The 223,902-nt window shown below is 43.5% G+C and overlaps 3 protein-coding genes across 3 annotated transcripts; all 3 read left to right on the top strand.

The window, feature by feature from the left end:
• The first annotated feature begins 6,023 nt into the window (after window positions 1-6,023).
• On the top strand, window positions 6,024-151,725 carry LOC117369378 (kinesin-like protein KIF19). The gene is made up of 13 exons (XM_033963861.1): window positions 6,024-6,155; window positions 7,159-7,311; window positions 25,396-25,476; window positions 33,970-34,017; window positions 41,281-41,391; window positions 54,699-54,969; window positions 75,851-75,972; window positions 82,990-83,141; window positions 109,289-109,397; window positions 132,844-133,335; window positions 141,654-141,831; window positions 145,824-145,931; window positions 150,128-151,725. Exons 2-13 carry the CDS (start codon window positions 7,270-7,272, stop codon window positions 150,238-150,240), a joined length of 1,827 nt encoding a protein of 608 aa, XP_033819752.1. The 5' UTR covers window positions 6,024-6,155; window positions 7,159-7,269; the 3' UTR covers window positions 150,241-151,725.
• A 16,907-nt stretch (window positions 151,726-168,632) lies between these two features.
• Window positions 168,633-192,358, top strand: LOC117345439 (carbohydrate sulfotransferase 12-like). Its single transcript, XM_033914061.1, has 2 exons — window positions 168,633-168,720; window positions 190,694-192,358. The coding sequence occupies exon 2, from the start codon at window positions 190,787-190,789 to the stop codon at window positions 192,014-192,016; it is 1,230 nt and encodes a 409-aa protein (XP_033769952.1). The 5' UTR covers window positions 168,633-168,720; window positions 190,694-190,786; the 3' UTR covers window positions 192,017-192,358.
• Window positions 192,359-210,390: 18,032 nt separating this feature from the next.
• LOC117345440 (carbohydrate sulfotransferase 12-like) lies at window positions 210,391-214,792 on the top strand. The gene is given in 3 exon segments (XM_033914062.1): window positions 210,391-211,033; window positions 213,175-213,732; window positions 213,734-214,792. Coding segments are annotated over 2 exon segments (1,014 nt in total). The 5' UTR covers window positions 210,391-211,033; window positions 213,175-213,267; the 3' UTR covers window positions 214,283-214,792.
• Window positions 214,793-223,902: the final 9,110 nt, after the last annotated feature.

Genomic DNA, 223,902 nt, shown 5'->3' with positions numbered 1-223,902 from the left:
GTTCATTTACTGTAAGCATAGGTCTTCTTCTCTGAGCTATGGGGGTAGAAATCTTCCTTACAGTCTCTAAGGATGTCTGAACTGGAAACTCAATGGCTATTCCAAATTATGAGTGCTATCTGAAACTATCTTGTATTCCTGAAGACCTACTTACACGGGATCTTTTTACAATAGGGTGCCTGGGCAAGTTAAGCATTTTGGTGCACATGTTGAACCTATTTTATAAAGGTAGCATATGCAGGTGCAGGCATTTACATCTACTCTGAGATAAGGACAAATGATATCTTAAGTTTGCACAGATTGGCAGCCAGGGCTGTGGAGTTAGTCAGAAGTAATTTTGGGTAGAGTCTTGAGTCAGTAAAAATGTACCAACTCTGACACCAACTTCAACATAAAATCTTACATTATAATATATAGTACATTTTATTCAATTTTCTATACTGTTCTCCCATGGGAGCTCAGAACGGTTTACATGAAGTAATTCAGGTGGTATTCAAGCATTTTTCCCTGTGTGTCCTGGTGAGCTCACTATCTAATACACCTGGGTCATTGAGGGACCAAATGACCTGTCCAAGATCACAAGGAGTAGCGCGTGTCAGAACCCACAACCTCAGGGTGCTGAGGCTGCAGTTCCAATCCCTGCGCCACACACTCAGATATAGTATGGTAGCAGATAGCATGGCAAAACATACTTAAAGCATGGTAAAACATAATATGACAAACATGGTATGATGAGCCTAATATTACAAAGCATGGGTAACATAGAATGACATGAATTAGCAAAATTGGTAAGGCCAAGAGTGCATGATGAAACAGCATAGAAGACATGGAATAGCAAACACTTATAGGGCTGGTTGCACTTTTCAAGGATGTTCGTTCCCCTGATGAGCCAAACATTGGTGAAACAGGGTCGCTTGTTGGGAAGATTGGAGAGGACGTGACAGCGTTGGAGCTCAGGTCGTCTTTTGTCGGCTAAGTCCTTGAATGTGCCTCTGGGTGACTTTGTCCTTTTCTAAACCTGAGCTGTTCTGTGAGGGAGTTTTTTTTTGCCAGTGAAAGTATCAAAATCAGTTTTGATTTGCACCTTTTGGTTGTATACTGCTACATTAGTCTGAGGCTTTTTCAACCTCTTTTTGGGTTTGAAGAAGAGGGTACCTCGGTGCCATGATCACACAACATTTTGAATCATTATATGAACATATTTATATATTTACCATTACTTTAGATCCAGGACAAAAAATGTAAAGTCTAATATGAGTTGGAGTTGGAATCAAGGGTTTGGTATACTTAACTCCACAGCCTTGTGGCAATACCACCCAGTCTTTTCCCACAGGAATGCTTAACGTACATCTACAGTGTGAAAACTATGTGCTACAAGTTGCTATTGTATACTTTAAGGACCATATTCTATAAACGGCGCTTTAAAGTAGGCACCTTACAGGTGGAAAATGCCATTTAAATTTTTTTTATTAATGTAGGTGCCTATCGGCGCCTAAAGAAATGGCATCTACATTGTGGCTGCAAAGACGCTTTATGACGCCTAATGCCACTGTAGGCATCATAAAGCGCCTCCATAGCTATGATTCATGTGAAAGGTAGATGCTGGAAACCTAGACCTTGAAAACTCTGGCCTACCTTTTCCGCCTCTACCTTTCATAAAGCCATGATTCTATAAACAGTGCAGTTGCATGATTGATATGCGATCGGCAGCTGTTTTTTAGGCAAACGACAACAGCGGCTCCATTTGTAGAACCCAGTGTTTATAATGATACAGGTAAAAATGATTTTGTTATTCATGAAAAACAAATTGGTTTTAAATTATTTAAATCTTAAATCGCCACATTGAACAGCACCGTTCTGTAAAGAAAAACAGTTTCAAGAATGGATTTACATTATTCTTCAAATTAGGCTTACCACAAGTTGCTAAACAATAGTCATGGATACAACATCTTAGGTCACTGGTGTCAAATAGCAATATGTCATTAGGATTTTCTCCTTCAGAAACTCTTTCCATGCTTGTATTTGTGACAAATGTATGATTTCTAGTTCCACCAGGAAAGGCTGCAAGAACAAGCGATCAAAGGACTCGGTTTGGATGTCAACTGAAGTAAAGAGGGCAATAAGTGACAAAAAAATATCCTTCCGGAGATGGAAAAAGGACCCAACGGAGGAAAATCACCAGGCGCACAGGAAATGCCAAAAGGAATGCCACCGAGAGGTTAGAAAAGCGAAAGGGGAATACGAAGAGGGGCTGGCCAGGGAGGCAAAAAACTTCAAGGCATTCTTCAGTTACGTAAAGGGGAAGCGACCAGCGAGAGAGGAGGTGGGGCCGTTGGACGATGGGGATAGGAAGGGAGTGATTAAGGAGGATAAAGAGGTAGCTGAGAGGTTGAACACATTCTTCTTGTCGGTTTTCACGAGCGAAGACACATCTAATATACCGGACTCAGAGGAGCTCATGAGTGGGGAACAGGCCGAAAAATTGGAGCACATAGAGGTAAGTAAGGAGGATGTCCTCAAACAGATAGAAAGGTTAAAATGCGGTAAATCACAGGGCCCGGACGGATCCACCCAAGGGTTCTGAAGGAACTAAGACAAGAAATAGCGGGCACAATCCAGCATGTTTGCAACCTATCCTTGAAAACTGGTGAGGTACCAGAGGACTGGAAATTGGCGAATGTCACACCTATCTTCAAGAAGGGATCGAGGGGTGACCCTGGGAACTACAGGCCGGTGAGCCTGACTTCAATTATAGGGAAGATGGTGGAAGCTATGATCAAGGACGGCATTTGTGAGCACATCGAGAGGAATGGCCTACTGAGAACAAGCCAGCACGGATTCTGTAAGGGAAGGTCGTGCCTAACGAACCTTCTGTACTTCTTTGAGGGAATAAGCAGTCGGGTGGACAATGGGGAACCCATAGACATCATTTACCTTGATTTTCAAAAGGCTTTCGACAAGGTGCCACATGAAAGGCTGCTTAGGAAGCTGTGGAACCACGGGGTGGGAGGGGATGTGCACTGGATCAAGCACTGGTTGTCGGGTAGACTGCAGAGGGTCGGAGTGAAGGGCCAATATTCTGACTGGCGGGGAGTCACAAGCGGTGTGCCACAGGGATCGGTGCTGGGGCCGTTACTCTTCAACATATTTATCAATGACCTGGAAAAGGAGGCAAAGTGCGAGGTTATAAAATTTGCAGACGATACCAAACTGCGGCAGAGTTAGGTCCATGGAGGAGTGTGAGGACCTGCAAAGGGACCTGGACAAGCTGGAAGACTGGGCAAACAAATGGCAAATGCGCTTTAACGTGGAAAAATGCAAGGTCATGCATATAGGGAAAAAGAACCCGTTGTTCAACTACAAATTGGGGGGGGGCATTGTTGGGAGACAGCAGACTTGAGAGAGACTTGGGTGTGCTGGTGGATGCATCACTGAAGCCATCTGCACAGTGCGCAGCAGCCTCGAAAAAAGCCAACAGGATGCTGGGCATCATAAAGAGGGGCATAACAACCAGGACACGGGAAGTCATCATGCCATTGTATCGAGCGATGGTGTGTCCACATCTGGAATACTGCGTTCAGTATTGGTCGCCGCACCTCAAGAAGGACATGGCGGTACTTGAGAGAGTCCAAAGGAGAGCAACGAAACTGGTAAAAGGGCTGGAACACTGCCCATACGCCGAGAGGTTGGATAGGCTGGGGCTCTTCTCTCTGGAAAAAAGGAGGCTCAGGGGAGATATGATAGAGACCTTCAAGATCATGAGGGGCATAGAGAGGGTGGATAGGGACAGATTCTTCAGACTGAAGGGGACAACAAGTACGAGGGGGCATTCGGAGAAACTGAAGGGAGATAGGTTCAAAACAAATGCAAGGAAGTTTTTTTTTCACCCAAAGGGTCGTGGACACTTGGAATGCGCTACCGGAGGAAGTGATCAGGCAGAGTACGGTACAGGGATTCAAACAGGGATTGGACGGATTCCTGAGAGATAAAGGGATCGTGGGATACTGAGGGAGGAGCTGGGATGTAACACAAGTATAGAAAGCTAACCAGGTAATAAGTATAGAAACCCAACCAGGTCTTGCATGTGCAAGACCGGAGGGTTAGGACTTCGATGGGAAGATAGGACTTCAATGAGAAATCAAGGTGGCAAGGGAGCCCCTTCTGGTGATTCAGACAGGTCGTGACCTGTTTGGGCCGCCGCGGGAGCGGACTGCCGGGCAGGATGGACCTAAGGTCTGACCCGGCGGAGGCACTGCTTATGTTCTTAACACATTGGGGAGGAATGGTCTGTAGGGCAGGGTTTTCTAGGAGGGTAGGGAGGATGAGAGAAAGACTTGTCTGAACTGGCTGGTAATAAGTGGGGAGACACACCTTCAACTCATACTTTTATGTAGGAATGCATTTATAAGGATATGCAGAGGTTGCTTTTGTAACAAAATGTTTTCTGATGTGATTATTGCAGCAAATGCAATTTTGATCATTTGGATGAAGTCAAGTCATTTTGATTTAGCTATAGCTTATATCTCTGTTCCTTACAGAATACTACTTGCCTTCTGTTCATCATCTTTGCAGTGTCTCCAGTCATGTACCTCTTTTTTTAAAATTAATTTTACATGTATCACTGATTTAAAAGGAGGGAAAACAGAATTGTTTCAGGTAGAGCTAGGATCTGCCTGTATCTTTTAAAAATTAAATGATGGCACCTTCAGCGAAATGAAAAATAAATTGTCACTGTTGTCCAAGACTGAGTTATCCCTTTTTTAAAATTGTTGTTCAGCTGAAGACAGGTACAGTATTGGTATTAGACTAGTTTCAAGTTTTATTAAAATTTTGATGTATCACAATATCATTAATCTGACATGAATGGGCTTGCTGAGGCACTGCTATGGGATTTTTTTCATTAAGCTTTTTCATGCCATCTTTTACTAACTGTCCTGATGTCAGGAAGGAGTTAGTCTGTTCAAATTGCTAGTCCAGCAAACGTTAACACAAACAGGTTATGCTGTGGCTTTTTTTATTTGCAAAATTTTAAAATCTAGCCAGTCTTTCATATTAGTTAGGAACACTGGTGTAAACATCTGTCCTTTGAGGCAATTCGAGCAGTAGTGGGATCCTCTTCTATTCATTGCACTTCTGTATCACATTCTACCCTAACCATGAGGTCCAGAAGTGGTTTACAAAATTAACAAAAATTATCATAAATCATAGCTGTAAGAAACAGATGTTAAGACTTCTTGGAAAATCCTTATCTTAAAGTTTCAAGGACTAAGACTATATGAGTCGCTTTTTAATTAGAAATGACTGGTTATATTTTCTCTAACACCAAGAAAGATCAAGTCATGTAATTTCTCAACTACTGACCTGCCTTGGTCATGTGGTAAGGAAGTAGGCACTCATGCATCGAATTTATCACTGTGACAATCTTAAAATTTTTTGAACTGACATATGATCTAAAGTGCAAGCTATTCAAAGTTTATGGATTCTATCCCTTGGATCAGTCACTGGCTCTTTCCACAACTTTCTGATGAGGACAAATCCCTTTTGACTTCTTTATTGCCATAGCTTTAAAACTTACAATTAACTAGAAATATAATTTCCTTCTATCATTAACCATGTGGCACTGGATAGTGATGTACAAAAAAAAATATGAAGACAACCTTTCTTACAACTCACCAAATTACTCTTTAAAAGAATCAAGAAATGGAAGTCTCTGCAGTATACTGTTTTCTTTCATAATGCAGGAACAATTTTCTAAATTTTTTTTTGGTGCCTTATTACATACTTAAAGAACAAAAATGTATACATGTTTGTAGCTTTTTGTATTGTAACAATTTAAAATTTCAATAAATATGGTGTGTGTGTGGGGGGGGGGGGTGGAATGTACGGTGTCAAAAACTCTCAGTGCTAGCACCCAAGCAAGCAATATATACGCTCTTTTTAAAGAGAGAACGTAAGGCGGCCTAGACCGCGCACGTATTGCGAGTTACAGTTAAAAGCTGGGCATAAGCGGTTGCTGTCGGCGTAGCCACGCTCTGCGAAAGATTCCAAGCGCGCGCGCTTCCGGTGTCATGGCGTGTACCCGTTACCATGGAAACAGCTCTCCAAGCCCGCAGGGATTAATACTGGAAGAGCGGAAAATTCACCAGAGAAAAGCGGTAATCTTCCCCCCCCCCAAAAAAAAAAAAAAAATCACAGTTCTTATACTGGCTTTAAATAAATAATACATCGACCAACAAAGGTACTTCTCAAAAGCGCCCGCAGCAGCTGCCAGCTGTGCCATTTGGGAAGGGAATCCGGCCGCGACAAAAAAAACAACTTTTTTTTTTAAAGTAAAACTTCCACAGCAATAGGGTTCCACAAGCTAATAATAAAAAAAAAAATAAATAAATACGGAGCTGAGACGGTCGAGGACGCTCAATTCCACGTTTGACGTGCAGGGGACGCGAGAAGAGCCGCCTCAGCCTCTGGGCCTTCAGGCTAACTTGCAGCCTGCCACCTCCATTGCAGTTCACCTGGCCCGCGGGTTTCGTGCAACCTTTAAGATTTTACCTGCCAGCAACCGTTTTATTATGTTGGACCGGGGGCGATAAGACATAAAAAAAGCAGCCTCTCGGGTCTCTGTCGGGTTTTGTTAGGGGGGGGGGGAAGGGTTTCCCCTCTTCAAATCCTACCTGTGCTGAATTGAGAGGTCCCGAGTGACCACTGCCGGAGGAAGGCAAGCGTGGGGACTGGGGAAGTGCTGTTTCAAATCGTTTCGCGCGCAGTGATGATGACCGCATTCTTTGCATCCCCCCCCCCTCTTTTGCATCCTGAGGACTTTTGCAGATCCTTGCTTTCATTTTGGCGACCTGTCTCCCCGGCTTTCGGGGGGGGGGGGGCGTTGTTTAGTGTTGCTACTGATAGTAACACATTTTTCCCCTCCCACACCCCTCGAGCGTCGTCCTGGATCTTGTGTTTTTAATTTGAAGCATCATCTTTCCTTGTCCCCTGGCTCCCATCTGTTGTCATTAAAAGTGATGTAATAATGTATGGGGACACTGTCCTAGGGGGACTGCAGCTTGCACCCTCCCCACTGTTTTCTGAGAGGCAAGGAGTAGAGAAATGGGAAGCCTGTTCAGCATCGCCGAATTACTTTCTTCCTCTTGTTTTTATTTCCAGCCTGCAGCAATTGATAGGAAAACTAAAGCCCTCGGGCTATATACGAGTCTTTATCACTGTCAGTATTGAGCAGACTGCTAACTGCCTGCTAGTATCTTCAGATGCAGAGACATGAAGGACCTAAGAAGAGAGTCCAAACACCAGCAACTTATGGTATGTACCTGAGGTGAAAAAGAGAATGTCCAGCTTGCAAAAACAAATAATACTTTTTTGTAAAGAGTATATTTATATTCTAGGATTGACACCATAGGAGACAGCTCTATAGGTGCTTGAGCATCCCCATGAAAGGGTAATTTATCTAGAGTTTAACACCCCCAATCATTTTGAAAAGTTTTCTCCTATGATTGACACTGCTGATTATATCTTAGAAAGATTTCTATATCAATTACAAGTTAATAACAATAAAACATTTTTTTACAAAAAGTGTTTTTTAGGTTAGGATTTCTTGGATGTGCTCTCATTGTAAATAAATACATTAATCTCAATAGTCTGCTTCTGGCCCCCTAGGAGGCTCAAGGTGGCTTGCATCATTTAAATATGAATACTGTATAGTTTTTCTAATACAGTAACCTAATTGCAAGTACATCGATAAATCAGTCAACACCATAACATTTTATTAAATACATAAAATGCAGAATTGCTAAAAATCAGTGGAATTTATCTAACAATCATGGAAAATTTTGGTCTTACCTGCCAATCCAGAATTCATGGTGTTTGCTCATATAAAAAGGATCTATGAAACTCTTGTAACAAAGCAGATAATGACCCCAGTAACTCTCCAGGATAATAATCCATCAGGAAGAAGGGCCCATGGCCCAAACCAGAGTCAATTACCTCTGAGAGCACAGAGGGGTGGACCCACAATGCCTCATTGTGTTCCTCTCAAGGCATCAGAAGCTTTCTGACTGGAAGCCTCTTTTCAAGTTAAAATTAAATGGCACCAGCTGGAAAGAAGAAGTAAATGCTGAGCTAAGGATCCCTTGCCTGGGTGATAATGTCATCCTCTCAGAACCTCTGAGGATGAGCCTCTCCCAAATGCTTCACAATTTGTTCCATATCCTCACTGAATAGTAGTTTACACCTAAAGTGATATCTACTGAGGCAGGCCTTCAATGTTGGGTCCGCAGCCCAATTCTGGAGCCACAGGCTAGTTGTTCTTTTAATGACTTTGGTTATAACCAGGTCTACCTTAGGTAACTTGAGTTTCTTGTTCTTTTCAAGGACCAAAGAGTACAACCTACCCAGACCCATGGTCCTACTGATTCTGAGCCCAGCTTCTGGCATTTCACACTCCACTGAGATTATGGCTTAAATTGCTAGTGAACCAGAAAGGTCTTAGTAGGCTTGTGGATACCTTCTAAAATTGGGTCTCCTGATGACCCCAAGTCCTTAACCAAGGGCTCAGAAATACTCAGAGCTTCCAGGGCTTGAAATATCTTACCTGCCAGTTCCTTCCTTCAGAATAACATGACGTATCTCAGTCGTCCCACCACCTGCCTCCCTACTGAAGACCCAGCCTCAGAGTAAGCTGCTGCTTGGATTTAGTTGGTTTACATGAACAGGCTACTCCAGGCATCAAACAAACCTCTAGAGCAGTGTCTCAAACTGTGTGCCAAGGCACAGTGGTGTGCCCCAAAGAGATTCCATGTGTGCCACAAGAGATTTCAGAATTTTACTTTGTTTTTAAAAATTCCCTTCATAAGTATACACTAGAATAGAGGATATGTACATTGCGTATGCAAGAGTCTGTCAATGTTATGAGCATCTGTGTGCATAAGGATACTTAGATAATCATTCTTTGACGTGATTGGTCCTTGAAAACTAGCGGCAAGTCATTTTAGCGTTATTTTTATTTTTATTTTTGAAGCAATAAGTTGAGCAACAAAGCAATCAAGGCTTTGTTACCATTTGGACCTTTTTATCTTTGTGGATTTGGATTTTCAGCTCTTAAATTCTGAAAATAAAGAGAACGACAGCAGATGGTGGTAATAAAATGTGTGTTTGCTTGTCGATTATTGAGCCACGTTTTGAGTTAATTTGCACTCAAAAACAATCACATCCATTGCATTGATTAGCAATTCTATTCTACCTACTTTAGTTTTACCGTTGTTACAATTACCCATACATAGCTTAAAGAACTTTAAATAAATAACTGTCAAATTTAATTTTTTATTGGTTTTGCAATTTTATAATTTTAATTATAATGTGTCGCAAAAAACATTTGCTTCGTTTAGTGTGCCAAAGCTAAAATAGTTGAGAGACACTGCTCTAGTGTTTCCCCAGGCTCTTCTCCATGTAACTCCTGGCATGTACTTCAGAGGGACTGCACACCAGCAGCTAAAGAGCTCCCTTCTATAGCTGAAACTGTCCAGAGGTCTCTACACCAGTGTTTCTCAACCTTTTCAAGCCAAGTACCCCCTAAGCCTAACAAATACCAACCGAGTAACCCTGCCCAATTTCCACCCCAGACTTGCCCAAACTCTGCCTCCATAATAATATTACTAATTGTAATGCAATTTCTTCCATCCATTTTTCATATACACACAATATAAACTTATTAATACATAATGGTAACCACAAAATTTAAAAAAACCCCACAAAGCACACTGTATGCAGAGAAAATGTTAATTATCATTTATATTAGGGGGTTTTCAAAGATGTCAAGGCAGATGATTTTAAAATATACAATCAGTAAAAACTATAGAAAAAATAGACAAATATAGAGCAAAATATAGACAGCAGATGAAACTGACACATTTTGATCACTAAATTGAAAATAAAATCATTTTTCCTACCTTTATCTGGTGATTTCATGAGGCTTTGGTTAGAAACATAGAAACATAGAAAGATGACGGCAGAAAAGGGCCAAGGCCCATCAAGTCTGCCCACTCTATATACCCTCCCCTTAATACTATACAATGTTTTACCCTGACCCACTTAGGGATCCCACATGGGCGTCCCATTTATTCTTAAAATCTGGCACGCTGCTGGCCTCGATCACCTGTACTGGAAGCTTGTTCCATTGATCAATCACTCGCTCCGTGAAGAAATACTTTCTGGTGTCGCCGTGAAATTTTCCGCCCTTGAGTTTGAGCGGGTGCCCCCTTGTGGTTGAGGGGCCTCTGAGAAGGAAAATGTTATCTTCCACTTCTATACGTCCGGTGACGTATTTAAACGTCTCAATCATGTCTCCCCTCTCCCTGCGTTCCTCGAGAGTGTAGAGCTGCAAATTGTTTAGTCTTGCCTCGTACGAGAGACCTTTAAGCCCTGAGACCATTCTGGTGGCCATCCTTTGGACCGACTCGACCCTCTGCATGTCTTTGCGATAATGTGGCCTCCAGAATTGCACGCAGTATTCCAGATGAGGTCTCACCATGGTCCTGTATAATGGCATTATGACTGCAGGCTTTCTGCTGACGAAACTTCTACGGATGCAACCCAGCATCTGTCTTGCCCTTGAGGAAGCCTTCTCCACCTGATTGGCAGATTTCATGTCTGCACTAATGATTACTCCTAAATCTCGTTCTGCTGTAGTGCTGGTCAAGGTTTCCCCGTTCAAGGTATAAGTTCTGCACGGGTTTCTGCTACCCAGGTGCATGACCTTACACTTTCCAGCATTGAAGCCCAGCTGCCAGGTTGAGGACCAGCATTCCAATGTACGCAGGTCCTGCGCCATAATATCTTGTAGATTGTCCTCGCACTTCCTTCTGACTATACAGCCAATATTTTTTTCCTTTCTGTCTCCTGCATGCTTCCTCTCCTCCAGACCTCATTCCATTCCCCAACTAACATCTCTCTCTGTCCCTCTATGAATCCAGCTTTTTCTTCCTCTTTCCCTGCCTGCCCCACCCCCAAAGCTGACTTTGCCATCAAAACACACTCCATTCCCCCAACTTTTTCTTCCTTTCTCCCTGCCTGCCCGCCCCTGCTGAAGCCATTGCTGCCAATTTCTCCCTGCTTCCTCACCCCAACCTGCCACCCGACATACTCCATTCCCCCCAACTTTTTCTTCCTTTCTCCCTGCCTGCCCGCCCCTGCTGAAGCCATTGCTGCCAATTTCTCCCTGCTTCCTCACCCCAACCTGCCACCCGACATACTCCATTCCCCCCAACTTTTTCTTCCTTTCTCCCTACCTACCCCCCCCATTGAAGCCACCGCTGATTCTTCCCTGCCCCACCCCCGAAGCCGACCCTGCCACCAAACACGCTCCATTTCCACCCTGCCGCGGCCAGCCCACAAGCCTTCCTCCCCGATTGGCTGGCTCAGAACCTTCTCTCCCAAGTCAGAATTGACATCGGGGGAAGGCTTGTGGGCTGGCCGCATGCAGTCACTGCACGCGCCTGGCCTGGCCCTGTTGCTGCGGCAGTGGTAGAGGTGAGGTGTGAGAATGGAGCATGTTGGGTGGCAGGGTCAGCTTTGGGGGTGGGGTAGGGAGGAATTGGTAGTGGCGGCTTCAGCATGGGGCACAGGCATTGAGAGATCCCAGGTGGGGGCCAGCCCGCATACCCCCAACGGATGGCCCGCGTACCTCCTGGGGTAAGTGTACCGCAGGTTGAGAAACACTGCTCTACAACATTTCTAATACTAAACAGCTCTCACAGTAGGGCTTCTTGCTTCTGCTGTACAAAAGTGCTGTGGTCTGGATACAGCAAAAGTAGCACCAGGGTAACCTTTGAAACCCTCCCCCAAAAAAAAAACAAGCTACAAAACAGGCATGACTTCCCATACTGTAGGTTGTAACTCCAAACTGGAATGTGCATGCCATGTTTGGGGTCACAGCTATGGCAGGCAGTACATAGGTATGTCATTATGATATGCCTTGGCAGGGTCATAGCCCAAAAAAGTTTGGTATATATAGCCATAAAGAGAACATAATGAAAGAAGCAAGAGAATATAAAAGGGGGAAAAGAAAGGAAACCCCATTCTGACTTGGTTTGTTTAGAATAAATGGAGGAGTCCAGGTCCCTTCCCTAAGTATTCCCAGTGCAATCTCTTCCAGCCAGACCCAGATTCTTTCTACTGCTCCTGCTCAACAGTGGGACCAGTTCTCCAAGTGGGCCCTGCACTACATGGGTTGTGCCTCACCATATGTTGAAGACAGAGAATACTGGATTACTAGAGCAGTATAGGTCCTTTTATAGGCCAGAACTCATTAAGTATCTGTCTCCTTCTGCAGACTGAGGAGCATAACCTCTGGTCTGGTGAACGATAAGGAAATTACTTATATCCTAGTTACACTAGCTGTATATGGAAATGTCAGACCTTTTGGGAGTGTTGCAACAAATCTGAGAAGGTTGTACATTTGACATTATGATTTTATTGTTGTTTGGGACATGTAAGTCTTTGCAAAAGTTATACAGGAATTCTCATTCAAAAGCCTCTTCAGGGCTAGCCCAAAGGTATGTAACACTCTAGCTGAACCTTCAGCCCCCACCAAGGGCTGGCTTAAGGCCTTCTCCCCTTTCCTTCCTCCCTTCCCCAAGGTGTCTAGCTTCTCTCTGCTTCCCTCGCATCCCCCCTAAAGTGTTCAATATCTCCCCTTTCCCACCTCAGTCCAACAAGGTTTTCAGTATTTCTACTTCCTTTCCTCCCCTCCCTGGGTGGACTGGGGGGGCAACACATTCCTCTGTTCTCCTCTCTCCCCTAAGCATATCTTTGCTGGTGGGGATGCCAAGGCCTCGCCAACCAAAGAAATACAGTTCGTAAGCTGCTCCCCTCCTCCATGCACTACTGCTTTAATGCAGAAGATGGCAACATGCCTCCAGCCACTGATTCCAGGACTCCCTGAACATGATCAGTTCTTGCGCAAACTGAGCATGAGAGAGAAATCCTGACATTGGTGGCTGGAAGCATATTGCCAACTTCTGCATAAAAAAAAGAACAAGAAGGAGGGGAGTGACTGTCAGGGTATCGGCATCGTCAACAGCTGTTCAAAGGGGTGCTTTACTTCTGGAGGTGATCTAAACCCAAAGTGACCCATGTGACACAGGCCCTTTCCCTTTCTCCCCCCATGACTACACCACTGTCCCTGAGATGTTAAGTATTTCTCCTTATATCCCCCCAGAATGTTCAGTGGCTTTCTTTCCCTGACCTGCTCTGACTCAGTTAGCTTGTTTAAAGAAACCTCATTGAATTTGGTGCAGGCCCTCGAACAGTTTTAGATAAACTGAAGGCTGCCCTGGTATCACCCACATTGTGGTTGAGCTGGTCCTGTGTCTGTGTTTTAACTGTTTTAGTATATTTTCAAGCAGAAAACAAAATCAGGTTGTACTGTTTGAAACATTTTTAAGTGCTGTTTCCTTATCTTGCTGGATCAGTCTAGACCTAAGGATTCCCCTATCAGCAGATCACAAACTTAAAGATTCCAATTACATCATTGAATTTGCTGGTAGTAAGTCAATAACAGAATCTATTTCTGGGAATATAATAAATACAATTTGCTTTTGCCTGTATATATGTGACTAGTGTGTCTCTGCGGTATGTATACTATTAGTCCAGTCCTATTGATTTTATGGAGTTCCTTTCAACTTGTGGTTTTATTTATTGTACCCACTTGAATCTGCTGTTAATTTAAGTGGCATATTAAATTTTAATAAACATAAACATCATCACTATAATAGGTGGTGCAGACAGAAACATTCCAGTGTTTCCCACCTCCAGCAGATGGTGCAAGCAGTTTCTTTGTTGTTTTTCTTTCTCAACTTTTGGGCCTTAGCCTTTTGGTTGAAGTCTCACAAGGGCATACACTCCTAGGTTCTGAGTCATGGCCAGTCCACAAGTTGAAGTAGAGGAGATTATTAGCTCCTCCTCAGTGGCCTGGGGCTTTAACTTGGGGGCCTTCACTCTGTGCATCAGACTGCATCAGGGTCTGTGGTGCCACACAGCAAGAGTAAGTGCTCTCTATTTATCCTTATTTCTCCTTTACTACTTCTCTCCCCCCCCCCCCCACCGGTGCTCTGAAAACATATTTTTTAAACATTGGGGGTTAGTGCTGTTTCTTCTTTGACAGGGTAGACAATTAAAAAAAGAAGATAGGAATGAGAAGAGAACATCAATCTTGACTAGTCTTATTCAAACAGGTGGCAGATCTGCTGTAGTTGGACCTCGGAGCCGAGTCTTCTTTTTTTAGGGACTGGGAGAGAGGTGTATGTCTGCAACTATACTGCTAAAGCACTGTCCAGAAGGCATCATGTTACATGAGGAAGCTCTAGGGAGCAGCCAGGACTGTTCCCGGTGTAGGTGCACACTCATGTGGAAGTCTTCATTTCTGCTGTTGATAAATTAATTTTGGTGAGAAAGGCAGCCAGTTTGTATCCAGACCTCATTTTGCACATGCAATCTGAGATGAGTAGGTTTCCCCCTTTTGGGTGGGGGAAGTCAACTGGGGGTCTCCTCCTCCTCTGCTGGAATTGTGATCATGGGGAGACTTGCGGGATGCCTATTGTCCCTATTAGGATCCCAGTTTTCAGCCCTTCTGTCTGAATGTCTTATGGCTCATGTCTTGGGGGTCCCCAGGGACCTCTAGTCTCTGGACAAAATGGCCACAGTCTCTGCAAGTAGCAGAACTGCTGGTCCATCTAAGGTTTCCCATCCTCCTTGGAAGAGGACATTTGGAGGCAAATGAATTTTCCCAGGATGGTTTCCCCTCTACAAAGTTTAGAATGGTATCTCCTAACATGGATTCTGCATCCATTATAGTGTGTTTGTTTCTTTGAGAGGAGTTGTCTTCCCTAACAGCTCAGGTATTGGCAGCTTTGTGATTCCCTCAGCAGTGGTGGAGATTTCCTTGGAAGGGCACCCAATGTTTGAGGGCTGAAAGAGGCCTTCAAAGGCTTTTCCCTTTCCCAAGGCTCTGACAAGGTTGGTGCTGGTAAAGTGGGAGGTCCTGGATCTGGTTCTTAAGAAGACAAGACTAATAAACAAAACATATGAGGAAAGACTTGATGACCTGAAGATGTACACCCTGGAGGGAAGGAGAGACAGAGTGATATGATATAGTTTCAAGTTTATTAGGATTTTATATACCGCCTATCAAGGTTATCTAAGCGGTTTTTACAATCAGGTACTCAAGCATTTTCCCTCTCTGTCCCGGTGGGCTCACAATCTATCTAACGTACCTGGGGCTATGGAGGATTAAGTGACTTGCCCAGGGTCACAAGGAGCAGTGCGGGGTTTGAACCCACAACCCCAGGGTGCTGAGGCTGTAGATCCAACCACTGCGTCAGACATTCAAATCCAAACAAACCTTTTCCAGAGGAGGAAAAGTGGTAGAACTAGAGGCCATAAATTTAGATTGTAAGGGGGCTGATTTAGGAATAACATTAAGAAGTACTTTTTCTGGTATGTTCCTTCTAGATTCAATACACTAGGTGTTCAATCCCAATCCACAATCCGGAAGTTGCAGAAATCCAACACTTTTCTGAGCACATGCTCCTCCCCCTTAGACTGAGAGCTAGAGCAATATCCAGTTTCAATTTCTGCAAGCAATCCGTGCAGAAGTCTTTTGAATTGCTCTGCTTTCTTATTTTGCTGATGGTGGCCATCTTGGATTTTAAACAATCTTTTTTTCAAAGTTTTATTTCTGCCTCAAAACTCCTCAATTTGATTAAAAATAATTTAGGATGGATCTTCCCAGCTCCTAATCTGTTGAATGTGTGCATTGATTGCACTGGATCAGCAACCGTGTACAGCGTGCTATAGCCACTGGGGGAGGGGGCAGGAGCTTCGGGCTTCACATTCTCTGGGTACTGTAGGGCTGGGGAGCTGGCCTGGGTTCGTGACTTAAGGAAAAAAAATCTCACCTAGAGGCCGTTCTGGAGTCTGGCACAAAACACCTGTGTTCCGATTCTGGGTACTCTTTTGGCATGATGCATGTGCCTCAATAGAGCCCTGCCCTGGTTGCAGGGTATGACTTTTCACTGGATTTTATTCGGCTCTTCTGGAAAGCTTATTCTTCAGACCCCGCTCATTTGACGCAGCCAGCGGACATGTTGGGTCTTTCTCGGCCATGGCAGAGATTCCTGTTTGGGAGCCCTCTCGTCCGGCTGTGGCAGACCTCGATTGCAGTAGTTGCCATTCAGATATTATGCCTCTTCTGTCTTCTGACACTGCTTCTTTGTTGGATCTGACTGATAACCCTTGCTGGGACTAGTCACCTCAGCTACCCTGAGAGTCTGGATTTGGTGATGACCCTTCTGTCCACAGACTCTTTAATCATGGTTCTGTCCACCTTTTTATTTATCAAATTGGATTCTCCACTGTTCTAATGTGCTGTCTTCTTTTTTTCCATCCCATCCACAGTTTCTTCGTCTCCTTATAGAACAATGGGATACCCGAGAAAGTTCTTTCCGACTTTCTAAAAACTATGTCCAAGCTTTATCCACTGGCTCCTGATTTTCAGCAGGTTATTGAACAGCCTAAGGTAGATTCTGCCCCGTGTGTCTCAATCCGTGAGGGATGTGTTGGAAGCCTCCCGCAAGATTTCGACCAGGCTTTGTTATTCTCAAAAATGGACCAGGTTTTCCACCTGGTGTTCATCTTCTCACCTGGATCCTGTTTCGGTCCCGGTGTCCTCAGTTCTGGATTACTTATTGCACCTGTCTAATTCTGGTCTGAAAACCACATCTGTGCGTGTTCATCTCAGTGCCATTTCGGCTTTCCATCAACACCTGGATGGACGTGCTCTTTCGCTCCATCCTTTGGTAACGCGTTTCATGAAGGGACTACTCAGGGTTTGTCCCCCTCTTAAACCTCCTCCCGTCGTGTGGGATCTGAATGTGGTTTTGGCTCAACTGATGAAACCTCCCTTTGAGCCAATCGACAAGTCTCTTTTGAAGTTTCTGACTTGGAAAGTGATTTTTCTGATTGCTCTCACATCCGCACGACGGATTGGAGAGTTGCAAGCTTTGGTTGTGGACCCTCCTTTTACTGTGTTCCGTCATGATAAGGTGGTTCTCCGCACCCATCCGAAATTTTTACCAAAGGTTGTGTCTGATTTTCACCTCAATCAGTCCATTGTCCTTCCTGTGTTCTTTCCGAAACCCCACTCCCATCCTGGCGAGACGGCGCTTCACACGCTTGACTGTAAGAGGGCGTTAGCATATTACCTCCAACGCACCAGGTCTCATAGGAAGGTTCCTCAATTGTTTTTGTCCTTTGACTCTAATCGCTTAGGGCATCCTGTTTCCAAGCGCACCTTGTCCAACTGGTTGGCTGCTTGTATTTCTTTTTGCTATGCTCAGGCTGGTCTTTCGCCCCCGGGTCGAGTCACGGGGCATAAGGTCAGAGCGATGGCAGCCTCTGTGGCTTTCCTCCGTTCTACTCCTGTGGAGGATATATGCAAGGCTGCCACTTGGTCTTCGGTTCATACGTTCACCTCCCACTACTGTCTGGACACTTTGTCCAGAAGCGACGGCCGGTTTGGCCAGTCGGTGTTACGTAATCTGTTTTCCTAAATTGCCATCCTCCCACCTGCCCTTTTTTGGTTGGCTTGGAGGTCACCCACATGTGAGAATATCATGCCTGCTTGTCCTGGGATAAAGCACAGTTACTTACCGTAACAGGTGTTATCCAGGGACAGCAGGCATATATTCTCACAACCCGCCCGCCTCCCCGGGGATGGCTTCTTTGCTAGTTATGGAACTGAGGACCACAAGGTGGGATGCGCCCTCTAGTGGGCGAGAAGGCATGCACATGCGTGGTGCAGTGTGCAAACTTGAAACTTCAATCAAGTTTGCTTGAAAAGCTGTCCGCGCTGGGGCTCCGTAGATGACGTCACCCACATGTGAGAATATATGCCTGCTGTCCCTGGATAACACCTGTTACGGTAAGTAACTGTGCTATCTGGTGCACGGTCCTCCATAGTGATGGGGGAGTGATGCTTAAGGATTCTTAGGATCGCAGAGTGGACATTATGTTGAAAAAGCTTTTTGAAATGCTGTCTTTAGGTATCAAAGCGGTGGCGGCCGCTTTCTTTACAGCATGTGCCTGTCGTACGAGATTATGCAGTGCATCCTCTGTGGAGGTGCATGCTTGTCCTTCTCTGTTGATGGATCCATCATTGGGCTGCCCTAAGTATCTTCCTGTGAACAAGTCTTGCCAGACGTAGGGAGAGGATCATAGTAATTTTCGTTCCTCCCGCAGGTTTCATCAGGGATCTGCGGCATCTTCTTCCCAGAGATATTCCTAGGGTTACTACCCTCATTACAACAGTTCCAATTCCAGGCGTCCTCAAACCTCAGGTTCTCAAGCAGCTACTGCTCCTAAAAAGCCCCAATGACGCCAGAGGTCAGACAGGGCTTCCTAATATCGGAGGCCAACTTTCTCAGTTTTATCAGGAGTAGACTCGCATTTCCTCAGATCAGTGGGTGCTGGATATCATTCGGGAGAGGCACAAGATAGACCTCTTTTGCCTGCCTCCGGATTTGTTTCTGGACTCTCCAGGTCGGCTGGAAAGGAAGTCCAGGGCCCGTGTTACTCTGCAACGTCTCTTAGTCATTAGAATGATAGAACCCATTCCAGAACATGAATCGGGCTTAGGCAGATACTCCGTATACTTCATTGTGCCAAAGAAAGGCTCGGAGGACTAGAGACCCATTCTGGATCTAAAGTCGGTCAACCGCTTCTTGCAAATTCCTAATTTCCATATGTAAAAAATGCACATAGTCATAGCTGCTGTCTCTCCAGGAGAGTTTCTGGCGTCCTTGGATCTCACAGAGGTTTACCTCCGTGTTCCAATTTATTCGGAGCATTGCAGGTTTCTGCATTTCCATGTTCTGCAACAGCATTTCCAGTTTGCAGCTCTGCCCTTTAGCCTATTGATGATGCCCCGTGCCTTCACCAAGGTAGTGGTAGTTTGTGGCTTTTCTCCAGCAGGGGGTCCAGGTCCATCCTTACTTGGACAATTGGTTGATCTGGACTCCGTCTCGTCAGGAGTGCGAAAGTGCGGTGGAGACTGTGGTGTCTCTGCTGCAGGCATTGGGTTTGCTTGTCAACTTCAGGAAGAACCACTTGATGCCCTCCCAGTCCCTGGAGTATCTGGGTCTTCTGTTCGACACTAGGCAGGGTCATGTGTTTCTTCACAAGACACACAGACAGAAACTTCAATAGCAGATCAGAGTTCTCTTGGACTGTTCAGCTCCCACAGCCTGGCATTATCTGCAGGGTTTGGGGTCCATGGCAGCCTTCTTGGAGCGGTCCCCTGGGCCAGAGCTCACATGCACACTTTACAGGAGTCCTTCCGCACTCGGTGGTCTCTGCAGCATCATCCCCTTCAGAGGCCGCTCCCCTGGATGGAGCCAGCTTGCAGCAGCTTGAGCTGATGGATTCAGGGGGATGCTCTCCGCCAGGGCAGGCTTTTTATGGATTTTAGAGGGGATGACTCTTATGACAGATGCCAGCCTGTCGGGTTGGGGTGCTCACTGCAGGGTCCACTCCATTCAAGGGCAGTGGACTCGTCAGAAACATTGGTCGATCAATTGTCTGGAGCTCCGGGCAATTTGACTGGTGTTACTCGCTTTCCAGCCCTTTTTGGAAGGAAAAGAGGTGCGAGTATTCTCTGACAATGCCACAGAGGTGGTGTACGTAAATCATCAAGGGGGCACAAGAAGCACTTGGGCCAGGGTGGAAGCACATCTTTACATTACATTACATTAGAGATTTCTTTTCTGCCATTACCTTGCAGTTCAAGGCGGATTACAAAAGATTTATGAAGGGGGGTTACAATGGAAGAATATTTGTCATTACTAAAGTTGTAAAGAGTAGATCATTTGTCATTTCAAGAGTTGTATTGAATAGACATTTGTTAGTATTTAAATGGTAAAAAGTGTAGGTAGAAATTTAGGAAGAAAGGGAAACTAGGGAAAATCATTTGTTGTTTTTCAGGTTGTACGATGGAAGAACATCTTCTGTCTCAGTGGCCCATTTGGCCAGAGTTGACAGTGTTCAGGCACACTTCCTCTGCCGACAGGTCCTGGTCTCAGGAGAATGGTCCCTCTCGCAGAAGATGTTCGGTCTGATTGTACAGCACTGGGGTCAGCCCCAAATGGACCTGATGGCTTCAGCAGAGAAATCGAAAGTCAGGCGCTTTTTCAGTCAATGAACACAGCGCGGAAGCCTAAGGCTGAATGCCTTGGTTCAGCCCTAGCCAGCTCATGAGCTCCTGTATATGTTCCCTCCATGGCCTCTGGTTAGTTGGGTCATTCGCTGGATAGCAACACATCCCAGGCTTGTGATTCTAGTAGCTCTGGACTGGCCTCATTGCCCATGGTATGTGGATTTTGTCCATCTTCAGCGGGATGAGAAACTCCAACTTCCTCTTCATTGCTACCTTCTCAGTCAGAAGCCAGTTCCCATGGAGAACCCACAACGCTTTGGTCTTACAGCATGGCTTTTGAGCGCTCAGCCTTGATGAAGCGCGGTTATTCAGATGTAGTTATCTCGACTCTTGCACGCGAAGAAACCCTCTACTATGGCTTCTTATGCCAAAGCCTGGAAGGCTTTCCAACAGTGGTGTGCTAAGGACCAGGTGGAGCCTGAGAGGGTTCCCATTTCAGTGGTCTTGGCTTTTTTTCAGGTGGGCCTAGAAAAGGGTTTAGCAGTGGTCTGGTCTCCCTTAAAGTTCAGGTTGCAGGCCTTTTGTGCTGTAGAGAACGCTGAAGCACTAGTTCGCTTACTGCTCAACCAGATCTGACCAGATTTATGAGAGGCATGCTTCGTTTGCAGCCTCCTTTGCGTAATCCTTTCCCTTCGTGGAAACATCGCTCTGCAGGGCCTTGGAGAAGCCCCATTTGAACCACTAAAGGATGCTTCTCTTCTGGGTCTAACAATCAAGACTGTCTTTCTGGTTGTTATTGCCTCGGCACGACGTATTTCGGAGCTTCAGGCTCTTTCATGCAGGAAACCCTTTCTCCGTATTATGGATGCAGAAGTTGTCCTCTATACTGTACCTTCCTTTCTACTAAAGGTGGTATATGCCTTCCATGTCAACCAGGGGGTTCGTTTGCATTCTGAACCTGTGGAATGAAATATAGGCAAAGATCAGACCTTGTACAAGTTGGATGTCAGGAGAGTCTTGCTCCACTATTTGGACAGGATTAATGATTTCTGACTGTCTGATCACCTTTTTGTCCTGACTAGTGTGCCTCGCCGATTGCTCGATGGATTCGAAAAGCCTTTTCCATGTCTTACATCGCTCGCGGCAAGCAGCCGCCGGTTTCTCCTAATGCCCACTTGACTAGAAGTGTTGCTTCGTTGTGGGTAGAGTCTCGTGTGATTCATCCTGATGAAATTTTCATACTTTTACCCAGTTTTACCAAGTAGATGTGGTGGCTCATTCTGATGCCACTTGTGGGACCTTGGTATTGAGAGCAGGCTCTTCTGTCCCTTCCTAGCTGCTACCATTGCTTTGGTAGCGTATGGAATCCGGAAGGGACGTAACAGAATGGAAGATTAGGTTTTTACCTTCAATAATCTCCTTTCTGTTAGTCCCTGTAGGATTCCATACAACCCGCCTTCTCTGTGTACACTAAGTGGTTTGGAATAGCCTGCATCTTTCTGCCTTACAGTCTTGATTTTCCAGCCAGTTGCCAGATCCTGTGGGGAGTTTTCTGTGAATATGTGCACTGCTGAAGGCTCACTCTTGGGGTGCTCATTGCACACAGCAGGTGAATTCTACATTGTTCCTCAATGTTTTTCTGAGTTGCCTTTGTGTTTGTTTATTGCTTGTTCATATTTTGTAGAGCAGATCAGTTCAAGAATTGTTTATGTTGCTGGGGATCTTCCCCTGTACCCTCCTTGTCATGGATTTGTTCAGGTATGTTGCTTGGCTTTGGAACTCAACTGGATATGGCTCTAGCTCTCAGTCTAAGGGGGAGGAGCATATGCTCAGAAAAGTGTTGGATTTCTGCAACTCCTGGATTGCGTATGAAATCCTACAGGGACTAACAGAAAGAAGATTATCGAAGGTAAAAACCTAATCTTCCATTCACAGGGAGGGTGATAGATGCCTGGATTGCCCTCCCGCATGAGGTGATGGTGATGAAAACAATAACAGACTTCAGAAATGTGTGGGATATTAAATATAAAGGAATCTTATATGGAAGGCATGGAAACAAACATGCTTAGCGGTAATTAGATGGCAGTGCTAATAATTGAGAAGCAAAGCCAGTGCTGGGCAGATTTCTACGGCTATGCCATGATTGTGGATGAACAGATAGGCAAGTCCTGGACAGACTTCTATAGTCTGTGCCCTGAAAATGACAAGGACAAATCAAGTATGCATATGTAGTATCACATGATACCTAGAAACACAGAAAAATGAAGACAGATAAAGATCATATGTCCTATCTAGTCTGCCGGTCCATGCCATCTACTATCTCTTCCTCTCTCTTAGAGTTCCAATGTACTTTTCCCAAGCATCCCTGAATTCAGATACAGTTTTGTTCTCCACTACCTCCACTGGTAGGCCATTCCACATATTCACTACCTATGAAAAAGTATTTTTTGAGGTTACTTCTTAGTCTATCCCTTTTCACCTTCATCCTTAGCCCCCTCATTCCAGAGCTTCCTTTCAATTGAAAGAGACTTCCTCCATTTATTCAATATAGGTATTTAAATGTCTCTCAAGAATACTAGTAATAATAACAAAATATAAATTCAAAAATAGTTGTTCCCTGTGCACAGTGGTGGGATTTTTCCCATTTTGAAAAATTACATTTTGAAAGTTTGTGGAATTTTTTTTGCCTATGATACTGAGATAGATGACAGGAGCCTATGGGAGACTTTTACAGGTTGTGAGACCTATTCCTACATTTTGCTGAAGTCACAGGCTTGTGCAAACTGGTTTCAGTTCAGATGCTGAGATGCTAATGTGTGGCATGTGAGTGTGTGTATTTCTTGCTGTGAAATTTCTCAAGGACACCAACCAGTGCTGGAAAGACAATGAGCTTTTTAACAGCGCTGAAAGAAAAATGCCAGTCAGCAGAACACTCCATCCGGGAACCTAAGAACTGATAAAGTGATGCTGTACTCGTGTGAAGAATGGAAACTTCAAGAAGAAGAAAATTCTAGAAGCTATGCCTGTCCAGGGCCCCCCAGGGAAGAATGGAGGCGTGGGATAGGAGAGGGTTAAATAGGCATTTGGTTTATCCAATAGGGTGGTACATGATAGCCAGGGAAATGTCTTGCTAGAAAAATATACTTTTTGTATAAAACCCCCATGCTGTGGCAGAGTTTCCTTAGAGAGACTGCGCCATGCTTACAGAAAGATGCTGGCACTGTTCGTATGATGTGTTTTTCTCTCCATTGTATATGTCCAAACTGATTTATTTCTGATTTGACAAATGCTGCTATAATACTTATTACTAGAATAAAAAGTTATTTGCTTTGGAATATACAATGTAATCTTGTTGTTTTTTATTTTTATTTTTGGTTTTTATTTTTCCTTCACAATGTAGAACGGCTAAAAAACTCATTGGGTTGCCATCTACATATCATTAGTAGTTGAGGCTTTTTCTCCACTAAATTTAAATAATTTTTCAGGGGGTACCCCCACTACTTGGCTGATACTATTTTTTAATTTAAATGTCTATCATATCACCTCGCTCTATCCCACCTTTCTTTCAAAATATACATGTTGATAATCTTTAAGATTGCCCTTATATACTGTTTATGCCAAAGGCCACCGACCATTTTAATAGCCTTCCTCTGGACCGACTCCATCCTGGTTATATCTTTTTGAAGGTGTGGTCTCCAGAACTGTACACAATATTTTAAATGAGATTTCATCAGAGTCTTATACAGGGGCATTATTATTTCCTCACAGACATGAGTCTCAGAGGTTGAGGAGCCCACTGTTTGTACAGAGTGGCTCAGAGCACTGGTCATCAGAAAGGGTGAGTAGTCCATAAATCAGAGAGCTATTTATCTTGCCTTGCTTAACTTCTCTCTGGTTTAGGGTCAAAGGCATGTGTTATCTGAGAGAGCCATCAAGAGTGCAGAAGTCTTCATAGAGTTGGATGAGCTGAGTGCATAGGTGAGCTGTACTTGCTGTGACTCTCAGTGGCCCAATGTAGTAGGGGTGGACAATGGCTGTTGCTCCAGAAGACATTTGCATGGCTACAACATAGTCCTCCCTCCATTCTTTTGTCAAACTTAATAAGCTTGATATTTGGCCTAGGTGGAATAGTGCACTTGGTATGGCAGTCCTGGAAGAAACATAGAAACATGATGGCAGATAAAGAGCAAATGGCCCATCTAGTCTGCCCATCCACCACAGTAACCATTATCTCTTTCTCTCTCCGAGAGATCCCACGTGCCTTTCCCAGGCCCTCTTGAATTCAGACACCTCTTCCAGGAGACTGTTCTATGCATCTACTACCCTTTCTGTAAAAATGTATTTCCTTAGATTACTCCGGAGCCTATCGAATCTTAACTTTATCCTATGCCCTCTCATTGCAGAGTTTCCTTTCAAATGAAAGAGACTCCACTTGTATGCATTTAAGATCTTGAAAACTGCCCCCATACACCTCATGACGAAGACCACGCACTTCTTCTGGACCGACTCCATCCTTTTTATATCTCTTTGAAGGTGCGGCCTCCAGAATTGTACACAATATTCTAAATGAGGTCTCACCAAAATCTTATACAGGGGCATCAATACCTCCTTTTTTTCTGTTAGCCATACCTCTGAGAGGTGTTGCGTCTTTCACCCATTCTGTGAGATAAAAGCTCTGGTAAATCCCATAGGTTTGGACTGGTCTAGAAAGATAAGGAAGGTGAAATTTGTTCTTATTTGTTAATTACCTTCTTTGTGTCCTATTAGATCAGTCCAGAACCCATTACAGAAGACTGGTGGATTCTTCAGATTCTTGACTCCTAGATTTATAATTTGTTTGTATATAGTTTGTTCTGTAAAGGTAGCCCTATGGGCTTCTACTTTGGGTTTGGTTTGGACTACTTATTATTTCTTCTTAATTATTTTGGTCTCTCTGTTGAGTGGCTTTAGCATTAACATACTGGCATCTTTGTGGCTGCACAATCTGTTATACTGATGATGCAATCAGAATCTTCAAAACTTTGCTTCCATCTGCTGATAGAGGGATATAACCCATATGTCTGGACTTGTCAAGCAAGACTTAAGAAAATGAAATGAGCAGGTAAGAACAAATTTTACCACATATTTCAGAACAGGGATAAGAAATGTTCATAATAAACTGGACTGATATTTTCTGGTTGAAGGTTGCTGTGCGTATTCGCCCAATTAATGAAGTTGAACTGGATGAAGGAGCCACTATCATAGCCCACAAACTGGGTGATCAAGTAAGTAAGGAACTCAGTAGTGTAAGAAGTGTATGAAGAGAAAAGTGTTCAGAAAGGGATCAAGTGAATGGTAAAATTAATTCCAGTGACATGGCAAAAACAAAATAGCTGAAGGACAATTGCAAAGGTTCTCTTGGATATTTCATGGGTGTCCTTCATAGAGTAATGCATAGCTCCGCAATCCGTGCCCAACTATGGGCATTAGAATTCACACCGACTGAAACCAGGTGTAAATCCTGATTTGCAAGCTGGCTACAGATCCCTCTAATTCTATAACACTGCATTTTAAGGGAACGCCTCTGACCTGCCCATGTCCCTTCCATTGTTATGTCTCCTTTTCGGACCCATAAGGAAACTTAGGCACTATTCTAAACTGGGCACATAAGTATAGTTCCAGATGGATCTGCCATATTTGGGCCATTTCAGTGCCTTGCTTCTGTTATAATACTTTACTGTGCTGAAAAATCAACACCAAAATAGCACATAATAATAGGCACGTTACATAGATTTCCCTAGTACATGTATATGTCCTTTTGTGTGTTTCTTTCTCCTGAATGGAGTTTGATTCTGCCGCTTAATATGTTAAAGCTTCTGTCCTCAACTCCCTTTAAGGAGCATCTTTGAAAAACCTCATCCTGAATTTTATCTCTTAATTTAAGAACATTTTGAGCTGAAAATTTGAACATGCAAAGATACTCGTCTCTCATTCATAGCAACAGGAATCATTTAAAATTATCCTTTGTTTCCAGAGGTTCTATTCTCATATCAGGAAAATCAAGGGCTATTTTTACTAAGCTGGGGTAGCGTTTTTAGCACGCGCTAATTCCAGCCCTATATGAAAAAACTAATGCCAGCTCAATGGAGGCGTTAGCGTCTAGCGCGCGTGGCAATGTAGCGCGCACTAAAACCGCTAGCACAGCTTAGTAAAAGGAGTCCCAAGTCTTTACTTTTATTCCATGTCCACTGTATGCTTTAGAAGTACATTAGTGTCCAAAGAATTTTCAAGAGTAGGCGGATTGTTTTTTCTCCTTGCAAGTTTCAGAAAAAGCAAATTAACCTTTATTCATTGCTCAGTAGCCAAGGAAATGATTCATAAGCATATATTTGGAAATATATTAAGGAGAGCCTCTGGATTGAACTGGTTGATAAGACTAAAGGAAATAAAATTAGCAGATAAGATCTAATTTCTTGTTCTTTAGTGTCCTTATCAGACCAGTTTAGAACCTGTGGGATGTAGCAAAACAATTCCTAAGATGTGACTTCAAAATATTTTCCCAAATAATTTCAATCTCAAACAATTATATCACCAGTCTGTAGCTGCTAAATGGAGGAATTGCTTACAATTCTGTTCATGAAGTTGATTGCTTCTAGCAGAAAATTTTGCAGGTCTTAGAAGGTTGCCTCCTTATGAAATCAAATTTATTAAACCACTTTACTATATTTCTATATCAGTGTTTTAACGCTTTTAATCAGCAGTCAGACCCTCCTCATTTTTAATCTTAAATTTTCTACTACTACTACTATTACTATTATTTCTAGATTGCTACCAGACATACGCAGCACTGTACAGAGTCATGAACGAGACAGTCCCTGCTCAAAATAGCTTACAATCTAAAAATACAAGACAGACAGGATGCCAGGGTGGGGGATACAGTTAGGGGAGATGCTTAATCTGCTGGCTGGGATGGGGAGCTGTGGGCAGTAGGGAGCAGGGTTATGGATTGAAGGCTATAATCAAAAAGATAGATTTTCAGTCTGCTTTTAAACAAGGGAAGGGGTGTGACAGACAAGCTCAAGTAGTGTATTCCAGGCATGCGGGGCAATTTCACTTTTACAAATGTTTTACCAGCAATATGTTATGATGAATATTATTAATAAACTCAAGCAAAATGGAAAACACAATAGGGGGTCAATTCTATAAAGTGTGCCAAGATTTAGACACTAAAATGCAGTATGCTGAGTGTGAGATCTATTACAGCATCTGGGCACCCAGTTTCCATTATAGAATACTACTATACTATACATAAATTGGCATTTACACATTAACATTTAGGTGCACCCACTTACACCATGTTCATAGTAGACATAAATGTACATTTCTAAATGTAACATTCTTTAGCACTCTCCAGACCAGTAGAGGTTAATCTTTACGAATGGGTATATATCCAATCATGACCAGCAGGTGGAGACTGAAAACAAAACTGTGGGACAGTATATAATATACTCCCTTCTCTATTTACATCAGTCTTCTTTCAGTCTCCAGCAGGTGTTGAGTGATCTGTACCCATCTCCCTTGGTAGGGCTGTTGGAATTTGTTTAGGGGGTTTCTAGTCCCTGTTTTTGGCCGGACAGAGCTTGGGCGGGCCCTGTTTGGGGGTCCGTCCGACCTCGGGGGTGTCAAACCCGGCGGGTCTTGAGCGGGGTCCCTCCCCCCACTTCCTCCACCTCCCCACATTTTTTTAGAGGAGCCTCAGCAGTAAGCCTTGCCCCCTAAATCAAGCAAGGCATATTGCTTCGAGAGCCTGTGGAGTCTGTTCTGTAAAAAAAAAAAAAAAAAATCCTGAGGTAGTGCTGGTCTGGAGGATTGTTTCCCTTTAAGAAAACTGTATTTTACTGTATTTTTTCATCTAACCGGCACTTTTTTCTAGCTATGTCGCGTATGGAGCAATTGTGCCCTTCTCCGGGGGAGGGGGACACAATTAGGTCCAGCCGCGAGGCACTCGCGGCTGGCCTGAACTCGGCGGTTTGGGTCGGTGAGGTGGTGGAGCTCCGTCGGCAGCGGCTGCAGGCGCCCAGAGCTCCCCGCCGATGGTGCCTCGCGAGTCGGCTGGGAGCAGTGGGGAAGCCCGGTCTTCCCCAACCGCCCACGGAGGGATTCGCCGAAGGATTCCCTCTCAGCTGATTTTTTGACAGCTGATGCCGACTTGCCTGTTTTAGCGGCTGGGACTGTTCAGCCTTCTCAGCCGCTACAGGCCATGGAGGGAGCATTTTTGGCGGGAACTTCGCCATTTTCTCTGTCTGGCCCCTCCATTTTGTCTGCAACCTCAGGTGACCTTCCCCCTGTATTGCAAACACAGGGGCAGGTTTCAGAAGGGACCCCTGCTGGGGCAGGGAGTCCCTGGGGACCCCCAGGGGTTTTTTGTCCCCAATTTAATTTCTTCTTTGTGCAGACAATTGGGGGTCCCACGTGCACCTGGGGGGTTTCGGGGGTGGTTTTCCCTCCGCACCCCCTATGGCTTGCCTCCCTCTTTTTGTTTGGCGTCCCCTCTTCCTCCTCCCGCGGGGGGGCTTGGATTGCGAATTGGTGGTCGGAGGAGCGTGTTGGCATGGTTGAGGACCTGGCTGCTTTGGCGGGCTTCCAGGATCCTCTAGAGGGGACGCCCGCTGGCAGCGGGGCGGCGGTTTTCCCGTCTTCCAGAGCAGATGCGTCCGTGGTGCGCTTTTTATTCAGAGGGATGAGCTTTTAGACCTGATGTAGCAGGTCTCCTTGGTGCTGCATTTTCGAAGTTGCGCCACCAGAGACCCCGTGTATGGGGGCCCCTCTGCTTCAGGGGGTCTGTCCTGTTTCCCGCTCTTTTCCTGTGCATCAGGATTTTCGGGATTTTGTGTTGGCGCAGTGGCCTACGGGCGCCGTTTCGTTTGGTGTGCACCTTGGCTCATGGGTATCCCATCCCGGAGGGGGATAGGGCTACCTTAATTACGCCAATGGGGGACGCGGTGGTCTCGGCACTTCCTAAGCGGCTTACCGTGCCTGTTATGGACGGATCTGCTCTTAGGGTCTCTGAGGAGCGTACGTTAGAGACACTTCTTAAGTATAATTTTGATGTCTCTGCCTTGGGGGTCCCGGCAGCTATTTGTGTGGGGCTGGTGGCTCGCACCGTGTTTCGGTGGTCTGAGCATGTCCTGGATTGGGAGTCTGATGACTGGTCCTTAGTGGATCTGGAGGTGGTGAAGTTTGAGATGACTGCCTCGTTCCTCTCGGTTGTTCTTTGTGACTTGGTGCTGCTAAGTCTGGGTCTTTTGGTGGCCGCACGCTGTACCTTGTGGCTTCGCGCTTGGTCGGCGGTTGCCGCGTCCAAAACTGAACTTCCCAAAATTTCCCTTTCGGGGGTTGTTTTTTGTTTAGAGAGGACTTAGATCCGGTGCTTCAGACTCTGACGGACCCGGAGGTGCCCCGTCTGCCTGAGGACCGTGCCCGCCCGGCTTCTCGGGTTGGCATTGCCCGGGGGCGTCTGCGGGAATTTCGCAAGTTTCGCCTGGGGCATGGGACTGCTTCTTTCCAGGCTTCCGGTTTTTCCCCGGGGTCGGTTGGCTTAGCGCATGCAGTCTTTTTCAGGGGGCCCGTCGGGGGGCTGGGAGTTTCCCCCCCGGTTCTCCTGCTGCCCGTCCTGCGCGATGTCTCTTTGCCAGCACCCCCTTTGGTTCCCGGGGGTGCCCGGCTTCGCAACTTGTTTCCAAAGTGGGCCAAGATCACGTCCGATCAGTGGGTCCTGGTGGTGGTGCGGGACGGTTATGTACTTGAATTTTATCCGCTCTCTGCCGGATCATATCTAGCCTTTCCATGTCAGGTGGCATGGGAGACGCTAGCCTTTCGCCAGACCCTTCAGCGCTTGCTAGATCTCTAAGCAGTTGTCCAGTGTCACCTCAGGAGTGCGGTATCGGCTGGTACGCCATTTCCTTTATGGGGCCCTAAAGGGAGGGGACCTTTCGGCCCATCCTTGGTTTAAACTGAGGTCAACAGGACTCTCAGAATTCCCTTTTATTCGCATGGACACACTGCAGTCTGTCCTTTTGGCGGTTCAGCCGGGGGAGTTCCTGACTTCTCTCGCTCTGGCGGAGGCCTGTTTCCATTCGGGCCGCTCCTCAGCTCTTTCTTTGCTTGGCGATATTGGGTCTGCACTATCAGTTCTGGGTGCTTCCCTTGGGCCTGGCCACGACTCCCTGGACGTTCGCCAAGTTGATGGTGGTCGTCACGGTGGCATTGCAGTCAGAGGGCATTCTGGTGCACCCCTTCTGGGATGACTGGTTGTTTCGGGCGAAGTCGTTGCAGGAGAGCGCCCGAGTTACGGCTCGGGTGGTTGAGTTTCTCTGGTCGCTGGGCTGGGTGGTCAACCTTTCCAAGAGTCGGTTGGTCCCCGCTCAGTATCTGGAGTACCTTGGAGTTCTGTTCGACACCTCCTTGGGGAAGGTCTTCCTTCCAGAGGCCCGGGTAAGCAAATTGCAATCTCAGATTCGCCTTCTTTTGGCGTTCCGGTGTCCTCGGGCGCAGGATTTCCTCCAAGTCTTGGGGTCGATGGCAGCGTTCCTGGATGTTGTGTGGTGGGCCCACATGTCTCTTCAGTATGCTCGGCTCCTTAGATGGTCACCCCAGTGGCTCAGTTTGGAGGTCCCTGTCCCTCTGTGAGGCTTGACGCGCTGCAGTCTTCTTTGGTGGCTCCAGACCTCTCATCTGGTCCAGAGGATGAGTCTGGACCTATCGCAGTGGACGGTGCTTCTCTCGGATGCCAATCTCCTCGGTTGGGGGGGCTCAGTGTCTAGGGGCACCTGGTCCATGGAGGAAGCATCCTGGTCAATCAACATGTTGGAGACCAGAGCCGTCCCTCTGGCGCTATTAGCCTTCCGCTCCCGCTTGAGGGGCAAGTCGGTCAGAGTCCGGTCTGACAATGCCACAGCAGTGGCTTATGTCAATCGTTGAGGCACCAAGAGCGCTCAGCGGAGGAGGCGGCTCGGCTCATGCTTTGGGGCGGAGTCACGCCTTCTGGACCTCTCGGCCTCTCACATGGCCGGGGTAGAGGTTGTTCAGGCGAACTTCCTCAGTCACATCTTAGATCACAGAGAGTGGTGTCTCAGCCCTGTGGCTCTTCAGTGGATAATGCCGGCTTGGGGTCAGTCCCTGATGGACCTATCGGCCACGAGTGGCAAGGCCAAGGTGTTCCGCTTCTTCAGTCGTCGCAGGGATGGACTGGCCGAGGGTCTGGATGCTCTGGTTCAACCATGGCCAACAGAGGGGCTGTTGTGCAGGTTCCCTCCGTGGCCATTAGTGGGCAGAGTTCTTCTCCGCATTGTTCGCCATCCGGGTCTGGGGGTTCTGGTGGCTCCAGATTGGCCTCGACATCCGTGATACGCAGATCTGGTGACACTCTGGTGGCGGATCCTCTTCCTCTGCCTCCCTTGGACGACCTTCTGACGCAGGGTCCCATTCCCATGTTCGACCCGTCTCCCTTCTGTCTTACGGCTTGGCTTTTGAAAGGGGTCGCCTTGGTAAGAAGGGGTATTCAGATAGGGTGATTTCTACACTCTTGGGGTCCTGGAGGCTTTCTACCTCTCAGGCTTCTGTGTGGATTTGGCTCTTCTTTGAGGGGTGGTGCCAGGGGCGGGGAGTGGTCTCTCTTCGCGTTTCTGTGCCTAACTTCTTAGAGTTCTTGCAAGATGGCATGGATAGAGGCCTGGCTTTGGCTTTTCTCCGGGTTCGGCTTGTGGCCTTGTCAGCCTTTCGGGGGTTTGTGACGGGTCAGCGTTTGACAGCCATTCCTGATGTGATTCGCTTTTTGCGGGCGGCCAAGGTGCTCAGGCCTCCCGTGCGGTCCTCTATTCCCTCTTGGAATCTCAGTCTGGTTCTCTCTATTCTGATGCACCCGCCCTTCAAACCGTTGGGCGGCTGCTCTTTGAAGGACCTTCCTCTGAAGACGGTCTTTTTGGTGGACATTTCTTCCGCTAGGCGTGTTTCTGAGCTACATGCTTTCTCTTGTAGGGCTCCCTTCTTGGAGTTTTCTAGGGAGCAGGTTGCCTTGAGGCCTGTTCCTTCCTTTTCTGCCAATAGTAGTTTTTCCTTTTCATGTCAATCAATCTGTGGTCCTCCCGGTCTTGGGTAGTTGGGAGGGCTCTTCTGAGCAAAGTCAGCTGAGCATGTTGGATGTTGGTCGGGTCCTTCGCTCTTATGTGCACCGGACCCAGGAGATCAGGAAATAAAATCATCTCTTTGTCCTTCTGACTGGTCCTCTTTGGGGGGCTGGCGCTTCTAGGGCTACTATTGCATGCTAGATCAAGGAGACTATTGCTTCCGCTTCTCTTCTGGGGCAGCAGCCCGTTCCGGAGTTTCTCAAAGCTCATTCTACTCGGGGTCAGGCGGCTTCTTGGGCTGAGTCGTCGCTCGTGCCTCCAGTGGACATTTGTACGGCTGCGGTTTGGTCTTCCTTGTATTCCTTTGTCAGACTCTTTCGGGTAGATGTTCTGGCGCGTCAGGACGCAGTGTTCGGTGTGTGTGTTCTGGTGTCGGCCCTTCGGGGGTCCCGCCCGTGTGAGGGACTGCTTTGGTACGTCCCATTCGTAAAGATTAACCTCTACTGGTCTGGAGAGTGCTAAAGAAGGAGAAATTAGGTTCTTACCTGCTAATTTACTTTCTTTTAGCTTCTCCAGACCAGTAGAGGTCCCCACCCTGTCTGTTGTTGTTGTTGTTGGGGCGTTTTCGCGGGCAGTTTTTGTTTTTTGCTGCGGGTTCTAGTATTTTTCTAGGGCCGGGGAGAATTAAAGAACAGTGGCTGTGGCTCGGCTAGCTTAGCTGGCGAGCTGTGGGGACATTTTCCTTCGGGTATTTCTCCTCTGCATTTTCCAACAGCACTTGGGTATGTTAATTGTTACTCCTGTTCGGAGTATTGTTTTCTTTCTGTTTTCCAGTTCTTGGTTCTGCTTGGCTATTCGGCAGACTGATGTAAATAGAGAAGGGAGTATATTATATACTGTCCCACAGTTTTGTTTTCAGTCTCCACCTGCTGGTCATGATTGGATTTATACCCATTCGTAAAGATTAACCTCTACTGGTCTGGAGAAGCTAAAAGAAAGTAAATTAGCAGGTAAGAACCTAATTTCTCCTTTTAGCACATAAATGGCAGTATTCTAAATCCCCATTATGTAAATGTTTGACACACCTATGCCCTGCCCATGCATCTCACCCTGAGCATGCCCCATATATTTATGTACTCTGTTACTTTATACTATGTTCACAAGTACTAGTATTCTGTAATCTTAACATGCAAATGATGTTTACATTTAGGTGCTAATATTATATAGCTAGGGGGATAGTCCATTGCTTTGTCAGTTAAAATACTGAGAATTTAAGGCTGCACAGTGCCTTTATGGGGGTGTGAAGCATGGAGGACTGGTCAATGGTAGTAATAAAGGAAAGAAAATTAGCAGGTAAGTCCCAATTTCTCCTTCCTATCCTGTTTGTTTTTGGGATAACCAAAATGAATATTTATAGAAACATGGCAGATACAGGTCAAATGGCCGATCCAGTCTGCCCATCCGCAGTAACCATTATCTCTTTCCACGTGCTTATCCCATGCCTTCTTGAATTCAAACACAGTCTCTGTCTCCACTACTTCTTTCGGGAGACTGTTCCACACATTTACCAACCTTTCTGTAAAAAAAAGTGTTTCCTTAGATTACTCCAGAGCCTATCACCTCTTAACTTCACCCTATGTCTTCTCATTCCAGAGCTTCTTTTCAAATGAAAGAGACTCGACTCATGCGCATTTACGCCATGTAGGTATTTAAACGTCTCTATCATATCTCCCCTCTACTGTCTTTTCCTCCAAAGTATAGATATTGAGATTTTTAAGTCTGTCCTCGTTGTCTTATGACGAAGACCACACACCATTTTAGTAGCTTTCCTCTGGACTGACTCCATCCTCTTTATAACTTTTTGAAGGTGTGGTCTCCAGAATTCTACACAATATTTCTTTTTCCTACTGGCAATACCTCTTCCTATAAGATGTATGAATGCAAATGAATGTGCTAATGCATATATGCTAATGCATCATAGCCCACCCTTTGTCCCACCCAAACTATGTCTATGTATAAAATGAATGTTAATGATATCATGTGAGCAGGATGAGAAACTCCTTTCCTCCAAGGAATAGAGTCACTCACTGCCTTACGCTACAGATTATGTAAATGTCCTATGGAACTCACAGACAAAACAACCTTTCATAAACATAGAATAAAATAATTTTAGACTTCTTGTAGTTAACTTCTTTTTGTAAGTGATGAAAGACAGAATGAGTAAAAAAAATTTCCTATGCCATACTGCAGGAATAAAGTTTTTAATTTTTATGTGTTCCATCATATGGAGGGTTAAAAAGAATTATGTAAGAAAAGTCTTTGCCTGTCCTTCCAATTGTCCGAGGACACGAAAGTCACTGAATTTGTTTCATTGAAAAGAAGTGAGAATTTCTCAAACAAGTTCAACGATCAGAAAAACTGAGTCAGTAGTTTGGGAGAACAAACCCTGCTTAAAAAAATAATCCTCATTGCTGTACTATGAGAAGCAATTAGATGTTGTGGAAAATTGCTGACCATTCTATGTCATTTCAGAAGTTTGACCCACAACACTAAGGGCTCCTTTAACAAAGGCACGCTAGCGATTTAACGCGCGTAATGTCACGTGCTAAACCGCCGGCCACGCTAGCCGCTACCACCTTCTCTTGAGCAGGTGGTAGTTTTTAGGTCAGCACGGGGGTTAGCATGTGATGAAAAGTCGTGTGCGTTAACCCCGCTAACATGGTTTAATAAAAGGAGCCCTAAAAGCCAAACGGGAAGAAAAAAACCTGATAACTCTTTTTCACAACACACACTAATACACTTCACAATCAATACATTTCTCTGAGGACAAGCAGGCCATATAATGCTCACATATGGATGATGTCATTCATGGAGCCCAGTGCAGAAACACTGCCCAGCGTAATATCTCTTTAAGAGCTTGAGGCAGTGCTCTCACTGTGCATGTTTCCTTCCCTGTATATTTTCTTGGTTTGTTTAGCCATTTTAAAGTTTCCTTTATATTTTTGTTTCAAAGGGCCTTCTTAGACCTGAGCATTGGTCAGGAAACATCATTCTTTTTTTCAGGTGAACTGTCGCTTTCTTCCTCAATATTGAGTCATTTGATTTTTCTTTGGTGATATTCCCTTCCATGTCATATAAAATTCCCAGTGGCTTTAAGCACTATATCAAGTGCAGTCAGACACTCTCAGAGGCTGACACTCATTCCTGGTGAGTCCAGTGTATGGGGGCCAAACCATAACCATCTAAACCAGGGGTGTCCAACCTGCGGCCCAAGGGCCGTATGCGGCCCCGTGAAGTATTTTGTGCAGCCCCAGTTGAGGGCGATGCAGTGTTTTCCTCTGCTGCCCCCCCGGGTGTTTACCGTCTTGCTGGCTCCCTCCTCTGTCTTGCTGCAGCATTTGCGTGTTTGTGCAGCCCCAGAAACATTTTTTTCGGCCAATGCGGCCCAGGGAAGTCAAAAGGTTGGACACCCCTGATCTAAACTGTTCTTTGTTTATGAGATTCCAAAAAAAACATTTTTGGAGCCAGATTTGACCTTGCTAGTGGTCTCTCTGCATAGATGTTGCCAGAGACATTTTCTAATAGTGGGGCATCCCCTTGGTGGATCTCTTTTTCACTCATTACAATCACAAAGTCCCTAGCATTAAATGCCTTCCTCCTGCAATGGGGACAATTTTTTTTTTAATAATTCTTTATTGATGTGCCATACTTCAAAAGTGCAATAAATGAATATATAACACATAAAACATCAATTTAAGCACATCCACTTACAATTCTAAATTTAACCACTCATTTTCTCCCCCCCCCCACTCAATGATGATACAATAAAACATAGCGACATTTACCGTATTTTCACGCATATAACGCGCATACGTGTATAACACGCATACGCGTATAGCGCGCGGGTCCAAACCATTTGTGTAAAAAAAATTTTATATAGCACGCACACGCGTATACCGCGCATGTTGCTATAACCTCCACCCGCCACTCCCGCTTACTCCCTCTTCTGGCCTGCGAACCGGCATCCTCCCCCCCGCTCACGTCACCCCCCCTCCCCCGCGATCCTACATCCCCCCCCAGCACCGCAAAGACATCGGTCGCTTACCCGATTGGGCACCGGCACCAGCACCAATGCACAGGACGTGCCAGTGCCAGTGCCCGAAGATCCTCCCTCATTGGGCTGGGCTGGGCTGGGCGGTGCGAGGGAGATCCTCCCTCTTCCCCGTGCCGGGCTGGACTGGGCTTTGAGCATTTGCGCATGCTCAAAGCCTTCTGGTCTCGCTCTCTCCGAGATTCTGAATCTGAGAATCTCGGAGAGAGCGATTGATATGGACCATTGATATGGACCCGAATCTTCAGGAACATCGACGCTGCTTACAGTGTCTGGGACCGGATCACTCAGACTTTTTGACTGTCTCGTCGAGGGCATAACCAACCTCGTTCTGCCTCCCCCTGTTTTTCCCATCGGAGGGCGCCTCCATCGTTTTTATCATCGCTGGGAGGCCATAACAACCGACCTCTGGGTCCTTACTATCATCAAGGAAGGATACTCTCTTCATTTCCATCGGGTCCCTCCGGACCACCCTCCAAGAGAGTATCCTTCCAAACTTGACTCAGACCGCCCTTCTTCTCCAGGAAGCTCAGGGTTTGCTCCGGCTTCGTGCCGTGGAGCCGGTCTCGACGGACCATCTGAACCAGGGGTTTTACTCCCGGTACTTCCTTGTTCCGAAGAAGACGGGCGACCTGCGACCCATTTTGGACCTCAGGGCCCTCAACAAATTCCTAGTCAAGGAGAGGTTTTGCATGCTGACACTTGCTTCTCTCTACCCTCTCCTCGAGCAGAACGACTGGTTATGCTCTCTGGATCTCAAGGAGGCCTACACACATTCCCATTCATCCGGCCTCCCGCAAGTTCCTCAGATTTCGGGTGGGACATCTACATCTGCAGTATCGAGTGCTTCCATTCGGCCTGTCCTCGTCTCCCAGAGTCTTCACGAAGTGTCTGGTGGTGGTGGCCGCTGCACTCCGGAACAGGGGTCTTCAGGTATTTCCATACATCGACGACTGGCTCATCAAGGCCCCATCAACTCCAAGGGTCATTTCGGCGACCTTGACCACGATCTGCTTCCTGCAGAGCCTAGGCTTCGAGATCAATTTTCCCAAATCTCATCGGCAGCCTACCCAGTCCCTTCCCTTCATCGGGGCGGTACTGGACACCATCCAGCTTCGAGCATTCCTTCCTCCTCAGCGCATGGATGCTCTTCTTCGTCTCTGCCAGTCTGTATCTTCTCACCAGTCCATCTCAGCGAGACACATGATGGTCCTCCTGGGCCACATGGCCTCTACAGTTCATGTGACGCCCTTTGCCAGGCTCCATCTCAGAATTCCTCAGTGGACCCTAGCTTCTCAATGGACTCAAGTGTCAGACCCGTTGACTCGACACATCATAGTCACTCCTGCTCTTCGGCAGTCTCTACTTTGGTGGATGACCTCTTCGAATCTATCCAGAGGTTTGCTGTTTCACACTCCTCCTCATCAGAAGGTTCTCACTACCAATTCCTCGACCTATGCCTGGGGGGCTCATCTGGATGGGCTTCGCACTCAGGGATTCTGGACCTGTGCGGACCGACTCCATCAAATCAATCTTCTGGAGCTCAGAGCCATCTTCAATGCTCTTCAAGCTTTTCAACATCTGCTTCACGACATGGTGGTCCTCATTCGCACCGACAATCAGGTCGCCATGTATTATGTCAACAAGCAAGGGGGCACGGGCTCGGCCTCCCTCTGCCAGGAAGCTCTCAGAGTCTGGGATTGGGCGGTTCGCCACAACACCTTCCTCAAAGCTGTCTACATTCAGGGGAAGGACAATGTCTTGGCGGACAAACTGAGTCGTCTTCTCCAGCCTCACGAATGGACACTCCACTCCAAGCCCCTTCATCAGATCTTTGCTCAGTGGGGAACGCCTCAGATAGACCTCTTTGCGGCTCCCCACAATTTCAAGCTGCCTCAGTTTTGCTCCAGGATCTACGCTTCTCATCGCCTCGAGGCAGATGCTTTTCTGCTGGATTGGGGGAATCGCTTTCTGTATGCGTTTCCGCCATTCCCTCTCATTCAAAAGACTCTGGTCAAGCTGAAGTCCGATCATGCCATCATGATTCTGATAGCTCCTCGGTGGCCCAGGCAACCTTGGTTCTCCCTTCTACTTCAACTCAGCAGGAGGGAACCGTGCCTACTTCCAGTGTTTCCTTCACTGCTTACTCAGCATCAGGGGTCTCTGCTTCATCCCAACCTGCAGTCTCTCCACCTGACAGCTTGGTTCCTCTCAATGTAACTCCGCACCAGTTTTCCCAGGCGGTGAGGGATGTCTTGGAGGCTTCCAGGAAGCCTGCTACTCATCAATGCTACTCCCAAAAATGGACTAGATTTTCTTCATGGTGTATTTCCAATTCTAAGGAGCCTCAGCGAGCCTCCCTATCTTCTGTTTTGGACTATCTTTTACATCTGTCTCAGTCTGGTCTCGTCGACATCTATACGAGTCCACCTGAGTGCTATTGCGGCTTTCCATCAGCCTCTACAAGGGAAACCTCTCTCTTCTCATCCTGTGGTTTCCAGATTTATGAAAGGACTTTTTCATGTCAATCCTCCTATCAAACCGCCTCCAGTGGTTTGGGATCTAAATGTTGTCCTTTCTCAGCTTATGAAACCTCCTTTTGAGCCTCTGAGCAAGGCTCCACTAAAGTTTCTCACTTGGAAAGTGGTTTTTCTGGTGTCCCTCACATCTGCTCGCAGGGTCAGTGAGCTTCAGGCCTTGGTGGCGGACCCACCTTTCACAGTATTCCATCATGACAAGGTGGTCCTCCGCACTCACCCGAAATTCCTGCCTAAAGTGGTCTCTGAATTTCACCTCAACCAATCCATTGTGCTTCCAGTGTTCTTTCCAAAGCCTCATTCTCATCCTGGAGAATCAGCTCTTCACACTCTGGACTGTAAACGTGCTTTGGCTTTCTACTTGGATCGCACCAAACCACACAGAACTGCTCCTCAACTTTTCGTCTCCTTTGATCCAAACAAGTTGGGACGACTTGTATCGAAGCGCACCATCTCCAACTGGATGGTGGCTTGTATCTCTTTCTGCTATGCCCAGGCTGGATTACCCCTTCCCTGTAAGGTCACAGCCCATAAGGTCGATTGAGGAGATTTGTAGGGCTGCCACTTGGTCCTCGGTTCATACGTTCACCTCTCATTATTGTCTGGATACTTTCTCCAGACGGGATGGGCAGTTTGGCCAAACTGTGTTACAAAATTTGTTCTCCTAAGTTGCCAACTCTCCCTCCATCCCATTGAGGTTAGCTTGGAGGTCACCCACTAGTGAGAATACCTGCCTGCTTGTCCTGGGATAAAGCAATGTTACTTACCGTAACAGTTGTTATCCAGGGACAGCAGGCAGCTATTCTCACGTCCCACCCACCTCCCCTGGGTTGGCTTCTCTGCTAGCTACCTGAACTGAGGAGACACGCCCGGAGCATCGGGCGGGAAGGCACTGGCGCATGCGCGGTGCGGGCATCTCGAAACTTCTGAGTTTCTTCAAGCAAGACATGCTTGCAAGATTGTCCGTATCGGGGCTCTGTCGGATGACATCACCCACTAGTGAGAATAGCTGCCTGCTGTCCCTGGATAACAACTGTTACGGTAAGTAACATTGCTTTTTGGTTTTTCTAATAGTCATGTATATATTTTTTTAATAAAGTACTTAGCTTAATTAGTTTTAAGGAAGCGCCTCCACCACCATGCCCATGTTTCAAATTACTTTCGTGAGGGTTGAGGCTCCCGATTTTAAATTATCAAGCATTCATGAAACCCCTCCTCTCAGTAGTTAATCATGCAAATTTTTGTTATAAACAACGCTGGAAGTAAATGACAGTGCCAGCATCTATTAGACTTAGAACTGTCTAACTTGTGTAACTTGGGGTCCAAAAAGATCTATGTAACAGAAGAAACCACGTTTCTCTCGTAGATGCTGACGCTGTACATTTCATCCTCCAAGTCCAGATTTGTGGCCATCGAGTCACAGAAATATACTGCTTAATCTTGATGCTCCAAATGTCCCTAAGACTATTTTTCATTTTTTTAGACAAGAATTCAGAAATTAATTTATACTACCTGGCGGCCTGATGCCCTAAAAAATCTGCCTGGAAACATAAGATCTGTAAGCTATAATGAGTTTTTAATTTTTGCCAATCAGGGAACCCCTTCTGAATGGCCTGCTTCAACTGCAACCACCTATAATTTTGAGAATTTGAGATACCGAATGATTGTTGCAGTCGTGAAAAATCAAGCAGTTTCCCATTAGATATAGCATCATCTAATGTAAGAATGCCTGCCTGCATCCAATGCTTCCAGAAGATCCCAGACCCGCCAATTTGAATCTTGGAGAAATTCAGAAGCATCCCCTGGAGGGGAACTATAGATGGAGTTGGAGGATCTACCTTCTTCTTTTTTGCTGAATTCCCAGCTACAAAAGCTGCTTCCAACTTAGTCTGTTTGCCTGAAGACATATTTGCTGCAGATGAGATGTTAAAAAGATGAAAAAAATAAAACAGTTTTGCTATCAGGTAAGCAGGTTAATGCCAGTGAGGGAGGAGCAGTTGTATCACACAGCCACCATGACCGCTGGCAAGTTCCGGAATCTGGGGACAAGTTTTTGAATGTAGGCAACGTTTAGTATGAAAATATGTTGAAAATTGGTTCAAAGTTATCGGATAAAAATTACCCACAGATTATACAGTTATGTGGACATTTTGAAAATTGTCCTCTGTGGACCTGATTTATTAGGTTTTTCCACTTAGATATGGAATAGAAAAAATCTGTTGTAAATGAGACCCAAATGGTGAAAAGTCTTTAATATCTCTGATTCTTATGTTTTTCCTTGTTTTAACTACCTTATCTCCATCTTTCTTTTAAAAGATTGTAATTCTGAAAGACCCAACAGAAGATCCAGATGATATTTTGCGAGCAAATCGTTCCAGGGAGAAGACTTTCATATTTGATATGGTTTTTGATCAGGGAGCTACCCAGGTAACTTTTTCCCTCTTCCCCCTAAATGGAAGAATGGCTTACTGTTAAGAGCTTACTGCTAAGAACTAGGAAAGCTGGGACTGAAATCCCATTGATGGCACTTGTGACCTTGCTCAGTTCACTGTAGAGATTGACACAAGGAAAAAATTTGTCCCCATCACTGCCCCGTCCCTGCAACCACTGACCCTGTCCCCATGACCACTGTCCCCGCCCCATCCCGCAACCACTGTCCCTTCCCCATCCCCATCCCCGTAGCATCCATACAAGCCTCAGTACTGCAATATTTAGCTTATTCCTTCCTTATAAATCAAAGTTCTGGCTGCTGAACTAGAGAAAGAGATGTTCAGCTGGCAGGGCTTTGTTTATAAATTTTTATCCACACAACTAATATGCTACTTTATCCTAAAGCAAAAAAATAAAATAAATATAATTTTTTTTTCTATCTTCTGCTTTCCTCATCTTCTCCTCATTCATTTCCTTCCATCTACTTTCTGTCTTCTCTGTCTCTTCCATATGCTCTGTTACTGTGCCTCTCCCTTCCATCTCTCCCTCCGCTCCCCCCATAGTCTGGAATCTCTCTCTTCCCCATTTCCCTTCAACATCTGTTCCTCCCCACCCCACCTTCCCCAGTTCCCGTCAGCATCTGTTCCTCCGCACCCCACCTTCCCCATTTCCCTTCAACATCTGTTCCTCCCCACCCCACCTTCCCCATTTCCCGTCAGCGTCTGTTCCTCCCCACGCCACCTTCCCCAGTTCCCTTCAGCGTCTGTTCTTCTCCACCCCACCTTCACCAGTTCCCTTCAGCGTCTGTTCTTCTCCACCCCACCTTCACCAGTTCCCTTCAGCGTCTGTTCTTCTCCACCCCACCTTCACCAGTTCCCTTCAGCGTCTGTTCTTCTCCACCCACCTTCACCAGTTCCCTTCAGCGTCTGTTCTTCTCCACCCCACCTTCACCAGTTCCCTTCAACGTCTGTTCTTCTCCACCCCACCTTCACCAGTTCCCTTCAACGTCTGTTCTTCTCCACCCCACCTTCACCAGTTCCCTTCAGCGTCTGTTCTTCTCCACCCCACCTTCACCAGTTCCCTTCAGCGTCTGTTCTTCTCCACCCCACCTTCACCAGTTCCCTTCAGCGTCTGCTCTTCTCCACCCCACCTTCACCAGTTCCCTTCAGCGTCTGCTCTTCTCCACCCCACCTTCACCAGTTCCCTTCAGCGTCTGCTCTTCTCCACCCCACCTTCACCAGTTCCCTACAGCGTCTGATCCTCTCTACCCCACCTTCACCAGTTCCCTACAGCGTCTGATCCTCTCTACCCCACCTTCACCAGTTCCCTTCAGCGTCTGATCCTCTCTACCCCACCTTTACTAGTTCCCTTCAGCGTCTGTTCCTCTCTACCCCACCTTCACCAGTTCCCTTCAGCGTCTGTTCCTCTCTACCCCACCTTCCCCAGTTCCCTTCAGCGTCTGTTCTTCTCTAGCCCACCTTCCCCCAGGTCCCTTCAGCATCTGTTCTTCTGCACCCCACCTTTCCTCCCTTTCTCCCTCCCTGCTCCTTAACTTCGCAGCAGGCAATTACTCTAAAAGTACTTCCTGCCAGAAGCTGGAGCGTTGAAATCGCGTGTGGCTGCAGGAAAGGTCATCTCTGATGCAACTTCCGGTTGCGTCAGAGATAACCTTTACGGCAGCCACACGCGATTTCAATGCTCCAGCTGCTGATAGGAAGCACTTTTAGAGAAATTGCCTGCCGCGAAGGTAAGGAGCAGGGAGGGAGATGCTCAGAAGGCGGCGGAGACGATCGGTGCGGCAGCGGGATGGAGGGAGGGAGATATTTGGGCGGCAGCAGTTATCAGTATGGAGGGAGGGAGAGCGATCGGTGACCACACGTGCTCCCTCCCTTCACTGTGGAGACAAGGCCATTCACCGCTTCAAGGGGTGGTAAATGGCCTTCTCCCTGTACCTGCGGCGACCACTTATTTTCTCTCCCCCATTTCGGCGGGTTACCCATGGCCTATCGTGGGTAACAGTCACCGTGTCATTATCTAATTCACTTCACCCTCCATTCCCATGTATACAGATTTGTAGGCCAGTGCAGTAAAATGCACTAGGCCTAGTGCACAGGTTAGCTTGTCTTTTGCCCACAAATCTGTGTGCACTCTGTATGAAAACAAGTTGTGCGCATGAATCACCTTTGCAAAGCCTTGAATAGACATTAATGCACAGTCCATTTAAATTAGGGTTACGATATTTTATGTAAAATTCAGACCCATTGACACACACCCCCAGGCACACCCAGTTCCACCCATCCCCGCCCCGTTACACCCATGTCTTGCCCCAGCCTCACCCCTCCCCCTGCCTCCCTCAGCCTGTTCTCGTTGGTCGGGAGGGCATGCGCAGACGTGACGCAATGACATCACATGCATGTGACATCACCACATTGCATCTTCGCATGCGCAGATGCCTCCTCCCAATGTGATCCGCCTTTCTTTTTTTAATAAATCTTTATTCGTTTTCAAAAATTACAAGTGTACAATAATCCATCAGAAATATATTAATTAATCACTTGACAATCTTATTTGTAATCTTCCAATACATAAATATAAAAGAATCCCACCCCTCCCTTCCATATACTAATAATTAACAATTATCAATTCTGGGCGTGGCTTAACGCGAACACAAGATGGAGGTGTGATCGCAACGCTCCTCTTCAAATAGGCAATGATTTAAAAATAATTTTATCCTCTTACTGCTGAATTCGGGTAAAAAACAAGTCTAATTGAAACTTGAAATTGTGGCAACTGATATTGACTTCCTCCGCCGAAATCGGGACAGATCCTGAGAGAAGAGAGCCGAAATAAGATTGCCGGTTTTTTCTCTCTCAGTGCTGGATCGGCGCGGCATCGGGGCTAATAACTGACAGAGAGAAAAAAAAATCTGTCAACGGAGAAAATCTGCAGAGTATTGAGAGTGACTGGCAGCGAAAGGAGTTAGAGAGGGATCGATCTCAGAGTGAAACCACTGTCAAATGATTTCTAAAACTGTGGCGGTTTGAAGCTGCCCTCTCCTGCCGGCGCTGAACTGAGACCCTGAGGGCGACTTTACTGGGACAGCAGGAGATTGAGCACAGGCTACAGTGAAGTGGGGTGGATTTGTTCCTTAGTAGCCGATTTCCTTTAAAAATAAAATTGTGACAGATATTGCCCTCCTCCTCCGATGAGACTGAAATAAAACCTGAGAGAAAAAGAGCCAAGAAAAATGAGCGCCATTTCTCTCTATGCCGAAGTGATGCGATGCTGAGGGCTAAGTGGCAGACGAGTTTGAAGAGCTTGAAGATCGTTGTGGTCTGACATTGAGATACTCGAAGACAGAAAGAAAGAGAGAAAAGTTTCCTCTTTTGGACTGATATCGGTGGAAAGCTGATGCCTGTCTGTCTCTAAAATATGGCGGTTTGATATAGTATTGAAGTGAAAACAGATCTTGAGTGAGGAAAATCAAAAATAATATCGCTGGTTTTCTTTCTTAGTGCAGAATTGGGGCAGATAACTGACAAGAAAAAGGAAAAAAAAAAAAAAAAAAGGGAAAAATCTGTTGAGAAAATTTCTGCTACCAAAGTTAGAACGAAATACTGAGAAAGAAAGGCTTAATTTCCCTTTTATTGATTATTATCTTTAGATAAATAGTTGATGGTATGAATGAAAAAGATTTGCAGTTTTTTCAGTGCTAAAGCAACGCAGCAGCAAGAACAGGTTGCTAATGGTGTTGAAAGTATGCAAGATTTGTAAAATTACTGTGAAGAGAATTTGGTCCTGCCAAAACTGAAACAAAACCTAAGAAAGGAGAGCTAGAGAAAATTGATATCTCCTCACCGTTTTTTCTTCTGAATTGGTGTAGCAAGAATTTTAAAAACAGACTACTGGGAATAGTGATTGAAAGAGATTTTTGTGTCTCCTAACAACTGTTAAGAAAGTAAAACCCACGAAAAAGAAAACAACAACATGGCAAGTACCAGACAAAACAAAAATGAGGCTGGCATGTCAGCAAAAAGACAAAAACAAGATCAAATAACACCAAGCAAGATCCCACTTCCTGCTGAAGAACCTGACATATTGAGTAAAGCAGAAGTTATGGAAGAACTAAGACAAATTAAACAAATGCTTAAGGAAACTGTAACCAATATGTCTGAAATGAAGGAAGAAATATTAAACATTCATAGACAAATGGAAAGTAATAACAAAAGAACAACTGAATTAGAATCTAAAATGGAGGTCATAGAAAGTGAAGCAAACAGATGCAAAAATGATAGTCTGGAATTGAATAAATTGAAAGATCAACTGGAAGACTATGAGAATCGAGGAAGAAGGAAAAACATTAAACTTTTTGGAATACAAGAAAATTTAGAAGGAAAAAATGCTATACTTTTTCTAGAAAACTTAATTCCAAAAATATTACAACTGGACTTGAAACAACCACTAGAAATAGAAAGGGCGCATAGGATCCCAGTTAAAAATGTAGAAAATAAAGGCAGGCCAAGACCACTAATTTTCAAAATGCTTAGATACCAACAAGCATTAGAAATATTAAATGCTGCAAAGAAAGACAAAAATCTAAATTATAAAGGATCCAGAATATGGTTTTTACCGGACTTTGCTAAAAACACAGCAAATAAAAGAAAGAGACTATTAGACATGAGACCTCAACTAAAAGAAAAAGGTTTTAAATACGATCTATATTATCCGGCAAAAATGAGAGTATCATCTGGAGATAAATCCTTGTATTTCGAGGATCCAGAAAAACTAAAAGCTTTTCTTTCTAAACCAGAACCTATGATATTTTAACATAAAACATTAAGATGGGTTTTGATGACTTTATGAAAAATTATAAAAGTATGAAATATTGAAATATCTGAAGAAAGAAAAAAATGATATAAAGAAAAGACAATAAAAATTTATAAGAAAGAAAGAGCAAGATATAGGAAAAACATTAATAACATACTAAATATATGTTTAAGATAAAATTTTATGATGTAAATAATAATACTAAGGAAATATAAATTAAAAAATGTTAAATGGATAAAGATACATTAATGAAATGTTATGAAAAAATGACTAAAGATATTAAAGGTTAATATAGATAGATAGAAGGGGAATTTGATTGAATATTGATTGCCTAGGGGGGAGGAGAATGTTCGGGTTTCAGTTCCAATGTGTATCCTTAAGCAGCCATTGTATTGGGTGGGAAAGGGAGGGAAAAGGAGAGTATTTACTAGAATGATTAAGGAAAAAATAAACATGGGATTAGATACTTTAGGGGTAAATATGTGTGTCATGAAAAACATTTTTTGGATTCTAAATATGAAAGAAGAGGGGAGAAAGATTATAATGAGAAGTATTAAAATGTATAATGTCTTTTAAGATATATTCTATTAATGTCAATGGCCTGAATCACGTAATCAAAAGGAAAAAAGTATTAACATTTTTAAAAAAGCAAAATGCGGATATTTACTGTCTGCAGGAGACCCATCTTAGTATAAAGGAATCACATAAACTATCGGGTGGGTGGGTAAAGGAATGTTTGGCTACAACTCCTTTCAAGTTTCTCACTTGGAAAGTGGTCTTCCTTATTGCTCTAACCTCTGCCAGGAGGGTCAGTGAGCTACATGCACTAGTTGCGGATCCACCTTTTACAGTCTTTCATCATGACAAGGTGGTTCTGCGTACACATCCAAAGTTTCTCCCTAAGGTTGTCTCTGAATTCCATCTCAACCAATCCATTGTTCTGCCTGTTTTCTTTCCGAAACCTCACTCTCATTCGGGAGAATAGGCTCTGCATACTTTGGACTGTAAGCGGGCTCCAGCTTACTATTTAGAGCGTACTAAACCCCACAGATCAACTCCCCAACTCTTTCTGTCCTTTGATCCGAATAAATTGGGACGTCCTGTTTCTAAACGTACATTGTCTAATTGGCTTGCAGTGTGCATTTCATTCTGTTATGCTCAGACCGGACTGACACTGGAAGGTTCTGTCCCGGTCCATAGAGTTCGAGCTATGGCAGCATCTGAAGCTTTCCTCCGTTCCACTCCGATTGAGGAAATCTGCAAGGCTGCTACTTGGTCCTCAGTTCATACTTTTACATCTCACTATTGTCTGGATGCATTCTCCAGACGGGATGGACACTTCGGCCAATCTGTTTTGCAAAATTTGTTTTCCTAATGGCCAACCTTCCCTCCATCCCTCTTTTTGATAGCTTGGAGGTCACCCATCAGTCAAGAATATGCTGCCTGCTTGTCCTGGGATAAAGCACAGTTACTTACCGTAACAGGTGTTATCCAGGGACAGCAGGCAGATATTCTTGCGTCCCACCCACCTCCCCGGGTTGGCTTCTTAGCTGGCTTATCCTAACTGGGGACCGCGCGCCTCTGTCGGGCGGGAAGGCACTCGCGCGTGCGTAGTGCGGCCTACTAGAACTTTCCAAGTTCTTAGAGTGCAATCACTCTAAAATTGTCCATACCGGGGCTCCGTCGGTGCCGTCACCCATCAGTCAAGAATATCTGCCTGCTGTCCCTGGATAACACCTGTTACGGTAAGTAACTGTGCTTTATAGAATTGGGCACTCATCACACCCCACTGTGGTGCCTCATTTGAGACACCAGGTCATGGTGTTGTCTTCATCATCAAGAACCTTCATCCGCTTCACATTCTTCAGTTTTTATCTTCTTCATCTTTCTTTGTCTGGTCTCAAAACTACTTCGGTCAGGGTACACCTCAGTGCTATTAGTGCTTTCCGTGCTCCTACTAACAATAAACTCTGGCCACTCAGCCTTTGGTTTCTAGGTTTATGAAAGGACTTTTTAATTCCAAACCTCCACTGAAACCACCCCTAGTTGTCTGGGATCTTAATGTAGTTCTTGCCAAGTTCCTTTTGAACAGCTAGCGTCTGCTCATCTAAAGTTTCTCATTTGGAAAGTTTTATTTTTGATTGCCCTTACTTCTGCATGTTGAGTCAGTGAACTTCAAGCATTGGTTCTGATCCACCTTATACAGTACTTCACCATGACAAGGTGATTCTTTGCACTCATCCTAAATTCCTTCCAAAAGTTGTCACAGAATTTCATCTCAATCAATCCATTGTACTTCCAGTCTTCTTTCCAAAGCCTTATTCTCATCCTGGAGAAGCAGCTCTTCATATACTGGACTATAAGCGTGCTCTAGGATACTATCTTCAAAGAACTAAGTCACATAGGACTTTACCTCAACTGTTCATCTCCTTTGATCCCAACATACTCAGCCATCCTGTTACCAAGAGAACTATTTCTGCATGGTTGGTGGCCTGTATTTACTTCTGTTATGCTCAAACTGGGTTGCACCTCAAGGGACATGTTACGGCACACAAAGTTTGAGCAATGGCAGCATCAGTGGCTTTCTTACGATCCACTCCCAATGATGAAATTTGTAAGGCAGCCACAGGTCCTCAATTCATACTTTTACATCTCACTACTGTCTGGAATCCTTTTCCAAGCGAGATGCTCATTTCAGCCAAGCAGTTTTACAGAATTTATTTTCTACCTAATGGCCAACTCTCCCTCCAGCTAGGGAGTCCCATATATGAGAATATGCTGCTTGCTTGTCTTAGGATAAAGCACAGTTACTTACTGTAATGGGTGTTATCCAAAGAACAGCAGGCAGATATTCTCACAGCCCTTCCACCTCCCCTAGTTGGCTTCTTAGCTTGTTTACGGAACTGAGGTACTGCGAGCCCTCATTGGGTGGGAAGGCACTCACATATGCACGGTAGCGGGCAGTATGAAAGCCTTGGATTTCTTTTCTTTCTTTTTTTTTGTTATTTCTTTATTTATACATTTGTTACAATTTAAATAACAAACATAAAGGAAATCTGGGGGCCATTGACAAGATATTGTAATGAATAGATACCATTTTTCCATTATAAATATAATAAAAAGGAAGGGATGGGGGAGAGATTTTATAATTTTATTAATATTTAGACCAATAATAAAGAATATTATATAGGAGTTTTGTGAATGCATAGATTATGGTTGGGTTGGGAGGGATTGGGTTAAAATTATAATGTTTTAATGCTGAATATGATAAAGTTACAAGTGTTGTATTCAATTTTAACTGTTATTTATTGTTACACTTGTTATATGATGCAAAATGAATAAAGATTTGTAAAAAAAAACAACCCCAAAACCCCATAAAGGAATATCCATTTCATCATCAGCATAAAATGCTCATAAAAATAAAGTACGAAGAAAATTATATCAGTGATCTAGTCCACATCATTTAGCCGCTAGTGCTGCCGCTAGAAAACAAGTAACTAAACCAAATATATAACGTGGCATACTTTTAAATGTCAACTAAACATCCTCCCAGACTTGTAAAAGTAAGTTAATAAATTCCTTGTATTGGTTTATCCTTAAGGAAGTCTTCCAACTGGACTGGGTCTAGAAACACATATCTATCACTTGCATATGATATAAGGCAGTGTTTTTCAATCTTTTTATACCTGTGGACCGGCAGAAATAAAATAATTATTTTGTGGACCGGCAAACTACTAAGACTGAAATTTAAAAAAAACACACATTTCCGCCCTGTCTCTACAAGCTCGGTCCCCGCAAACCATCTGATCCCATCCGCACAAGCCTCAGTTATAATTTTATATTGAACATATTCCAGTACCTCCCCTCTTTTCCCCATCTTAATCCAGCAGATACCTCCATCACCCTACTCCCTCCATTCCTTATTCAGCATATTCTCCTTGTCTCCCTATTCCCTGTTTACCATGTCCAGCATATCCTCTCTGTCTCCCTACTCCCTCTACCCATGTCCAACATCTTACTTCTGTCTTTATACTCCACCCTCCTGTTCGGCATTTTCCATGTCTCTCTGCCCCCTGCAAGGTCCAGCATCTGTCTTTGTGTCCCTATTCTTCCAACTCCCGCCTAGTTCCAATAACTATCCTCCCCCAAGGGGAACCACCATCTCCCTTCTGTCACACCAATCCCCCCCCCCCGGGTCTACCATCCCCTTCCCACAACACATGGGAATCCAGCATCTCCTAATCCCTCCCTTGGCTGCTGGCCCCAGAGTGACTCCAGTGTCACAATGGCTGGTCTCACCATAACTGACACTAAATTGGAAGCAGCCTGGCTCTTAACAGTTTACTTACAGTTCCCTTGCCCAGAACTCTGAACGAAGACAGAAGCTGTGGGACCTTTCCTCTTGCCTGCATTGCTATTTGCTATAAGCTCTGCCGGTCTCAATCCTGCCCCTCAAACACAGGAAGTCACTTCAGAGGGGGGCAGGTTCAGGATCGGCAGAGCCTATAGCGATGCAGGCAAGAGGAAAAGTCCCGCGGCTTCTGTGTTTCTTTTTGCTGTCCGCAGCCGATCCTAAGTCCTGTAAGGGAAAGGGGAAGAGATGCCAATGGGAAATTTAACCTCGTCGATCTCGCTGGCCCTCTGCGGACTGGCAGGAATTTTCTGCGGACCGGCAATTGAAGAACAGTGATATAAGGCATTTACAAGGAAATTTTTTTTTTTTTTTAATTTCTTTATTCATTTTATAATTCACAACAAGTGTACAGCCAAATATTAAACAATATATAAGACAATAACACTTGAAAATCCACCATATTATACAACAGAAAAAGAAATATCTTCCACCCCCCATCCACATTCATATTCATCAAAAGAAAAACCACAGGAATATATTGTCTTATCATTCATATGTAATATTAATAAAAATCCAACTATCCCCCCTCCCCATTCCATATGCAAAAATTAAATTATTATCTGGCTACACAAGGAAATTTTAGAAAAAAGGTTGCACCCACCGCTAAAACCCTAGGTTTAAGCAGTAGGAATTGCTTCCTCTTTAACTGAGTCTGCTTAGATACATCAGGATCAATAGAAACTCGTTGGTCGCAAAACAGAACTTGTTTCTTCATGAAATACAACTTTAAAATAGCTTGTTTTTTCTAGTTCAGATATGAACACTGCTAACAGAGTGGCACGTTTTGTTATTTGTCCTTAGATGACTCAAGAAACTGAGATAGATCCAAACTGTCTGGTGAAGATAGTTTATCTATTTCCCCCCTCATCTACCACCTCCCTAGAAGCCCTCAGAATGTAATAGAGATTATCAGGCTCAAAGGTATCCACTTTAGTATATTGCAAACTCCCCCACAAATACATTCTCAGGAGCTCCAATGGCGATAGGTAGTGTGTGATAGGGAAATTTAGAAAACGAAGGTTCTTAGCTCTCATACAACTCTCCATTTTTTCTAGTTTGGCATGAAGAAATATACTATCTTTAATATTAGATGTAGCAGTGCTCTGTAAACTACCCACAGATTTATCTAATTTCTCTACCTTATTTCCTAGCTCTGCTATATAAATTTCATGCGCATTCATTTTTACAGTTGTGTCTGAGGAAAATTGGCATAATTTCAAAACTGTAGTTTGTAATGAAGACTCAATTCTGTTAACAATTAACCATACATCATTTAAAATGATAACTTTTTCTTTAGGGAGAACATTGGGATTTGGCTCCGTAACCATTTGTACCGGAGTCAAGCCTTTTGTTCCCATCACTCCAGTCTGCTCTAAGACATTAAGTCTAGCTGTCTTAGAAATTTGTGATGAAGAGGCTACATCCTCAGTCTTAGAAGGGTGTCTCTACTCTTCCAAGAAGATTTAATGGCTGAGGGGGTGGTGACGGTTCCCCAGAGGAGAGTGAAGCAGACTGTGTATCTAAAATTACCTGCTCTTCCACCGGTGGTAAAGTCAAAGCCATGAGATGACGAGCCATAGGACCTGTACCTGGAACCAAAGAAGTAATTTTCGCTTTCCTTTTACCCATGGTAGGAGAAGATAGTGGCCTGCTCCCGACTCCTTATGGGCTTCGAAGGGGCTCAAAAGGGGCGTATCCTGCCCCTTTGGCTACGCCCTTCGGACACGTGGCTGCGTATCATGGCTCCCTGATCTTTTTATGTGGCCCCGAAGGACCCACCTGGAAGCGCTGGGTGCCAGGTTGCTGTGGGGGCTGCCTGCCCCAATGTAACAATGGTGCTGCTGGTGGCACTGGCTGAGCCAGCCTTGGATTTCTTAAAGTGCCGATGCATTATTCACTGTCCGTACCAGGCTTCATGTCACCCACATGTGTGAATATCCGCCTGCTATTTCCGGATAATACCCATTATGTTAAGTAACTGTGCTATATAGAGGGGCAGACTAGATAGGTCATATGGCCTTTATCTGCGGTAACTTTCTATGTTTCATTAGCTTCATACATAAGCAGCCTCTATTGCCAGTTTCCAGTCAACATCCATAGTGAACATATGAAAAGCCCCAACAAGATCTTTCGTCCACACCTTTGAACACTACTGTTTGGATATTTGCTCCCAACTCAACTGCACTTTTGAACAAGCCGTACTTTAAAAACTTTTTGTTTAATTGTCTTCAATTCCAGTTATCCAGGACTGTTTTACCCTAAGTTGTCATAAGACAACTGATTTCCCAAGTAAGGAAAGAGAAAGGGGATGGATATATATTTTGTACCTGGGGCAATGGAGTGCTTAGCGACTTGTCCAGAGTCATAAGAAGCTGCAGTGGGAATTGAACCCAGTTCCCCTGGTTCTCAAGTCACTGTACTTACCAATTCTTAATTTTGTAGTCACCAGGAAGTATAACTTCATTCTTGCTTGTTGATGGAGAAATTGGAGTTACTTAGCTGTAACAGGGGTTCTCCACAGATAATAAGCCAGCTGTACCTTCTTTCTTCTCTCTGTGTTGAAGAGCTACTTAGAATTAGTACTGACTCTTGAGCAGAGGAACTGTGCTAACATGGAAACCACTGTGCATGCCCATGAAAACCTTCTAGTGTTTTGCAATTGCTCTAACAGAGTGAACATCCACATGTATATGTCGTGACGATGTTATTATGACTCTCTTTTTTTTTTTTTTAATTTTTATTTATAGATTTTTACATTCTTACAATATTTGAATCGTACATATTATATTCAATTAATACATGAAATTGTGATTACAAATAATTCATCTTATCACATAAAATATAACCCTCCCCTTTTTTCATTTCTTATTTCCATATAATATACATTCCCCTCCCCACTCTAATATAACTATTACTAATGTGCTATGAAATCTGATCATTGGAATAGCGGGTCAATGGTTCCCAAATTTTCTTAAAATTATGAATATTTCCCTGTTGTAATGCTATTGTTTTTTCCATTTTGTATATATGACAGACTGAATTCCACCAAAATGTATAGTTTAATTTGGAATAATCCTTCCAATTTTGAGTTATTTGTTGCGTGGCGACACCTGTCAATATTAATAATAGTTTGTTATTGTTTGCTGAAATCGGACTCTGAGTTCTCATTGCTGTACCAAATAATATTGTATCATATGAGAGTCCTACAGGATTTTCTAATAATTCATTAATTTGGGGCCAAATTAATTTCCAAAATGCATTTACACAGGGACAATAAAAAATTAAGTGATTTCATAGCACATTAGTAATAGTTATATTAGCGTGGGGAGGGAAATGTATATTATGTGGAAATAAGAAATGAAAAAAGGGGAGGGTTATATTTTATATGATAAGATGAATTATTTAGAATCATAATTTTTCATGTATTAATTTAAGCTTTATGTACAATTAAATTATTGTAAGAATGAAAAATTTATAAATAAAATATTTAAAAAAAAAAAAATTAAGTGATCTAACGTCCCAACTTCTACTCTACAATGTCAGCATCTATTAGATCTAGTGCTATCTATCTTTTGTAATCGCGTAGGGGTCCATAAAACTCTATGTAACAAAAACATCCAAGTTTTACTCATAGATGCTGACTTTGTAGATCTTAATCTCCAGGACCAAAATCGTGGCCATTGAGACGCAGAAATTGTCTGTCCAATCTCAATGCTCTAAATATCCCTAAGTCCATTTTTCTTTTTTTTATTTAAAAATCCATATATCAATTTATACCATTTTGAAAAGGTGGTTAATAAATCCCAATAAATAAATATTAGAAATGTGGTAGCATTATCCTGTTGTCTACAGAGAACCTCTATTATAGCTAAGCAACTCTGCTGTTTAGCACAACCCTTGTGTTGCACTGAGCTCTATTGCAAGACTCTACAGATAATTACTTAATTTTTCTTTCTTTTATACAAAAATATTCACAGTTGATTAGTTTCTTTGTTAAATTGTTGCTGACTCCTGTTATCCAAAGCTCCTAGCTTTTATTATAGAGCATATTATTCCTTTGCAGTCTGAGCTGGAGCAACGGCTAGCAAATACAAAGCTGAAGGCCTCCCAGATGGAAGAGATGTTACCCAAGCAGATCAGTGATGAGGACCAGAGAGAGGTGCTAAGACTGCTGTGTAAAGTCCATGAGCTAGAAGTGGGAAATACAGAGCTACAGGCTAGGGCCCTGTACAAGGAAAATCTGCTTTGCCAAAAAGACTTTGTGATTCAGAGATACCAGCAACACAGATTACTCTGTGAAGAAATCATCAAACAACAGCGGACACTGATAGATGGTACACTTCTAATATCCCCATTTATCTTTTTATTTTTGCATTCTGTTAAAGATTATGGGTGGTTTGGAGGGCAATATCGAGCTTTCACTAAACAATTTATAGAAACAAGAGTCCAATATATACAGTAGGCATCGAAGCCCACACAATTGCAGTATATTTCAATATTTTTGCATTTATGAACATAGAATTTAAGATTAACAAATTAACTTTTTTATTGGATTAACTTCATACATTTTGTGAAGAACTTTTGAAACTATACTTCCTTCACTGGGTCAGTGCAAAATGATCTAAGGATACTATTGTAGGATGGCTTGCATCATCAGTATTTGTTTATAAAACTTTAAAAAGGTATCAAGTGTAAAGTACAAATAAAATGATTGAGGGAAAGGGGATTAATATGTTTAGAGAGGGAGAGAAACAGCAGATCTTGTACCTTTTGGAAGATTTTGTCTGGTAACGTGAGGAAATCATTGTCTCTTAAGTTCCTTTGTGTTTGTTTCAAGATGTGTGATAACTATAAATGCTGTGCATTCCTGGCTAATTGTGGAGTTCCTTTTTGTATTGCTCATAAGTCACTGATATAATGTTCTGGCTTAGAGAAATATTTCTTCATAGGAATCACAAAGGGGAAGGCCCGCCATTCTGAAGAGGCGAGCCTGCCGACCAGAGGGAATGCAACTTATGTCTGGCTGGCCTTGCTGAATAAGTGCAAGGAGGTCCGGGTAGGCTTTGGGGAGTGGGGGGGGGGGGGTTCAGGGAGGGAGTGCTGGCTTGAGGGCATGGGCATCCCTCCTTCTGGGGATGTTGGGGAGGGTGCCAACAGGAGGGAGTGGGCATCCCTCCTGCCGGGGATTGTTTTGGGGTTTATGACAGGAGGGATCGGGCATATCTCCAGCCAGGGTTGTTTTGGGGAAGGAAGGAGTGGGCATCCCTCCTGCCGCGGACAGTATGGGTGGTTCAGGGGTGGCAGCGGGAGGGAGTGGGCATCCCTCTTGCCAGCCAACTTGCGGTGGGATTCTTGGGTTCCCTGCCACAGCCGCAGAGCTGATTGCAGCATGGATATTTCCTTGCCGCAATTAGTTTAGTGGCCACATCTATTTGAAATGTAGGCCAGCATTTTTGTTTTGTTTTTAAATTCTTTATTCATTTTTCCATCTTACAACAAGTGCACAATACTACATCATATTAACGTTTACATATCGCTTGATATTCATACAATTATGATTTTTTTTTTTTTTTTTTAAATATCTTTATTCGTTTTTACATTATGCAAACAAGTGTACAATAATTCAAGTCATACTATACATTCTTCACTTGAAACTCTACATTCATTTTATACCATAAACTATCTCCCCTCCCTCCCTTTCCATATATTACCCCTCATAATGTCATAAAACCCACCCATCCCTCCTCCCCCCTACATATATTTAATGGGGATAAATATAATTATTTATTTATTATAATACTCAATTAATGGTCTCCACACCTCTTTAAATTTCTTATAATAACCTCTCTTGATTGCCAATGTTTTTTCCATTTCATACACCTGACAAACCGAACTCCACCAGAAACAATAATTCAATCCTCTATAGTCTTTCCAGTTATGTGTTATATGTTGGATGGCAACTCCTGTTAAAATCATTAACAGTTTGTTATTATTCGATGAAATTTGACTTTTGGCCCTCATAGACATTCCAAACAAAACTGTGTCATATGATAGGGCCACCGGATTCTCTAACATACAATTTATTTGACCCCAGATCAATTTCCAAAAATTATTAATAAAAGGACAATAAAATAATAAATGATCTAGAGTTCCAGCCTCAAGATGACAATGCCAACATCTATTAGACTTAGAGCAATCCAATTTTTGTAAGCGAACAGGGGTCCAGAGTGCTCTATGCAACAGGAAAAACCATGTTTGCCTCATAGACGCAGACATTGTACATCTTATCCTCCAAGACCAAATACGTGGCCATTGAGATGCATTAATTTGATGCTTAATCTCAATGCTCCAAATATCTCTAAGTACAGTCCTTGGTTTTTTATTTAAATATCCAGATAATGTTTTATACCACTGTGCGGCCTGGTGACCCATAAAATCTGCCTGGAAGCATAAGAATTCTAGAGTAAAATGAGTATTTAAAGACTTCCATTCAGGGAACCCTGCCTGAATAGCCTGCTTCAATTGCAACCACTTATAACTTTGTTTTTTATTAAGTCCAAATTTATGTTGCAATTGTGAAAACTCCAGCAGCTTACCATCATTAATAACATCATCTAAAGTACGTATTCCTGCTTCAATCCAATCCTTCCAGACAATCATAAAACCGCCTATTTGTATCTTGGAGTTCAGCCATATATTTTGACAAGTAGATTTTTGAATAGTAATAGGAGTTAAGTTGTTTACATACTTTAATGTTGTCCATGTGTCCATTAATATCCTATTGGTTTTCCTTATTCTAGGCATTTTAATGCTAAGCAGATGACGAAGCCTGATAGGAGACATGAGCTGCCACTCCAACCATAACCAATCTGGAAGCTTCTCCATGAGTTCTGGGAGGACCCAATACATACCTTGGCGCAATATATAGGATTGATGAAACCTATAAAAATTTGGAAAATTTACCCCTCCCTCCTCAATTGGTTTTTGTAAAGTCACTAGAGCAATTCTTACAGCTTTACCCAGCCAAATAAATTTACTAAGAATATTATTTAACTTTTTGTAAAAAGACCCCTGAAAAAAAACTGGTATCATTCCCATTTGATAACAAACCACAGGCAATATCATCATTTTGACAGTTTGAACTCTTCCCCACCAAGATAAATGTAAAGGATTCCATTGCTCACATAACTCTGTTACTTTTTGCAATAAACTTTTTTCATTCATTATAATTGTCTCATCAAGCGTGTTTTTTATCCATATACCTAAGTATTTTATTCCTTCTTCTTTCCAAATAAAAGGTAATGAGTCAAATAATCCTTTTGTGCAATGCACATTTAAAGGAAGAACTTCTGATTTAGTCCAATTTATTTTATATCCTGAAAACTTTCCAAATCTTTCAATCAAAACCAATAAATTTGGAATGGTTGTTTCCGGATTCCTCAAATGAAGTAATATATCATCCGCATATGCAGAAACTTTATATTCTTTATCTTTATGCGGTATACCCTGTATCTCCTCCTCTTGTTGAATAGCTAATAATAAGGGTTCAAGCACTATATCAAAAAGTAAAGGAGACAAAGGACATCCCTGTCTAACTCCCCTTTGCAATTTAAAACAATCAGAAAAATTATTATTGATATATAATCTAGCAACAGGAGAGCTATACAGAGTTTTAATCATTTGTATAAATCCCGAACCAATACCAAACCACTCCATGGCCTGATACATAAATGTCCATTCCACACGATCAAAAGCTTTCTCTGCATCTAGAGACACAGAAAAAGCCGGATCTCCAATTTCTTTTGTTAAATATAACATTTGCAATGCCAATCTGGTGTTATTAGAAGAGTGTCTCTGAGCAACAAACCCTGTTTGATGCATACCAACTATGTGAGGAAGAGCTTTTGCCAAACGCGTAGCCAAAAGTTTGGCTAATAATTTACCATCTACATTTATCAATGAAATAGGCCTGTAATTTGAAACCAACATGGGATCTTTATTTGGCTTCGGCAAAACAATAGTTAATGATTCTGCCATAGTGCCTGATATACAACCTTTCTTTAGTTGATTTTGATATAAATTTAATAAATGAGGTAAAAGAGTATTTTGAAATGCTTTATAAAACTCTACCGTAAAACCATCACCACCTGGAGCGGTCCCTACTCTAAGAGATTTCAATGCTGTTTGTAATTCTTGTAAAGATATTGGATTTTCCAAACTTCTTTTTATATGATCAGGAATCTTCGGACCTTCAATATTATTTAAAAACACTATACCATCTTTTTCTTTATTTAAATAAGACTCAGAAGAATACAGGTTTTTATAATAATTTAAAAACTGTTTTAAAATAGGACCAATCTGAAAATGAGTTTCACCTTTTTCATCTTTTATTGCATTCAATTTCATCTTTCTTTTTTTCACTTTAAGATAATTAGCCAGTAATCTTCCCGCCTTATTTGAACTACCATAATACAAAGCTTGCTGACACATAATATTTTTTTTAGCCAAATTAGAAGAAATCTCATTATATTTATATTTTGCTTTTAATAAAGTTTGCAACGTAGAATTCTCCCACTTATTAATCAATTTTAATTCTAAATCTTTTATTTCGTGTTCCAGTTCCGTAAATTGCTTATTTAATTGTTTTTTAGAATAAGCTGAAAATGATATAATTTGCCCTCTCATCGTTGCTTTAAAAGCATCCCATATTATTTCTGTAGATATTTCCTCTGTAATATTATTTTGAAAATATTCATCCATTTTTAATTGAAATTCTTCACAAAATTTTGGATATGCAAGCAATGCATTATTAAATCTCCATACAGGCCTACCATTATCCGGGTCATTAAAATTTAAAGAAATCCACACTCCTCCATGATCTGATAAAATTATTGGTTCTATAGAGGCTTGTGTAACATCTTGTATTAGCCCATCAGAAACAAGAATATAATCAATTCTAGAAAAAGATTTATGAACATGTGAATAAAATGAAAAATCTCGATCATTAAAATGAAGAATTCTCCATATATCTTTTAAATTGCAAGAATTTATAAAATTATCCAACCCTAAAGATTTTAAAATTTTACTAGGTTTTTTATCCAATAAAGGGTCCACAACAGCATTAAAATCTCCTGCTACTATCAAATTATTAGCAGCCAGTGGTAAAATTATTGGTTGTAGAGTTTTAAAATATTCAATTTGATTCGAATTAGGTACGTACACATTAAATAGCGCCACAGTATTATTGCCCATACTCATGTTCACATGCACCCATCTTCCTAATTTATCTGCTTTCACCATATTAAATCCTGCTGAACATTTTTTATTTATTAAAATTGCTACCCCAGCTTTTTTCCCCACCGCCGGTGCAAAAAAGCAATCTCTCACCCAATTACCAATTAGCTTTTTTGATTCATCTCCATTAAGGTGAGTCTCCTGTATGAAATAGACATCCGCATTTTGTTTTTTTAAATATAGCAATACTTTTTTCCTTTTTATCGGGTGGTTGAGACCATTAACATTTATTGAAAAAATTTTTAAAGTCATTATATCAAATCAAAACAATAATCAATAATATTCTTCACATCAATATTATAACCTCTTTTCCCCTTTTTAAAATTATTATTAGAACCCATCCCCTCCCCTATACCCCTTCCCATATTCTTAATCCCCTCCCCCTCCCATCCCTCCCTTAAATTACTTGCCAACTTTGAAACGCACACCTTGACTAGGCAATAGATAAACTCCCCACAAGCTATATTTATAATTTTAAAACCATTAGCCAGATCATTATCATATTAAAATGAATATCATTTTATCACACAAGACTTCTTTATCAAGGATTACCTCTTTTTTTTTTTTTTCCTTTCCTTTCCCCCATCTCTCATGAACCCTCCCTTCTCTACTCACTCATTTCCATTAAGATATTATTGAAATACATAAATAATCACACCAAATTTTAAAATTACATTCATCCAAACCACATCCATCTTTCATGTCAGATTACATCACATTCCCTCAAGTTAAATATCACTTTTAAATATTATTAAATATATAATGGAAATCTTTTTTCCTAACTTTTCCTATTCAAAAAGTCAATAAATTCCCCAAAACAACAATTTTTATCCCTTTAACATAACCCTCCTAACATTCCATACCCATTTCCACACTAGCATATTTGCTACCCTTTTAATTTCCACTCCATTCACAACATTCTCTTATATCATATGCTTTATATTATAACATCCAAACTTTCCTACATCCTTCGCTTTTACCAAAACTTCTAATTAATTTTTTTTTTTTTTTAATCTCCTCGTATATCCACCATTATTTATATTAAGTTCAGACCAATTTTTATCCCAAACAACAATATTATGACTCTTGTTGCATTAATAGATTTGCAATTTTAAAACTATAGTCCATACATAACAACAAATTTCCTTTTCTTGTAATAAGATGCTATATGTCTCATAAAGTCTCATTTCAAATCTCCTCTTGCTTGCAGATCCATATCAAATTCTATCCTCTCACACTACTGTTTATACATTCTCAGTCTCATCTTTTGATCCACCTTAAATCTCCTTTCCAATTGTTTTGCATAAAGATTTACAATGACCACAATTTCAAACTTGTGGTGCCAATCATAGATCCTTCACATTCTACATATACAAACCCTGTTCCTTTTTTTTTTTTTTTTTTTGACCATTGTAGCTGTCATTTTTATTTTAAGGTCAGGTCAACTATATACCAGAACCATCTTCAAAAAATCCTCTGCTGCATTTAGAGAATTTCCATTACAATGTCTTATTCCATATATCACAGCTGACTTCCCCTTTTATGCAAATGAAAATTGTAAGGCTTACAAAGTCACAGTCTAACTCTCATCTTGTTTGCAGATCCATTCTATTTAATGTCCTCTTGCTTGTAGTTTATATCTTCTCAATACTATTTAGAACTTATTTCCTTCAATCTGTTTTGCACAATCCTCTATCGTTTCTCAGTCTGTCTGTCCAAACAGCAAGTCAGTACAATCCATCTTATTAACTTCTGTCCTTTAAAAGGTCTGTAATATTGCATCTCTTATGCTCTTGCAGGCTACATTCCATTTGCCTCATGACAAGATAGAATGTGGAATGTATTTGAAATCCAACTGCAGCCATGCCTTCAGAATCCTATTAACTCTTTTTTTTTCTTTTTTCTTCCTTTAACATAGAAATTTCCAAACAAAAATAAACATTTCAACCAAGAACACAAATACTTCCATCCAAGTCTCTATTAAGTAGCCATTGGTGATTCACACTGCTCCAAAAACTCCTTAAGTTTATCTGCAGTATCAAAATTCAAAGTTTTATTTTTATAAGTGACCCGCATAGTTGCCGGGTATATGAGCCCATATCTAGCTCCCAGACTTCTCAGCTGTGGTCTCAGGTCTAATAGCTGCTTTCTCTTTTGTGCCGTTGCTCTGGCAAAGTCAGGCACTATGTAAATCTTTGAATCCTGACACTTTAAGTTTTTATTATCTTTAGCTAATTTAATTATTTCAGCTACCTGTTGATATCTAAGTAGCTTAAAGATCAGTGGACGTGGTCCTTTTTGGCTGTTTGATAATCTCGTTGGGACCCTGTGTGCACGTTCTATTTCCAATGGAAACTTGTTTTGCATCGGGAGCACCTTGGGCAAAAAATTAATCAAAAATCCAATCGGATCCGACTTTTCAATTCCCTCCGGGACCCCAAGCACCCTTAAATTGCTCCTTCGTTCCCTATTGGACAAATCTTCCAGCTCCCTTTTCAGTGCTTCAATTTCCTTACTGTGTTCCATGTGCTTTATACTTTCCTCCTCACACTTTTCCACTCTTTTCTCAATTTGATCCACTTTCAATTCCATTGCTTGCAGTTTATTTGATAAACATACCACCTCTTCTTTCACTTCTTTTATATTTTTAGCGCATTCCAATACTATTTCCTTTACCGCCTGTATTTCCTTCATTATGTCTTTATTTTCTACATCCTCCGGCGGCAACGGAACTGACATCGGTGAAGCCGTATCAAGTTTCGATCGCTTCCCGCTTCCTGAGCTGCTCCCCGCCGCCAAATTTTTGTTTTGCTTTCCCGAAGCCATTATCCACCTCTACCTCACTTTTCAGAGTGAAATTTGAATTTTTTCTGGCTATGATCTCTGTCAAATAGCTTGTCTTCACAGAGCAACTCCACTACCCAGCCATTTAGTTCCGCTCCAAAGCCACGCCCCCCTACAATTATGATTTTACATACATGAATTTATTCCCCCATCCACACTTTCCACAAGTAATTTAATTCAAAATATCATTTATATATTATATTTCAATCTATTAATCAGACCTTTAAAATAACTATTTACCCTCCCCCCTCCCCCTACATGTAAATGTACTTTCATTAGGAAAATGATGTCTATTCATTGCAATAATTTGTTAATGGCCCCCAAATCTTTTTAAAATTATTATAATTCCCTTTTTGTATGGCAATTGATCTTTCCATTTTATAAATATTACATAATGAATTCCACTAAAATGTGTTGCTAAACCTATTGTAATTTTTCCAATTGTCGGTAATATGTTGTATGGAGTTTTTAAAAAATAATGGCCTGCCTCTACGTTCAGCTGTTTAAACACCCAGACCACCACTACGTCTACACCAGGGGTGCCCAATAGGTCGATCGCAATCGACCAGTAGATCGCCAAGGCAAAGTGAGTCGATCGCGGAGCCCATCCCGGGCTCTGTGATAGACTCACTTTGTCTTGGCGATCTACCAGGCCGATCAGCCTTCCTCTCCCCGAAACTAGGCCGAAACTTCCTGTCCGATGGCAGAATTGACGTCGGGGAGAGGAATGCTGGTCGGCCTGATGCAGGGAAACAGGGAGAGCTTGGAGCGGCAGCGGCAGCTTTGGGGCTTGTTATTGGATGGCGGCGGTGGCGGCTTGGGGGCCTGTTCCCCGATGGCAGTGGCTGTGGCTTGGGGGAGGGCAGGGAGAAAGAAAGAAAAAGGGCAGGCAGGGAGACAGAAGGAAAGAAGGGAGACAGAAAAAAAGAAAGGGGGCATGAAGAGAGAAAAAAAGAAAGGGAGGCAGGGAGAGAGGAAGAAAAAGTTGGGGGAGGGAATGAGGTCTGGAGGAGAGAAAACATACAGGCAGAAAGAAGGGAAGAAAGATTGGATGCACAGTCAGAAGAAGAAAGTGCAACCAGAGACTCATGAAATCACCAGACAAATTTATTTTAAATTTAGTAATCAAAATGTGTCTGAATTTATATCTGCTGTCTATATTTTACACTATGGTCCCCTTTTACTGAACTGCAATAGCGGTTTTTAGCGCAGGGAGCCTATGAGCTTTGAGAGCAGCGCTGGGCATTCAGCACAGCTCCCTGCGCTAAAAACTGCTGTCGTGGTTTAGTAAAAAGGGAGGGAGAGTATTTGTATATTTTTGTATGGTTGTTACTGAGGTGACAGTGCATAGAGTCATCTGCTTTGACCTCTTTGAAAAAATCCCGGAATAGGAATGATAATTAACATTTCTTTAGCACTCTCCAGACCAGTAGAGGTTAATCTTTACAAATGGGTATATATCCAATCATGACCAGCAGGTGGAGACTGAAAACAAAACTGTGGGACAGTATATAATATACTCCCTTCTCTATTTACCTCAGTCTTCTTTCAGTCTCCAGCAGGTGTTGATGTGATCTGTACCCATCTCCCTTTGTAGGGCTGTTGGAATTTGTTTAGGGGGTTTATAGTCCCTGTTTTTGGCCGGATGGAGCTTGGGCGAGCCCTGTTTGGGGGTTTGTCCGACCTCGGGGGTGTCAAACCCGGCGGGTCTCGAGCGGGGTCCCTCCCCCCACTTCCTCCACCTCCCCACATTTTTCTAGAGGAGCCTCAGCAGTAAGCCTTGCTCCCTAAATCAAGCAAGGCATATTGCTTCGAGAGCCTGTGGAGTCTGTTCTGTAAAAAAAAAAAAAAAATCCTGAGGTAGTGCTGGTCTGGAGGGTTGTTTCCCTTTAAGAAAACTGTATTTTACTGTATTTTTTCATCTAACCGGCACTTTTTTTATAGTTAGGTCGCGTATGGAGCAATGAGCACTTCTAAAGGGAAAAAGTGCTCATTGTGCTCCAGGCGCGAGGCACTCGCGGCCGGCCTGTGCAAGCGGTGTTCAGGCCGGTGCAGTGGAGGAGCTCCGTCGGCAGCGGCTGCAAGCACTCAGAGCTCCCTGCCGATGGTGCCTCGCGAGTCGGCTGGGAGCAGTGGGGAAGCCCGGTCTTCCCCAACCGCCCACGGAGGGATTCCCCGAGCCGCCGACGGTCGAGTTGTTGGGGATTCCCTCTCAGCTGATGTTTTGACAGCTGATGCCGACTTGCCTGTTTTAGCGGCTGAGACTGTTCAGGTTTCTCAGCCGCTACAGGCTATGGAGGGAGCTTTTTTGGCGGGAAAGTCGCCATCTTCTCAGTCTGGCCCCTCCATTTTGTCTTCCTCCTCAGGTGACCTTCCCCCTGTATTGGAAAAACAGGGGCAGGTTTCTGCTGTGATAAATAATATATGAACTGACTTCGCATTCAACACAAACCTGTCTATGAAGTGTAATCAATATGTTTTAAGTTGCTCAGAAATGTGAAACTCAACAAGGGGGGAACGCACCCCCCTAGAAAGGGAACAGAGTTTACCTCCCAGTCATTGCAACTGTTTCTGTAGAGATCACACTTCAAGCCAGGATGTTGGTTAATAAAGATTGTTACAGTCCTTGAAATGATATAAAGTATAGGATTTTCTCCTTTCTTCTTATACTTGTACTTTATACTTTATACTTGTCAGAACATCACTTATGCATGATTAATAGAATCATAACTTAGCTCAATGAGGGGTTTGGGGTCCCGACGCGGCCCCGTTTCGTGTCCTTCGTCAGGAGACCCACTCACGATTGCTGGAAAACTGGCTGTAGTCTTTTAAACTTCAGTTATGTTAAAGTTAGTGATAGGACAACATTTCTGCAATACAAAAGTCATTTACAACATCGGGTGTGAGTAAAAATCCATAACCACACCTCAATGAAAAGTATTACTTTTTAAGGCTAAACTAGAGGAGGGAATGCACAAAATACATACCAAAACTGAAAAGCTCTCACACCACAAAGTGTATTCAAACTGCCAGAAAGGACTCAACAGTACACTCCCGATTTAAATAGAGAGAAGGGGGAGGGGTTTGATGACATCATCAAGTGGCTGATGCAATAGTAAAAACTGTAAAGAAAAGCTGTAAAGCAGGAAAACTGTAAAATGCTATAAATAATAAAACAAAAATAATACAAAAATAATACAATGATCTGCAATGTTGCCACCTGGCCAAGGAACAAAATAATATTGAAAGTCATTGAAACGCAATCCACTCCATCTCGCTGTTCAGTCCATGTGGGTGTTGAGAATAAAAATCCACTTCTGTTCTTGTTTCCAAAGCATCCTTGCAACATCTCCTCCTCTAGTAGGAACTATGACATTGAGAATAGAAAAGAGGAGATCCGTGGGTGCATGTTGATGATCCAACCAATGCTGTGGCAGGAAGTCCCTTGGGACCCTTGGGGGGTTTTTCTCCTGATTTCTTTTTTTCCTTGTGCAGAGCCTATTTTCAGGCGGCTGGGGGTCCCGGATGCGCTCAGGGGGTTTCGGGGAGTGGGGTTTCCTCCGCGCTCCCTGCGGCTTTGCCTCTCTCGTCTGTTGTGGCATCCCCTCCTCCTCCTCCCTTGTCCAAGCGTCCGCGGGTGTCGTGGGATGAGGATTTATGGTCAGAGGAGCGTGTCGGTCTGGATGAGGACCTGGACCTTTCTGAGGATTTCCAGGACCCTCTCGAGGGGATGGCCGCTGGCGGCGGGTTGTCGGGTTTCCCGTCCTCCGGCGAAGAGGCATCCGTGGTGCGCCTCTTTCAGAGAGATGAGCTGCCGGACCTGATTCAACAGGTTTCTTCGGTGTTGCGTTTTGAGGATGCGCCGCCGGAGACTCCGCGTGTGGGGGACCCTCTGCTACGGGGGATCCGTTCCGTTTCCCGCTCTTTTCCTATGCATCAGGATATTCGGGATATTATACTGGAACAGTGGAAAACGCCGGAGGCGCCGTTTCGTTTGGCGCGCAGCATGGCTCGTTTGTATCCCATCCCAGAGGGGGATCGGGCTACTTTAGCATCGCCAGTCGTAGACGCGGTGGTCTCGGCGATTTCTAAGCGGCATACCGTGCCTGTTGAGGGTGGTTCTGCCTTGCGGGACTCTGAGGAGCGCAAGTTGGAGAACATCCTTAAGCAAAATTTTCAGTTCTCGGCCTTTGGGGTCCAGGCGGCTATTTGTGGGGGGCTGGTCGCTCGCGCCATGTTTCGGTGGGCTGAGCGTGTCCTGGATCAGGAGTCTGATGACTGGTCTTTGGTGGATCAGGAGGTGGCGAAGATTGAGATGGCTGCCTCGTTCCTCTCAGATGCTCTTTATGACTTGGTGCAGATCTCGGCTAAGTCTATGGCCTTTGGCGTGGCCGCGCGGCGTATTTTGTGGCTGCGCGCTTGGGCGGCAGATGCTGCGTCCAAAGCTAAGCTTACTAAATTTCCCTTCCGGGGATCTTTTTTGTTTGGGGAGGAATTGGATAAGTTGATTCAGACTCTGACGGACTCAAAGGTGCCCCGTCTGCCTGAAGACCGTGCCTGCCCTGCGTCTCGGGGTGGCGCTGCCCGGGGGCGTTTGCGGGAGTTTTGCAAGTATCGCCCTGGGCGTGGGGCTGCTTCTTTCCCGGCTCCAGGGTTTTCCCGGTGTTGGTTCTTCCAGCGCATGCAGCCCTTTCGGGGGGCCCATCGGGGGCAGGGAATCCCTCCGCCGGTTCCCCCGCTTCCCGTCCTGCACAATGACTCCTTGCCGGCGCCCCCTTTGGTTCCGGTGGGGGCCCGGCTGCGCAAATTTTTCCCCAAATGGGCCGAGATCACGTCCGATCAGTGGGTCCTGGAGGTGGTGCGGGACGGTTATGCCCTGGAGTTCGCCCGCTCTCTGCCGGACCTTTTCCTCGCCTCTCCATGTCAGACTCCTTGGAAGACGCAGGCTTTTCGCCAGACCCTTCAGCGCTTGCTAGATCTCAAGGCAGTTGTTCCAGTGCCCCCTCCGGAGTGGGGCACCGGCAGGTACTCCATTTACTTTGTGGTGCCCAAGAAGGAGGGGACCTTTCGGCCCATCCTGGATTTGAAAGGGGTCAACAGGGCTCTCAAGATTCCCTCTTTCCGCATGGAAACTCTGCGGTCGGTCATTCTGGCGGTTCAGCCGGGGGAGTTTCTCACTTCTCTCGATCTGACAGAGGCCTACTTGCATGTTCCCATTCGGGTCTCTCATCAGCGCTTCCTTCACTTTTGCGATCTTGGGTCGGCACTATCAGTTCTGTGCGCTTCCCTTTGGTCTGGCCACGGCTCCCCGGACGTTCACCAAGGTGATGGTGGTCGTCGCGGCAGCCTTGCGGTCGGAGGGCATTCTGGTACACCCCTACCTGGACGAGTGGTTGATTCGGGCAAAGTTGTTGCAGGAGAGCTCCCGGGTTATGGCTCGGGTGGTGGAGTTTCTCCGGTCGCTGGGCTGGGTGGTCAACCTTTCCAAGAGTCGGTTGGTCCCGGCTCAGCGTCTGGAGTACCTTGGGGTTCTGTTCGACACCTCCTTGGGGAAGGTCTTCCTTCCAGAGGCCCGGGTGAGCAAATTGCAATCTCAGATTCGCCTGCTTTTGGCGTCCCGGTGTCCTCGGGCGCGAGATTTCCTCCAAGTCTTGGGGTTGATGGCGGTGTCCCTGGACGTGGTGAGGTGGGCGCGGGCCCACATGCGTCCTCTTCAGTATGCTCTGCTCCGGAGGTGGTCTCCCCAGAGGCACGGTTTGGATGCTCCTGTTCACCTGCGAGGCATGGCGCGCTGCAGTCTGCGTTGGTGGCTCCGGACCCCTCACCTGGTCCAGGGGGTGGGTCTGGATCTCCCGCAGTGGACGGTGCTCCTTACGGATGCGAGTCTCCTCGGTTGGGGGCTCAGTGTTTGGGTCACTCAGCTCAGGGCACCTGGTCCACGGAGGAGGCCTCCTGGTCGATCAACGTGTTGGAGACCAGAGCGGTCCGTCTGGCGCTGTTAGCTTTCCACTACCTTTTGTTGGGCAAGTCGGTCAGAGTCCTGTCGGACAATGCCACGGCGGTGGCTTATGTCAATCATCAGGGGGGCACCAAGAGCTCTCAGGTGGCGCAGGAGGCGGCTCGGCTCATGGTTTGGGCGGAGTCCCATCTTCTGGATCTCTCGGCCTCTCACATAGCCGGGGTAGAAAATGTTCAGGCGGACTTCCTCAGTCGTCACTTCCTGGATCCAGGAGAGCGGTGTCTCGGCGCCGTGGCATTTCAGTTGATAGTGCAGGCTTGGGGGCAGCCCCTGATGGACCTGATGGCCACGAGTGGCAACGCCAAAGTGCCCCGCTTCTTCAGTCATTGCAGGGACGGTCTGGCCGAGGGTCTGGATGCTCTGGTCCAACCGTGGCCAACGGAGGGACTGTTTTATGTGTTCCCTCCTTGGCCATTAGTGGGCAGAGTACTTCTTCACATTGTTCACCATCCGGGTTTGGTGGTTTTGGTGGCTCCGGATTGGCCTCGACTTCCGTGGTATGCGGATCTGGTGAGGCATCTGGTGGCGGATCCTCTTCCTCTACCCCTCTTGGACGATCTTCTGACGCAGGGTCCCATTCCCATGTTCGACCCGTCTCCCTTCTGTCTTACGGCTTGGCTCTTGAAAGGGGTCGCCTTAGTAAGAAGGGATATTCAGATAAGGTGATCTCTACACTCTTGGGGTCCCGGAGGCTTTCTACCTCTTGGGCTTATGTGCGGGTTTGGCGTCTCTTTGAGGGGTGGTGCCAGGCGCGGGGAGTGGTCTCTTTTCGCGCTTCCCTGCCTAACATTCTAGAGTTCTTGCAGGATGGCCTGGATAGAGGCCTGGCTTGGTCTTCTCTCCGGGTTCAAGTTGCGGCCCTGTCGGCTTTTCGAGGGTTGGTGACAGGTCAGCGTTTGTCGGCCATTCCTGATGTGATTCGCTTTTTGCGGGCGGCCAAATTGCTCAGGCCTCCCCTACGGCCCTCTGTTCCCTCTTGGGATCTCAATCTGGTTCTCTCTGTTTTGGTGCGCCTGCCTTTCGAGCCGTTGGATGGCTGTTCTTTGAAGGACCTTACTCTGAAGGCGGTCTTTTTGGTGGCCATTACTTCCACTAGGCGTGTTTCTGAGCTACAGGCTTTCTCTTGTAGGGCTCCCTTCTTGGAGTTTTCTAGGGAGCGGGTTGTCTTGCGGCCTGTTCCTTCCTTTCTGCCGAAAGTAGTTTCTCCTTTTCATGTCAATCAATCGGTGGTCCTCCCGGTCTTAGGTAGTCGGGAGGGCTCTTCTGAGCAACGGCAGCTGCGCAAGTTGGATGTCGGTTGGGTCCTCCGCTCTGATGTGCAGCGGACCCGGGAATTCCGGAAATCCGATCATCTCTTTGTCCTTCTGGTGGGTCCTCGTCGGGGGGCTGGCGCTTCTAAGGCTACTATTGCGCGCTGGATCAAGGAGACGATTGCTTCCACTTATCTTCTGAGACAGAAGCCTGTTCCGGAGTTTCTCAAGGCTCATTCCACTCAGGGTCAGGCAGCTTCTTGGGCTGAGTCGTCGCTCGTGCCTCCAGTGGATATTTGTAAGGCTGCAGTTTGGTCCTCCTTGCATTCCTTTGTTAGACATTATCGGGTAGATGTTCAGGCGCGTCGGGACGCGGTGTTCGGTGAGCGTGTTCTGGTATCGGCCCTTCGGGGGTCCCACCCGTGAGAGGGACTGCTTTGGTACGTCCCATTTGTAAAGATTAACCTCTACTGGTCTGGAGAGTGCTAAAGAAGGAGAAATTAGGTTCTTACCTGCTAATTTACTTTCTTTTAGCTTCTCCAGACCAGTAGAGGTCCCCACCCTGTCTGTTGTTGTTGTTGTTGTTGGGGCTGTTTCGCGGGCAGTTTTTGTTTTTTGCTGCGGGTTCTAGTATTTTTCTAGGGCCGGGGAGAATGAAGAACAGCGGCTGTGGCTCGGCTGGCTTAGCTGGCGAGCTGTGGGGACATTTTCCTTCGGGTATTTCTCCTCTGCATTTTCCAACAGCACTTGGGTATGTTAATTGTTACTCCTGTTCGGAGTATTGTTTTCTTTCTGTTTTCCAGTTCTTGGTTCTGCTTGGCTATTCGGCAGACTGAGGTAAATAGAGAAGGGAGTATATTATATACTGTCCCACAGTTTTGTTTTCAGTCTCCACCTGCTGGTCATGATTGGATATATACCCATTTGTAAAGATTAACCTCTACTGGTCTGGAGAAGCTAAAAGAAAGTAAATTAGCAGGTAAGAACCTAATTTCTCCTTTCTATGCGTACAGTGTGCTTTGTGGTTTTTTAAAAATTTTATTGTTGGTAGATCATTTTGACTTGGTCATTTTAAAAGTAGCTCGCAAGCCCAAAAAGTGTGGGCATCCTTGGTCTACACTAACAACATATAATCAACCAAAAAAAGCCTTTTTTAGGCGAAGGAGGAGCCAGTCCTTCACCTAAAAGCTGGATTCTGCAACTTGTGTCTGTCAAAAACAACACCGGTTACAGAATCCACCCCTCAACCCCCCAACAACGATCCAGGCAGGAGGGAGCCCAAGCCCTCCTGCCCCAGCAACCCCCCCAAGACAACAATCCGGGCACGAGGGAGCCCAAGCCCTCCTGCCCCAGCGACACCCTCCCTACAACGATCTAGGCAGGAGGGAGCCCAACCCCTTCTGCCCAGGCGACTCCCCCCTCGACAAGATCGGGCAGGAAGGAGCTCAACCCATCCTGCCCGGCGACACCCCCACCCTATAAGATCAAGCAGGAGGGAGCTTAACCCCTCCTGCCTGGCGATACCCCCCCCCCCCGACAAGATCAGGTAGGAGGGAGCTCAACCCCTCCTGCTCAGGTGACACCCCCACCCCCACTAAGATCTTGGCAGGAGGGATCCCAGGCCCTCCTGCCCCAACACAGCCCCCCAACAACTGCCCCCCCCGAACCCCCAATCGGCCTGCTGAACACCTCACCCTCCCGCCAACCTGTGAGACCCCCCCTATGACCCCACGACACCCCCCCCCATCCTGACACCTCCTGTGAAAAAGTTGGACAAACGGACGGGTCCCAAGCCCGTCTGTCCAGCAGGACCGCTATCCTCATAATGGTGGGCCTTAGGGCCTGATTGTCCCAGGCGTCATAAACCCCACCCAACCCAGCCCATGTGCCTAAGGCCCCGCCCACAGGAGGGGACTAAGGCTACTGAGCCGATTTAAGTTGGCCCAGGCACCTAAGGCCCCACCTGTGGGCAGGGTTTGAGGTGCCTGGGCCAATCAGGCCCTAAGGCCCGCCATTCTGAGGATGGTGGGCCTGCCGGCTAGCTGGGCTTGGGACCCGTCTTTCCATCCAACTTTTTCACAGGTATATGTGTGGGGGAGTGGCGGGTTGGCGGTGGGGTCTCACGGGTCGGCAGGTGGGGGGAGGTGTTCGGCGGGCTGATCGGGGGTTCAGGGGGGCAGTCGTGGGGGGCTGTATCGGGGCAGGAGGGCCTGGGATCCCTCCTGCCCGAATCTTGTTGGGGGGTGTCGCCTGGGCAGCAGGGGCTGGGTTCCCTCCTACCCGATCTTGTTGGGGGGGTGTCACCTGGGCAGGAGGGGTTGAGCTCCCTCCTGCCCGATCTTGTCAGGGGGAGGGGTGTCGCTGGGCAGGAGGGGTTGAGCTCCCTCCTGCCCAGATCAAGTCATGGGAGAGGGGTGGATCGCTGCAGGAGAGATGGCTCATCTCTCCTGCCGCGATGGTGATCACCCACCCCCCGAACGGCGGCGCTTTGGGGTGAGGATCACCGGCAGGGGAGATGCCCTGCCGCGATGCTCACCTCGAAGTGCCGCGGTTCGGGGGGATGGCGATCACCATCGTGACTGGAGAGATGAGCCATCTCTCCTGCAGCGATAGGTGCAGTAGGCAGGTTGCTGGGGCCGCTGAGCTGCAGCGATCAGCTCTGCGGCCCCTTTTTTGGTAGTTATACCTGTTTTGACTTGGTCAAACCTGCCTAAACTTTTGGTTATACCTGCTGTACGCCTATGTCTAGGTTGGCCCACCTCCCGCCCTTTCCCTTCCTCTAAAATGCCTCTTTTCGCTCTATGCATTTAGAGGCAGGGGAAAGGCCTAAGCTGGTTTTAGATACGTCTAAAACCAGCTTTGGTTATGGGTACTTGGACGATCAGGCTTTTTGATCGTCCAAGTACCTATTTAGGGCACTTTTTAGATGTTTGTGTTTTTTTGATTATGAGCCCCATAATGTATTTGGATAGCAGCTGCTATCTAGATTGATTTTAGAGTCTTCTCTATGTCATCCCTGCTGGCCAGCATTTATACTGATAGTACACTTCTCCCTCCATATTCATGAGGGTCAAAGATGAACCACGAATAACATTTTGCTATCATATTCGCAGGGTTTGTGGTATAGCCCTCGCTAATACCATGAAATTGTGAATAAAACTTATCATTGATATTCGTAATTGTTTAAAAAAAAAAAAGTTACGGATTGCAGTTCTTGCATTGAGTTGTACACTTTAGCAATACAATTCAAGTACTGTACAGTACAGTATTATAGAACTGAAGCAAGTGCAGAAATTTTCTCTCTGCATACTTTTCTCCAGTGCTGCCATATGCCTGACCACGCTAAAGCAAGTGTTGAGCTTTCTCTCTGCATACCTTTCTCTGACACTGCCGTATGCCTGACCACGCTGAAAAAAAAGTGCTGAACTTTTTTCTTGGCACTCCAGGATTACATCATTCGGGGGGCAGAGCCAGCAAGATAAAAATTGTGAATAATCAGTCATGAGTGCCGAACCTGCAAATATAGAGGGAGAAGTGCATTAGTTTATTTAACAATGTAAATGACCCAATACCTTATGTACAAGTTTTGAAATTCTATGGATAAGCAGATTATGCATTTGCAGATTCCTGGTGAACACATAATTTGCTTTTAATATCAGCCTGATAGTGTACAGTTATTTATTTATTTATTTATTCAGGAAGTCTTAATATACCATCGTAATGCATAATGTACAGCTATGCAGTTTGCAATAAAAAAAAAATTAAACAAATGAAGCTAACCAAAGGTGGAATAAAGAACCATGTTTTCACCAAAAATGAAAATTTCTTGTATGATGGTTCCATGTGACACTCAAGTGACTTACAGTATTCTGTAAGTTACATACATATGTGGGATCCACATCTGTGTCTCACTCATACCCTGACCTGTGTAAGTTAAGTAGTTTTGGCAAAATAGTGCTTAGGTGGCAGGATTCTACAAACACACCACTGGATGATGCCATTAGAACAGAGTTGGTTCATGTACAGCTTCCTAAAGATGAGAAAGTTCTGGTAAAGCTTTCTGAGGCTGCAACAAAGTTACGGTAATTGTAGTCATCAGTCCATTTCAAATCATGCTTTAAGACCAGGTGGGTTGGGAGGGAGAAGTGTGGCTGTCCATGGAGAACATCTGTTATAGGTAGGCAACTTCATTTTCACCATAGACAGCAAATATCATACAGCCATTCTACTGGTGACTCACAAGCTAAGGGATGCAGGGGGATGCAAAGGGTCAAATCCATGACCCTTTTAAAGCATAAAGTTCACTAATTCCGTGTACTGAATTTATGGTTACTAATTATAATATATTCCAAGGTACATACTTCAGTAGTGCTTGATCCAAACTAAGGCTCAAAGGGTGATTCTTTGAACTGATGGAAAGAGCATTTAGGTCCTAAGCTTGAGTCAGCTGTTTTATACGTAGTTTTAAATTTAAAAGACCTGCATAAATCTCCTGAAAGCAGGACGCTTGGAAATTGGCTTCATGCCCATGAAAGCATGATAAGTTGCAATTGCACTGAGATGAACTCTGACCAAGCATGTGCTAAGACCTGAATCTGAGACATGAAGGAGGTACTGTAGAATATTCATTAATGAACAATGATATGGGCTTTATTTAAGTACTGTACTGTATTGTATACCACCTGGATGATGGAAACAATAGAGATTGAGGGGGAGACTATGCCTTGAAAAGAGAGTGGCTACTGTGTTTTCTGGTTAAGTATACCTTAATTCATTAATGATAATGATCCAGTAGGCTCAAAGACTATTAGAAGCTGGATGTAATCTGCATACATTTATTTATTTACAAATAATTGGTATATACCACTGTTCATGCCTAATGCAAAGCATAATGGCTTACAAACATAAATGGGAAAGGAAAGAGAGAAGAAATAAAGATGTAGAAGGCTCAAATAAATAAAGGCAAAAGTCAGGTCAAGAGTGACTAGTGGTGAAAGGAGTAAATTGGAAAGGGTTGGGGCAAGAATGAAGCCTTCAGGAACTTTATATGGCAATTCATGAGACTGAGAGGCTTTTTTTCCCCCCAGTAAATGTGGAAAACAATTTTCTAAATAGAATCAAAGGCAGTCAAGTGCTGAACTCCAAAGCCAAATTTTTCCTGAAGCTTGAGGATGAGGAGAGAGCAATCAGTCAGCTCAAATGTCACACATCTAATACGATCAGAAGAATCTGCTTTCCTCCCATGCAGATTGTGTTACAGTGCTATAGTGTTTATTGAAAGCTTCTATACCGCTACTAATGACTGGGGAATCAATTCAGAGCGGTTTACATAAGCTTCTGTAATGATGGTAGAATACATGTGCTTTTGTAATGGTGTTGCAATACATGAGCTTCTGAAAGAAGTTACAGTGCATATGTTTCCGTGAGGAGTACTATGTGTAGTCTAATCCCTTCTTCTATGAAATTGCGCTAGCAGTTTCTAGCATGGGGAGCCACACTGAATGGCTCGTGCGGCTCCCGACGCTCATAGAGTTCCCATGAACGTCGGGAGCAGCGTGGGTCATGCAGCGCGGCTCTCTGCTAGCACAGTTTAATAGAAGAGGGGGTAAATATATATCCTCCTACCAGCAAACTAGTTTTGCTGATAAAATCTAATAGTTCACATATTCACAAAAACATAGACACAAGCATGCATATCTCTCCCCATTAAATGAGGTTCTGATAATTAATTCATTGATTTTTACTGCATTGTTTAGATTTTTTATTTTTTATGTCATAATATTTTTCTTGTTCTTTCTCTTTTTGCAGACCATAACATTCTGGTTCCTGAACAGCTGAGCAAGTTCTACCGATTGTATTTCCGAGAGTTAGAGGAAGGGACTTTAAATCGCCTACTGCATCTTCACTCTGTAATGTCCAGCACACTTAGGGTAAGGTCCAGATCTTCATTCATAGAAAACAAACTAAGTTGTTTGATATCTTCCATTGAACCAATATACAAGTTTTAAAGAATGATTCTTTTGTTTCTCTAAGTAAAAGCCACAAGACTTGAGTAGATATGCCCTTTTAGAGTAGCTCTCACGAATATAGAAAAGGGTCAACAGTTCCTAAGAACTTTTAGAAACATATACAGGAAGCACAGAATCCTGGAGTTCTAGCTTTCTGTGGTATAGTTTTCCTTTTTCTCTCTCAAGTTCCTTTTCCAGATAGAATGGCAGAAAACCACCTGCAGGAAGGTGCTCAGGCAGTATGTATAAACAAACAACTTTGCTTATTAAGGATACATCTGGCTTGTTATTCAGCCAGCTTTCCTAAAGTATAAAATAAAGCACTAGTAAATAACTTAAATGTCTATATTCATAGAAACATAGAAATATGATGGCAGATAAAGGCCAAATGGCCCATCTAGTATGCCCATCCACAGTGGTGCTGGCCATTTAAATAGCGCTGCTAAGTATATGTATGGGAAGTAATCATGTTGGTCTGCGAGGAGACATTAGTTTCCAGCTGGTTATGGATGAGGGCATTTAATTTTTAGAGGAATTAAGGTAATTAATACAGTGAGGTTCAAAAGACGTTTGGTCAAGTTCCCAGAGGAAAGGTTCCTAAAAAAGAATTAGCCAAATAGACTTGGGAAACCTTGCATATACCTTAAAGTGAGCCATGAGAAACTGATCATCTTTTTGGGATCTGCCAGGTCCTTCTGAGTCGGTCTGGAACTTTTGAAGCCCTTATTCGACCTTGGTCTGACTCAGTAAAGGGAAATGGAATGGGACTTGTATACCGCCTTTTTGTGTTTACATATACTGTATACAGATACTTATTATGTACCCAGAGCAATGGAGGATTAAGTGACTTGCTCAGGCTTACAAGGAGCAGTGCTGGGATTTTATATCACAACCTCAGGGTGCTGAGGCAGAAGCTCTACCACTAGGCCATGCCTCACCTTGCAGTATGGTTTATCTTATAGTCTTACAAGAAGCGTTCAATAATGTATCTACCTGAGTATGAAAGAAAGTAGCAATTGTGTTGAAACAAGTCTGTGCATGTTGTGACATGTCTCAAGGTTATTCATGCACAGCTGCAGCTCAGTGTGAGTCTAACATTCCAAGAGACTCAGGAGAGTCCTTGTGCGAATCAAGTAAGAAACTGCTAGATTTGGAGCACCGTTCAGTGATAAAATTTCTCAGAAAAGAAGGGATAAAGCCAAAAGAGATCAATGAATGCATGACTACAGTTTATGGTGAGTCTGCCCCATCATCCTACAAAGTAACATTTTGGAGCAAGCAGTTTAAGTGGGATAAAGAGTCCATTGACAATGACCCTTACACTGGACGGCCTGTGGAAGCAACTTCCACAGAAATGTGCAAGAAAGTTGAGGATTTAATATTGTTAGACCGGCTGCCAGTGCTTTTGAGCACTGTTTCCATCAGGACAGGCAGTCCCGCAGCTACCTGGCTACAGCCAGCTAAGAGGGTCCTTCCTGGGCTCTTTTAATCGCCGGCCAGCTGCGGTACGCAGCCCATGGTCGCTAGCCTAGGGTTGCGAGCTGAAGGGGCATGGCTAAAGGGGCATGCCCCTTTTGAGCCCCAGGTATATCTAATCCTACTACTATGGGCAAGAGGAAGGCCAAAGTAATTCCACCTACTTCAATAATGGGTCCAATGGATCGTCATCTAATGGCTCCTATCTTGCCACATGTGGAAGAGCAGGTAACTTTAGATATTCAAGCTGCCTCATTATCCTCTGGGGAACCTTCACCACCTCCTCAACTACCATATTCTCCGGGATCAGTAGAATCTCCCCCCTCGATTGAGGGAGCAGTCTCTCCCCTACAATTATCTTTATTATCTGGACTGGAGGTTTCAGGACAATCTTCAGGGGAAGCTAAAGGGCTGACTTCCGTACAGATGGATACGGGACTAGGTTCTGATGTTCTCCCTAAAGATAAAGTGATCACTCTAAACGATGTATGGCTAAGTGTTAATAGAATAGAGTCATCATTACAAAAAAAACGTTTTGAACTTATGTCAATTTTCATCTGATATAACAGTAAAAATTAATGAGCATAATGACGACTTCTTCTCTCAAAATGAACTCTGCTCCCACGGTTATCAAGGCCTCTTTTCCCCCAGAATTAACCGGAAAGGAGGTGGTCTTGCACTCCTCCATAAATCATTCTTCGACGTCCAGCTTCTTGATAAGGGTAGCCAGGCTTCCCTAGAATACATGCTAGCCTCTGTCAATGATGAGCTCCACCCGCACCCACTAGGTATCTTGCTTTTATACCGCCCACCTTCATCCCCCTGGAACAAATCCTCTGACCTCATCCTTGAGACCATTACAAACGCCTTTCTCAGATTCCAAAGATTACTAATCATTGGGGATATTAATCTTCACTTAAACGATACTACCAACAAGGATGCATCTGATCTCATCAACTTCCTCACCTCTTTAGGCTTCCCCCCCCCCCCGGCGCCTTCCCCAACCCATGAAAAAGGACATGCGTTAGACATCATCAGCTTCATCGACCTCTCCGAATACAAAACTTCGATCGACGACACTCGCTGGGACCCCGTCCCCTGGTCCGACCACTTCCTAGGGACTTTCTGCCTCCCCATCTTCATGTCCCACCTCGAAACCCCCCCCCCTCATTCTCCCAATCCTATTACCTTCCGGAAAAAAATTGCGAGCGATTTGTTCTGGGCCAAATTCCTCAACCTAACTCCCGCCATCCACAACCCTCCAAACCCTGAATCCAACTGGCACAATTGGATCACCCTCTCTGAGACCACCTACCACTCCCTTGCCCCACTATCCACTAAAACGGTCTCCTACACCCGCAAGGCCCCCTGGTACCTTCCTCTCCACAGACAACTAAAGCAGAAATGTCGTACACTAGAACGAAAATGGAAAAAATCCAAATCCCCCACGGATAGACAGTCCTGGAGGACTTCCATTAAGTTCTACAACACCGAATTAAAAAAATCAAGGAAGAACTACTACGGCAACAAAATCTGCAGCTCCAACAACCAAAGTAATACTTTGTTCAATATTTGGCGTTCCATATCCTCTAAACACGATTCCTCCTCACTCCCCTCCTCTCCATCTGCTAACGATCTTGCAAAATTCTTCAATGAGAAAGTGACTACCTTACGATGCTCCTTTCCCCCAACCCCCGCCTACAACTCTCTGGTGCTCACTACCTCCACACCTAATCTAACTGAGGCCAACCATATCCCAGCCGATAGATCCTGGACCGCCTTTGAGCCCGTTTCCGACTCCCAAGTCTCTAAACTCTGCCTCAAGTTAAAATCTTGCAACTGCACCTTAGATCCTTTCCCCTCCTACTTATATGAGAACATTCCAGCTCAGGCCATCTCATCTCTCACCAAACTCTTAAACTCTGCCCTGCTCTCAGGCCTATTTTCGACAGAAATGGGACGCATCTCCTTATCCCCTCTCTTGAAAAAGGCTGATCTGGACCCCTCCACTCCTTCCAGCTATCACCCAATAGCCAACATTCCTCTCCTGACCAAAATGCTGGAATCTATCATAGCCACCCAACTCTCATCCTATCTTGAGAGATTCTCCATTCTCCTTCCCTACCAACACGGATTCAGACCCAACTACAGCACTGAATCTCTCTTAGCCTCTTTGATCTCAAAGGTCCAACAACTCCATTCCTGCAACAAGTTCGCTGTCCTTCTTCAATTCGACCTCTCTGCAGCTTTCGACATTGTCCACCACGACATACTAATCCTCCAACTCTCCGAAATTGGCATAAATTCCACAGTCCTAGATTGGTTCTCAAAATTCTTACGTTCCCGCTCCTACTCCGTTAACATGAATGGTACCTCATCCTCCCCTTGGAAACCACTCTGCGGAGTCCCCCAGGGTTCACCTCTATCCCCGATTCTTTTCAATGTTTATATGTCCTCCCTGAAACTCCTCCACCTTTCTACCTCTGAGACACTTTACACCTACGCCGATGACATCCTTGTCCTTCTCGAAACTGACTCTAACCTCACCAACCTCTCTGACAACATCTCAACTTGCATAACAAATCTCCAATCCTGGGCTCTCACCGTTCAAATGAAACTAAATGAGACCAAACCAAAACTTCTTTGGCTTGGCCCGAAATTGGATCAGCTACCCTCCCTCATCCCACTTCCCTCTGGCACCACTCTGCAGCTTGAACACTCTAGCAAAGTTCTGGGCATCATCATTGACTCTACATTGTCCTTTAACGAACACATCAACTCCCTAGTAAAAAAATGCTTTTTCAATCTTCATATGCTGAGGAAAGTCAGATCCTGCTTCCACCAGCAACATTTCGCTGTCCTTGTCCAGTCCATCATCCTTTCCAGACTGGATTACTGCAACTCCATCTACCTAAGCCTAACAAAGAAAAGCCCTCTTCAATGGATTCAGAACACCGCAGCTAAACTAATCTTTGCAAAAGGCAAATTCGACCATGTCTCCCCTCTTCTGTCTAAGCTTCACTGGCTCCCAGTCTTCCTCAGGGTTCGCTACAAATGCGCCTGTCTTACCTTCAAATCTCTTCACGGCATCCTTCCTCCCCTCTTTCCTCTATCTTGGCTCTCGAGTACTCATTCCACCAGATCCACTCAGAAATTCAAACTATCCTTCCCTTCTCTAAATGGCATTTCCCACACAGGAAAACTTGGAACGTCCCTCCTCTTCAGGATCACCGAACTATGGAACAGCTTTACTGCCCATCTTCGGAGTTCGACCTCCCTACAACACTTCAGAAAACATCTGAAAACCTGGCTTTTCTCCAAAATGTAACTTCCCCCTCCCTCCCCCCCTCCCCTTCCTGTTTACCAAGCCCTCCTTCCTTCCATTGGAGCTCCTTTCTTTGCTTTTAATTCCTGTAAACCGTGTCGAGCTCCACTTCTGTGAAGATGACGCGGTATATAAACTTAAGATTTAGTTTAGTTTAGTTTAGTTTAGTTAAAATTGGAGAAGCAGCAAAAAAGTTAGGAAAATTAGATCAAGATATAAATACTTTACAGGTTAACGCTGCCTCTAATATTAAGGATGATATGATGATTCATGCTAAATTAGAGAAACTGGAGAATTCTATAAGGGTTAAAAACCTTTGTTTCTTAAATTTTCCAATTACACATTTTTTGTCTCCATTAGAACTCTTGAGAATGTACTTAAAGGAGATATTACATTATACTAATGTGGATATTTTTGAAGTTGATAACCTTTATTACATCCCAAGAGTTTCTAAGGAAATAGTAGAAGAAGGTGGAATTCATTGTGCCACATTTACAAAATGGAAAGAGTAATTGCTTTGCAGAATGGGAATTACAATAATTTTAAAAAGATCTGGGGGCCATTGGCAAATTATTGTAATGATTAGACATCATTTTCCACTGACAGTAATTTTATATATAGGGGGAGGGTGGATGGTATAATGTTCTATTTTATAGGTTTCATCAATAATTAAGAATACAATATTTTTTATGTACAATTAAAATTATTGTAAGAATGAAAAATTTATAAATAAAATATAAAAAAAAAAATACAATATTTATGATATTTTTGATTGAAATATTTGAGGGAAGGGTGGGTGGGGAGGGAATAAATTTTATGTACTTACGAGGACAATAGAAAGAAATTCAAGTAATTTGTAAAAGTTTTAAATGATGTAATATTGTATACTTGTTATAAGATGGAAAAAATGAATAAAGAATTTGGAAAAAAAAGAAGAAGAAGGTGGAATGGATAAACTAGTTTCACCTGATAGTTTGAATGTATCGCAGTTTTTCGAATCTTCTAAAGACATAATAAATAAACGGGCAACTCTTCTTGTGGTTTTTAAGACAGAGTTAGAAAAACAGGTAATTCTGAAATTATATTATTTGAAAAAACAAGACCTGTTTTATGGCTAACATGTGATAATTTTTCCGGATGTCTCTAGACATACTCAGTTTAAAAGGAAGCAATTCCTCCAGCTAAAACCTAAGGTTTTGGCAGTTGGACTTACTTTCTTTTTAAAATTTCCATGGAAGTGACAAATATGTTTTTTTTGATCCAACCCAGTTAGAAGATTATATTAAGGGAAAACCTTTGTTGAAACTTTAATTTTCAGTATCGATATTTTCATTTTAGGATGATGTATGATATATAAAGTAAGCCACACTTAGCCTGTCTAAGATGGTAGATTATAGATAGAGTTGATTTCCTATTGAAAATACTGGCGACCACTATAAAGTGGACTAGATAATGGTTGATTTATTACCTTATATATGTTTCAATGTATTTTATATACAGAGTGTTTGTGGATATTCATGAATATTTGTTATTATTGTAATGAATAATCAAAATAAAGAATTAAAAAAAAAAATATTGTCAGACCGACAAATTAAAGTTTCCTGAAGAAATAGGAGAAAGAGCACTGTGGCTCACTGGTTGAGCTGCTGCTTCTGCACCCAGAGGTTGTGATATAAAAAAAAATCCCAGTGCTGTTCCTTGTGACCCTGGGCAAGTCACTTAATCCTTCAGTGCCCCTGCTTTGAATGTCAGTTTTGAAATGCCAAAGCAACAAAAAGAAAGCATACAAGTCCCCATTCCCTTTCCCTATATTGAAAACTCTTTTCTTTCCTATTGAGGTAGATAAAATATTGAACACCCCCTCATATATAACACATGAAATAAATAAGATGTTCATGTCATTTTATGAGAATTAACATCTCTCAGTCTGGATATTTATGCAAGGAATGAAGTGGTATTATATGCTTGAAGTCAGATAAAGTACAATTTAAAAATGTTCCCTTTCTATTTACTATGTGTGATACAGTAACTTTGTTGGGGAGAGATTTTAATGCTAACTCATGTGAGGTAAGTTTATCCTAGACAGATTTCAGGCCATTAACTGGCTGTAATTAAGTTCCTTTTTGTTCTTAACTCAGGGTGGCTCAGTTCTGAATGCAGCTCAGCAGCTAAAGCTGGCAGACTCTATGCTGTGGTCAGATACAGGGGAAAACAGGAAGTCACCAAATCAGAGGGGCCTTTACTCTCAAGCAAAAATGGAGCTTCCTCCCATTGTCTTTGAGTCTGACAGGTAATAGTCAAATAATTTCAGAGCACTATATTTGACATTTTAGGTTACTTAATTTTATTATAAGAACATAAGAATTTTCATACTGGGACAGACTGACAGTCCATCAAGCCCAGTATCCTGTTTCCAATAATGGCCAACCCAGGTCCCAAGTATCTAGCTAGATCCCAAGTAGTAAAACAGATTTTATGCTGCTTATCCTAGGAATGAGCAGTGGATTTCCCCAAGCCATCTCAATAATGACCTATGGATTTTTCTTTTAGGAAATTATCCAAACCTTTCTTAAACCCTGCTAAGCTAACTGATTTCACCACATTCTCCAGCATCAAATTCCAGAATTTAATAGTGTGTGAAGAAATATTTTCTCCAGTCTGTTTTAAATCTACTACTTAGTAGCTTAATTGCATGCCCCCTAGTCCTAGTATTTTTGGAAAGAGTAAACAAGCAATTCAAATCTACCCTTTCCACTCACTCAGTATTTTATAGACCTCTATCATATCACCCCTGAGCATTCTCATCTCCATGCTGAAGAGCCCTAGCTGCTTTAGCCTTTCCTCATCCCATCCCTTTTATCATTTTTGTCACCCTTCTCTGTACCTTTTCTAATTCTGCTATATGTTTTTGAGATACGTCAACCAGAATTGCACATAGTACTCGAGGTGTGGCCATACCATAGAGCAATACAAGGGCATTATAACATTTTCATCTTTGTTTTCCATTCCTTTCCTTATAATTCCTAGCATTCTATTTGCTTTCTTAGCTGCTGCCGCCACACACTGAGCTAAGGGGTTTCAATGTATCCTCAACAATGACACCTAAATCCTTTTCCTGGGCAGTGACTCCTAACATAGAACCTTGTGTCACGTAGCTATAGTTCGGGTTCCTCTTTCCCACATGCATCACTTTGCACTTGTTCACATGAAAAATTATCTGTCATTTTGATACCCAGTCTCCCAGTCTCTCAAGGTCCTCTTGCAATTTTTTACAGTCCTCTTGCAATTTAACAATTTTGAACAACTTTGAGTCATTAGCAAATTTAATTATCTCACTAATTATTTCCATCTCTTATATCAAAGTGATTATTATGACATGTATATGTTTTTTATATCTTATGTGGAATCTCTTGAATACAACAGGAATTAATAGAATATAAATGTTTAAATAAAGAGATAGAATAAAGCCTTTTGGAAAAGCTTACAATATACTCAGTTGCATAGTTAATGGGACAATATTGTTTCTTATGCGTCAATTGTAAGATTCCACCTTGAATATTATATTCTACTTTGGAGGCTTTACCTTTGCAGAGATATTAAGAGGGTGGAGACAGTTCAGGGAAAGGGCTACAAAATGATTCAAGGCCTGAGATAGAAACTCTACATAGAAATGCTTAAGATGTTCAAGATGTACTTGCTGGATGAAAGAATGAATGGGAGATGATAGAAAAGTTCAAATATTTGACTGGCTTCCATAAAGTATGGTAAAATGGTCTTCCATAAAAGAGAAGATTCAAATACATGTGTGGTGGAGAATGTTTAGCAAAATTATGGAAAAACACTTCTTTACTGAGATGTCATTGATACCTGGAACAGGCTACCAGCAGAGGTAGTGACAACCAAAAGTACTTTAAAATGTTTGGGGCAGACACAGAACACAGTTGTGAACAGTGGAAGAGAACAGGTAGAAGAAATGAACAAGAATTACATACTTGGAAAATTTCTTTTTTTTATAATCTTTATTCATTTTAAATCACTTTCTTTTCTTTTTTTAATTCTTTATTCATTTTTAATCTTACATCAAGTGTACAAATAATAAAACATTTGAAATTAAATACATCACTTGAATTTCTTTCTAATGTAACATCAAATATATCAATTTATTCCCTTCCCACCCCCCTTTCCTTTAACATTTAATCAAAAATATACAATATAAATATTCTTTTTCTTTTGATTAAACCAACAGTAAACTATAAACCACCCTCCTCCCTTCATTTGCAAATATACTTTCACTGGAAAATGGTGTCTATTCATTACAATAAGTTGTCAATGGCCCCCAGATCTTTTTAAATTTATTATAATACCCTTTTTGAGTAGCAATTATGCTTTCCATTTTATAAATGTGACACAACGAATTCCACCAGGAGGTATAATTTAATCTACTGCAGTTTTTCAAATTACTTGTGATATTTTGAATGGCGACCCCTGTCATAATCAATAAAAGTTTATTGTTGTTTGATGAAATCTGACTCCTTGTTCTCATTGATGTACCAAATAGAATCGTATCATATAATAATGCTACATGATTCTCTAATAAACAATTAATTTGGGACCAAATTGATTTCCAAAAGGCCATGATAAAGGGACAATAGAATAATAAATGATCTAGAGTCCCTACTTCAAGTTTACAATGCCAGCATCTATTAGTCTTAGAGCTATCCAACTTTTCTAATCTAACCGGGGTCCAAAATGCTCTATGCAACAAAAAGAACCAACTTTGTCTCATAGATACAGACACTGTACACCTCATCCTCCAAGACCAAATTCGTGGCCATTGAGATGCAGAAATTTGATGCCTTTTTTAAAAAAAAATTCTTTATTCATTTTCAAATTGAACAGCAAGTGCACAAAAGAATATATTGTACAAGTTATTCCACAATAGCACATTAATCTCTACCACATAAAAATCTAGTGATGCAATAACCCCCCAAACCACCCTTCCTTTATCACATTTTCAATAGGAATAAACACACATATTATATAGCATATTATATTATATAAAATTATTCCCAACTCCCTCCCCCCTTTTGTGTGCTAAAAAAAAAAAAAAAAAAAAAAGAGAAGAATCAATGACTATTCATCACAATATTTTGCCAATGGCCCCCATATTTTTATAAAGTTAGTATATGTCCCTCTATTGCACGTTCCATTTTAAATATATGGCTTAATGAATTCCACCAAAATGTGTAGCTAAGGTTTTTGTGATTTTTCCAATTATTGGTTATATGTTGGATGGCAACCCCTGTCATAACAAATAAAAGTTTGTTGTTATATGATGATATTTGACTCTTTTTTTCTCATCATCATGCCAAATAAAACTGTATCGTAAGAAAGTGCAACATGATTTTCCAATAATGAGTTCACTTGAGACCAAATTGAATTCCAAAATATCTTAATATAGGGATAATAATAAAGTAAATGATCTAATGTCCCAGGTTCCAGATTACAATGCCAGCATTTATTGGACTTAGAACTATCTAGTTTTTGTAAACGAACAGGGGTCCAAAACACTCTATGTAACAAAAATAGCCAAGTTTGTCTCATAGATGCTGACACTGTACATCTCATTCTCCAAGACCAAATTCGTGGCCATTGAGATGCAGAAATCTGATGCTTAATCTCAATGCTCCAAATGTCTCTAAGACCACATTTTGGTTTTTTATTCAAGTATCCAGATAATAATTTATACCACAATGCGGCTTGATGTCCGAGGAAGTCTGCTTGGAAGCATAGGAACTCCAGACTATATTGATTGTTAAGAGTCTTCCATTCAGGGAACCCCACCTGAATAGCCTGCTTCAACTGCAACCACTTAAAACTTTGTGTTTATTAAGACCAAATCTATGTTGCAGTTGTGAAAATTCAAGCAGTTTACCATCTGAAATAACATCATTCAGAGTTCTGCCTGGAAACAGAGGAACCGCAGGCTATAAAAAAATTTTAAATTACGCTTAGCTAAGGCTCTCCCTTTTATTATTGGTATGCACCAAACTGGGTTTGTTGCTAGGAAACATTCATCAAATAACACCAGATTGGCTCTTCATATGTTGAATTTAACAAAAACCATGAATGATCCGGCTTTTTCTGTATCCTTGGATGCAGAGAAAGCCTTTGATCGGGTGGAATGGACCTTTATGTATCAATCTATGGAATGGTTTGGAATAGGGTCAGGATTTATAAGAATGATTCAAACATTGTATAGCTCCCCTGCTGCTAGATTATATATAAATAATAATTTTTCTGAATGTTTTAGTTTGCAAAGGGGAGTTAGACAAGGCTGTCCTCTATCTCCTTTGTTGTTTGATATTGTATTAGAACCCTTGTTGTTAGCTATTCAACAAACAAAGGAAATACAGGGTATTCCTTATTCAGATTGGGAATATAAGGTCTCTGCATACGCAGATGATATATTGCTTCATTTGAGAAATCCTGAAAAGACCATTCCATGCTTACTTGAATTGATTGAGAAATTTGGAAAATTCTCAGGTTATAAGATAAATCAGAAATTCTTTCACTAAATGTACATTGCACAAAAGGCTTATTTGATTCATTTTCCTTTATATGGAAGGAAGATGGATTAAAATATTTAGGAATTTGGATTAAAAATACTCTGGAAGACACAATGAAAGAAAACGAAAAATCTTTGCTGCAGAAGGTAACAGAAATGTGCGAGCAATGGAACCCTTTACATCATTCTTGGTGGGGGAGAGTTCAAACTGTTAAAATGATGATATTGCCTGTGGTTTGTTACCAATGAGTATGTTACCAGTTTTTTTTTTTAGAGGGTCCTTTTATAAAAAATTAAATAGCATTCTTACCAAATTTTTTTGGCTAGGTAAAACTCCTAGAATTGCTCTAGTATCTTTACAAAAATCAATTAAAGAGGGTGGGGTAAATTTTCCAAACTTTTATAGGTATCATCAAGCCTATATTCTGCGCCAGGGTATGTATTGGGTCCTCCCAGAACTCATAGATAATACCCCAGAATGGTTATGGTTGGAATGGCGACTCATGTTTCCTCTACGCTTATGTCATGTTCTTAATATTAAAATGCCTAGATTGTATAAAGACAATAGAATATTAATGGATACATGGAAAACACTACGATATATTAATAATTTAACATCTGTTCCAATACAAAAGTCAACAAATCAAACTATATGGCTAAACTCCAGGATTCAAATTGGTGGATTTAAGGTCATCTGGAAGCATTGAATGATAGCAGGGATATGTATTTTGGAAGATGTTATTTCAAATGGTAAACTACTTGAATTTTCACAATTGCAATATAAATATGGCCTTAATAAATCACAAAGTTTTAGATGGTTGCAATTAAAGCAGGCCATTCAGATGGGGTTCCCTGAATGGAATACCCTTAACAATCAATATAGTTTGGAGTTCTTATGCTTTCAGGTGGACTTTCTGGGACACCAGGCCGCACAGTGGTATAAATTGATTAGTTAAAAAAAAGCCTAAAAATGGTCTTAGAGATATTTGGAGCATTGAGATTAAGCATCAGATTAATGCATCTCAATGGCCACGGATTTGATCTTGGAGAATGAGATCTACAATCTCCGCATCTATGAGACAAACATGGTTTTTTCTTTTACATAGAGCTTTTTGGACCCCAGTAAGGTTGCAAAAGTTGAATAGTGCTAAGTCTAATAGATGCTGGCATTGTAGTCTCGAAGTAGGGACTCTAGATCATTTATTATTATTTTGTCCCTTTATTTTAGCCTTTTGGAAATCTATTTGGGATCAAATAAATTGTTTATTGGAAAACCATGTTGCATTATCTTATGATACAATTCTGTTTGGAACATCAATGAGGACACAGTCAAATTTCATCTAACAATAATAAGCTTTTATTGATCATGACAGGAGTCGCCAAACAACAAATCACATTTAATTGGAAAAATTGGAGTAGACTTAATTATTGCTTTTGGTAGAATTCATTATGTCACATTTATAAAATGGAAAGAGTAATTGCTATACAAAGAGGGAACTATAATGAAATCTGGGGGCCATTGACAAGATATTGTAATGAATAGATACCATTTTTCCATTATAAATACAATAAAAAGGAAGGGATGGGGGAGAGATTTTATAATTTTATTAATATTTAGACCAATAATAAAGAATATTATATAGGAGTTTTGTGAATGCATAGATTATGGTTGGGTTGGGAGGGATTGGGTTAAAATTATAATGTTTTAATGCTGAATATGATAAAGTTACAAGTGTTGTATTCAATTTTAACTGTTATTTATTGTTACACTTGTTATATGATGCAAAATGAATAAAGATTTGTAAAAAAAAAAAAAAATTTACGCCATTCAGGGAACCCTTCTGAATAGCCTGCTTCAGTTGCAACCATTTATAAAATTGAAATTTTGAGATACCAAAAGATTGTTGTAACCGTGAAAAATCAAGCAGTTTTCAATTTGAAATAACATCCTCTAATGTTCTTATGCCTGCTTGAATCCAATCTTTCCATGTAATTTTTGATCCGCCTATTTGTATCTTGGAGTTCAGCCATAGTGATTGACATAAAGATTGTTCTATAGGAATTTCAGTTAATTTATTAATACATCTCAGGGTCTTCCAAGTATCTAAGATAATGTTATTATCTTTAGCATATCTGGGTAGCTTAATGTCTAATATATGAGACAAACGTATTGGGGACATAATTTTCCATTCCAAAATTAACCACTCAGAATAATGTTCCATGAGGTCAGGCAGGATCCAGTACATACCCTGACACAGAATATAGGCCTGATGATATCTATAGAAATTTGGAAAATTTACCCCTTCCTCCTCAATTGATTTTTGTAAAGATACTAAAGCTATTCTAGCAGTTTTGCCCATCCAAATAAATTTGATATAAATACTGTTCAACTTTTTGTAAAAAGAACTGTGAAAATAAATTGGTAACATTCCCATTTGATAACACACCACAAGCAAAATTATAATTTTCACTGTTTGAACTTTCCCCCACCAAGATAAATGTAATGGATTCCATTGCTCACACATTTCTGTAACCTTTAATAATAAATTTTTTTCATTTATTTTTATTGTTTCTTCCAGTGACTTGTAAATCCATATTCCTAAATATGTTATACCCTCTTCTTTCTAGAGAAAAGAGAACTGATCAAACAATCCTTTATGAGAGTGTATTATTAAGTGGAAGGATTTCTGATTTATTCCAATTTATTTTATATCCTGAAAACTTTCCAAATCTTTCGATCAGGTCCAATAAATGTGAAATAGTAGATTCAGGATTTCTCAAATGAAGCAAAATATCATCTGCATATGCAGATACTTTGTATTCCCGACCAGCATAAGGAATACCCCAAATCTCCTCTGCTTGTTGAATTGCCAATAATAAAGGTTCCACTATAATATCAAATAACAGAAGAGATAAAGGACACCCCTGCCTGACTCCTCTCTCCAGATGAAAACCATCTGAAAAAGAATTATTTATATACAGTCTGGCCAAAGGAGAGTTATGTAAAGCTTTGATCATTTGTATAAATCCAGAACCCACTCCAAAACCAATTCATTGCTTGGTACATAAAAGTCCATTCTACTCGATCAAATGCCTTCTCCGCATCCAAAAATACAGAGAATGCTGGATCCTCCATGGATTTTGTTAATGTCAACATATGGAGAACCAATCTAGTGTTACGTGAGGAATGTCTATGAGCAACAAATCCGGTTTGGTGCATACCTATAAGGGAGAGCCTTAGCCAAGCGTATGGCCAATAACTTAGCCAACAGTTTTCCATCAACATTTATCAAAGATATTGGCCTATAGTTTGAAACCAATAAAGGATCTTTATTTGGCTTCGGCAAATCTATAGTCAAAGATTCTGCCATAGTACCTGAAATACAGCCTTTATTCAGTTGAACTCGATATCATTTTAATAAATGAGGCATTAATGTATTTTGAAATGATTTATAAAACTCCACAGTGTATCCATCCCCTCCTGGAGCGGATCCAACTCTAAGGGACTTTAGTGCTGCTTGAATCTCCTTCAACATGATAGGTGCATCAAAAGATCCTTTCATATGCTCGTGAATTTTAGGACCCTCAATTAAATTTAAAAACTCTAAACCATCAAGTTCTTTATTTGAATAAAGCTCAGAGGAATACAAAGTTCTATAATATTTCAAAAACTGTTTTAATATATCATGAATTTGAGAATGAGTAACCCCATTTTCATCCGTAATAGCCACAATTTTTACTTTCCTTTTTTTTGCTTTTAAATAATTAGCTAGTAATCTTCCTGCTTTATTCGAGTTTCCATATTACAAAGCCTTTTGAGTAAATAATTCCTTCCTAGCCCATTTAGAAGAGATCTCATTATATTTATATTTAGCTTTTGATAGGGACTGGAATGTATCATGTTCCCATTTTACCGTTAAATTAATCTTTTCCTCTAGATCAATGAAATCTTTTTTTGATTGAGTATTTTTAAAAAAAATTCTTTATTCATTTTATGTTTTACATTAAGTGCACAGAAAGTAACAACAATTTAACTTAATACATCACTTCAAATTCCACAAACTTTTTCATTAAATAAAATTTATCCACTTCCCTCCCACTATACTAATATCAAATAATACATTTAATATAATAATTCTTCCTTCCCTTCATAACAAATAATGAAATCCAAACCCCTCCCCCTTCTTTCATTTATGTTAATCAGGGAAAAATGATATCTATTCATTACAATAATTTATTAATGGCCTCCACACATCCTTAAATTTATTAAAATCTCCTTTTTGAACAGCTAATGTTCTTTCCATTTTATATATATGACACACTGATCTCCACCAAAAACTATAAATCAGTCTGTTCCAATTTTTCCAATTATACGTTATTTGTTGAATGGCAACTCCTGTCAGAATCAGTAAAAGTTTATTATTATTGGAAGATATTTGGCTCTTGGCTCTCATAGACATGCCAAATAAAACTGTGTCATACGATAATGCCACATGATTCTCTAGCAAACAATTTATTTGGCCCCAAATCGACTTCCAAAAAGCCAAAATAAATGGACAATAAAACAATAGATGATCTAAAGTCCCTGCATCTAGATGACAATGCCAACATCAATTAGACTTAGAGCAATCTAATTTTTGTAAACGAACAGGGGTCCAGAATGCTTTATGCAACAGGAAAAATCACATTTGCCTCATTGATTGAGTAGTAACATGAGCTGAATATGAAATTATATTCCCTCTCAAGGCAGCTTTAAAAGCATCCCATAAAGTTTCCAATGAGATCTCTTCTGAAGAGTTTAATTGAAAATATTCCTCCATCTTTATATTGAATTATTCAATAAATTTTGTGTCATCTAGCAGTGTATTATTGAATCTCCAAATAGGTCTCTTTTCTTTTTGATCCTCCAATTCAAATTCTATCCATATTCCACTATGATCTGATAGAATAATTGGATCTATGGTAGCTGTTCTGACCTATTGTTCAAGCTTATCTGAAACAAAAATATAATCAATCCTAGAAAGTGATTTGTGAACATGTGAACAGAAATAAAATTCCCGAGCATTAAAGTATAACATTCTCCAGATGTCTTTTAGCCCACAAACTTGAATCAAATTATCTAATCCTAACGATTTTATCATTCTGCTAGGTTTTTTATCCAGTAAAGGGTCCATAACAGCATTAAAATCTCCCACCACTATTAAATTAGTCGTAGCCAGAGGTAGAACAACATGTTGGAGTGTTTTGAAAAATTCAATTTGATTCGAATTAGGACCATAAATATTAAAAAGCGTCAGAGTATCCTTACCAGTGCTCATTTTCACATGTACCCATCTACCCATAGGATCAGCTGAAATCAAGTTAAATGATGCATTACATTTTTTATTTACTAATATGGCAACACCCCCTTCTTCCCTAGCGCAGGAGCATAAAAACATTCTTTTACCCAACCTCCTTCTAACTTTTTAGATTCTATATTGGATAAATGGGTCCCTTGAATATAATAAATATCTGCATTTTGTTTTTTGAGAAAATTAAGTGTTTTTTTTCTTTTTATGGGGTGATTAAGGCCATTGACGTTTAATGGCCTCCCACCATACATCCCACCCGCTACCCTCCCCCCAACCCATTAAATAATACGAATACTTGAAAACGCTTATCAGGACTAGCAACTAAAAACTCCTCCAGGCACTTATTAATAATCATATTGGAAGATTGTAGATTTTCATCATTTACCATATATCATTTTCATCATGTATCAAACATATATTAATATTAATTAAAATAACTTAACAGTATTATTACTTGGAAAATTTCTGAGGATACATTTTAAGAAGTTGGCTGGCAGACACAAATGAGAGAAGCTGGTGTTAGTTTAAGCAGTGGTAAGTTTTATATGGTTATCCACCCAAAGTAGTAAAATGCCAGAAAGAGTCTTATGCCCCAATTCACAAAATGGCCCATAGCATGTTTTCTCCCTTGATCGCCCATTTTCCGATCTGGCCATGCAAATTAGTAAAACCCCATGCAAAATAGCCAAGTGATTGATTCACTTACATTGCTGGCTATTTTCCATAGGATTTTATGATCCTAAAAACCCAACTGTTGTAGACCTGTTGGTAACTGTGTTACTGACAGGTCTTCCGGGTTTTTTGTTTCCATTTTTTAAAAATGGCACTGATATTTTAAATATTTGTCCCATAAAAAAATTTTAAAAATGCCCCCCGTCTCCCCCAACATGCGGCGACCTACAAATGGCAGGAAGGATGCCCACTCCCTCCTGCCATCGGCCCCCCTGCACTGGACTGATATGGCAGAAGGGATGCCAACTCCCTCCTGCCATCGCCCCCCCCACGCCGAACTGATATGGCAGGAGGGATACATACTCTCCCCACTGTAGCTCCTCCAGTTGGGAGGAGCCTAAGGAAGTCCTTGATTGGCCATTGTTTTGGCCAATCAAGGACTTCCTTAGGTTCCTCCCTAAGGAAGTCCATGATTGGCTCAGATGCCTCAGGCCCCTCCTAAGGGAAGAGCCTGAGGCGCCTGAGCCAATGTATTACATGATGCACTGGGGAGGGGCTTAAGGCCTACATTGTGTAGACAGTGGCTGGAGGAGCAGGAGGGTCTTACTGAACACCCTTCCTGCTCCTGACTTAAAGGTATGAGGGGTGATGGTGGAGGGACCTGACCCGAAGGTTGGGGGCAAACAGCAGGAGGGAGTGGGGGAGCCAATGGCAGAAGGGAGTTGGCATCCCTCCTGCCATATTTAAGATCTGCGTCAGTGGCAGGGGGCATCCCACCTACCATGATCGCGTGGGCAGGGAGTGTCTGTGGGAGCGTCTGTGGGAGCGTCTGGTGACAGGAGGGAGTGCGAAACCCTCCTGCCATTTTTTTTGTTTCAGGGAGGGAGAGGGTGCTTTGTCGTGGGGGGGGGGGTCCTTTTTTTTATTAGGCAGATATTTTGCATGTGTAATACACGCAAATATCTGTGCCATTAAAAAAAAATGAACCCCCTCCGGCAGAAGCCCTGACAGCAGTGACAGGAGGCTGCTTCTCCTGTCATACTGTCAGGGTTCGGCGCATGTCTTAATCGTTCACTGAGCGATTGAGTTGGTGAGTTTGCATGCAAATAATTTGCACGCAGACTTGATAGTGAATCAATCGCTGTTTGAAAATCGGCTAGAGAATCAGCCAGCAGTGATTAAGTCGCTATCTTTAGTGAATCTGTGCCTTACTTTTCACCCACCAGATCGCTCTAGAATGATGGGCTATGCCCCTTAGCCAGCAGATGGAGACTAAGAGCTGTGAGCCTTGCCTTACAAAAGGCACCATGCAGCCACTTGATCTTCAGTATTCTCTATCTCCAGCAGATGCTGACAGGCTTTCTATGCAGTAGGGGACTGGTCTGGTGAGAAAGGTCCTGGGCAATGAATCTGAAATACTATATTCAAAGGAGCAATCCATTTAATGTACAGGTTCCATTCCACTGCCCTTGAAGTTGACATCCATACCAAGTGTTAATTATACGTACATTCCTAATAACCTGGATAGGCCAGCTTTTAAGGACACACTCTCTGCCTGTGTCTTTGAATGCATCTCTTTCTGCTGCATTCAAAGCAAATCTTCAACCACTGGGTAGGATATGTACCCATCAGCTCCAGCCAAATCAGCTACTATTGCAAACCTCAGAGCAGCCTCCTATGAAGACATATTTAAAGCATCTATATGGTCTTCTACATATGCCATGGATTGTTAGCATGGAATGTTGCTACTCTTGGGTTTTTGCCAGGTACTAGTGACCTGGATTGGTCACCGGACTACTGGGCTAGATGGACCATTGGTCTGACCCAGTAAGGCTATTCTTAGGTTCTTATGCCTTCACTAGACATTACTTCCTTGACCAATCTTTTACCCCAGATACAGCTTTTTAACAAGCAGTTTTATTCAACCTCTTTATTAGATTTTTTAGACTTTCAGGATATAATATTTCTCCACCTATTTCATTCTCAGACTGTCAACAAAAGCATCAGAAAGAGAAGCAGCCCTTAGCTCTGGAATTGCCATGAAGTGCACCTGCATCTTTATGGCTTTGTACAGAGAAAGCAGTTGCTTTTCTATAATGGGAGTTTTCCATAGACAGCAGGGAAATGCAGCCACACTCACTCTCCGTTCTACCTCACACACAAAAAAAAGAGAAGAAAAAGAGTAAAGCACAAATCTGATATTTTTAAGAACTTACTATGAAACAGACTCAAAAGAAGGGGCCATGTGGCAGCACAGGAACCTCCATGCAGGTGAAGAGAAATAAAAAAAGACAACTTTGAGCTAAGGGAGAACGCCAGAACACAGGCTTCATCGGTGATATTACCATGTAGCATGGCTGCATTCTTCTGCTGTCTACAGAAGAATCTATTACAGGTAAGCAACTCTGCTTTACCTGCTAATATTTTCTTAAATCCAACCAGACCAGTTCAGAATCCCATCTTGATACTTAATTGTTTTGTTTTGCTCTGGTTGTAATATGTTCTTCACAGGCAGAGGCAGGGGCAGGGGTGGGGAATGAGGTTGCAGTTGTGGTTTCAGGATTTTCTCAATGAATATGCATGAGATCTATTTGCATGCACTGCCTTCATTGTATGCGAATAGATCTCATGCGTATTCATTGGGGAAATCCTCACCCTGGTGCAGGGTATAGAGAGCAGTTTCAAGGTGCCTATTTGGAACCAATTCTGTGAAGGAAAGGAAGTGCCAGGTATTTACACTTTTAGGCATGAACACTTACACTAGCCAAAGAGCTGATATAAATGCTTGTGCCTAGATTTAGGAGCTATGTACATAACTTATAGTTTTCTGTAAGTTACGTACATGTGTAAATATGTGCCTAGCTCATGCCCTGCCCAGAAGCCACCCGTGCAAATGCCGATCTGCAAAGTACGAGCTATCGAAGATATGTGTGTATTTATAGAATAACACAGAGGTCCCCAAAGTCCCTCCTTGAGGGCCGAATCCAGTCGGGTTTTCAGGATTTCCCCAATGAATATGCATTGAAAGCAGTGCATGCACATAGATCTCATGCATATTCATTGGGGAAATCCTGAAACCCGACTGGATTCGGCCCTCAAGGAGGGACTTTGGGGACCCCTGGAATAACACAATGCCAAATTTTATTTACACACGCATGTGGACATACACATGGATCAATAACTACAATACTGGCATCTACCTGCATATTTGTTACCTAATGTTAGGTGGCTCCTTTTAGAATCGGTAGCGCCCAAGAAAAGGATCTGGGTATCATTGTAGACAATACGATGAAACCTTCCGCCCAATGTGCGGCAGCGGCCAAAAAAGCAAAAACAAACAGGATTCTGGTAATTATTAAAAAAGGGATAGTTAACAAGACTAAGAATGTTATAAAGCCCCTGTATCGCTCCATAGTTACATTACATTACATTACATTACGGATTTCTATTCCGCCTATACCTTGCAGTTCAAGGCGGATTACAAAAGATTTGACTGGACATTTCCAGTGATGATCACATTACAGAGGATTTTACTGGACATTTTCCAGTGAGGATACAATTTTTTTTTTTTTTTTTTTTCTTGGGGATCTTATGGGTTGGATAGAAAACTGACAGTGCCTAGCTGTGTGATATTAGCAAATGGAATACAGTTAGAGTAGGCAAGATTACAATCTTGCGACCTCATTTGGAGTATTGCCTTCAATTCTGGTCTCCTTATCTCAAGAAAAAAATAGTGGCACTAGAAAAGGTTCAAAGAAGAGCGGCCAAGATGGTAAAGGGGATGGAACTCCTCTTGTATGAGGAAAGATTAAAACAGTTAGGGCTCTTCAGCTTGGAAAAAAGATGGCTGAGGGGAGATATGATTGATGTCTACAAAATCCTGAGTGGAATAGAACGGGTACAAGTGGATTGATTTTTCACACCGTCAAAAAATTACAAAGACTAGAGGACACTCGATGAAGTTAAGGGAAATACTTTTAAAACCAATAGGAAGAAAGTTTTTTCACTCAGAGAATAGTTAAGCTCCGGAACGCGGGAGGGAGAGAAAGAGAAAGAAAGAAATAGACAGCGGGAGTGAGAGAGACAGAAAGGAAGAAAGAGACAGGTGCAGGGAGAAAGAAAGACAGATAGACAGACATATATTCTAGCACCCGTTAATGTAGCGGGCTTAAACACTGGTCTATTATAATCATTTGCTTCTTCCTCCACCTTTCCTATTACAAATAAACTTTATTCAAGCAAAAAGGTTCTTTTATAAATTTCCTAAATGTCCCAAAGCAATCATATGTTGTAAAAATTGTTGAAACATTTTCAAAATGAATATATAAGAGTTTCATTCATAAACAGCGCTGGGGTCCTGTGGACCAAATAAGTGAAACCTTATATGTCGGTGTCTTTATAATTGAGAAACGTGCTTATATGTTCATTTTGAATACTTTTAAACAATTTTTACAATACGTATATGATTGCTTTGGGACATTTAGAAACATTTTAAAAGAACTTTTTTGCTTGAATAAAGTTTATTTGTAATAGGAAAGGTGGGGGGAAGAAGCAAATGATTATAATAGATGAGGATCAGTGAAGTGGGTACTGTACTAGCAGGAGCTGCTATAAGAGGCCCCATGATCCCTTTCCAATCTGTATTCTGATGCTTCTTTCCCTTGGGTGCTAGTTTAGATATTTTTTTTTCAAATTCTTTATTCATTTTTCCATTTTACATCAAGTATAGAATAATATATCAGTTAAAACTTGTATACATCACTTGAATTTCCTTATAATATCATCGTAAATACATAAATTTATACCCCCCACCCACCTTCCCTCAAATATTTTAAACAAAAAATATCGTATAAATATTATATTCTTATCTATTGATTAAACCTTTAATAGAACTTTATACCATCCCCCCTCTCCCCTATGTATTGTAACCAGACAGACATCGTGCCTGACCTGGTTCCAGTTAAAGTTCCTCCTAAGACACAGAGTAAAACCCGGAAGGGAATGGACAAGGGTTGTGCTAGGAAAAATAGGGATGATTTTCAGGTTAACCACCAGGGGGAGCCTGAAATCTCCCAGGATCTCATGGATGAGCAGTATTCAGGTCACCACAAGAGGAGCTCTAGAGCTGCCTTGAGGACTGCTGACTTAGGTAGAATAGGGCGTGCCCCTAGAGTTCATAAACCAGCAGTTGAGCACAAGCAGACAGGCAGGCTAGGGAGAAGGTTCAGACCTTTACTCCCTGAGAGTCTCCTCGGGCCAAGCAGGGACGATACAGCCTCACACATGGAGGTACAGGAGGCTGGTGAAATGCTGGAGGAAGTTCTTTCTGATGTGGATCTTCCAATGGAACTTGACAACCTGCCTGAAGAAGCAAATCCTACTGAGGAAGCCATGGAGGTTGGTCTTTCCACCAGCTGCAGATCCTAATTGGCAGAAACTGTGAGTGTGTTTTCAGCTTGCTTTGTTTGAGAGACTGTTTATTGAAGCTGAACCTTTTGGGATTTTGCTTTTCTTTTCTTTTGCTGTTTTTGCCTTTTTTGTGAAGCTGATAGTGTCTGATTTGGGAGAGGTTTGCTGTTACCTGGGAGGGCAATTTTGTAGGCTACAAGATAGCTAATTGAAAGCAAACCTGGGACACTCTTCCTTGCCTGGCAGTGCAGTGAAAGGCTGCCAGAGGCTTCACTTTGAAGCACTGTGTATAGTAAATTCAGTGTCTTGAACTCTATGTTTGGACTAAAAAGTACAACCTGTTTGGGAGCAGGTTGCAGTAAGCTCTGAGGTGAGCCTAACCTCAGAGTAGGATAAACCTGAAGAGGAAATAGTAAAGAAGGCAGTGGAACCTTTATTCTTGGAACTGTTTATTGCTCTTTCTTTTTGATTTTGGACTCCTTGAAGGTTTATGGTTTACTTACCTGTTTGGTAAGGAATAAACCTGAAATATTTTGATTTACTACCTTTGTGAACATTTTGGTTTATTTTTATGGTGTCAGTCCATGCCTGCAGGGTGACTCCAGTCCGGGTCACACGCTAGTGCTATTCTTTATTGTAACCACTGAGGGGTGCTGGTGAGTCCCGATTTGACCACAGTCCCGGTTACAGTATAAATGTACTTTCAGTGGAAAATGGTGTCTAATCATTGCAATAACTTGTCAATGGCCTCCAAATCTTTTTAAAATTATTATAGTTCCCTTTTTGTATGGCAATTGTTCTTTCCATTTGGTAAATGTGGCACAACAAATTCCACCAGAAGGTATAGTTAAGTCCAGTGTTCCCGCTAAGCTGCGCTGGCGCACAAAATAGTACATCGCAGCGCACAAGTTTCACGTCACAGCGCACACTCGAGCGGAGGTGAGAGGAAGCGGCGGCGGTCTGCCCTGATCGCCTAAGATGCAGCAGCGGCGGCATCTTAGGCGATTACGGGGATCATGAAAGGAGCCGCCGCTGCTGCATCTTAGGCGATCAGGGCAGACCGCCGCCGCTTCCTCTCACCTCCGCTCGAGTGTGCGCTGTGACGTGAAACTTGTGCGCTGCGATGTACTATTTTGTGCGCCAGCGCAGCTTAGCGGGAACACTGGTTAAGTCTACTGTAATTTTTCCAATTACTGGTTATATGTTGTATGGCGACTCCTGTCATAATCAATAAAAGTTTATTGTTGCTTGATGAAATTTGACTCTTTGTTCTCATTGACATACCGAACATAACTGTATCATATGATGCTACATGGTTTTCTAGTAAACAATTAATTTGAGACCAAATTGATTTCCAAAAGGCCATGATACAGGGACAATAGAATATTAAGTGATCTAAAGTCCCTGCTTCCAGATTACAGTGCCAGCATCTATTAGATTTAGAGCTATCTAACTTTTGTAATCTAACTGGGGTCCAAAATGCTCTATGTAAAAGGAAAAAACAAGTTTGTCTAATAGATGCGGACACCGTACATCTCATTCTCCAAGACCAAATTCGTGGCCATTGAGATGCAGTAATTTGATGCTTTATCTCAATGCTCCAAATATCTCTAAGTCCATTTTTAGGTTTTTTATTTACAAATCCATTTATCGATTTATACCACTGTGCGGCCTGGTGTCCCAAGAAGTCCACCTGAAAGCATAAGAACTCCAGACTATACTGATTATTGAGATTTTTCCTTTCAGGGAACTCCTCCTGAATAGCCTACTTCAGTTGCAACCATCTAAAACTTTGTGATTTATTAAGACCATATTTATGTTGCAACTGTGAAAAGTCAAGCAGTTTACCATTTGAAATAACATCACCCAAAATCCGTATACCTGCTATTATCCAATGCTTCCAGATGACCTTAAATCTGCCAATTTGAATCTTGGAGTTTAATCATATAGTTTGATTTGTTGATTTATAGATTGGAATAGATGTTAAATTACTAACATATCGCAAAAGTTTTCCATGTATCCATAAATATTCTGTTATCTTTATAAAATCTAGGCATTTTAATACTAAGAACATGACATAAACGTAAAGGGAACATGAGTCGCCAGTCCAACCACAATCAGCCTGGGGTATTATCAATGAGCTCTGGGAGGACCCAATACATACCCTGGCGCAAAATATAGCTTGATGATACCTATAAAAATTGGGAAAATTTACCTCACCCTCTGCAATTGGTTTTTGTAGATACTAAAGCAATTCTAGGAGTTTTGCCAAGCCAAACAAATTTAGTTTAGATATTTACCTTGAATCATGAGCATAACAACCAGAAGATCTCCTATAAATGTCTTTCATAAATGTCTTTTTAATATGGATTAGTAATTTTGATCTGTACAGTGATCCTTTGGGATATTTTATTGTACTATTACAGTGTTCTCCCCAGAAATTTTTTCCAGCCGGGTGGCATGAAATAGTAGCCAGTCGGGGAAATTTGGTGGTGGGGAAAATTAAGGGCTCCTTTTATGAAGGTGTGTTAGGGCCTTAACGTGCGGAATAGCGTGCGCTAAAATGCCGCACGCTAGCCGCTACTGTCTCCTCTTGAGCAGGTGGTAGTTTTTTGGCTAGCGCGCACTAATCCAGTGTGTGCACTAAAAACACTTCATAAAAGGAGCCCTAAATGTGCATTTTTATTAATTAATTATTATTAACAAGTATTTTAGCCCGTTACATTAACGGGTGCTAGAATATATGTCTGTCTGTCTTTCTGTGTCTCTCTCTGCCCCTGTGCCTTTCTTCTTTTCTTTCTGTCTGCCTTCCTCTCGCTGTCTGGCTTTCTTTCTATCCATCTATCTCTCTCCCCCCACACTTCCCTGTGCAGCAGCCACAGCAGCATTCCCTCCCTCTGTGCAGTAGCATTCCCTCCCCGCCACTACTTCCCTATACAGCAGCATTTAAATCCCCACCTTCCCTGTGCAGCAGCCACAGCAGCACCAGCATTCCCTCCCACCCCACACCACTTCCCTGTACAGCAGCAGCATTTCCCTTACCCCCCCTTTCCCATCCCTCGGTTTTGACTGCTCCCTTAGTCCTTTGCTGCCCTCACCCTTCCCTTCCCACGGTCTGACCATCTGCCGATTCCAGCAGCGTGTACAGCACTCTACACACGCTGCTTCGGGGCCTTTTACTGCCTTGATTTACTCTGGCACGTCCCTAATGACATCATCAGAGACGCGGCAGAGCAAATCAGGGCAGTAAAAGGCCCCGAAGCAGCATGTGTAGAGTGCTGCACACGCTGCTGGAATCAGCTGGTTTTGAGTCGGGACCGCGGCATCCCTTCGCGGCTGGAGTGTTTTGGGCTTCCCTTCCCACCCCGCGAGGTGTCACCACGGCTCCTCTCGATCCCGCCAGCGTCGGAAGCCTTCTCAGACACTGGTGCGGCTGGTGAGAGGAGCCGACACGGAAAGCAGGAAGTCCAGCGCTGGCGGCGAGTGGTAGGTGCTGGAAAGTAAGGCTGGGGACTCGCGCATGCGCACTCCTGCAAAGCCACGGATGTACATCTCACAGATCAGGGAAAACGGAAGCACGCAGTTGAGTGCGCATGCGCGGCTAGCGTTTTATTATATAGGATTATTTTCCAATGCTCAATATGACTTCCTTTTTAAGGGTTGACACTTAGGCAGTGTTCCAGTAGCATTTAAGCCACCCTTGAAAAAAAGTAATGCAGATCCTTTTATTTCGAATAACTAATGACCAGTATCAAACCTTCCAACTCATGTTTTTGTTTTTTGTAATTCTTTATTCATTTTTAAAAACTTACATTAAGTGTACAATTAATAAAACATTTAAGATTAAATACATCACGTTATTTCCCTTTGATTTCTGTTATGCACATCCAGGAAGGGTGGGTGGGAGGGTGCGGGAGGGGGTGTTATATATTTATTATATCATTTGATTGTATTGAGTGCTGATTATTGGAATATTTGTTTGTTAATCTGTTGCACTTAATGTTGGCTTTTGAAAATGAATAAAGATTTAAAAAAATAATAATAATAATAAAGACTTTTTTTTCTGTAAAAAAAAAAATACATCACTTGAATTTTCTTAATAAATTCAGATACATAAGATTATTCCCTTCCCACCCACCCATTCCATTCATATTTAATCAAAAATATATAAATATAAATACTCTTATTTATATGTTCAAACCTTCCATATAATTTAGACAACCCACCTTCCACCTCTCCCCCCTTATTACAAATATACTTCCAATATAAAACGGCATCTATTAAGAACATAAGAAATGCCTTCTCCGGATCAGACCTAGGTCCATCTAGTCCGGCAATCCACACACGCGGAGGCCCATTTAGGTACTCCTTTATGGAGACCCGGATTTCCCGAATCCCTCAATATGATTAGCAAGAAGGTATGCATACAACTTGCGTTTGAAACCCAGAACAGTAGTTTCCATCACAACCTATTCATTACAGTAGGCTGTCAGTGGCCCCCAGATCTTTATAAATTTATTATAATTACCTTTTTGTAGAGCAATTATGCTTTCCATTTTATAAATGTGACATAATGAATTCCACCAAAAGGTATAATTTAATCTACTAGAATTTTTCCAATTACTTGTTATATATTGAATGGCAACTCCTGTCATTATCAATAAAAGTTTATTATTACTTGATGAAATCTGGCTCCTTGTTCTCATCGACATACCAAAGAGAATTGTATCATGTTAATGCTACATGATTTTCTAACAAACAATTAATTTGGGACCAAATAGATTTCCAGAAGACCATAATAAAGGGACAATAGAATAACAAGTGATCTAAAGTCCCTGCTTCAAGTTTACAATGCCAGCACCTATTAGACTTAGAGCTGTCTAACTTTTGTAATCGAACTGGGGTCCAAATGCTCTATGTAACAAAAAGAACCAAGTTTGTCTCATAGATGCTGACACTGTACACTTCATCCTCCAAGACCAAATTCAGTTAAAGCTTTGCATCCCTGGCAATCTGGTTTTTGTTTAAGACACAGCACAGAGACTGTAGTTCCTGCCTTAGGGCTCCTTATAAAAAGCTGCGATAGCAATTCTGTGCAGCAAATGCATTGAAGGCCATAGGAATTGAATGGACTTTGGTGAATTTGCTATGGGAGAATCACTACTGTGGTTTTGTAAAAGGGGCCCTTACAGAGTGAATTCCATAGTCATCTAGACCAGTGCTTCTCAACATTTTCAAGCCAAGTACCCCTTAAGTCTAACAAATACCAACCAAGTACCCAGCCAAAGCTCCACCCCTGATCCCACCCCCATTATAATAGTACTAACTGTAATGCAATTTCTGCCATTCATTTTTCATGTACACACAATATCTTATTCATAATAAAAAAAAACAACACAAAGCACACTGCAGAGAAAATGTTAATTATAATTTATATTTGTTTTATTTTTCAAAGAGGTCAAGGCAGATGACTTTAAAATATGCAATGTCACCTCAGTAACAACTAAAGAAAAATAGACAAATATAGTGCAAAATATGACAACAGATTATAAATTCTCAAAACTGACACATTTTGATCATTAAATTGAAAATAAAATAATTTTCCCTACCTTTGTTGTCTGGTGATTTAATTAGTTTCTGGTTGGACTTCCTTCTGACTGTGCATCCAATATTTTTTTCTTTCTGCCTCCTGCATGTTTCCTCTCTGGACTGCATTCCCTTCCCCAACCAACATCTTGTCCCTCCACAAATCCAACTTTTCTTCTTCTCTCCTCCACCCCTATTGGTAACATGTTTTCCTCTCTCTCCCTCCTCAGTTATGATCTTGCATCTCTCTGTTCTTCCTCAGGGTCTCTCCCCCTCTGTCTCTTCTATCTGCACCTCCCATAGTCCAGCATCTGCCTCCTGTCTTTCCCCTTTGGTCCAGGCTCTCTCTCTCTCTCTCTCTCTCTCTGTCTTCTGCTTAAACCCCCCCCTCCCCATGTCCAGCATTTGTTCTCCTTTCCTCTAGGTCTTTCTCTGCATCTCTCCTTCCTTCCTCCCTCCCTCCCTGGTCCAGAATCTTTCCACCTCTCTGCAGTCTCTTTCTCTCTCTCTCTCTCTTCCCTATATACACCGCCAAGTCCAACATCTGCCCCCCTCTCTTCTGCCCCTTTGTTTCAGGTTTCTCTATCTTCCTTTTCCTAACATTTCGAGTCCTCCCACCTTTGTTCCAGGTCTTTCTGTCTGTCTCACTTTCTTTGACTTCCCCCTCCCCAGGGCCTGGAATCTCTCTCTCCTAGGTTCAGGGTGTGTCCTCTCTCTACCCCCTCTATTCTAGCATCTGCCTTGTCTTTTGGTTCAAATCTGCTTTCCCGCCCCACCTCAAGATCCTTTTCTGTCTCTCCCCCCCGCGGTGTCCAGATCCAGCATCTCTATGGCAATCCTCATCCCTCCGGGGCCCTCGCAACGGGCGGGGCCTTACCTCCGCTGCTTCCGGCACTCAGTGAGAGAGGATATCTTCCGTATAGTGACAGCCGCTTGTTGAGGACCAATCTTTAAAAGTAATTATGGCAGCCTGCAGAGGATTGCTGGTGCTGTAGCGAACCTAGTGGGCTGCTAGCAGCCTCCGCAGCACGTTCCATCTGCCATGGTCCTGCCCCTCCTCTGACTTAAGGGGGCAAGTCCATTGTAGAGGGAACGTGCTGCGGAGGCCACCGGCAGCCTGCTAGGTTCACTATAGCATCGGCGATCCTGTGCAGGCTGCCATAATTACCTTTTAAAGACCAGGGGGAAACATGCAGGCCTTCGGCGAATTGGGCAATGCTGGTGCTGTATCGCATAGGCAAGTCATCCATACAGACCTTGAAGCAGGGCCCTTGGTTGTGTTGCAAAGGGAGTGTGGGAGAGACGCCCTGAGGGAAGGGGATGTAACATAAGAGAAAATGCCGGCATGGAACTTTTTTTACCAAAATGTTAATTACTCCTGGAGATCCCTCACCCTCCATCAGCGTTAAAGGGTGCCTGCAGCAGCTGCTGGTGCTGCGGCAAAGAAGGGGAATGGCGGTTGCCGGGTTCCATCACGGAAGAGGTGCGGGGAAGAGGGAAATGGGAGGGCAAGAAGAGGTGATTGCAGGGAAGCATCTTGAGGTCTCTTCTCAGCAAGCACATCAGATGCTTCTTTCTCTACTCTAAAAGGCCAAACAATTTTACTAGTTTAGAATAGCATCTGCAGCGCCAAAGGGAATTGTTTCTTAGAATTTCCATTTTTGTTTTAAAGAAATTGCTAAAAAAAAAACAAAAACCATGCTTTTTGACATTTTATTTACAGGTGTATGTAGACATTCTTCAGGCCGTACAGTTTGTACATCTATCTCAAGAAGAGAGCGTGGCTTTTATGTTTCCTTACCATTTCTCTCGGGGTGGTACGTCAAAACCGCATCGGTCATTCACGCGCCAACAATGGTGTGCCCTTCTCTCGGAGGCTTTGTTAGGTCCCTGGAGGTTCAGGCAGGCAAGAAAGCAGTAGCAGCAAGCCGCAAGAGCAGATTGGTTTTTTGGGGGTGTTTTTTGTAGGGGGGAGGCAGGACATAGAGCATGCTGGGGGATTCCTTTCTGCTTAGCCCGTCTAGTCCAGCGATATCAAACTCAATCACTTAGGGGGCTGAAATCTGGGGCATGGGCTGGGGCGCGGGCCAAATATTTTATTGAGATACTTAGGGGTCCTTTTATTGAGGTACGATAACCGATTTAGCACACGCTAAATGCGCACCTTAATAAATGGACCCCTTAGTCTTGGTAGAAGTGTCGGGTTGCGGTCTCTCCAGCCCCGCGCCGGCTCTGTGATGTAGACAAAATGGATAGAAGAGACGTGTCTATGTTAGGATGAGCCAACGTGCATGACTGACACAGTTTGTGGGAAGTTTGTATCTCTGAAAATCTTTTGAACAAAGGAAAGGGAGGACTACCTGTGGAGCTGATCTTTTGTTGGTGAGAAACAGTAGGGCCCTACTTTTGGGAATGAGGGATGGTGGGGGGAGCACTCTGGTCTCGTGCTGCCCTCGGCTTTGGAGAGGTCTGGCAGCATGACCCAGTCATCCTTCCTAGCAAATCATGCAAGGCAGCCATCTTGCTTCCTTCTGCTCCTCTGCGAGAGAAGCCTAGCCTCAATATCAGTGTTCATGGGGCACTTTGACATCTTTTCTCATCACTTGATGGGACCTCGGTGTAGCTCTTGCTGGCTCCACAAGGCATGCATGACTGGCATGTGGGCCAGCCCTCCAGACTCTGTGCGCCGATGGCGGGCTGTTCCCGGTCACTCTGCTTTTGTGGATCACTTCTCAGTCCACAATTGTGAAGCGCTCGTGCCTTCGGGTGCCTCACGCACGTTCACACGCTTCTTGCCTCGTCTTCTGAAGCGGCCAAGGCTTTGGAGGGCGACGGTTCCAGCCTAGCACAGCGGCACTGGGAGGTGGAGTTCGCGGTCCGTTGCTCACCCTGTTGCCACTGGCAACGTCGGGATAGTGGGCTGTAGTTAGGCTGCTCAGCGTTTGTGCCTGTCTGCCAACGGGCCAGCTTTGCTGGGGTTTTGTGGTTATCTGGCGGGCCACATTTTGACATGTCTGGTCTAGTCAGAAATCGGCCGGTGAATCGCGGGTGCAGCAACGAGGGTTGGGTATACAGAAGGCGACGCGAGCTCTGCTCAGCAAATAACCCATCCCTGCAGCATCCCATCTTCAGCTGGGCTGCAGAGGGGTTAAAACCAAACAAAAACACATGCGGTTTCCACGTCCGGAAAGTCTGCGTTGTGGGGAAAAAAAAGTTACTTACTCCTAAGGAAAAGTGTGTCATTGGAGAAAGGCAGCCGGGCGCTCACCTAAATTAGCCGGGCGGTACGCCCGGCTAAAACACGCTAGGGAGAACACTGTACTACCTAGGTATTTACTATGACTTAAGAAACCCAAATAGCAACAACATTACTATACTGAAGGCTACATTTTATTAACAACTATTAATATACGTTCAGATTCAAAGTCACATGGGCCTGGTTTCTATAAACTGCCCCTAGCGGCGTCTACATTGTAGGCGCTGCTCAGCATGGTTGTCAATCAACCATTAGGCTCCATTTATAGAATCATGCCTAAGTGGACTTAGGCATCCTAGGCATAGGTACTGCTCCATTAGACCATCTTTTCCCTTGCCTAATTTGGCAGCGCCTATGTCAGATGCCTAACTTATCCACTCCTATTTACCACCCATAACCATGCCTGCTTTTTCAGATAGCTGTCATTAGGCGTGGGAGGGTGCTCAACTTAGGTGTTGTTAGGTATCCTAAGAGTTCAGTGCTGAACTCTTAAACGGTTTAATCTTTTTTTCTTTTTGATTGGCTAAAAACTGTCGCAGTCAATTACCACGCTGATTAAGCCAATTAAAAAAATTGGCACGGATCCTGCAATTAGGGTGCCTAGTGGTACCTAATGTGGGTGTCCTTTATAGAATATGGCCTGTAGTGCGTAAGTACCATCCCCCTCATTCTATAACAGATTGCCTATATTTAAGCATTTTGCACACTTATGCTTATAGAATACTAACAGGTAAATATGCTATTCTGTAACTTATACCAGCCATAGACTTGGCATCATTGTTTGTGCTTAAATTTAGCTGCATTGATGTAGCTTTATGCTAGTATTCTATAAGACCACTTGTGCACTTAAGTGTTCTTGTAGCATAGACTCGGTGCCCTTGGAAATATTCTGCTTGATATTCAAAGTGATTTAAATGGCTTGAAGAGGATCATGGCCATTTAAATCATTTGTCTGTGGCTACCTGTAAATATTCAGCAGTACTTAACCAGTTAGTGCTGCTGATTGTTTATGGTTAGCATCTGAGCTGAAACCAGCTAACGTAAGTGATCCAGGAGTAGGGTTACACTAATGCAGTTAAGGGCCGATACTCAGCTCTTAACCGCATAAACTGAGCAGTCCTATCTTTATGGAGTTCATGTTATGCAGTTTAGGACTGAACATTGCACTTAAACGCATAGGTTTTAGCGGCCAGTACAGCTGGATATTCTATGCCAGTGTCTAGACATGACCCAGCATTGAATATCTGAGAATACAGCCAGCAGTGGACATAAAAACGCTGAGCACTGCTGGCTGAATATTGGCCAACTTGCGCCCAAATTGTGGTGCCCTGTTACAGAATCGCCTGGCATATGGATCCAACACATGAAAAATCAAAATTTTAATAAATGTACAGAAAACTATACATTTATTCCTAGGCATGTTTCTCATCAGCTGAATTTTGGGAAATATACACATGGATTCATTCAGAAAGTGAATTGTAAATAATGATACAAATGGACCATTTACAATCTATTTCCATTTGTCCCTCTCCCATTCCCAACAGACATTACACTTGCTTTTTTTGGTATGCTAATGATGTATGGGTATTTTGCAGTGACAGCAACAAAGCATCCTCCAAATCCACACCTGCTTTGATGCAGATAAAGCAAGATTCGAACCTCAGTCCTACTACCTTTCATCTCCCCTGTTCTCCAACCCATCAGGTCAGTATAGCAGAGGAAGACTTAATGGTATCAAATCCACCATTGTTAAACAGCAAAAAGTATGTAACAGTCAAACTATTGCCATCTATTAGAAATGAAAAAGTTGATGCAGTGTCTATTGGCAGAAATCTGCAATTGACCCTCTGTGCACCTAGGTCAAAAATAACTTCAAAAACTAGGATGTATACTCAAAGCTTTGGAAATCAGAAAGTACATTTTATGGACAGTTTGGATTATGTTCATGTGTTTTTATTAAGTTCAACTTCTTCTCGATGTTTCAATAAAATAGTTTAATGAGGGGATTCCAAGAGCCACTCCAGCATATTACGAGTTTGTTTTATATTTATGTGAAGGTTTTATAGATTGGCCTAGCTATTGAAAGACATTAATGAATGAGTGTCTATCTCCAGTTGAAAGAAGCACTTATTAACTGGCTTATACCCCTCTACCAGCAGATAGAAAGAAGAACATAATAATAGCCATTCTGGGTCAGACCAATGGTCCATCTAGCCCAGATTCCTGCCTTATACAGGGCACTGGGCAGCCTAATACTCCTCAGTATATTCTGTTAAACAGATGGTAGTTGGAGATCCTAAGCAGCTTAGTATAGCTAGGCTGATCTGCCTGGTGCTGCTCCTGAGACCCAGTTGGAGAACCAGATCTCTAGCAGAGTATGGACAGTGTAGGGAGTCTCTGTTCCTCTTCTTGAGTCTGTTCTGGGGGTGATACCTGGAGGAGTTCAGGTCTTTCTCTCTCTGAAGTGCCTAGAATGTTCTCCCTGCTCAAGTCCAGGGTACTGGACTATGCAGTGCAAAGCCAAAAACTGCAAATTTTTTCCTCTTCCTCTCAAGATTGTGGTCAGTCATTTTTTTAAGATCTATACTGAAAAGGGGAGAAAGAAAGTGCAGTCTAAGAAACATCAGGCCAGTTTACTACTGCTCGAAGCTCTTAAGTCGGGGCATTTCCTAGGGGGTCTATTTTTTTACTTAACTTCTTGCTTACTAGTGAGTTACAATGTGTGCTGGATTCAGCTGGAGGGAAGATAAGAGCTACATTGGTCACATGGCAGCTCTTTCTGAATGTGTGAGGCACTGTTTGAGATTTGGAAAATGGCAAATGGATCTTGGGGTACTATGGAGCTTGCCATGCTAAGGAAAGCAACAGCAGAATTCAATGGAAAGCAGGAATGTGCCCAGTTTCAGAGGGACACAGATCACTGTAGACTGGGTCAGACTTCTCTTACCCCAGAGTCACTGTGGCTGAGGAAACTGAAAATACAGGAGCAGCAGACATTTTAGATCATTAAGCCATGTGCTCCCAATTTATCTGGCTCCTCTTCAGTTTGCTCCAAGGGGGGGTTTGGAGGCTTAGCTCAGCTGATTTAACCACCAACACACCAGGGATGAGCGCAGAAGGTCTAAAGTTCTAGGGAGCCTTCATCTCCTGAATTTATATTACTTCTACATCAGGCTTATTGTATGTCAGCTAGTATCTAACCTTGGGAAGCCCTTCCTTGTCCCTTAGTAGAATTTAGAGGTTGTGTTTGGAAATCAAGAGTGACTGGGACAAAAAATATGGATTGTCTGCGGATGTGTTTACGCAATGGAGCATAGGCAATTTAAAAAGGCCTGGAGAAAGTTCTAGATGAGATTTTGAAGAACAGTGAACTATCCATGGGTGAGAGGGATAACCCTTGATAGTTATTCTCTTCTGAAGGAAAGAACTATCTTTTGTGATAACATGGGTGCCAGAAGCACTCGGCATGCCCAAGGAGCCAGTAAAAGAGAAAGGAATCTCTGGAGATTCCATTCTAGAAGGCCTACAGAAGCCTGCAAAGTTCTTCCCAGATCATCATGCTATCAGAGCATTGATATCAATGGAGTGGGACACTCCAAACCCTTGATTCAAGGTGGGAAGAGCCACGGATAAGTTATATCCCTTGGCTACTGAGAAGAAAGAACACCAGTAGCCCCCCAAGGTGGATGTACTAGTCTTGTAGTTACAAAAAAGACCACTGTCTCTGTGGAGGGTGATACCATCCTTAAGGACATTAGAAAGATCAAGCCACTCAAAGCAGACATTTGATGTAGAAATTCTGGCATTGCACATAGTAGTCTCCAGTAGTTATTTGTCCAGGGTATGTTTGTGCTGGATCCAACAGCTCTCTTCTGGGCCATCAGATGATATTTTATTGGAGCAATTGAAAAATGCTTAGTATACGTCTTGGGTGCACTTTATAATTTGATTAAGACCCTAGCTATGGTGGTAATAGTTGGCAGCAAGGTGTTTGTTGTAGTTACATAACTCGGCAATGGATGTCACTTTGAAGACACATTTAAGCAGATATCCTTTGCCTTTCTGGAGAGAAGCTGGTGAAAGGTCGGGAAGGCCTTAAGTGGTGTAGAAATTTTTTTTAAATAAATAAATAAAATAAATAAGAGTCTAAGCTCTAGATACACCATAGGATAGACCTAAGGGTAGGGCAAAACTTTGTACCAGCAAACCTAGGCAATTGTCTTTTGTTTCAGCACAGTTAGTTCCCTGGTAGGAGACAATACTTAAGGTCTCTTAGAAAAAGTGTGCTTAGTGGTGGCCCAAAGACCTCTGGTGTGGTTGGGGTAATGATTATTCAAGTTTCAAGTTTATTAAAAATTTGATGAAATGCTAATCAAAATTTCTAAGTGTTTTACAGTAAAAATTTAAAAAGAGGTTCTGTTAAACTATTAATAACATAACTTTACTTACATGAAACAATAGGCTAGTAGGGAGAGAAATACAATTTGAAAGAAAGAACAATTAAGGACAATAACATAGGGAAAGAGAGATATCAATTTATTATAGAAAATAAGCTTAGAAAGTCCCTTAGATCAACTAACAGTCATATGCATCTTTAAATAAGAATAATTAAATGAAAAAGGTCTTCAAATACAGATTTTCTATAACAATTTCTTGTTTTCAGAACCGCAGACCTCAGAAAACCGTACTGCATGTATAGTGGCTTCAAAAGACATACAGATTAATTACGGTAACCATGGTCGTCATAGGTCTCTAAAGTATTTTTATAAATATTTGTTTAGTACATTTTATTAACTTAAAGAAGTACTTATCTTATATCTATGCGGGCGGGGGTAGGCACTCCGACATAGACTATGTTTCGCCCCGAATGGGCTGTATCAAGGAATCCCCCTGCAAATAACAAAATTATTTTATACCTTAGTTTATTTAGACTATTTCTAAAAGATTTATATCAGTAAATATAACAAACACTCCAACATACCTTATATCAAGCGACTCATGCTTCCCGCTATAGATTGTTAATCAGGAAACATGGCCGCGGCGTTCTAGGCTATAAATAGTCATAGCGTTCAATTAAAAGACGGAGTGACGTATACTCTGGCGTGAGACACACCTCCTGCCTGATTGGACAGCTGAAACTGCTCTAAATCAAAGAAAACCATTCGATCTCAGATGTTCAAACTCAAGTTCTTCAGCTAGGGTTAGGGTTCGTTCCTACGGTAAATTATGATCCTTTTTTGATGAGAATTGCTTTCTTCAGGTTCTTTAGGAAGCTCCAACTGAAGATATTTTTTGAAGAGAATCCTCCAGGAATGGACATTTCAATTATGAAACGACCATCTAAATGGTGCCCACCGAGTTTTTTGAAGCCTTTTCTTTCAACTTTTAAAGATTTGGTCTTAAATGATCTAGATAAGCTGGAAGACCAATACTATGGGCAAAATAAAAATTACAACCTTACTAAAACCTTAGGGTTGGCCCTTAGGGAATTACAAGAAAATGCTGATATAGTAATTATGAGAGCGGACAAAGGGGGCGCCATAACTGTCCAAGACCGGGGAGCATACCAAACAGAGGTTTACCGGCAGCTGTCAGATGCTGCGGCTTATGTGAAGCTGAATAAAGACCCGACAATGGAACTTACATTAGAAATAGAAAAACTTATAGAAGAAGGCATAAAAAGTAAGTTTCTAACTAAGAAAGAAGCTGGTTTTTTGTTAGAAGTAGGTCCTTCTACTCCAAAAATTTATATGTTGCCTAAGATACACAAAAGGCTACAAGACCCTCCGGGGCGACCCATTGTGTCTACTCGACGATCAATCCTTGAACCTTTGTCTAAATTTGTAGACTATTTTTTAAGATCTGAAGTCCCAAAAATTCCTTCTTACTTAAAAGATTCTGCTCACTTGCTACGCATTATTGAGGAAAATAAAAACGTGGATAATATCACTTTTTTTGTTACTCTGGATATAATATCCCTCTATACAAGAATACCTCAAGAAGCGGCCTTAGAAGTGATTAAAGAAGTATTGATGTCGAAAGACTTAGGCAGATTTAATTATGAGTGGCTTTTAGAGCTAGCCAAGCTAGTGATAACTAATAATTTTTTCTGGTTTGATGGGGACTTCTATAAACAAATTCAGGGAGTAGCAATGGGTGCTACCCTTGCTCCATCAGTTGCGAGCCTATACGTGGCTTCTTTTGAACAACATAAAGTTTTTCCTGCTCCTAACTTCAAGCACGTCATCCTTTGGAAAAGATATCTGGATGATATTCTAATCTTTTGGGATGGATCTGAACCCGAACTGGAGAGTTTTTTACTGTGGCTTAACTCTCTCAACCCCTGCCTGAATTTCACTATGACCTACCATTGTGATCATATTTCATTTCTGGATATTTTATTAATGAAAGATCGATACCATCAAATCGAAACAACATTATATCGGAAAGAAGTAGATAGAAATCATTTCCTTCATTTCTCCAGTTTTCACCCTTTTTTTCTGAAATTTAATATTCCTGTGAGCCAATTCCTACGCATTAGGAAATTATGTTCTTCTGAAGAAGAATTTGAAAGACAAGCAAAGATACTTAGTGATCGTTTTTTTGAAAGAAGCTATTCCAAAAAATCTGTTAGACGAGCATATCTTAGAGCAAAATATGCTCAAAGATCTCTTCTCCTTAGACAGAAAGTTGAAGATGTGGAAGACGATCGCCTAATAGCAGTACTGCCTTTTACACCTCTTAGTACTGCTTTTTTCGCCGTGATTAAGAACCACTGGCGGATCCTCCAGCTGAGCTCCCAATTTCAGAATTATCCGATAGCTTCCTATAAAAGAGGGAGAACAGTAGGAGAACTTCTATCCACGTACAGATATGAAATTAAAAGGAATGATGAGGGATTTATATTTAACCATCAAGCTTGTACCCAATGTCAATGGTGCGATTTAACGATACAAGGCCCTAGATGGACTGATCCTCAAACTAATAAGACCTATCGAGCTAGGTCAAATACATCTTGTCAGAGTTCTTCGGTCATTTATATGATCGAATGCCCCTGTCGATTACTTTATATAGGCAGGACGAGTAGGAAAATTAACATTCGTTTAAACGAACATAAATCTAGGATCAATACAGAGAACTTAGAGGCACCTCTTGTCCAACACTGGAAGGACAAGAAACATAAAATTTCGGATCTAAAATGGCGGGTCATAGATCAGGCTAGATGTGGATGGGAGGGTGGCAACATTAAAGAAAAATTAAACTTTAAAGAACAGAAATGGATATACACATTGAATACAGTTATGCCTTCGGGTCTAAATGCTGAACTCGAATGGTTTTCTTTGATTTAGAGCAGTTTCAGCTGTCCAATCAGGCAGGAGGTGTGTCTCACGCCAGAGTATACGTCACTCCGTCTTTTAATTGAACGCTATGACTATTTATAGCCTAGAACGCCGCGGCCATGTTTCCTGATTAACAATCTATAGCGGGAAGCATGAGTCGCTTGATATAAGGTATGTTGGAGTGTTTGTTATATTTACTGATATAAATCTTTTAGAAATAGTCTAAATAAACTAAGGTATAAAATAATTTTGTTATTTGCAGGGGGATTCCTTGATACAGCCCATTCGGGGCGAAACATAGTCTATGTCGGAGTGCCTACCCCCGCCCGCATAGATATAAGATAAGTACTTCTTTAAGTTAATAAAATGTACTAAACAAATATTTATAAAAATACTTTAGAGACCTATGACGACCATGGTTACCGTAATTAATCTGTATGTCTTTTGAAGCCACTATACATGCAGTACGGTTTTCTGAGGTCTGCGGTTCTGAAAACAAGAAATTGTTATAGAAAATCTGTATTTGAAGACCTTTTTCATTTAATTATTCTATCCTTTGATGTTCAAAGAGGTTAAAAATTTTTGAGTCTGGATAACATATTCTTTAAATAAGAAGCCTTTAAGGCCACCCTTGAGTTTATCTAAATTCTGTTTGGACCTTAAATATAATGGTAATGAATTCCATATTGTTGGAGCAGTTGTTGCGAAAGAAGAAGCCCTACGGGTACTAATGATTTTTAGGGATGGGACATGAAGAAGATGCTGTGATGCAGATCTTAAGGTTCTCGGAGGATCATGTGGAATCAGGTATTTATGGATAAAAGCAGGTTCCTTGGTTTTCATTGTTTTATAGGAGATTAAAGCTATTTTGTAAGTGATATGGTAATGAATAGGTAGCCAGTGAGCACTTTTTAACAGAGGAGTAACATGATCAAAATTTTATTTTGTTTGTAATAATCTTTATGGCAGTATTTTGGATTAGTTGTAATCGTTGAATGTCTTTTTGGCAGACTTCTTTGAGCAGGGAGTTGCAGTAGTCAAGTTTGGAAATTATGAGGGAGTGAATTAAAATGTTAAGGGACTGAGAATCAAGAATGTTGGATATGGATTTAATCATTCTGAGTTTCCAAAAACAGTTTTTCACAACTGCACTGATTTGAGAATGGTAGGATTTTGGTCGAACCGACAAGATTTATTGGTTTATTGTTGATAGTTATCGGGGAAGTTAAACTGATATTTTTTTTCCACGGAAAGAGAAGACAATTGGTTTTGGTGATATTCAATAAAAGCATATTGTCACTAAACCAGTGGCTAATCTGATAGAGCTTTAAATTGATAAGAGTGATGTCATCAGTATTAGCTGTGTCTATAGGATAGATAATCTGAATATCATCTGCATAAACGTATGCAGTAAGACCAATTGATTGACATAGAGTGAGCAAAGGGACTAGGTAGATGTTAAAGAGAAAAGAGGAGAGAATTGATCCTTGTGGAACTCCGAAATTGTTTTTAAATATAGTGGATGATGTATTATTAAAGGATACGGCAGAAATACGATTTGAAAAATAAGAACAGAACCAGTCAAGAATTTGTTCCGAGATTCCGACAGTGGCAAATCTACGAAGAAGTAATGAATGATCTATTGTGTCAAAGGCAGCTGAAAGATCTAGACAAACAAGAATAACAGATTTATGTTGATCAAGATAGTATTGTATAGAAGTAGTAAGGCCTAATAAAGCATGTTCTGTTGAGTGATTATTACGAAAACCAGTTTGATTAGGATATAAAGCATGAGTTTGATTTAAAAAGTCAGATATTTGGTTAAATACTATTTTCTCAGTTAATTTTGAAAGAAATGGAAGATTTGAAATAGGTCTGTAGTTAACGCAGTCTGAAGTGCTATCTTTATGGTTTTTAATTGTAGGGTAAATTAAAGAATGTTTCCAGGCTGATGGTATTGTTGATATGGTAAGACTTTTTGTAATGAGTTTAAGAATAAATGGACCAAAGATAGAAAAGTGATGTTTTAGAATGTATGGTGGAATGGAATCGGAGGAATGTACTCTGATTATGTCAGACAATGTGTCCTCAATGTACTCAGACAAGATTGTATCTTGGAATTTTCCCATTTCACAGACACCTTTATTATTTTTCCCTATTGGGCCACAGGCAAGAGAGTAGCAGTAAAGGCTACCCTGAGCAGACTACTGGGCTGTGGTACTGGTACCTAAAGAGCGGGGTACTCAATATACTTTATGGTACCAAAGAATGGGGATAAATCCTTCTTCAGGTACATCAGTGATAGGAAAAGAAACACAAATGGGATAGTACGCCTTAGGAAAGCAGACGGGACTTATGCAGAATCAGATTCCGATAAAGCCGAACTACTAAACGAATACTTCTGCTCAGTCTTTACCTGCGAGGCGCCAGGGTCCAGTCCACAGTTGCAAGCAAGGCATAGCTCAGATGACCCGTTCTGGAATTTCGAGTTTACACCCAGCAGCATCTACTGCGAACTATCAAGACTCAAAGTGAACAAAGCCATGGGACCGGACAATCTACACCCCAGGGTGCTTAGAGAGCTGTGTGATGTCCTGGCGGAGCCATTGTCTGTGCTCTTCAATCTTTCCTTGAAGGCGGGAAGAGTCCCCTTGGACTGGAAAACAGCCAATGTAATCCCACTCCACAAAAAGGGCTGCAGGACAGAGGCTGAGAATTACAGACCGGTGAGTCTCACATCCATAGTGAGTAAACTCATGGAAACACTAATTAAGCATAAATTAGATACGATCCTGGACGAGAAGAATCTACGGGATCCCTGCCAACATGGATTTACCAAGGGCAGGTCCTGCCAATCCAATCTAATTAGTTTCTTTGACTGGATAACAAGGGAACTGGATGTGGGTGAGTCCCTAGACGTTGTGTACTTGAACTTTAGTAAAGCTTTTGATAGCGTTCCGCACCGCAGACTATTGAACAAGATGAAATCAATGGGACTGGGAAAGACATTAACTACATGGGTCGGTGATTGGCTAAACGGTAGACTTCAGAGAGTGGTGGTGAATGGTGCCTCTTCAAAAACGTCAGAGGTGATCAGTGGAGTGCCTCAGGGCTCGGTCTTGGGCCCGATCCTCTTCAACATATTTGTGGGAGATCTGACTCAGGGGCTTCAGGGTAAAATCACATTATTCGCCGATGACGCCAAACTATGCAACATAGTAAGTGAGAACACTTTACCAGACAGTATGACGCAGGACCTACTTCTATTGGAACACTGGTCCTCGACTTGGCAGCTAAACTTCAATGCTAGAAAATGTATGGTCATGCACCTCGGCAGCAGGAATCCATGCAAAACTTACACACTAAATGGTGAAACCTTAGTTAGGACCAAGGCGGAACGTGATTTGGGGGTGATCATTAGCGAAGACATGAAGACTGCCAATCAAGTGGAGAAGCTTCATCAAAGGCAAGACAAATGATGGGTTGTATCCAAAGAAGCTTTATCAGCCGGAAGCACGAAGTTATAATGCCGTTGTACAGATCCATGGTGAGGCCTCATCTGGAATATTGTGTACAATTCTGGAGGCCACATTACCAAAAAGATGTGCTGAGAGTTGAGTCGGTTCAAAGAATGGCCACCAGGATGGTCTCGGGACTCAAAGACCTCCCGTATGAAGAAAGGCTGAATAAATTGCAGCTATATTCACTCGAAGAACGTAGAGAGAGAGGAGACATGATAGAGACATTTAAATATATCACCGGCCGTATTGAGGTGGAGGATGATATCTTCTTTTTTAAAGGTCCCTCGGCCACAAGAGGACATCTGCTGAAAATCAGGGGTGGGAAATTTCGTGGCGACACCAGGAAGTTCTTCTTCACCGAAAGGGTGGTCGATCGTTGGAATGAACTTCCACTTCAGGTGATTCAGGCCAGCAGTGTGCCGGATTTTAAAAGGAAATGGGATACACATGTGGGATCTCTAGGGGGGTAAATTCAAGGGGGTAGGGTTGTTGGAGTGGGCAGACTTGATGGGCTGTGGCCCTTTTCTGCCGTCATCTTCTATGTTTCTATTTTGCCCAGTCTAGGATCTCAAGAGGGACAACTTAGTGTTATGATTCCTGCACTTCTGGATGGAGGCTCACTCTCCCTAATGAACTAGCTGTTCATCAGGGAGAGTTTCCCAAATCCTTGTATTCTGATTTGTGAGGAACTTCAAAAATGTTTATGGTTCTTGGCCCTGGGAATTTACTATTATTTCTAAATTGCCATTTGGGCTGTTGACTGCTCCATGCACCTTTTCAAAGGTGATGGTTTTGGTAGAGGCAGATCTGCACAAAAATGGAATACTAGTCCATCCTATTGCTTATTTGAAAGAAGAGAACTGTCAGGTAGTAAGTAGCTTGAGTGATTCAGTTGTTGCTGAATGTAAACTGGGTTGTGAACTTCACCAAGTGCATGCTTAAATCTGGCATAGTACCTAGAGTGCCTGTATTTTCACTGATGCATAGCAGGGCAAGTATTTTTTTACAGAACAGTGAATGATTGGGACCAGATGTGAGTTATTTTGGGAAAGAAGACTCCTCTGTGTGTGACTACATGAAGATTCTTGGGTCCATGGTGTGGACAATCATGTTAGTACAGAGGGTGTTTGATGCCTTGAATGCCCTCCCGAGGGAGGTGGTGGAAAGGAAAACAGTGATAGAATTCAAAAAAGCATGGGATAAACATAGAGGATCTCTAATTAGAAAATGAATGGCTGGATGCCCTACACAATTGACATTTTGAAAGTACAAAAACCCCCTAGGCAAACACACACAAACTTCCTGTTTTGTGCCTTATTTGCGGTCATGAGTTACTGGTTTTGTTTCTATGGCCGCTCTGATTGTTCTGCTTGTTCTGATCCTGGTTGTATGTTCCCTTTGCAATTGCTAATAAAGATAATAAAAAAAAGAAAAGAAAATGAATGGCGTAAATTGAAGAACTGAGGCCTGTACTGGGCAGACTTACATGGTCTGTTTCCCATATATGGGTGAATTCCCTAGGATGAGATCTTCCCTTGGTATTCTTACAGTATAGCCCAGAATCTCTATATGAGATTGTTTCCAGAAACATACATACACAGACATGCTTACTCTTCAGATGTATGTGTATACACATACAGTACATGCACCCTCATTTTTCAGGCACACACACACTCTGTTCTGGTGCTGCTGCTACTCAAAAGCTCATTGGGTCAGGGTAGGGCTACCAGATTTTTGGTCTGGAAAAAGAGGACGAATGGCCCTGCCCCATTCCACACACACCCCCCCCCCCCCCCGCCCTACCTTGTTCTGGCCCTGGCCCCACACAAACCTCGTCTCTTCAGGGCTACATCTGGAGGGCATCTGCGCATGCGTGTGACATCACTGCTTTGTGCCCTCCAGATGCAGCCCCGATATGCTTTTCAAAACCCAGACAAAGTGCCAAGTTTTAAAAAGCCGTCCGGATGCCCGGACAGTCCTCTAAAAAGAAGACATGTCCAGGTAAATATGAAAATCTGGTCAGTGCTCCCTTCCCCACAAAACACTCACTTTTGACACTGGCTTTCTTCATGGCCCTCTGAAGTTCTCAGCCTCTTCCACAGAACTTGAACTGCACCAGAATTCTCCTCTGTTCACTCCTTCCTTCCTGTTACTAGAGCAACCTTCCACTGACTGGAATCCACCACATTCTCTGTGCTGGAAGGGGGAAGATGGGAAAAGTATAAAGGGCTAAACTCTGTAAAATATCCAAACACTTTTGCCATTTGTCAGGAAGCCAATTTATACATTTAAGTTTGTGAAATATCCCCCAGATTCTGTATACAATGGCCAAAGCTGCATGTGCAAATCTGTGCACATTGCCTCTTTGTATGCACAACTTAATTGTTTAGCAAGCCAATCCGTGCCAATAATTGCCAATTAACAAGCAATTATCCCAGGACAAGCAGGCAGCCTATTCTCACATGTGGGTGATGTCATCCACAGAGCCCGGATGCGGACAGCCTCGCAAGCAGACTTGCTTGTAGAAATGTAGAAGTTTCAAGTCTGCCGCACCGCGCATGAACGAGTGCCTTCCTGCCCAGGACAGGGCGAGTCTCCTCAGTTCTCAGTTTTCCGCGGAGCCGAGAAGTCTGCTTTGACGCTCTTCGTGAAATTTCGTTGCTTTGTGCCTTCTCTTCATCGCGGTTTGTGTTAGTTCTTTTGCGAATCGCTGTGTTCATTTCTTTATTTTTTGTTTAAAAAAAAAAGAGACTTTATTTTTTTTTGTCGACTGACTGGCGGGGCAGGCCGCTTGCCCTAAGTCTGCGGACTTCGACTTCGCAGTGGCTATCTTCCCTTCTATGTCCCGACCAGTAACGGGCTTCAAGAAGTGTAGCCAGTGCCGGCATGTGATTTCCCTCATGGACCCACACCGCTGATGTCTTAAGTGTCTTGGTCCTGACCCTAGTCCAAAGTCATGCACGCACTGTGCTACTCTTCAACCTCGAGCTCTTAAACGTCATCGAGTTCAAGTGGAAAAACTGTTCAGGATGGACTCTTCGGCTACACCCTTGACCTCGGGCCCTGACTCGGTACAGACTTCAGCCAGGGGTCCTCCTGCTTCCACGACTCAAACCTCGAGTCTCATCAGACCTTCCTCGTTTGGATCTTCTTTGGCCTCAAGTACACCTGCTTTATTTTCCCTTGAGCTTCCCTCAGGTCAGATACCTAAGCAGAAGATTCCTGCGGTAGTCCTCAAGTTATCCAAGCATCTGTCCAAGCCAAAGTATGCTTCTACTGCTACCTCGGAGCCTATAACCTCAGCAAGTGGTCCAATTTCAGATTCGGATCCACAATTGCAGCTTCTCTCTAGACCATGTTAGAGCAGAAATTTGTTCAGTTACTGACCAAATACATTCCTTCCTCGACTCTGTTTCCTGCAGTCTGGGCAATAAGTAGTCTCCGGTGAGGTTGAGTCCCTGCCTGTGCCTTGAGCTGAGTCTACATACTCTATGCAAGGAGTCGAGTCTTTGCGAGTGTCTGGTCTAGAATCTACACACTCTATGCAAGGAGTTGAGTCTTTGCGAGTGTCTTGATTGGAATCTTCGCACTCCATAGAAGGAGCCGAGTCTTTGGGAGTGCTTTGAGATTCCTCGATCCAAACCACTGAGTCTATAAGGTTTTGATCTACAGCTTCTAGCCCTATTCATTCACCAACGGCACTGCCCGTCTCCAGGCATAGGGCTACCCCTCCTCGATCTCAACCGAGATCTACTTCCAGGCAGCATTCTCGTCATAGATCGAGTCCCTCATCGAAGCATCCATCGAGGCGCAGGTCTTCTGCAGAATAGCCTTCCTCGTCCAGGCCTGAATCCAGACCTTCCAGCTCTTCAAGGCCTCCAACCCCTCGACCGAGGTCTCCACTTCCAAACCCCGAGGACTCAGCTGATTCCAATGCCTCCTCCAAGTCTGTTTATTCTTTGGGTTACCAGAACTCTAGAGTGGCTTTACCTTCCTTCTCTACTCGAGGCGCCTTGAGGTCATCGAGTCCTTCTCGAGGTCAGGCTCTAGCAGATCAATTATCTTTTTCCTCCTTTCTTTGTCAAATGGCTGATGACATGGAAATTAAATTGGACGCTGGTTCTAAATATTCTAAGGAGTATTTAGAGGAAATGCATCTGCTTCAGCCTACTGCGGAGTCCCTCAAGCTTTCTCTTAATAGGCTTTTGTCTCAAACTTTCAAAAGAAATCTAGAGATTCCTTATGCTATACCTGCTGTTCCAGGTAAATTGGAATTGCGGTATAAAACACTACATTGCAAGGGATTTGAGAATTCAGAGTTATCTCACCAATCCATTCTTGTGGAATCTACATTAAAGAAGACCCATCCTTCCAGAGTATATGCCACAGTACCTCCTGGAAGAGAGGGTAAGACCATGGAAAAGTTTGGCCGTCGTATTTACCAGAATTCCATGATGTCCTCTAGAGTTTTAAATTACAATTTCATCTTCACACTTATTTGGTTTTTGATTGACCATCTTCCAAGTTTTATGAAGAACTTGGATGAACATAGACATGTGGAGTTTCTGGAGCTCGGTGCTACCTTGGCGCAACTCCAACTACAGCTTCTCCAGTCATCTTATGATGCCTTTGAACTTTCTTCCAGTAGCGATGTGTCGCCTGGCCTGGCTTCGCACCATTGATATGGATCCTAATCTTCAGGATTGTCTGGCTAATATTCCTTGTGAAGGCAATGACCTCTTTGATGAATCCATAGAGGCTGCCACCAAGAAGTTGTCATGAAAAATCTTTTGCTTCTAATGTCAGACCAAAGCCTAAGCCTTCTCGACCTCTTCCAACTTTCCAGAGGCGTTTTCCTCCAAGGGCGGTTCCTTATATTCGAACACCCGCCAAAAAACAGAAGAAGCAACAGAAACCTTAACCTTCTGCTGCACCCAGTGGTGTACCTAGCATATGTGACACCCGGGGCCCATCATTTTTTAACACCCCCATCTGTACAAAAAACATGATTTTTAGTAACAAGCCACACGTCACACATGAGTTCCTAGGAAAAGGCAGCATCTTACATATGCAGTGAGCAGTACAACATCAATACACCCATTGTAAAACTAAACAAGCCAGACTAGTACTGATCAATCCTGCAATCAATCCTAACAAAAACCATGTCTTTCGAACACACAGAAAACACCTTAGCCTAGTATGGAATATGTCATCACAAACTAACCCCTCCCCCTTTTACAAAACTGTAGTGTGGATTTTAGCCATGGTGGTAACAGCTCTGACGCTCATAGAATTCTGAGCATCAGAGCTGCTACCACCACGGCTGGCCCTAAAAAACGCTCCACAGTTTTGTAAAAGGGGGGATAAAATTGAAATACATAGACAAAGGTTAAATTGAACCAGTAAGAAGCTGGACTCTGCATACAGTGCACCACAGAAACAGTGACACATATCTCCTAAAGCAGGGGTGTCCAATGTCGGTCCTCGAGGGCCGCAATCCAGTCGGGTTTTCAGGATTTCCCCAATGAATATGCATGAGATCTATTAGCATACAATGAAAGCAGTGCATGCAAATAGACCTCATGTATATTCATTGGGGAAATCCTGAAAATCCGACGACTGCGGCCCTCGAGGACCGACATTGGACACCCCTGTCCTAAAGCAATAAATAAATAGAAAATTTTTTTCTACCTTTGTCTTCTGTGGTTTCTGCTTTCCTCATCTTCTTGTAACTCTCTTCCTTCCATCCACTGTCTGCCGTCTCTCTTCCCCTATATGGCAACTTCTCTCCTTCTATGCCCCTTCCAGAAACTGTATGCCTCTCCCTTCCATCTCTCCTTTCACCCCCATTGGTCTGGCATCTCTCTCCTCTCCTTCCCTCTCCCACACCTCTCCTCTGCAATACCTTTCCCTTTCAATTTATTTTCTGCATCTGTCTAGATTATGTTCTTACTACCCTCTCATCAATGTCCTTTTTTACTGTCTACCTAAAGCTTGCCACCTCTTTCTCTCACCCCTCCAGTGTTTCCCTAACTCAATACTTTTCTCCCCATCATGTGCCCTCCTATTATTTATCCCCTCCTTCCATCATGTACCCTCTTTCTCCAACCCTTCCATCTAGTACCTTCTCCTCTCTCTGTCCACTTCCATCCAGCGTCTGCTCCGCTCTTTCTCTCCTCCCATTTCTTTCCTGCATTTGCTCCCTTATTTCTCCCATCTGCACTTCCATCCAGCATAGGCTCCCCACTACCATCCAATGTCTGCCCTTTCTCTCGCCATCCACCCCTCTTCAATCAGCATCTGCCCCCTTTCTTTCCCTCCAATATCCTTCCCCCTTATGTCTCTCCCCTTTCTCTGTACATCAATTATATCAGCACCACACTTCCATACCACCCTGCCCCCTTTCTTTCCCTCCACCACTCTTCCATTCCAGCAATCCTGCTCCTTTCTCTCCCTTCATGCAGCAGGTCCCACGATAATTGTAGCTGCCGGCTGCCAGTCCACCCCACTCCGACGTACTTGCTCTGGAGCGGACTCAGCAGCCGCATGCTGGAAGGGCCCATGATGACTCGTCAGCTGACTCTGCTCCAGAAGAAGTAAGTTACGTCAGAGAGGGTGGACCCGGCAGACACAGGGAGTTGTGGCAAAGTCCCACAATGACTGCGTCTGCCGGGTCCATCCCCTCTGACGTAACTTACTTCTTCCGGAATAGAGCCGGCAGACGAGTCAGCACGGGACTTTCCTGCACCTCAGCACGGCTGCCGACTCTGCTGCAGAGAAAGTAAGTCAGAGGTAACGTGACCATTTATTTTTTTCATCAAAAGGGGACATCTATTAATTGACTGTATCTTTTCTTTCATTTCTTTCTTTCTGCACTCAGGCTCAACAATTGTCCCTTTCTATTCCCTCCCTCCTTCCTTCCCATGACCTTAGTGCCCTCAGTGCCTCCGTCCTGTGTCCTTAGTGCTCCCAGTGCCTCCGTCCTGTGTCCTTAGTGCCCCCAGTGCCTCCTTCCCGTGTCCATAGTGCCCCCAGTGCCTCCTTCCCGTGTTCCTAATGCCCCCAGTGCCTCCTTCCCATGTCCATAGTGCACCCAGTGCCTCCGTCCCGTGTCCATGGTGCCCCCAATGCCTCCATCCCAGTGTCCATGGTGCCCCCAGTACCTCCTTATGTCTCCCCACTACCTTCCAGATTTTAGCCATCCCCAAAGCCAGCCTGCCTGTCTACCTATCTCCCTCCCTTCCTGCTGCGCTAAAGCCAGCCAGCTTGCCTGCCTACATCCTGTCCTCCCTGCCGTGAAAAAAAAAAGTGCTTCTCCCCTTCCTTTCCCCCGGTTTGCGCCGCTGCAATCTTACCTCCCCCCGCTGACATCAATTCTGATGTCGGAGAGGACGTTCCGAGCCAGCCAATCACTGCCTGGCTGGCCCAGAATGTCCTCTCCGACGTCAGAATTGACGTCGGAAAGACTTCTTGTCGGCTGGGGGAGGTAGCTAGCAGAGAAGCCAATCAGGGGAGGTGGGTGGGTTGTGAGAATAGCTGCTGGAGGAAAGGAAGGGCAGGAGGACCCGGACCTGGCCATCTGTGCACCCCCCCAAGCCATGCACCTGGGGCGGACCGCCCCCCCCCCCCTTGGTACACCACTGGCTGCACCTAAAGCTGATCAGCCTTTTTGACTGTCTCACACAGAGCATAACCTCCATTGTTCTGCCTCTGTCTTCCCTTCCCCCTATAGTAGGTCGTCTCCATCATTTTTACCATTGATGGGAGACCATTACATCCGACCTCTGGGTGTTATCAAAAATCAGGGAAGGATACTCTCTTCATTTCTCTCATATTCCAACAGAGCTTCCTCCAAGAGAGTATCCTTCCAATTCATCCCAGACCGCCCTTCTTCAGAAAGCTCAAGCTCTGCTTCATCTCTGTGCCATCGAGGAAGTTCCATTGGAACAGCAGAGCAGGGTTTTTTTCCCCGTTACTTCCTAGTTCTGAAGAAGATGGACGATCTGCGGCCCATTCTGGATCTCAGGGCTCTCAACAAATTTTTAGTCAAAGAAAAATTTTGCATGCTGTTCCTGGCATCCCTTTATCCCCTTCTAGATCAGAATGATTGGTTATGCTCTCTAGATCTCAAGGAGGCTTACACTCACATCCCCATTCATCCGGCCTCCCGTCAGTACCTCAGATTTCGGGTGGGGAATCTACATTTTCAATACAGAGTGCTACCCTTTGGCCTGGCATCATTTCCCAGAGTGTTCATCAAGTGCCTCGTAGTGGTAGCAGCAGCTCTAATGAACCTTGGTCTTCAGGTGTTTCCTTACCTAGACGACTGGCTCATCAAAGATTCAACATCTCAGGGGGTTATTGTAGTGACCCAACGGACTACATGGTTCCTACAAAGCTTGGGATTCAAAATCAACTTTCCCAAATCCCAACTTCAGCCCTCTCAGAATTTACAATTCATCGAAGTTGTTCTGGACACTATCCAACTCAGAGCATTCCTTCCTCAACAATGTCTGGATGCTCTTATTCAGTTCTGTCACAAAGTGTCTTCCCGCTCTTCACTCTCAGCAAGACACATGATGGTACTGCTAGGTCACATGGCCTCCACAGTACACGTGACTCCTTTTGCCAGACTTCACCTCCGAATTCCTCAGTGGACCCTGGCATCTCAGTGGATGCAGGCTTGCGATCCACTGTCTCGACACATTACAGTCACTCCTTTGTTGAGACAGTCTCTCCACTGGTGGATGCTCTCTTCCAATCTCTCCAGAGGTTTACTGTTTCAAACGCCACCTCATCAGAAGGTCCTCACAATAGATTCTTCAACTTACACTTGGGGGGCTCACCTCGATGGTCTCCGTACTCAAGGCCACTGGTCCAGCATGGATCATCAGTGCCATATCAATCTGTTGGAACTCAGAGTGATCTTCAATGCCCTCAAAGCTTTTCAACATCTTCTTCACGACCAGGTAATCCTCATCCGAATGGAAAACCAAGTCGCTATGTACTATGTCAACAAGCAGGGAGGAATGGGATCTCTCTCCCTTTGTCAAGAAGCTCTGAAGGTTTGGGACTGGGCAATCCTCCACAACACCTTCCTGAAAGCTGTTTACATCCAAGGGACAAAAAACTGTTTGGTGGACAAATTGAGTCGTCTTCTGCAACCTTCTGCTTTTCATCAGCCTATTTTCATCTGCTCATCCGGTGGTTTCCAAATTTATGAAAGGACTTTTCAATGTCAAACCTCCTCTCGAACTGCCTCCAGTGGTTTGGGATCTCAATGTTGTTCTTGCTCAATTGATGAAGCCTCCATTTGAACCAATGTTTATGGCTCATCTGAAGTATTTCACTTGGAAAGTGGTGTTTCTCATTGCCCTCACATCTGCTCAAAAAGTCAGTGAGCTGCAAGCATTAGTTGCTGATCCACCTTTCACAGTTTTCCATCATGACAAGGTGGTCCTCCGTACTTATCCTAAATTCTTACCTAAAGTGATTTCAGAATTTCTTCTCAACCAATCTATTGTAGTTCCAGTGTTTTTTCCAAGACCTCATTCTCATTCTGGAGAATCAGCTCTTCATACTTTGGCCTTCTACTTGGAACACACCAAACTGCTCCTCAATTTTTTGTCTCCTTCGATCCAAACAAATTGGGACATCCAATTTCTAAGCGTATCATCTCCAACTGGATGGTTGCTTATATATCTTTGGCTATGCCCAGGCTGGACTGCATCTACAGAGTCGTGTCATAGTCCACAAAGTCAGAATCATGGCGGCTTCAGTAGCTTTCCTCAGATCCAATCCTATTGAGGAAATTTGCAAAGCTGCCACTTGGTTCTCGGTTCATACTTTCACCTCTCACTATTGTCTGGATGTTTTCTCCAGATGGGATGGCCATTCTGGCCAGAGAGTATTACAAAATTTATTCTCCTAAGTTGCCAACACTCCCACCATCCCATTCTGGTTAGCTTGGAGGTCACCCACATGTGAGAATAGGCTGCCTGCAGGCAGCTATTCTCACAACCCACCCACCTCCCCTGATTGGCTTCTCTGCTAGCTATCTGAACTGAGGAGACTCACCCTGCGCTGGGCAGGAAGGCATTCGTACATGCGCGGTGCGGCAGACTCAAAACTTCCATGTTTCTACAAGCAAGTCTGCTTGCGAGGCTGTTCGCATCCGAGCTCTATGGATGATGTCACCCACATGTGAGAATAGCTGCCTGCTGTCCCTGGATAACAACTGTTACGGTAAGTAACTGTGCTTTATTGGCATTAATTAAAATTTAAATGTACAACTTTCTAAGCATATTCTATAAAGATGTGCACATAAATTTTATTGCGCAGATCGCAAAAGAGGTCATGGTTAAGGGCATACTGTTATAGAATACACTTAATCTGCACACAACAGGCGCAGGCATTTGGGCCTATCATTGACATAAATGCCTTTGTCTAAATGTTACCAAAATTAGCTAAGAAATACTTTCTTTCTTGCTAAACAAGCAACCATATGTGATTTATACCGACCCTCAGTGGCACCACTCAGGACTCAAAATTTTCATTGTCCTGAGCTTTACGTGTCTGCTCGTCACTGGGTCTCATTACTTTTTTTAGAGCTATATCTTTTTAGACTTTTTATTTATATTTATTTATATTTTATATATATATACTTAGCTTAAAACTGTGGCTAAGTTTGCTTGGCTTGAGATGTCAGCGTTTTTAAGGGATGTCCAAGCCGACATGTTTCGCCGAGATAGCTTTTTCAAGGCTTCATCCCTGCAAGTACAACCGGCATAGCCATGTGTTAATAACTTTTAAAATACTATGTCAATACTTAAATTTACAGTAGAAGAAACGCTCTTCCTATAGAACTAGCTATCACTTTTCCGATAACTTAGCTTGTTTCTTACCTCTTCACTGCCGACTACCTCTGTAACCGCCAATTCTTTACACCGGAAGCGGCAGCATTTGTTCATTTAAATATTAAGGGCCATCTGACAAGCCCGAGGTCACGTAGTAACGTAAGCTCCAGCGTGACAGACAGTTCCGTACAGTGATTTATGACTTTTCAATTAGCAGAATCCTCCTGCTCAAACGGTATTCTAAATACATGGTTAGACTAGTGACATCCATTCCAGCTCATTATTAAGCCCGTTAGGGGATACTGTGTTCAAGACATAGATCCACCTTTGTTCTTTATAGTTTAACCTTTCTTCCACATTTACCATTCCCTCCCTCCCTTCTATTAACTGATCAATTATTCTCCACTTCAACTGGCTTGGTTCATGTTGTTTACTAATGCAGTGTTCTACTATAGGGGCTTGTAACGTTCTAGTTTTAATCCTTGATTTATGTTCATTCAATCTTATATGAATAGCTCGAGACGTACGCCCTACATAAACTAAGTTACAAGGGCAAATCAGTACATAAATCACTTTTTCTGTTTTACAGTTTGTAGACCCTGAAGCTATTATTCTTCTCTTTGTTTGAGGGTCTGTCCACGTAGTGCCCTCAATGGTGTTGGCACACCATTGACAACTGCCACATTTACCGTGACTACCTATTACCTTGTTTGTGCCCTTCTTTTGTTGATGTAATGTTTGGCCAATAGTTTTCCCTCTTTTCCCACCTTCTTAGACTTTTGAATAATATTCATATTCCATCTGTTACCTTTTTAGTTACCCTGGATGTAGTTTCCCTATATACCAACATTCCACAACAGGGAGCTTTGGATGTAATTAAAGAGATTTTGGATAAAAGGGAGGGTACACAAAGAATTACTACAGAGTTTCTTATGACTCTAGCCCAATGGGTGATTAAAAATAACTATTTTGAATTTGAGGATGTCTTTTATCAACAGACGCAAGGAGTGGCCATGGGTGCCACGTTAGCCCCCTCAGTGGCTACTCTCTATATGAGTAAATTTGAGGAAAATGAAATCTACCCTTCAGCTTTTTTCAAACATATGGTACTATGGAAAAGATTTTTAGATGATATTTTATGTCTATGGCAGGGCACAAAACAAGAATTATTACAATTTTTGGAATGGATAAATACGAGAGACCCTCATCTTCAGTTTACTCCTACATACCATGAGAACACCATTGAATTTCTGGACATACTAGTAACTAAACAAAACAGTCAATTAAACACTGGCCTTTTTAGAAAATCTATCTCCCGTAATGCTCTTCTCCACTTTTCTAGTTACCACCCCTACCATTTAAAATTTAACCTCCCGGTTAGCCAATTCCTTAGAGTAAGAAGAGTTTCTTCTGACATTAAAGATTTTAAGAGAACGGCTAATGAACTGCGAGAGAGATTTCAAACTCGTGGGTATCCAGACAAATCCATCCGCAATGCATATATGCGAGCAAAATATGCGAATAGGGAACTTTTATTAAAAGAAAAAATTGTGGTTGAAGAAATAGATAAACTTATATGTGTGTTACCTTACTCAGAAGCAGGGAAGGAACTGATAAGTCAAATAAAACATCACTGGCCAGTTTTACAACTTCATGAAATTTTTACCGAGATTCCTATGTTTTCTTTTAAAAGAGGGAAAACTATTGGCCAAACATTACATCAACAAAAGAAGGGCACAAACAAGGTAATAGGTAGTCACGGTAAATGTGGCAGTTGTCAATGGTGTGCCAACACCATTGAGGGCACTACGTGGACAGACCCTCAAACAAAGAGAAGAATAATAGCTTCAGGGTCTACAAACTGTAAAACAGAAAAAGTGATTTATGTACTGATTTGCCCTTGTAACTTAGTTTATGTAGGGCGTACGTCTCGAGCTATTCATATAAGATTGAATGAACATAAATCAAGGATTAAAACTAGAACGTTACAAGCCCCTATAGTAGAACACTGCATTAGTAAACAACATGAACCAAGCCAGTTGAAGTGGAGAATAATTGATCAGTTAATAGAAGGGAGGGAGGGAATGGTAAATGTGGAAGAAAGGTTAAACTATAAAGAACAAAGGTGGATCTATGTCTTGAACACAGTATCCCCTAACGGGCTTAATAATGAGCTGGAATGGATGTCACTAGTCTAACCATGTATTTAGAATACCGTTTGAGCAGGAGGATTCTGCTAATTGAAAAGTCATAAATCACTGTACGGAACTGTCTGTCACGCTGGAGCTTACGTTACTACGTGACCTCGGGCTTGTCAGATGGCCCTTAATATTTAAATGAACAAATGCTGCCGCTTCCGGTGTAAAGAATTGGCGGTTACAGAGGTAGTCGGCAGTGAAGAGGTAAGAAACAAGCTAAGTTATCGGAAAAGTGATAGCTAGTTCTATAGGAAGAGCGTTTCTTCTACTGTAAATTTAAGTATTGACATAGTATTTTAAAAGTTATTAACACATGGCTATGCCGGTTGTACTTGCAGGGATGAAGCCTTGAAAAAGCTATCTCGGCGAAACATGTCGGCTTGGACATCCCTTAAAAACGCTGACATCTCAAGCCAAGCAAACTTAGCCACAGTTTTAAGCTAAGTATATATATATAAAATATAAATAAATATAAATAAAAAGTCTAAAAAGATATAGCTCTAAAAAAAGTAATGAGACCCAGTGACGAGCAGACACGTAAAGCTCAGGACAATGAAAATTTTGAGTCCTGAGTGGTGCCACTGAGGGTCGGTATAAATCACATATGGTTGCTTGTTTAGCAAGAAAGAAAGTATTTCTTAGCTAATTTTGGATATATGAAGTAAGCACCTAGAATTATATATAGTGCTTTAGGTTTGTCTAAATGTTAGTCATGTGGGTGGGTGCTACGCTTGATTCTGTAAACTATGGCTAACTCTAGAGGCGGTTTATAGAATTGCACTAAGTGCCGAACCTTTTGGCATTGATTTTTTTAGGTGATTTGCCCCTATATTATAGCTCTAAACGTATATTTATTTTTTATTTATTTACATCTCTATTCCGTACTATCCAAAGTTCTTGTTTATATGATTTGAGATTGGCTGAATATTGAGCTCACACATTTCTAGTATGTTCATAAATTCAGTAAATATCGGACTCTCATAGTTTACTGGTTAATGACACTGAATCCATCCTGTCTTCTGTTTTTCCTTCCACTTTCTTTTGCTATACTTATACATTCAATCATTTTGTTGTTCTGCTGTTCCTTCTTGAGTTAGGTCCCCTAATATAACTTCAATGTACGTCTAGGAATCTTATTGCAAACTTCAGTGAATCCTTTATGAAATCTGCAGAGTATAAGAAATTGTATGATATGTTGAATAACTAAATAATGCCATTGTTTTACATCTTTCCAGAAACATCCAGATATTGCCCTAAAGGAAATGATGCACAGCCTACATTCTGTAACCTTAGTGAACTCAGGCAGTAGGCAATCTACTGCACATTCTCCAGTTCCCTATTTGAGCCCTGAGGCTTTAGAGGAAATTGCAGTCAGTACCAAAAGTATTGCCCTTATTGCAGCCCAGAGACGATCAAGGGCTCAGATGCTGGAATCTTCTCATGGGTTAGAACGAGAGAAGGGAGACAGCCTGACCTCAGAGCACTTCTTGGAGGAGGATGTAATAGAGGCAAAGTATATGCAGTCCAGCTTCACACCGGACCCAAAAATGAAAGGCGCTGTGAGTTTGGAGAGCCTCTTAGCAGACCAACAGAAGAAGGCTGGAGTCAGGAAAAAGTTACTGCAACCCAAAACACGGCAAGAACTAAAGGAAAGATTCAGGGAGAAGTCCTTGGAGAGGAAAGCCAGGAAAAAAAGGTCCCATTCCTTTGAAGCTCTCTCTCAAGCGGTAACTACTACATATACTTCTTATTCATTACTGTAAATAATGTGCTTAATTTGCCTTTCAACCAAAATTCATTGCTCATGATTATGGGAGATTGTTAAATGTGGCTTATGATAGATTTAATTGGCTCAAACACACAGATTTGTTATTATATCTAATTTTTGATCTAGAAGCACTGTTAATGTGCTTTATTTTGACTGTTCCAACATATTAGCAATTCAAATAATGCCTATGCTTCTGCCTGGAACAGCCTTCCACAAATTAAGGAGGTTAAATTGTGCTAAATTATTTCTTTATTAATTATTAATACTTATATATGCATTGGTTTTGTAATGGAGGCAAGAAAATTGTATTAGAAAATGACTCTACTTTTCACTTCTCTATTACCCTCCAGGTACTTTAGTTAGATTGTGAGCCTTCGGGACAGTAAGGGAATTTTTCAAGTACCTTTCTTATTTCTAATCTTAATGTATATTTTCTGTAAACCGCTTAGAACCTAACGGATGTAGCGGTATATAAGAAATAAATTACATTACATTACATTACATTACTCCAAAGTCTGGCCCTGATTCTTGACAACTACTATAATGTATTTGTAATACCCTGCAATGGTATTTCATAAAATTGCTTAGTTTCTCTTCCATACCAAAATGCTTACTCATCTGAACAGAGAACACAAGAGATGATTAGTCAAGGATAAGGCTGGTGAGGAAGGATGATCAGATGAGAAACACAATAAATGGCAGAAAGTTCAAGGAAATGGCTTGCTAGTATAGCATAGTTACTTACCGTAACAGGTTTTTATCCAGGGATAGCAGGCAGCTATTCTCACATGTGGGTGACGTCATCGACGGAGCCCGGATGTGGATGCCTCACAAGCAGACTTGCTTGAAGAAACTCGAAGTTTCGAGTCGTCCGCACCGCGCATGCGCAAGTGCCTTCCCGCCCAGCGCAGGGCGCGTCTCCTCAGTTCAGATAGCTAGCAGAGAAGCCAACCAGGGGAGGTGGGTGGGTTGTGAGAATAGTTGCCTGCTGTCCCTGGATAACACCTGTTACGGTAAGTAACTGTGCTTTATCCCAGGACCAGCAGGCAGGTATTTTCACATGTGGGTGACCTTCAAGCTAACCAGAATGGGATGGTGGGAGTGTTGGCAATTTAGGAGAATAAATTTTGTAATACTGTTTGGCCAAACTGTCCATCCCGTCTGGAGAAAGTATCCAGACAATAGTGAGAAGCGAAGGTATGAACCGAGGACCAAGTAGCAGCTCTACAAATTTCCTCAATAGGTGTAGATCTGAGGAAAGCTACTGAAGCTGCTATAGCTCTAACCTTATGGGCTGTGACTTTACTATGAAGAGGTAATCCAGCCTGGGCATAGCTGAACGAGATACAAGCTGCCATCCAGTTGGAGATGGTACGCTTAGAAATAGGATGGCCCAACTTATTTGGATCGAAGGAAACAAAAAGTTGAGGCGCAGTTCTGTGTGGTTTGGTGCGTTCCAAATAGAAGGCCAAAGCATGTTTACAGTCCAGAGTATGAAGAGCTGATTCTCCAGGATGAGAATGAGGCTTTGGAAAAAACACTGGAAGAACAATGGATTGGTTGAGATGAAATTCCGAGACCACTTTAGGGATGAATTTAGGATGAGTACGAAGAACCACTTTGTCATGATGGAACACCATGAATGGTGGTTCAGCAACTAAAGCTTGAAATGAGGGCTATAAGAAACACCACTTTCCAAGTGAGATACTTGAGATGAGCCTTATCAATTGGTTCAAATGGAGGCTTCATAAGATGAGTAAGAACAACATTGAGGTCCCAAACCACAGGAGGCGGTTTGAGTGGAGGTTTGACATTGAAAGTCCTTTCATGAATCTGGAAACCATAACATAAGAACATAAGAAGTGCCTCTGCTGGGTCAGACCAGAGGTCCATCGTGCCCAGCAGTCTGCTCACACGGTGGCCCAACAGGTCCAGGACCTGTGTAGTAGTCTTCTATCTGTACCCCTCTATCCCCTTTTCCTTCATAAATTTGTCCAATCCCTTCTTGAACCCTAATACCGTACTCTGTCCTATCACGCCCTCTGGAAGCGCATTCCAGGTGTCCACAACCCGTTGGTTGAAGAAAAACTTCCTAGCATTGGTTTTGAATCTATCCCCTTTCAACTTTTCCGAATGCCCTCTCGTTCTTGTATTTTTTGATAGTTTGAAGAACCTGTTCCTCTCTACTTTCTCTATGCCCTTCATGCCCACCGGATGAGCAGAGAGGGGTTTCCCTTCAATAGGCTGATGGAAAGCCGCAATTGCACTGAGATGGACTTGGATGGATGTAGATTTGAAGCCAGAATTGGATAAGTGCAAAAGATAGTCCAAAATAGAAGATAAGGAGGAATACTGAGGCTCCTTATGATGAGAAAAACACCACGTAGAAAATCTAGTCCATTTTTGGTGATAGCATTGTCTAGTGGTAGGCTTTCTAGAAGCTTCTAAAACATCTCTTAGAGATTGAGAAAACTGAAGAGGAGTTATGTTGAGAGGTACCAAGCTATCAGGTGTAGAGACTGCAGGTTGGGTGAAGCAGAGATCCTTGACTCTGTGTAAGCAGAGAAGGAAAAACTGGTAGAAGGTATGGCTCCCTGCTGCTGAGTTGAAGTAGAAGGGAGTACCAAGGTTGTCTTGGCCACCAAGGAGCAATTAGAATCATGGTGGCATGATTGTTCTTCAACTTGACTAGAGTCTTTAGAATGAGAGGGAATGGAGGAAAAGCATAGAGGAAAAGATTCGTCCATTCCAGAAGAAAAGCATCTGCCTCGAGGCGATGAGGAGAGTATATCCTGGAGCAGAATTGAGGCAGTTTGTAGTTGTGGGGAGCTGCAAAGAAGTCTATCTGAGGCGTTCCCCACTGTGAAAAAATGTGATGAAGAGGGGAGGAATGGAGTGTCCATTCATGAGGCTGGAGAAGACGACTCAAGTTGTCCGCCAAGCAATTCTTCTTCCCTTGAATGTAGACAGCTTTGAGGAATGTGTTGTGGCGAATTGCCCAGTCCCAAACTTTCAGAGCTTCTTGACAAAGGGAGGGAGACCCCGTGCCTCCCTGTTTGTTGACATAATACATGGCGAATGAGGACTACTTGGTCGTGAAGCAGATGTTGAAAAGCATTGAGAGCTCTGAGGATCGCTCTGAGTTCCAACAGATTGATATGACACTGACGATCCGCACTGGTCCAGAGGCCTTGAGTACGGAGACCATCGAGATGAGCTCCCCAAGCGTAGGTCGAAGAATCTGTCGTGAGAACCTTCTGATGGGGGGGCGTTTGAAAAAGCAAGCCTCTGGAAAGATTGGAAGACAGCATCCACCAACGGAGCGACTTCTTCAATGAAGGAGTGACTGAGATGTGTTGAGAAGGAGGGTCGCAAACTTGCGTCCATTTAGATGCCAGGGTCCACTGAAGAATTCTGAGGTGAAGTCTGGCAAAAGGAGTTACGTGTACTGTGGAGGCCATGTGACCCAGAAGTACCATCATGTGTCTCGCTGAGATGGAAGAGCGGGAAGACACTGTGTGACAGAGTTGAAGAAGAGCTTCCAGACGTTGTTGTGGAAGGAATGCTCTGAGTTGGACAGTGTCCACCAATGAATTGTAGATTCTGTGAGGGCTGAAGTTGAGATTTGGGAAAGTTGATTTCAAATGCCAAACTTTGTAGGAACCAGGTAGTCCGTTGGGTCACTACAATAACCTCTTGAGATGTGGAATCTTTGATGAGCCATTCATCGAGGTAGGGAAATACCTGAAGACCATGATTCCTTAGAGCTGCTGCTACCACTACCAGGCACTTGGTGAACACTCTGGGAGATGAGGTCAGGCCGAAGGGTAGTACTCTGTATTGATAATGCAGATTCCCCATCCGAAATCTGAGATATTGACGGGAGGCAGGATGAATGGGGATATGAGTGTAGGCCTTCTTGAGATCCAGAGAGCATAACCAGTCGTTCTGCTTGAGAAGGGGATAAAAGGATGCCAGGGACAACATTTAAAACTTTTCTTTGACTAGAAATTTGTTGAGAGCCCTGAGATCCAGAATGGGACACAGATCGAACTGGTTCGATGGCATGGAGACAAAGCAGAGCTTGAGCTTCCTGAAGAAAAAGGGCGGTCTGGGAAGGATTGGAAGGATACTCTCTTGGAGGAAGGTCTGGAGGAACCTGAGTGACATGAAGAGAGTATCCTTCTCTGATGATGGTAAGTACCCAGAGGTCGGACATAATTGTTATCCATCGATGGTAAAAAAGATGGAGACAACCTCCTATAGGGGAAAAAGAAGGCAGAGTCAGAACGATGGAGGTTATGCTCTATTTTAAACAGTCAAAAAGGCTGAGAAGCCTTATGTGCAGCAGAAGGTTGAGATTTTTGTTGTTTCTGAGGCTGCTGTTTCTTAAGAGGAGGGCGAGTATAAGGAGCCGGCTTTGGAGCAAAACGCTGTTGATAAATAAGAGCAGGGCGTGTAGGTTTTGCAGGAGCAGGCTTTGGCTTGGGTCTGTCAATAGAAGCAAAGGATTTTTCATGGTCAGACAATTTCTTGGTGGCTGCCTCGATAGATTCATCAAAGAGGTCATTGCCTTCACAAGGAATATTAGCTAAGCGGTCTTAAAGATTAGGGTCCATGTCAATGGTACGAAGCCAGGCAAGACGACGCATAGCCACAGAGCAAGAGGCCGCTCGGGCAGACAACTCAAAGGCATCATAAGATGACTGGAGGAGATGCAAATGGAGTTGAGATAAAGAAGCAAGGACTTCTTGAAGTTCAAAGTGCATTTGAGTATCCAAATAATTCAAGAACTTTGGTAGTAGAGAAATGAGGAACTCAAAATAAGTAATAAAATGAAAATTATAATTGAGGACTTTAGAGGACATAATGGCATTTTGATAGATGCGACGTCCGAATTTGTCCATAGTTTTCCCTTCCCTTCCAGGAGGAACGGTGGCATAAACCTTGGAAGGATTGGACCTCTTCAAGGAGAACTCGACTAGCAGGGACTGATGAGATAACTGTGAGTTGTCAAAGCCTTTGCGATGTACAGTTTTACACCTAGAGTCCAACTTTCCTGAAACAGCTGGTATGGTATAAGGTGTTTCCAGGCATCGACCAAAAGTCTGATTCAAAAGCTTATGAAGAGGAAGCTTAAGTGACTCTGCCAGAGGTTGAGGGAGATGCATGACTTCGAGATACTCCTTAGAGTATTTAAAGCCAGTATCTAATTGAAGATCCAAGTCCACAGCCATCTGACAAAGGAAAGATGAGAAAGATAGCTGATCCGCCAATGCTTTGCCTCGAGAAGGACTCGAGGACATCGAGGCAGCCTGGGTTGAAGATGAAGCCTCTGCAGGAAAAAAGGCATCAAAGAAACATGGTGGCTTGGATGAGGCAATCGAAACCAGAACATCCTCGAACGAGGAGTCGGTGGTCTAGTCGAAGTTGGGGTAGATCGAGGCTTAGTTGAAGAAGGTCGTTCTTTAGAAGAAGAACTATGCCTGGAAGGATGCCTCGATGAAGGCCTCGATCGTCTGTGAGAACTGTGCCTGGTAGCAGATCTCGAGGATCGAGGAGACTTCGCCTTGGAGACTGAAGCAGACAATACTATCAAAGAATGGATAGGACTGGAGGCTGTAGATCGAAGCTCCAGAGGCTTGATGGAGGAACCTCGATGCACTCCCAAAGACTCTGCTCCTTGTATAGAGTGTGAGGATTCCTGCCAAGGCACTTGCAAAGATTCTGCTCCTTGCTTCACGTGCTTAGATGCCAGGCCAGACACTCGCAGAGACTCTACTCCCTGCAAAGAGTGTGCAAGCTCAGACCGAGGCAAAGGAAGTGGTTCAACCTTGCGGAAGTTTGCAGAATGCCCAGGCTGAATGAGAGGAAGAAGCTTCGGTCCCATATTAGTAAGGAACTGAATGAATTGCTTCTCCAAAATGGTCTGGAAAGAAGCCGGCAAGGATGGATCCGCGTCTGAAACCGGACCACCTGCTTTGGCTGGAGGTTCCTTCGAGGTAGTGTGAGTGTGGTTCGACTTGGAAGTCTTAGGCACTTTAATCACTACCACTGGAACCGACTGCTGAGCTATCTGACCTGAGGAAACAGGGGAAGATACAGCAGATGTCGTCGAAGAAAGAGCCGCTGCAAACGACGAAGGTCTGATGAGGCTCGAGGTGGAAGCAGTAGGAGGAACCTCGGGAGTCGAGGTCAAGGTCGCCTTTGAAGTTGAGGGATCAGTAGAAGATTCCATCTCGAAGAGTTTGTCCAGCAAAATACAACGACGATTGAAAGCTCAAGGCTGAAGCGTTTGACAAGGCAGGCACGACCTAGGATGATGTTTCGGCCCAAGACACTTAAGGCAGCGACAGTGTGGGTCCATAAGAGAGATCGCGCACTGGCATTTGTCACACTTCTTGAAGCCCGTGATAGGCCGGGACATAGAAGGAAAAGTAGCCGCCGCAAGATCGAAGCCCTTGGGCTGCGGCCGAGCGGCCTGTCCCGAGAAACGGACGGAAGAGGAAAAAATTTTTTTTTTTAAAAACTGAAAATGAAAAAAATAAAATAAGAACAGCGATTCGTGAGGAAAAAAAATACAAACCGCGGTTCAGAGAAGGCACAAGTAACGAAGTTAAACGCAGAGAGTCAAAGACGGACTTCTCGGCTCCGCGGAAAACTGAGAACTGAGGAGACGCGCCCTGTGCTAGGCAGGAAGGCACTCGCGCATGCGCGGTGCAGGCAACTTGAAACTTCGAGTTTCTTCAAGCAAGTCTGCTTGTGAGGCGTCCGCATACGGGCTCCGTCGATGACATCACCCACATGTGAGAATACCTGCCTGCTTGTCCTGGGATAAGGTCTAATATTCTGAACTTTGCTTGTAGTGGTAGGGTTAAAATGGAAAACAACCCCCCCCCCCCCCAAAGTAGGAAAAGACATGGAATGAAAGAAACTTATACTGTACAAATGTAAGAGCCTTCACATATGTACCATGGACTGGATTCTGGAATTGTCTACATCGGCCTACAAAAACGGCACTATGTATCAATCGCACACAGGCACCAGAATCGTGACTACCGTTGAACATAGGTGCCGGGAACATAGGCTAGGGTTTTGAAGGTCTACATTAACAGCACTTATATTTGATGTGAATCGCATCTACAGAGGTGTCTAGCAGTGCCTAAAGGTCATTTCCAGCCAAAACCACACCTAATTGACCTGTAGATGCGATTCGGGAACCACTTTTTAAAAATGAGGTTTTAAATGACATAGTGAATTACTGTGCCGATTAAAGCCAATTAAACCAATTAAGTTAGGCGGCGGTAGGGCACCAACTGCCACCTAACTTATGGCACCATTTCCAGAATCAGCCCCCATGTGTTTTCATGGCTTATCCACAAAAAGCAAGACTATATCTCAGTTATGCTACTGAAAATATCATTCAGGAAGCAAGATGGAAGGGATATATTTTTTTAATTTGGAACTTTAACTCATGTATTGTTTTGCTGATGTTTAATCCTGGCATTTACGTAGTGCCTAAACCAGGGTACTATATAATGTATCATGTCCAGGTACAACGAGTTCCTTCCTAAGTGGGTACCTGAATTGCTGGCAAATTAAAACTTGCCAAAGATCATAGTGAGTTTCAATGGCAGAAGCAGGATTTAAGCTTATGTTTCCTGGTATCCAGCCCATTATGTAACTACTAGGCCCTTTGTTAGCAACATTGTATGGCAACCTGCCCAAGAAATCTTCCAAGGCCCAAGGAGATGTTGTGTTGTGCTGAGACCTGACACAATCAGAGGAATGGGATGGAGGTGAGAGAGATGGCAATGATAGCCAAGCCTGTCTCCTTGAAGGAGATCATCCAATGAAACCTGCTGCTTCTGAGTCCTGTATTTTCTCCTATACAATTCCAGCCAGCACACCATTCCTCCTGGCCATGGTACCAAGAACAATTTTAAACCTTGGGGGCAACAAGATTAGCACAACTGGCTCATGAAATTTGAATATACCTATTCAGAGACAGCACTGTGTAGATGGGAGAAGTTGCATGCCAATCAGAGTGTGCTTACATGCTATCATGTGGCACATGTGCTGGACATAGCCAACCCCTACACTAAGCCACCACTTGGTTGATTTCAGGACTAATAGTATATCACTAATGTGGGATATGGGGTTGATTTGGTAACTCTCCCAGAGACACCAGGTATAAAATAAGATTATCTCCATTCTTAATAGTGATGGAAGAAACTTTTGAAGCTGGAACATGTATGTGATATGTTTGTCTTTCAGTTCTCAAAAACAAAGCCTCAGAATTCTCCCAGACGCAAACTGAACAGTGTTCCTGATCATAGGCAGCTACTTCCTGGTCAAAACTCCAAATTCTTCTTGCGATCCAAAGTCATAAGCAATCTGTCCCACAGTACACCAGCTGCTACAAAGGTGAAATTCCCTGTTAGCCACCATGAAGGTAGGAGCCAAGTGCATCTGTATTATGTCATCGGGATTCTTGCTTGTTAATGCGTTATAACTGCAGGTGCTTGTAGCATGTCTGTAATATACCTATATTAGCCAATGAAATCTGTGCTGGATCATCAACCCCAATTCTTTTGACCCAGGGCCTGTGTCCCAGATGGACATAGGTGGCATCAGCAGCTGGTACAGGCCAGGGAGGAAAGATGAAGTAGCTTTGGCATCCAACACAGGCTAAGGGATGAGTAAGTAGGGCCACATGCAAAAGGCCAGATGCAAAAAGATGTTTCTTCTCAACAGCCAGACTCTAGAGAAAGAGAACAGTTATGTACGAGGTCTGTTCAAAAAGTTTCAGGACAGTTTGAATTGTGTGCCAACAAGAAGTTCTTTTGAGATGTGCCAGATGGCATTGAGTAGCTTGAAACTTTATGAGTAACCTCCTTTTTCTGTTTGTTGATATCTGGTTTTGTCTCCGAGCTACAGCAGTTTTTGTGAAAGTGTGTTTTAGTTATCGGCTATTTTTCTTCATATATGACCTCAATGAGTAGCGCTACAGCTTGAAGTTCTGTTTTAAATTGGGTTAGACCGCTACAGAAGTAGCTTGTGGAGAGCATGTCATGAGTTGTGGAAGTTGTTTTGAATGGTATTCACACTTCAGACGTGGTCGTGAATCAGTGGAATATGATTCGCAAACTGTAAGACAATCAATGTCAAATGATGATCAAGGTTTTATTAAAATTTGATTTAATCGCTTATCTAATTTCTAAGCGAGTTTACAATATATAAAAAAAGAGAATTGGCAGTGGAATGCAACATCTCCATTGGTTCATGCCACAACATTCTAACAGCGAAGTTGGGGATATCTCACATTGCAACAAAGTTTGTTCCACGGTTGATGACCAACGACCGAAAGAACAACCATGTCATGATCTGTCAGAATCTTTTTGAGCAGGCAAATGAAGATGAAACATTTCTTGATAAAGTAATAACTGGTGATGAAACATGGATCTACGGTTATGATGTGGAAACCAAAGCTCAATCATCTCAATGAAGAACCAAAACATTGACAAGACCGAAAAAAGCTCAGCAAATTCAGTTGAATGTCAGTGATTTTAACTGAGTTTTTTGATAGTCGCGGTATTGTTCACTATGAATTTCTGCCATAAGGACAAACTGTCAACCAAAATTACTATCTGAAAGTGTTGAAACGACTTCATGAGAGAAGTGACCCGAACTTTGGAGGGAGCAGTTGTGGTTCCTGCATCAAGACAATATTCCCGCTCACACCGCTGTCAAAATTCACTAATTTTGCACAAAAAATGCTAAATGACAGTTCTTCCCCAGTTCTCCTGACTTGGCCCCTGCTGACTTCTTCGTTTCCTAAACTTAAATCCACGCTGAAAGGAAAGCGATTTGACACCATAGAAGACATAAAGGGCTCCTTTAACTAAGGTGCACTAGCGGTTTTAGCGTGCGCTGAAGATTATCGTGCGCTAACCTTACGCTACACGAAAAATACTAACACAAGCTCTATGGAGGCGTTAGCGTGTAGCATGCGCTAAAACCACTAGCGCATCTTCGTAAAAAGAGCCCAAAGTGTATAGATAAGGAAGGGGAGTGCTTTGAAGGGGACCCAATGAAGTTAGTTGTAAGATTGTTTAATAACTTTTTATAAAATCAGTCCTGGAACTTTTTGAACACACCTCATATAACACTGAAGATGGGTAGCTGGAGAGAAGTTTGGTATAGCCCTTTTTCTACCCCCAGTATAGTACCTTTTTATTTTCTGAGACAATTTCCCCTGTATCCACTCATAAATGGGACAAGTTAAACATTAATTTAAATGTTGTATTTAATAAAGGATTCATGGATGGAGGAGGTAATAAGTTGATTTAGGAAATGTCAAAGTGGACAGCTCAGAAGTAGAGACATCTACTGATATCACCTAGATTTCTTGAACTTCAATATCATGAAAAAAAAAACAGACAAGTGTCTTCTAAATAAAAGGGCCCAATATTCTAGGGATTTATGCTCTTAACTTTGTGTTATGCTCATAAATTAGCTTCTTTGAAAAATTATTAGGGATGAATGCATAACTTTATATTCAAAATTTCACAAAACTCCTAGGGCTCCTTTTACAAAGGCGCGTTAGCGGGTTTAACGCGTGTGACTTTTAATCACGCGCTAGCCGGAAAACTACTGCCTGCTGAAGAGAAGGCGGTAGCGGCTAGCGCGGCCAGTGGTTTAGCGCACGCTATTACACGCGTTAAAGCGCTAACGTGCCTTTGTAAAAAGAGCCCCTAATTTTAGGAAGCAATAGGAGTGGATTTAGGGCAAGGAAAAAAGTTAGGAGCTTAGCACTAATTTTCAACAGTAGGCTCATAAATCTAAGCAAATGAATGGTAGGCTTAAATTTATTTGCGTGGAGGGGCATAATAAAAAAAAAACTGTTTAAGTCCCTTTTTGGCCTAAGGCCTTAAACGTTAAAAGCAGAAGCAGGGAAAGTGTCCATAACCAAAACAAACGTCCTTGTTTTGATAATGGCCTGCCTCTATATTCAGCTGTTTAAACGTCCAGACCACCACTACATCTACACTTGTACCCAAATGATGTCTACACTTATACCCCATAATGAACCAAAAAAACGCATAAGCCCAAAACATCCAACACAAGGGCTTTTAGGCGAAGGAGGAGCCAGTCCTTCGCCTAAAAGCTGGATTTTGTAACCAGTGTCTGTCAAAAACAACACCGGTTACAGAATCCACACCAACACCCCCCCCACACACACACCACCCAAAGCCCTCTTGCCCCGGCAATCGTGCCCCCCCCCCCCCCCCGCCGAGTACGATCAGGCCAGGTGGGAGCCCAAGCCCTCCTGGCCCCGGTGACCCCCCCCGATTCGATCTGGCCAGAGGGAGCCCAAGCCCTCCTGGCCCCGGCGACCCCCTACCCCCACCCCCCACTACAGTATGGGCAGGAGGGATCCCAGGTCCTCCTGCCCTCGACACAACCCCCCTCCCCCCAATGACCACCCCCCGATCGGCCCCCCTGCCGACCCACGACCCCCCGGCCGACCCCATGACCCCCCCACCACCCCCTTCCCCGTACCTTCAACGTTGGTCGGACGGACGGGTGCCAAGTCCGCCCGTCTGGCAGGGCAGCCAGCTCCGGAATGGGGCCGGATTGGCCCTGGCATCTGAAACCCCACCCACAGGTGGGGCCTAAGGCGCCTGGGCCAGTCAGAATAGGCCCGGGAGCCTTAGGCCCCTCCTGTGGGGGAGGCATCTCTCCTGCCGCGATGGTTGTGGTGGGTGGGTGGGTAGGTTGCCGGGCCGCTGAACTGATCGCGCCAGCGGCCATCAGCTCAGCGGCCCCTTTTCGGCACTTAGACCTGGTTTGACTTTGTCTAAGTCAAAAAGGTATAAGTGCCGACTAGGCAACCTGCCTAAGGTTTTGGTTATACCTGCTGCACGCCTAGGTGTAAGTCGGCCCACCTCCCACCCACTGCCCACCCTTTCCCCTCTTCTAAACACGCCTCTTTTCTCTCTGCGTTTAGAGGCAGAGGAAAGGCCTAAGCTGGTTTTAGATACGTCTAAAAACCAGCTTTGGTTATGGGTACTTGGGACAATCAGGCTTTTTGATCGTCCAAGTAGCCATTTAGGACACTTTTTAGACTTTTTTTTAAATTATGAACCCCATAACTTTTAAGCTCCTAAATTGAGATGAATTTCAGATGAAAAGTTAGGAAGTATAAGTTTGGCTGAAAATAGGGCACAAATATAGAAATTTAATTTAGAAGCACAAATTTAGGAGTTTAGCTTTTATTTTACCTTTTATTTTTCCTTTGGAATATCGGGCCCAGACTTCTTATCTTGTCTTCAATTAATTTGTATTATTGGTTAAGGTGAAAATTTCAATAATGTGTACACTTTTTTCTAAAGCCAAAAGTTAAGTTTTCTTTCTCTTTTTTAATTCTTTGATCTTAAATAGATGAAGCTCCATTACAGGTCTTAGAGATCACCAGTACGCCACCAAGCACTGTCCAGCAGAGCAATGCAAGCCAAAACAGGGGACAAATCCTGTATAAACAGGTCAAAGGTCAGCACTGAAAAAAATAAAGGAAAAATTGTTTAAAGCAGGTATGGGCATCTATGGTCGGCAAAGGCCACAACTCAGGTTTTCAAGATTTCCATAATGAGTATGGATGAGATTGATTTGTATGTAGTGCTTCCATTGTATGCAGATGGATCTTATGCAAATTCATGGTGGAAATATTGAAAACCCTCGAGACCCATGGTTATCCTCCCCTGATTTAAAATATGGTTATGAACTGAGCTGTACAGCTAGTTTTATGGCGTAAACCAGTGTATCGCAAACTGTGTGCCACCTGAGATTTTAGGTGTAATACGAGATGCCAGGGAGGAGGAGAGGCGCTGGCTGAGTGCCTACAGGACGGGCCTCTCGCAGCAAGAGGCACATTCTGTAGGCAATCAGCTGGCATCAGCGCGGTCTCCTTCTCTCTGCACGTCTTCCTTTCTAGCACCCCCCACTGGCGGCTCAGGGCTCATCTGGAGGGCCTCCACGCATGCATGGACATCACGCATGCATTTCCAGATGCCTCGAGCCACGGCCACTACATTTAGTATGGCTTGACAAAGTTTGTGAGACATTTAAGTACACAGTCTTGAAATATGGTGGATGTGGGTCTGGGTGTGTTAGTATTATAGTGGTTGGGTTAGTATTATATTGTTTTTTATGGGCTGATTTTATGTTATCAAACAGAATGAGGTGATTTATAGGGACAATCTTAAACTAAACTAAAGCTTAATTTTATATATCGGGTCATCAACCTAAGGAAGCCTGACTCGGTTTACAACAATTAGATAAAAACTAAAGAAAGTTTACAATGATTAAATAAAAACTAAAAAAAAACTAATAGCAAAGGTTTCAAAGAAATTAGTTTTCAAAATGTTTGGCAAAAAGAAAAGTTTTTAGAAATTTATGGAAAGAACTGGGGCTCCTCAGAATTAAAGGGAGTTCAGTCTAAACTTTGATAACACTATATTTAGAGCTTCCATTCTTAGATGTTTATAAATTGTAAGGTGTTTATTTTCTAGCTAATTAAAATTTTATAAGAGAGAATATTGATGTGTTTGGTCTATAGGCACTACTGCTGAGTACCTTTTCCAGCAGAACCAAATTTACATCATTTTAGTTGTTGGTGCAGAAAAGGCACAACTGAATGGAGAATACTAGACAAGTCAGGGGAAGAGTGTGAGACTACTAGGGGTAGTAGTGATTCCTTAGTATCCCTTCCAGACTAGGGTTACCAGACATCCTCCTTTTCGAAGACATGTCTGGGGGTCCGGACAGCTTTTCAAAATCTAGCACTTTGTCCGGGTTTTGAAAAGCTTCCTTGAAATTGTGTCGGGCAGGAGGGCATTTGTGCATGTATGGATGACTTCCTGCCCTATGAGAGCAGGCAGTGGGGGCGGGACTGGGCATAACGGGGTGAGGATGGGTTGAACTGGGCAGGTCTAGGAGGTCCAGATTTTACTGTACCAGACTAATCCAGAAACTAGGGGTTATATCTCTCAGCCAGTGGGTAGAGATCTAGAAACAAAGTAGTTCTGTGTGATTCTCCCCATAATGGGCACTGTGTGGCCACACAGGCCCGGATTCTCGAACCAGCACCAATATTGGTGGCTGCCTTAAACGTAGACAAGGGTTTTCTGGGCCTACATTTCAGGTGCCTGTCTTCACATGAATCATGCCTACTTAGGTGCTTTAGGCCACCCAATACCACTTCTGGCATTGGTCATGCCTACTTTGGTATTCAGCGTTCTAAAGTGCTTATTTAGGTTCAATTCCAGCACCAGTATACACCTCAAATCTTGGTTAAAAATGCCATTTGGATGGCGTTTTTATTGGAGGTATGAACACTTATTGGCACCTAGAAAATCGGTGCCAGTTTGAGAATCCAGGCCATAGTGCTTAGTATTTATCTGTCTCGAATCGATAGAATGGACAGACTATGCAGTTTCTGGATCATTTATTTGGCTGTGGCAGTTCCTGACTCGGTTGGAGAACTAGGAATCAACAAAGCAGAGGGGTTCCACTTCTGGGATTTAAGCTTCATTAAAAAAAAAAAAGAAACTTGAGGAACAAGTTTCTCTGGAGCTAAGGATAAATTGGCAGAGTCTGAGTTCCCTCCTCCCAAACTCTCCCCATGGTGTCTTCTGAAGGTAAATTTTTTATGGAATCTGTGCAAATAAGATACTCTGTAGATGAATTAGCTACTTCTGAGGGAGTTTGGGTCTATAGACACAGTTTCTGGTTGTAAAGTGTCTTCCTTCAGGTTCCTTCCAGAGAACTGGCTTTTATTTTACTATGTCTGAATGCTCTCTGGAAGTTGCCATCTGAGTAACCCTGGTGGGTACTTGTACCAAAACAGTCTAGTCTAGTGAGACATAGACTCTACCACGGCTCTCTGCTGTCAGGAACAGTGCTATGGGAGCTGTTTAGGCCAGAGCACCAGGCTCAATTTTGGAGCTGGCCAATGTGCCAGAGGTAATTGATGGACTGTTTCTTTTTCTAAAGGATCCCACTGGAGGTACAGCAACACAAATCAGTGTTTATACTGTAATATTACAAGTGTTTCTCTAGGTTGGTGCTTGTACTATCACAATGCACATTTTGGACATTTATTTTGTGCTTCTTAAATAAGCATTACACAAGAATATTCCTTGTGCCTTATTAAGCACTCTGAAGCCTAGTATGCTGTAATATTTGATACTAAGGGGCACATTCAAGTACTCCCTACATTTAGCATACTCAGGGGGGGAACTTGGGATTCAGTTGCCAATTCCTTAAGCAGGGGTACCTCTTCCGTGGGTGCACAGGTGGAAGCACCTTTTTCACCTTTTTCCTACTAGCTATATTTGGAGTGTCATGTAACTTGGCCTAGGGTCCTGGACCATGTTTTTCTGTGATCGGTAGGTATTCAGTTTTTGGCATAAACCAAAATTTTAAGGGTGTTTGACCTATGAGCATCTGAACCCTTGGGAGTTTAGGTATTCTGCTTTGAATGCTTCTGAAGCCCCATGTTTTCCCTGAAACAGTTGCTATCTAATGCTCTGATCTTATATTTTGTCTGATAATGCTTAATTCAATTTTTTTGATTGCAAAGATTTGTTGTAAGAACACCTTCTGATGTTATCTCTGGTCTAATCTCTAGTTTTGTTTCTATATTCTCAACTTATTTTGGTTCACTGGTATGCTTCTATGTTTTCTATCCTTGGGAGTTAACTCTGATTTGGCTTCAGGCTTAAAGTCTCAACCTACTTGGGAACTGCTTTACTTTGTGCCACAGGTTCTGGTCTGGTCTGGTAAGGATACTAAGGAAGGAGAAATTCTTACTTGATAATTTTCTCCTCTATAGTCCATATCAGACCAGTCCAGAAACCCATGTTAACTGAATATTCTTGTTCTTACTTCTACTCAGGACTGTTCTATTTATCATTATACAATTTGAATTGCTTCTGTTTGGAGTTTTCTCAAACAATTTCTGTCAAATTCCAGGTAGCTCCTGATCCAGTTGGAGAACTGGGTGTCAGTAGACTATGACACTACCTTGTTAATATAGGTATTTGATGAAGGCAGCATTTGACCTAAAGAATGAACATAAACTCTTTTGTTTGGTCATTCAAACATAAACTAATTTGTTTGGTATTCTATGGCTACATGGTGCCCTTATGGGATGAATCATACAGAACTACTTTGTTTCTATGTCTCCATCTGCTGGTTGACAGAGAGTTAACCCACAATTTCTGGACTGGTCTGGTAGGACTAAAGGAAAGAAAATAGGTGAGCATAATTTCTTCTTATTGCCATATTGAGAAAGAATCAAACCACAGTTTATAATAAAAGGAAAATATTTTACCATATTTTTATGCTGGAGATTTCAAGACTTCTAGAAACCCGTTCATTTTCATAAAAACACTTTTTTTGTGTTTATGAAGATTTCATGTTGTGCAAATGAGGGTCCTTTTTATAAAGCTATGGTAGCGATTCCCCCACGGCAAGTGCATTTGTTTTGGGGGAATCACTAGTGCAGTTTTGTAAAAGGAGCCTTTAGTGTGCTAACCTTTAAGGGATTTTTAAAATTTGTATAAAGGACATTTTAAGGACCCTTATTCTTGGTTGGGAAACCTTATTTTACATTAATTCTACTCCTTAATATCATTTTGAAGTTGAGATATTTTTATATTGATTAAAACATTTTTTTCCCATAGGGCCAGCAGAAAGTGTAAATAATTCTACCCTGATTCATCCTGGGAGTCGGAAGAAACGGACAAGCATAAGCATACAGAGTCAGACCAAACCAGAGAACAGAAAACGAAAGTGACAGAGGGAGGCTGTAGGCTCTCTCTTGTTTACTGTGATCTGTCAATGAGAAAGAGACAGAAGAGGAAACAGGCACTGCCAGCTGTCAGAGCGCAGCTTACCTTGAGGCTCAGAAAGAAAGCAGGTCTACAGTGCAAAGGAAATCATACTCCTTTACCCTTAAAAACCACTCAAGCCTTTCACTAGAGAGACAGCATTCCTGCTTACAGATGAAGAAACTTAATGCAAAGAAACCCAAAATCTGTTCAAGTATCAAACTGTACATGTTAGGTTCTTGGACTTAGCTGCAATTATAATTAGGCTTTCATGTATGTTTTAAATGAGAAAACAGAGTTAGGTTTTATATTTTGAAAGGGATGGGTATGTGATATCTGATGAAGGAGCACTGAAATTGAAATGGGTTACTTGGGGTGAAAGGCCTTAGGGTTAAATAGTATTTCTGCAAGTCAATGTTTAATCCTCCCCAAATTTCTTTTAGTGATATAGCGATTAGCACCTCTGATACAGAAGTGCTCATGTATTGTTTTTGTTAAGGTAAAATAATGATCCCATGTGAATAGCATGGAACATTTTTAGTTATTTAAGACTGAAAGACTTGGGGAGAGTACTTCTGAGCCATGTTAGCATGAGCAAAAACCTGAACTCGGGTTTAGATTGTTTGGTTTTGGTCCTAGGGATTGAGCTGGGATGATTTCTGTACCCAGGCATTATCCAAATAGCAGAGATGGACGGAAAGTCCCATGTTATTTACTATAATTGTAACCATTCTAAAAAAAAAAAAAAAAAAAAGAGATTTTTCTAGCTTTCCATGTTTAATACTGTAATTCCTATTAGCTAGGAAACATTTAAACACATGGAAAGTTATTTTTTTTCCCAGGAAGTTTCATTAGTTGATCAGTGGCTAATGTCAACAGAGCAGAGGGGTTTTGAAGCACCCTCTTTGAAATGATGTTACTGTCCATGACCAGAGAGGCTCTGATTTTGGAGGCTCAAACTAGAGGTAGCAATTCCACATTATAATTAGTACTAGAAGAAAATATGTCGGTCCTACTCATATCCTATCCTTCTCAAAAATCTCTTAAATCAAATATTTAAATGGATTGCTCTGGGATCATTCCACTTCCCTTTCATGGGGTTCTAACATTCCAGACCCTGGACTCACTCAAATAAACCATAATGATTGCCATTTTATATCAGAATTTGCTTATTCTTTTATTTGTTACAAACCTTGATCTAACATGGTCCCTGAGATCATAACTTACATGGCAAGTTGCAAGAAGTTCAATAAAATTGTTTATGTGCCAACTGTGATTTACATCTTAACTGCCATTTGCTTTTTTTCTGTCATACTTTTCTTTTTTAACTTTTGGTTCATTTGCTTGCTGTTGGTCAGAATATTTTTGGTGCCTCTATCTGTATATTGAACCATACTTCTAGAAGCAGAATTAAAAGGTCTATGTGATATGCATAAATACATTATTGTGTTTTTCATTAACTTAAAATTTTATGAAATGTTATTCAGAACTCCTGAATCATCCAAGTTTTGTCTTGTTTTACTGTGGAAAGAATGAACATGATAAAATATAAAACTGCTGATGGTTAAACAGTGGTCTTTCACAGATGGACTTAATTTGTCTATCAATGTTGAAATTCATACCTTAGAAACATAGAAACACGATGGCCAGGGCAGGATTAATTCGTCGAGGGCCTCTATGCACACAAGTCCACTGGGCCCCCTGCCCCACACTGCCCCCTTCCCCACCTCTGCCACGCCCTCATTTATTTACCCATTTTCTTATTTACTTCTTTATTTCCACTTTATTTCTTTTATTTTAAAATTCAAAACAAAGATTACCCATATCAGTGCCAGTGTAGTTTTTCTTCTATGCAACCTCCAAACATCTCTGACCAAATCCCCCCCTGGTTCACAGTCATAAGCACGTGGGACAAAGCCGAGCTGGCATTAGAGACCAGACAATTGAGCGCAAGACTCCAGCGTGCCACCGTAAAAGTTAATTTTAAAGAGCTCCGACAGGGGGTATGAGGGGGAACCCCTCCAGTTTACTTAATAGTGTTTTTAGGGGAACAGTTAAGTTTCCTGTATAATGTGGGAGGTTGCACCCCCCACATCCCCCCCAACGGCAGCAAGAACCATATTAAGTTAAATGTGGGGGGGTTTCCCCCCACACACACCCCTTCGGAGCTCTTTAAACTTTCACGGCGGCACGCTAATTGTCTTGCACTAATTGTCTGCTCTCTAATGTTGGTGCGGCTTTGTCCGGCACATTTTTGCCCGTCACTATCCCCCCTTCCTTCCTAGAGGAAGAGATCTTCAGCTGGCAGGGCTTTGGGGAGCCCACCAACTTATATTTTGCATTTGGGTAGGAGGCATGGGGCATGGCAGAAAGAAAATTCAGTGCCTGCCATTTTATTGGACTAATACAATTCTCAATTAGCTTTCTGAGGTTAAAACTACATAAAATATTCTGAGGTTAAAACTGCATAAAATATTGTTTCCCTCTGATTATCACATATAACATAGACATGCCAAAATAACATCGTTAATCGTCCCTGTTATAATAGGGATAGGGCACAAATTAAATCAATTCAGAAGTACAAACAAGCTTTAAATCATACATTGATGTCAGAAAAGTTCTAAAAGGCGATTATCAACTGAAATATATCTTAGCATAAGAAGGCATTGGCAAATACTTGAGTTTTCAGCATTTTCTTAAAATTCAGCCTCCCTACACAAAACCGCAGGATACCAGGCAAGGCATTTTATAGTTCTACGCCAGCCACAGATATCATTGACGCTCCGATCCTAGCGTGCATAGTCGACATTCTACCCTCCAAACTCAATTTCATCCCATTTACATCTCTAAGGGCTCTATTAATAAACGATTATCAATACAGCTACAATAATACTTTATCCTAAAGCAAAAATAAATAAATAAAACAAATATAAATTATTTTCTACCTTTGTTGTCTGGTTTCTGCTTTCCTCATCTTCTCATCATTCTCTTATTTTCATCCATTGCCCTCGCCATCCAGTGTCCGTCCTCTCCTTCTTCCATATGTCATCTTCCCTCTTTCTATTTCCCTTCAATAAATTGTCTATCCTGTGCCCCTTCTCTCCTTTATGCATGATTCATCTCAGCTTCACCCCCCTCTCCATTTTTCTGGTCTGGCATCTCTATCTCCTTTCCTTCCCTCCCCCATGCCCTAGCATCTCTCTCCCCTCTCCTTCTCTTCTATCTCTACCTCTCCCTCCATGGTCTGTTATCTCCTTTCCTTCCTTCCTTTCCCTCTCTCCCATGGTTTGGCATCTAAACTAAACTAAACCTTAAGTTTATATACCGCATCCTCTCCACGGAAGTGGAGCTCGGCATGGTTTACAAGAACTTAAAATATCTCTTCCCCCCAGACCTCCTTTCCATCTGCTATTTCTTTTCTCACCTCCTTTCTTCTTTAGTGCCAAAAGGTGGGAATGGATCTTTCACATTCAGCTTTCTTCAATTTTTCTGTCTCCTTCTCAAATCTGTGTATCTTTTCTTCTTCCCTTTCCTTCATGTGCAGTACATCTCCCCTCTTTCTTGCTCCCTCTCTCTCCTCCCCTTCTATATGCAGACTTTCTCTCTTCCTTCCATGTGCATTTCCCCTCTCCCTGTCCTCCTATCCATATGCCAAATTTCCTCCTCCCCATTTCTCTCTCTCTCTATCTTTACCCCACCTAGCATCCTCCCTATCTCTTTTTCCACCCTCTCCCCTGACACCCAATTTTGGCTAGCCACTGGCTGACGTCCCTCTCCCTGGGCAGGAATCGCACAAAACTTGCAGTCTCACCTTCAAATGAAGACAGATCCGGGCCCGGCAACGCGGCAGTGGCAACCCTTCCCTTGCAACTTGCAAGCGGTGCTGCTGGGGCTCCAAGGCTGCCCTCTGACGCGATCCACCCAGGCAGAAACAGGAAGCTGCGTCAGAGGGGAAGCTATTGGATGAGCACAGCTTGCAGGAATGGTTACCGAACTTGCCACCGCTGCCGGGGGGAGGGGCGATGCCAATGCCAATTTTTCACAGAAGGGGGGCCTGATGCTGCTGATCTATCCAGGGGGGGGAGGGGCGACGCTGCCAATCTTTCTGGGGGGGACCAACGTTGGCAATTTTTCTGGGGGAGGCCCGGCGCTGCTGATCTTTCCGGGGGGGGGGGAGCCCGGTGCTGCTGATCTTCCGGTGGGGCCCAGCGCTGCCAATCTTTCCCGGGGCGGGGGGGGGGGGGGGGAGGCGTGCTGCCAAAAGGGAAAAAAAAATAATAAATCAGAGTCCTGTTTGTTTCTTCAGCGGGCCCCCCTGACAACGTCGGGCCCTAGGCACGTGTTCTTGGGACTATTCAATAATCCGGCCCTGATGATGGCAGATAAAGGCCAAATGGTCCATCCAGTCTGCCATCTGCAGGAACCATTATCTCTTCCTCTCCCTAAGAGAGATCCCATGTGCCTATCCCTTTCTTGAATTCAGACACAGTCTTTGTCTCCACCAACTCCTACAGGAGACCGTTTTACACATCTACCACCCTTTCTGTAAAAAAGTATTTCCTTAGATTACTCCTAAGTCTATTACTTCTTAACTTCATCCTATGCCCTCTCATTTCAGAGTTTCCTTTCAAATGAGACTTGACTCATGCGCGTTTAAATATCTATATCATATCTTCCCTCTCCTGCCTTTCCTCCAAAGTATACATATTGAGATCTTTAAGTCTGTCCCCATACGCCTTATGACGAAGACCACGCACCATTTAAGTAGCCTTCCTCTGGACCAACTCCATCCTTTTTATATATTTTTGAAGGTACAGTCTCCAGAATTGCACACAATATTCTAAATGATGCCACTGTATAAGTCTCTGCTGAGACCTCAATACCTCATTTTTCCTACTGGCCATACTTCTCCCTATGCACCCTAGCATCTTTCTAGCTTTTGCCGTCACTTTTCCAACCTGTTTGGCCACCTTAAGATCATCATGTACCTTGCTGCATATGTTAAAGTATTAAAACTTTCAAATCTTCAGAATGCAGAACTCAGATGTTTCCAAGATGAGGAAAAAGTGTGCTTATATCCAAGTGGTACAAAAATCTAACAGTGTACAGTACATAAGAACATAAAAATAGCCTTATGGGTCAGACCAATAGTTCATCTAGTTCAGTAGCCCGTTCTCACAGTGGCCAATCCAGGTCACTAGTACCTGGCCAAAATCCAAAGTGTAGAACATTTCCTGTTAGTGATCTAGGTCAAGCAGTGGCTTCCCCCATGTTTTTCTCAATAACAGACTATGGACTTTTCATCCAGGAAATTGTCCAAATCTTTCTTAAAACCAGCTACACTATCCACTCTTACCACAACCTCTGGTAATGCGATCCAAAACTTAATTATTCGATGAATGAAAAAATATTTCCTCCTATTAGTTTTAAATGTATTTCCCTGTAACTTCATTGGGTGTGCCCAGGTCTTTGTCATTTTTGACAGAGTGAAAAATTGATCCACTTGTACCAGTTCTACTCCACTCAGGATTTTGTAGACTTCAATCATATCTCCCCTTAGCTGTTTCTTTTCCAAGCTGAAGAGCCCTAACCTCTTTAGTCTTGTGCTAGTGTCAAGAACTTCTTCCTAGTAGCAGCAGCTTTTCACAATTTGCTGCTCTTGTCGGCATCGGGACTTTCTCACTGCCAGGTCCCACCGACTTCCTGTTTCCGCGAAGATAGGACCCAGCAGATAGAAAGGCCCAATGCCGACTGCAGGGTGACAAAGGAGGGAGAAAAATGCTGCACCTGATTGGGGAGAGAGAGAAGGAAGAATGGGGAAGGGAGAGGAGATGAAAGGGAGATGCCAGACCATGAGGAAAGAAAGGAGGGAGGAAAAGGAAGAATGGAAAGGAGATGCCACTGTATAAGACTCCGCTGAGACCTCAATGCCTCATTTTTCCTACTGGCCAGGGCATGGGGGGAGGGAAAGGAAGGGAAGGATACAAGATGCCATACCAGGGAGAAAGGAGGGAGGGAAAGGAAAGAGAGGAGTTACCAAAGCATGGAAGGGATTGAGAGAGATGCCAGGGCAAAATAGAAGGGAAGGAGACTGAGATGCCAGACCATCGGAGAGGGAGGGAGGGAAAGGAAAGAAAGATGTCAGAGCATGGAGGGAGAGATAAGAGATCACAGGGCATGGGGGAAGGAAAGCAGATGCCAGACCATGGGGTATGTTAGGGTGAAAAGGAAGGAAGGAAAGGAGAAGGGAGAGATGCCAAAGAATGGGGGAGTGGAGACAGAAAGATAAAATGGAAGGGACAGAGTAAAAGGGTGGACGCTGGATGAAATGGAGAGTGAAGAGAAGATGAGGAAAGCAGAAACCAGAGATGTCAAAAGGTAGAAAAAGATTTTTTATTTTATTTTAGAATAAAGTAGTGTATTGTAGTTATATTGATAAACATTTATAAATAGAAAATGGAAATGAGGTAATCTTTTTATTAGACTAATTTTAATACATTTTAAATTAACTTTTGGAGACCAAAATCTCCTTCTTCAGGGAGTAGCATAGCAAGGTGGGGGGGGGGGGGGGGGGGAGGGGACAGTGGAGCGGGGCTGCGGCAGTCTGCTCCAGATAGTGCTTCTAGGGGATGCTCTTCCAACCCCTTTTTATATTGGGGGAGGGGGTATTAAAAAAATGATCAGCCCCGTGTGACACATACCCTGGTTATGCCGTGACATAGCCTGTTCTTTCTGGAAATAGATAACTAGAACATACATAAATAATTTCTTTGTATGCACACCTTCTGTGCCTTACATATTTGCAAAAACATACATACATTTTTACTGTATAGAACCATTTGTATCCTATAATTAAAAGTGTTACAATATAAACAATTTTCTGTTTTGTACAGTACGTATATTCATTTTAACATTAAGCCCATTAGATGACAGTATTTCACTTTTTCTAATATATTTTAGATCAGTGTTTCTCAGCTTCTTCAAGCCAAGTACCCTCCTAAGTCTAATAAATATTAACCGAGTACCCCCTAAGCTCCGCTCCGACCCCACACCCATAATAATAGTACTAATTGTAATGCAATTTCTTCCATTCATTTTTCATATACACACAATATAATTTTATTAACAATACATAATGGTAACCACAAAATTAAAAAACACAAAGCACTCTGTACGCAGAGAAAATGTTAATTATTTATATTCAAGTCTCTTTCATTTGAAAGGAAACCATGGAATGAGAGGGCATAGGATGAAGTTAAGAGGTGATAGGCTCAGGAGTAATCTAAGGAAATACTTTTTTACAGAAAGGGTGGTAGATGCGTGGAACAGTCTCCCGGAAGAGGTGGTGGAGACAGAGACTGTGTTTGAATTCAAGAAAGCTTGGTAGTCACATAGGATCTCTTAGAGAGAGGAAGAGATAATGGTTACTGCGGATGGGCAGACTGGATGGGCCATTTGGCCTTTATCTGCCATGTTTCTATGAGCCTTCATGTCCACGCACTCGGGAAGGCCCTGTCAACTCCACCCACTTTGACATGTTTGCATCAGAGGGGCTTCATGAGCAGATAGACTCAAAGGCTCTGCATCAGTTAAGCTAGTGCCAGTGCCGGGCCTTGTATAGACTCTGGACTCCCTAACAGGCAGTGGTAGGGTGGCAGAAGACGGAGGGCTCTTCATCGTTGGAGTTAGCTTGGTTTTGCCCTGACTTGGGGGCCACCCCGGCTGATCCGACTTCGCCTTCCAGGTCGGCTGGAGTGGCCTCACAGTCTGAGCAACACACTTCATCCACTTTTCCTGCAATGACTTTAACCCAGGATTGTCAAACTCAATCACATAAGAGGCCGAAATCTGAAATAAAGGCTAAGTCATGGGCCGAATTTTTAAATAAGATACTTAGGGGTCCTTTTATTAAGGTATGCTGATTTAGCACATGCTAAATGCGCACCTTAATAAAAGGACCCCTAAGTGACTAAGGCTTAGTCTTAGCAGAAATATAGGGTTACAACGTCTCCAATCCCACACTGGCTCTGTGGTGTAAACAAAATAAATATTGTAATCACAAAACAGAAAATAAAATTATTTTTTCTACCTTTTGTTGGTCCTAGGCTCTGGTTGTCTTCTGAAAACTTGCTTGCCAGGGTCTCCTGCTTATTTGTCGTTTTCTTCTTTCTCCGTGCTAACCATCCATCTTCCATCTCTGTCTTCTTCCGTTTCCCTTCCCTTCCCTCCCCTCCCCCGGAGGTCTGGCATCTTTTCTTTTTTTCATATCCATATTTGCAGCTGCAGCAATGGACCCCACCATCCCCAGATCCACCATCTGTCCGTTTCTCAACCACCCTTTCGCAGTGTAGTACCAAGGGGGGGAGGTCCGCCCTGGGTGCACACTTCAAGGGGGTGCACAGCTGGCCGGGTCCGGAACCTCCCGCGCTGCTCAAAACGGCACTTCAGTGCGGCTGCCGACTCTGCTCTGAAATAATATGTACGGCAGCCACGCTGAAGTGCAGCAAGGTCCTGCGATGACTACTGCTGCCTCTGCTCCGGAAGAGGTAAGTGACGTTGGAGGGGGGTGGACCAGCAGCTGCAGTCATCGCGGGACCTTGCCGCAACTCCCTGCATCTGCTGGCCCAGCCCCCCTCCAACATCACTTACCTCTTCCGGAGCAGAGGCAGCAGAAGTAGTCATCGCGGGACCTTACTGATTTGGATGGAAAGGAGCATAGCAGGGTGGTGGAAGAAAAAAATGGGGTCAGGGTGGTATGGAAGGGTGTGGAGGATGAGAAAGGGGGTCAGGGTGGTGAAGGGAAAGGTGTGGAGGGTGAGAAAGGGGGTCAGGATGGTATGTAAGCATGGGGAAGGGTGAGAAAGGGGTCAGGATGGTATGGAAGCGTGGTGGAGGGAAAAAAAGGGGCAGATGCTGATGGAATTGCAGGGAAAAGGGAAAGAGACATAAGGGGGAAGGATACTGCATGGAATTAGGTTGGAGGGAGAGAAAGGGGGCAGATGCTGATGAAAGTGGGGGGAAGGGAGAGGAGAGAGTGAAATGCCAGACCATGGGGGTGTGGGAGAGGGAAGGGGAAGAGAGGAGAGAGATGCCAGACCATTGGAGGAGGGAAGGGAAGAAGATGAATGCCAGACCAATGGAGGTGAAGGGAGAAATGGAAGGGGAATAGAAGGAGAGAAGATGCCATATAGAAGGGGCAGAGAGAGGGTAGACAGTGGATGAAAGGAAGAGAGTGACAAGAAGATGAGGAAAGCAGAAACCAGAGAAGACAAGGTAGAAAAAAATTATATTTATTTATTGATTTATTTATTTTTTTTGCTTTAGGGGAGATGCATCACAGTTTCTGTTGTGTTGCATTGTATGCAGAGTCCAGCTTCTTGGTGCTTCAGTTTAACCTTTGTCTACGTATTTTTATTCTATCTCCCCATTTACAAAACTGTAGAGTGATTTTTAACGTTGGCTTCTGAGCTGTTACCACCGTGGCTAAAAACCACACTACAGTTTTGTAAAAGGGCAAGGGGTTAGTTTGTGATTACATACTAGGCGAAGGTGTTCTTTGTGTTCGAAAAGACATTGTTTTCTGTTAGGATTGACTGTGTAGAATTGATCTGTACTAGTCTGGCTTGTTTAGTTTTACAATGGGTGTATTGATGTACTGCTCACTGCAGTATGTAAGATGCTGCCTTTTCCTAGGTACACTCTTGTGTGACGTATGGATTGTTATTAAAAATCATGTTTTTCATACAGATGGGGGGTGTCAAAAAATGATGGGCCCTGGGTGTCACATATGCTAGGTACGCCACTGCCCTTTCGGCATTTCTCTCCTTCCCCACCACCCCAGGGTCCACCATCTCTCTGTTTTTCTTTCCAACTACCCTATCCAGTATCTCTATCCCCACCCTCCACACCATCCCTTGTGTCCAACTTCTCTCTTTCTGTTCCTTCCCTCCCTCCATCCCATTTTATTTCTTCCCCACTCTTCCTCCAAGCAAACATATTCCCTTTCTTTTTAGCCTTTCTATCCCTCCCTTTCTTTGTTCAGCATTTCCTCTCTTGCTCCTCTCCATTGAGCATCTTCCCCTTTCCTCCCTGCTTTCCCCTCCCACATGCCCAGTATCCACTGTGTCCTTACTCCCTCTCTCCAAGCTTATGATCTCCCTGTCATTCTTCACCCATCCCTGATATAGCATTTTCTTGGTTAATCTATTCCCTGCAGTATCCAGTATCCCCATTTGTGTTCCTAAATGTCTGTATCCATAATCTCCCACTCCAGCACATGCACGTCTGGACCCCTCCTTCTCTCCCTCTAGGTACTTCTACACCAGGGCCCACCCCGTCCCGAAGGCCTGCATGTTCTCCCCCCTTCTTCCCAGTCTCACCTTCATATTTGGCCTGCCGTTCCTACTCTCCCTCCATCCCGGCTTCCTGGTCCCTGGCCAGCCGGCAGCGGCTGCTGCTCTTCACGTGCATCTGCCTTTGCCGGGTCTCCTCTTCAGAGCAGCCTGCTGAGGATCGCTGGCCTGCTTTAGTGAACCTCACAGGCCTCTGTCGACCTCGGTAGCATGTTCCCTCTGACGTGATCCCGCCCCTTCTCTGACATATGGGATCGCGTCAGAGGGAACGTGCTACCGAGGTCAACAACGGCCTGCGAGGTTTGCTATAGCTGGCTAGCGATCCTTAGCAGGCTGCTTTGAAGAGGAGATCAGACGAAGGCAGACATGAGTGAAGAACAGCGGCAGTGGTTCGTGCCGGTGGGCTAGATTGAGTATAAAGTTGAAAATGTCTGGCAGACCAATTTTTAACTCACCGCGGGCCAGAGTTTGACATGTCTGCTTTTTTTTTTTTTTTTAAGTCAAGGTTTATTTATTGAAAATTTTCACGAAACATTACTGTTTTTGTAATAGCAAGTATACAGTTGTACTTTCTTGACTCGCATGGTATGTTGCTCCATGTCTGCTTTAACCCCTTTAAAAAGCATTCTTCTGTTTGACTTTCAAACTAGGACGTCACAGCTTCCTTGATGTCATCACTTGAAAACCACTTTCTACAGAGAGATTTCTTCAAACCTCAGAACAAGAAATAATTTGAGGGAGCCAGGTCAGGATTGTAGGGCAGATGGTTCCCACATTCTTGGATGGCTGCCTGTGATTGTTGTGACATTTGCACCGGCACATTGTAGTGAAGAAGCTGTACGCCTGCTGTGAATTTTCCTCGTCTTTTCTCCTTGACTCCTGCAAAGCAATCATTGTGTTGGTATAACTCTTCCCACCCGTACCTTAAAGTTCTGGGCGGATTACAAAAGAGACATCTGAACATTTCCAGGAGAATTACAAGAAGATTGGTGAATTACAGTTGATGGAATTACACGGAGGGGACTCCAGGGTTAGAGTTAGGACATCTGGATAAATTTTTTGAATAGTTGGGTTTTGATTTCTTTATGAAAAGATTTGAAGTCGTTTGTTGTTATCAGCAGGTTGGAGATGGTATGATCCAGTTTTGCTGCTTGCGTCGCTAGTAGACTGTCAAACATCTTCTTGCGCTGGGTGCCTTTGAGTGGGGGGTAGGTCAATGGAGTCTTAGTTCTTCTTTGTCTAGTGGTGAGGTTTTGGTTCAGGCGGTTGTTTAGGTAATTGGGGGTTGTGCCATTTATTGCTTTAAATAATAGACAGTATAGTTTGAATTGAATACGCGCTTGAATTGGTAACCAGTGTGAGTCTAGGTAGGCAGTGGTAACGTGGTCAAATTTTTTTAGCGAGTAGATCAATCTGAGTGCAGTGTTTTGGATTGTCTGTAGTTGTTTTATCATGGCAGCAGGGCATGGAAGGTAGAGGATGTTGCAGTAGTCCAATAGACCGAGGACTAGGGATTGTACTATGAGCCTATATTGCACTTTGTTGAAGAATTTTCTGATTTTTCGTAGATTGCGCATGGTTAGAAATGCTTTCTGGGTGGTCTTGTTGATTTGGACTTGCATTGTGCAGCATCTATCTATTGTTACTCCTAGGAGTTTGAGGGTGGGTTGTATAGGGTATTTGGAGGTGTTTATTTCTAGTTCTGTGATAGAGGGTTTTTTGTCCTTTTCGAGCAGTAGAAATTTTGTTTTGTCTGTGTTCAGCTTCAATTTGTGGTCTGTCATCCATTTTTCCACTGCTTGTAGAGTTTTTTCCAATTTTTCTGTAGAAGTGGGGTCAGGAGCATCGAAGAGTAGAAGTATGGTGATGTCGTCAGCGTAGCTAAATGAAGTTACATTTAGGTTATCTAGGGTGGAACCAAGGGAAGATAAAAAGAGGTTGAAGAAAGTAGGTGAGAGTGGTGAGCCTTGAGGGACTCCACAGGGGTTGGACCAGGGTTCTGATTTAAGATCGTTTTACTTTACTCTATATGTTCTGGATTTAAGGAATCCTTGGAACCAGTTATGTACCTTGCCTGAAATCCCTATGGCTTCTAGTATCTGTAGTAGAAAGGTGTGGTCGTCCAGATCGAATGCTGCAGATAGATCAAGTTGGATTATCAGCATCCTTCTTCCTTTGCTGAGGTGCTGTTGGGCCGTGTCTAGTAGGGTTACTAGTAGTCTCCGTGCTGTGGTTGGATCTGAACCCCAATTGAGAGGGTTGGAGAAGATTGTGGTCTTCCAGGTAATTAGTGAGGTATTGTGCGACTAGTCCTTCTATTAGTTTGACATATATTGGTATTGAAGCAATGGGTCTATAGTTAGCGGGGTTATCTATTGGGCCTTTGTGATCTTTTGCAATTGGAGTGATTATGATTTCTCCTAGGTGCTGCAGGAATTGACCTTCCATGAGTGTAATTTGGATCCATTGCATGAGGCTGGCTCTGAATTTGAGGGTGGCATTGGTTATCAGATAAATGGTACAGTTGTTCAGGTCGCATGAGGCTTGGCTGTATTTTTTGTAGAGTCGATTCATGTCTGTCCAGTGTACTACTGGAAATTCGATCCAGATCCTGTCTGCTGCAATGGCTTCTCCTATTGGGGGGTTTGTTATTATCTCGTCGAGGTGGGGGCGTGTGTTATTGAAGATAGTGCTGATCATTGTACCGTAATCTTGTTTTTGAAGTAGTCTGCGAGTTGAGTGGCTGTTGGTGGGTGCTTTCCTTGGTCTGTTAGGTAAGGTTTGGTGTCAGTGAGGTTTTTTATACTAGGTTGAATAGTTTTTTTGAGTCTATAGACTCCAAGCCTACCAGGTTGGAGTAGTAATCTTTTCTTTTCTCCTTGGGTTTGATCTTGTATTGTTTGATTAGACATCTCCATGCTATTTTGGATTGATCTTGATTATTTCTTTTCAAGTTTCTTTCCAGTTGTCTGCAGTGCCTTTTGAGTTGGAGAAGTTCGGAGTCGAACCATTTGTCAGATTGCAGATTTTGTGTTTTATTTTTATTGGTGCTAGCTCATTTAGGATAGATTCACTTAATATTTGCCATTGTGGAATGAATTCTTTGGGGTCAATGGATTTGATTACGGGGTCTGCTTTGTCCCAGAATGTGGTTGGTGCGATTTTTGGACGGGTTTTGATGGGGGATTTGTGGGGTTTGTTTATAGTTGAACTGAGCCCAGTTAATGTTGAAGGTGTATTTATAATCTGACCAGAGGGAGGGGTTCCAGGATCCGTTTAAGGTGAGTGAGGATGTTGGGTCATGTATGCAGCGATATCTAGTTGGTGGCCTTTTTCATGTGTGGTTTGGGGGTTGAGTATTTGGTAGGTTAGAGCGTTGAGGTAGGCGAGTAGGCTTTCAACTTGATTGGAGGTATGGTCTTCAAGGTGGATATTTATATCTCCTAGTAGCAGGTTGTAGGTTGATGTTAGAGAATTCTCTGCCACAGCAACTCCGTGATGAACAACATTTAGACAAATTTAAGATAAGCCTAAAGACTTTTTTATTTCGTGACGCATTTGGCTGTGCTTAGACTTACCTTCTGTCCTTTTTTTTTTTTCTCTTTTTTACTTCCTTTTCTTTTTCAAGCAACTAACCGCTTTAACAAAGCGACCCTACCCTATACGTTTTATCCCATTCCCACTTTCTCCTTTTCTTCTCAAATATGTAACTTTTCCCCTCCCTTCCCTTTTACCCTCACTTTCAAGTTTGTCTTGTTGATATTATTTATGTTCACACCATTTATTTTAAAATGCCATTTATTTTATTTTTTTATCCTTCTTACCTTTTAAATTTTATTGTTAACCGGCCAGATATTTGTTGATGGTCGGTATATTAAAAACTAATAAACTTGAAACTTGTTGTGCTCCATTTTCCTGGGGCTATATAGCAGAGAGTACAGGTTATGGTGAATCGCCAGATAGTTGGCAGGCTAGAAGATCCAGATCAGGGTAGTGTGTTTGTCTAGGACTTTTATGTTGAGATTGTTTTTGGCTAGAATTGCTAATCCTCCCCCTCGCTTATTTTCTTGGCAGACTAGCTCTACTTTATATCCCTTAGGGCAGAATTCTGATATGCAAGGGTCAGAGTCAGAGGTTAACCAGGTTTCAGCTAGGAATAGGCATCCTAGTTGTTCTTTAACTATCCAGTCCTTTATTAGGTCTGCCTTTGGGCTTATCGATCTTATGTTCATATATGCACAGGCTATTGAAGTGTATGTTGTATAGGGATAGTAGGTACATTTTGGATAGAGGAGGTTTCTTGGCTGAGGATAGGTGTTGTGAGTTGTTGTTCTTGGCTTGGGAGGTGGCCTTTTTCCCCAAGTGGGGGGGATGCTTTTATAGGTGATCATTGAGCAGTCTATTAGATTTCTGGATGGTTGGGGTTTTCTGAAAGGTTGGTTATGTCTGTTGGATATTGTCAAAATTGGGATGGGGGAGATGTGGTATCCAGCTGTTTTCCAATTTGATAGGAGAAAGAAGAGTAGTAGGAGGGCAGGCAAGAGTTTTGTTGTGCAGGGTGTCATTTTTTGATTGTATGTGGGGGGCGGCTCTTCTTCAGAGTGAGATCTGTATGCTGGGGTGAGGGGCCTTTAGAAGGGCTAGGGCTATAAGGGTTTGGATGGTGTGCGATGTGGGAGCTTTGGTTTGAATGCTGCTGTGCTCTTATTGGTTGGAGTGCAGCAGTGCTCTTATTGTGAGTGCAAGCAGGGAGGTGGATTGGCGGTGTTGGGCCAGAGGTGGGTTTTAGTTTAGAGATTAGGACTTGAAAGGAGAAGAGTATAAGTTGACTCCTTACCTCTCTGCTCTTCTGGTGGTGTTGCAGTTGGATTTTCTTGAGGGTAGGACGGTGTGTCTGCTGTTGGGAGAATCACGTTGAATTGGTCAGTGTCCTACTTCTCTTTGCGAAGTCGCTTCGCAAAGGCGCATGCTAAGTCGCCTTTGTCGTGCGCCGTTGTCGCTGCGATTTTAAGCAGGATCCCCTGCTGGTCTGGGAAGGGGGGGGCGGAGCAGTGCTCTCACGCGCTGGTGCTGGGCCCCGATGGAGTGCTGGTTTCGGTTGTCGCTGCGATTTTTAAGCAGGATCCCCTGCTGGTTCAGGGGGGAGGGGTGGAGCAGTGCTCTCACGCGCCAGTGCTGGGCCTCGATGCAAAAGTCCTTCATCGTCCCAGAAGATGGTTGCCATGACTTTGCCTGCAGATTTTTCTGTCTTGAACTTGTTTGTGGTGGGGGATGACTTGTGCTTCCACTGCATTGACTCCATTCTGGACTTAGGATTAGAGAATGACACGGTGGCGGTTTACCCGCAGCCACCGCATTTAGCCGCAGGTAACCCGCCAAAACGGGGAACGAAAACTAGCAGTCGCTGCGGGGACAAGGCCATTCACCGCCCTGTGGAGCGGTGAATGGTCTTGTCCCCGCAGAGAGGCATGAAGGATCACGCGGTCCCCGCAGCCCACACCCGCCTGCCCAATCGATCCTAGTGATTAGCCAGCTCTCTCCCTTCTCCTCACCTTAGTTTGTAGGTTTTCTTTTTCGGCGACCCACACGCTATCAAAGAGCCGCGCACCCGCTGCTGCTCAGTTTCGATCTTCTGCTCTGACGCAAACGAAAACAGGAAGTTGCAGCAGAGCAGAAGATTGAACACTGAGCAGCCGCGCGTGCGCGGCTCTTTGGGAAAGCGTGCAGGTCGCCAAAAAAGAAAGCCTGCAAACTAAGGTGAGGAGAAGGGAGAGAGCTGGCTAATCACTACGGTCGATTGGGCAGGCGGGTGGGGGCTGCGAGGACCGTGCGATTGCCCGTGTTCCCGGCTCAAACTGGAAGGAGGGAGTGAAAGGGAAAAGGATTCTGGGCCAAAGGGATGAAAACGGAAAGAAAAACCCACAGCAGGAAAGAAAGGGAAGGTCAGACAGGTGAGCCAGATGCTAGAAGCAGGGGGGGGGGGAAGAAAGAGGGAAAAAAGCTAGATGGGGTTGAAAAGAAGAGACACACTGGTATGGAAGAGGAAGATAGGGGAAATCTGGACACAGGAAGGTAACAGAAAGAGGGGAAATTATGTGCATGGGGCATAGGGACAGAGACATAAAGGGGACATGCCATGGGGATGGTATATGGAGGGCAATGGCAGATACAGAGGGGAGATATTAGAAATGGGGAAAATAGGAGCACAGAAGCGAGATGGTTTGTGGGGATGGGACAGGGACCGAGCTCGCAGGCTCCAGTGGCTTGCACAAATTACATTGTAACGTGCCATGAAAATAAGAGGGAGGAAGGTAGATAGATAGGCCACGCGAGAGGAGCTGAAGGGTGGTAGAAAGGAACAGATGGTAAAGGAGGGAGGGAAGAGTGGTGGTGGAAAGGAATAGGACAGACATTGAAGGAGGGTGGAGAGGAACAGACCCTGAAGGGAAATGTGGAAGGCAGAGTGGGGAGAAGACGCTGGAAGGGAAGAAGACAGATGCCAGACTATGGGGGAGCGGAGGGAAGATGGGTGATAGACCAATTAGGGGGGGGTGAAGGGAGAGGCACAGTAACAGCAAATGGAAGACGCAGAGAGAAGACACACAGTGAATGGAAGGAATTGAATGAGAAGATGTGGAAAGCAGAAACCAGACAACAAAGGTAGAAAAAAAATTCTATTTATTTATTTTTTGCTTTAGGATAAAGTAGTATATTAGTTGTGTTGATAAAAATTTATAAACAAAGCCCTGCCAGCTGAACATCTCTTTCTCTAGTTCAGCAGCAGGAACTTTGATTTATAAGAAAGGAATAAGCTAAATATTACAGTACTAAGGCTTATATGGATGCAGCGGGGATGGTGACGGGGCGGTGAATGGGATGGCAGTGGCGGTGACGGGGCGGTGAAAGGAACGGCGGTGACAGGCGGTGCAGAGGATGGTGGGCCGGGGACGGGGCGGTGACAGAATTTTTCCCCGTGTCATTCTCTACTTAGGATCTCTGTGATAGACCCAAGTCTCATCTCCAGTCACCAAATGATGAAAAAAATTATCCAAGTTCTCCCGACAGCACTGGAGCCTTGTGGCCTTCTGATATGATGTAAGCATTCTTGGAACCCATCTTGCATTAACCTTAGACATGCCCAACTTTTCATGAATTATTTTCCAAACTGTATCTGCTGAGATGCCCATTGCTGCTTCAGCTATTTAGTAAACCTTAATTTGTTTGTCAGACAAAATTAAATCCTTGACTTTCTTGCACATTTCTGAAAATTTTTTATCCAAAATCCTAGCAAAGAACAAAATAAAACTACACTTTGGTTTTTACATATTCCAAGGTGGCATGGGTTGGCATGAGCAGTGCACAAACTCAAACATAAGAGACGCTTCGCAGGTTCACGCTGCTTTTTTTATTATAGAAGCATTAAAAGAAAAATACATGAGCTAATCAAAGATAAACTAAAGTCGATATTACATCAACAACAGCAGTCAATATAGGCAACAACGTAAAGGAACAGAAGCAAAGGAAAAATCAGTGGTACTGCTAACGGGGTAATCCCTCCCCCCTCCCAAGAGCCACAGGCACAGCCTGTCGCAAACTGCTGCATGGGAGGGGAGTTTTCTACAGGTATTTCCTAGGACGGACCCCCGCCCCGCCCGGATATCAATGAAGCTAAACTAAACTAAGCCTTAAGTTTATATACCTGATCCTCTCCACAATTGTAGAGCTCAGCACGGTTTACAAGAGCTTAATGTAAGAAGAAATAGCATAATGGGGTTGGAGGATGAGTACAGGGGGAGAAGAGAGCATTACATTTTTGTGAAAAGCCTAGTTTTCAGGAGGCCAAGTTCTGTGAAGCTGAAGCCAAGGCGGTCGATCGGCTCCCCCCTCCCCTCCCGTCCCGTCCCGTCCCGAATTCGTCCTGCCGCTCGTGACCGTCTCCCCCCCCCCCCCCCCCCGGAGCTCGCGCTCTCTGCCGCTTCCTGCCCCCCAGCCCCCCCCCCCCACCCCACACTTGACGCAACATCCTACTTCCGGTGGGGCGGCCTGTGGTAGAGGGGAAAGCTCCAGGGCTGGCCTGGGAATCCCTGAGAGAAGGTAGGACGGTGATGGGGTGGGGAGGCTGACTGACTTTTGGCGCCATTCTGCGCAGGTAGTGAGAGAAGCTGCCGGGCGCGCGAGGACCGCTAGGATGCTTCGCTCCGTCTGGCTCCTGTTCTCCTCCCCCCCCCCTCCTTCTCTTCTAGGCCGACTAGATCATTACAAAATTCTTTCTGTTTACGATTCTGACACGCCGCGAGAAACGATAGGAAAACAAGGTGCTGTCGAGCTCGTGTCCGTTCCCTGAGGCGGCTTAACTCGGCTCGCGAGAAAAATCGTCTCCGGGCGGGGGGCGGTGGATTCTGCTGCCTGAAAAGAAAACAGTTCTGTAAAAATTCTGCGCGCGTAGATTTCCCTTATTTATAAAGGCCTGACCCTCCTAACACCCCCCCCCCCCCACCCAGCTTCTTTCCTGCTCAGGCTAAACACTTACTGGCTCCAAGTAGTCATTCCCCAACTTACTACTACAATTTATAATTTCAATAGCGCTGCAAGATGTACGCAGCGCTGTACATTTACCATACAGTAGATAGTCCCTTCTCAGAAGAGCTAACTAGTGCTGCCCGATTCAGGAAAAAAAATTCCATTCAATTCAGCCTATTGAATCGATTTTTCAATTCCATTCGATTTTCCTGCCCAATTGGGTGTTTGTTTAGATTGTGTTGTGTTGTTGTTTTTTTTTTTTTCTTTGTTTTTTAAAACATCCTGGTGGGTTTATTTTATAACCTCTATACCCCATTTTCCCTTTCCTACCCACACTGGCGCATGGTGTAAATGGAATAAACAAACAAAAAAGACTTCCTCTCTCTGTTAAATCCTAGCTCACATTAGCTGTCTAACACCAGCTCTGGCAGGATACTCATTTCAAATCTGACATATTGTATTCACAAAACAGAAAATAAAATTATTTTTTCTACCTTTTGTTGACTGGTCATTATTCAAATCATGTTACATAGTAACATAGTAGATGACGGCAGATAAAGACCCAAATGGTCCATCCAGTCTGCCCAACCCGATTCAATTTAAATTTTTTAAATTTTTTCTTTTTAGCTATTTCTGGGCAAGAATCCAAAGCTCTACCCGGTACTGTGCTTGGGCTCCAACTGCCGAAATCTCTGTCAAAACCTACTTCAGCCCATCTACACCCTCCCAGCCATTGAAGCCCTCCCCAGCCCATCCTCCCTCAAACGGCCATATATAGACACAGACCGTGCAAGTCTGCCCAGTACTGGCCTTTGTTCAATATTTAATTTATAACATTTTATTGAAAAAATGCAATAAATACATAATAATATAATACAGTAAAATAATCCTTACATTTAAATTTACCATATTAACTTCTAATAAATGTTTATCATTCCTTCAAAATAAATTTTTCAAATTACCTAATACATCTCTCAATATATTCCCTCAATTTCCAACTAGAGAATGACACGGTGAAAAAATTGGTCCCCGTCACCGCCCCGTCCCCGTCTCACCATCCTCTGCACCGCCCCGTCACCGCCATTCCCTTCACCGCCCCGTCACCGCCACTGCCACCCCATTCACCGCCCCGTCACCGCCACTGCAACCCCATTCACCGCCCCGTCACCGTCACCGCTGCATACATAAAAGCCTCAAACGGGTACGATTTTATATACTTTTCTAATATCTCCCCTATGTATCTGCCATTGCCCCCCCTGTGTCCATATACCATCCCCATGGCATGTCCCCTTTTTGTCTCTGTCCCTATGCCCCATGCACATAATTTCCCCTCTTTCTGTTACCTTCCTGTGTCCAGATTTCCCCTATCTTCCTCTTCCATACCAGTGTGTCTCTTCTTTTCAACCCCATCTAGCTTTTTTCCCTCTTTCTTCCCCCCCCCCCCTGCTTCTAGCATCTGGCTCACCTGCCTGTCCTTCCCTTTCTTTCCTGCTGTGGGTTTTTCTTTCCGTTTTCATCACCTTGGCCCAGAATCCTTTTCCCTTTCACTCCCTCCTTACAGTCTGAGCCGGGAACACTAGCGATCGCACGGTCCTCGCAGCCCCCACCCGCCTGCCCAATCGATCCTAGTGTTTAGCCAGCTCTCTCCCTTCTCCTCACCTTAATTTGCAGGCTTTCTTTTTCAGCGACCTGCACGCTTTCCCAAAGAGCCGCACACGCGCGGCTGCTCAGTGTTCAATCTTCTGCTCTGCTGCAACTTCCTGTTTCCGGTTGCGTCAGAGCAGAAGATCGAAACTGAGCAGCAGCGGGTGCGCGGCTCTATGATAGCGTGCAGGTCGCCGAAAAAGAAAATCTACAAACTAAGGTGAGGAGAAGGGAGAGAGCTGGCTAAACACTAGAATCGATTGGGCAGGCGGGTGTGAGCTGCGGGGACCGCGCGATCCTTCATGCCTCACTGCGGGGACAAGACCCATTCACCGCCCCGCGGGCGGTGAATGGCCTTGTCCCCGTCGCCGCAGCGACTGCTAGTTTTCTTCCCCGTTTTCGGCGGTGACCCGCGGCTAAAATGCGGTGGCCACGGGTAAACCGCCACCGTGTCATTCTCTATTTCCAACCCCCCTTATCCTCTACCCCTCCCCATTGTTTTAATATCATTACAACATGTTATAAGGCTCACTTCAAATCTGTGTGTGACCTTAGGACAAGTCACTTTCACCCCGTTTGGAGGGGTGATGCCCCCCACTAAATTTTTCCCTCCACCTCTCCTCCCTGTCCTCAAACCGGCACCTCTCCCTCAAGCACCCCCCACAGGAAGTGCTTTTCTCATCTCTTAATTCACTTTCAGAAATCTGTGGGGTTTTTTTTGTTTCAAATATTTATTGAATTCTAAAATGTTACAATACAATAGATGCAGAAACATAAAGAGAACAATAAACATATACATGCTTTGTATAATGAAATATAAAAAAATCAAATAAAAAGAATTGTTCCTATTTTCTGCTGAAACTATTCCCCCTTTAAATCGCATATACTATTTACCAACTAAGAAGCAGTCAGGCGCCTCTTCAGAAGAAGTATTAAACATGGCTGAGCCTCTAAATGTCACTGATTTGTTAGAATCCACTCTGTCATCAGATAAAGAAAGGGCTACGCTACTAATCTCTCTTGTGTTTGAACAAGATCTTAATGCTATTCTAAGGGCTTCTTTTACAAAGGTGCGTTAAGGCCTTTAACGCGCAGAATAATGCGCATTAGCCACTACCGCCTCCTTTTAAGCAGGCAGTAATATTTTTGCTAGCGCGCTAATCTGGTGCATGCGCTAAAAACACTAGTGCACCTTTGTAAAAGGAGCCCTAAGATTATATTTCCGCAATTCTCAGTTATTTTATGGGAAAAAAAGTTTGGATTTGATATAACCAGAAGCACACAAGAGGAGGAAATTAGTTCTGGCAATGAGACCTGAGACATTATCTTTGGATTCAATGTTTTTACTGGCACACCGCAGCTGGAAGTTATGGATTTCAACTTTCTACCTTAAAATCTAAATTTCGTCTTCCTGTATCATCTTCACATCATTAGTATTTGCATGTGTTCCAAGCTTATTCAAATTTGATTAATCGCGTTACATAAGATTCTAAGCGATGTACAATAAAATGAGAGAAAAACAAATAATTGTCTAAAATATAAAAAGGGACAAAGACTGGGTTATTCCATGTCAAGTGATCAAGGGCTCCCTGCATGACCATCACGGATTTTGATAAAACTTTATGCACAAAGTCCCACATGTATCAAACGAACTTTGGTAAAGTTTTAGTTTCGCCTGTGGAATATTCGTGGAGATATAGCCATTTGTTTGACCCCATACAGCAATGACATACAGTACGACAGTGACATTCTGACAACTTAGCTCCCACAATAATTGAGTAATAAATGCAAAATTTGGCGCATAATGTCTCAGTACAACGTTGTTTTCAAAAGTACAATTTCAACCTCCAAGCTCTTTCCATTAGTTTACAAATTAAGTGTAAAGTTACTAATTTGTGTAAAAAGGCCAAAAATAGGGTATTTTCAGCCTGCTTTTACAGAAAAATACCTTTTAGAAACTCTTTCAAATCAGTCTCATTAGAAAGAGTATATTTCAAACCCCCTAGAAAAGTGGACTTCATTTTTCAACGCAGGTTAACAATGGCTGAAAAAGGGGGACAAAGTTGGGAGACGTTGCCATGGCCTTTTTACACAAATTAGCAACTTTACACTTAATTTGTAAACTAATGGAAAGAGCTTGGAGGTTGAAATTGTACTTTTGAAAACAACGTTGTACTGAGACATTATGCGCCAAATTTCGCATTTATTACTCAATTATTGTGGGAGCTAAGTAATGTCAAACTTTGACTTTTTTTGGAGCACTAATTTTTTCGGCCAAGTTTACTGTAATTCAGCCATTCACTCAGTGCTCGACAAAAATTATTATTGGTAGCACTGAATAGAGCTCCAAAAGTTGTGCAGGGTAGCTAAGTTTTTCAGTTTTTTTGGAAACATAGCTCGTGAGATATTATGTCTCAAAGTTGTCAGAATGTCATCGTCGTACTGTATTTCATTGTGGTATGGGGTCAAACAAATGGCTATATCTCCACAAATATTCCACAGGCGAAACTAAAACTTTACCAAAGTTCGTTTGAGACATGGTGGACTCTGCATATGAAGTTTCATCAAAATCCGTGATGGTCATGCAGGGCACTTTCCAAGAATCTGATCACTTGACATGGAATGACCCGATGTAATCTACAAACTGGTACGTTAGGAAAAAGGGTGAACTACAATTTGTAGAGTAAAGAGACAAAAAACAAAAAAAAAGGGTAGAACGAGAGGGCAGGGAAAAGAACCTTGAGAGAGAGAAAAGAAAATAGTTCAATGCTCGTTGCCAAAGATAAGGCGATGGTAAAAGTTCAGAGATGAGTCAAATTTAAAACTCAAACGCATCTTTAAAAAGAAAGCTTTTAAGGGCTCCTTTAAATTTATCGAGACCTTTTTCCTCCCTTTAAAAAAGTAGGCAATGAATTCCAAGTGAGAGGGGCTGTTATTGAGAATATGGGTAGTAACAACCATTTCCTCCCTCCGGAACTATATAAAAACCTATCTAGGTTTCACATTAGTCAGGCATGTGGTCCCCCATGCCCATCAGCCATCAACATTTCTGAGACTTGAATCATCAACTACAAGAACCATCCTTTCCTCCTGGGCATATGGTTTATGGCTTATTTGTTTATAGTCTGCCTTTTACAAAGTGGATCATAGATTGCATATACTGTGTAATATAAATAACAAAAACACAAAATCAAACAGAAAAATACATCTTTTTTTTTTTTTTTTACCATAACATCCATTATCCCACAACAGAATAAATAACTTTTAAATATCTGTACTTCATTTTACAAAATAAATGTCGTTTTAGCAATCTTTTAAAAGTTTTCAAATATCCTGCTGCCTTATATAGGCTGGAAGCCTGTTCCATTCCTCAGGACCTGCACGGGATAAAACACCTGCTCTAGTTGTTTGTAATCTTATCTCATTCCTTGTTGGTATATATAGGTCACAGTATCCTGCAGAACGATCTTTTGAAGTGGAACATAAGGCAAAATACTGTATCGATCAAATATTTTGGATTCCAACTGGTGTGTACTCAAATAAATTACAATAACAATTTATATTGCACTCTGTATTCCATTTTAAGCCATTGGTCTGACCCAGTAAGGCTATTCTTAGGTTCTTATGTTACAGAAATTCCTGAAAGTACCAAGTTACAATAATCAGAGGTGGACAAGAAGAACCTGCTTATAATCATTCTTAGAGAGATATGACCGAAGATTGTTTAATAGCCGTAGTTTGTTTAATAGCCGTAGTTTGAAATATATCTTCTTTATCATCGCCTAAAGGACAGTTGCAAATCAATGATTACACCCAAATATCGAGTCTTGGAGGAAAATTTCATAGACGTACCTAATACTAACAGAAGCTGGAGTATCTGTACTCGAATTTCTCGATAGAACCATTACTTTTGATTTCGCAATATTTAACATCCTCCAAGGCAGCATGAGGTATTTCTCAGAATGTCTCCTTCATATGCCTCAGCTCTTCCAAGTGTACTACTTAGTCTCCAGAGTTTAGACTTGTTCTCCGAGAGCCAGACGCTCTTTGTACTAAGTGGACACTAGTGCTGCCCGATTCGCTGATTCAAATTGATTCATTGATTCACTTTGGTGAATCGATTCGTTAAAAAAAAAAAAATCAAATCTGGCTCGCTGATTCGGCGACCAGCTCTCCTCCCTTACCTTCTGATCTAAAGCAAGAGTGGCAACGCTGCCTTTTTCAGGCCATTCGCTGCCGCTCTTGCTTTAGGGAGAGATGGGGGAGGGTCAGTGAGGATGTGCTGCATAGGTGCTCTTTCTAGCGTCCTCTGGCTTCCCTCCTGGCCTCCCAGTCTCACGTTCAGTTAATTACGGCAGCCTGCAGAGTATTGCCGGTGCTACAGCGATCCTAGAAGGCTGCCATTGGCCTCTGTAGTACGTTCCCTCTGCCACAATCTCGCCCCTGATGTCAGAGGAGGGGTGGAAACGTACTGCAGAGGTTGACGGCATCCTGCCAGGATCGCTACAGCACTGGCGAGTCTTCAGGCTGCCATAATTAGCTGAAAGTGAGACTGGTAGGCCATGGGGGAAGCCGGAGGATGCTAGAAAGAAGGGGGAAATATGCAGTCCTACGGGGGGGAGGGCCCTGGTGAGAAATACAGGAAGGGATGGGGGGTCCAAAGTGACGTGCATATGCCGGACTGAGGAGAGGAAGAAATAATGGATCTAAAAACAGAGGAAAGGGAGAGAGATGGTGGACAATGGGATTTAGGGAGGGAAGGATCAGAAAGGGAGAGAAGTTGAATACAAGAGATGGTGGTGGTGGACGGGGGTGATATATAGAGATACTGGATAGGCGGGTAGTTGGGAAGAGAAAGGGAGAGATGGTGGATCTGGGGATGGTGGGGTCCATCGCTGCAGCTGCGGGGATGGAGACAAAAAAAATAGGAAAGATGCCAGACCTTCAGGGGAAGGAAGGGAAACGGAAGGGGAGGACAGAGATGGAAGGTGGATGGTTAGCACAGAGAAAGAAGATAAGGGCAGGAGACCCTGGCAAGCGAGTTATCAAAAGACATTTGTCTCAGAGCCTGGGACCAACATGATTTGAATAATGACCAGACAACAAAAGGTAGAAAAAATAATTTTATTTTCTCTTTTGTGATTACAATATGTCGGATTTGAAATGTGTATCCTGAGCTGGTGTTAGACCGTGAACATAAGCTAGGATTTAACAGAGAGAGAAGTCTTTTTAGTTTGTTTATTTTGTTTACACTACAGCGCCAGTATGGGTAGGAGAGGGCAAAGGGGGTGAGGTGGGTGAAGAGTTATAAAATAAGCCCATGAGGATGTTTGAAAAAACACCTAATTAGGCAGGAAAATCAAATTGAATAAAAAAAATTGATTCAATAGGCTGAATCAAATCAAATTATTTTTCCTGAATCAGGCAGCACTAATGGACCATAAAACCTCTTATCAACTGTTAAATCGTATACGTGGTACTCACTGGATAAGCCCCATCTCATTGGTGGAATATGGTCTGCATTACTACTAGTTTCTACTAAAATCTTTTAAATTTATTTGGTGCTTTTATGTTAGCTAAACTATATTCTTTTCACATTTCTTGTCATATTAGCAATAATTTTAGGGTCATTCATTTTGTTAATTGACTCATTGTAAAAATAAAAATGGCCAAATGGCCTATAAATCATAGGCCTGTGATGGGTGTGGAAAAATCTAACACCACAGAGACTAAATTATAGTTAGATTTCTCTGATTATCTCCCAAGAAGAATACAGTACTCTTTTTTTAAAAAAAATATTTTCCTTCAGTGTTTCCCTACTACACATTATCCTTATGAACACACACACACATACACAAAAATTAGCTTAGGTTTAAACATATGAACAAAGGCCACATAGAATTCACGGGAGCCATTCAGGAAGCCGCTCAGTGCTGAGCAGCAGCACCAAAGCGCACTCCTGCTCGGTACCGCTCAGTGGCTGAAGCCAGAACTCGCCGCAGGGCAGGAGCACGGAAAGCTTGCTCCTGCCAGCTACACCTCTGGACCTCCAGGGATTCCAGCGGCAGAGGAGGTATGATGGACAGGGCAGGGAGGGGGGATGGGGCAGAGTCTGGTGGCCCGGTGGAAGCCTGCAATTAGTCTGGGAGGCCCAAATATCCCAGTTTATATTCAAATATATATGGTACATTCTGGATGAGGCAGATACTTCTTGTATTGAAGCCTATATTCTATATATTGTTTTTTTCTAGATTGTTCAATAAAGATTTAATAATTTATAAAACTGTTCCTTTTGCCTTTCTTACTCAGTTTCTCTATTAATATTTTTTTCAGATAAATTCTATAGCTCTTGAACCTTGTCACAGGAAAACCCTTCACAAAACATGATCCCAGTCTATACATTTAGAATTACATAGCTTAAATTTAACTAAAAATAACTTACTGACCTGCTTTACATAGGAAATTAATTGTAAGAATAGTGTTTATGAAATAAAGGAAATATTTATGGCATAGGCATAAATATTCTATGTGGTTTGTTTTGTGAATACAGACTGTAGTCACAATGGGCGTTTTCATGAAGGATTTCTTGGCTAAGTTGAGCATAGAGCAGTATCCAGTGTTTCAACAGCTTCATTAGCTGTTAAACCAGGAATGTCCAAAATCACAGTTCTGTATTCTGATCCACCCAAGCAAAGATGAAGGCATCCATGTTCAAGTTAAGGAATGCTTCACTGACTTCTGACAAGGTTAGACTTCATAAGAGTAGGGACAGAAACTTGGTGGCTTTAGAAATGGGCTTCAGAGCTGCCAAAAACAACGTATAGCTTTTGATGTTTCCTGTTTCTTTGCAATAGTCTGCTGTTGCTGCTTTTACAGAGATGGCAGTTTTCCTTTTTTATGGTGTTGAGGGTGGGAACTCTTGCTATGTTAAAAACTGGTTATTTACTGTGATATTTACCGTACTACTTGTGGATTACACTTCTCCCTCCATGTTTGCAGTTTCAGCATTCACGGTTTCGATTATTCACGGTTTTTAGCTTCCGGGCTCCTCCCCCCAAAATTACATCAGCTTGCATAGAGAAATCGCTGATTCCAAGCATTTACAGAGAAAATTGCCAATTCCCAGCAATTTCTTCAACGTGTTTTGCCTCTCCTTCAGGAACAGGCCAGGTCTCCCACCATGTTTTTCACGGTTTCACCATATTCATGATGGTTTTTAATAGAAAACAGCGAATAACATATGAAAAAGTTATTTGCGATTTTTCTGTATTTGCGGCTCTGTTAATCCCCTATCACAGCGAATACGGAGGGTGAAGTGTACAGTGGTTACCTTCATGGGTTAACTTCAGTACCTTCTTAAAATGAAGTTAACCCATGAAGGTTACCACTGTAATCCACATCTAATTTCTTTACATGACAGAGAGAAGCACTGTCGTATACATACCGGTTGTTCTTTATGTGACAGAGAGAAAGATTATACAGAAAAAAGAAAAATTTAAGAAGGTGTTGAAGTTAAACCCACAAAGGTAACCACTGTAATACACATAGGGCTCCTTTTACTAAGCTGCACTAACGGTTTTAGCGCACGCTAGACGCTAATATCAGCATTGAGCTGATGTTAGTTCTAGCCATGTAGTGTGGGTTTAGCGAGCGCGGCAATTCTACGCATGCTAAAAACGCTATCGCAGTTTAGTAAAATGAGCCCATAGTGTGGGGGTTTTTTTCTTGCAAATGTGGAAGATTTTATTATTTATCTTTGTGTCCTGTCCACAATGCTACTCAAGCTTTCAGTTTTATGATATTTAAGTGGAATGTTGTCTGCATGTGTATTTTTCCATATTTGTAATACTTTTATGTGTATTTTTTCTTGATTACTTTAAGGCTCCTTTTACAAAGCTGCGGTAGCAATTCGGTTCCTGTGGGCTGGTCAGAACTTGCTACTGTGACTTGGTAAAAGTAGTGTAGACATTTGTACACCACTATATTACTTTGGAAAAAGAGAGTTGAGCATTTAAACGTTTAAAAAAAATCCTTCTTTTTATATTGGCTTATATTGATCTTTCTTGCAAAAAATACATAAAACCAATATAACACAATATATGCAGCTCCTTATTGGTGAGGCCCACCTGTACAGGAAGAGGCAGTCGGAGCATACCACGAGTGATTTCCTTCACTCGCCGACACTCCGGCTGCCCTCTCTTGTTTCCCCTGATAAAAACCGTATTCGTGTTTTTTCAACATTCACGGGGGTTCCTAGAACGGAACCCCCGCGAATATCAGGGGAGTACTGTATAAGCAAAGATGGAACATATCGATAAGAGTAACAGGAGTAAGAAAACAAGGGGACTAATTTAAAGAAAGTTGCACATGAGGTCAGAAAGGTGCTTGAATAGAATATCAGCTGGGGTAAGAATGGATAAACCTATCCTGTTCTAGTATGATATAGAGCAGTTGCTGAAGATCTGCATATTTCAAAGACACTTGCTTCCCACAGTGACTAGTGGGAATAGTTTATTTTATGCAATTGTTTTGAAAACCTATGCCAAATGCTTCTCTGCACTTACAATTGTGTTGTGTTCTTAACTTAGGATCCTTCACTAATTCCATTAGCATGTATTAACTGCTAAGAAGTTCATTGGTATAACATGATCTTCTTATCATTTAGCACACAGTATAATTTGATTAGTGTGTGCCAAGTTTTAGTAAAAGGGCCCTTTAGACTGGCATTTGTCTCATCTGTACAGAGGATTAGCCATGGTTACAGGCCCAATATTAATGACATTGGGGTGGCAGGAGGTTCAGGACAGAAGCTTCATTAGATTGGGTGACTGGATTATTACAGAGCTTGTTGGTAAGACTTGGTACAGAGCTCCTTACTATTAGATTAGAGCAGGGGTCTCCAAACCTTTCGCCACGAGGGCCACATTGGGTACTTCAGCACATTTGAGCGGGCTTTAGTAAAAAAAATAAATAACTCTCTATATAAGTTTTATTGAAAGCAGAAAATTACAGAGTATGTGAGATTAAATTATAGTATATTAATGATGACGATCATTACCAGCAAATTCTCATATTTTCATCACAAATTGTAATAAAACCATTAAAGTGAATGATGGAACTGTTTTTGTGTTTTAAAAATCTTATTATACTGAGGTTCAAATTTTGAAACCCTAATTACAAGTAGCAACTTCAAATGCATTTTATCAACATCCTGTGGTGTTTGGATTGGTTTTTTTTTTTGGTTTTTTTTTCGGATTCTCATTGGAAAATTCGTCCAATTGGTGCATTTCTGCACAATTCTTCCTACGGGACAGATAAAATCATTTTGTGGGCCATAGTTTGGAGACCCCTGGATTAGAGGAAGACTACCAGGTTTGGACCTGTGATGGAGATTAAGATGAAACATGTCTGAACAGACCAGGTGCACTTCAGGTCTTCTTTTCCTGCTCCGATATTCTCTTTGTCTCTGATTTTATATTTCCAAATACCTGACTGGGTTGACATATTGGGTATAAGACATAGGGAGAAGCTGGTGTTGGTTAAGTAAGGGAAGTTTGCTGATCTACCCAGAGTGGAAGACAGCTGGGCAGACTGGAAGCGAATGGTTTAGTTGATTTTTACCTGTCTTGCTCTGGTACTGTGTTAGCATCTTGTCCATTTCTAGTTCCATGACGTGTTCTTCTGTAGTGTTGTTACAAAGAAAAATGTTTATCAGTAGACATCGTGAAAGGACAACTGGTTGTTTTTAGATGAAGGACCAAGAGAGAGTTTGATTGCATTTTGTCTGTTTTGAAATCCTGTGTCTGCACTTAACACCCCTTCGCCTTATTCCAATCCACGATAGCGGTTATTAGAGGAGGGAGCCACGCAAATGCTCTGTGCTGTTCATGACGCTCATAGAGTTCCTATGAGTGTCGGGAGCAGGTCGGAGCATTCAGCGTGGCTCCTTGTGCTAATAACCGCTATCACGGTTTAGTAAAAAGGGGGCGGGGGTTGGTTAGTTCTTCTGGTATTTATGGCAGTTTTGCTTTCCTTTGGTATTTCTCTTTCTTAAGTGGAAGGCTAAAGAATAGTCTCAACGTCTCATCTGTTCACTTCCACCTTCTAGGAGAGTATTACTGTAAGTTCTCTACCCAAGCACCCTAATGTACTAGACCAGGAGCTCTAAGAATAGATATTTTCTGTTCATGAGAAAAAGATTTATTTGGCTAGATAAAGTCGAAAATTTGTCTCTTAGTGTTTCTGGTACTTCCCAATGTTCTGCAGCCCATGGTCCTATAGAGGTTCCCACTTTCATTCCTGCTATAGACTGTTCTTACTGTGGCCTTAGCAGTTTATATTTAAGCATGTGCTAAACCCTTCCTGTCAGAAAGGGGAACAAGATTCAAATCTAGTGGTGCTCTTTGTGGCTTTGGGCAAGTCACTTTACCCTCCATTGCCTCAGATACAACTAGACTGTGAGCCCATTTGGGCACGGAAATAAGCCCATTTTTGGAAAAGGTGTATAACAAATTTAAAACTTAATCCAACCTTCTCTGAGAAGATAATGAGTCTGTTTGGTGCAAAAAATATTTAAAAAACGGAAATTGATAATGCTTGCCTTAGACTATCTCCTTCTGAAATGATCTAAATCAGTAGTTCCCAATCCTGTCCTGGAGGACCACCAGGCAGTTGGGTTTTCAGGATAACCCTAATGATTATGTATGGGGCAGATTTTCATGCTTGTCGCCTCCATTATATACAAATCTCTCATGCATATTCATTAAAACTATCCCAAAAAACTCAACTGGCTGGTGGTCCTCCAGGACAGGGTTGTGAACCACTGATCTAAATGACAGAAACAGCCATATTGACTTTACAATATAATGACTAACTTGAGGATGGGGATTTGGTGTTTTGCTTTTCTTTCTTGTTGCGTGATCCTAGTTGAAGGTCCTGAAGAGCCACCATGTGTGATTCTTCACCCCCCTCCCCTTCAAGTTTTCAGGTTGGCTGCCACTGTTCAGTGACATAAGAAGAGTTTTATAGCAGTCAAATTAGAGAGTCTCAGTTCTCGGCACCTCTGTGTGGACATTGGCTGGCAAAATGTGAACTAGTAGAATAAACTTTTTCCAGGGCTGTCTTCGGAGGGGGCTGCTGGATGCTATATTAACTGCACTCCATCTTGGTGCGGGATTGGAGAGAATCGGAGAATCTCTTTGCAAAAGGAGTGTTTACAGCCGGCTTGGAGTGGAACGTCTAGATTAAAGGACAGCATTCTAAGAGGATATTGGTGTTGAACAGACAGTGCCCGAATTTCCAACCTCCTTAAAGCGTTTTTCTAGTCCGGTAAAGACTTTCTTTTTTACTTTCAGTTGTTTATGTGGAAGTTCCACAGGCTCCTGCTATGTGTCTCTGCTCTGTCCCAGAACATTGTAAAAAGACTTAATTCTTTCTTGTTATAAGAATTTTTTTTTCCTTTATAATGTTGGGGGGGGGGGGTCATCTTTTTTTTTTGTTTTTGTTTTTGTTTCTTTTCTTTTTTTTTTTTTATTCTTTATTCATTTTTTCATCTTTCAACAAGTGTACAATAATCATAGCAACAATTAACAAATCACTTGAAAATCTTATCATCAATGTCTTTACATAAAATAAAATAATAATCCCTCCACCCCCTTCCCTCCCACCCTGATATTAATTTTCCATATAACTCTCCAATACCCTCCCACCCCATTCTACTATAAAATGGTATATCATTCACAGAAAAACATGGTATTTAATCATGACAAAACTTTGTTTTTGTTTCTTATTTCAGGTATAAAATATATATATTTAAAATAAATGATTAAAAAAGGACATGATTCCTTCTTCTTAACAGCCAAGGAGGTTAGTGGCGTACATTGGAAATAAAATTTCTCTGCTTGTACTGGCTGTGATTTTCCAGCTGAGCGTGCAATAGAGCTTGTATACTTGTCCTAAAAAAAAATATAAAAATTACCCCTCTCTTGGGGTTGAGTTTCAGGAAGCTAACCAAAATTTGGCAAGAGAGAAGGAGCATGTTACCTAATTGTCTTTTTTTTTTTGTTAAGCCAAGAATATTTTGGCAGTTTTCCTCTGGATTCTGAAGGAGAGAAGCTTCTTAGTGCATTTGGTGGGAAATATAGAAATTCAATCCATACTTTTTGGCTCCTGCCTGGCGTGCTCTGCATAGATTCAGAGCTTCCCTAAGTATCATTGCTTTAGTGTCCTGGAAGACCCTCTTTGTCGGTGTTTCTCAGTATCATCTCTCCTGAGCAAACACGGTCAGTTGCGCTCAATTGTGATGTAGTCTAATGCTCCAGTTTTCCCTCCGTTTTATCTTTGAGATAGTGGTTATGTTGAGGGTTAAAAGGCTACTACTGCAGCTCTACCAAATGGTTTGATTTATGTCCTTTTTTGTAATTGTTTCCTCATGTGACCATAAGAACATGAGAATAGCTTTAGTAGGTCAGACCAATGGTCCATCAAGTCTAGTAGCCCATTCTCACGGTGGCCAATTCAGGTCTCTAGTACCTGGCCAAAACCCAAAGAGTAGCAACATTCCATACAGAATCTCAAAGATTAGCAAGATTCCGGAATCCCAGAGAGTTACAAGATTCTAGAATCCGAAACAGTAGCAACATTCCATTTTACCGATACAGGGCAAGCAAGGGCTTCCCCCATGTCTTTCTCAGTAACAAACTATGGACTTTTCCTCCAGGAACTTGTCTAAATCTTTCTTAAAGCCAGCTATACTAAACGCTGTTACCACAACCTCTGGCAATGCATTCCAGAGCTTAACTATTCTCTGAGTGAAAGTTGTTGATGCTGATTAAGCAAAATAATTTGTTTCTGGTTAGGTACAGAGGTCTCAAAGTCCTTCCTTGAGAGCCGCAATCCAGTCGGGGTTTCAGGATTTTCCCAATGAATATGCATGAGATCTATATGCATGCACTGCTTTCAATGCATATTCATTGGGGAAATCCTGAAAACCCGACTGGATTGCGGCCCTCAAGAAGGGATTTTGAGATCCCTGGGTTAGGACAAACATGTAAGAGGAATGATAAAATCAGTTTTGTGCCACAGCCTTTTACCTGATTAAGTATCCTTCCGCTTGCTTCCACACTGATGCAACACTTCCTTTGCATTCTTTCTTACCCCTCCCCCCCAAAAAAATCTCTACAGCAAGGGAAAAAGATATAATGCAGGCTAGAAACCAAGAAAAGAGAACAGATGCAGCTCTGGCACTTATTAACTAAGGTCCTGTAAAAGGCAATTTTTTTTTTTAACAGTTTCTGCTCCTCTACTTATGATTGTGTGTGATGCAGTAAGCCTGTGCTGGTAATCAGGATCACAACCGTTTTGAATGTATTGTTGCTCAAAAATAAGTCGCATTTTATGCGGTTGTATCTGTTCTTTTGCAGTTCCCTCAAAGATGGTGATCCACAAGTCCCAGCTAGTCAGTGTCTTGAAAGGAAGCTTTCACTTTGCGCGAACCTCCTGATGCCCTCTCCGTTCCGTGCCAGCATAATTCCTCATTGTTCATGGGTCCTTGCTTGTTAACATATCTGTGATCCAGTGGTTAGAGCAGGGCTGAGAGCCAGGGTTCATATCTCACAGCTGATATTATGTTTGGGTATTCTTCATTTGGTACAGTTTAGGATCTTCCTATGATTGTGTCAAAATATGTAACAGATATTGCTCATGAGGGAGCATGCATCAACTTGATGAAATAAACATGGACAATGATGGTAGAAAGGGGACATAGGGCTATCCACAGCTGCAGACCAGTCTCTATAAGCCCTCCTTCAAGGATCCTCACTGCTTGTCCCATGCTTTCCTGAGTTCTCATACAGTCCTTTTTCTCTTCCACCTCCATTTCAAATATTGTTTTCTTGCCAGCCATGTGGGTTAGCAATAGGACTGTGCAAGTGATAGCAAACCATTTTTTCTTGGATGCTAATCACTGTAGATTATATTTATCCCAGGGCAAGCAGGCATGATATTCTCACATGTGGGTGACGTCATCTACGGAGCCCCGATGCGGACAGCTTTTTCAAGCAAACTTGATTGAAGATTTTAAGTTTGCTCTGCTGTTCCACGCATGCGTGCCTTCCTGCTCCACTAGAGGGCGCATCTCCTCCTCGTGGTCTGCAGTTCAAATTTTTCCGCTGAGCCTAGAAGACGTGTATTTTTAGGCTCTGCCCCAACTGCCTTCTAGCACCGTGATTTTTTCTTGTTTTATTGATTTAGTCGCTGTGCGCGTTTTTTTATTTATTTTTTATCTGTTCCTGCTTCATTTTGACCGACCTGGAGGCTTCTGGGTCGCCGTGGCCGCGTGGCTACTTGGGCCTCGGCCAGTTTCGTTTTTCTATGTCCCGGCCTTTGACCGGCTTTAAAAAGTGCACCCGGTGCGAGCGGCTTCTTTCCATCACAGACCCGCATCACCGGTGCATCCTCTGCCTGTGGGCCACCCATCCAACCGACTCCTGCCCCCAGTGCGCTACTTTTCAGAACCGGGCCCTTCGTCGAAGAAAAGCCCGTATGGCAGACCTTTTCACCGCCAACCAACCCTCTACCTCAGCCTCGAGGTCGGTCCCGGCCTCGACCCCGGCCTCGACCTCGGCCCCGAATACCTCGGCACCACCTCGAGACGCGACCCCGAAGACCTCGGGACAGCAAAAAGCCTCGGCCCCGGGTAAGTCTCCTCTTCCTTCTTCAGGTTCCGCACCAGCGAAGAAGCCAGCCTCGGGGACACCGGCGACGCATGGTGGAAGCCCCATGCTTTCAGCCCTGGCGAAGCCTTCCAAGCTTTTGGGCCGTGCCTCCACCATACGGGAATACTCTGATACGAGGTCGCCCCCGTGGAGTGCACCGAGGCATCGGACATGCCCTCGATGCTGTCCGTGCCCGTTTTCCAGGACCTGCTCCGGGCGATGATCTCGTCGGAGCTGTCCGCTGCACTTGCCCATCTACAACCGGCCCCGACCTCGACTTCGCGTGCGCCGGACCAGCCTGAGCCTCGCGTCGAGCCCCCTCGGGGCAAAGTGCGCCAGCTTCGCCGCATTCCATCCTCCTCGGATTCCTCCCCGAGGCGCCCGAGACGCTCTCCCTCCTCGGACCGCCGCGGGGCAAAGCGTCGCGCTAAAACGACCGAAACCTCAAACCGCCGTACCTCTAAGAAGGCCCAGAGTTCTCCCACACTACGAGGCCATTCACCGACGCCCCGTACAGGACCGCTGAAGGTGACTGAGTTATCACTCTCCAACCCTCACATCCTCCTAACTCCCCCTCGGACCGGGGATCCGAGCCGAGGTCCCAGGCTTTCGCCGAGGGAGTCCGGGTCGAGGTCACCGATTTGACATCGATCGTTACCCCGTACCCCGGCATCGTCTCAGAGGGGCTCCTCGAGACGACGTAGGTCCTCGACCCCGAAACACTGCCACAGTGTTTCCCCGGTCTCGGAGCGCGGGTCAGAGCATGAACCTCGATACTCGAGGGAAGCCTCCCCGTCCTTCTCTGCCCGACGGAGGTCTCGTTCACCGTCCCCACATGGGGCCCCGGGAACGTCTCGCCCCTCCTTCACTCGCTTTGTCCAGGACATGGGCCACGCTCTGGACTTAGACCTCCAGTCCGACTCAAGATACTCTAAAGAGTACCTGGCGGAACTAGATTTACCGTCACCGCCCAGAGAGTCCCTTCGCTTACCGCCCAATCCGGTACTCCAACAGGCTTTCTTCAGGAATCTGGAGACCCCCTATATGGTAACAGCTGTCCCCTCCAAAATGGAGTCCAAGTACCGTACAGTACCATACCCAGGTTTTGAGCAACCACAGCTCTCCCACCAGTCGCTGTTGGTAGAATCTTCCCTGAAAAAGGCTCACCCCTCCCGGGTCTCAGCGGCGGTCCCCCCAGGTCGAGAGGGTCGGACCCTGGACAAGTTCGGCAGAAGACACTACCAGAACTCTATGATGGCCTCTAGGGTACAAAGTTACACTTTAACCTTCACGTCCTACTTGAAACATCTCATTGGACTGTTGGGAGCCTTTGCGACCGACCTGCCGGCCTCACGCCAAGGAGCCTTTAACCTGCTCCTGGAGGTCTTCTCCAACCTACGCCTCCATTTATTTCACGCAGCCTATGATGGCTTCGAACTTTCCTCCAGAGTGGCCGCCTTCGCTATCGTCATGCGCCGCCTAGCCTGGTTACGCCTCGTCGACATGGACCCCTACTTACAGGACCGATTGGCTAACCTCCCCTGCATGGGCAAAGAACTTTTTGATGACACTATCGAGGCAGCTACGAAACGCCTTTCGGAGCACGAACGCTCGTTTGCCTCCCTCGTTCGGCAAAAACCAAAACCGCCAGCGTCCAGGCCGTTCAGGGCCCCTCCTCGCCGCTACCCTCAAAAGTCTACCCCTGCCTTCTCACGGCCTCCACCCAGACGCCCGCAAGCTCACCATTGGGCTCCGCCCAAGTCCCAGCCGCCTGCGACCACCAAACCATCCCCGTCCTTTTGACGGGATAAGCGGATGGGGCCTGGCCCCCTCCGCCACAGCCCCAGGCCTCCTTCCCATTGGGGGACGCCTCAGAGCCTTCTACCCGCGCTGGGAACAAGTCACGTCGGACGCATGGGTCCTTGGCGTGATCTCATCAGGATACTCTCTCAACTTTCAGGAAAACCCTCCAGACAATCCTCCAAGGGCGTGCCCTCCCAACCGAACTCAGTTACCCTCCTTCTCTCAGAAGCTCGAGAACTGCTTCGCCTACGGGCAGTGGAGGTGGTTCCTCCCGACCAACGGGGGAAAGGGTTCTACTCCCGTTACTTCCTGGTACCAAAGAAGACGGGAGACCTGCGCTCAATTCTAGACTTGAGGCGGCTCAACAAATTTCTGGTGCGGGAAAAGTTCCGGATGCTTTCCCTACCGATTCTCTACCCTCTCATCGACGAGGGCGATTGGCTCTGCTCCCTCGATCTGAAGGAAGCCTACACACATGTTCCAGTGCACCCCGCTCACCGCAAGTACCTGTGCTTTCAGGTGGGGGACCTGCACCTACAATACCGAGTCCTCCCCTTTGGCCTGGCGTCGTCACCCCGAGTCTTCACGAAGTGCCTCGTGGTGGTCGCAGCTGCCTTACGCGCGCAGGGCCTCCAGGTATTCCCCTACCTGGACGACTGGCTGATCAAAGCCCCGTCCAGGGAGGGGGTTATCTCAGCGACCCGACAGACTATTATTTACCTTCAAGGTCTGAGGTTCGAGGTAAACTTCCTAAAATCCCAGCTGCGCCCCTCCCAGTCCTTACAGTTCATCGGGGCCGTGCTGGATACGGTTTGACTCCGCTCCTTCCTTCCCCCTCCACGTCAAGAGGCGTTAGTAAGTCTGAGTCGAAGGATTTCGCTGCTGACCTCGGTATCAGCTCGGCAGATGATGACTCTTCTGGGCCGCATGGCCTCTACCGTCCACGTGATACCCTTTGCCTGCCTCCACCTGAGGATTCCTCAATGGACCCTGGCCTCCCAATGGCGTCAGGACCGAGACCCAATCGACCGTCCCGTGACAGTGACTCCTTCCTTGCAACGATCGCTCCTCTGGTGGGCCGACTCTTCAAATCTATCCAAAGGTTTACTTTTTCTCGCCCCTCCACACAGCAAGGTACTCACCACGGATTCGTCGAAGTACGCTTGGGGAGCTCACCTGGATGGCCTATGCACTCAGGGGATGTGGTCAACAGAGGACCGCCGCTGCCACATCAACGTGCTGGAGCTTCGGGCCATCTATCTCGCCGTTGTGGCTTTTCAACATCTGCTCCACGACCGGGTGGTTCTTGTCCGAACCGACAACCAGGTGGCAATGTACTACGTAAACAAGCAAGGGGGGACGGGGTCTCGGGCCCTCTGTCAGGAAGCCCTGCGTCTCTGGAATTGGGCAATCTCCAACAACATCTTCCTTCGAGCGGTGTACATACAAGGAGAGCGGAACTGCCTGGCAGACAGACTCAGCCACCTCCTTCAGCCACACGAGTGGTCGCTGCACGCTCAAACCTTACGACAGGTGTTCGAGAAGTGGGGGACTCCTCAGATAGATCTGTTCGCCTCCCCCCTCAACCACAAACTCCCTCAATTCTGCTCCCGGATGTACTCCCCGGACCGCCTCGAGGCCGACGCCTTCCTCCTAGATTGGGAGGGAAGGTTTCTATACGCGTTTCCGCCTTTTCCTCTGATTCTGCGAACGCTGGTCCATCTCAAACCAGTGCGAGCCACTATGATCTTGATTGCTCCTCGGTGGCCACGCCAGCCTTGGTTTTCCCTTCTACTTCAACTCAGTACCAGAGATCCACTGCCTCTGCCTCTGTTTCCCTCTCTGCTATCGCAGAGCCAGGGTTCACTGTTGCATCCAAATCTTCAGTCTCTTCATCTGAATGCTTGGTTTCTCTCCCCCTGACTTCTCTCCCTGTGTCGCAATCAGTCAAGGAAATACTGGAAGCCTCGACTAGAACCTGCTATTCCCAAAAGTGGACCAGATTCTCGTCCTGGTGCTCCTCGCACAACCAGGACCCGGTGTCGGTCCCGGTCCCCTTGGTCCTGGAGTATTTGCTCCATCTTTCTCACTCCGGCCTGAAGACCAACTCCATTCGGGTACATCTTAGTGCAATTGCTGCCTTCCATCAACCCCTGGAAGGAAAAGCCCTTTCACTCCATCCCTTAGTTTCTCGTTTCATGAAAGGTCTTTTGAATGTCCACCCTCCTCTCAAACCTCCCCCGGTGGTTTGGGATCTTAATGTGGGCCTGGCTCAACTCATGAAACCCCCTTTTGAGCCATTAGACAAATGCCATCTGAAATTTCTCACTTGGAAGGTGATCTTCCTGCTTGCACTCACTTCCGCTCGGCGGGTTAGCGAGCTACAGGCGCTGGTGGCGGACCCACCTTTCACTGTATTCCATCATGACAAGGTGGTCCTCCGCACTAACCCTAAGTTCTTGCCTAAAGTGGTGTCTGATTTTCATCTCAACCAGTCCATCGTCTTGCCAGTATTTTTCCCCAAGCCCCACTCTCACCCCGGAGAGACGGCGCTATACACGCTTGACTGTAAGAGAGCGTTGGCCTTTTACCTCCAACGCACTCAGTCTCATCGGACAGCCCCACAATTGTTTTTGTCCTTCGACCCTAACCGGCTGGGTCGCCCAGTTTCCAAGCGCACCTTGTCCAACTGGTTGGCTGCTTGTATTTCTTTTTGCTACGCTCAGGCTGGTCTCGCGCTGCATGGTCGAGTAACGGGACATAAAGTCCGAGCGATGGCAGCCTTCGTAGCTTTCCTCCGATCCACACCCATTGAGGAAATCTGCAAGGCTGCCACGTGGTCTTCGGTTCATACTTTCACCTCCCACTACTGCCTGGATACATTGTCCAGGAGCGATGGCCGTTTTGGCCAATCGGTATTGCGTAATCTATTCGCCTAAATTGCCAACTTCCCTCCATCCCTTTTCAATTAGCTTGGAGGTCACCCACATGTGAGAATATCATGCCTACTTGTCCTGGGATAAAGCACAGTTACTTACCGTAACAGGTGTTATCCAGGGACAGCAGGCATATATTCTCACAACCCGCCCGCCTCCCTGAGGTTGGCTTCTTTGCTGGTTAACTGAACTGGAGACCACGAGGAGGAGATGCGCCCTCTAGTGGAGCAGGAAGGCACGCATGCGTGGAACAGCAGAGCAAACTTAAAATCTTCAATCAAGTTTGCTTGAAAAAGCTGTCCGCATCGGGGCTCCGTAGATGACGTCACCCACATGTGAGAATATATGCCTGCTGTCCCTGGATAACACCTGTTACGGTAAGTAACTGTGCTTTATTTGCCTAATAAAATATACTTACTTTAAACTATTTAAAATTTTGTTTGTTTTTAGGCTGCTCAAAGCAGAACCATGATGGATCCTGGAGTCGCTGTATGAAGTTGAAGTGAATAAAGAGAGAACTACTGTAGTCACTTGGACAAGACAATGACCAAATCACAACTCTTCCGCCTCTCAGTGGCTGTGGGGTCTGTCTTCATGATTCTTTTAATCATAGTATACTGGGACAATGTAGGGACAGCTCACCCTTACCTGCACACCTCCCTTTCCAGATCTTTTTCACCTCAGATGCTTCCTAATGCTGCCCATAGTGAAGAAAGAACGACCTTATCTGACATTGATGAGTTTCTAGATAAGTTTTTGAACTTGAGTTTAGCACAAAATGTGCAGGTAATCACACAGACTGAGCAACCTCTTGTGCATGAGGAGAGAGTGAGAGGTTTTGATTGGTCTTCTCATGACATCAAAGGAAAACTTGACCAAGAAAAGGTACAGGCTGAGAGGAAACGTACACTGCACCAATTCTGTGCTAACTCTAGCTTTTCTTTTCCATGGAAGGAACGTTCCTTTGAAGATATTCCCAACCGAGAGCTGGATCACTTGATTGTGGATGACCGCCATGGGGTTATTTACTGCTATGTGCCAAAAGTAGCATGTACTAACTGGAAACGAGTTATGATTGTGTTGAGTGAGAGCCTGTCTAACCAGGGAATCCCTTACAAGGATCCCTTAAATATTCCCCGGCAGGATGTCCACAGTCCAAGCAGCCACCTGACATTCAACAAATTTTGGCGTCGTTATGGCAAGTTTTCCCGCCATCTGATGAAGATCAAACTCAAGAAGTACACCAAGTTCCTCTTTGTAAGAGACCCCTTTGTACGCCTTATCTCTGCCTTCCGCAGCAAGTTTGAACTAGAGAATGATGTTTTTTACCGTGTCTTTGCTGTGCCTATATTAAAACTTTACTCCAACCTTAGCAATGTGCCAGCTTCGGTTAGTAAAGCATTTTCTGTAGGCATGAAGCCCTCATTTGGTGAGTTCATCCAATATCTACTTGACCCTCTAACAGAGAAGGAAAGGCCATTCAATGAACATTGGAGACAAGTGTACCGCCTCTGCCATCCATGCCAGATTGAGTACGACTTCATTGGCAAACTGGAGACGTTGGATGAGGATGCAGTAGAGCTACTGAGACTTCTTGGTGTGGATAAACAATTCCACTTTCCTCCCAGCTATAAGAATAGGACTGCTAGCAGTTGGACAGAAGACTGGTTTGCAAAAATCCCTCTGGAATGGAAACAGCAGTTGTTCAAGCTTTATGAAGCTGATTTTGTTCTGTTTGGATATTCAAAGCCAGAGAATCTTTTAAAAGACTAAGGCAGGCCAGAACAAAATTAAAAAAACCAAAATGCCAAAAATTAAAATTGGCCAATTGCACAACTTCCACAGCTAAAACATAAGCATATCTTTTTGTAATGCATTTTCCTAATGGTTCTGTGCCACAAGTCTTAAAGATATTGCTACCAGAGAACGACACGGGGACAAAATGAATCACTTTTTCCGTGCCCGCAGATAACCACATAAAACCATCTCCAAGTCATTCTTTAAGGAGAGAGGGAAGAATCAGAATATGAATGGGCACAGCCACTGCCCCTCAAGCCTTGCTTTAAAGAATGCTGGTGTAGAAGACTGAGGTTGAGATGGAGAAAGGAAAATGGTAAAACCAGAGGACATAATTTGAGGTTGAGGGGTGGTAGATTCAGAGGCAACGTTAGGAAATTCTATTTTACGGAGAGGGTAGTGGATGCCTGGAATGTGCTCCCGAGAGAGGTGGTGGAGAGTAAAACTGTGACTGAGTTCAAAGAAGCGTGGGATGAACACAGAAGATTTAAAATCAGAAAATAATATTAAATATTGAACTAGGCCAGTTACTGGGCAGACTTGCACGGTCTGTGTCTGTGTATGGCCGTTTGGTGGAGGATGGGCAGGGGAGGGCTTCAATAGCTGGGAGGGTGTAGATGGGCTGGAGTAAGTCTTAACAGAGATTTCGGCAGTTGGAACTAGAGAGCTGCACGGGAACGGGGATGACGGGAATCCCATGGGACCCGCGGGCATCCCGCGGGTTCCCCCTTTGGGTCACGGGGATCCTGTGGGGACGCCCCTAGGGTCACAGAGATCCCGTGGGGACGCCCCCTAGGGTTGCGGGGATCCCATGGGGACGCCTCCGAGGGTCGTGGGGCTCCTGCGGGGCTGGATGTACTCAGTCACGCGGCTCTTCTTCTCCCTACCTTCTCTGCTTGCAGCACAGAGCCGAACGGAAGTCTTCCTGACGTCAGCGCTGACGTCGGGAAGACTTCCGTTCGACTCTGTGCTTCAGGCAGGGCAGGTAAGGAGAAGGAGAGTAGCCTCGCAGTTCGAGTGGCTACCAAGGGAGGGGGGCGGTCCGCCCCGCCCCACCCCGGTTGCAGCACAGCCAGCCAGGTCCCCTTACTTTTGTGGCACTTCCCCGACCGACCGATAACAGCCCGGGTCCGACAATCCTCCCTGCCCTGTAGCCACGAATCTAAATTACCTTCTTACAGCAGCTGTAAGAAGGTAATTTAGATTCGCGGTTAAGGGCAGGGAGGTTTGTCGGACCGGGGCTGTTGTCGGTCGGTCGGGGAAGTGCCACAAAAGTAAGGGGACCTGGCCGGCTGTGCTGCACCCGGGGCGGTAGAGAAGGAGGGGGGAGAAGGACGCTGAAAGGCCATGGTGAAGACAGAAGGGGGGGAAGGACTCTGAAAGCACTTGAAGACAGAGGAGGGAGAAGGACGCTGTAAGCACATGGGGGAATACAAAGGGGTGGAGAAGGACGCTGAAAGGCCATGAGAAGGGCGGGGGGGAAGGACTCTGAAAGCACTTGTGGAAGACAGAGGGGGGAGAAGGATGCTGAAAGCACATGGGGAAGACAAAGGGGTGGAGAAGGACGCTGAAAGGCCATGGGGAAGACAGAGAGGGAGAAGGACGCTGAAAGGACATGGGGAAGATGGGGGGAGAAGGACACTGAAATGAAATGAGGAAGAGAGAGTAGGGAGAAGACGCTGGCAGGGAAGAAGACAGATGCCAGACTATGGGGGGAGCGGAGAGAAGAAGATGGGTGCCAGACCAATTTGGAAGGGGGAAGAAAGGGAGAGGCACAGTAACAGAGCAAATGGAAGATGCTAGAAGGAAGAGAGACAGTGGATGGAAGGAATTGAATGAGAACATGAGGAAAGCAGAAACCAGGCAACAAAGGTAGGAAAAGAATTCTATTTCTTTTTTTTTTTTTTGCTTCAGGATAAAGTAGTATATTAGTTGTGTTGATAAAAATTTATAAACATTAGAGGCTCTGGTAGAAACCCGTTTACAAAGTATGTATTCTTCCCAATTAATATTTTCAAATTAATAAAGTCTTTTTGCTTATTTGTAAATGGGTTTCTACCAGAGCCTTTAATTCAGTAGCATAATTAAATGAAATAACTATTTCTGTAGTTTATAGGGACGGGCGGGGACGGAGGGGATTCCTCGCGGGGATGGGTGGGGACGGAGGGGATTCCTCGCGGGGACGGGTGGGGACAGAGGGATTCCTCACGGGGACGGAGGGATTCCTCGCAGGGACGGGTGGGGACGGGTGGGACTTTGGTGGGGACGGGTGGGATTTCTGTCCCCGCGCAACTCTCTAGTTGGAACCCAAGCACAGTACTGGGTAAAGCTTTGGATTCTTGCCCAGAAATAGCTAAGAAGAAAAAATAAAATAAAATTTTAAATTGAATCAGGTTGGGCAGACTGGATGGACCATTCGGGTCTTTATCTGCCGTCATCTACTATGTTACTATGTTACATGGGACGGTTTCCCACCGTTATCCGCGGGAACAGGAACGGTAATGAATTTTATCATCGTGCCATTCTCTGATTGCTACCACTTCTGGGACATGGAAAATTTTTACTGTAATTCATTTGCTAATAGGAAATGTTCTTGTCCCATTTGCACATGCCTGATCCATTTCAATTGCTTTTATTGCTATTTTTTACTAAATTAATATATTTATAAACTATTTAATATAACATATGTTGTGAAGGGGTGGGGATGGGGTAGTTTTAATTAAAGAACAGCTCTGCAACTTTGTGTGTCCTGCTTTATATTTTGTTTCTCTTTTCTAATTTTTGACTTTGGAAATTTTGTCAGTAGAGGTAACATTTAATGGGTCATCTACTAAAGCAGAGGTGTCAAAGTCCTTCCTTGAGGGCGACAATCCAGTCGGGTTTTCAGGATTTCCCCATTGAATATGCATGAGATCTATTAGCATACAATGAAAGCAGTACATGCAAATATATATCATGCATATTCATTGGGAAAACCCTGAAAACCCAACTGGATATTACAATGACAGCAGAGGCCAAGTACAGCTTCCACCACAACTATACAAAAGCTTATAGCTTTCCATCAACTGTGAGTAATAGGAGCACAACCTAGAGACATATCTATTTTCCTATTCAGGAGCTACCTTATGTCCTAGAAAGTTAACCTCTGAAATAGTGTACCACTTATGTGTGATAAATGAGTAGGCATTACTAGGGGAGGAGAATAGTTGAGACCTGAGTGCATATTTTAAAAAATATATACAGTGGTACCTTGGAATCTGAACTTAATCCTTTCTAGAACCCCGTTTGAGTTCCAAAAAGTTCGAGTTCCAAGACAATTTTTTCCATTGAAAATAATAGAAACTGGATTAATCCGTTCCTTGGTCCCACAAACTCAGATTTCACAATAAATTTAACAGTAAACATACTGGAAGAGGCAGCAAGATCTGGCCCCCCGCCAGCATAGCAAGATCAGGCCCTCTGCCGGCATAGGCAGCAAGATCGGCAACTGCAAGCGTTGCTCAGCCCAAAGCTTGCCTCCCAGGCGGAAACAGGAAGCTGCGTCAGAGGGGAAGCTTTGGGCTGAGCAATGCTTGCGGTTCCGTACCTTCGGATTCCAAAGCAGCTTTCGGATTTTGGAGCAAAATTTAATTTAAAAAAAAAGTTTGAATTCCAAGTTGTTCGAGTTCTGGGACGTTCGGATTCCAAAGTACCACTGATTAGACAAAAACCTTTAGCGAATCCTACATAAAACAAATATTTTTGTGTGTGGCCCATCAGACAGTACAGTCATCAAATCAATACAGGTGACAGTTTAACACCACTCTTATCTTGTCATAGGTCCATCTTTTAAATTTTTTCTTCTTCAGGAATTAGTAAGTACTTTTATATATTATTTATTTATTTAAGCAGTTTCTATGAGGAGAATTAGAAAATTGTGTATACAAATTAATTTCTGAACATATTTGGGCATAAAGAGAGAGTTTCACCATACTCTTGTCACCTATATTGATTTGGTGACTGTACCCTCTGATATGATTGATTTCTTAGCAGGCAGTTCAGACGTTGAACAGTCTTCCTTTAGAAACAAGAATCCTGAATTTGTATATTATATTTCATAAAGTTTTAAAGACCTACTTTTTCAATAAAATTTTATTCTTGATATTTTCTCTCTTTGTCCAATAATTTTTAAGTACTGTATATACTCGAATATAAACTGGTATTTATGGGCCAAAAAAATTGGGCCAAAAATGAGGGTCCCGGTTTATATTCGGGTCATCCCCCAGTGACCACCCAAAACCCTCCCGGACTCCCTGCAGGCCTGCCTTAGGCTGGGATAGGAGGAATCCCTCCTGTCTCCTGCCCCGGCTGACACTAATAATTACCACCCTCCCTCCTTCGCGTATCTGTTCCCTAATGGTCCAGCGTGTATCCTGTGCTGAAATCCTCCCAAAGATTGTAATTGTAGTAGTCAGTGGCGCACTTGGGCCGGCAAGCAGCAGCGAACTTTTTGTGCTGCTGGCCGGCCCTGCACCGCTCCTTGATAGGCTGCTGCAAGTTCTCGCGGCAGCCTATCAAGGAGCGGTGCAGGGCCGGCCGACAGCACGAAAAGCTCACTGCTGCTTGCAGGCCCGGGTACACCGCTGGCTACTACATTTACAATCTTCGGGAGGATTTCAGCGCGGTATACACGCTGGATCACTAGGGAACAGGTACGCGAGGGAGGGAAGGAGGGAGAGTGGTAATTATTAGTGTCAGCCGGGGCAGGAGACGGGAGGGATCCCTCCTGTCTCGGCCTACCACTAGGTGGTTTAAGTTAAGAGGAAGGATTAATCTGCTGGCTGGGTTAGAGGGCAGAGGGGAGTACGGGATAATCAAGCCATTGTGACATTATTGATAAAGTTGGCTCTTTTTAGGGGGGATAGAGGGTATAGGGAAGGAAGGTGGGACAGTGTTCAGAGCATGGCAGGGAGGGGGGCTTGGTTCACAGCCTGGTAGGGACTAGGATGCAGGGCAGGGAGGGAAGGGGGCTGGGTGCAGAATTTGGCAGGGAGGGGGGCTGTGTGCAGAACTGGCAGGGCAGCACACTCGAATATTAAGCCGCCTGACATATTCGAATCAACCATTTTTCCTCCTTTTTGGGGGGAAAAATTGGGGTCTCGATTTATATTCGAATCGACTTATATTCTAGTATATACAGTATATGTGCTCCCTTTAATGTAGGGTTCTTGTTGTAATCTGCTTTGAATCTGAATTGAAAAATAGTGGAATATAAGACTACTGATTAGATTAGATTTATGGGTTATGTATGATATTTTGCAGTCTAGAGCAGTCCCTTCTCGAGGGCCGCAATCCAATGAATATGCATGAGATTTATTTGCATGCACTGCTTTCATGGTATGCTAATAGATTTCATGCATATTCATTGGGGAAATCCTGAAAACCCGACTGGATTGCGGCCCTTGAAGAGGGACTTTGCCACCCCTGATCTAGAGGCTTTTTTAATGTATACATAAGGTGACCATACATCCCGTTTTGAATGGGACAGTCCCGTTTTCGGATCCCCTGTCCCGTTGTTCCCACACACAGCTTCGGGCTGCCCAAAATGTCCCATTTTCAGAGACAGCGTCCGGAAGCTGTGCGCGGGGACAACGGGACAGGCGATCGCTTCCTGTCCCTTCCCTGCCGCACCAAAAAAACAAAAAAAAAGCCTCCCTCCAGGCCCGATTTATGTCCACTGCCGCTGCTCCTCTGTTGCAAACTGCTGGAACCCAGAAGCCTTCTTTCCGACGTCAATTCTGACGTCGGAGAGGACGTTCCGGGCCAGCCAATCGCTGGCTGGCCCGGAACGTCCTCTCCAACGTCAGAATTGACATCGGAAAGGAGGCTTCCGGGTTCCAGCAGTTTGCAGCAGAGGAGCAGCGGCGTTGACCTAAATCGGGCCTGGAGGGAAGCTTTTGTTTTCTGCGGTAGGGGGAGGAGGAGGTAGGCAGGCAGGCTGGCTGGCTGGCTCTGGGTGAGGGAGGTATGTAGGCAGGTTTTGGGGGAGGGAGGGAGGTAGGCAGGCTTTGGGGGAGGCAGGCAGGCTGGCTAGCTCTGGGGGAGGGAGGTAGGTAGGCAGGCTTTGGGGGAGGTAGGCAGGCAGGCTCTGGGGGAGGCAGGTAGGCTGGCTGGCTCTGGGGGAGGTAGGCAGGCAGACTGGCTGACTTTGGGGGAGACAGGCAGGGGCTGGCTGGCTCTGGGGGAGGCAGGAAGGCTGGCTCTGGGGGAGGTAGGCAGGCAGGCTAGTTCTGGGGTAGGTAGATAGGCAAACTGGCTTTGGGGAAGGCTGGCTTTGGAGAGGTAGGCCGGTAGGCTTTTTGGGAGGGGGTGGGACAAAGGCTGGAAGCAGTGAGGGGACATAGGAAGGAGAGAAAACGGCAGAGAAGGGGAGGGGGGTTGTAAGTAGAAGAAAGACTAGAGAGATAAAGGCCTGGACCAAAGGGGAAAGACAGGAGGCAGAAGCAGGACTTTGGGAGGTGCAGACAGAGGGGGAGAGCCCCTGAGGAAGAGCAGAGAGAGGCAAGATCATAACAGAGGAGGGAGAGAGAGAAAGGGAGACCTGGAACAAAGGTACAAAGGACAACTGAGACTGGATCTGGGGGCACTAAGGACATAGGAAGGAGGCACTGGGGGCACTAAGGACATAGGAAGGAAGGAGGAAATAGAAAGGGACAATTGTTGGGCCTGAGTGCAGAAAGAAATGAAAGATAGGATGCACAGTCAGAGGGAAACGCAACCAGAGACTCATGAAATCACCAGACAGCAAAGGTAGGAAAAATGATTTTATTTTCAATTTAGTGATAAAAATGTGTCAGTTTTGAGAATTTATATCTGCTGTCTATATTTTGCACTATATTTGTCTATTTTTCTATAGTTACTGAAGTGACATCATTGAAACCCCCCCAAATATAAATAATTAACATTTTCTCTGCGTATAGGGTGCTTTGTGTTTTTTTTTTTAATTTTATGGTTACCATTATGAAATAATAAGATATTGTGTGTACATGAAAAATGAATGGAAGAAATTGGGGCTGGGGCTAGGGCGGGACTGAATATTAATAGATGTCCCGTTTTGATGAAAACAATGGTCACGTTATGTATACAATATCCAGGGCCTCTTCTATCAAACTGTGCTAGCAGTTTGTAGTGCGGTAAGCTGCGCTGCTCCCGACGCTCATAGAGTTCCTATGAGTGTTGGGAGCAGCGCGGGCCTTTCAGTGCGGCTCTCTGCGCTAAAAACTGCTAGTGTTGGACTTTCTAGAGTAACCTAGATATAGCCAGCGAATTTTATAAACTGCACATGTGGTTTATGGTTTATAAATGCACAGTTACTGAACATTAACTGAGCAAGAGTCCTCCAAGTGCATTGCTGCCAGTAGAGGGTGATGCTTCAATACTGAGGTTTCAATCACAAGAGACGGGCAGGTTCTTTGAAGTCCTTCAGAGCTTGCCTATCCCTCACTATTGAAAATGTGATGATGAAACAGCACCCTCACCACCACCACCGGCAGGACTGTAGGTGGAGTACTCTCATTCAGAGGGCCCAGCCAAAAGGGACTACTCATGTCCTCTAGCACAGTGTTCTTCGACCTTTTTACACCTATGGACCGGCAGAAATAAAATAATTATTTTGTGGACCGACATCGATTTGCAGACCGGCGGTTGAAGAACACTGGGCTAAGTCGTGGACCAGACCCTGCCCATCTCTACCCAATCTCCACCCCAGACCCTGCCCCCATAGTCCTAATTGTAGCACTATTTTTTCCATTCATTTTTCATATATACACACAATATAATCTTATTAACAATGCATCAATCGCACCATGGACCGGCAGTTGAAGAACACAGTTTTGAGCCTTTTGCACATGCCGGCCTTGTGGACCGGTAGGAAATTTCTGTGGACCGGCACCGGTGGTTGAAGAACACTGCTCTAGCACAAGCAGAAAACTAGCTGTTTTCCAGCCTGAAGTTTTATTATAGGAGACAGAACTATCCATGGGTAGGAAAGTTTTCCAGAGGGTGTGGTGGAATGTTGCATCAGGCTCAGCATGTGAGATGAATGCCAGAGTAAGGCAAATGTTGAAGTAATGCAGTTGCATGAGCCAGGTTTTACTGGCTGCTCACATGATGATTTGCAATGGCTGGAGCTCTGCTGGTGCAGTGCTTCATGTTGGTAATTTTTCTGGTATAATAAAGGCAGAGACTAGATCCCTGCAGCTTTCTCTTTGTTGGGACTTTTTGATTCAAATAAAGACTATATCATTGGTTGAAAAGACACCTCCTTCGCCTTTTCTGTTTTGTCTGCATATATCCCAAGGCTAGGTTTTCTTCTGTTTGCCTGGGGAGTGTATGGCGCACTGATTAGAGCTACAGCCTCAGCACCCTGAGGTTGTGGACTTAAATCCCACGCTGCTCCTTGTGACCCTGGGCAAGTCACTTAATCCCCCATTGCCCCAGGTACATTAGATAGAGTGTGAGCCTGCCAGGATGGATAGGGGAAAATGCTTGAGTACCTGAATGTACACCACTTAGGTTATAAGTGATATATAAATACTAAAAAAAAAATAAAATAAATAAGACATTTTGAACAGATGTTCTCTGGTTCTCTGTAGAATTAAATTTGTGTAATTACTTTCAAAACAAAACACGAGGGAAGTGTCTTTTCAACCAATGATCGAGTCTTTATTTGAATCTAAATTATGTGAGGTTTATATACAGTCCTTAAGTTGGAGTACAGCACAGAGTCTGTGCTAAATATTCCCAGCTTGCCCTGATCACAGGAGATGCTGGTTGAAGTATGGTTATCCCAGGACAAGCAGGCAGCATATTCCCACACATGGGTGACATCACCGACGGAGCCCCACAGCGGACAGCCTCGCAAGCAAACTTGCTTGAAGATCTCGATCTTTCGAGGACTGCACCGCGCATGCGCGCGTGCCTTCCCGCCCGAACCAGGGGGCGCATCTGAGAGGATCCTCAGTTCGTTTAATTCCGCGGAGACAAGAAGACACGTTTTTCTTCAGCTCTGCAGCACTTTTGCCTTCTCTTCACCGCGGCTGTTTCTTTTTTTTCTCAAACTTCGGTCTCTGTGCTTTAATTTATTTCTCCTTTTTCACAACTAAAAAAAAAAATAAAAAATTGAATTTTTGTTTCTCTTTTATATTTGTCCGGCCGGTGAGCCTTGGGCTTAGGCCCAATTGCTCCTTCCGTTCGACACGGACTTTATTTTTTCTATGTCCCGGCCTCTCACCGGGTTTAAACGTTGTTGTCAGTGTAATTGTGTGATTTCGGTCACCGATCCCCACTGTCGCTGCCTTCAGTGCCTGGGTCCTTCCCATTCACCAGAAGATTGCCATCGTTGCTTCACTCTCACTCCACGGGCTTTTCGACGCAGGTGCGCCCAATTTTTTCAACTCTTCGGAGACATGGAGCAACCTTCGGATTCGACTTCGACCTCGGCGGCTGCCCCGGTATCGAAGGCTTCGACTCCGACATCATCGACGACCACAGTCTCGAAGGCTTCGACCCAAGTTCCGGCTGGAGCTTCGGTCTCGAAGGCCTCGACCTTGCCTGCTTCGGTTCCCTCGAAGACGGTGTCCTCGATGAAATCTGCCATGGGGGGTAAGTCTCCGGGTTCTCTTTCAGGTACCGTACCCAAGAAGCCGCCAGAGTCCTCTGCACGTCCATCTTCCAAGTGTACCTCCAAGACAAGGGAATACTCACCTTCGAGGTCGCCCTCTTTGGAGCGTACTGCTGCACCTACGAGATCAGTACCTTCTGTCTCGGTGCCGATGCTGGAAGACATGCTAAAATCTATACTGACCACTCAGATTTCCTCTTTAATGGCTCAATTGGTCCCGTCCTCGACCTTGCCTCGGGTGGATCAGCCTGTCACCCAACCGGAGCATCCAGTATCTCGAGGCCGATCCCGGACACCGAAGAGAATACCTTCATCTGATTCTTCTCCAGACTCACCTCCTTCGAAGCACCGATCGAAGCCTTCGAGACATAGTGCTTCTAAGCTTCGGAGAGAGTCTTCAGCTTTGGACACCGAGACTTCTCTTCCCCTTTCTTCGAAGTCGAAACACAGATCTCGACACCATCGAGCATCGACTCGAAGTCCTTCTCAACCGAAGACTTCTTCATCGAAACCAGCTCGTCGAGACACTTCACCTCAGACCTCGACTCATTCAGTACCACGTACACCTGGTACTTCTCCATCCAGGAGCCTTAAGAGGAAACATTCTCTTACTCCACCTCACAGTGCAGCTTCTTCAGTGACTCTACGCCTTGAATCGGAACCATTGTCATCATATTCCAGAGAGGCTTCTCCTTCATACTCAGCACTCCCTAGATCTCGCAGTGTGTCTCCTGAGGAAGCATCTGATTCCAAATCCATTTCATTTGCCAAATTTATTTTTGATATGGGACAAGCTCTCAAACTAGATCTTCATTCTGATTCCAAATATACTCCTGAATATTTGGCAGATATGGAGCTTCCTCATCCACCTAAAGAGTCACTACGTTTACCCATGACTCCTGTTCTCAAACAAACCTTTGCTCGTAACATGGAAACTCCTTATTCCATCACTGCCATTCCTTCTAAATTGGAATCTCGCTATAGAACAGTTCCATGTAAGGGTTATGAAAAATCTCAACTTTCTCATCAATCCCTGGTAGTGGAATCATCTTTAAAGAAAGCACATCCTTCTAAAATCTACGCTTCAGTTCCTCCAGGCAGAGAAGGTCGTACCATGGATAAGTTTGGTCGCCGTTTATACCAGAACTCTATGATGGCAAATAGAATTCTTAATTATAGCTACATTTTCACTTCTTACTTCAACCATTTTCTGAAGATTTTACCATCTTTTTACCCGGATATTTCCACAACTCGTCTTTCAGAATTCAAACTCATCCTCAAGACTCTCTCTCAATTACGACTCTTCATGTTACAAGCCTCATATGATGCTTTTGAACTCTTCTTTCAAGTATCTGCATTTGCAGTAGCCATGCGTCATTTAGCATGGTTACGGATTGTTGACATGGATCCCAATCTTCAAGATCGAATGGCGAATCTACCTTGTCAGAGTAACGAATTGTTCGATGACTCTATTGAAGCAGCTACCAAGCGTCTCTCAGAACATGAACGCTCTTTTGCTTCCCTCATTCGACCGAAACCCAAACCTGCACCAACTAGAGGTTTTAAACAGACTCCACGTCGTTATCCTCAGAAAACGACTCCTGCTTTTTCCAGCCTCCTCCTCATCGTCCTCCTCAACAACAGCGTCAGCAAAAATCTCAGACTCCTGCTGCCACCAAACCAGCTCAGTCTTTTTGACAGTCTCAGCCTGAGCATTCCAATTTCTCTATTTCCAAATTCTCCCCTCCCCATAGGGGGTCGTCTGTCCACATTTTATCACCAGTGGGAGCTCATTACATCAGATCTCTGGGTGCTTTCCATCCTACGAGAGGGATACTCTCTTCGGTTGCTGCAGGTACCTCCAGATCGCCATCCAAGAGAGTGTCCTTCCGATCAGTCGCACCTTCCCCTTCTTCTTCAAGAAGCTCAGGCTCTGCTTCGCCTGCGAGCTGTGGAGGAAGTTCCTCTTCCACAAAGGAACTTGGGATTCTACTCCCGTTATTTTCTAGTTCCCAAAAAGACGGGGGATTTACGACCGATCCTGGATCTCAGAGCTCTCAACAAATATCTAGTCAAAGAGAAATTTCGAATGCTCACTCTGCAAACTTTATATTCCTTAATGGATCAAGGGGATTGGATGTGTTCCCTCGATCTCAAAGAGGCGTATACTCATATCCCTATTCATCCAGCATTTCGCAAGTACTTCAGATTTCAAGTAGGAAGCCTTCATCTGCAGTACCGAGTTCTCCCCTTCAGGTTGGCTTCTTCTCCCAGAGTTTTCACAAAATATCTCATGGTGGTGGCTGCAGCTCTTCGCAACCAGGGTCTCCAAGTATTTCCATACCTCGACGACTGGCTCATCAAAGCTCCTTCTTTTTCAGGGATTATTGCAGCGACCCAACGGACTATTCTTTTTCTACAAAGTTTGGGAATTTCACATCAACCTTCCCAAATCTCAGTTGACTCCCTCTCAGTCTCTCCAGTTCATAGGAGCAACTCTGGACACTATCAATCTGAGAGCCTACCTTCCACAACCACGTCAGACCACCCTTCTTCAGATTTCTCAACAAGTCTTCCAACTTTCAACTGTTCCAGCACGAAAGATGATGGTTCTGCTCGGTCACATGGCTTCTACAGTTCATGTGATTCCTTTTGCCAGACTTCACCTTCGTATTCCTCAATGGACACTGGCATCCCAATGGCAGCAATCCGTGGATCCACCAACTCGACTGATTTCCATAACTCCTTCATTGCGGAAGTCTCTCCGTTGGTGGATGCTCTCTTTCAATCTTTCAAGAGGCTTGCTGTTCCACCCTCTTCCTCCTCAGAAAGTCCTCACAACCGACTCGTCAACGTACGCATGGGGAGCTCATGTCGACGGTCTTCGCACTCAGGGCCTATGGACTCAAGCAGACCGTCGGTGTCATATCAATCTGTTGGAACTCAGAGCGATATTCTATGCTTTCAAAGCTTTTCAACATCTCCTTCACGACATGGTGATTCTTGTTCGTACCGACAACCAAGTAGCCATGTATTATGTCAACAAACAGAGAGGGACGGGATCTCATTCCCTATGTCAAGAAGCTCTGAAATTGTGGCATTGGGCAATTCTTCACAACCTCTACCTCAGGGCTGTTTACATTCAGGGTCAACACAATTGTTTGGCGGACAAACTGAGTCGTCTTCTACAACCTCACAAATGGACGCTCAATTCTCCTACTCTTCACCAAATCTTTGCTCGTTGGGGAACTCCACAGATAGATCTGTTTGCATCACCTCTCAACTTCAAGCTGCCTCAATTTTGCTCCCGCATTTACACTCCTCAACGTCTCGAAGCGGATGCGTTTCTACTGGATTGGAGGAATCAGTTCCTTTATGCCTTTCCTCCGTTTCCTCTGATTCTCAAGACTCTAGTCAAACTGAAGTCAGAACATGCCACCATGATTCTGATAGCTCCTCGGTGGCCCAGGCAACCTTGGTTCTCCCTACTTCTTCAACTCAGCACCAGGGAGCCTCTACTTCTGCCAATCTTTCCTTCTCTACTCACGCAGAGTCAAGGATCTTTGCTTCATCCCAATCTGCAGTCTCTACACTTAACAGCTTGGTACCTTTCTGCATAACAGACTTTCCTCAATTTTCTCAGTCTGTTCAAGATATCTTACTTGCTTCCAGAAAGCCATCAACTAGACAATGTTATGACCAGAAGTGGACAAGATTTTCTACTTGGTGTTCTACGCGTCACTTGCAACCTATATCGTCCTTTTTATCATCAGTTTTGGACTACTTGTTTCATTTGTCCCAATCTGGACTTCAAACTACATCTATTCGAGTCCATCTTAGTGCTATAGCTGCTTTTCATCAGCCTCTGGATGGAAAACCTCTTTCTGCACATCCTATGGTTTCTTGCTTTATGAAAGGACTTCTAAATCTCCATCCACCGCTTAAACCACCTCCTGTGGTTTGGGATCTCAATGTTGTTTTAGCTCAACTTATGAAACCTCCTTTTGAACCGCTTGACAAAGCTCACCTCAAGTATCTCACTTGGAAAGCTGTGTTCCTGATTGCCCTCACATCTGCTCGACGAGTCAGTGAGTTACAAGCTTTGGTTGCAGATCCACCCTTCACAGTTTTTCACCATGATAAGGTGGTCCTACGTACTCATCCTAAATTCTTACCTAAAGTTGTTTCAGAATTTCACATCAATCAGTCTATTGTTCTTCCTGTATTTTTTCCAAAGCCTCATTCTCATCCAGGAGAGGCGGCTCTTCATACTTTGGCTTTAGCTTTCTGCCTCCAACGTGCTTTAGCTTTCTACCTCAACGTGCTTTAGCTTTCTACCTCCAACGCACTCAGCTTCACAGAACATCTCCTCAACTTTTCATCTCATTTGATCCGAACAAGTTGGGACGTCCTATATCGAAACGCACAATCTGCTGCTTGCATTTCTTTCTGCTACGCTCAGGCTGGTCTTCCTCTGCAAGGTAGAGTGACGGGCCACAAAGTTAGAGCTATGGCGGCATCTGTAGCTTTCCTCCGATCAACTCCTATTGAGGAAATTTGCAAGGCTGCCACTTGGTCCTCGGTTCATACTTTCACCTCTCATTATTGTCTGGATACCTTATCCAGGAGGGATGGCCATTTTGGCCAATCTGTTTTGCAAAATCTTTTTTCGTAAATTGCCAACTTCCCTCCATCCCTTTTTACTTAGCTTGGAGGTCACCCATGTGTGGGAATATGCTGCCTGCTTGTCCTGGGATAAAGCACAGTTACTTACCGTAAGAGTTGTTATCCAGGGACAGCAGGACAGCAGGCAGATATTCCCACAACCCTCCCACCTCCCCTGGTTGGCTTTTTGGCTAGGTATCTGAACTGAGGATCCTCTCAGGAGATGCGCCCCCTGGTTCGGGCGGGAAGGCACGCGCGCATGCACGGTGCAGTCCTCGAAAGATCGAGATCTTCAAGCAAGTTTGCTTTCGAGGCTGTCCGCTGCGGGGCTCCGTCGGTGACGTCACCCATGTGTGGGAATATCTGCCTGCTGTCCCTGGATAACAACTGTTACGGTAAGTAACTGTGCTATTCTGTGAGAGAGGAAATCCTTAAGATCATCTGAACTGTTATTTTGATTATTCGTTTAAAGTTTTATTAAAGATATTTGCTTAAGGAATAACAGAGCCCAGCCTGGGAATATTATAGACTACAGGTTTAATGAGTTATCTGTCTGAGCTCCTCTGGGATAAGCCTCAGCTCATAAATCTAACAAAAATATGTAATAACATTCAAGGAAGGAGATGTTTAAAAAAAATGTGATGTGAATACAGTAAAAGTATTTCCTAACCAAAAGAATGCAAAAGCATAAGAAATAACACATGGCAGGATAAAATAGAATCAAAACATGGGTGAAAGACAGAAGGAGGTGGCAGGGAAGCCAAATCAGTCACAAGGCAAGTTTAAACAAACTGGTACTACTGTTTGAAGGACCCACAGAAAAAAAAACCCATGGTGGATATTGCCAAGAGGGTAAAATACCCATTTGTAAACAATTGGGCCCAAATTCTCTAAATGACAATGTAAATTAGGCGGTGACGGGCCCCCTACTGCCGCCTAACTTAATCATTTTAATTGGTGCAGTAATTGACCGTTAAAACCAATTAAAATGTTTGCAAAAATGTAGGCACCTATAGGTAACTCCAAGAAAGGATGCTGTACAGTAGCGTAGCAAGGGAGGTTTGACGCCCAGGGTGGTGGCACCTGGCATCACTGCACTTTGCGTTTTTCCCATCACACCATGTGCCACCTTATTCTATAACTATGCAAAATTACGCAAAAATGTGCAAGCTGGAATTGTGTTAAAAAACAAAACAAAACAAGAGCAGGAAAACCGAAATAAACACAGGAATGTTCTCTCTTTCAAGCACATTGGGAAGACGGATGAATAGCGATCCATGGCAGTGTTTTGAGAGATTCCGTTTTGGGACTGCCAGCATATGTAGAGAACGAGTGAACCCCATTGAATCCCCTGAGGAAGCCGACTGGTGAAACTGTCAAGCCATCGTTGGGACATAAGATAAGTCTTTTTTTGTTCTCTGCTGGTTACAGAGTGCCATTCTCAATACCAAACTTTAGCTGTTTCAGTGAGTTTTTTGTGGAACTTTTTCACCCATTTGTGGGGGGTTTTGTTTGCTCTTTGAACAGTTATGATCTGGTCCTTGATATTTGGACCATCAGCTATTTTAGCGGGTGCATAAGATGTATATTAAAAAAAAGAAACAAAAAAAATGTGTTTTTCCACAAAAATATTTAATATAGGGGTTTTTGAGACCTGTGATAATACCCTTTGTCCCCAATGTGCCCTTGAATCAAGCTATGTGCTTTGGGCACGGGGCATTTGAGGTCTCTTTTCCCCTATTTAACATTAACATTGGGAGGCCACATTCCTGTGTTTATTTCTGTTTTCCTTATTCTATAACTTACATATTCAAATTTGCATGCTAGTCAGAAAATGGAGTGTGCAAATGTATAGAATTAGGGCGATGGAGGCTGACACTCAGGTCTGTTGCTCCCTGGCTTGCACTGGTCTAAAGGATGGTGGAGGTAGGGATCTCATTGTTCAAGGGTGATAGCTAGTGGCTGGATTCAGGACCCAGGACAGCTAAGAGAAATAAAGATTAGTAAATTAGGCCTTGAAAATTTTACTGTGGGGTGTTCAAGGTCACGTGATGTGCTTTCTCTGTATTATGCCACTTACCGATAAGTCATGTTTATTTTGTGATACCAAGCTGCTGAAAATGATCTCTGAAGTCTTACATTTTGAGACTAATGCCCTTTCTACTTGCTCAGGCTGAACTTTTCTGGAAGGATAAAGCTGCTAAAATAAGATGGAAAACCACTCTTTTGTCTTGGCTGGAGATTTAGAACAAATCTGTAATCATGTGGTTTTGGAGTAAAGAATGTGAAGCTCAGAGCAGACCTGAGGGTTATGCTGTGATACTGAGAGCAGAAGCGTGATCAGATTTTAGAAATGTAGAAACTGGGGCTGGCTCAGTGGCAGAGATTCCCGAGTTTGTGACAGACTGGGTGGCCTGGGATAGGATTAAGCAGTCATGGTCATCAATTAGAGTCCATGATACAGCATTGTATAAGGATTCTACCAGTACGGCAGTGGGTGGGTCTTTTAAATGGCACTAATATTGGCCAGATTCACATAACTTCCAGGTATTTATTTATTTTAAAAAATTGCTTGACAAAACCTACGCCTTCCAAGCCGCCAAACTAAACCCCTGGCTAGCCCAAATGGTCCTCAAGGCCTACAACTACCTCGACTTTAGAAAACTACTCAAAACTCACCTTTTTCGAGACCAAGACCCTTAATGCCCCTTTTCTATCCTCCTCTTCCCCCCCTTCTGATCTACTCCCCTCCCCGTCCCCCTCCTCTTCCCCCTACTTCTCTCCTTGCGGTTCGCAACTCTACGTTCAATTTGATATGTAACCTTTTGTAACTACTCTCTCCCTGCTGTTTGCAACTCTATGATCAACTGGATATGTAACCACTTGTAATCTCTGTTTAACTAATGTGAACCGCCTAGAACTCTTCGGGGTATGGCGGTATACAAAAATAAAGTTATTATTATTATAAGTTTTCATTATTTACAAACCAAGTAAACAACACTGGTACAGAAAGTGAATTAGTCTGTATACTACTTCACACAATTTAAATCATACCTTAATACCATTTACAAAGAAAGTTAAAAATTTGACTAAGTCACTCAAGTCCTCAACCTAGGATTCCAAGATTACACTTAGACGAAAAATAAAGGAAAATATGGTATAATATAGCAAGATAACTACAGATAGTGTTGAGGTAGGAGCATCTCTATAATTATTGAGCACTTGAGTCTCACATCGATAGTGAGTAAACTTATGGAAACACTAATCAAACGCCAATTGGATATGATCCTGAACGAGGAGAATCTACAAGATCCCCATCAACATGGTTTTACGAAGGGAAGGTCCTGCCAATCAAATCTGATCAGCTTCTTTGACCGGGTAACAAGAAAGCTGGATATAGGAGAGTCCCTGGACGTCGTGTACTTGGACTTCAGCAAAGCATTTGATAGCGTCCCACACCGCAGGTTATTGAGCAAGATGTGTTCGATGGGACTGGGTGAAACATTAACTGCATGGGTTAGGGACTGGCTTAGAGGTAGACTTCAGAGGGTAGTGGTAAACGGTACCCTCTCCGATACGACGGAGGTGATCAGCGGAGTGCTGCAGGGCTATAGGGTATTTAAGTGGTCTGTATGTAATGTAATGTAATTTATTTCTTATATACCGCTAAATCCGTTAAGTTCGAAGCGGTTTACAGAGAAATATACATTAAAGGATACAATAAAAATAAGATAAATAAAGAATAGGTACTTTGAAATTCCCTTACTGTCCCGAAGGCTCACAATCAAACTAAAGTACCTAAGAACAAACAAATTAGCAAATAATAGAGAGGAAAATAAAGATAGAGGAAAAAATGAGATATGAAGCATCCTAAAAAGAATACATTGAACTCTCAATACCATACTGTTAAAAGCAAAATGTACATTCCAAAATAATAATGTAATGGAAAGAAACTAATTTAATTAGAAAATAATTTTAAGAATTAAATCAAATATAGAAATGTAAAAAAAAAAAATAAACATTAGAAGTGAGGGAAAAAAAAAAGGTAGAGGAAGGAATATGAACTGCCTTATTTTGCATGTAAAAGTATAACTTGCCCTGGATAAGGGCAGGGGATAAATAAACAAACATGGTTAGAGTCTAGTTTGATCTCAAATACCGTTCACAAGCACATCCAAAAACGGTTGGCCTAATTGCTATACCGTAATAACCTGGTTTTCAACATCTGATTGCCAAAAACGGATGTTTTCCTTTCAAGCACAATTATGTTTCATTATTTGGATGGCAATGTGTAGACGTGGTAACGAATATGAAAACTGTAGTTATATAATTCAACACATCTTGATGTAAACTCTACAGTCGGGCAGCTTCAAGGCGAGTTACAGAAGAGTGATAGAAGGTGGAGTACAAAGAAGATATCTGATCATTTCCAGGAAATAATAGAGAGATCGGATCAGGTAATTTCGGGGAGTAAGGAAGTTAGTGGGCAGAGAGGGGGAATTTGTGGGATTTCTTGAAGAGTACAGTTTTTATTTCTTTTCTGAACATCTGGTATTTAATCATGACAAAACTTTGTTTTTGTTTCTTATTTCAGGTTTAAAAATATATATATTTAAAATAAATGATTTAAAAAAGGACATGATTCCTTCTTCTTAACAGCCAAGGAGGTTAGTGGCGTACATTGGAAATAAAATTTCTCTGCTTGTACTGGCTGTGATTTTCCAGCTGAGCGTGCAATAGAGCTTGTATACTTGTCCTAAAAAAAAATATAAAAATTACCCCTCTCTTGGGGTTGAGTTTCAGGAAGCTAACCAAAATTTGGCAAGAGAGAAGGAGCATGTTACCTAATTGTCTTTCTTTTTTTTTTTTTTAAGCCAAGAATATTTTGGCAGATTTCTTCTGGATACTGAAGGAGAGAAGCTTCTTAGTGCATTTGGTGGGAAATATAGAAATTCAATTCACACTTTCTGACTCCTGCCTGGCGTGCTCTGCATAAATTCAGAGCTTCCCTAAGTATCATTGCTTTAGTGTTCTGGAAGACCCTCTGTGTCTGTGTTTCTCAGTATCATCTATCCTGAGCAAACACGATCAGTTGCGCTCAATTGTGATGTAGTCTAATGCTCCAGTTTTCCCTCCGTTTTATCTTTGAGATAGTGGTTATGTTGAGGGTTAAAAGGCTACTACTGCAGCTCTACTATATGGTTTGATTTATGTCCTTGTTCTTGTAATTGTTTCCTTAGTAGGTCAGACCAATGGTCCATCAAGCATAGTAGCCCATTCTCACGGTGGCCAATTCAGGTCTCTAGTACCTGGCCAAAACCAAAGAGTAGCAACATTCCATTCAGAATCTCAAAGATTAGCAAGATTCCGGAATCCCAGAGAGTTACAAGATTCTAGAATCCGAAACAGTAGCAACATTCCATTTTACCGATACAGGGCAAGCAAGGGCTTCCCCCATGTCTTTCTCAATAACAGACTATGGACTTTTCCTCCAGGAACTTGTCCAAATCTTTCTTAAAGCCAGCTATGCTAAACGCTGTTACCACAACCTTTGGCAATACGTTCCAGAGCTTAACTATTCTCTGAGTGAAAGTTGTTGATGCTGATTAAGCAAAATAATTTGTTTCTGGTTAGGTACAGGGGTCTCAAAGTCCCTACTTAAGAGCCGCAATCCAGTCGGATTTTCAGGATTTTCCCAATGAATATGCATGAGATCTATGTGCATGTACTGCTTTCAATGCATATTCATTGGGGAAATCCTGAAAAACCGACTGGATTGCAGTCTTCAAAGAGGGACTTTGAGATCCCTGGGTTAGGACAAACGTAAAAGGAATGATAAAATCAGTTTTGTGCCACAGCCTTTTACCTGATTAAGTATCCTTCCGCTTGCTTCCACACTGATGCAACACTTCCTTTGCATTCTTTCTTACCCCTCCCCCCCCCCCAAATCTCTACAGCAAGGGAAAAAGATATAATGCAGGCTAGAAACCAAGAAAAGAGAACAGATGCAGCTCTGGCACTTATTAACTAAGGTCTGTAAAAGACAATTTTTTTTTAACAGTTTCTGCTCCTCTACTTATGATTGTGTGTGATGCAGTAAGCCTGTGCTGGTAATCAGGATCACAACCGTTTTGAATGTATTGTTGCTCAAAAATAAGTCGCATTTTATGTGGTTGTACCTGTTCTTTTGCAGTTCCCTCAAAGATGGTGATTCACAAGTCCCAGCTAGTCAGTGTCTTGAAAGGAAGCTTTCACTTTGCGCGAACCTCCTGATGCCCTCTCCGTTCCATGCCAGCATAATTCCTCATTGTTCATGAGTCCTTGCTTGTTAACATATCTGTGATCCAGTGGTTAGAGCAGGGCTGAGAGCCAGGGTTCGTATCTCACAGCTGGTGTTATGTTTGGGTATTCTTCATTTGGTACAGTTTAGGATCTTCCTTTGATTGTGTCAAAATATGCAACAGATATTGCTCGTGAAGGAGCATGCATCAACTTGATGAAATAAGAAACATGGACAATGATGGTGGAAAGAGGACATAGGGCTATCCACAGCTGCAGACCAGTCTCTATAAGCCCTCCTTCAAGGATCCTCACTGCTTGTCCCATGCTTTCCTGAGTTCTGATACAGTCCTTTTTCTCTTCCACCTCCATTTCAAATATTGTTTTCTTGCCAGCCATGTGGGTTGCAATAGGACTGTGCAAGTGATAGCAAACCATTTTTTCTTGGATGCTAATCACTGTAGATTATATTTATTTGCCTAATAAAATATACTTACTTTAAACTATTTAAAATTTTATTTGTTTTTAGGCTGCTCAAAGCAGAACCATGATGGATCCTGGAGTCGCTGTATGAGGTTGAAGTGAATAAAGAGAGAATTACTGTAGTCACTTGGACAAGACAATGACCAAATCACAACTCTTCCGCCTCTCAGTGGCTGTGGGGTCTGTCTTCATGATTCTTTTAATCATAGTATACTGGGACAATGTAGGGACAGCTCACCCTTACCGGCACACCTCCCTTTCCAGATCTTTTTCACCTCAGATGCTTCCTAATGCTGCCCATAGTGAAGAAAGAACGACCTTATCTAACATTGATGAGTTTCTAGATAAGTTTTTGAACTTGAGTTTAGCACAAAATGTGCAGGTAATCACACAGACTGAGCAACGTCTTGTGAGAGTGAGAGGTTTTGATTGGTCTTTTCATGACATCAAAGGAAAACTTGACCAAGAAAAGGTACAGGCTGAGAGGAAACGTACACTGCACCAATTCTGTGCTAACTCTAGCTTTTCTTTTCCATGGAAGGAACGTTCCTTTGAAGATATTCCCAACCGAGAGCTGGATCACTTGATTGTGGATGACCGCCATGGGGTTATTTAAGAAGTACACCAAGTTCCTCTTTGTAAGAGACCCCTTTGTACGCCTTATCTCTGCCTTCCGCAGCAAGTTTAAACCAGAGAATGATGTTTTTTACCGTGTCTTTGCTGTGCCTATATTAAAACATTACTCCAACCGTAGCAATGTGCCAGCTTCGGTTAGTAAAGCATTTTCTGTAGGCATGAAGCCCTCATTTGGTAAGTTCATCCAATATCTACTTGACCCTCTAACAGAGAAGAAAAGTCCATTCAATGAACATTGGAGACAAGTGTACCGCCTCTGCCATCCATGCCAGATTGAGTACGACTTCATTGGCAAACTGGAGACGTTGGATGAGGATGCAGTAGAGCTACTGAGACTTCTTGGTGTGGATAAACAATTCCACTTTCCTCCCAGCTATAAGAATAGGACTACTAGCAGTTGGACAGAAGACTGGTTTGCAAAAATCCCTCTGGAATGGAAACAGCAGTTGTTCAAGCTTTATGAAGCTGATTTTGTTCTGTTTGGATATTCAAAGCCGGAGAATCTTTTAAAAGACTAAGGCAGGCCAGAACAAAATTAAAAAAAAACAAAATGCCAAAAATTAAAATTGGCCAATTGCACCACTTCCATAGCTAAAACATAAGCATATATTTTTGTAATGCGTTTTCCCAATGGTTCTGTGCCACAAGTCTTAAAGATATTGCTACCAGAGAATGACACGGGGACAAAATGAATCACTTTTTCCGTGCCCGCAGATAACCACATAAAACCATCTCCAAGTCATTCTTTAAGGAGAGAGGGAAGAATCAGAGTATGAATGGGCACAGCCACTGCCCCTCAAGCCTTGCTTTAAAGAATGCTGGTGTAGAAGACTGAGGTTGAGATGGACACTAAAGAATGACATGGGATGGTTTCCCGCCGTTATCTGCGGGAACAGGAACGGTAATGAATTTTATCCCAGGACAAGCAGGCAGCATATTCCCACACATGTGTGACGGGCTGCTACAGAGAACTAAGCGCCTTGCCTATAATATATTTAAATCTATTATTGGTTGGCTATCACACAAATATAACCATAAAGGTAGGTATTACAGAGAGAAACCAGAGGTCTCAAGTGCTCCCAGCCAGAAGCCCGATATGTATTTCAGAGCTAGTGGCTAATGTGGTGAGCTATCATCGTTCCCGTTTATTTTCTCTGTAGACTTTTTGCTATTTTTTGCTTTTTAACTTTTTTTATGTTATATATGCTTTTTACTACATTTAGCACGGCTGTGTTGCTGATCTATTACTCTTCCACTTTTATGCATGAGTAACTATCAAGCAAACTTTAGCAACTTCACTTATCTTTCGTATTGATTTGACGACGGATGATCTCCGTTTTGCCCCTATACTTCAAACAGGAGCTTCTTCAGGAAAGAACGCCAAAGGCAACACTAGAATTAAAAATGAAGCATAACAACTTTTATAACAAATCTTTTTTATTTTTAAAAAGTTTTTAAACCTTATTTATTTTAAGATCTTATTTTAAAATCTATTATTCTTACCTAAGAATAATACTAACACATTTAAATAAGTGTTGAATATATGTGTTGAACAGGGTCCTACAGCGTCGCTAAAGGGAACCTTACCCTAATTAAAGATCTTTTCTAAAATATTTTTCCAAACTGTCTTTAAACTAAAGTATTTTTCAACCAAATAGCCAACACTAGAACCGCAATTTTCAACTACAACTCTATTATATGCTACCCTGTTTATTTCTCAGGGTAGCATATAATAAATACGAGTTAGGTGACGTCGATGAATCGCTACTCGGAAGTGACGTCAGACGCTCCCGATGGTTTAAAATCGCCGCTGCAGTCGATGTAGCTTCTTGATCCGTTAAGGTATCTGGGTCAGCATACGGAGCAGTCGCTTCATTATTCCAGCTTAAATAACTGTGCAACGCCAGGGAGTTAACAGGTATGACGCATGAGGTTTGCCGTCTGTTTGTTAAGGCTAGGTCCTATTTTGAAGCTTGAGTTGTAGTTGAAAATTGCGGTTCTAGTGTTGGCTATTTGGTTGAAAAATACTTTAGTTTAAAGACAGTTTGGAAAAATATTTTAGAAAAGATCTTTAATTAGGGTAAGGTTCCCTTTAGCGACGCTGTAGGACCCTGTTCAACACATATATTCAACACTTATTTAAATGTGTTAGTATTATTCTTAGGTAAGAATAATAGATTTTAAAATAAGATCTTAAAATAAATAAGGTTTAAAAACTTTTTAAAAATAAAAAAGATTTGTTATAAAAGTTGTTATGCTTCATTTTTAATTCTAGTGTTGCCTTTGGCGTTCTTTCCTGAAGAAGCTCCTGTTTGAAGTATAGGGGCGAAACGGAGATCATCCGTCGTCAAATCAATACGAAAGATAAGTGAAGTTGCTAAAGTTTGCTTGATAGTTACTCATGCATAAAAGTGGAAGAGTAATAGATCAGCAACACAGCCGTGCTAAATGTAGTAAAAAGCATATATAACATAAAAAAAGTTAAAAAGCAAAAAATAGCTAAAAGTCTACAGAGAAAATAAACGGGAACGATGATAGCTCACCACATTAGCCACTAGCTCTGAAATACATATCGGGCTTCTGGCTGGGAGCACTTGAGACCCCTGGTTTCTCTCTGTAATACCTACCTTTATGGTTATATTTGTGTGATAGCCTACCAATAATAGATTTCAGTGTGGTTCACAAGTTTTGGAAAGTGGATTTATAATATATTTAAACCAGGATACTGCTGGTATGTGATAAGAGTTCAACACATATCTAAGACTATATATATTACATTACATTAGAGATTTCTATTCCGCCATTACCTTGCGATTCAAGGCATGTTACAGAAGAGTGATAGAAGGTGGAGTACAAAGAAGATATCTGATCATTTCCAGGAAATAATAGAGAGATCGGATCAGGTAATTTCGGGGAGTAAGGAAGTTAGTGGGCAGAGAGGGGGAATTTGTGGGATTATGATTTTTTTAGGGATTTCTTGAAGAGTACAGTTTTTATTTCTTTTCTGAACATCTTGTAGTCTGAGGTTGTTATCAGCAGATTGGAGATTTGGTTGTCTAGTTTAGCTGCTTGTGTGGCTAGGAGGCCATCATATGTTTTTTTCCATTTAACTTCTTTGATTGGAGGGTGTATGAATGGAGTGTGAGTTTTCCTATGTCTGGTTGAGGTGGTTTGGATGAGGTGGTTGTTCAGATAGGTTGGGCTGTCTCCAATTATGGTTTTAAATAGTAGGCAGTAGAATTTAAATTTTATTCTTGCCGGAATTGGAAGCCAGTGTGAGTTGAGGAAAGCTTATATGATGTGGTTGTGTTTCTTCAACGAGTAGATGAGTCGCAGAGCTGTGTTTTGAATTGTTTGTAGTTGTTTTGACATTGTTGCAGGGCAGGGGAGATAGAGGTATGTTGCAATAGTTTAGTAGGTGTAGGATTAGGGATTGTACTATGAGTTGGAATTGTGTTCGCTTGAAGAATTTTCTGACTTGTCTTAGGTTTCTCATTATTGCAAAAGATTTCTGTATCGTTTTATTTATTTGTGGTTGCATGGTGCAGCATCTGCCTTTGGTCAGTCCTAGTTTTAGGGTGGGTTGAATGGGGTAATTGATTGAGCTGATTTCAATATTGGTTATGGTTGGGGCTTTGTTATTTTCGAGGAGGATGAATTTAGTTTTGTCTGTGTTCAGTTTCAATTTGTGATCTTTTATCCAAGTCATCATTGTTTCTAGTGTTTGTTTTAGTGTGTCTGTCATAGAGGGCTTTGATTGATCAAAAGGTATGAGAATGGTAATGTTGGCATAGCTATAGGAAGTTATGCCTAATTTGTCCAGGCGGGTACCGAGGGAGGCAGTATAGAGGTTGAAGAGAGTAGGGGATAGAGGGGATCCTTGAGGTACGCCGCAGGGGTTGAACCAGGGTTTTGATTTTTCATTATCTGATTTTACTCTGTAGGTTCTGGATTTTAGGAATCCTTCAAACCATGAATATACTTTATCTGTGATATCTATTGAATCCAGAATTTGTAATAGGATGTTATGGTCCACCAGGTCAAATGCTGCGGTCAGGTCCAATTGTATGAGCAGCATTTTTTTTTACCTGAGCTGAGGAAATTAAATATATATTACACGGTCCCCATTAAGTTCTCATTGGTGTCTGTCTCCCCTGTTCCTCTATACCAGTGTCTCGTAAACTTTGTCAAATCACGGCACACTAAATGTAGTGGCTGCGGCTCGAGGCATCCGGAAATACACGGACACCAACGCGATGACGTCCCACGCGTGCGTGATGTCATCACGTCGACATCCGCGCATGCACAAAGGCTTTCCAGCTGGGCCCCGAGCCGCCAGTGGGGGGCGCCAGAAAGGAAGATGCGCGGAAAGAAGGAAAGGTGCTGGTGCTGGCTGACTGTCTACAGCAGGGGTGCCCACACTTTTTGGGCTTGCGAGCTACTTTTAAAATGACCAAGTCAAAATGATCTACCAACAATAAAATTTAAAAAAAAAACACAACGCACACTGTACGCATACAATTGTTAATTATCATTCCTATTCTGGGGTTTTTTCAAAGAGGTCAAAGGAGATGACTCTATGCACTGTCACCTCAGTAACAACCATACAAAAATAGACAAATACCCACCCCCTCCCTTTTTACTAAACCACGATAGCAGTTTTTAGCGCAGGGAGCTGCGCTGAATGCCCAGCGCTGCTCTCGACGCTCATAGGCTCCCTGCGCTAAAAACCTCTATTGCGGTTTAGTAAAAGGGGACCATATTGTAAAATATAGAGAGCAGATATAAATTCAGACACATTTTGATCACTAAATTTAAAATAAAATCATTTTTTCTACCTTGTCTGGTGATTTCATGAGTCTCTGGTTGCACTTTCTTCTTCTGACTGTGCATCCAATCTTTCTTCCCTTCTTTTAGCCTGTATGCTTCCTCTCTTCCTGACCTCATTCCCCCCCCCCCCAATGTTTTCTTCTTCTCTCCTTGCCCTCTCTTTCTTTCTCTCTTCATGCCCCCATTCTTTTTTTCTGTTTCTCTTCTTTCCTTCTGTCTCCCTGCCTGCCCTCTTTCTCCCTCCCTGCCCACCCACAAGCCACTGCTTCTGCCGCTGCCATCGGATAATAGGCCCCCAAAGCCGCCCGCCGCCGGCCAAGCTCTCCTTTCTTCGGGCCCACCAGCATTCCTCTCCCCGACGTCAATTTTGCCGTCGGAGAGGAAGTTCCGCTGGCCAGAACTTCCTCTTCGACGGCACAATTGAGGTCGGGAAGAGGAAGGCTGATCGGCCCAAGATCGACATTTTGGGAAAAATGCTGCCGGGTCCTGCCTTTGAGGAAACAGAAAGTAGGCAGGACCTGGCAGCAAGAAGAGCAAATCGCAAGCTTCACAGACCTGTCTCCCGCTTTAGCCCGCGAACAGGGCTCTAACATGTGCGTGCCGGCTTCCCTTCTTACCCCCTCCCCTTCCCCGGACATAACTTCCGGTTTCAGAGGGAAGCGAAGGGAAGCCGGTACAAGCACATGTTAGCCCCCGGAGCATAAGTTCTCCAAGCCTTTTTTTGTTTTTTTTTTTTAAATGTTGAGCAGCGGAGGCAGCAGCAGAATTCAGGAGCGAGCCAGTCAGGAGGGGAAAAAAGAGAAGGGAAGAAGGGTACCCATTCTGCGATCGACTGGGGTCGCCTGAGCGAGCGACCTGTCGATCGCGATCGACGCGTTGGGCACTCCTGGTCTACAGGATGTGCCTCTCGCCGTGAGAGGGTGCGTCCTGTAGGCATTCTCCTCCTCCCCGATATCTCGCAGCACACCTGAAATCTGCCTGGCCTTAGAGCCAAGACTCCTCTTCCAATACACACCTCAAGCACTGCTTGTTGGCCGCTAGAGACCACCTCTATAGTGCCACTCATCTTCCATTCCTTCGGTCTCAAACTGTAGGCTCCTGTATTGTAGATAAGTCCCCCCCCCTGTTTATTGAAACTATGTATGTTCCCCTGTAACCCGTCCTGAGCTTTCTGGGAGGATGGTATATAAATCGAAATAAATGTTATGCCACGGAATCATAAGATAATGGCTAGGTCCTATGTATAGCGCTTTTATCCAACATATGCAACAACTCCTTAGAAACATGATAGTTTATAGTTGATTCATTTGTATCCCGCCTTATACAAAGCGGGTCACAACAGGTACATCCTCTATAATAAAACCCTAAGCGCGCATGCGCACTTAGGGTTTTGTGATCCGTGACAGCGTGCTGTGTTCTTCCGTGACCGTATTCTATTTATGGCATGCGGGCACTTGCACTGGCTGTCAGCGGTGCAGGCATTTGAGCAGCGGTGGCGGTTTCACTGCTGATAAGCTGGCGCCTAGAGTAACGGCTGGTGGGTGTCGTGAGGTGTCCCATGCTGGTAAACATTCTCAACTGATCAGGGAAGTGGAGGGGGAGCAGGGAAGAGGTGCTGCTGGACACGGGGGAGGTAAAAGGAAAAGAGAAGGCCTACTGCTGGACAGGGGGAGCAGGGAAGAGGTGGTGGTGGACAGCCGAGGAAAGAGAGAGACAGAATGAAAGACAGACAGACAGAAAGCGGCCAAGGAGAGAGAGAGAAAGAAAGCCAGACACACACATCTATTCTAGGACCCGATAATGTAACGGGCTTAAAGACTAGTACATAATAAAGTGAGAAAATAAACAAATACAAAACTGGCCCATCCAGTCTGCTCATCTGCTTTCTGCAGTATCCAATATCTCTTCCCTATGAGATCCCACGTGCCTGTCTTGAATTCAGACACAGTCTTTGTCTCTACCTCCTCTACAGGAGACTGTTCCACGCATCTACCACCTTTTCTGTAGAAAAGTATTTCCTTAGATTACTCCTGAGCCTATCACCTCTTAACTCTGATAGAAGATATTTCAGGTTTCAGAAAATGTGCTGCCTTGAAAGTCCCCACATGTTCTGATGAGAGGCTGGTTTTTTAATAAAAAAGGTTTGGACAAGTTCCTGGAGGAAAAGTCCATAGTCTGCTATTGAGACAGACATGGAGGAAGCCACTGCTTGCCCTGGAGTGGTAGCATGGAATGTTGCTACTGTTTGGGTTTTTGCCAGGTACTTGTGAAGATGGGATATTGGGCTAGACGGACCATTGGTCTGACCCAGTAAAAGCTATTCTTTTGCTCTCTGGTGTTTTATGCCATCCTAACCTACTACATAACTATGTCATCACTATCTCAATTTTGTAATTCTGCTTCTTTCTGTTGGGTATTCTGTAAGCTGCTTTTCTCTCAAGTCTTTTGTGGTTGGGCTTCACACAGTTTGAACCACATCAGGATTTTTGTATGGCCTGAGTTGGCAGGAGGTGATATGCCCATCTGTTTCAAGGAAAGGCCAGAACTATGAGTCAAACATGATGCAAGATCAGAGGAAAGAGAATGTCCTTCAAATGGCCTAGATTAAGGATTCAGGAGTTCAGTGTTGCGGTTCGACCACCAGGTTGGGTTTTCAGGATATCCCTAATGAATATGCAGTGGTGATGCTATGTGATCAGTGAAAATATTGGAGTGGGATCCCCTTGTCGCTGCTGCTTTATGATAAGTGTGGATTGGGAATCATATGCAGTTACAGCTCCTGACACTGCCGGGGAGGCAAAACACAGTTCTGTATCAGGCTGGACTTTGTATTTCTAGTAGAGAATGACACGGTGACAAAATTCATCACCGTTCCCGTCCCCGCGGATAACCGAGGGAAACCATCTTCATGTCATTCTTTAAGGAGAGAGGGAAGAATCAGAGTATGAATGGCCACAACCACTGACCCGCAAGCTTTGCTTTGAAGAATGCTGGTGTAGAAGGACTGAGGTTGAAATAGACACTAGAAAATGACAGTCTCTGGTATCCAGAGCAGATATTGTGATGTCATAATGCTTCATTCCACCAGTGCCTAAGAGCCAACTTCATCAGTGATGTCACAATGGCTTCATTATCCTTGGCTCACATAAGAATCAGAGTATGAATGGGCCCAGCTTTGCTTTGAAGAATGCTGGTGTAGAAGGACCGAGGTTGAAATAGACACTAGAAAATGACATGAGATTATTTCCCACGGTTATCCGCGGGGACGGGAACGGTGATGAATTTTGTCACCGTGTCATTCTCTAATTTCTAGCTCCAACTAACAGCAGACAAAACCTTTGAAAGTTTAAATCGATAACTGCTGATGAAATTTTCAGCTAGAAGAAAAATAAGATCTGAATTGAATTTTGAATTGCATTCAAATCAGTTTTAACAGTAGGGTTCTCGGTTATATATATGAAAAACATTTTAGCCGAGGATTGTGATTTATAGTGATTTGTGTGTGATTATTCTATTCTATATATATTACATTACATTACATTAGTGATTTCTATTCCGCCATTACCTTGCGGTTCAAGGCGGATTACATTCCAACTAAAAAACAGGAATTACATACAAATTAAAAGGAGTTGAATAAGCGATGACATAGAATTTTTTAAGGTAATAAACATTGGATAAAGAGTTACCAAAGGGAATTGGAGGTCTTTAGGAGGTAAGAATATGGTGAAATTATGGGTTTTAGATAGCATTTGATAGGTAAAAGTGTTGTTAAGAGTAAGAGGTTTTAAGAGTGGGTGTGGTTAGGACTGTTTCAGGGCTTTCTTGAAGAGTATAGTTTTTATTTGTTTTCTGAAAATCTTGTAGTCTGGGGTGGTTAACAGTAGGTTGGAGATTTGGTTATCCATTCTTGCAGCTTGAGTGGCTAGGAGGCCGTCGTATTGTTTTGACCGTTTTACTTCCTTGATCGGGGGAGGTGTGAAAGGGGAGTGCGTTTTTCTATGTCTGGTTGAGGTTGCTTGGATGAGGCGATTGTTTAGGTAGGCTGGGCTGTTTCCATTTAGGGTTTTGAATATCATGCAGTAGAATTTAAATAGTATTCTTTCTTGGATTGGTAGCCAGTGTGAGTTGATGTAGGCTTCTGTGATATGATCATGTTTCCTCAGTGAGTAGATGAGTCTCAGAGCAGTATTTTGGATTGTTTGTAGTTGCTTGGTCATCGTGGCAGGGCAGGGGAGGTAGAGGATGTTGCAGTAGTCTAGCAATCCTAGGATTAGGGATTGCACTATGAGCTGGAATTGTGATCTTTCAAACAATTTCCGGACTTGTCTCAGGTTTCTCATTATTGCAAAGGATTTCTGTATGGTTTTATTTATTTGCAGTTGCATAGTGCAGCATCTGTCTATTGTCACTCCTAGTAGTTTTATGGTGGTTTGGATTGGGTAGTTGATTGAGTTAAGTTCTAAATTGGTTATGGTTGGGACTTTGTCATTTTCGAGGAGGATGAATTTGGTTTTATCTGGGTTGAGTTTTAGTTTGTGTTCTTTCATCCAGGTTGTAACTGTTTCTATTGTTTGGTGTATTATGTTTGTCATGATGGTCTTTGGCTGATCATATGGTATGAGGATGGTGATGTCATCCGCATAACTATAGGTGGTAATGCCTATTTTATCCAGGTATGCCCCGAGAGAGGCAGTGTATAGGTTGAAGAGAGTAGGGGATAGTGGGGATCCCTGTGGTACGCCGCAAGGGTTTGACCAAGGATCTGATTTTTCTTTGTTTGATTTTACTCTGTAGGTTCTGGATTTTAGGAAGCCTTCAAACCAAGAATATACTGTATCTGAGATACCTATTGCATCCAAGATTTGGAGAAGGATGTTATGATCAACTAGGTCGAATGCTGCAGTTAGGTCCAGTTGTATGAGAAGCATTTTTTTTCCTGTGCTGAGGTGTTGTCTGGCTGTGTCCATAAGGGAGCCCAGGAGTGTCTCTGTGCTGAAGTTAGTTCTGAATCCTGATTGCATGGGGTGGAGTAGGTTATGGTCATCTAGATAGTTTGTGAGGAGTTTGGCTACTAGGCCTTCTGTAATTTTGACATATAGCGGTATAGAGGCAATGGGTCTGAAGTTGGATGGTTGGTCTGTTGGTCCTTTTGGGTCTTTTTGAATTGGGGTGATGATAATTTCGCTGAAGTCAGTAGGGAAAAAGCCATCTGTGAGTGTTGTTTGTATCCATTGCAGAAGTAGAGTACGGAATTTTATACTGGAGGTGGTAAGGAGATATGCTGGGCAGTGGTTGAGGTCACAGGAGG

Source organism: Geotrypetes seraphini, chromosome 11 (genome assembly GCF_902459505.1).
Source record: "Geotrypetes seraphini chromosome 11, aGeoSer1.1, whole genome shotgun sequence".
Taxonomy (NCBI): domain Eukaryota; kingdom Metazoa; phylum Chordata; class Amphibia; order Gymnophiona; family Dermophiidae; genus Geotrypetes; species Geotrypetes seraphini.
The sequence above is the reverse complement of the archived record's forward strand: the minus strand, read 5'-3'. Positions and strand labels throughout refer to the sequence as shown.

What these genes read in the sequence shown, in the direction of transcription:
- LOC117345439 (XM_033914061.1), top strand. Translation starts at nt 190,787, where the DNA reads ATGACCAAATCACAACTCTTCCGCCTCTCAGTGGCTGTGGGGTCTGTC.
- LOC117369378 (XM_033963861.1), top strand. Translation starts at nt 7,270, where the DNA reads ATGAAGGACCTAAGAAGAGAGTCCAAACACCAGCAACTTATG. An exon ending in TTGAAGCTCTCTCTCAAGCG is followed by an intron (nt 133,336 to 141,653) that starts GTAACTACTACA and finishes TTTGTCTTTCAG; the next exon opens with TTCTCAAAAACAAAGCCTCA. An exon ending in CCCTGTTAGCCACCATGAAG is followed by an intron (nt 141,832 to 145,823) that starts GTAGGAGCCAAG and finishes GATCTTAAATAG; the next exon opens with ATGAAGCTCCATTACAGGTC.